The 241,687-nt window shown below is 38.7% G+C and overlaps 4 protein-coding genes across 7 annotated transcripts; 1 reads left to right on the top strand and 3 right to left on the bottom strand.

Moving 5' to 3' along the window:
• Window positions 1-22,485: 22,485 nt before the first annotated feature.
• Window positions 22,486-43,278, top strand: CCDC66 (coiled-coil domain containing 66). The gene is made up of 19 exons (XM_062500616.1): window positions 22,486-22,532; window positions 23,523-23,587; window positions 25,147-25,169; window positions 26,011-26,425; window positions 27,274-27,397; window positions 27,541-27,644; window positions 28,556-28,674; window positions 29,425-29,598; window positions 30,400-30,531; window positions 32,071-32,321; window positions 32,685-32,769; window positions 33,579-33,740; window positions 35,195-35,342; window positions 35,756-35,878; window positions 36,403-36,878; window positions 37,848-37,885; window positions 38,162-38,400; window positions 38,806-38,933; window positions 43,002-43,278. Exons 1-19 carry the CDS (start codon window positions 22,522-22,524, stop codon window positions 43,080-43,082), a joined length of 2,898 nt encoding a protein of 965 aa, XP_062356600.1. The 5' UTR covers window positions 22,486-22,521; the 3' UTR covers window positions 43,083-43,278.
• A 1,129-nt stretch (window positions 43,279-44,407) lies between these two features.
• TASOR (transcription activation suppressor) lies at window positions 44,408-69,215 on the bottom strand. 2 transcript variants are annotated; one of them, XM_062500439.1, is made up of 23 exons: window positions 68,633-69,215; window positions 62,334-62,479; window positions 61,148-61,240; window positions 60,231-60,303; window positions 59,162-59,253; window positions 58,663-58,821; window positions 57,489-57,616; window positions 56,793-56,824; window positions 56,056-56,161; window positions 55,543-55,646; window positions 55,331-55,434; window positions 55,035-55,107; window positions 54,827-54,901; window positions 53,744-54,457; window positions 51,747-52,177; window positions 50,720-50,858; window positions 48,947-49,875; window positions 48,155-48,277; window positions 47,421-47,580; window positions 46,738-46,846; window positions 46,429-46,607; window positions 46,184-46,342; window positions 44,408-45,543 (listed from the first exon to the last, which is right to left on the bottom strand). In XM_062500439.1, exons 1-23 carry the CDS (start codon window positions 69,018-69,020, stop codon window positions 44,987-44,989), a joined length of 5,073 nt encoding a protein of 1,690 aa, XP_062356423.1. In that variant the 5' UTR covers window positions 69,021-69,215; the 3' UTR covers window positions 44,408-44,986. The 2 variants fall into 2 exon arrangements, with proteins under 2 accessions (XP_062356423.1, XP_062356424.1); XM_062500440.1 differs by having other exon boundaries at window positions 45,400-45,821.
• A 6,992-nt stretch (window positions 69,216-76,207) lies between these two features.
• ARHGEF3 (Rho guanine nucleotide exchange factor 3) lies at window positions 76,208-169,780 on the bottom strand. Of its 3 annotated transcripts, XM_062500590.1 has the most exons (12): window positions 169,581-169,780; window positions 147,305-147,371; window positions 126,827-126,889; window positions 87,813-87,920; window positions 82,725-82,895; window positions 80,880-80,942; window positions 80,505-80,601; window positions 80,327-80,403; window positions 78,948-79,205; window positions 78,612-78,782; window positions 77,450-77,636; window positions 76,208-76,548 (listed from the first exon to the last, which is right to left on the bottom strand). In XM_062500590.1, exons 1-12 carry the CDS (start codon window positions 169,691-169,693, stop codon window positions 76,208-76,210), a joined length of 1,716 nt encoding a protein of 571 aa, XP_062356574.1. In that variant the 5' UTR covers window positions 169,694-169,780. The 3 variants fall into 3 exon arrangements, with proteins under 3 accessions (XP_062356574.1, XP_062356575.1, XP_062356576.1); XM_062500591.1 differs by lacking the exons at window positions 126,827-126,889; window positions 147,305-147,371; window positions 169,581-169,780 and adding an exon at window positions 98,896-98,991; XM_062500592.1 differs by lacking the exons at window positions 126,827-126,889; window positions 147,305-147,371; window positions 169,581-169,780 and adding an exon at window positions 98,896-98,991 and having other exon boundaries at window positions 76,415-76,548; window positions 77,499-77,636.
• A 19,758-nt stretch (window positions 169,781-189,538) lies between these two features.
• Window positions 189,539-206,212, bottom strand: IL17RD (interleukin 17 receptor D). Its single transcript, XM_062500834.1, has 12 exons — window positions 206,161-206,212; window positions 202,846-202,971; window positions 200,889-201,007; window positions 200,093-200,213; window positions 199,034-199,078; window positions 198,790-198,941; window positions 198,353-198,418; window positions 197,438-197,492; window positions 196,395-196,505; window positions 194,563-194,747; window positions 191,902-192,838; window positions 189,539-189,654 (listed from the first exon to the last, which is right to left on the bottom strand). The coding sequence occupies exons 2-12, from the start codon at window positions 202,871-202,873 to the stop codon at window positions 189,539-189,541; spliced, it is 1,935 nt and encodes a 644-aa protein (XP_062356818.1). The 5' UTR covers window positions 202,874-202,971; window positions 206,161-206,212.
• Window positions 206,213-241,687: the final 35,475 nt, after the last annotated feature.

Here is a 241,687-nt window from a genome sequence, read left to right as displayed (position 1 = left end):
ACACGGTTTTTAAAACACCGAACATTATCCATTATTTAGGTATAAAGCTAGAAATTGCCAAAGCTCATCAATTCTATTCTAGAGAACTTTAGCAATAATATTTTTAAACGCTAGGCAAAATAAAAAGATATATATATAAAAAACCCACACAAAAATTAAGAGTCCTACAGCTGCTTTTAATAGAAATTGCAAGAGAGGTTGCTGGTTGACAATTCTGTAGGGAGAGGCACTCTGTTACCAGGATAAGATATGCACTTGGTCCCATTTATTACAATGTATTTCCAAAGCAATATAAAAAGCCCATTCTGCAAATTCATCTCCAGATTCAGCTACCAGACAGCTGCAAAAAGCAATATACAACATCTCATTAATCACAGTAAATTTACAGTCATGTATCCCAGCCATATCTTATTTAAGCTTCTCACCTTTCAAATCATTGCATCTGCCTTCCGTCCTCACATGGATTTTACAACATCACGTTTAAGCTGGCATCCCACTTGCACGGAGGAAGGAGGCAGCAGGGAGAGCCGGAGCCGCGGAATACCCGCGATGGGGGAAGAGAAGGAACCTGCTGCAGTCGGGGGAGGCTCGTGTGCCCCTGTCCCTCGTCTTACAGTCCCTCAGCGAGTCTCCCTCAGTCAGCTGCGATCCCGGCTGTCTGGGCTGCCAGTCCCTGACTCAACATTCCCAGCATTCCCGAGGAGCCGGGGCTCCAGCGGCGCGTCTCGGAGCCGCCGGGGGCGGCAGCAGCGGCAGCAGCGGCGCACGCACCGCAGCCCGTGACTCCTGCGAGCGTCTGTCGCTGTCCGTTCATCGCCAGCCCGCGCCTTCCAGTCCCACCCAGCCGAACGGCTGCAAGTGTGTTACTCATTGTCAAACAGCCTAAAAATACACCTGTGTCTGCGTAAATGCAGAGGCTAAATTGCCTTCTCGCCCCTGTTCACCGAAGGCCAGAAACGTCCAACGGCAGGTGCTTCAGAACATGATGTCTAAAAATCCATTGCTATATGCGTGCATTTACATAAACAGAAAAAAAAATCTGAATCTGCTTTGGCTTAACTGTAAAAGAAATTACGATGACATCCATATTTAGTTGTACTTTTTTCAAAAGCAGTATGAAGGTGGGGGGGGCAGAGAAGCACAGATTAGCTGTTATGCAAAGCTTGAAAACCTTTTTTGTAAAACTGCAAACTGCATTAAAATTATTCCTAAGATGTTATTGGTTTTTTTTATTTAGGGGTGTGGGAGAAACTTCTAAAAACAGCACTGCCTTCTCATCCTAAGAACAGAGGATTTGTTCCTGTTCTATTTTTCCCTCTTCTCAATTGTATTTAGTTTAACCACTTTGTGTATATAATTCCAAGTGATCACCTTTGGTCTTTAGCTTCAATCCACCCCTATACCTTGCCCTACACAAAATTGCACAAACATATTCTATCGGTCTGCTCTGGATCTCATTGCAGTGACAATGATTTTAAGAACCACTTCAGGTCTTTATTTCATTTCTCTTGCCCATACATGCACCTATAAAAGCCATTATTAAACATTATTGAGAACAACTTTTATGGAATTACTGTTAAAACTATGCCAAAGCAAATTGATTGCAACCAATTATGTTTAAAATTAGCATAACGCCTTTAATGCTGTATCTGAATTATCCAAAGCCAGTTGAAATAATTGTCTGTCATAAATATTTATTTAGAGACACTAGAATGCCATTCCCAACAGGAACATAACAGTTTTGTATTTCCCCAAGAAAAGGACACTCTTACAGTACCCACCTACCTTAGCTATAATTGGAATAGAGGCCAAATACTTTCTCTGAGTTCAAAGTAATGGAATAACCATTATTAAAACGCAAATTTCAATTGCTTTTAATTGCTTTGCATACTTATTTGAAGACATTTTTGTTCAAATAGTTTCAAAACCATGAAAAATATGGACAGAGAAAATCTGTTCCTGAAAAAATTAACAATAAGGGACGTGGTTTTGCATACAAATAATTTCACTTGATCTGAACAGCAAACAAAGTATTCCTCAAGAGTTAGCAAGTCTGTATCTGTAAGAAAACAGGTAAGTACTCCAAAACGTGGGTAACTACACTGGATGCTTCAGAGCACAAGAAGTGTCCATTTTCAGCTTAGCCCTTAATTTGGATTCAGTGTGAAATAAGACTCTCTTACAGACCTGTCTCAAGATTGCTAAATCCAGTTCTATTTCAGTACTGTTAATGATGACAGGACTTTTGTTCTAAGTTGTCTCAGCTGCTGATAGTTTTTTAAACATGTCACACCATTCCTGTCGATATGAAAAGACAAGGAACATCAGGTTCTGCCGTATCTTTTTTGTGACTCATTCACAGGCAAAGACTGAGGGCCTTGTGATAGCCAGCAAAAGCCAGAAGCATCCTGTCAGAGGACCAGCAACCTAAGAAGGAATAGAATTCTTCTTCCCAAGATACAACCACTGCGGGAAGACAGAGCTGCCATAAGGCTGCAACAATACTGCAACAAATTAAGCTTGCTATTATTCAATAAAATTAATAGCAGAGTTCATCACAGCCCATCTCAGAGCAGCAGAACCTCTGCAGGGGACTGTCAGCATTACCAGTGCCAAAGAACAGAATATACCCACCATGGATGAGACCACTGGAGAGCTTTGGGAAAAAACATATTCGGCCCAACTGTACTGAAAAAGACTTGTTAGAAAAATGTGCAGTTCAAGAGAACGGAAAAAAAGTAATCAGAATGTTACAGCTAATCTACTTACTGCATTAGTAGAAACAACATACATGCAAAGAACTTCAGGGTCACATAATCCAAACCCTGCAATAATATTCATTCCTTCCATTCAAGGCAATGCTGGAATCCAAATCCAAAGGGTAGGATAATAACAATTGTGTCCTTAAGGCTGACTTCCTTACAGCTGATGAAAGTTCTCATTCCAGCCTAATCACAGGACCATCTGTGTTGTCCTTGGTGCAGGTGGGTGCCATTAAGCACAAAAAGAGCCAGATAATAGGAGTAAATTACCACTTGTCTTTCTATTCCAAGAGGTTCCCATTAACTACTAGACACATCTTTCAGCCAACTGTTAGAGGAAAGCAGCCTGTTGTAAAACTTAAACCACTATTTTTAAGGTACCACTTGATGCTATGCTATGTTTGCAGTTGTCAACAGTTTCCATCTTCAAATAGACTTTTGGCTAGCAGACTTCAGTTTAATTGTTTTCTACCTTAAAAATGCAGTCTATCAGGAGCTGTGGAAACCCCACTGAAAGTAGTGGCAGAATTTTTTTTCATTTCAATTAGCCCACATTAAGGCCTTAACCAGCTAAAGTGAATATGAAATACAGATTTTCAAGTCTCTTGTTTTCCTCTATGTTATACTGATTTTGGAAACAGAAAAGTATAAAACATACTTATTACAACCATTCTCTTTATTTATTTGAAGTATATAGTAAATAAGTCAAAATAACAATGTGTAATGTTACTTATTGTTTTCAATTCCTATGCATCCTTCCCAGTTCTTTCTTCTCACCCATGGTACTAAGACTTCAGTGCCAGCTAGCTCCCTTTCATGGTTTGGTGAAGATGGATGTTATTTAGTGCCTAATTTCTTTAAAAACAGAAATACAAATAGAAGCTTGGTCCCTGCTGCATAATTCCTAGCAAGCAACTGCAGGTGTGTGCTTTAAAAATTCAGGAAAATGTGCTTCACCTTTAGTCATTTAACCTGGCCCTGCACTATTCCTCTGTGCAACTTGATTTACATTGAAGGTTACAGAATTTAAAAAAAAAAACAAAAAATATTGCCTTTACCATGACTTGGTGATCAGATTTTGAGCAACCCTTAATCTGAGAGAAATAAAAAGCCCCAAACAAATAAAATAATTGAACTACAATTCCATCTCCTCTTGATTTCAGAATGAGGCCCTGTCTAGTCCACAGAGGTGTTATTAAGTTATTAATAACTTAGTAAGAACTAAGTTAACTTAGACTGTCCTTTCCTCTTTAGCAGTTTATAGTTTCACCTATAAATACCTGTCAAACTGAATTACAAAATAGTTTCCACTACATGTTAAGCTTCTGGTTTTGCTTTCCTCATAACACATCACCCAAGTCTGCTATCTTGGTTTTAAAAATTATTAGCATAATTTATTTAGTACTAATTTACATGACCATGTGCTTTCCAAAGGATGGAAAAGTGTTATTTGAATATACCTACACACAAGAGGCTATTAAGGAATTGTTATGTATTATAATGGAAAAAACAAACAAGGAAAATATGCTCTTTTGTAATTACACATGTAGCAGTTTATTGTGTACTGCACAGCCTGTATCTATTCAGGAGAGAAATAAAGCTATTTTGGTAGATGCTGTTAATATCATAGTTACAAATAGACCAAAAATACTACAATAATTTAATAGCAAAAGTACCCATCTCACACAAGTTCTCTAGCTTCTACATCTCAAAATAGAGCTTCAAATAGGCTTTTGCACCAACTCTACAATATATTTCAGGGAGCTAAAAATATTTCTTAGGAAAATTCAAATTCCAGGAAGTTCTAGCAGTATGCAGCAAATACAGCTGAAACATCCTGAAGTAGGTTTAACACTGAAAGTTTTAGCAATGGCCCTTTATTTTCCTGGCTGGAAACCTAGTATTACTGCTACTCCTGTTGTACACATGGATATACACAGTGACTGTTAAATAGAAATGCTGCTAAATGAGCACAGACTAGCAACCCCTTAGATGCTGGTGTGGGGTTTTTTAAAGCACTTTAGACACATCACAGCTCAAGTCCAACTGTCTTTTCAGTAAGAATTAAGCTTTCAAATTCCAGCCTCACTCTGAAAAGTAAATCCAGGTATTAAAATTTTACTTAGAAGCATCAACATAAGGCACTTTACCTGAAAGCAGCTGAGGGTCTCATCTCAATTCTCCAGTTGCAGAAGACACACCTCCTTCCCTACTTAGATCTCAACCTCTACGGCAAACTTGGCACACACAAACCCCTAGGATTGTAGGATTGTTCCCCTCCAGCCCATCACCTTTTCCCAGCAGAACTACAGGGCAGTTACTCAGTGACAGAAACTTTTATTGGCAGCACAATCTCCTCCAATTCTAAACAGCTGAGTACTGAAGCCTGCGGTACTGCCTCAATCCCATTCCCACGGTGGGAGGACTGGGGCAGGAAACTAAACTACCTGAGCTGGGGGAGCTAAACTCCATCCTCCACAGAAGTCCCCAATGGAACCAAATTTCTGCAGTGAGTGAGGCCCTATTAGATCAACCAAATTCAGGAACAATGTGAAAATAATTAAAACCAAAAGCCTTGTATCGCTGCTTCGAAAATGACAATGAGCTTCAGCTGCTTCCCTGCGTTTGTGCTCATTGTGGATTCTGTTGAGGAGCTGTGTGTCCAACTGAATCACAAGAAATACAAAGCACCTGACCATGGATAGCAACTCCAGCTCCCACAAAAGTCAGTTATTAGCTGATAACTGACATCACATAGCAAGTGTGAGCTTCACACTACTGTTATGTTTATAATAAGGTGACTTGATAGTCTTCCAGTTGTTACTCTATACAGACACACTGAAGAGAATTTCTAGATTGTTTTGAGAGGGTAACACACTATATCCACTTAATAATACTTCACAGGATTACACAAAGTATATTTGTGGGGAATTAAGTGGGATTTATTTTATATATTCATTTAAACAATTTACAACATGGTTTTATAGGTGCTTTTACACATATACTAATACTCCTCTGCATGCAAACATGAAAAAAACCTCTACAAATTTCACAGTAAAAAAAATCTATGATACAAAGGTCCAGGTTGTCTCAACTTGAAATCTTCTTCACTACAAAGTACCAGAGCTTTAGGAAGAAAACACTTTTCCTGCTTTTGTGGTTCATCCAAAACTTTTGTGGTACTACGTAAAAAAACCAAAACAAACAATCTAGAGAATACAAGAACATTAGATTTTTGTATTTACTAATGTAGCTTTTGCTTCATGTACATCCTAAGGCTAGACAAGGAATCCTACATTTCAGTAACCAGACATTGTCACATACTCCACAATCCTCACTGAAGTAATCTTAACTTTGTTGTCCCATTTCACTCACAACAGGATCTCATAACCATTAGATATTCATTTTTGTCATTGAGATTGTCAGTGCTGTGACACGGAATAACAAACAGCACAAGCAATTCTGACTGCTTCACTTAAGTTCTGTTCTTTAAAACTGAAGATTAAATATAGGCTTTAAAATACAGGCTTTAAAACATCCTTTTATCAGTATTTCTATGCTGATCATCTACTAGCCTGACTTTGTGAAATATCAGGATTTCTCCCACATTTGAACAAAACTCAGTCACTACTAAAGGATCTGACTTCAAGAGGTTATGTCCCCTTATTGTACTAGTTCAAGAACTAAAAAGAGATAATGGTCTTTTTATCATTTATTTTTATCACTTAGAATCAACCTATAGAAACTATATGAATGTAAGCACATGTAATTAAATTTTTCTAGAATAACTTTCTGGTAGAAAGAAGAAATGGCTTTTCATTATCTTGATTTCTGCTTCTGGACTCTCTCAGGTCCCAAAATAGCATATTCCCATGAAGAATTCCAGTTGAGAATATGCATAAACTTGTGCCAGCTTCCAAAACATGCTTGAGAACTGGGATAGGGGGAGTTTGTCCAGTCCAAAACATGATTGTTCTAACAATTCAACAGTTCAGTTTCTGTGCCAGGAACTGTTTCCTGAACCTGTTTAATTTACTAGCAGAGACACAACTGTAGGTGAAACTCCTTCTCTCTGGTTGATTTTCTGACTACAAAAGCATCTAATGAGTAAGTTCCCCTCAGATGCTGAAATGTGTCAGAAAGCCTATTCAGTACTGCTGATTGCAGATGAAGCACTTTCCTTAGGGGAGGCTTTACATCCAGGTCAGTTTACCTTTTTTGCATTCCTCCTCTCAGAGTTTCTGCTTTCTTCATTGCTCCAATCCCACTTTTACATCCTATTCCACTCATACATTTTGCTGATTATCTTTCCAACTAAGAGCAATTTGTGACTTCAGTGATAGAAACACAATCACACATTGTAACAGAAGAACTTATACCAATAATGGAGGTTGACATTAAATTCAACTGTTGACTTTTAATTTCTGTATTAAGATATATAGAAAAAAAATGAGAAGGCTCACAAAGTAAAATAGAAAGGGAGAAATATTTCTAATTGTCAGCTTCACATTATATAACATTTTCCTACAACTGGGTATGAAGTGGCTGTTGAAGTACAGGAATTCCTCCCTGCCAGTCTGGCACTTCTGTTTCTAGTGGACTGCAAGACTCAGTGTGTGTAATTTGTGAGCATGACTGTGCCTGAGGTGTAACTGTGCCATGAGGGAGAAGGTGGCTCTTGTAATAAAGTTCTTGCAAATTCAAGGATATTTTTTTGTTACCATTTGATAAAGAATTGTTTAGAGAAAGTAAATCCATGTGTGTTTATTATTAATTTCCTTTGTCTATTTTTGTGAACTTTCTCACTGTTCAGTTGACTTTATTGAGGGAGTCAAATTTTAAAATGACAAACAAACAAAAACAGAACAGGAAAGTGTCAAACTTTAAGCTTGGTAGAAATAAATAATAATTTTGGGGGTTGTTTCCAACCGGTTCTGGCTATGGATGAAATATACCAGAAACTTTAATTTTCCCATAATTTTTCTGTCCATTTAGACATAATCTTGGGAAGAAAACTTACTTGAATTAGCTGAAAAAATACACACCTGAAAACACATGAAGAAAAATGAAATCTATTAACATTTGTTACTCTATCCTTCACTCACCTTTAAGAGTGAAGAGATATGTATGCTCCTGTGAATGCACTGGTATTGAGAATTCTTTTGGCAGATGTGAAGAAAAGCAGAAGAAAACTATCATCTATGCTGAAGCAATAGAGAAATTATGAGAAACAGATTTGGATCTCCCAGGAAAAAACCAAGCAATAGAAACAAATAGAAGTATTGGTAAAACTGTTTTGTTAAATTACAAGCTAGAGGAAACAATGCAATGCAAAATTTCACTACATTTATCAGCCACAGAGAAGGTAAGAGAAAAGCAATCAAACACATCACAAATATAGCTTATTTCCATTTTTTTTCTCCTTCAGGATGTCAGACACCTACATACAAGTGAACTATTGACCCTAAACAAAAAGATTTTTCATGTTGGGTAAAGCAGTATTTTACCATGCAGTACTGAATTTATTCTGAAATCTTCAAGGCAATCAGAAAGCAAATATGTATAGCACAAGAAAGCCAGGCAAACCATATGTTACAGCAGCAGCCACTGTGAAGGGAAGGATAATGCATTAAACACTTGAGTATAGCTCAATTTAAAAGATTTTTATAAACCTTGAAAGATCAGACTACAGTACAGAGTATGATTTCTTGATCCCTGAGCAGATTATGCTGCTACTGCTGTGTGAGAGCTATATATGACCATCTTTAACATGAATTAAGAAGCAGAGAGATCAGGGATAAAACAGGAGGCAGAAGTAACAGCAGCAGTATTTTAAATAACATTTCTCTGCATCTTATTTACATTTACTTAAATTTCTCTGCTCCTTATTTAAATGTATTTTCCATTTTCAAATACATATTTTTATATCCTGCATTATTTTTTTAATACCTTAACCAGGGCAGCTATGAAGAGGAGTACATTTTAAAATTAGTAGAAATATTTTGCAGCTACAGAAATTGGTCTAAGAAAACATATTACCTCTGTGCACAAACCTTATCTCACTGGAAATATTTTGTCTGCTTCTTTCATGCAGCTAATTAGATTCACAGTTCTGGTGTTAAGGTTCAGTTGCAATTTTAGGATGCTAAACATTTCCATGGCCTGTGCTTGACAGACAGAAGGGATAATGTAGAAATAAAAGGTAATCTCAGCTATTTTGTGGTTTTTAATGAGAAGAAAACACGGGAACATGGAAGCACAACTAGAAAAAAATAAGTATTTTGGAAGTTGACAGTTATTTAATTTATAATAGTTTACAATTATATTGAGTGACATAGCACTTCTGTGGTATCGTTAGAGAGCAGAGATTATGGTGATTCACAATGTATTATAAGGAACCTAAGTGAAGAAAGAAGATCAGGCTTACAAAGGATTTAGTTTGGTACAGCAGCAGGTACTCAGAGGTGTAAGGTGAGTTCAGGCTGTGAGCATATAAACCCCCCAGATCTCCAAGACCTCTTATAGTGCCTGTCAAGCACACCCATTACTGAACCTTCCTGTCACACTGCTAACACAAAAGGTTGGTAGGCAAGGAAAAATGCCTGGCAGAAATATTCTGTTTACACTTTTTCTTGCAGGGCTCCTATCAGCATTCAATTTTCATGAGCTCTCTGTAAAGCAGATTAGGGTGCCCAAAGGCTCTGAATCTTGGTATCAGGCCCTTCTCAGACTCTGGCTGCACTATAGCACAGGTCTCTGTTTCTTGCCAGGCTACTTTCTTTGCTTCTTATGAAGTTGCAGGTTGTTGGGTTTTTGATAGTCTTCTTCCTCCCAGTTTTTTTGATAAACACAATGCAGCAGCAAAGGCAGCTGTGGAACTGAAGGATGTTTTTTGACAGGTAGCTCCTGGTAAAATGAAGCCAGCAGGAGTATAAAAACCCAAAATCATGTCTTTGAAAGAAGAGTCATGGTCTTAAACACTGAGAAGTGATTATCTTAAGATAATACTTGCAATCAGTACCCAGAATGTGCAGCAGCCACGTTCTGGAAGACAAAATTGGCTGCTTCAGAGAGTTCAGCAGAAAGCAGACAGTTGGGGTACTGCAGTTCTCCTACACTAAGTTATTAAAAGACAAATCTTGTATGCTACTGAAGCTCAAAGTGAGGGGTTCCAAAATCATGCAGTTCTGATATAGAAAATACTCAAAATCTGCATATTGCCATTCGAAATTTAAGCTGTGGTCACCAAACCCACCCATATATAAAATTGGCATGGATCTTAGAGATGCTTTTGGCAGATCAGCTTGGAATGTAGAATGCTTTCAGAGGTGCAGAAATGACTAAGACACATACAAGAAGGGGGAAAAACCTAAGGAAGGTATGAATAAGGGAGGTGAGGGAAAGATCAGAATAAAGTACTGCAGTCATTAGAATTTTTATTTGTAGAAGAATAAAACTCCATGTTGCAATGGAATTATAGCTGTGGTTATGGACTAGATACAGGAAGAATAAGTGAAAGCTACCGAGTTACTGATGAAGTACTTTATATTAGCCCAGGTCCTGCTGTGGTCAGCACCTCAAGTACAGGATGATGATGCCTACACCAATCACCTCTGGTAGCCAGGTTTTGATGGAATTTAGGATACAGTATTATCCCTGAGACTGCTATTTTCTTCTTACAGTAGAACCCAAGGTGGACCAGTATCCCTAAGGTTGCACAGTTCCTGTACTCAAAAACCAGATTACCTGTTTCCTAGCACTGTTCTAGAAATATCAGTGCCACTTTTTTATTGCAGAAACATAAACTAAGCATTCATTCCTTTAACTGAATCTCTCAACATTATATCCTCCCTTTTCATATGACATGGTTTTTTCATGGTCTGATCTTGAAAGGACACTATCAAAAAAACCCATAAATTGTCAAAACATTATTTTCATTTTTATATGCTGTTCCCTCTGCTGCTCTCATGATGCAATCACATTTTATAGGAATACAGTAAGGATACATCTGAGCTATTTTAATATTTCCCAAGTTATTTATTTGCAGTTTCAACTTGTTTGTTAGTCATAATTTGAGTAAGCATATATCTCAATTATTGTTTATATTAAATACATATCTCTCTAGGAAAAAGGAACAATTCTTATTTACAAAGTACCGACATACAATTGACTGGATAAATTTACAGTAGATTGAATAGCACTTTTAAATCTAAAATAAATGCTTGTGTAATTTTAGTTAAAAATTCCATTTGTGTCAAATTAAAGACTCATCAAAGGCTACAGAGCATCTAAATGTTGTATACAATAACAGACATCTGGCTATGTCATCAGAAGAAAGTGTATCTATTTATTGATAAGCCTGAGTTGTATTTCAGGAAGCATTACCATTCTGGTCACTCAGTTGTTTCCAGACATCGTTTGGATGATCTGTTATTATTCAGAAGTGGTGTGTCCTAAGGACAGTAGAGTGCAACTTTGCTTTTCTTTAGTTATTTTGTGATAAGCATTAGAGACCAGAATTTAACAACTCCAAGAACAAAAATGACCTCTTGTCACAGGGGCCCTCCTGCCAAGGGCTGACATCCATGGGTCCCACAGCTTCTGTCACATGCAGCCTATTGGTTGTTTAGTTTGTAAATACAAACACTGCATAAATCAGGAACATTTTCAATCTAAAAAGGGCTAAAATGTGACAGATGGGTGTAGAACACAGATGGAAGGAGGGAATAGCAAGTCTTCATTGCCATACTGTACTTATTAGGAAGACAGAAATAGCTCTGTTTCTGAAGCACCTGTAGAATGTATTTTGTGCTTGGAACTCTCATAAATCAGTTCTTCATAAATTGCTCAGCAGCTTCAGCCCTTTAGACAGTTAGCAATCCCTGTGCTCCTATTTTTCTCCCTTTTTTAAATATTGCACCCATGACTAAAAGTTCCAATTGTCACAGACATTCTCTTCTTTTCATTCATCAAACCAAGAGTTAAATGTGTAAGCATTTTATGATCTCCCAAATGGCCTTAAAATTTAGTTGAATCCCATGGTGGTGTTATTTGGCTTATTCAAACTTCACAGGTATATAAAGTTCATTCAGAGAGATCTCAAGTGTTCTATGTTGTTGGTTTCCTTAGTAGGAGAGAAGAAAACACAGTAACTCCTTTTTTTCAAGGAAAGAGACAGAAGTGAAAAAAGACACACAGGCAACAGACCCCTTCTATTATCTCTCTATAAATATATTTATACAGAAAGGGAGAGATCATCAGATCACTCAGAAAACTACTCCTATACTGCAGTTATCAGGGCTGACTTATATACAGCAAGGCCTGGGTAAGGAATCCCTTTCAGAGAAGCTTTTAGGCAAAGCTTCAGTCCTTCAATTTGCCACTTATTTAAATAATTTATGAAATTATTATATATCATACACCTTAAAAACATGTAGCCTTTCTAATACTATTGAGTATTTTACTTCTCCCTGAGACTGAACAAAAGAATTTATTTACCTCGAAAAAAATTAAATAACAATTTTTCAAAAGTCACATTGCATAACGCCACGTAGCCATAGAGATGAGATGAAACTGCATTTTTCTGTGTTACTGGAAACAAGAGCAGTGTACATGCTATGAAAAGGAGATGCCACTTAGAGCATAATCTAACATAGTTAATGAAAAACTTTATCAAAGTGTTTATTAATATTGGTCTTTTTTTGCAAATGGAAAAGGGAAGTAGGGAGGGAAGAGGCCACACCCAATTATCCAGGAAAAGCAATCCATGTGTTTGAGCTCCTGGCCATGAGGCATTCTCACAAGCTGTCTTTGGAAATTCAATTTGGGTATTTCTGACCGGATAGTAGTAGTACACAGTATATCCAGCTCTGCAATTTAACTCCCAAAATATAAGTCAAAAAGCACTCACAAACTGGCTAAGAATAATCTTCCAAAATTTCAGGCAAAATATTTGTAAACACTATTAGAAACATAAATGCTCATTACTGTGTCAGTGTGCAGCCTCTACACTTGCAGCTTTCCTGATACAGATTCCTTTTCTGAAATGCTCATTGGTCTGGCAATAATCCTTTTAAACCCCAGTTATTTTCAACATAGTGTATGTAAAAGTGATAGAATTCAGCTCATTCTTATGATTATGATCCAATAACGTATGCTCCTGAATTACCCATGTTGTGAAAGCATACTCAACTAAAAACCTAGGTGACACAACATTACAGAACTCCCTTTCTGAAAACAATGACTTTTTATAACCTGTAAGGATTTGTGCAAGTATGAAGCAATTACTGGAATAATGGCTGGCAGATTTCATTAGTTCCAGAGTATAACACAGCAGCACTATCAGATGTGCACTTGCATTACAGCAGGGCAGAAAAGCCCCTGCAGAAGGAACTCCAGCCTGACCTGAGCTCCAGTAAGAATGTGATGGTTCCATGCCACACTTGTCATCACCACGTTCAGGCTCATCCTGTAGTAGCCAGATAAGTGCTTTTTCTTTGAAAAGAGTGTTAATTATATCTGGCAATAACTGTTTTGCAGAAGCACAGAACAATTTTGAAAGCCATGGCACAACAGTTTTATCTCCTTTTCTTAATAAAGCTCTATGCCTATTCAAAAAGAATATCCTGAATTACTGGTGTCCCAATCTGTTTCTATTCAAGCTTATCTAATTCAACAGTGTGAAGCTTTCAGAACAAGCAGGAAAGAAATACAGTAAACACTTATATTTTTGGGTAAGTATGCTTATAAGAACACCATATATTTATATATATTTAATATATGTATGCATGTGTACACACACCCCCACACATATAAAGCTTTCATTGTAAAAACAAAGCAGTTGGCAAAGCTTACTCATGAAGTGGGATTGAATCATAAACCCTTCGAGAGATCCAGGCTGATTTCCCAATTTTCTGCAAAACAATTATTGCCAGATATAATTAACACTCTCTTCAAAGACTGATAAGGACTACAACTAAAGTAATTTACATGCTCAGAAATTCTAAAGCACTAATGAAAATGATAATCCTCAGCAAGTAGCATTTGTTGAGATTTATTAAAATTATTTTGAAATATATCCAAGATCAAGCCTAACTTGGTTTAAGAAGCAAGTTACAGTTAAAGAGCTTTGCTTAGAAAACTTGACAAAATGGGACACTCATACAAAAGATGACAGAAAGTATTACATTAGTGTAGGTCCTTCTTTTCTTTTTTGTTAAATCTCCATTAAGTTTCATTTTCTGTTTCAGCTATACCTAAGGTTTGCACAGGTTAAAAATAAGGCGTAAGCATAAAAGCAAATTATTTCCAATTCTAAAAGCCATTTTTATTGTTAAATTTAACAGGAAAGGGGATTCAGCATAGTTAATGGTTTTTAACCAAATTAATTTCTGCAATTATTTCTTCTACTCAGAGCTGAATCTGCAATTACTGTTCTGGTTATCTTTTTCATGCATGATTTAGCAGTCAAAGATCTCTAAAGTATTGAACAAAATATGAAAGAAATCCAAGGAATTTCTGGAAGTGGAACTGTTAGGGCACAGTTCATAAATCTACAGAACTCAATGAAGTCAAATTCTGAAGGAGGGAAAGCAAAATCATAATAACACTTTCCATTTGGGAGCATTTATGATACTGTACTAATTAAGTTCATCATAACATGTAACATATAATGTTAACAGCATCTTTGGAAAATGCATGCAAAATCCTGCTTTCCCAACAGAAATTGTCATACAGTTACTGGGACTACCAAAATGGCAAAGAAAAGGACAATTTATTATTATTATTATTATTTTTACATTTAGGTTAAGTACTCTAGCAATAACCATAAGAAATAAATGATCAACCAAACAAAAAAACCCATGGAACCAAACAGAAAATTGTGCTAACTATACATACAACCTCTTCCTTCATATTCTAACTCCATATAATGCAGCAGGTGATGTTTGCAACAATTTATCACTCCTCTCTCCAAACATAAACATGAATTCAATTAAATGTACAGTTCAATAGTGAAGGAAAAGAGAATGGGCTGAAATTTTGGGAAGAAACCAATACTGATCAAGGGAAAGACAAGAAATATGGAAATGCCCATGAAAATTACAGTTTACAGTGTTAAAAAAAAAAAAAAGGAGAGACGAGGAAATTTGGTAGAAAATCCTTCTATTTATCCTTCAGCATAAATACCTTTATATTCAGTCTGCTGATACTCAAGATTTTTGCTAATCAGAGTAGCAAAAGAGTACAAAAATACAAAAGCATCTGAAAATGGCTCTAGAGATGTCTGCTTGCTCGTTCTTGCCTGTGGCCCTTTGATCTGCTTCCCTGCCTTTATCAGACAAATATGCTTTAATGTAGATTGGTCATCTCAACAAAACTTTTAAAAACACAAAATAATTCCATATCCCTAAACATCCCTGTGGCTGTACACAATGGTATGTTAATTATTTTCCTAAGTCATGTTACAATAAAGTATAATATTTGTACTTACTACACCCTCACTGACAATTTTAACATGTGCAGCATTCCTATAGCTGCCTGCCCCCAATCAGAAATTTGAAAAAAGTATGGAAAAAGAAAATTAAGCTTTGAAGGAAAAAAAAGCAATTGTTTGTATATACTGCCAGAGCTACATTTATTTTCAGCACAAAAATAAGCCCCTTTATACCTCCCTCACTTCCCAAGTTGAGACATCTCTGCAACTCAGTGCTGAGTTCACCCTAAAATCCATGGAAAATTTGGCTTCAAAAATTGAACACAAGAAGCCCCAGGAGCTCAGAACATACCTTTCACTTTTCAGATATGATCCACTGCAGTGTGAACACATGGTTTTACTTTCTCTCAGAGATTCTTCTGAACAGTCCCTTTGCCCAAGTTCTAACCATCAAAATGGTTCAGACTGAGTAAGTTAGATCTTATCCCAAGAAGACAAACAATATAATACAAAGTGATGGAAATGCAACTACTAGCATTAATTTGCCAAAGCTATAATTTTCTTTTTTTTATTTCTGCAGCTGGTTTAAGTTTGATTGCTTCAGTGCCTTCTGGTAGAATATCCTCTGCATAGTGATTTGTCCAAGCTCTGGTGAGCATTTCTTAGTGAATGGATATAGTTGTTTTTCTCTTAGGAGTTTTTAATTTATGGACATTTTCTTTTTAAGGAAAGTTGCACTTTAAAAGTGTATATATGCAGAAGCAGAATAAAGAAGAAAGGGAAGGTATAAGATCTGATCAAGTGCTTGCTCAGAAAAATTCAGTGTCTTGACCCATTTTTTGTATGCAGAGGACTTAACTTTCTCCACTCCTTTGGTCTCTTTAAGACAACATTAACTATAATATAGTTTTACTTAATTTGCATTTGATTTACCACAGTTTTTCCTGGTTTTATGAAAATCATTAATATTTGATAACAATAACAAATAAATATCATTCCTAGTTCAATTATTTGGTTATTTTTTGCTGTTCTTGCTAAGGTTCTTGTTTTTCACTTAGCTTTCATTAGTGTATGTTCCAACCCATACTGACTGATTTCTTGTGAGGACAGTTTCTTCAGTCCTCCTATTGAACATTCATTTTATAGATGCTGTGAGATATTAATTTTATAAAATTAAATGCTTCTGCTATGTAGTGAAATCTCACCAGTTCACATGGGCCAGTTACTATGTGTGAAGCTGAAGAACTCACCAGTGCCACTTTGATGTCCCTATCCAAAAGAAGGATCCTACAAGGAAAGTAGTAGATTTGACAACCTACTGGAATTTTATGAAGGGGAAAAATGGGAGAGGAAAGAAAAATCAGGTTTATGAACCTGGAGCAAAAACTCTGAGCTGTCAAAGGCTAATCCTGAGATGCTTGCCATGTCTTAATTAAACACAACATGGGCTGATAAAATGCAAAGAACTGACCTAAACTCCCTGCTGTACAGTGAATTTCTGCCTAGACATCAAAGACTATTTTGAATTCTCTGCAGCTTGCAAATTGTACTGAGCAGTTGTCAGATTTCTGCATAATGCATTTCAGTCAAAACTGCAGAAGAGACTCATTTGTAAGGATTTTGCAGGAGATGCTTTCCTGACAAAAATGAAATGTTAAGTGGTAATCCTTGCTCTTATAATGTTTAATTATAAATTACATCAAAAATATTTTTGGTGACTAAAAAAAATGATACATTATTCCAAAGGAACACTTGTCCATCCCCACTTATCAAGATGATAATCTGTAATTTAATTTTTTAAAAATCCGAAGTTGACACTACATGTTAGCATTATATAAATAGCACTCTAATCTCTCATTACCAGAAAATAATGCTATTTTGATGCAAATTTTTTTATGTCCCAACACCTACTGTGAAATATATTTGTAAGGAATATGACAACTTCATGTTTTGACAGTCACTCTGTATTACAGTAAAGGACCACGAAGTTTTGTTTCTTTACTAGTAAGAATGTAGAAAGAAAATTTGGTAAAAACCTGCAGCTTCTCAGGTTCTTAACTTAGACCACAATCCCTTATTTTCTTGATAACCTTTTGCCTTACCATACATAAGCTCTACTTCTACACCTCACACCGCTTTTATCATAACTTTAATCACATAAATGTTGAAATAATTTTTGTGATGGATTTTAGATTTTTTTTTTCAGTTAAAATTTCTGTGAGAAGAAACAGTACAGGAATTGACTGTGAGGAAAACCATGGCTATGTGCAATTTGAAAGTGCTGTGCACAGATATGCAGCAACTATACCCTTTGAAGCAGGCTCACTTTAAAAAGTCAGTAGTCTTTTTGGGAAAGATCCAGTTACGCAATCTCTGAATAATTCCTACAAACAAAGGTGAGAGCAAAGGTCAGCATTCTTAGATGTGCACGAGATACCCAAATACACAAAATATTTCACAAATACTTATGGCAAATGCTATAGAGCCCAAGCAGTTGATTGAAGGGTTCATCTCAAGTGGAAATTAAGATTTCTTGTTCTGATACGGTGCAACTCCAATGAAGCAACAGCCACTTTTACCACCCATAGATCTGACTGCAGCCCTATCAAACCCATGGACTTGCAGGTTACAAAAGGAAAAGACTGCAGCAGGTTTAAATTTACATAAATTTGGGTTGTTTACTCCCAAGTTTCTCCTCCCAGTTTAATACTGTTCAGTAACATATATGCAGTAAAAACATATTTTCTTTACATTCCTTATGTGCTTCTTGGTGGTCTACACTGTGCATATTTGAGAATATACAAGTATTAATACTCCACAGAACAGGTTATGCAAACACATTGCCCATGTGTACAATCTCAAGCACAGATGTAATTTAAATCCATCTGTATGAAGGAAGGAAATGTGCAAAACCTCACACTAAGAACACAAGTACGATATGGAAGGCCTGCACATTTCTTGGCCCCAAAGGCAGGTTTCAGAAACTGAATTCCTCTGCTACAGAGGAATATATTTTAGAAATATTCCAGTGTTTATAAACGTGTCAGTCTGTAGTAATCTGTGATATCAGATATAAGAGTAATTTGTAGACATCATGTAAGCTCCTGTTTGGAATTATAGTTTAGAATCAGAACATGCAGTCCTGTATCAACTAGAGTATCAAAAAGCAAATTATTTTCTTTAAAGATTTTCTTTCATAATTTTAACACTCAGTTTATTTGGCACACAGATCACACATTCATTCCATTAATCATCAAGTGTGTGCTGGCTAAAGATTAACACCATCTCATGCTGGCATTTGATTGCATTCAGTTGATAGTTACTCTTCATCGTGTTGCCTTTGCAGGAAGCAATCAAGGAAGCAAGTCTAAAAACTTCCATTTGCATTATCTAAAATGTATTGGAAGCAAGGCCAGAACTGTTTAGGTTTCCCATTTAACTCCAGAAGCCCTGAAAGCTATGTCTGAATTTTAAACTTTAAGGACACTCCTGATGTACTTTACTGCAATGGCTGGGTAAGGAAACTACATACAAGTATTAAGAGGAAAGATAATGATTTCTGCCCATCACTGTAGGGTATAAGGATACACTTTCTATGAAGGTCACATTATTCTGAAAAGATTTGGGAATCCCTTTCTCCAAAAGTAAGTTAAAAACCAGAAATGAATGGACTCAAACCACACTAGTAGCATATTAAACTATTCAAAAAACACTTGCCCATGCAGCAACAATGCCAAATACAAATCTGGCTACATTCCATATGCAAGCCCCAAAGAAATGTATTCTTGGGGGACTCTCTCAGCTGCATTTGTATTGTAAATACATTTGCAAACTGAATTCCAGGCCAAAGCTCCATTGTTCCAGCTTCCACAAGGCATCACTAAGAGTGCTGACTTTAATCATTGTGCCAATCCATTTATCTACCTAGAAAACAAATACAGCCATTCTGAGTGGGGCTCTCATGAGTAAGTGATTGAAAAATCAATGTGACTTGCTCTCTCAAGTCAATTACGACCAGATATTAATGGTATTTATGTGTCTGGAGATCAAGAGAGACACCTGATGGGGCTTTCTTAACACCTACCTCCCACTGAAATCTCATCCTCTTACCTTGCTTACATGAGCTACTAAAAAGTTTAATTAATAAGTGATTAAAGTGCTTGTATAGTGTTTAATGATCCTTAGGAGAAATGCATGTAGCCTGAAAGCATTTTTATTCAGTCCTCTAGAATGATAAATCAAGGACAGAGGAATGCTGGTAATTATCAGGAAATGAAAGAGAGCCTGACAATGCTTTTCCTGCAAGCACTGCAACCCTGCATTATAGAAACAAGTACTATCTCCCCTATTCTCCTTTCTAAAGGCATCAGCACTGTAAATAATTTTGAAAAAGCAGTAAAGGAAACAGTCTTTAGATTTCTTCAGATATTTCACTGCTACTCCTATACTGCCCTTCATGTTGGATTCTAATAGCTACATGAAATTCTGCAGAGAATCATTAAATAAAACTATTAAAGGTAATTATAATATGGAAGCATGACAAGTTAGAATGTAGTCCATGCAATCAGACTTACTGTTATGAATGTATTATCCATGGTTTGGAATGTATGGCTAAAGAATCCAGTCCAAAATACCAAAATGCCCAATGATAATATGTAGATTCTGCAGCTTCATTACAAAAATATGTATCAGTTGGAGGCAATTAATTTCACATACTGTGAAAAGATAGAGGGAAGATAAAACCAGTTTAAGGCTAGAGTTTTACTCCCTGATGCACCCTATGTTAAGTCTTTAAATAAAATAGTTGTCTTAAATTTGAAAGGTTCCAATGATTTAGAACAGTAACAAATTCTGAAGGGTGAAAAAGCCAGAAGTATTTTAAAATGTGTATAGGAACAGGATTTATCTTCAAAGACTCCTTTGTTTGTTTTCAAATAACATTTTAAATTACACCATGTAGGCAAGATTTCCATGCCCATATAAGAAAATGTGTCAATTTATAGACTGCCTTAAAATTTGTGCTGTCAGCATCAGTGCACCATGTCCCCTCAGTGCAAAGCAGGTAACTGGCCTGCTGAGGGACAGAGAATTCTCCTTTCCATCTTTGATAAGTACACACTTGGATGCAGTCCTTCCCCAGTATGTAAACATTCCATAGGGACTCATTGTGAAACTGCAGCTCTGTTAAGGGACTTTGGATATTTTTAGACTTCTGCCTCTTAATGTGGGAATGACACATGACATTCCCAAGGCAGTTTGAAAGCAAAAAAGAAGTTATCTGGCCTTCATAATAACATAAAGCCAAGTGTGCAGTAATGGAATCAGTAATTTTTTTACTATGTAGGAAGTCCTTTTACACAATTTACAACCTGCTTATTTGCCCAAATAATTTTATTTTGTAGTATTTTTCATCAAATGCCTGAAGGACTAGCCAGTTTTGATATATTCAGTTCCATATATGTAGGACAAATTTTGTAGATAGTCTTGTCTACAAAGAACAAAACCATTTTTACCCAAGTTCTGAAACCAATCAACTACTATGAGCTTTTTGAAAGAACATACCACTTGCCTAACAAAACAATAATAATTTACAATATAGTCCTTATGACTTTCTCCATGACAAAGTTTTTTGAAAAGATGCTTGAAATTATATTGCCACCTACTGTTTCTGACAAAAAGCAGGAGCTAGGTCTAGTTGACTGTATTATTTAAAATTCTGCAAGTATGATGGAAATCTATTAATTCAGGTAATCCATTGTGAAGCAGGGGGTGAATCTAACTTTTTATCACCCATCTTGTATGTTCTGTGCTTCACTGGACTTCATAACCAGTGCACTGTTAAGAAAAACTCCAGACTTTCTTTTCTTTTTTCTTTTCTTCCCTTGTTCTAGACCCTAAATGAAAGTTTCAAAGACTTCTTAGCTTATAGATAGGCACCCAACAATAAGCTGCAAAGCAGTAGTTGGAGGGAAAAAAAATTATAATCTTGTCTGCTGAGTTACAATTTCATAGAAATATAAGCAGAGCATTTCAGAGATTTTGTGCACACAATAGACTCCCCCTCAACTGTCTACTTCTCTATTGTTACTTAGTTTTCTGTGCAACCTCACAAGGGCAGCACTTTTCTTACCACCAGCTGGAAAACACACCAGAAGATCTGCCCCTTTATCTGTGGTACCTTTGGCATGACAAAATTAACCACATCCAGAAGCAACACTATTCCAGACAGATCTTGAGGTCTTAACCTCCTTTGAAATAGTGGAATTCAGTAAGCATTTGGCCTGAAGCATAAGCCTAAATCCCATACTGAATAGTAAAATAACTCAACGGGCTCTGAACCATTTTATTGCATCTATGTTCCTTAACACGACCAAATCCTCCTTTGCAAAACGTGTATTCATTCAATTCGCAGGTTTGTGGATCCCATTATTCCAGAAGCCGTACCCACACAACAGCAGTGCTCAATCTACACCTCCCAAAATGCTTCTCAAGCATCGTGAACGAGCCAGGAACACGGAGCAGCATCTGGAGCGCGGTCTGGGAAACAACCAAGCCGAGGGTCGGATCGCCCAGTTCAGCAGGAGCGCGATGCAGAAAGCGCAGCACGGCGGGTCCGCCGGGACACGGACACGGACAAGGACACGGACACGGTCACGGACACGGCTCCTACCGGGACAGTCAGGACAGGGCTGCCGTACCTCACCTTCAGCCTCTCGCCCCTCTGCTACCGTGTCCGCTTTACCCAAACCACACCAGAAAAGAAGTTAATAAATAAATTAAATAATTAATAAATAGAAAATGCGAGCGGGTAGCCGCCGCCCGCACAGACGCACACACGCATCTTCTCTCCCCACACCCGCTCGCCCCTCGTTCCCCTGCTTTCCCTCCTTCCTCCGTAGCTGCTCGAGGCCGTGGATAATACCCCGGCTATAGCTTCGCACCCTCAGCTGGGCTGCGAGACCCCATCCACGGGGACGGGCGGGAGCGAGACCCCATCCCCAGCGCCCCGGGCCCAGCGGGATGTGCGGGACTCCACCGGGACCCCATCCCCAGCGCCCCGGGCCCAGCGGGACGTGCGGGGCCCCATCCCTCGGGGCCCCATCCCTTAGGACTCCATCCCTCGGGACTCCATCCCTCAGGACTCCATCCCTCAGGACTCCATCCCCCGGCGCTCCCGGCCGCCCCGCCCCGCAGTGCGGTGCGTGCCCATTGGTGGAGGCCCCCTCGCGGACAGCCAATCGACGCGCGGCTCCTTTAGCGGGGCGCGGCGCTGAGGGCGGGTGATGCGCGGAGCTCGGCGGGGCTCGGCGGCCGCCGGGCAGCGCCATGAACCTGGGGTACGGAACCATCGGGGCCGGGCTGCGCCGCGCCGCGCCGCGCCGGGCGGGCAGCGCTCCCCGCGGGATGCAGCTGTTCGGGGAGGGACGGGCCCGGCCTCGCAGAACGCGTGGGTCCCACGCTAGAGCGGGAGTGATCTGCGGGACAGGGCTGGGGGCTAGCGACCCTTCCTGTGGGAGGGCCTCGGGACCGGCTCTGGGAAGCGGCGGAGGGAGCGGGGTGCCCGGGACAGCGCGGTCCGGCGGAGCGGGGCCCCGTGGGCTGCGGCACTGAGCGGGACGGGGCCGGGCCGGGCCGGACGGCGGCTCCGCTCAATGAAGTGTCCCGTTCTAAGGTGCCCCTTAGAAAGTTATGCGGGAGCTCGAACTGCGCTGCATTTTTTCACTGTTAACATTTTTATAATGAAATGTGAAGATAAAGCATTACCGGGAGCTCATACAGTCATGTTGGATTGTCGCAGCGCTCGGGAGACAGAAAGGCGTTTGGGTACTTGACAGTGCCACGTTTTTCTCTTGTGAACGCCGCTAAGAGTGCTTATTGCGCTAGCAAAGGTGAATTGTTGTCCGTGGAAGCACAACCAAAAGCTGTTTCCAGAATTCAGCCACGCCTCGTGATCAGCGCTGGCGTTCCGGCAGCCTTGGTTAGGGATTTGCCTAGCACCCAGTTTGTATTGTTGGATTGTTAAATTATTGAGGCGTATTGCTCTGTATGACGATAGTGAGTGGCACCTTGGTGTTAAAGATCTACTTTGCAACATACCAATCCAGTTTTTTTTTTAGTATCAGCAAAACTATACCCTCTTCAAGACATGTTGATTTCTTTGTTTTAAGTAACTTCTCAAAACATAGCTTGGGATGTGAAGGACCGTCTGAAACAACAGTAAATACTGTGTTATAATTAAGTACAATTGTTATTAACGTAAAAATCTTACAGTTATAAGATTACTTAATATATCAGATTCCTCTCTCTCTCTCTCTCTCGTTTTGCAGTGATGGACTGAAGCTTGAAACTGAAGTGCTGGATGGAAAGCCTAGGCTAATTTTAGCTTCTTCTGGTATTTTTAAAATTATTTATCTCAAGTAATCTTTAAAGCTTCTTGAAGTTAAACCTGACATCTAAGAGGCATAAAGCTCAGCTTTCCTGAAATATTTTTCAGATTAGGAAGAATGTTTCTGCATTGTTATTTACAAATCTTCTTTCACCAGGTCGATTCTGAATAGTAGGTTGATAATGAACTCTGAATGATCTGTGCACCAGGGAACAGCTGGCAAATAGTCTCCACTGCTTAGTTGGTCATTAAAATAAAAAGTTAAGTGCTATTGTGTATCAACTGGCATTACTTGATCATTTCTGTAACTTTACAGCACCTTAATTGCCAGGATAGAAGAGGCTAAAGAACTGCTTGATTTACACACAATCACATTTTTAAACTTGCTTCAGTATTTGCAATTAACATTTTGAATTTTCAATAAGCAGTTTCTTTAGGCCAAATGTCACTACTACTGTCGGAGATATAGTGGAAAAACCTACATTGGTAATTAAGTGTTTATAAATTCTGTTTCTGTGATTTGTCAGGCATACGTCTTTGCAATACATTCAATTTTTGTGATTTGTCAGATACACATTTCTGTACAAGTCTACTTTCCCTAACTGTTCTACATAGTCAGGATACAGAAATTATCCATTAAATGACATTTATGTTTCATTTTCTGCATTTTCCAGACAGCTGCCTAATGAGACATTATGTGGTGTTCTGAGCCAAGAAGGAATTCCAGTGTTCTTTACAACCACCTTTAGTATTTTTGGCTGGGTAGGGGCAGTCTGTTGTTCCAGAGTGCTCCAGAATAAAGCCTTGTCATGGACTGTGAACTAGCCTTGAACAAGCAGTCTTTTCCAGAATTGTCTTATTCATAAACTGATATGAACAGCATTTCCTTGAATTAAATGCTGTCAAAATTGCATCATTTGTTCTGAATTTTGGTTTCTGCACTGAAAAACACTGCTGACATTCTTCAGGGCTAAAGTAGGATTATTCTGCAGTAGCTTAAGCTGCTACTGGAGATACTTTTTGTCCCTTACACAGGGAAAAAAAAAATGTTATGTGTACAGGATTTCTTGAGTACTACTTTATTAATATTAGAACAGTCTTTATTCATAGATATTATACTGAACATTGTACTTATTATTTTCTGTGCATCCTCCAGGATGTGAGTTAAATGACTGAACATTCAGTAATTCAGGACACAGGTGTGGGAGTAATGGAGACAACATAATGGAACAAAAGAAGGCCCAGGGCTCTCTGAGAAACTGAATAGCAGGGAAGGTCAGACTGGCACAATAATTTGATTAGATGTGTATTAAACGATACAGGTTTTTTACAGGAAATAGTTACTGAAATATATCTAATTTTTCTTCCAACATACTTTTGAAGTATGCATACCAAAATAAGTAAAAACAAGTAAAATAATCAGGACAGATGGTATGGGAAATGTACTTTCCCCTTTATTTACAAAAATTGGATGAATATAACATTTTACTAATTTCTCGAGATTGTTTTTCAGGAGCGAGTTGTTATTAAATACTTCTTTCATATGTTCTTTTGCTTCCCAAAAGATAAATCAAAGTCTGCCATGAAGGTAAGTGTAGAATTTTTAGAACACACAAATTCACTATTTGTAAACAGAAAGTTTGAGGAATTGAACTGTTTAAATACCTGTAATCAATTATATTTATGAAAAAGTGTACTTGAGTCGCTTCTAACTTGAGATATTCTGTTATTTCTCAGGTTTATAATAGCTGTTCAAAAGGATGAATTCCAAGTTTTGTGATTATTTTTACCTTTTCAAAATGCTTTAGTTTCCTTGACCAAGAAGTTAGAGCAGCAGAGGGAATCATCTAAATCAGAACTTTCAGAGACCTTAAAGGAATTCTGGTAAAACAAAGATCTGAAGTGTGTTTAATTTCAAGTTTGGTCATGCAAGTTGTCTCTGAGTAAACTGGAATGCCTTGGGTTTGGGAAGGAGAAAAAGCAGAAAAATGTCCTAATGGACAGGAAATAATTAGAAGTTTGTACCAAGTACCTTGGAAAGGATAAATCTTTAGTTCAGACTGGAAAATCAAGACTGAAATACAGCTGGCTGCATGGTGGAAACATGTACCTATTTGGAGACAGGCTTCAAAAACACCAAAGTAAAGCAGATTTAACACTTGTTAATTATTTTAAATGTCATGCTACATAAATTCATTATTTATACTGTCATTTTGAAATACTCAAATTCAGGTGCTGTGTCCTCTTCCAAAATATTTCTGGTACTCATAAAGATATTTCATCAGCTTATACAAGAGTTTCTACTGATGGAACAGAAAAGAAAAATTATACTTATTTTCCATGTTGCTTCAATCTTTTTTGTTAAACTTGTTACAAACGCAGTTTTTTCTCCTTATTTAATACACGGTGAAATCTTTTTGCTTTAACAGATGGGTAATAAAACCAGAGTACCTAAGCAGGCATTGAGAATGAAGAACACTGGGTTCATCTTGAGGCCAACACAAAATGCTTGTATCAAGCAGGAAGGTTTAACAAAACCAAGGAGTGAATCAAGGTTATCAATGACAAAAGGTGAAAAACTGCAAGTTAATAAACATTCCTCACATGAAGCCACAACTAAAGGTTACTCTTTGATTTTCCAAAGAGATAAGACAGACAGAGATCCCGATTCAGAGGATCCTAGTATTGTAAAAAAAACTAAACAGAAACCTCAAGCCCCACATGTATCAGCTGAAGACTTAAAAAGTTTGGTGTGTTTAACACAAGCACAACTTCAACAGATTTTGAATATTGTTAAAGAAGGAAGAAGCATCTCTGAGACTCCTGAAAAGCAGGAGGAAATGGGTAAGACACCAGCCATTGGATGATTTTGTTTCATGGAAACAGTGCAAAATGTGAAAGCTTAACTTTGGGTTGGTAATTTAAGTTTATTTCCATGTTGTAGAGACGTTACACTTACCGTGGGTGGTCTCAGACAAAATACCATTTGCCATTTTGGATGTAACATTGTTACTGTGAGGAACCAACCATTTCAAAATTATAACAAAGATTATAGTACAAAAGATTGTTTGATAGATTTCCAGTATTCTGAAAAACAAATCAGCAAGAAGCGCTGTCACTGTTTTATGCAAAATAAGACCCATTTTACACTGGGGGGAAAACCAGAACTGCACTGTACCACTGCCCAGAGAGAAGGGCCCTTCTGGTTTGTGAAGGGTTCAGGCCTTCCTCTGTGTCTCAAGAGCAGTTCTGCCATTTTCCTATGGCCAAAGATGGATATGTGTCATTTTGCCTAACTGCACTCTTGGTGCTGAATAGTATTTTTCTTTCCCAAATTCTTCTACTCAGAAGTGTTCGAACTGGTGCTCCTCTTCCTTTTTTGCATCCTTCCTCCTGTTGGTGGATCTGTGGAGGGGGTCACCTTTTGCACCAAGAATAAGACATCTGCAGTTTAGTAGAGTTCTATACTCTGAGCCCTTAGTCAAGAATAAGTGATTACTAAGTCTAGCATTTTAAAAATACCCTGTGGAGGTTTAACATAAGTGCCTTAACTATAGAAGCAGGGCTGAAAAAACCTTTGTTAAATTGTGGGGAATCTGCAAGTTTCTGTTGCTCTCAAAGTATTTACTGAAAGCTGAAGAAAATTTAGTGGTTATATATACATTTGTATATATATTTATGTTCTACCACAGCTAATGAGGCATCAGAGGAAAATGTTACAGCATTGCTCCAAAAAGATTGTGAAGTGTCCCCAGTGCCAGATGAAGCAAACTCTGATTCATGCAGGAAACAGCCACAGCCAGGACAGAAAGTTATGTAGGTACATTTGTGTTACTGTGTACAAAAATTCTGTCTCCAGTAAAGGTTCATATCATATGTTCTTAATAACATTAATATTGTTCATAAATGCTTATTTTAAAGTTACCTCAAAAATCTTCTCCCTCCTTCCTTTTCTCTAGAAAGGATTCATGGAAACCTGCTGACTTGTTTAGTACATTGGGTGAAAGAGAAGGGGAGAAAGCCTTACTGGAATTTAAAAAAAAACAATGGAAGAAGGAATTAGGTACTTACATTGTATAAAATACGTTTTTGATCAATTTTTACTACACTCGGATTGCCAAGAAACTTGATAGTCCTTGTGCCCTTTTAAATTTACTTAGTACAGTTGCTACAAATTGAAAAATAGATAAGCCTCCAAAACAGATTAAGATTCTTGAATTTCAAAAGTTTATACAAAGATTATAAATTCTTGCAAGAAACACTTTTTTTGCCAATTAAATATTACCTCAAATAAATGTATTGTTACGCTTTGTATTTTATGTGCTACTTGCCAGCAGTTTTGTCACATTCTGACAGTAGACAGCCATTATAATTTAAAAATTCATTTGTTTTTTAATGGGAACAGCATAACTCCAATCTACAAGCATGACTGTATGAAATTGCAATTTGAACTTGAGAGAGTTTGCAGTCCAGCCCCATCACCAATCAAAGGGAACCTGGAAGAAACTGAAACTGTTTAATACAGGAGTAAATTCTCTCTGACAAATCAAGCTTTTTATGATTGACACGGAGGAGTGCTGTGTTTTGTTTTGAGCTTGGATTTAGACCATTTGGTTTCAAGGTTTAATTCTGCATTGTCAGTAGCTTCCATTATAGCTCCATTGGTTTTAAAAGTAGTTCAGCACTGGTGTAACAAAATGGAGAGAGCTCATACACTTGGTTGTTTGTTAGTTTTCCCTGGGAAATTGTTTTTTAATCTTCTCCGAGAGACTCCCCGCTTATCTCTGCATCCCTGGGCAGATACTCACTTTGCTCTTAAGAACAACATCATGACTGTTCAGCTTGATTGGTGACAACTCTTGTGTCCATTTCACAGTCCAAGTGACAGGGAAGACATGCATTGCTGTCTTTTTTTTTTTTTAACTACTAAATGTTTGCAATAGGAACTCTTACTAGAGTTTGGTTTTGTTTCAGATGAACAGGTAGCACTGAAAAAGAAACTGAAAGAAACTTTGGAGGGAGAGGTGGGTTATTTCTGGGCAAAACTTGGCAGAAATAAAACCCATAAAGTAGAAACACACGACCCAGACCAGGTAAGGCTGTCAATAACCACAAGAGCACAGTTTTCATAACACTGATGCAGAAAAGTTTAACTTCTAATTCATAGAAGATTTTATTTTCTGTACAAATAATCTAGAATCCAATTTTGGTGGTGCTTTAAGCCCTCTCACAACATTAATTGCTGCAGCTCCCTGGTCCACGTTTACTTGTTGCTCCAGTTTATAACTTCTCAGCTTAAGATCTTTATAGCAGGAAGTACCTATTCCTGTCCCCCCTGTTTCTATTCTTGACTAAAAAGTGTCAATCTTTTCTTGTTCTATTTGGGGGAATAGTCTCAAATGTAATTCCTGTCTATATAATTATATAGGTTGTTCATGAGCTCTCACATATATTTGATTGCTTATGTAATGAGCACAGCTCATATGAGTTCCAGCTTTTCAAAAAGCTGTCATTCTGAAAGCACTGTTAGATAAGTACATTATATTCACAAGAGACTTCTCCACTGAAATTTATTGCTGTTAAACAGAAGTTAGGGCTGTATCTGCTATCATTTCTTACAGCAAAAGCAAATTGCACTTTTTTTGTGGCACATTCAGCATTCCTAGCAAAGTTTTGACTATCCTCTAAGAATTTGTTTCAATTTACATAATTGATAAATAGTGAATAAAAGATGCTTTGTTTGTGCTGAGGTTTTAATGAACAGCAGTTTCTAAAAGTATGATTTTGTTAAAAAATGAAACAGGTGAACTAACTAAGTCTCAAAATGGTCCCTTTGTTTTCAGACAGTGTTCCCAGCTGGCTCTGTTCATGGCACTGAGGAAAACTCTGCCTGTACAGCTGCTTCAGCCACAGAGGCTGATGGAGTTGCACTGAATGTTCCAAGAGCTCTGGCTGGGCAGTCTTCTGATTTCAGTTCTGACTTTCCAGCTGGCAGTTGCACAGCACTGGCTTTCAGGGTAAGATCTTAAATTGCATGCAGGGTTTTTTTTACTTACTTTACAAATGTTTGTCTCAAGAAGTTCTTTTAAACTAGAAGAATTCCTTAGAATTTTTTGCTGTGTATGCACAGCATAATAACTGTCTGAAGGAATGCTTACCAAAATATCAATGCTTTGAAGCTAGCACTTCCTTCAAGGCTGATGTGAGGAGCAGTACTAGAGGTGTGACATGCAGCATTAATTATTTTTTAAGTATGTGTTGAAGAAATAGAGAAGTGGTAACCTATATAAAATAAAAGATATTGACAGGCAGATAGTTACAAGATACAGGCAGAAGGTTCAAGAAGTAGGTCTGAAGTTATGGCTGGTAGGCAGTGACTGAAGGGAGTGTTTTGTCAGATGGCATTGGAAGTTCTCAGTGCCACTGGAGCTTGTTAAATCATTCAGAGATCTGTTAAGAAGCAGGAACAGAGGAAAGAAGATGGTAGCTCCTTAATTTGAGACAGAGGGCTAAGTAGACTGTGGTGCTGAATCTACCTGGAACACAGACTGAGCAGTGAACCATAGGAAGAAAAAGGAATTTCTGTTCATAATACAAGTAAGAAGGGTTTTCTGGAGTGAGATGGTTCAAGTTCATGTTCAGAATTCACCTTTGCATTAGCAGACACTTGCTATAGTTACAAACTGACATCGTTTCATGTGCTAGAGAAAGGCCCAGTTTTGCTCACCAACAGAAGGCAGAGCTTTCTGCAGCGTCTTTATTATGTGGCTAAACAAAATATTTAAATTTTTGTGGAACTAGCAGTTATCTTATTTCAGCAAGCTGTGCCACAGGAGCGACCTTTTAGTGCTTTGAAGCATGAGCAACAGAAGAAGTGGCTTGAAGAGTTGAACAAGCAGAAGGAAGAAGCTAAACTACGAAAAATAGAAGAAAAACTTACTTTATCAAAGGTATCTGTGTTTTAGAGGGACTTTGAAATCAGAGAAGTCTGTTTTAAAATGTAAAAATTACATAAAAAATAAAAAATGTAAAGTGGTAATAAAGATGGAATTTTCTGCAGCATGTCCAGTTTTCACCAGAAGGATGAACTTCCTGAACATTGAGCCAGTGGCTGTTCAGTATTTCAGTGCCTGGTGTGTTAGAGGGCTTGCTGCAGGGATGGAGACAGTGGTAGCATCACTGAAAATTAAGAGAGAAAGTAAAACCCTCAAGCACTGTATTTAAAGTGATGGGGAATCAGGCATTACTTCATTTTCTGGCCAGGATGTGCCAAGGAAAATATTCTAAACACATGTTTTTACAGGGTTTCCCCCCAAACTTTCTAGAGTCAGAACCTATAGGGATGCACTGTTTTAAAGTTCCTTGGTCCAGAGCTGAGCAATCCCCGGGATTTAGTTTCCTATTGGATCTGAATCTCCTCACCTCCGATATTGATTAGATTTTCATTCTTATCAGTCCTTTCCAGACCAGATATCTGAGGGTAGATGTTTGTAGATGACCACTGATGTTTTGTTGATGTTCCATTGATGACCTTTTATCTTTCTAGGTATCTTTGGGCTACTCCTGTTTGGTTGGTATGTTCAGCCCATCTTCTTAAGAGTGATGCTGCAGCTCCTAAAAAAGCTAAAGAAAATTCCTTTCCCCAAGGCAAAGTCAAGTTAGGCCTAACTACAGACACAAAATAAAAATTTAAAACTTAATACTATTTCCAGCAATAGTGCTGTACTTTATTTCTCATTTCCACCATGTGTAGAAGCACTTGGTTTTGCAAGGTAGTGTAGAGACAGTGGCTAGACCTTTGGAAAAAGAAATTTGCATAGACTACAGGAGGTGAGAGAAAAGAGAAAATTAATACAATGTGTCACAGTGATGCTAAAATGCTGTTTTTAGAAACATGTTTTTAATATACATGCACACTCATGAAGCTTTAAAACAGTTAAAAAGCAAACACTTCTCCAGAAAGTATTGAAGAAAATAGCCTTACCTTTTTCTACCCCAAAGACAGCTGCTCCTTGAGGGGGTAACAGACACACAGCACAAGCCTTGTCTTTTCCTGAGCTGCTGAAGGGAACAGGCTTCCTTTGTAAACTGAGTTCTTGAACTGTGAAGGGAACACAGCTGGGAAAAGTTCCTTCATTAGCTGCCTTGATGTTACTTGGGTGGGTGTGCTGTGCAAGGAGGGCTGCTGGTACTGGGGAGTGACCTTTTCCTTTTTTTCATGAAAATGTAATAGCAATAAGTTCATGCTGACCAGGTATGGATCAGCATTCTAATCTGTGATCTGGCTTACACTTTAAGTAACTGAGATACTTGTCTTCTCACTCGGAATTAACTGCTGTCTGCATTGTAGCTTTTCAAATGTTCTTGGTGTGCAAAATGTGTATTGTCTGTTGTATTAACCACACTTTATAAAAACAGTGTAACTGAATGCCTTTGCTTTTTTTTTTCCCTTTTTTTGTTTTTGTTGTTGATGCTTGATACTTATTTAGGCAGAAGAGTATGACAGATGGGAAATGCATTTTGATTCTTTTAAGAACCACTTTAATGCTAATGCACAATACCCCTTAAATGGAATGCAGAGAAAGCCTGAAAGTCTTTCCCTGTCACCTGACCCCAAGAACCCAACTGCTCTCATTCACCCTTCCTCACCTGCAGCTTTAGGCAATCTCATGCCCTTACAGATGGGAGCTGCAGAAAAAGCTGCTAAAAATGCTGCTTGGGAACAAAGTCAGGGAGTCAGGTGAGTGAGCTTTGTAAGGGTAATTATTTTCCCAGCCAGTACATTTCTGGTGCCTCCTCAGAAATTAAAACAAAAAATCCTTTACTTTCATTTGGCTTTTGGTTTTTTTCCAAATGCCTGTTGTTTCACTACTGAAAGTGAAACACAAGTGCTGCCATTGTTTATTAATGAAATTTGCTGCTAATAACCTTACTTTGTTCCTTAATGAAAATGATTTCATAATCTATTACTTAATTTATATATTAATTTGCAATTAACACAACAGAATAACCTGAACTTGGAAATGAAATCTGATTCTAATTAAGAAAGGTGTAAGGATTATTTTCTAGTGATTAAAACATGGACATGTCCCTTTGTTCACAGTTTCCTGCGTTCCATGACAGCTCTGCTGGACCCTGCACAGATTGAGGAGAGGGACAGGAGGCGCCAGAAGCAGCTGGAACATCAGGTAGACTTCGGCTTTAAAGCCTCCATTTTTTTTAATAAGAAGGAAGGATGAAAGCTAATGTCTCATGAATACAACATGAGATCTAATACCAGAACTCAGGGAGGCACTTGACTTTAGATGACTTTTGACTTTTATGCTTTAGATGATACGTACATTGTTTGGCAGTGTTTCCTCCAGTGAGACTCCACAATTCTCTTTCAGTATTTGCACGAGATTATTGCATTTCTGTAACTGAATTCCTGCCTCAAAAAATGTACAGTTCAGTCTTTATAGAGCTCCAGCAGGTTTGTGTGCATTTTCCTTCAGTCTCCACTGTTACAAGGAGGAGAAATCTGATATTTACAGATTCCCACTCCATGAACCTTTAGTTTTTTACCTACTTTTACTTTACAAAACCTCTGTGGCACCCTAACAATGTGTGTCTGCATGCTGGTGTCTCTAGCACAGCGTGAAGAAGTCTCAGTATAAACATAGAGACAGTTCTGGTCACACTGTTATTCTGCTGGATCAAACTCCTGAATTACCACAGATGTATAAGGTGAAAATCAGACCTTCATCTTGTTACAAGAATAAAAAAATTCTAAAACATAAAAAGCTTCTTTTTCTATCTCAGCATTTCAGACTGCTCGATTGGGCTGGTAGTTTCCCAGAAACAAAACCAGGAGTGTTTGAAATAAATTGTCTTCAATTTTTTTTTTTTCACTTGTCCAAATCCAATTCTACACATATACAAAAAACCACAAAGAAATACCTTGCAATACATTAATGTTACATATTTTACTTTACCCTTTTTGTTCTGATCCTGCCAGAAAGTAATAATGGCTCAGGTGGAAGAAAAAAGGAGGAAGAAACAACTGGAGGAAGAGCAGAGAAAATGGGAAGAACAACAGGAAGAACTGCGCCTGGCACGAGAAAAAGCACAACTGCAGAAACAATTTGAAGAAGAAATGCTGAAACAAAAACAAAAGGAGGTGGGATTTGCATTATCTTTAGTGAAAATAGTCAGTGATAACACTGAATTTTGGGGAAAACGGTGCTTGTTCTTCACTTAAAAATTTTGCTCATCGTTTTGAAAACGAAATGAAAATGAAAACCATGCAAAATGTAGACATTTGAAACCAAAAATCTGCTTTCTTAATTAATAGACGTACAACACCATACAAGAATAACACCAGATTCTTGTTTTGAACAAGGGCCTTTTCAGGAAGAGAAATCATAAGAACTGGCAAAGTCAGAAATGTATTTTTAAATAGTGCAGAAACATCCATTTTAAAATGCAAGTTGAAAATTAAAAAATACCTCTAAATATGTGATCCAAGTATTGTTATTGGTAACTTGATGCTTTTAAGGTGCTTCAGTACCATGAAGTTCATCTGAGTGAATGTACTTTGAATTGAAGGTTTCTTAGGATGTGGTCTGGAAAAGGCATTTTAAAAGTCATTGAAGTTTTCCATCTTTCCCCTGTGCAGCTATTGCTGAGCTTTACACAGTGCTTTCATATAAAAGTTAAACCAGAGGTACATTCTGACCTTTGGTAAACACAGATTTTGCATTTCTGTCTCTCCTTTAACTCTGTGGAAAGTTAAACACTTGGTCTGATGTTTCATTCTCCCTTTTGGTAGGGTAAAGCTATTACTGTTTGCTTCCTCTTTGGAGCAATAGCAGATTCCATGGTGTCATAAGACAAGGTGATTCCAGAACCAGTCTTCTCCACAGCCCGCAGAAATGTGGATTCCTGATTCCTCAGCATTTTCTGGATGGAAGTGTGTAGCATCTCCCTGTAGATGCTTGAACAGGCTGGTTCAACATGGGGAAAATTATCCTTCTCTCTAACTGCTCAGCTCCTTTGAGCATGTGGCAGCATCAGTTGTTTCTTCCAATTGCAAATGCAAGAGGAAGTGGGATCAGCTGCTAATAACACCTGGGAAATCAGATTTTCCTTGGCCCAGTCTCCTGCACCTTGAACCCACGGAGTCAGGGAACTGTAACCCCCTGACATTTGCTGTTACTGTCTCCTTCCTGTGCAAGTAGGAGTAAGGTGGGCTTTATTACTTTTATTTAGACTCCTTTCATTTCATTAAACCACATGTTACAGGAAGTCATGGATGGCTGACATCTGACGGCATCCAGAAAAAAAGGAATTTATTAGAAGGGAGATAAATATCCAGGTAACTTGGAGGATCTAAATGTACACATTTAATGCGAAGACTGAAGGTCTTTCATTAGTACAGCAAAGGTTCTGAACTTACAATCACAGAAATTATAGGTTACATACTATACTTAAATAGTTTGTCTTGAAAAAAAAAAAACTTTCCCTAAATAAAAATGCATATAAACTTTGAGGATTATATGGCGATTAAATAATCAGATTGATTTTATCTTCAAAAAACAAATAATCAGTTGTTGTTTTGTTTTTATTTCCAAGGAACTTGCAACTCTTAAAGCCAAAGAGCTTTATCAGACAATGGAGAAAGCTCAGGAATTAGCCCAGGGATCAAAACAAGGGCAACACGTTCCAGACTTGGCTCAGAAGGCACATGACATTTCAGAACTTCAGAACAGTCTTGGTGGTGGCAAGTATAAGCCTCACACTCAGTTTCCCTGTTCCTTTGGTGGCTGAAAGCAAGTTGTTTCTGGGATTGGGATGGTTTTGGTTTTGTTTCCCTGTTTGCAGTTGGGTCACAAACTGAATTTCATTACAGTTTATTTGCCTTTCAAACAAATCTAATCATCAACTCCTGTGGAGAGTATTGTGTTTTAGTAAGTTTCAAATACTGTATTAGTAAAGGGACAAAATGCAGAGATACTGACAGGAATATTCAGACCTGTGTGCTATCAGATTCCCAGTGGAAAAGGGAGAGTATTGGGATTTGGACCTGGGTTCTCAGTATTGCCTTGAGCTCTAAACCACAACAGTCTGATAACTCTGTGGCATGGTTTAAGTTGAACATAGGTTACTAAATGGAACAACTTTACCACTTTTCAGGTGATACAGAGTTTGGGAACTATAATTCTGGCATTTCAGCAGGAAATACTGATTTCCCTGATGGTGTGGGGAGTCCCCCTGAGCAGCAGGCTTCCCCTCGGAAGGACACAGCAGTGCAGACAGGTACAGAGCCCACCTGAGCTACTCTGAGGGACCTCCAGACAGCCAGGGGACCCTGCTTGTGAAACTGAGCCAAATCACTGATACTCACAAGGAATAAAGATAGACAGAAATACTTGACTTACACAGTCATGTTGGTGAATCACAGAGTACCACTTTATTCCTCTATTTATCACTGTTTATTCTTCTAAATAAATTATATTTTTGTACAGTCAGTACTTACCAGTTACAAATCCCATAGTCTGGAATATAGTGTCAGTTTAGGGTGACAAGCCATGTAGGTCCAAATTTTTTAAGTAACTTGATTTGGTTCTCCAGTCTTCAGTGTTTTATCCCTTCCTCACTGAGTTTTCTTCTACAAGTCCTATCTGTCTTCCACAGGAAAAGAAATAAAGTATTAAAAAACTGTAGCAATCATTTTTAAGATAAAATAAGTAATGGTAGATTGCTGCATATACAGAAGTCAGCCACGTAATTTGAATAGCTCAGACACGGACTTAAACTCCAATGTTTGTTGTTTTTTTTAGATTGCTTTAATACTTCAGCATACACCGAGTCAGCTGAGGAAAGAACTGCAGGTTGTGAATCACCTGATATTTCCATAGAATATAAAGAAACCTCTAACAGCAAAAAACACCAGAAGGAAATGCAGTATATGGGTAAAAACAAACTTTCAGGAAAAGAGACTGGTTGTATTTGTGATCTATATGAGCAATATGCAAGAAAAGAAAGGCACATCAAATCTTCAGAAAAATACAGCAAAAGACCTGACTGGAACATAAACAAGCCTGGGAAAAGATACATTCCAGCCTCAGAAAGGTACCCTAAACCACTACAGAAACAGAGGGAGGAGAACAAAGTGCGCCGTCAGCTGGAGCTGCTGCAGTTGGTGGAAAGGAACAGCCCTGGGCAGCTCAGTGCATGGAGGGGAGGGCACTCAGCCAGGTCTCTGTCACCTCGGGAAGAAACTGCTGGCAAGAGTAAGGGCCACAGAGGCAGAAAGGTGGGTCACTGCCTGCCCTCTGGGAACGATGCTGTGCTGTTAGGACTCTTGTTCCTTCCAGTTTTACCTGGGTGAGAATTCAGTTTTGTAATTGGAGAATTGGAATTCTTTGGAATTGGAACATCCTTATGTCAGCACTCTGTTCATCAGGAGCAGAAGAGCAAATTCAGATTTTGTGACCGAGTTTTTACTGTTAATTTCCATCTTGCAAAGTGTTGATTCCTTTTCATTTCTGCACTTACACTGATACATTATGTAAACAGAGTTTTACACACTGCAAGCAGTGTGCAGGACACAGTGATGCCACTGACTTGCTTTTTTTTGTCCAGTCGTTGTGTTGGGCTGACAGATGAGGTACAGCAGTACCTGCTCAAGAAGAATTTATTTTCTGTTTATTTCTGCAAAGAATATGGATTACTGAGGATGTACTCCATTGCCACAGAAATGCATCCTTTTTATTGGAGTCATTCTCCATTTGCAGTAAGCATTACATCAGTGGAACTTGTGGCTGGGAAAAAGTCTTTTAAAGAAAATACTATCAAATACATTCTTGGCTTCTCTTTGCCCCCTCTCTCACTTGCTCACTCTTCTGTATGCATACACACCTCATTTTCTCACTCCTTCAAATGGCAAAACTGGAGCTTTCCTTTAATATCTTGGATTGAACCTTTCAGGATTATAAATTCCTGTGTTCTAAGGACATAGGAAAATATACATAATATTTTTGGTGGTGCTTAGAGCTGCCAAAGATAGAAAATTGGAGCAAATCTTCCTGTAATTTGTTGATTTATTTCATGGACACTACAAGTCTCTGAAATGCAAATATTTGATAAATACCTTTTTCCTGAACGCAGGTCAAGCAGTCCTTTTGGAATTTCAGAACAAACTTTCTCTGAGAAATCAAAGCTTTTAATAAAAATTCACTGAGATTTTTTTGTTTTACTTTTGACTTTTTTGGTTTTCTTCTAGGAAGAAAAATTTCCTAAGAATCACTTGAAGGAAGAAAGGTATGTCAATTCTCTGCATTACTGAAATGTAGAAATACATTATTACTAAAATGAACATGCTTTTCTTTCCTGATTTTTTAAAAAGAATTTAGATGTGTCTAATTGTTCACTGTTAAAAATACAGCATACTATACAGATTGCAGGTATAAAAGCAGAGTAAACGAACAAAAAAACCTGTCCTGCAAAGATTGTTGGTCTCTGTAATTTAAAAAAAAAAACACATCATATTCCTGAAGTATTGTTTGGACTTTCTGTAACTTCAATTGTTCCATACAGATCTGAACCAGCACTTGGGAACAGATTACTCCAAGTACAAGCAAGGCAGCTCCAGGCTTCTCCTTTGCTGGTGGGCGAGCGGCACGGCGGAGGAGAGGAGGGGCAGGCAGAGTCCCGGCAGAGGAGCGGCCCCGGCGCGGCGAGAGCTCCCCCGGCGCACTTGGTGCCCTACGTGCGCACACGGGAGGTGTACTGCCTTCAGCCACAGGCAGCGCTGAGCCAGCGCACGCAGCTGCACGGTACTGAAAGCACCTGGGACGGCAGAAAGGGCCCAGCGGTGCTCTCCTAGCCCCTCGCGTATTTGCTTTGTACTGAACTGTGCGGTCATCTCTGTCGCAGCGGTGCGCAGAAACCCGGATTATACTCGGTATTTAAAAAAAAAAATTAACGAACCGTGAAGTTGAAAAAAGTCTGAAAAGCAACAAAAATTCTATTATCAATTTTTCTTTCTTTGTCTTTCACGAAGTATGATTGCACTTCCTTGTATTAAAGTGTGGAGATCGGGGTTTTGGAATCTAAGTGTTGTTTGATTTAAAAATAAGAGATTATGATCTCGATAGCAACCGACCCCTGATTTTCACAAACTTTCAAAAGCTCCTGCGTCAAGAGTTTTATTAACTGATTTGATATATATTTTCTTTTAGATTCTTACCAAATGCCACGACAGAGTTATAGCTCAGATCATGTTAGAGATCCTCTTCTAAATCCTGATGTAGTTACAATCAGAGAGAGACAACAAGCAATTCTTGAAGGATTGTCAAAATTACGGCAGGTAGGCAAAAATGTATTGGATAACTGCATGTGTGTGTATATATATACTGAAGTAAAAATTATCACATCATTATCTTTAATTCCATTTCCATAATTTGATTTCTTTTTTGGATTCTACTTCTGTTCCATTTTACCGGTTTTGTTTTTCACGTGTTGCTTCAACCTTTGGACATTCCTTAGAAAGAGAATGTGGATTCCTTAGTCCTTAACTCAGCTATGAAACTGTGAAGTGCCTAAGCAAACTTGAAACCAAGAGAAATGACTTTGTTTGGTGTCCAGGTCTCCATGGTTAGGATTGTTTATATTGAATGTATCAGTTTCAAAAGAGCAGAGTTTTAACACAACACTAGAACCTTGTTAATGAGGTTTCCTCTCTGCAGTTCCCAGGTGAGGACAGAACAGGTGGGGTTGGTGCAGAAGGGCTGCTGAGGTGGTCTGGAACAATATTGTAATTTGCAAACTGGAAATGCAGACATTTAAAAAATCCTTCAAAGACAGCTGCTACTTGTTAGCTTGTAAAAAGAAATTTCAGAATTTGTCAATCAGCCAGGTTTTTTGAAAAGCAAATGAAAATTAGCTTAATGCCACAGACCAGGAGCTCCTGAGATAAAAGCCTGTGTGTGTTTGTGTACATTGTTGTCTTTATAGCAGGTGCTGGTAATGGCATTGGGTTAGTAAAGCCCTAGGGAATTGGATACTGCACCTGTTCACAACAAGGTGTGAGCCACAGCCCCTGAATCCACAGGTCTGGACATGCACATGAGCACTTCTCTTTTATGCTTCTAAATAGCCTGATAGGACTGCAAGACAAAAAAAATACTTACTTCAGGCTTGCCTTTTCATTGTGAAGAACACTGATAATAAAACATGTACCAGTATCTTTCCTTGCTTTTGAATGGGTCCAAACTAAATGTACCTTACTGCTAGCAGCAGGATTTTTCTCCGCCTTGAGAGAGGAAAATTTCATAAATAATCAAAATAAAGGGAAGAAAATCTGACAGTGAAGCACAACAAAATTAACAGTAGTTGATGCTATTGATTGCCTGTTGTGCTTTAGGAAGACAGAAGCACTGCCTCGTACACACAGTGCTTCAGCAGGAGTTAAATTTCTTATGCAGAAAAAGGCTCGTGACTCTCCCCTGGTCAGTAAGGAAAGTTGTGACCCAAGAACACTGAAAGGCTGCCAGTTTCTAACAGCTTCCACATTGGGTTCACTGGACCTGGTCTTCCCCACTGCTCATGGACATCTTTATTAAATATCTACAGCTCTTAAGTATTTTGGCTTCTGATCCAAAGGAGTCTAGTTCACAGCAGTAAAGACCTTTCCTGGTGCCAGGAGCATGCAGGGGTCAGCACCCCGATCTACACATCCCACTGTTGTCGATTTCCCACCAGCTTTTCTACTTTTGTACAAATCTGACACCAGTTCCCTTATTTATCTTGGAGTCCCAGATCTGGGGGCTGGGGCTTTACATAACTTGTTGTTTTCTTATCTTCAGTTTACAAATACAACACACCATTCCAATCTAACTAACACAAGTAACTGCATCCTACACCTTTTTCACTGATTACACTCTAGTTCCTTATCTGTTCTAGCCCAACCTTTGACTTTGCAGCTCCTGTTTTCTGCTGCTACTTCGGGAGTTTCCCACTCGTTATCACTTTCAGCTGGCCAGGGCAGCAGTTGGAGTTGCCACTCCCGGCAGAGGGCTGGTCCCTCCTTGGGAAGCAGTTAGAGTTTGCAATAGCCTCTAGATCCCTGTGCTATTCACAGCCTGGATGGTGAAACGTCCGTGTTCTGTATTTCACTTCACCTGCCAGTGGTGTTTTGCTTAAAGAGTGAAGCCAGATTCAAGGTGCAATCTGATCCTTGTGCTTGCTGAGGATACAAAAGCCAGGGTTATTTAAACGGGTTGAAGTTGGCAAGCTTAGAGAAGCCAGCTGAACCTACAGTCAATTTTGCAGTGGCTAAAAAGTAACAGTAAGGTTAGTCTTTCAGTGGATCTTGCTTCTGCAAGAGAGTTAACTTAAAACACGTGGAGCTCCTTTTTAAATACCCTGCCAGCTGCAGAAGGCATTTAGGACATGAACTGTTCCATTTCAGCATATCTTGTATACCAAAGTATTGTGTACTCTTCCTGCTGTACAGATGACACCTATTTTACATCAGTTATTTCACTGAGAAAATACGAATAGTGCAGCATTTTGTCTGAAATACAAAAAGCTATTTTCTGTTTCAGAAGGTAATGTAGTCTTGCTCTTTTACGTTTATATATGCATATATAGAGTGGATATATATGGAGTAGAGTTTCATACTACACATGTATATATCTGTATTTACAACATATTTAGCTATTGTTTTCTTTGGGGAAATTGCATAATATTCACATAATTTTTATGTGACTAGTTATTATTTATCTTATAAATAATATGACAGTCTTTAGTCTTTGAACTCCACAGTCAGCCCCTGATAGATACAGCTGGGCTGGTGCAGTAAGAGCCCAGTGGGACTGGCTGACCCAGGGAAAAAAGAAGGCAAAGGGAGGGTGAGTCTGTCACTGCATTTGCTACAAGACAGGAGAATCTCTTCCTATGTCTCAGGTCACAGCAGGAATAGGAACTAGCAACAGACTCACTTTCCTCACTGAAATCAAAGGTCAGTGGATAAACGGAGCAAAGTGAATTATTTGTGAAAAAGAAGGGCCAAAGTTTAAGAGGGGCACACCCCCTTACCCCCAGGTCAGTACTACCAGAGCAGCCCATTGTTCCTGAGGCAGCAGCAGCGCTGCCGAGGGCTGCAGGTGACAGTGGCTGGGTGGGGAAGCGGCCCCAGGGCTCCCTGGGGAGGTATTTCCCATGGCTGAGCACCTTCCCCACCTGTGCAACCATGTGATACACACTGAACTGCCAACTTGCAGGGTTACTTGTTCTCAGCTCTTGGCTTATTTAGGGCAGTTTATTTTATAACTTGGTTTTGTGACATGTTTCTAAATGCAAAAAACGCTCTGTAAAAATAGTAATTGTTGACACAGAGACTGAAAACACTGACCCATTAATAGAAACAACAGATCCTTGTTCATTAATGGGAAAGCAATTCATCAAGTGATTGAAAGTAGGCAGCTGCTGTCTTAGAAGGAGCCAAAGTGGAGTGTTATAGGCTGCTCTGCTGACTTGCTTTTGGTGCCACCAGGAATCTGTGTCTAAACTGCTGTAGGAGCTGCTGCCTTGCATTAGGTCTGTACTGAGCTGTGCCAGCAGCCTGTAACTCTTATCTTTGAGAAAGGCCTTGTAACTCTGAGAAAAATAATCTTTTCTTTTTTAAAAAACAAACTTCCATGGTACCAAATTATTTCTGACAAGTCTAAAACAGATGGAGAGCAAGGGGGCAGATGTATCAATATATATGATCCTGTTAATTCCAGTAAAAATACTTACTTTTAACTTATGTACGTACTTGACATGTATTTATGCATTCATATGCATACCATTTAATGTATGCATATTCTATCATGTATGACTTGACAGACAAGGATGTATTTCCAGGAGGTTTTTTTATGACAGGTTTTCTCTATCATCAGTACTTAGAGGAGCCATTGACAGCAGGAACCTGAACCTTTGGACAGGGAATCTGTGTAACCCTAACCCTGAGCTGTCTGAGGCTGGCCTGGTTGCTGCCCTTGCTCTGTACCGTTTGTGTTAAGGCTAAAAGCCAGTGCCCATCAGGCTTTTTGGGTTCCTCTTCATACAAGAATCCACTACAATACTGCAAGTGCAGAGACAGTGCACAAAGGGATGAGAAAGTTCCATTTCATACAGTGGAAAATTCCTTTTCCCCTCTGCATGGTCATCCCTGGAGACTGTCCTGGCTTCCACTCCAGTCACACTTGAAGGCTGCTGTAGAAATTCCCTCTCCCCTGAGTCCGTGAGGCTGTACTGTTTCTTCTGAAGTTCTGTACTTAAAAACCGTTGGGTTTTAACAAGGAAATTGTTTTTAACTATGAAGCAAGGACACTTTACTAGTTCAGGCTGCGTGATGAAGACAGAACATTGACATTTACATTTGTTTCAGGGCCTCCTGCAGAAGCAGAAGGAGTTGGAGAACACTCTGATTCCCATTGTAGCTCAAGAGAACTTCGTGCCACCGTTCTGAGAGGTGCATATGAATGTTCTGAATTCTTAACGTGGAAATGCACAGCACTTTGCTACTGTAATGAATTATGAACCACCTCTAGCTTTTTAATGAAAATTAAATTATGAGAATTTTGGTAGACTACAGGGTCATGTTATTTTTTTATACTGAAGATACTTAAACTCATGATGGTTTGTCTGCTTAGAATGGTTTTCATGCTACCTGAAGACAAGTGTCAATTTAATATAAACCACCAAAAATATGGAAGTAAACTGTTAAATGGGTTTTTGTAGAACTCTGTGTGAATTTTGATAAATAAAAATATGTATTCTGAATGGCTTTAGTAATCGTTGTTGGTATTTTTAACTACACAAAACTGCTTGTATTTCAATATTCAGTCACCTTTTAGGCTTAGACAGTGAATATCAAATTCAAGTACTTCAGATTTTAAGACCACAGTTCATCACACAATCTGGTACAATTCATTGATAAAAGAAAGTTCTTGTCTTCAGAAAAGATTACTTGCCATGTTTAGGGGGAGGGTAACAAGTGTTACATCAGTCTGGTACTGGTTCTTAATTTGAATAAATCAATCCACTGTTTATAGAGGGGGGAAAAAATCGACTTTAGGCAAAAGTCTTTGGGTTTTGTTTTTTAAAAAACTGCTCTTTTTAACCAGTAATTTTGTCCGAACTAATTTTGTGAATTTAAATAGTTTCAAACACTCACCTGGTACCAAACAGCATATCCCAGAGAACAGCACTAAAATCAAATTCCAAACAAGAAATCCCCCAAACAGGACTTGGGACAACCTGAAGATTAGCAGTAAAAGTCAAGAGTCTCAGCAAAGCCAGCGGCGCAGCACCAGGGGTCGTCTGCAGACTCCACAGCTGCTCCCAGTGGTTGCTGCCTTCCAGAAGCCTGAGGCAAATGAGAGAATCGCTGAAGGGGAAAAGGCTGGTAACTCAGCAGATGTGAGATTTAAAAGATGGGATTAAGAAACAGATAAAACTGTACTTACCCCAGTGTTAGTACTCAAAACAAATAAACAAAACCAACCGACCAACCAAACAAAAAAGCTTGAAAGCCCCAGGAATCATTAAGCTGAAGTGGGAGAGGATTGAGGTTTTTCTGATGCAAACTGACCTCCCCCAGTCATTAAATCCAGGTTTGTCTTTCTCCCAGCACAGTAATCACAGTGGCCAGATAAAAGCTGGTAGGACACTGATGGGGCTGCAATGGCACAGAGCACCAAGTGAAACGCAGATAATTGCTATGCATGAAACCAAGCTTGGGTGTTCCTCAAGCACTTTGCAAACAATGTAAAAACCACAGACAAAGCAATGTGTTAGCAAGCCCCTTGTGCATTAAGAGTTTATTTGATTTTTTTTGTAATGGAACTGCACCATTGGTTACTCTAATTGAGGTATTTAGCCAAAATCCAGTATATACTCATGAAAATAAGTACACTGCCTTAGAGTTATGTAAAAACATTGTACAAAATTTGTGTCAATGTCAAATAAATACATTAATATTTATGTAAAGAAACATGACTTGGATACTCTTGCAGTTAAAAAAAAAAAACAAACCTGTCTCTTTCACATATTTTAGTCAAACATTCAGCTTTACATTAAACAGACCTCAAACTGAAGCCTAGGTAACAGCTCAAATACAAATGTAGAAACTTAAAAGTGCCAACGAACAAGATAATTCAAGTACAGTAAACGTTAAAAAATATATGTATTTATTTAAACTTTCAGATGGTTCCAACAGGGACAAGCCATCAGGAATTTAAATAGAACATGAAAACATCTGAGATAACAAGAAACATTTTGTTCTAGAATAAAATATAAATCGTTCATCCAACATTTTAGAAACAGAGAAGTCCACAGTAACTTAGAAAAGGAGACTTTAAGAGTTCATTTCTATTCTGAATATGGCCTGGAAGAATCACAGCAGCTATCCCAGCCACCAGGTGATGACGACTGTTCTGTATCCATGCTCTGACTGTAGGCAGATAGAAAATAATTGCTCCCTTCTTGGTTTTGATTTGCAGGTGAAATTGGGTATGTTGTTCCCAGAAAAGTCTGATGAGTGAGTACATTAAAGTGGCTGAATTGATGGGACATGTTTAATTGTCTGCTATAAACCTGGAAGTTACTGAAAGGAGTTTGTTCAATTGCATTGTGGTTTTCTCCTTCAGCAGAGCATGTGGTAGAAACTGGAGTAATTTGCTGTTTCTCTTCCAAGTCAGTTTTGTAAGTCTTTTCCACAAGGCCAGTTTGTGCTTCAGGAGATAACTCTGTAACTGATAAGCAGCTTTCTCTAGCATCTAGTCCATGTGGGCCCTTGGCCTCTGTCTGCAAAGCTTCCATATGAGTATCATACTTAGAGGCATCACTGCAGATTTCTATTTCTGACAATTCATCACCTGAATCCAGAGACATGTCTTCCTCATCCTTTTCATCCTTTTCTACAAGAACTACATTAAAAGAGAAAGAAAGTCCTATTCTATTGAAATACAAACTTTGGTTAAAAAGGCCATACATTACTCACAGTGTTACACTTCAGGTCTGCCAGTCCAACAGCACTTTAAGTCTTGGTCTTCAGCCACTCGTGTTCACTTACTCAACACACACATTTAACCCTCTGTGGGAGTGTCCAGTTACTCCGTGCTAAAAGCTTCTGCACACCGTGTTCATATTTAGTGCTGGGAAATCCCAACTCCCAGCTCCAAAGGGGACAATGTCAAAACAGCATCTAAAGTTACACAGCAGTGAGTATTTGATCAGACAATTAATGGAGTACAATTACTGACATCCCAGTACAGTTTATCTACTCTAAGTAGATAAAGCAGGTAGAGACAAGCCTATCCTGTTCCTGAACACATGCCCTGTCTCATGCCCTGAATACCATGCTAACCTGTATTTCTGTATTTGAGGCCTCTGGTGCTCCATCCCCACTGCTTTTCCCGCATCATTTCAAACAGAAAAAGAGTAGCTTGAGAGTTGGGTTTTCCTTGCCAGCTGCAGTAGCCACTGACCAGAGTCAAGGCACACCGTCCCAGGACCTCCACCCCACACATGCAGTTTGGAAAGGGAAGTTTAGGTGTTGGACATTACCTGATTGTCTTTGGCCAGCACTGCAGGGAGAAAGGTGGTTCTGCTCAGTAACAGAGCTGTGATACCCAATGAGACTTCTGAAGTTACGCATGAAGTCATCAACAGCAGCAACCACTATGCCATTATCAACGTAACTCGAGAGTGTTTTGAGATTCTTTTCTGAATACATAAAAGAAGGCCTTGTATTAATATTTAGCACCTATGAGCAAAAAAGGGGGAGAGGTATTCACAAATGTGGGGTTCACCTGTCAGGAAGACAACATGTCTCTGTTGTATGTTTTGAGCCTGAAGCCTGATGAGACAGTCAAGTTCTGGAGCATTTCGAGTCTGAGAATCACAGTTATGGTAAGACAGAATCTCGACCAAATGCTTCTTTTGATACGTGTTCAGAAGGGTGAGCAGGTTCAGGGCATTGGCATTCATCCTGCAGTGGGAGGAAAGCTCACTATCAGAAACAATTTAAGGTCAATCTAAATATCAAAAACAAATGTGTTTTGGAGGGCAGAATGAAAGCTGAAGCATTTTAACAGCTAGTATTATAGAACTTTACTTACCTCCCCAGTTCTTTCAGTTTTTTTTGTATTTTGCAGTGGACTTTCCACTGCCATTTCCCATCTGGGGTATTCAGATGCTCCAGAAATGTCAGGAACTGTTTTAGTTTATCTGTTATAGTGAATAAAAATTAAATTCTGTGGTATGTAGACTGAAAATACTGCTTCAGTGTATACAAAAAGCTGTTTTCTGTTTTCATCACAGTACAGTCACACAATTACAAACAGCAGCCACTCACTTCAAGTTTTCCTCCAGGCAGACTGGCCAACAAAACTATCATAAAACTGAGCTGCTTTTCTGTATCTCAGGTGCCCAGCAGTGGTATTTAAAACCTGACCACAGCATACACGCTCTACCTTACTAAAGTATTTCAAAAAATCGTAACTTCATTAATTATTCAATTTCAAATTTATAAAAAGAATATATAGTGTATGTATGTATGGAGTAGGAAAGAATAAAAGGCTCCCCAGACATAATTACACAACGTAATACTAACTGAAGACAAAATCTCCATGTGTTCTTCAAGAAGGCCATTGGGCTAAGAAAGAGACTTAATTAGCTGAAGTTCTCAAAAAATATCACAAAAATTGGAAGATCTGATCCTTCACTGTGCTGAGCACAGGACCTCTCAGGCACTGAAATGTCAAGACTTCAGTTCTAAAGCTTCCAGAAGGATCTCACCTACCTGCAGTGATGGACTCTGGGTTAAGGACAGATTCATCTGACACAACAAAACCCCCAGATACAAACAGCTCATTGTAAGTGTGATTTTTCACATCATCCAAACTATCGACCCCTGCAAAGCTGACACAGGAGAGCCTCTTCAGAGTCACCAGGCCAGGGATCTGTTCAAAAACATTTGAAATCCGAGCTGTAACCACAAATCACACAAAAAAAAGGAACTACTGAACTCCCCTACCTAATAATGCCAGCACCAAACTTCAAAACACATTTTCAAAAAATTACTGTTATTGTCTCTTGCCTGGGGAGGTGCTCTCTCAGGAGCATTACAGAAATAAGGTAAATGGATGCTGAGCATTTGGGATAATTTTACTTTCTGTCCAGCACAGGGTCTTAAGCTGTCAGGAATAGCTCAGGTCATCTGAGAGCTGCCTTTACCTGGTGTTAGAGCATCACAGAACCAGAAGCACAAGTACTCAGGCCTCTGTACAGCTTTACTACTAACTACTAACAATAAATATGCATTAGTGTGTGCATGGTGGTGGCAGTTGTTACAGGTAAATCTTGGGACAAGACCATTTTTATTTTACTACAACCATTTTGTTTCTTCAAACTGCAGCTAAACAAAGGGCACTGCTGAATGCTGTGCTGTTCAAAGGAAGCAGACTTGCTCCAAATGAGCTCTCTCACTACTGCCAACAGCTTTTTGTAGCACACAGTTACTTACATGGGACGTACCTTATGGATGAGGTTGGCAATGTCTTCATTTTGGATAATGATCAACAGTTTATCTAAATCAGCTCTTCTTTTAAGGAACTGCTCTGGATGGCATTCTGTATTCCCTAACTTTCTAAGATATTCCTGCCACCACAGAAAGAAGAGACAAGGAAAAGGTCAGTATGTGGTTTGGTAAAAACAATGCCCAGATGATACCCACAGCACGAAAGTTTTCCACTTCAGTGAATCCCAGAGGAACTGGCTTCTTTACCTCTCCCATACATTAATCAGAAGGATGCAGCAACATAGAGCAGCTGTTTCAGCAAGTCAGTCAGTCATTCCTATCAAATCACACACACTGCCTGAATTTTCAAGGAAAACCAGAAGTTTACAACTTTCATCTTACACATTTAAGTACAGAAGCACAGTGATTTCTCAAAGTTCTCTCTATTAATTAGAGGGGAAGAGAAAAAAACCCAAAGGCACACAGAGTGACTTTTCATACATTCTTTCTAAAATGGTACCTATCACATTTCTTCCCTTACTGCCTTTTTTCTGTAAGGCCACCCCCTGGCAATATCTTCAGAAAGGACCAACTTACAGTCTGTTCTGTTTCCCAGCTCCAAGAAAAAGACTTATGTAACAGCTATATATATCAGCAAGACTACCTCAAAAGCTCAAGGAAGAAATGGCATAAGACAGCCTACTTTCACAATTCACTTCCACAGTGAAAGTGAGTCCAATTTCATACAAGTGGATTTAAAACACACTCTGTTCTGACACTAGACAGAGGTTGAACTGAAATAGCTTTACCTTGATTTCTCTGCAGAGAACACTTTCTTCCTCTTCATGAATATAAAATTTGACAGTGTTTTTCTGTACATCTTTAATAATTTTGACAAAACTGTTAAATACTTCAGGTTTTAACTGGCTTATAAAATCAAAAAAAGCTGGTTGAGTTGAAACATTTAAGTTCTCAGGGGATTTCTGAGTCTTTTCTGGTGGCTCCATGAGATCAGCACCAGAAGAAGTCTGATCCTGTGGTTTAGCATTCCCATGGGCCATTTTCTCTTTCCCTAGGGGTAGGCTTGCTGAAGGCTGCTCCTGAGAATGCAGCTCTTCCCCCAGGTTATTGCACAGTGGCTCTGGGAACGGGGCCGTGTCGCTGTCCCTGCACACGGCCAGCGTGTCAGGCACAGGCCTGGGGGCAGTGCTGCTCACCACCTCCAGAGCTTCAGGACTAGAATAAACTGGGGGAGTCTGCCTCATGCATGAAGAAGCCAAAATGACACTATTCAGCTTCTCACTCAGGCTCTCTATGTATTCTTGGACAGAAATCTCTGATGCCTGCAAACAGATGTGTTCAGAAAGTCTCATTATCCTCTCATGGGTAGAAAGGACTGGTGTGGACATGCCACTGACATAAGCAATGCTCTTCTGCCGCAAAATTTCTTCAATTTTTCTTGCGAAGAGCTTGTATTCTTCTAACAGTGTTGTCTCTATTACTGCACTAATGGAATGCTTAGCTGTTGAAGGATAATCTGTTAGCTCATACTGATCTTCAAATTTCTCCACTTGTCCTGTGTAATGTCCATCTTCTGCTGTGCCCTTCTCTGTGTCTGAACATGGAGAGCATGGCATCTGATAATCTGAATTTCTCTGTCGATTTACTACCCGAGGGTCATTAGGAAGTGCATCTGTTGGTGGAAAGTACTCCAGTGGCTCTTCTGGTGATTTCAGACCTACAGAGGAAGAGTTCATCATCATCATCATCATACCATGTTTGAAAGTCACACACAGCTGATACACCAAAACCTCCAAATCACAGCCTAAGAACAGCATTACTGTTATGCATTCCCCACCAACCAACTTAAATGCCAATACTTGAGTGTTACAGTCTGCTGAGGTACAGAAGCACAATATGTTTAACAGCTCCTACAACAGTGAAACAACAGCCCGAGTCTGCTGAAAAAGCAGAATACAAGTTGCTTTCCTAGAGATAATGCAGATCAATCACAACAGGATATACCTCCATTACAAATTAAAAATTAAATTAGAAATCAAGAAGGGCAACATATTATTCAAGTATTTTCATTTGCTACTAGGTTAAAATCCTCACTTTTAAAAAGCTTAGACATAAATGACCTTGGGGAGTTGGACTGTGAGCTGCACCTGATATTGCAATTGTGAAAATAATTTTTTTTTCTTGAAAGGGGAGGATATCAGTCTGATTGATTTGACACAGCTTCAGCGCTGCTGCAAGGAGTGCTGAAAGCCCCTCATAACCCCAACTCAATTTCTTCACCATCCATACTCAAAGCTATAGTTTTGTTTGTTTTTAAAGCATTCACATTCCTAATTTCTAATTTGTGTCAATATGAAGCCAAATCAATATTCTCCATCAGTATCTGTTTTCATCCAGCAGATTTCTGTATTAATCAAGTACAAGAAACAACTGAAGAGGCTACAGATGTGTTTGTGTACCAATATGTGATCCAAGAATGGATCTATGAATCCAGATACAAACCTTTAGAATATGCTTTCATTCACTATTTGTAGGAACAGAGGAACTAAAATCCATCTTACCTGTAATTGGGATAAGTTTCCAGTGCATTCCAACTTCCCCCACATTACTTGAGCTGGGATGTTGCCTGCGATAGCCATGTTCTATAGGTGCACTAGGACAGGGACTGTAGTCTTCAAAGGTATTCCCAGTGCTTGCTTCCTAAAAAACAAACAAAATGTTCATCTCAAAACAACTTCCTTTGGTTTTGCTCACTCTTAAGTTTTTTACATTCTGAGCAGCTGACAAAAAGAACATAGCTGAGTTCACCAGCATACTGAAAAATCTGCCATCAATCTAGTCCAGTCAAACCTGGAAACATTTCCATGAAGTACTTCCCTGGTCTATCATGAAATCACTAAGGCAGTCCTGAGCACTAGCCTTACAGTATTTGAAGCTGGGGATGGCAAAGAGGAAGGGAGGGGAGAACTGGCTGCTGCCTCGCTCATTCCAGGCTGTTGACTTGATACCTGACCAAAGCCATGAGATGTTTGCATTGCTGAGGCACTGCCTGCAACTAGTACTGGGGCCTTAAAGAAGCCAATTTCAACTCTCATTCCAGATGGGTAGAAGCAAACCAGCGTGGATATTACAGATAGGACAAAGTCATTCCTGCTCTGTGACTCAGAAACTGGGCTTTGTGCAGTAAGTACCAATAACACAGATCACGGAACAATCTTACCTTAGGTTATCTTACAATACCCTACTCTTGTAGGGTAATGAGCTGGAGCAAGGAGCTGGGTCACTGTGATCCCAGAGCACAAAGAAACTCATGTACAGCACTGAACCAAGGAGGCACATAAAGAGAGCTGAGCATGCAGTGAAATGCTCAGAATTGTTCCAATCTGCTCCTTTTTTATTACAGAAGGAATAGATATAAAGACACACTTAAGAGTGAAGAAAATTTCTATGTTCCTACCAAACAGAAAAGCTTTGCAGAGAAGTTAGTACGTATCTGTGTTTGCCTGTGTTTGTGTTTTTTTTCATTTAGTCTGATAGTATTTATGAAAATAGTACTTTCGCTGTCAGCATCCTGGCAGTTTCACTTACTTGTAAATGTAGTGTGTGCTCAAGGGCTGCTTCGTTGGCTGGGAGCTGCAGGCCAACACTGGCAGGGTAGGGCAAGCACGGCACGTCAACTTCCAGCACGGCCGGGCTCTGCGGGTCCTTGAAGGTAACGCCGTCAGCTTGAGCCGTGTCAGGAAGCTCGTGATCATCTCTGTGCTGAGCTGGAATGGATTCATATTCATTTTGCCTCATATCCTCTCCCATTTCCTCGTTGCCCAATGCCTGACTGACAGACTGCAGCAGCGCCGGGTCCCAGTGGCTCGCAGTGGCCAGCATCTCCAGCAGTGCCTTGACGAGCCCCTCGGTGTCAGCAGCAGGGTTCAACAGATGAGCCTGCCTCAAGTCACCCTCGTGGCCACCGTGGTCAGAATTCATGGAGAACACAGAGTGTGGTGAATCCAAGGTTCTGCCCACTGTTTAGAACAGGGCGAGGAGGGGAAAAGGAATCCATTACTCAGTCTCAAAATAAATAAAAAAAACAGACCCTCCCACAAACATCTGCCACATACCCACAGTCTCACTCTAGCATCAGTTTGTATGTACACACACTTATTTTAACCAAAATGTATACACGCATTCATCATGTATTCTACGTTAATAATCAATGTAAAAAGATGTCTGAAGGTTCACAGAATTCCAAGCAGGAATCCCAACCATAACGTCCACCCTCTGCCTTCCTCATCCCTACATGCCAAGTCAGTATCCTCTGTCCCCCTCAAGAGGGCAACTAAGGACAACTAAGATCAGTCACTTCATCTTCCAGTGATTCACATATACAAGAGTGACTGGTGCTGGATGGAAATCCCCTCTTCTTTGTGTCAACCCCTGCTCCCGTTTCCAGGGTCAGGGAAACAGAAATCAAAGGTTTTTTCTGGCAGATCTTAAGTCAGAAGGTATCTGTGATACTTCTCTGAGGTTTGGATGTAGATAATTTCATGTACAGAATAATTTAATCTTACTGTTTCCTTTGTCCCACTACACATATTACCAGCTATTTCAAAACTTAACTACGCTTTTTCCTTCAATCTAAACTTCTTAGGTATGATATAGGGTACTGAACACAAAGAATTACAGCGAAGTCAAACCCTACAGAAGACAGTATCAAGTCTGCTGAGTGTACTGTATTAAAAAGTCTTTGGACAGCTCCACAGGCAAGTAAACTCTCTGAAAGTCTGCCTTCTTTCCAAAGAGGTAAAACAAAAGCAACTTCCAGGAAAATTCCCCTTAACTTATTTTATAAATATATGTATGTAGTAATTGGCTTTCGCTGCAATTTATCTGCTTTTATTAACTGAAGTTAATAAAAGCAAATCATTATAAGCTTTAATTGCTTTTAAGTATATTTAAGTTTGTAATAGATTTTGGGCAATGTAGAAAGGGGAAGCAAGGCTTTACAAGATGTAAGTGGGCCTGCAAAAGATCTATCACAAGATATGATTACTATTGCAAAATGTATATCCAAGATAGCACAAGCAGAGACAGAAAGCACCATAAAGGGAAAATAGCAAAAGTGGTATCAGACCCATCAGAAGACCAACCTAGACTGCTGACATGAATTTGCAACGATGCATCTGAGCAAGATTGTGGTTAACCATGTCCGGGGAAGGTGCCAAGAAACTTGAGCAAGTAATGCAATTGTAATGGTGTAAGGGACTGCTAGCTCAACCAGTGGGTGTGTCTGGCTGTGGCCTCACACCCAGCACATGCTGTGACTTTTACTTCACTGATTGCTCCTCATTATCTTTTACTAAAACTCCTACAATTTTAGAAGACTGAGCTTCATTTCTCACACTTGTCTCCTGCAAAGTCGAAACCAGCAAAGAATAAACTTTATTGACAGACGTCAGGCCAATGTTTAAATGAATCATCCTGCATTAAACAGCCACAGCATACAGAAAGAATAATCTATAATGATTAAATGTTAAATATGCTTTGAATAACAATGCTTAAAGTAGAACTCTAAACAAAGATTTTCTTACCTTCATACTGACAAATATTCTCTGAGGAGTCACTCATTTTTAGGTATTTCTGCAAATTCTCAGATTGGTTTTCCAGCTTTCTTTTCAGACCACTTCTAATTCTGGGGTCTTCAGAATCAGAATCTCCACCTACATTTTTCTTCCGACACTGGATCAAGCTAATAAGTTCTTTGAGTCTTTCAGTATCATATTCTCCAAGAGGCAGTTTCTGTTTGGCAGCAGCAGCTTCATATTTGGGATGGATTCTTCTCCTGCATTTTGCCTTGGCAAAGTCCGAGTAGTCTTCTGTAGCTTTATAATCTGAGATGGGACTGAAGCGCTGAGGCTTCCGATTTCTATCCAGCAGTTCCTTAGCTCTGGAAATAGGGAGCTGATAGGCCTCACAATCAAAAATATAGTTCTGCAAGTAGCTGTCAATGTGGTCTTTGCATCTTGGGGCAGCGTACAGAAGTGTTTTGTCATCCAGCTGTGATGTGTACTCACGTAATATAAATTCTCCACCTCTTCCAGGGCCACTGTAGAGTTTTTTGAAGTACACATGTATATACTTTTCCACAAGAGCACTGAAATCTGCACCGCTGTCTTTTTGGGACTTCATTAAAGCAAAACGCAGAGACTGAATCAACTTCGTGAATTCTGGAACGATTTCCTTCTTTTTGTGCAAAGCCTTGGTAGTTGAATTCTTCTGTGTTCCATACGGAATGCTTTTTTGTGCTGCCATAGGAGAAAAGGGAATCCACAATTAAAATCAAACCATGAAGCTATATATAAATGATGACTAGTTAGCAATACTCTGTGTTAATATGTACTGCATGAAACAGAGCTTGGATTGACCATGAAGAAGTAATTCAAACATCAGGGAAGCCATATCAAGAAATTTCAACAAGTTTTACTTTTTCAAATATGAACAAATGAATCTACAATGTGCGATATTTGCTTTTGTGAAGAAACAAATACTTCTGAACACCAATACCATCATCACAAACTGTTACTATTAGTTCACACTGACTGAATACTACAAAATCTTCAACAGAGTATCATCTCTGTTTAAACAAACCTGTACACAATAATGAATAAACCTACCTGAGTTAATCACACATCTAGGCTCTGGAAACAGAAACAATGCATGAAGCACACAGCACCGTCCAGTCTGGTGGTCTTGAACACAAAAAAATAAAAACAGTTAAAAAGAAAAGGAACACCAAATGTCAATCTAGTACTCAAAACCCCACCCCCCTAAAAAAAAACCAAAACAGCAAACCCAACCCAAACAAAAACTCAGAATACTTACCATAAGGGGACATCATTTGCCAAGGAGAAAGTAGAAAAAGAAATCCTCTGTCCACAAGTGTTTTCACAAGGACCTGTTTTCAAGCAAAAAGAGCAAACTGCTTCAAAGACATTTGCTCACTATGAATACTCTTCCTGACTGTAAGATAACTCTGTCTTGGGCAGAGAAGTGCCCTGATACTTAAGAGTATGCCAGCTAAGCAATTCCAGTGATATTGTGGATCTTGTTGTATGCCTCAAATTACTAACTAGTAAAACTATTTTTAAATCAGGAATAGTCAAAGATGTTGCACTCACAAGTTTTTCTTTCTCTAGTTTTTGAAGTAAACCCTCTAAGTGACTCCCAGAACGGGACTTCTCCACAACTTCATACAGGCTACAGTACATGCCATTCTTCAACACTGACACAAGAGAAGGGGAAAAAGAGAAGGTAAGAAAAAATGAAACAAATTGTAATTCAGAAATCTTGAAAATTCTGAATTTAAAGAAATTAAGTGAGAACAATTTACCTTCTTTTCCTCCTTTGTAAATTTCTTTAAAGAACACTGCTGGTGAAATTTTTTTCTTCAACTGATCAATGCTTGCAACTTTTTCAACTTCAAGCTTCTCAGGACTGGAGAAGGGTGGGGAGGAGACAAAAAAAATAAAGACCTCTTTTTTACCTTCTCTATTCCTACGCTCACTGATAAAATAAGAACTAGCACATACATGCTTTTAAGAATAATTTCTTTGGACTATCTCATGAAGCAGGGGTGTTTATTCCTGCAGAGGAGTGTGTGTCACTTGAGTGGAAAAAACCCCAACAAACCCACAAACAACAAAAGACCAAACTGCTAAGAGATGTTGACAGCTGTGTGCCTGAACTCAAGAAAGTTCTGGACACACGACTGAAGTCTTGACATAGTTAAGGTACTTAATATTTTAGATCTTAATCTGAAATTATCCAAAACTCAACAGTCTCTACTCAAAAGAGTTTTAATAGAGCAGTATTTTAAACTTACTGTCAAAATGGCAATACTCACAGCTTGCATGGAAGCCAAGGTTGTGCTGCTGATTTTAGGGAAACGTGGCACACAAGTTTGCCTTTATTCCAAAGTTGTCCCCTCCATAATGTAATGTTAGATTTCTCTAAAGATGGAGAGAGGAAGACTAAGTGAAACCACTTCCCAGCTGTGACTGAAAGAACAATCTCCAAAACCAGTTAAGGGAAAATTTCATACCAATACTAGACAACAATGTTAAAAGGTAACACAAAGGACATTATCAATCCTGGTACGTTTCGACCTGCTCTGAGCTGTGTAAAGGAGGTTGGTTTGCTACCTACAGCTGTCAGTAGAAGCACACTTTTGATGCCAATTTCTGAGGAACTATATCCTCTTTCCTTACCTTAACTGTCAACCACCTTCATACACATTAATTTTGCTTGAATGAGGTTCAAAACAAAGCATGACAGAGAACCATATTAATTGAAGTGCCACTGAACAGGAGATTCAGGAACCGAAGATCAGTTCTCACTACACTCTAAGTAGGAAAGGAGGGGAAAAAAAAAAACTTGATTTTGTTCACTTGTGGTTTGTTCTAATAAAAGAAGACAGACATTAAGGTGTCTGTTTGACCATCCAGTATCGGCAACCAGCATGGTTGAGGATAAAATTCAGGTGTACACTCAGCATCATTAAACTGGCCAAACATACAACTACAGGAAAAACATCAAAACCTTTCCTGCATCATAACAACAAAAAACAGAATTCATTCTTACCTGTACTTCTATCTATGTGGAAGGTGTTTGCTCTAAACAAAAGAAGATAGACAGAATGACCAGGCTGGAATAGAGAATTCTGGCCACTGAATTTTATATTAAGCATAGTTTAACAGTCTAACAAAACAGCAAGACTGGTAATTCCCTCTCCAACCTCAATCTATCACTGCTGCAGCATCTTGCATTATTTTAGACACCTTGGTAACTGCTTTCAGCATTTCACAGTATAGTCCCCACACCTGGACATCTTCGTATCAGAACAGGTATCACAGTAGATCTGTGATCAACTGGCCACCTACATATTCTCTCCACAAGCAGTTAGACAGCAGTGAAGGGCTCAGAGACAAAATATACAGAATATCATTTTAGAATACCAAGCAAGATAATGCTGTGAAAATTTTTATGTCCACAAATCTCCTCACTTAGGTAAAACTCCCCAGTATTTGTGGATTCCACCTAGGCAAAAGGCAAGCAGGTGGGAAGGGCAGCACAACTGATTCCAACAGGGCCCACCCTGCTACATAAAAGCAATTGTGCCACCACGTGCTTTGCATTAGAAGTATTTATTATGCTAAGTGCCTGCGACACATTCATTCATTTCAGTACTGCTCCTTTAAATCAATTCTAAGCTACTGCCAAGAGCTATGAATTCTTCATGCTACATGCAGATTTTCCAAAATTCATTTCCTAGCTTACCTTGATGGGGGAAGAAATTTTGGTCCTTGTACCATGTCATCTTTATAAGTAAATGAAACAACAGCATAAGGACAAACATGTCTTGGTCTTGGCCTGATCTCATCAAAGCCGTATTCATAAAAGTAGTACTGGGAAAAAGAAGCGACAGTGTTAAATCAGAAGCCTGGAGCAATAGTCCATTTCTTTAAAAGCTGGTATTTAAAATAAGTAAGTTTTCAAATGCTCTTCTCATATGTACTATAGAGTACAATCAATTTAGGCAGTTTTTTTATCTTCCTCCTTTATCAACCACTTAGATATGGACAGTACTTCAGGAGCAAATCAAGAATCAAACATTCTTGAAATGCTACATTTACTTAAAAGTATTCTTAGGGAAAGAAGGAATCACTAATAAAAACAAAAAAAAAAATCAGAGGAAATAAATATTGCAATTAGTTTTCGAGTCTATCAGTCACAGGTCAGTCACAAAATTCTAATATAAAATGTTAATTTAAGCAAATTTCTAATGAGAAATGAAAAAATACATTCATTTTTTTAGCCATCTGATTCAGTGTCCAGCCCAGTGATTTACAAAAGAGAAAAGAAGTTAATACTGGTGAGAATGTTTTCAAATAAGGATCCTGAAATCTGCAAAACTGTTGGTGGAATGATCTGACTGCAACAGATCACTGCAGTAAGAGACAGAACACCTGGAGGAACATAAATGCTTGGAACTCCTTTCCCTTCTGTCTTCCCTCATCATCTCTCCCAACCTAAGAATCTGGAAAGGGGAATAAGGAAAAAAAAAAAAAAACCAAACAAAAAAAGAAAACCACAAAAAAAAAAAACTTAATGACCACAAACCAGCTGTACTTTTACACTTCAAACTCCTCACATTCAGTCCTCTCTTCCTGTCTCCATTCCAGTCCTATGTACGTTCCCAGTATTTCCTACTCCATATCCACCCTAATCTGAGGGACATCTTCACCTGAGGTTGAGGATGACACAATGGGAACAGGAGAGGCTGCCATGCTGTTCTGGGATTTCTAACGCAGGCACCTGTGGGCTGCTACACACACCCAGCTGCAGCTTCACAGGGAAGCTCAGGGTTTATGCTATCGTCAGTGATTTTCCCTCCATTGTTTCAGAAGTTGTGAAGGTTTCAGGTGAGAAGGTAACACAGGCTCAGCTTTACCTGAGTCAGTTCATAGGCACGGTAAGCCAACAAGGAGGTGACTTTATTTGCATTCTTTGAAACATGACACTCGTGCTTAGGGGTGGGATCCAACATGTTCTTCACAGTGGATTCCATTGCTTTCACACCAGTGTGGTCATATATGCTTTTCATTTTTCCCTGTAATAAAGCAGAAGACCTGTCAGCATGAGCTTTTTCCTGGAAACTGGCAAACTGCTTCAAGTACCAAAGAAAGTAAGAGCAGAGAAAATAAAACAGGCCATTAAGAAAGCCACTTTTCCAGAAGTATACTATTTTCATACTTCAAAAAAAATAGATTTTTCCCTTTAATAAGACTTGATTACGCTTTATTTAAGCTTAATATCAACACTGGGTTTTAAATCTAGTAGAGGTCTAGTTTCTCTACACACAGATGATTCTGCAAATGAAGTTAGGTGAAAACCACCTGTGTGTTATCAGTAAGAAATCTAATCTTTCAAGAACAGCAAGATAAGATTACCTTTATTATTTTAAAAACAATCACATCTCCAGTTGCTCCAGGTTCTAGAGGATTAGGCTGCAATAAATCAGCATACTTGGAGATATATACACCTGGGAGTATAAAAATAAACCAAAATACATTATGCTGAATGTTAAAACATTATTAGAGGTTTAAAGAGCATTACATGGGATTAAAGCTCAATGGATACACAGTCAACACTCAAGTGCAAAGGTAAAATGATTTTGTGCTTTTCTGTACTTAGTTATTTCATAGATTTTAAGGCCTCAAACTGTCTGTCCTTTGTTGGTCTGGCTGACTACCTCAGACCAAAAAACTGAAACTGAATTGAGATACTCTGAAAAACATCCATTTTGCTTGGGTTCCTCTCACTCCCAGTCTGTATTTTGCTTTAGCAAATTGCTCCAGACCTTCCACCAGCTAAATCAGTAAAAAAATCATATGCTCATAATGCTTTGATTATTCTCCACATTGCACCTATTTCTGCTTTCAATATTCATGTCTATATTCATACTGTCTGCTTTTAATATTCATGATACCTCTGTACCATGTTCCTCTTACACAAGACAACAAATCAGCTCCTAATTTTCTATTTGAAAAGCTCTGCAAAAGGAACTTAGTGTTTTGCACAATCAAAACTCTTTAACACCTTGTGACTCTTAAGTCTCCAATTTATGTATGCCCTTCTTGGATTTGTGGATTCAAGAGTTTTAGTTCTATCTATATCAAAACTGAGCTGAGCTACTGTGTCCATGAGGTATCTCTGAATGTACACACCTATAAACAAACACAGAGGCATCCAGCCACACCCTTCCAGGTTTACTGGAAAGACACAGGATATTGGTTTGACTTAAAGCCAAAACAAGAATTAAGGAATTTAACTGAATTACTCAAAAACAGAGCTACGAAATAATGTTCTGATGTCTACTTCCTTCGCTAAAAACATTTTGGTGTGACAGTGCTGCAGTGAGTGATAGAAAAAGGACTGAAAGCTCACACAACTGCATCACATTACCTGCTAACTGCTACTGAAATACCCAGCACTTATAATCAATCACAAGATAGTTACCCATGGAAGGGCGGCCGAGAATTGTGATTTTGGAGTGACCGACCTGCAGCCCCTTTTCACATATGCTCTGGATCTAAAGAGAACAGACAGTTTTTAAGCAAGTCTGTTAGGAAAGCCAGGATATGAACAGAACAAACAGCTAGAAATTACCATTACAGAATTTAAATTGAGATTTAGACAAAACCCCAACCCTTACAAACAGAGGCAAGACTAGTCTGAATTCTCTATAAAACTATTACTGCAGAAGTTGCACTATGACATGGAGCAGCTGCATAGACTCACCTGTATCTTAAAAAAATAGCCTCCGTGTACTTTAAACACTGTTTATGAACATTATTTGCCTTTAATACAGAAAATTTTAGTATTTAAAACAGAATTATACCTGTCAAATGATTGCATGCTTAAGAGATCCTGACTCTATAATAGACAAAGCACAGAAATCACCTTTCCATCACCTTGAATAAAAGTACATGGTCAAAGAAGAGACAGAAAAAACAATTCCATTTTCTAGTACTACAGGTTACCTTGTAAATACAATTTAAAAAAAACCACAAACCCATCAAAACCTAAACACAATGAAAACACAAAATATTTAAATATTTCTCCTCAGTTAAAAAAAACCAAACATAAACCCAATAAAAACTCACATGCCCTATCCTTTTATTTATAAAACAGAGTCTAAACCAGAGAACATAGGGAGACATATAAATGGAGTACCTTAAGTAGCAGGGAATAGAGGAATTAAGTGGTGATCCTTAGATCACCTTAGATCCCTTTCCCATCCTTCTACACCTCCCAGTGCTGAATTTTGAAAAAGTAACTTGAAGACTGTCAATAAAAACACTGAAAAAACCCCAAAGCCCCAGACCCTCTGAGTTGCTGAAGAAAGCACCTCCCCTGCAGTGCTCCTTGCTCACCTTGCACAGATCCACCATGAGGAATGCATAACTTTCTGAGAGCTCTTTCTCGGGGCGCCCATCGCATTTCAGCTCTCTGCGTTTCTCTGTGAACTGTTGATACAAAAGTTCTCAACACAGGCACGCACACTGCTGCTGGCACAGTCAAGTGTCAATGTTTTAAGGCCCCATCTATGTTAGCAGATCCAAGTGTACAAAAATAATCAAAAGATAATCTAAATTAAATCACTGGATGCTATTGATTACATTTCAAAAACATTACACCTGCGGGAAATCTAATTGGCTTAATCTGTGCAAGTATTTTGTTTTTTAAGAGATTTTTCAAACAAACCTGTGCAGTAACACTTTAGTTTAATCTCTGTAGCAGAACTGGCGAGAACCATCCAGCCCAATGCCCTCCATATCATCTTTGAAACTCCTGAAATAAGACTTCTTCTCTTTTCAGGAGACAGATCTCTTACACTGGGCAAATATTTTTGCAGATGCATCTCACTACTGCTGAAGGGGTTTTACCAGTATTTCTGAGCTGTAACCATGAATAATTAATGTAACAGCAGAAAATACTTGTTTACTTTATAACTTCAAGATGATAATCACAGCAAATAAATTAGCTATTCAATTACTTCATATGTGAAGCTTTGTGGCACTGGGAATGAAAACCTCATTTAAGAGTGACAAGAGCAAGCCAAGGCTGGACTTAAGAGACACCACATAAGGCACAACAGAAGGGCTTCAACCAAGGTGCTCCACTTACTAAATCAGTAATCAACTTTAGTTGAAGTACTTCTTGGAAAACAACACAACTACAGAGATTATGGAGACTTGTATCAGGCACATATTTTAATCGTAATTTTGACAGGAAACATCAGCCTTGTAAAGAAGACATTAAAACATCTTTCCAGATGTTTCCACATTTTCCTTAATAAAATTAAGGAAATTTTTAAGCCATGCCAAATACAATTTTTCTTTTAGTCTTCTTGGATTATCTGGCAAGCAAGAGTTTAAAACTATGCAGCAATAAACTAGCCTGAAAAATAGCTGCTTACATCTCTGGAGATATGAGTTTGCAATTAAAGACCAATCACATAATTGGAAGTAATCCCCAGGTCTCTGCCTCTACATTGAGAAGAAGCACTATCATTTGACTGGTACCTTACTGAAAAGCAGAAGCCACAACTATACTCACTTCCTTTTCCAATAGTTCACTATGAACTAAGCTGGCTCTCTCGTATTTAAAGTTGGACATTGAACTTGGATCTAAGTAGGAAGAATGCAGAATCTTCAAAATATCGTCAAACTCTCGAGAACCTGGAAGTACTGGCTGAAAGAGTGCTATAAATGAGAAGAAATAAAATGATTAGCAACAATATATATGTGAAAACATCAAAAATTCTCCAGTTCACTGACAGTTACTGCATGAATGGTTTGTGATTCAATTTCAAATATGAAACATCTACAATACTTGGCAAATATGGACTTTAGAAAGTTTAGCTTAAAATTTCCTAGAATTATAGCATATTTTAAAATATCACATTTATGGGGGGTTTTTTTAATATTACTCTGGAACAGCTACTAGTTATCAGAAGTTTGTAAGGGAAGCGACTCAAGACTGAATTTACCCCCTGAAAAGCAACTAATATATACTGCAAAACACTGTAATTAAATTTTCAGAACTGTAATTTGCTAATTAACTCCTTTAATTAAGAAGCAGGAGCAAATTGTCCTAATGAAAACCTCTACAAGAGTTTCATAGCTTGGCCTTGCTTCAGAATTATGAGGTTTTATGTTTGTTTGTTTATGGCAAATTAAGCTAAATATGAAGAAATCCAATCCTATTTCAAGAAGACAAAGAAGCTCCTATTATTAAAATACCCCACTGCCTGTGCTCATGCTTGATGACGTTATCCCTTACTACACCTGCTTTAAAAGGAAAGCCCTTCATGTGCTGCTGCACAAACTCCCTCCTGGGCAAACCTTTGACAGGGAAGCAGTCATCTCCCTGAGCTTTTTATCTGTGTTTGGGTGCCGAGGTGACAAACTGATCAGAGAAGCAACCCCAGAGTGAGCCAGCAGAGGATGGCAGTGCAGATCTTGAGAGTAGTGGCCAGGAAAATAACATTTCTGGGGGAACTGAACTGGCACGACACAAAAAGTGTTTTATATCCTCAGAGTAACTTCCAAAACACACACCAAAAGTGCAGAATTTTTACTATAACAACAGTTAGAAAGAACAACAACAGTACTAGTCTCACAAAAAAACCCCAAACACACAATCTACCATTACTCTAACAACAATTAGATTTAATTACATCTTCAGAGTATACTCTCCAAATTTATTAAATAATATGGCAGTAGATTTAGGCAGCAATCTTTCCTTCGTTTGCAGAAAAGATTTACTGAATAAGCCTCAATATAAAACAAATGTTCCTAATGAAAACTGAACTTTCTGTGTTATTTAGTAAAAGCTGCACTTTAGAAGGCAACACCACATCTGCAAACTGAACTGAAGCAAGGATTCCAATACTACCACCAATGAGAAAGTGACTTGTTAAGAGTGGAAGTTATGAAAGTGATTTGGAAACCACACCCATGTAACACCCATGTTAGCAACTGTAAATTCATTTTCGAAAAGCTGACAGCAGTATGGGAGGAGACAGAATAGAGAGTGAATGAATTCTCAACTTAGTATTACTGGCCCTCAATGCTCTTGTACTGAAGAGATAAAAATGCAAGAGGAGAGAGGAGCCTGCTGCAGGTACACAAGCCCTGGGAAAGCACCCCCTGTTCCATCCCAGCCCCAAACATCCCCCAGACACTACAACACTAAAGCCCTGTCAGAAAGATCTGGGGCTCACATGCTGCCAGCTCCTCAAAAAGGACCAGCTCAGGCACAAGGTTATCTGTGCCAGCTGCTTGACGGGATTTCCTGTTTTCTTACCAGTGTTTACTGTACCTTATCCTTTCTCCCTCCTTCCCCCAAGACACAAGCTCAGTAAAAATCAGCCTCTCACTTCCACGTGGAGCTCAAACAAGTGGAAAGCATTGTAGGGTGAGCTAGAAAGAGCCATCACAAACCATACATCATGTCTCTTTCTTTCATTAGCTACTTTCCCAGATGCAAATCTAGGAAGAGGCACATTATTACATGAATTAAGATCTGTCACACACACAAATATTACCAACCATGTTCCTATTAGCGTTTAAATATCTTCTGCTCTGTGGAAAGCTCTGGGGAGCAAGATGAAACAGACTTGCCCTAAACCAAAAAGACCCCTACTCTCCTGGTAGGGAAAACCTTCGTAAACTAGTATACACTTAGGTCTCAACACATTTATGGAAAAGCCCTAGCTAACCATTAAATTACGGAAAACAGAAAATATGATTTTTTTCTAAGATTGTTGCAGTTTTTCCTTCCAGAACTTGAGGCACTGCAGACTTCATGTGGTCAGTCAAAACATGAAACACTACCCCAGTGAGGTGTGTAGCCAGGCAGTACTTCTCAGTTTGTCACTTGAGCTGTAATGTTCAAGGACAGCGACGGTATAAAACGTTACTGTCACCATAGCAGGGCCTGTACCTCACTTCAAGGAAGGAGTGCAAAAACAAGGCAAAACTAAAATAAAACCAAGAAGTACTAAACTAGACATTGTACAGCACGCAGCAAAGCCCGTGCTCCCAGGCAAACCATTAAATTACTGAGCTCATCTGCAGTCCTCCATCACTTCAAAGACCAGCCACGTGCACACACAGCCCTTGCAGGCTTGCTGTACAAAGCTGATGGGACACTCTGCACCTTTACTGCCCTGTGTTAATTACACAGTAATTGAAGTAAGGACTGACCTGCAGCACCCTTGTAATACAAGTCAATTGCTGGGGGGTTTGCTGGCTTATTCTGCATAGGTAAAAATAAGTAAATAAATACTGGGTTTGTTCAGCTTCTACCCAGGGCACTGAAACACGTGTAATTATTTTCAGGTGGAAATTCAGTTTAGCTAGTAAGTACTAGTCACGGGACAGGGATTGGGCTGGATGTTTGGATGTATGTCATGCCTGAGAGGCTCTACTTTGCTTTCACAGCTACCTGATGTTTCACCTTCAGAAAAATGAGATTGGAGTTACTGGGTTTGGTTGTTTTAAGTTGGAATGTGAAGAGAGAGCCATCCTCCTTGAGCAATCCTGGACAAAGTCTGAAGTGAAGGTAAGTAAATTACTGATTTTCTTATCAGCTAAGTTGGCAGAAGGCTAGCATTCTTCACACAGAAGTGCTCTTGCTATAAAAGCTCCATTGAGAAACACCCATTTAAGTCTTCTTTTCTTTTCTAAGGCTTCATTTTTCAAGACTAAGACAAAAAAATCTGTGGTGTTAATGAACATTTTTATTTTTAAGCCCAAATGTCTGGTGCTCTCAAAAGGCCTAAACAGTTATCAAGTTCAGAGACTGACAGAGTTCTCCACCTAAAAAGTGTGCAGCAAATAGCAGATGCCTATCTCTACCAGAGAAAAGGAAAATTAGAAGACAAAAGACAAGGCAAAATGATGAAGTAGAAAAGGGACAACCTGGACCTTCATGTAAGTATTACTGAGAGTTTAATGGGTAAAAGCAAGATCTTTTTCTCCCACTCAGCTTGAGAAACAGCAGTCATTTGCTTTTGACAAACTCCAGAAATAAACATCTAGTTTTAACCAACAAGCAACCCCTTCAAAGCACTGACTGCAATGTCAGCATCATTGGTGGAATTATCTATTGGTAAGGGGATCACTCACATGGTTCAGCAAATTAAAAGTGCTCTTACACTGTTTTATCCTTAAAATTTGCTTTCCTAATCCTATCAAAGACCTCTTCAGTTTCAAGCAAACTTGGAAACCTCTAAAGATCTGACAACTGAATTACAAGAGGCCAGGTCAAGTCTGAAGACAAATGATAGATAAGCTGCTCAAGAGAGCGTAACACCAAGAAAACAAACCTTCAAGAGGCTTCTGTGGAGGAAGACAAATGCAGGCACACCTTAAAAAAAAAAAGTTGCAGCCAACCTTTCATTTGTTTCCCGAATCCCTGTGCCGGGAAAAAGAATGAGGAAATCAGGAGCAGTATTCTCTGTGCCAACTCACCACAACTGTTTTTAAGAGGTATCTTCCCTCCAGATTACAAAGGATTTTTGTTGACTTTCAGTCAGTCCCTACTTAAGTCTCCAAGAGGGCAGAGAAATTCTGAAGAAGATAAATAAGCAGCTAAAGCATACATTTTCTAGGGTATTTCTCTGACATTTTGGAAGCTAAAGCTTAAATTTTCTCTTACATTTGCGCATTCCAGACTCAATCTTTAATTGCTTCACTACCAAAAAATTGTTCCTGAAAGACATTTTGCTGTTTAAAACATTTTTTAAATCCACCAAAAAAAAAAAACCCACCTCCAGACAAACTCAAACACCACTACCAAAGTCATCCTGTACATACTTTGTACGTAGCAGCTATGCCTTCACAATCAAGGCAGCAGCTTTCTCTCAGGATGGTATCTCCAGGACAGAAATGGTGGTTTAAAAAGCAAAACAAGGCAAAAAAAAATTCCAAGGCAAGGAATGACAGAGTAAGCTTCCATGCCTATTGCTTCATGCTGGGCTTTAGAATCAAGCCAAGAGAGCTCTTTTGAGAAGGACTGGTAACATTCAGATTATTTTGCAATTTAACAAGATGTATTTAAGCATGAGCAACAAAGATGCTTTAAGCATGTGCCACTACAGCATCAGACGATCAATGCAGTGCTGATCTTCCAATTCACTTCCAGAACTGAGTGAATTGCATCATTTTTCAAATGACAGTACAAATCCCAAAAGCAATTTGGTTGTCCTCAAACTGCACATTTGGCAGTCCACGCTGTGAGAACACTCAGCAGCTGTAAGCCCACAAGCACCATGGGCGGAATGGAGCACGATCTGCTTTGAGAGCTTTAGAAGCTCCAAGTCATCAGAATTACCAAAACACCTGAGAGCCTTTCTGCAGGCTGAAAAGAAAAAAGCTAAGAATGGCTCAAATGACCTCGACATTAGCAAGTCAGTTTTAGAAGGTAAGGTAAGAACGGCTTCATCTCCTATCTTAGAGGCCACAGAAGCCCTAAGGTTTGAACTACACAATCCAAAACTTTTCGCACACTGCAGATGGCTCTGCCAAGGCTAACGATGAATTAGATGACCTGAAAACGGTATTTTGCAGGTTTTCATTCACATTGGAACCAAATGCTAAAGAAGAACTTCAAATATTGTCGGTTAAGTACTAAACATTTCTGAAATACACTTAAAAGTATTCACATGTAACCACACTGGGGCGTGATACATGAGTACACGAACTGTTAAGGAGGCACCATGTTCGGTCCAGGTATTTTCCTGTCAGATGAATTATAGAAGATGTTTTTCTCCAAATCAACCCAGTTCTTTTTACAATGAATCTCTGCCAGACTAGTATCACCCCAGAGCGGGGTGGCAATGGGAAAGACCGAGAAGAAAAAGGGGCCATTACTGCTAAAAGGAATTATTCTATTACTGGAGAGAAAAGACTGGATAATGAAATAAACCTACCTTCATCTCTTCCTTACAGAAGAAAGCATTTCAAGAAGTTAAGATGTTACTCTCTTCTCTGAAGAACAAGAAGCCTATTTAAACATGTATTTTTGTGATATGGACTAAGATACTGACTCCATATTGCAAAAGGGCAAGAACTAAGATAAATTGCAGGGAAGAAATCAGAAATGTCTTCAACTTCACTTAACAAAAACAAGCGGAAATCAGTGGAGTCTTGTGAAAAGGAAGAAATGCCATAGGCTTTTGGATGAAGAATTACTCAGAAACAAAAAACAAACCAAACAAAAAAAATATATATTAAAAAAACCTGGACACTTAGAAGCAGAACGCTTCCAAAGTGAGGCACGAGAACGTGGGATGCTGCTCCCTTCCTCCCTGCAAAGAACCTTGACCAGATAAGAACAGTCCTCCGTGTATCATCAATGAAGGACAACTCTGTTGTGTTTGTTCAGTCTCTCCTAACCAGGATTACACCCCTCTCCTGCAAGGTGGAGGTCGGGGTAAGATAAAAGCGAAACGTCTTCGCTGATGCCGGCGTCCCAAAGAAACATCTTCTCCACATGCGAATGCCCCTCCAGAAGCCGAGCAGAGATCAAGCCAAGCCCACCCTGATCGCCTCCAGCTTCTCCTCCTTTAAAAGCAGAGGTCTGAAATTCAAGCCGAGTTTTTGTTTTGGTTTTGCTTCATCCTCGTGACAAAATGAAAAGTGAGAACGGAAAGAGGAAGGTTAGGGAAATAATGTAGAAGCCTGACACTAAAATCGGCTCCCCAGCAGCCTCGCGAGTGTGAGCCCGCAGAGCCTCCCCTACACCGCAGGGTTTGCATGCAGCCGTGTGAGGTGTCGGAGAGCTGCCTGATGAATCGGATGGAGAGGGGAGCGAGGTAGAAAAGGGAGGGGAAGGGAAGGAACCACCTTTCTTTTCTCTGCTCTTCCTGGGGATCTGAAAGTTCCTCCTAACAGGCTGCTGGTCTTCTGGGGGCTTAGAGAGAGGGGGCGGCCCCCCGAGCACACCGCTGGGCGGCTGCTGCTGCTGCTCATTTGCCGTCAAGATGCTGCTCCTGCGCTGGCTGTTGCTACTGATGCTGAGATTTGTGGGGACCTTGTCCTCTGCAGCAGCAGCAGCCACCAGCAGCGCCTCCCCAGCGCTACCGCTCTCAGAGCGTCCGCCATTTTGTGTGGTGTCCTCAGCGGCTCCTGCTCCGTTACTCTCCACTCCGAGGACGCCCACGCTGGTCTTCTCCGTCCGCTGATGCTGCTCCGGCTCCTTCTCGCCACCACTGCGGATCACGGCATCCGCCATTCCCTCCGGAGAAGCGAGCCCGGCAGCCCGCGCCTTCTCTTCTCCCGAGCACAGCGCCCCTGCCCAGCGTCAGCAGCGCCCGCGCCGCCTTGACTCCCCCTGCGCCCGCCTGACGGCAGCCCCCGGGCCGCCCCCGCCCCACCCCACAACATGGCGGCGGCAGGGGGCGGGGCTGCGGCCAGCCCGGCCCAGCCAATCCGCTCGCGGCATACGTTATAAGTAGGGGCGAGGCCGGCTGCGGGCAGCGCCCACGCGATTGGGTGCGGCGGGTCCCGTTTCCCCCCCCCCCGCTCCCGGGGCCCCGCTCGGGTCCCGCCGCTCCTGCCAAGCGGCAGCGCCTCCTCCGGGGCCGGGCGAAGGCCGGCGCGGCCGGAGCGCTGCCCTGAGGGGACGCCGCTGTCCCGGGAAGGCCGCAGCTGGCCCAGGGCTCCTGCCCTGCAGCCGGAGCACGGTGCTCGGGAACGGGCTCTCCTTGCAGCGATTCCTTCCTTGGGCACGAACCTGCCTTGGCATTTCGGGTCCGGGAACGCTCCGGTTCCAGGGTTGGTACAGCCTACTTTGCGAGCTCCCTACTCTTAATTAGAAGTTTGTTAGCATATACATATAGATTTAATAGCTAGTGGTAGTAATGCTAAGGCTGCAGTTTGTAGCTAGCACAAGGTAGGCCCTGGGAACTAAGCCTGGGAATGTGCTGAACTACAAAATAATGAGTTAAGGGCCAGTGGAGCAAAGAAGGACCAACTGATTGTTTGTAGAAACAGTAGGGAATTTACTGATGAAGTGTAATAAACAGGTGTGGGATTAATCTATAGTTTTAAGTTTAGACAAGCATGTAGGATTTGTAACCGTTAGAAAGGTATCTTATAGTCTTAACTTAGGCAGGCGTGCAAGAGTTATAACCTTTAGAAATGTTATCTCGAAGATGAATGCTGCCTTTGATGTAAAGTATGTGGACCATAGCATGTAGGCCTAGTGAAGCAAGACTTGTAAAAGGGTATAAAACTGTGTAAGATTCAGTAACGGGTTGGGACTCTGACTTTGGACGCGAGTCCTCAGGTCCCCGGGCCCTGAATAAAGCACCGCACAAAACAACTTTGTTGATTTGTGTTTTCCTCTTTGGGATCGGGCAGCAAGTTCACTGCACCAAATGCCAGACTCAAAGGGTTACTTGCTCAGATTCAAGGGGTTTCTCCAAGACATTGGACAAAATGACAACATTTCACCTTTGAAAAATAAAAATACATTCTCATGGTTAAGAAGGGCAGGCAAAAAAAAAAAATTCAGCAGGATTCCTTCATTGTTCCATGAGTTAGGACAGCACTAAATAACCGATATTGCAGGCCAGAAGGTTAACAGCCATTGTCCCTGTAAAGCTAACAACTTCTGGTGCAAGAGGAATGTGAAAATGTGAAAGCCAAAGCAAAGATCTGTCTGAATGTTCACTTAGGTGAACAGTGACTGCTGAAAATAACCATTCTTGCAGTACCTAGGAATTTCAAATACCAGATTTTAATTTTACAAATAACTAGCAAAACAGTAAAAGCACATCATTTGTTTTCTTTGTTAAAAGTGTACTAGTGCTGTAATTGTTGAATAGATGCATATATTCATTATTCATGCATATATTAATTCATTCAAGTGGTGTCTACTGAGGACACCAATTACATTCAATCCCCATAACTGTAGCTATTCATATGTCACCTTGACAGCAGACACTGACCTTAAAAATTGGAAATTTTTATGCTTGCAAGATGTGCAATGAACGGGTATTTTAATCTGGCCCTTTTATTTTATTAAACTCTTTTAAGATTAGCTGTAAATCAGAAAATATAAAGAACCCATCAGCTCACAAATGGCCTGGTGCTAGTAGTAGCCTCCAGGGTGTTAAAAGAAGATAATAATTATTAGTAGTTCTTAGAAGTGTTTGGGGACCCAGCAAGCTTAAACATGGTAATTAGTATCTGGAACTATAATTTATATAACAGAAACATAATACCCAATATTTATCTAACTGCTGAAACATAGTCTTACTTTATCCATAGGATGAACACTGCATTTGTGTGGTTTGTTACCTACAGATAATGGAACACCATCTCCCTGAGAATCTGATGTCCTGCCTCTGTGAGGATTCAGTGTTGGTGAAGAGAATATTACAGATGCTTTGATATATTATTGAAATAATTTTGCTGTGTTTTACCTTGTTTAAATTCCATATACAAGAAAAAAACTGAAGTACCAACCTGATCCCATTTAAGGCTGTGTTGACCCATTCATTATGTATCTCCAAACATGTCAAATTGCTTTATCAATTTTGAATTGGTAGAGCTGTTAAAATCACTTTCAGACTATGCATGTCTTCAGTATACAAGCAGTTCAGCTGATTGGTGTTTGAACCCAACAATCTCTGAAGTCTTGCTTAGTTACCAAGCAGCACACAAAGTTTTCCTCATCACTTGCTCTAACAAGGTATGTCTTTGCAGTTGTACAGAATTATTTTTCTTTATTAATTAACCTAAGTCTGGGAGAAATCATCACAAAAAATTACTCGGTACTAATTGATAAATTGATAAATCCAGATCACTGCACCACACTGTGCATCTTAAATCCCAATAGATATCAAACAGGTACAAGGAATCCCAGTTCACAAAACAATGATACAGCAAAAAACCACCATAGGAAGGTTACTTGAATACTCTGAAGTGAAAAGAAAGGTTATAAAATCTGTCACCTTATTCTCTCTCCAGTTTCTGGTTTCTGTGGTTTTTTGGTACTTGACAAGAATTTGACCATGACTTCCAGGCTTGCACCACGTGGTTTTCCACCAAAGCAGCTGCAGATTCCTTTGATTCTGAAATCAGATGATTTTAACACATTAGTAATACAGATGTAGATCAGATTAAGAACCACAAAGTAAAACACAAAGGAGGGTTGCATGCTCAAATGCAAACTTGGGTGCTTCCTCCAGACATTACTTCACTATCCTTTTATAAATGCAAATTTAAAAATTTGAAAACTAAATTAGAGTTTTGAAATGAATCAATCTGAGTATATTGTTACAATTTAAGTAACCACAAATTACTATTTTACTTTCCCTTATTACTCTAATGATGCAAAACACACCTAATTTCTTCAAAAGTTTAAGAGCTAATTTTGTGCCTACTAATCTTCAGATGCCAGGAGATCAGGGATAGAAGAACTCTACAATTAATCTTTCTTCCTGGACCATGCAACGAGAACCTTTGGAAAACTCAGAAACAAAGCCTTTTTACCCACTTGGAAAGACTTTTAGTATCATTTACCAGCCATGGAGAAAATATGCCTATGATACTAAAAGGTAGGACAAAATGGGGCAGTAGTCTTGACCTGGCTCTGTAAAACCAGGAATTAGTAGCAGAAATTCACCTAGTACTTTTTTTTTTCCTAACAAGTATGTGATCTTCAGGTAAAAGACTGAAAATATCTACTTGTCTTTTTAAAAACTTTCATTTTATAATTAATACATATAATATCTTAAAATATTTTAAAATTTTGTGTAATCAAATCAGCTGTGAAACTACACATTACTTCCAAGAGATGGCAGCACCAACCCATAGAACACACTATACTATTTTAAAATCAGTATTCATGAATAACCATTAAGTATGGAAGAGCTGTCCATTCTTGATCTGAAACCCCCTTTTAAAAGGAAACAAATAATCTTACAGATATGTGGAACTTCATTTTAGACTCTGTTAGATTTTGGGAATCAAGATTTGTCCAAGTGCCAGGCGGCGTCACCATGAAACATCATTTTTATCAAAAAGTGCAATCTGTTAAACTGCTATCTGAAAGTTCTGATACAGCTTTCAAATTCTAGAAATTCTGTGAAACTCCAAGCGACCTGGTTCCCACTGTAACAAAAGCATTCCTAAGGCAGAAGCCCTGGTTCAAATGGAGAAATACTTTTTCTACCCTGCAATTTTGGCCCTATCCTTACCCAGATTCTAGCAACTGATTCTTGGTACTGAGCTTGATAGATCTCAAACTTACTGTTCCTGCTGTCTCATTACAGACCTGTGGGTTCCCAGTCATCATCCTGGCTTTGTTATTTTCAGTGCTGCAGAGCAAATCAAGGGAAACAAAGGGCACAGACAGTTCAATTTTGTGTTGTAGTCTCAGAGGACCCACACAGCTCAGAGAGTCCCAAGGTCATTCTCTTTGCTTACCTTTCTTTCTCAGTCAAGACAATTTCATCCCTTTATTGCCTCTGGTCCATCAGGTCTGTCATAAGCTACAGCTGCACCAACTCTCCTCATCAGGATCAGAACACAAACAGGTTACTAAGATTTGCCACAAAGGGATGGATCTGCCCCCTCAGACCACTGAGATCCTGCTCCTGAGTGCAGGCCACCTCGTCACTCACCCTTTTCCCTGAGATCCAGAGTGCTGGCACCTGAGATTTAGATGAGTGTCTGCATCCCTCTCCTCATTTTGCCATCTCCTCATGGTGATCTTGGAAGCACTTGACACCTCAGGCTTTTCACTGCCTCTTGCCTCTTCCCTGCTGCAATCTCTCAGACTCCCCTCTGGACCCCAGAAGAACTAACTGTGACAATCACTGGAACATATTTATGTATATGATTCTTCCTCTTCACACTTATAATTTTACATTTTACCCATCCTTCTTGGTACATTTTATTGTCCAAGAACACAACACCACCACCACCCTCCTGCCACAATCAAAAGTCATCCTTCCAAAGGCAGTGGCATTTTAAAAGTGCTGTAACTAAAACAAGCTTACCAAATCCAGCATGGTATCAGTGTTCCTTAACTGGAAAGCTTAATCCTTAGGATGGTTTGGAGAGAAAAACGCATCATTAGGATTTATTAGATCAAGCAGTAGCCAAGTGCATGTTGACTACAAAGCACAGCCAAAAAACACTTGCACTCCAGAATGCTGAACAGTGAGTGGGTGGCTAAATTATAGTAAACACATGTAAATTAATCTTCTGAGATCTCCTGGCTGGTTGGTGGCTTCTGCATACTCCAAAATTAATCATTTCAGTTGTGACCCATAAGGAATTATAAGAGAGAAATTGATGACAGGACAGTAAATTTTTGTTCCACCTACTTACTAAATTAATTACGTAATACAGAACTTTGGGGAATAGGGTGAATTGAGTGCAGTGACTTGTTTCTGTTACTGCTGTGCATTTAGCAAATTAGATCCAAATATGTGCCACTTTATAAGAAACAAAATATAAGCTTTGGTCACTTACATTAAAGCCTCCCTACATGTACCACTGAAATATTTTTGTAGCCTCCTTGCACAACCAACCAAACCAAATAAAAATCAAAATGGTTTAATGTAATTTATTTGAAATGCTTCCAGAAAAGTTTAAGGCCATTATTTAAAAAAAAAAAAGTCAATACACACGTTCATTCTTTCTTCTCTGTCTGAACATTTTACATGCTTTTTGCTCTTTTTCAACATTTTTACTGAAAACTTCCCTATGCCTTTTCTTCTGCAAATTTTTCCTTTCATCTTCACTGGTATATACTCATTCAGCTCTAAAAATGAAGCAGTTGAAATAAATTACAAAGCCTGAAACAGAAAAGAATTTTTTTTAAACTATAAATACAGAAATATGTTCTATAGGGTAAAAATGCTATTTTTTTTAAAAATAAAAATACCTTGTTTTATATTGTTTATCATCTTGTCACACTGATTTCTGTAATGCACATCAGCACATATATATATGTAAGATACTTAGTAAATTTTATGTAAACTTGTAGAACCCAAGAAAAATATTTTTGGCAATAACTTAGCAGTTTTTCTACTTCTGTTGTTACCAGTACTTTGCACAGGTGATCTTGTGTAATGCCAAGAATGATTTAAAATTTGTAATATATCATACAGCACTGGCATTATTTCTCACAGTAAGAAATAAAATACTACCAGGGATTCCTGAAAAATAACAGGATTTTCAACTGTGTGTTTTAGACTGCATTTAAGTGACTCATCTGCTTCTCATCATAATGAGTAGGTTAAATCAGCCACCAGAAAACACAGTAATATTTCCAATCACAGTACGAAATTAAATGCAACAAAAACTTTTAAAACAAAACTCGAGGAAAGTAAAAATGATGTAATACATCCTAAAGGACAAACAATTCCCTTTTTGTTTAAACTCACTCTACATAATCCCATAGGGTATTTGTAGAGCACCATTTATATAAAATCATCACTTAGTTTTAAAAACCAACTACATGTAATTGTAAACAGACATTTACAGAAAATTAAATGTTTTAACATTAGTGGTGCTTAAAACTGACAGTGGAGGTCAGTGGAGTGCAAAATGCTGAAGAGGGCCTATTTACAAGCAAAAGCTCCTTTCTATTTTTATTCTGTTTGGGATATTATGGCACTGAAAGCCAATTACCAGCTTTTTTACAAACAAGCAGTATTCTCAGCATTTCATTTCATTCAGTGCTGGCTGTAAAGGGTTTGGTTGTTGTTTTATCAATTGATTATTTTTAGCATTACATGCTTTAAAGAATAAACCATCTTACTATGCTGACCATTTGAAATGTCCAGATTTTAGTAAGTTTGGCTGCTGGATCTTAGGACAGTGCTTCATTTTGAAAAAGAAATCCCTAAAGAGTCCTTGGTTCCATGGCCCGCTGTTTATAGTTCTTGTTGATTTAATACCACAGGAGTTTGGATAGGTTATTGCAAGATAGTTTTCTTGTTTGTTCCAAGAAACTACCTTTTCTTTCCATGCCTGTAAGAAAACTTATTATCTTGATACCCATCCTGAAATTCCGTATTAAGTCTACATCTTCAGCTCCCCCTTTAAAGGGCAAATAAAATACTTAAAAATTAGGAAAAGGTTATTTATGTAATGCATATATAAGCAGTAGTTTTAGAGATTCTGTTTACAGCAGGACATTGAGAATAACTGGTCAAGTACCTCTTTGATCCACCTCGGGTGTTTATGGAATATAATCACAGGGCACGAGTTGCAAGAGATTCCAGCTTATACAGATGGGCAGTTACAGTACGACACTCACAGGAACAAATACAAGAACTGCATTGACACTGTCACAGAAAGTATTCTAAAAGTGCTTCTCCAAATGGTTCCATGTATGGAATGCAAATACTGTACAGGTAAGAGACAGGTTTTCTTCCATGAACTCTGTTGTTGTCAAACGTTGGTTTCTATTTGCTTTTCGCTCTCCCAAGAGTTCGTCTGCTCCATGCGCTCGCAGTCGGCGCCGAGCTCGCTGGTGTCCATGCTGCAGTCTGACTCACAGTCTGACTGCTCCATCTGCTCCAGGGCAGCCTCTCCCCGGGCCACTCTGCGTCCGTGGGGAGGCACAAGGAAACGTGCTGCCAGCCCACCAGCCTTGCCTGCACACGCAGCCTTCTCCTTGGCCTGCCGGATACAGTTCAGCCACTGCTGCTTGTTGAAGGAGTCGTTGGCTTGGAGAGTGTGAGTCTGGCTTTGGGATCCGTTTTTGAAGCTGACTCTAAAGAAGTTTTTGACTGAAAGAAATGATACATATCAAACCCCTGAATGCTTTGGCCGAATGGATTTCATAATCAAAGAGTACATTTAAGTAACAGAACTTGCACAATCTAAGACCATGTCAGACCAAAGAGAAGAGTCTTGGTATCTCCTTGTTTCTGGGAGAAGACCACAGAATACCACAAACACTTCTAGTAACTTCATATTGCTGGATTAAATAATTTTGGTTCTGCCATGCATGAGCTATCCATAAAGCTTAAAGTGAATCAGCAATATTAAGGCTTCTCCCACACTTTAATGCCTCTCCTCCTACTTCTCTGCAAAGAGGATTTTCAGAACCTTCACTGAACCTTCATCCTTGCACCAGCCAAAGACTGCCTCATCTCCTCCATTCACTTCATTAATATGGTGGATACGTACAAAAAGCCCTGAAGTTTTGACCAGATGAGATTTAAGGACACTTGTAACAGAAAAAGTACCTTCATAATATACTTAACTGGAAGGAGATAAACATGAATAGCTGCAGTCTTGACCCTGAGTACTACAGTATCTGCCAGCTTAAAGAGTTATGGAATAGCAATCAGTGTCTCCAGTACAAGGAAAGGCAAAAACAGCTGAAGCTCAAGATTTCAAAATACACTTGCTTATAACTTTGCAGTTTTGCCACTACAGTCTGTATGTTCTTCCCTTCTCAATTCAGTATGGGAGCAGACGTGTGGAGAAATTCTATTATCCATATAGTGAGCTTTGATAAATAATTGAAAAGAAACAACTTAGAACATAATAAACCAGCGTGAAACAAAATTCAGTACGCTGGATGGAGATAATGTTAATTTCAGATAGAACATTCTGATCTTGCATTGGAAGATTATCTTAAGGTTAGGAAGACCCTACGTGAGCAAATACAAAGTTGTATACTTCTCTCATTGTTGCTGAATGCTCCACGTATGGATCCACCCAGGCGCACCTCTCCATCCTGCAGGTCCTCCAGCAGCAGCTCCCTGACGGGAATTGGCTGCCGGTACAGCTGGTAGCACAGCTGGTCATTGAGCGTCACGGCCCGAGTGATCACCAGCACCTCTTCAAAGAGGAAGACATGCAGTTTCTGGTAAAAGAGTCAGAAATAATACAGCATTAGTCCTTCCTTGAAACATCATTAAATCAAATAGAACAAATCAAGGTCATGAATCATGTTGAAAATCACCAGTTTCTTCCTGCTAATTTGGTATTGAACTACCTGCCTGACCTTCAACAGGTGAACCAGGAAACAGCACCAGTTTCATCCTTCCCTCTCAGCTGTGTGATGAAACAGGACCCTTCCACTGTATGCATAAACATGCTCTACAGAAGCAGTTCCAGAGCTGAAAAAACACACTGCTTACTTTGTTGCTTTTTAGAATAAATTTTCCCTAAATTTAATCTACTTCCATAGTGTCAGTAAATGAAAAAAATATCTTTTTTCTTTGTGTGTCCATTCAAAAGTTCTATTTAACGCTGAGGGGGAAAGATCCAGGAAAGACCAAGTTCTCTTCTACTAATATAATATCCTTGGGTTTTTTTTGGTTTTTTTTTGTTTTTTCTTTTTAACTGAAAGCTCAGATGGTGAAACTTATCAGTAACGCAGTGTCCCAGAGACTGGAATTCAAAGTAACAAATTTCTCTGGTCATTAAATTCCCCTTGATCTCAACAAAGAATCAAATAAAGCATTTTGAATAACCACAGCCTTTGACAAATTTAAAATTTGTTGGTACACTGTGTGTGTTCTTTATAGACATTCATATCACATCTGAGAACAGAAATTTGATTTTTTCCCTGCAAGTATTGAAATTGATCACATTTACAATTTATCCACAATATTGTTAGGCTCCATAAGAGACAGAGATGCATATAGTTTTATCATCTCCCTATACAGATACTTAACTACTAGCAAAAAAGATTAGTGTTATACATATTAATATTTATCAACATCCTATCTATTAGAGAGTGATGTTTCTCTATGTGTGCTCACAGCTCTTTTAGCTGTCATGCAAAATGAAGATATCTTTTAAAGTTATTTATGACAAAATATTTATTCCTTACCACTCCCCTGTTGTTCTTCAGTTCCCCATGACAACACACAGCACGTGAATTATCAATCAGTGAATCCCTTTGCCCTTCTTCAAGATAAATAAGTCTCTCTTTGTAATACTGGCATTCAGATTCCCCAGTCTTTATGTTGATTTCAGCCACAATTCCCTGAATTATATTTATCTGCAGAAACACAATGAAAACACATTAATTTTAATTACACAGTCAAATAGTCAGCTGTTCATATAAGTACTTGGTTTTTTATATTTTAGGTAGTGTCCCTTAATTCACTAATAAGCTAAAACTGCTATAATTTCCTAAAAGACCCCAATCCCAACAAGAACTCACAGCTTCTTCCAGATGCTGTTGATCTGGATGATCATTTGGTGTGTGTCTTAAAATTTCTCTGAGCAGCAGTGGGTATTTAACCAAACGGCTTCTGGGGATGTCAAGGAAATTCCAAAGGTCCAGCTTGCGGCTGAAAGGAGACTCCAAGCAGCGCTGCAGGAAATCTTGCACTCTGTGATCTTGTTTCTTGTGATCCAATAAAGCTTTGGCTGCTACTTGGTTGCTGCAGTAGCTGTCATAGGAGTTCAGGCATGGAAGCTGAGGAAAGAGTTAATTATTCTGTGGCTGAAGCAAAGCACGATTTCCTGCACTGAAAGGTTGAGGTGATTCAGGACATAAGAATTCATGCTGAGACTCTTTTAGCTGCAGATTTATCCACAGTTTATTGATGTAATGTTTACAAAAATATAACTTTTACAAAGGTCCTCAGACCACCTTATTTAATATTTAAGTAATTTAGAAGCATTTGCTCACCACTCAGATCCTACAGATCTGTTACTACTGCAAAGCATTAAAAATATAAATTACTTAAGGCTGAGTACTATTTAGTGCAGAAAACACTTGATCACAGAAGCCTGGCCTTAATTATGAATGGAAATAAAAGCTTAGGAACAAGGAACAAACCAAGAGAAGTTCACTGATGTTCAACACACATCAGAAAATATATTTTCAATTACTTTATGCAAAGAAAACTGAGATTTATTTTGAGACTTACAAATAATTTATCATTAACTATTTGCATTATATACATTATATAACATTTCCCTTGTTGACCATGTCACACTTTCACATAGAGCTGCTAAATATGGTTAATTAATTCCTTAAAATTTTCAAGCCTTTTTTTCCCTGCTAAATTTCATTACTTACACTTACTTAAAAGCATAATTCTCACATATCTAAAACCAAAAATAGCTCGTGATTACAGTGAACAATTTTATCAACAAAACTAACAAAAGCTATTTTCAGTGTTGGATGCTAGTGAACATGAATCTATCTACTTTATCTTTTAAGAGGCAGCAACATCTCTCTTGTGTCCCTGTCTGACTTTCCAAGGAAAGCAGAACAGAAAGAGGGGCAGATTCTCTTAAAGGATCTACATAAGAACTCTAGTCTGACTCTTAACTTTTATTTAAGGGACATTAAATAGTGCTCAACTCCTGAATAGCAAAAGTCTTTAAAAAAATATCCCAGTCTAAATCTTTTCATGGAAAATCCTTGAAAAGAGAAAATACTCTATTGTGTGTCTAAATAGTTGCAGTACCTTTTAAAAGTATTTTGAGAGTATCTTTTTGACACATTATAGAAGGGAAATTGTCTGAGAAAAACTACATTACAGCTCCAAACTGATGTCCCAAAACTGGTTATAAACTCTGCCTTACCCAACCCACGAGGATGTGGCCAACATGATCTGTTGATCCATCAGGTTTCCTCACTTCTTGAAGTCGCCTAAGAAGATCTGAGAGTGAACAGAAAAAGAGAAGAGAAACCTCACTTTAACAAATATGAATTTAAATCTATGTGCTATAATTATACAGACAAAGACTATTTGAGTTTTACCTTCATGCAGAGGAATTAGAGAGTCCAGTGTTCCAAAAATTTGATTCAACTCTTGCTCTGTCATTATGGAAAGCTTAAGCATTGGGTCATGATAAGCCTGAAAAGAAAACCAAACATTTGTGGTTAGTTGAAAAATTCATTACAGAATTTAGCGCTCCCTGTAAGTAAGTTTCATAACCATATATCAAACTATCAATTCCATGTTAAAAAAAAAAAGCACACAAAGTGTTTCAAAAGAATGGGGAGATTGAAATATGCTTTGGATTTCTTCCTCTTTTACTGTCTTAGCAATTATAAAAACAAAGATTGTTTTAAATATGTTATGAACCAATTACTAGTCTTTGTTGTGATTTGGTTTTTGGTTTTTAAACATACCTTTTTTGCCAACTTCAGATCTTCTATCAAGTCTTCTTCTCCCTGGGAAAGTTCAAAGATAGCCTGTAAAAACAGACACAAATATTAGAAAATATTTTTATTTAATCTGTGCTCCACTTCCTGGGTTGATGTTATATTTTGAACAGCTGTCTTAACACCATCTAATAGCACTTCTCTGCCAAATCTACAGAAATAAAGTAAGGCTTTATAACCATAACTACAGAATCAAGTGCACTGTTTAAAACAGTTATACATGAATGTTGATTAAAAGCTTATCTCAAACAGACAAAGAAATTTTTTCCAAAGGGATGTGCTCCCAGATGTAGGAAACTACCTTCATTGTGGTGTTTTGACTTGACTGTACCTTAACCACTTATACAACTGCTTGCATAGGAGATTGTGTGCTCCATTTTAACACATGCATTGGCAGAAGTTACAGGGCATTCTACGAAGTAGGATACAGATCTTACTTAAAGCATTTCTTTGGTACTGAGCACTTTTATTGTGGCACCAGTTCCTTTTTTTGTTACAAAGGGTGAGCTCTAGTTAACTGTTGGCTGATGTCAGTTACTCCTCTTAAAGCACATCTGAGACTTCAAAACTGGCAGATTAAAAATAACACCACCCTAATTCACTGGTTTATCAAACCCCCATTGTTATTAACTTACTGCATGAATTCTTCCTTAAACAGCACAGTAAGAGTTAAGGACATTTTGGGCTAGAATTCATTGCTTTCAACCAAGTCAAGGCTTTCAACCAGTATAAATCCTGGAAGTCCATCCCTAGCTGGAGCAGATTCAGGGGGCTCAGGAACACCCATTCCTGCCAGGTTTGCCATGGTGCAGCTCATGGGCAGCAGGTCAGCTGTCCCAGCAAAGCACACAGCATGGGAACAAACAGCAGAACCCTCCTGCTAAACCTGCTGGGATACAGCTCACTTATTTGGGTTATTTGGGTTGTACCAAGGATCCTGGCTCCTGCCCCCAGACAGCAGTGACTGCTATACACCATGCAAACAGTTTCTACAGTTTATTTTTCAGTAAGCTGTCTTTGAAGTTCTCAATTACAAATTTATTTCCTATGAATTCCTGTTATGTTAAAATGTTAGAAATTGCACAAGAAATGCTCAACACTACTGTTGTTTGATTTATGACTCAGTCCCTGAAATATTCTCAGGGAGATTGTTAAAAGCATTGTTGATACTGCTAGAAATTTCTTTAGAAAATTAAAAAAACCTTGATTCTGAAGGAGTTCTGTGTTGACTATAATATGAACTATTTAGACTTTGTCTTGTCTGACACATTAAAACCACTGGCATGCTTCTTTTTTTTGCTTCAGAAGACACATCTTTTGATCAGTGTGTCATCTTTTTAGCACTGTAAACTTCCTCTAAGACATTCTTTTCCAAAAGGGAAATGATGCTGCGTTTTTGTCTATCTTTATTACCTGATGAACACCCGTTCCTGGCACAGTGTGCTCACCTCACATTACTAGAACAACAAAATGAAACACCAAAAGTATCAACCATGACTACAGAAAGTGTCAGACAGAACACGTACACACATGCAGCCAATCACAAGACAATGCATCTCAGAAACTTCGGGCTTGCTAAGGAAATACAATGAGCTGTTTTTTACAAAGAATACATTAATCTAACTTAGCTTGAGTCATAAAGACTAGACATGGAATTCTGCTTCTAGTGGAGGTGCTGACACGTTTTAATTGCAGGACCTCTTCAAGTGCTATCCCAATACCTATGAGCATTCCCAACTCCATGATTTAAAGGCAACTTTTGGACATGAAATTTACAGTTAAAAAAAATTATATACATATCTATATTTATACCTCTTGCCGCTTGATTTCCTTGGATGTAAGCATGTGATTGACACAGACATCAAAGGTCTCACTCCACAGTTTGCTGTCTCTCCTCTTTGTGTTAGCAGGGGGCACATTTCGAGACCATGGCCGTGGGCTGAACAGGTCGGGGCGACTCTCGCTGCGGAAACTGATGGAGCGCTGGGAAGAGACAACTGGGCTTATGTTGCAACAGTTTCATGTTACGCCCTCACTTTTCTCATTTTCTAAGGAATTCATATACATAGTTCAGTACAACAAACAAATGTTCTCCCATTAGTTTTTACTTTGAACTTCATAGCAATGTTTAGTACTGGGAATGTAAGAGAAACTATTTTAATACATCCTCATGGAAGGGCAGGGCCTCCATTCCTGCACTGAAATCTGCTCATGTCCTGTCCTCAACATGTACAAAACTTCTCCAATGCATTCCCATACAACAAGCACCAAGAGTGTACTATGGGGATAATGCACAATGGTGCAGCATATTAAACTAAGAGAAGTGATCAAATACAGAGTTTCAGTTCAGTGAACAGACAGGAATTACTTGTACATTTCACATCTACTTCATCAAAAATTTAGAATTAATGCAAATGTTAGACACTCTACCACTGTGTATCAGCAACTCTGAATCTAATACGTGGTCTGGTCCTAAACTTCAATACAGCCAATTTCAATTTTAGAAAAGACTTGAGAGTTCTAATTGCCTGTAAACTCTTAGAAGGGTTTCAGGCTAAGGATGAACACTTTATTCTCTTACTGTTCTATTTTGAAAAGGTTTCTTTTTTGCTTCATTGAAATGAGAGGCTTCTTTTCGAAGTCATACCTCTGAAATGCTTAAACTATTTCACATAGTTGAAATACTCTACAATTGTATTGTTATTTAAAACCTGCCTTACATAACAAAATCATCTTTCAACTGCCTTGGGTAGGAATATTTAAAACAAAATAAATTCTCTCAATTTCCAGGTTGAAAGCAGCATATACAAAGGACCATACTTGAAATTCTCTGAAGATAAGAGCCCATGAAATGCAAACAGACCCTCTAAATACTGTTTTTACCATATCAGAAGACATGACACAAATTAAAAACCTGTCTTTTAACAGAAGCCATTCTGAGCTGTACTCACTTTGTACTGACAAAGATCTCAACAAAAAACACACGCACCCCTTCTAAAACTTTGCAACTCAAGTGCTAGTCTTCCTTCAAGAGTTAAGAAGATACAGAAACACACATGAAATTACATGCTTAATTTACGCTTGTTATAATGTGGAATCATGGAGCAAACTGAAATTGGGCAGTGTTTTGGGAAAAGTGACCTTTCACATGCACTGACAGAATGTTCCTCTCTGCTGCAGGAGAACACTCCATACAATTGTCCACAGCCCTAAACTGTCCTCATTGGGCAGGAGGGGCACAAAGATGCTAAAAGACTCAAAATTAAACCAAACTCCCCAAAATCCTGCTTGCTTAGCATCCTTGCTATCTAGAAACAATAAATATATATTTAATTGATTTCTGTCATACATCAGCCTTTTCATTAACCATACAAAGTGTAGATTGCTTAATAAAGGACAAAGGACTGAGGTTAGTTATTAGTGTAACAGAGTGCTAAACTTAAGTTCTACCAAAAAACTCTAAAAACAAGTTTGAAGATACTCTGATGCTATCTTTGCTTTGCACTTGTCAAGAATAAAAAATGAAAAAAATCAGTCATGTGATAGAATCCCATGAAGGAACTTCAAGAATGTCAAAAGAGCATTTCTACATCTCCAGTCTTTTAAAAATATTTCCCTAGTTTCTGTCTTCCTTAAAAAACATGTCCCACACATCGTTTAAAAATTATCAAATTTTAAAATTTTCATATAATTCCAAAAGCTAAAGGAGCTGGGGGAAAATCCATCCACAACCTCTCATTTTGTTTACCATATTTCTCTGGTTGCAACAGATTTCCCTGGCTGTTACAAGACTGTTTCTTGAAGAGTCTCTGTGTTACCAATGTTAATTAATGCAATTAACAGCCCTTAATTAGAGCTGCAGTAAAGCAAACAACTTCACGTACTGGGCAAAGGCCACTACTGATCAAAGCCCTGGCATTCAGAACAGATATTAAAAACAATTTTCTTCTTGAGGACTTTTAGAAATTTTTGGCATCCTAAAATAGATAAAAGTAATTTGGGCTCCCTACTTAAATTCAAGACACACTGATGAAAACTGAAGCTGCAGAGGAAGCCAGCCAGACTTCAATTTCTTTCTTCAGCATCAGCTGGAGTTCTTTTACTGATCCTATTTTCTGCTTTAAGCCAAACTACACAGCTGTGAATAAGACCAGGCAGATCATCATAATAATTAGTCTAGCTTGGTGGAGACTGAAAATATAGCTATGAAATAAACTGGATTCCCAGGTGGATTAACAAGTAAGAATACCTGCTTAGCATGAGGTATCCTGCAGCTACACAGAGTGTAGCTGGCAGCATACTCTGTTAGATGAAGCTAACAGCATATTATTAGTCAGCTGGTATACACTGCCCTGCATGACAGGAACAGAATGACTACAAATAGTTAATAACAAAAACAATGAAACAAACTAAAGGCCCAGAAAGAAAACCTGAAAGACTTCAAATATTTTTTACTCAGAATCCTTACGAAAAAAGTATTGAAAAATAAATGGAAAGTTGGAATAAAGTGAAGTGTACAAAAAAAAATGAAATACTTCTAGAATCAATAAAATATGCAAAACATGAAAAGTTGCTAAGAACATATCTTAAAAAAAAAAAAAACTACACAAATCTGAGACTGAAATGTTTCTCCTCATGCTGCATGCTAGAAGTCCATTTATGTAAAGTGGAAGTCACATGTACAGAGGTAAGGAAAATTATACACAGTAAGCAGTATTACATGTATCTTCCATTTAGAAAAGTATCTAAGAAGGTTTGTTTGAAATGCATAAAAGGAATCTCAGAGTTTTCTAATTCCTTTTACTGATGCTGTTGGAGTAGTGTTTTTTAGATGGATGTTCTGTTGTCTTTGCTTTGCATTCTTTCAGGGAAAAAAGTTGTTTGGCTTGCATGTTGTGATGATGACAGTAGTTTTCTTCATTTTACAGACACACAACATCTAGCAGCAATGCAAGAAGAAACATGGGTTTTGACTGAAATAACAATGAGAATACATAGAAGTTCACCCAGTAAGAAAATCAACTATTTTTTTTTTTTCTTTTTATACAGGAGATCAAGCAATAAAAAGAAACCTACACTCTTCTCAAGACACAGTGACAGCTATGTTAAAATATAGTAAAGTGAAATAGCTACATGTACTTTCCAGAATGTTTCTGAGTAATTCCAAGTAGGACACCTGAGCACAAGGTCAGTCTTTTTTTTTCCCCCCGCTCCATAGCTCTATTGAGAATATCAGGTAAGAAGTCAATATACAGCTGGGACATCACCAGCAGGATCTGGAGAACACAGAAGCTGATTTCTCATCACACTTCTTTTAAGCACATAGAGGGGATGGTATAAATAACATCACTGTTTAATCTACTAATTAAAATACATTCTTATGGTCAGCATGAACAGAGCAAAACAGAAATGCTTGCAACAGCAGAACTTGCAAAAAAAAGCCATTATTTTCCCTCCTATTTTTGACAAAATTTACCCCGAAACACATTTATATAACCTCTCATTTCAGGAGGCTGCTATTGCATATATGAAAGGATAGTTGTTTTGGTTAGTCTGAAACAACTTTATTAAATAGAATATTGTTCTGGACACTGCACTGTGCAGTCCCAGAATTCTTTCACTGCAGAACAATAGCACAGGTACCTAAGTAAGTCAACAGCTGCCTAAGGCTGTGGAAAGGGAAGCACCCTGCTCAGCAGCAGTTTAGCCAAAAATTAAATCCTTTTCCACACTCCTCACAACTGGAACTGATGTTGGGCCAGTTTCCCCTGGAGGCAGACTCTGCAGGAGATTATAGAGCCCAGGGGATAGAGGGAGCTCTGCTCGAGTCATGCAGACCACACCTGCACCGAGCCAGGCTGGAGGGTGCAGACATTTGGCTGATCCTCCAACCCCGTGCAGAAATCTGCTCTTTCAACATCACAGGAACCAAAGACATGAAAATCAATGTCAGAAAACCCTGTAATATCCATTTTCTAAATAACTACAGAGAAATGGAGTTCTTTCCCATGACTTTATTTCTCAAAAGACTGTGAAGTTTTATTTCATTCCTCCTTAACAGGTAACTTTGGTAAAGCTCTAATTTAGGTAATTTTCATTAAGGAGTATCTCTAACACACTCAAGTTACTTTTAGAGTTCCTCTCGAAGAAATTAAGCCTGTTAAATAAATTTCTTTAGATCTTTTACATAACTTCTTACTTTAACTCTTTTAAAGTGGAAACAGTGGCTTTCTGGGCCAGACCCAGAGCAGTGCTGCAGCTCCCAGCTGTCACTGCAGTTAGGAGTTGAGCAGCCCAATGCTTTGCCATCTCTAGGTCTGAAGACACAAATGCTTTATAAACTAAAGTTTCATTAGTCTCCAAATATGTTCAGTATTACACACCTAATCTGTGACATACAAACTGGATTTCAAAGTTGTTTGCCCTTTTATTAGTTTTCATCATCACCTGTGGAAAATGACTCTGAAATTTCCGATTGTTCACTAACTCTTTTGTTTAGGTAAGGTCAAATTGCACTCTACAGGAGGAAATTTAGCAGTCCCACCTGACCAACTATACCAAAAATAACATTTTCAAAGAAACCAGCCAACATTAAGAGAAAGCATTATGGAATATTCTCTTCAAAAATTTACAAAGCAACCATAATCCTTTAGTAAACAATTTTATATGCTACAGGTGCAGTAGTTTTCTTACTGTTAAGTGAAAAGCATTCATTATCTGGATAGAGAAGTGGTTTTTTCGAGGTGAGAGTTGAGAGTTTTAAGCAGAGGGACCTTGTGGTGACAAGGTGCCTAAGCCTGTTTGGCACACTACAGTGTGGGGTGTCCATGTGCATCCCTGTCCCAGGAGGGCTGGAAGGATGTGCAGCAGTGTGGGAGCAGCAGAAACTGCTGCCATTACCTGCAGAGTTTGGCTGAAGCGCTTCAGAGGAGTGGCTCGCACAGGAGGGATGAGGCTGGCCAGGGATGTGACTCTGGAAAGAGGCTTGACCCGTTTGTTACTGGGCTCCTGCAGCACAGGGAGGGAGGAGAGAAAGGAAAAAAAGTCACGGGAGTGACAGCATAATCAGATAAAGATTGCTAAAGCATTTGTAGCAAGAGTGTTTGCAAACCTGGTCTATAATTAGGGCAGTAAATAAACAAAAGCAGTTGCAAATGCTGACAGTGACAGATTGCTCTTGGCTGGTACATAACAGGTCCTGGAAACAGCTGAAAAATGAATGACGAAGAAGCTGGCATGGCCAGGAACAGGGGAAGGGAGGTAAAGAAAGAGAAAATAATTTGATTATTTTAACTCATTCTTAACAGACAAATTTTCAGCAGTGTTGTGCAGCTAATGCATGCTTTGATAATCTTCTCACTAAAAGGAATACTCTCAAATATAAACTATTCCAGTTTTGCCCTTGCTTCTGGCACTGTCAGCATGTGAGTCTATTCAGGTAAATGAATTTTCTTCCAGAATATATAATTTAGACAGAAATTTCTAACTCTTATTGTCTTTGAATGCATGTTCTTATGAAAATACATATACAGGCAAACACAATAATATGCTTACATACACTTATTTTTTGCATAAAAGATAAAGAAAAAATAAACAAAATCTACCATAAACACTCAATTGAATGTTCTTTTCATATATATTTTAACAGTACAACAGCACTCAAAGGAATGCATAACCAAAATAATATGCCAATCATCCTGTAGATATGTATTTTTTTAAAATTAACAGAAATCGTAACACAGAAAAAAGTGATACATAAAAATAGAACAGTTACCCTTGGCTTCCTAACCTCCATCTGACATTTAATGGATCTCGAACAGCACATGCAAAAGGCAAGAGAAAAAGAGCCAAACCTTCCAAGTGAAGTTAAAAACCCCATCCAACACCATATTTCAAGGACATCCTAAAGCAGTTCATCTTTCTTTTGCAGCCATGCTTATAAAGTTTGTGTAGGTTTGCTATGCCTCCAATTGTCTGTACATAGCTTTAAGAAAATGAAGCATGCCTATTATCCTTTTCTTCAGAAATATAAATCCTTCTGGAAACAATGCAGATTTGTAATCCTTCTTGATACCAAATAATAATAAATCTCAGTGGCGATGATCACCATCCGTATTAGTGGCAAGAAAAATTCTCTTCCATTAGTGCAGCAACAGAGGAAAGGTGAGAAGCAGCTACATATTTAATTTACTTCTCAGCAGGCAGACCTTGAAATCCATACAAGCCAGCCGATATGAGCGACAGTGTTTAACCCTCTAGCAAAAATAATGTATGCCATCACACATGACACCTGGCAGTAAAGAACTGCAGCAGTCTAAAGCAAGTTAAATCCTTATCTTCATCACTGCACTGTTATTCATAACCCCTCCTTTTCAGCAACCATGCCTTTGAGGCAGGTTTCAGAAGGAGCATTTTTTACGTCATTGCAGCACCACTCACATACCTCTCTCCAGCAGCAGCATCCCACCCCCTCCCCCACTCCCCCAGAAAGAGGGAAAATCTTAGAGAAGAACTGCACTGGAATCTCTAACTGGGGCCACAAGCATGAGCTGTTTCTGGTTTCTGATTACTGCGAGTGCTGGTGCCCAGGGCACAGCCCACGGCAGGGCCATGCTCAGGAATGGTGCTGCACTGCAGTGCAAGGACACGGAGCCACGGCCGGGCAGGCAGGGCCATGCCAGCAGCACAGCTTGTGCCAGCAGCACAGCTTGTGCCAGCAGCTCTGCCTCAGCAGCACAGGGCACAGGCATCAGTACCCCAGCCCAAAAGCAAAACCTGGAAATGAACATTGCATGGACTTTCCAGGAGATAGGGAGAGGAAGATCAGGTTATGCTCTATCCCTTCTGGTATCCATTGCCCCCATCCATTTCAATGAGGAAAGTGCTAAGGCAGTATAATTTTTACTATATTCATGTTGCAGAACCTCACTGAAAACAGAAACTGATTTTCAAGATGAACTCCAAGCAGAGTTTCAGCCAGCACCAAACATCATCAGGATCTTCTGCAACCTCTTGCTGTGAGCCACTAGATGCCAGCTGTTCTCCCAGCAGCAAAAAAACCAGGTGAGATAACTGCAGTCCTGCCCTTCTGTGTCAGCCCCCTTGAATTCCTCATGCAATCTACCATGTTCTGATTTCACATGGAAAATTCTGACCAGAAAGAATTCAGGACAGTTAAATATGCAGTCCAAATTTAAAATTCAATTTTATGGTAAGACATCAGTGTTATTATACTTTAGATAACTTCAGAAGCCTGAGACTTTATACCTTTACCAATGAGTTCTGAAAGAAAATCTTATTAATCATAAGTTCTTAAGTATGAGAAAAGTTTTTCTGAATACTCCTAACATTATTTTCTCCTTCATTAGAAACTGAGTGGTAGGTTAAGATACCAAACTGGAAGTGAAAACTCATCAAATCTTACTGTTCCAGGTGTCATTTTATTCAGAGAAGTCTCACAACAAAAGCCATCAGCACTGAGTCACCCTTTGTACTGTAGAAAAATGGAGTTTGTACAGATAAGGCTTTGACTGTGCAATGAAAATGCAGCACTACCAGAGCAATTCTAAAACTGTCAGATAGTAATACTGAAACAGCTGCACATTTGATCACAGGATTTCTGCCGTACTGTGTACATCCATTCTGCATCTGCCTCCCCCTTCATCAGCACCCTCATTCTCAAGCTGTGTCACCTCTCCTAACCAGCATTGTAGAGAAGCGGAACAAACTACTGAGGTCAACAATCTTGACAGGGTAAAATTCCACAGTCAAAGGCAAGTTCTGAACAGGTGGGTGTTTTCCTCACCAAGGCCTGTGTTTGCCACAGCCAACAAAAAATGAAAGAGGAGACTGCATGAACTCTTCTGCTTTACCCACAGATACTGACCAGGATCTGCGCTTATACATTAGTCCAATATGTTCATTATTTCACTAATTTGTCTCTGAAAATTCTCAAATTTTCCAGTTAACCAAAAGTCCCACAACCATAAAATCCTTTGGGCTATGAATGTTCAAGTGTGTCTGCCGAGCACGAGGAGTCTCCAGTGAGGTCACACTACACTGGCAGAATGAAGGTCAGACTCCAGGCCTGTTCTCCCTCCTGCCCTCCCTCCTGCCCTCCCTCCTGCCCTCACTCCTGCTCTCCTCCTGCTCTCACTCCTGCCCTCACTCCTGCTCTCACTCCTGCCCTCACTCCTGCTCTCACTCCTGCTCTCCTCCTGCCCTCACTCCTGCTCTCCTCCTGCTCTCCTCCTGCCCTCACTCCTGCTCTCACTCCTGCTCTCCTCCTGCCCTCACTCCTGCTCTCACTCCTGCCCTCACTCCTGCTCTCACTCCTGCCCTCACTCCTGCTCTCCTCCTGCCCTCACTCCTGCTCTCACTCCTGCCCTCACTCCTGCTCTCACTCCTGCCCTCACTCCTGCCCTCCTCCTGCCCTCACTCCTGCCCTCACTCCTGCTCTCCTCCTGCCCTCACTCCTGCTCTCACTCCTGCCCTCACTCCTGCTCTCACTCCTGCTCTCACTCCTGCCCTCCCTCCTGCCCTCACTCCTGCCCTCCTCCTACCCTCACTCCTGTCCTCACTCCTGCCCTCACTCCTGCTCTCACTCCTGCTCTCACTCCTGCCCTCCCTCCTGCCCTCACTCCTGCTCTCCTCCTGCCCTCACTCCTGCCCTCACTCCTGCCCTCACTCCTGCTCTCACTCCTGCCCTCACTCCTGCCCTCACTCCTGCCCTCACTCCTGCTCTCCTCCTGCCCTCACTCCTGCTCTCACTCCTGCCCTCACTCCTGCCCTCACTCCTGCCCTCACTCCTGCCCTCCTCCTGCCCTCACTCCTGCCCTCACTCCTGCTCTCCTCCTGCCCTCCCCCATCACAGCTCAGGGAACTTAGAGGGGATTGAGAGAGGATTTAGAAGTTGGATCCATTTGCAAGAACCATCACCTGTCCAGACTGGGAACCAGGCCAAGCTATAACAAAAAATTCAGGAGTTACCATGTGCTGCCTGCCTTTTAAAGCCATTATGATTGGTATTCAAAAAGAAGGGGGAAAAAAAGGAAAAAAAACCCTAAACAACAACAAAAAAAACCCCTTATTTCAGAATTTTGAAATTATTGCATGTTAGACTGTACTTTCAGAGTTATGAAGGCTTGCTAAAGCAATACAGGAAGTAAGTTAAAAAAAAACAAAAAACAACAGACTACAGTTTGGCAGAGTTTCCAAAATGTGGAGCTGGTATATGTGAACAAGTAACATTAATCTGACAGGACTTTAAATTTGATATAAGGCTAAATAAAGCTGAGGGAAACATGAGTGCAGGAACTTCAAAGGCTGAACAGTCAAGTGAAGTCAAATTAATACCTGACTAGGCAAGAACAATGAGCAGATGGCTGTTGGAGGGAGCTGTAAATTTGAACTCAAGATTACTTTGATAACATTTGAATTTAGAGGGAAAAAAAATTAAGCTGCAAGTACCATGAATACATGAAGCCTCAGAAAGAATTTGAAACTCTGAACAAAGTGATAAAAGAGGCAAATCCATGTCCAAAATATGGATGGTTCTGAAAACCAGACAATGGGCATTTCAAACACCTACTACATCTTTCTGAGTACATTTTTCTAATATACTTTTCTGGAGAATTCGTAGGAAGAAAGACTAATCACCATAGCATAATCAGTGATTATGACCAATTTAAGATGAGAAGCTATCAGACAAGAAGTTTCAAAGATGCCATGCCTCTATTTAGGCATGAAGGACACAAGGTTTCCAATTGCTTTTTCATTCTAATTTACTCTTTACCTGTAGTACAATTCTATCTCCAGGATCTTCTATATATTAAACCCTAACCCAATGGTTTAGACTACTCAGTAAGCAAGGAAAGCTGTATCTTTTAATGTATAACTCTCAAAAAATGACCCTTCTGCTGTGGGACAGCAGGAAAACACAGCATTCAGCTCCAAATACAGCATCACTGGGAAGCTACACTCAGAAGACTACCAGCTGCTAGCCCCCCTCTTAGTAAAATTTAAGTCTTTTTGCTTGGCAGAACTGAGTGACACCTTGCTGTAAACTGTGTAAACTGTGATATAGCCTTTTCAAAGTGACAACATCCTGACAAAAAGGTAACTTTTGTATCACCATTTTGGGTGTGATGCACAGACCCAACCACAGATTACCATTAAAAGCCTGAATCTTAGCACACAGCGCCGGCTCCCGGGGCAAGGTGAGCATTCAAACAGCTAAGGAAGTGTGTTAAAGCAGAAGATCCCGTGAAGAATTAGGCACTTACATTAGCTCAGTTCGTGCTATTAGCGAAACTGGCACTTAATAATTGCTTGTATTGTATCCAAGGACACACTACGCATATGAAAGCTTCTAGAAGGTTATTAAGGGGAAGAAGACAATACTTCCTGCTCTTCATCAGCAAAATAAAAAAAAAAAAAAACAAACAACTCTTTTACTAGACTATATAAAGATTGAAACCTTCCCAAAGTTCAAAGCAGAGTCAGTTAAACCCATTTAACTGTATCAATCAGGTTTTGATACATTATCACTCAAGACCACCCACACTGTAATTATCACACTTTGGTGGATAAATTACTCTAGCAAAAGACTGCTTTTCATTTCCTAACAAACAGAAAGCTAGGAAACAAAAAGAATGAGGCCAGATTCCCTCCATATTGCCCTAAGAACATCAGAACCAATGACCTGGATAACACATGCTGAATAGTAGTCTAGGTGCCATATAAAAGATCTGCACTTGCTCCAGTACCTCACTTCGAAATTCTTCCACTCTGTGCCCCTGAAGCGCTTAGCCACTGATTTCCTGCCAGTGAAGAACAAATTATATTCACTGCTGCTATGATTGTTTTTCCACCTGACTCTCCCATCTCTTATCAGCAACTTCAACAGCAGTCTCCATGTTGGAGGACTGGTGCTGAATCCGACAAACAAGGGAAAATGTTTCCCTGAGGGGCCATTATTCTTGTGTCTGCTGCACTACTGTGACCAGGATATTGTGTTGATTTTTCTGATTGTATTTAAAACCAACTCAACAAAAGGAACTCACAGAGGTTTTTACCCAGCCCAGAAAATAAGTTCTATGTGAAAACTGGTACAGAAATGATGTTTGCATGATGTTAGAATAGTAGAATTTATCCTGTTCATATTAACCTTCAAAGGCCAACTGACCTTCTCTCAACCCACAAACAAAGTGGCTGAAATTGCCAATACCTTTAAAAATCTCAACTTATTGGACTTCAGCAAATTCTGAGACATTTACAGCAGTAATTCTGGATTTAAGGTAGCTACCTTGTTTAACATTCTATTAAAAAGACGCTGGTTACCATTTTTCGTTTTTTGATGTGAATCAAGACAAACAGATATCCAATGCATTCATTCTGTACTATGGGAGCATTCATTAGGGAAAAATGTCTCAACTTAAATTAGTCTCAAGAGTGTTAAAGTGTAAGAAATAGAAGACACTATAAATTGAAACAGTACAGTAACCTTTGTTTCAAATCTAATTCACAAGCAGTGCCAGTAAACTCAAACAGAAACACTCTGTTTCAGATTTCATGTAACTGGCTTAAAGGTTTCCATACTTTAAAGGTTATTAGTTTTTAGTCAACTTTATAAGGGTAAGTCAACATTTGTCATGGCAGGAAGCCCAACAATATTATTTTTGTTAGTCTGCTACTAGTTAAATTGGCCTCAGATTAAACAGCTCTAATAAATGCCCCCAAAACTTGGGAGTTTAATAAAAAAAACCAAAATGCATTCAAGCTCTGTTCCACAGGATGTTATCAGTATTTAACCTTCAGCAGGATAAAAAACAAAACAAAAAAGGTTAAAATAGAAAAAACAACCTATGTTATAACAGTCCTTAACACAGCAAACACTTAAACCTAAAAATAAATTAAACCAAACATCTCAAGCTTTATGTACCTTCAGAGCAAAGCAAGTCTAAAACCAGAACAACATTCTCAATTGATTTTGGCAGTAAAAAAAATGGGGTTTTACACTGAAACAGCAGAGAATTTGCCTTTTCTTCATAGTATCTTAGAAAGATTCTGACTGGAAAATTATAGAACATTGCTTCTTCTAGAAGTGAGGTATATGGTCAAGAAAAACAAAGTAGGTGACTCTAAAGCAATTTTAAGTATAGTTCAGTGCTGTACAAAGTTAATTAAATCATCCACATGAATCCATACTAAAACCTGGGAGAGGCATCCCAGTACTAAAACTGCCAGCATCTCAAGGACAATTTGTTAAGGAGAATTTATCATTATTTATTAATTCTAGTAAATTGACACAAAGGCAACTTGAACATACAATAAAGTGTGTGCATTGGTGATGAAATTTTCCTTGAAATCCATAAGGTCCCACACACCACCTGCACTCCCTGATGGTAGGAGGAAGAGGTTTGTTATTGCTCCTCTGTCAGTCTCCTCAAAACCAGCATACAAACAAAGGAAAATTCAGAGACATTTTGTTTTAATCACAGCATTACAAAGAAGAGAACATGAAATGATAGCTGGGGTACAATGAAGAGCCATTTAGGGAAGTGGTGAAATATTCCTGGTCAAAGACAAGAGTGAAGTTTGCATTATGTTATCCCACGATGTGTTAATCAAAGATCGGCTCCTGCTGCACACAGGCTGCCCTTGTTGGTCACCACCCTCAGGATCTCAGATTTTATCTGCCACAGGCAGGACAGAACCACTCAAGTGGCATCAGAATAAGGACAAGTTGCATCCAGAAACCTTGACTGATCATTCATTTGTCTGCAATACCCAGAAATCAATATATCTATCAGGAATTAGGAAATGAAGGCAAATTAACAGAAAAAAACCTCACACTGAGGTGAATGAACACAAGCAACAGAAACCCTGAAAAACCCAGACAACTGATGCAGAGTTGATAAAATTCTGCATTTCCTCTCATTAGAAGCTGCTTGTACAGACAACCTAAGAATGGCTTTTTCCATTCTGGAACTGACTGGATATTAACCTGGACTGCCAATTAACGAGCAGATATCATACAGTGATTTACTGAATGGAAAAATAAAGACAAGCTGTTTGTTTCACACTGCCATTAAGCAGAAGAGACCAGTAATTCTAAGTGCAGGGGTTTGACACATTTCCAGCTACACAGCACATGAACTTACCTGAAATATGTCTAAACTGCAACTAGCTAATATTTCATTAAAATGAAATACATATATTTAGGAAGATCAAAGAAAATTCATGACTTGGAGGTTATCTCAGAATCTTTTGGCCCCTCTCCCTCTGGCTCCACGCCTGGTTCTCCTGTTAATGTTGTGCCATGGCCTAGAGGCTGGTGGGTTCCCCTTCATATTCCCCATCCTGCACTCCCCACACCAAATATACTCAGTCCTGAGCACCAGGCAGCCCAGAGCTCCTGCACACCGGGGCTGGGAGGATGGCAGGAGACAACAAAAGACAGGCTGCAAACAGCCCTGACTCGGAGGCTAAGATTCTGCACTGTGAGAGCTGTAAGCAGACATACAACATACTGGAGATGCAAAGGAATTCTATGCCCCGATTGTCATTTTCAGAGCCTAAATCCAGGTACTGTGTTGGATCCTATATAGCAGAAGAGAGCATCCTTATTCTGAGGAATTCGGGAGCTCCTTCCCATGACTTCACATTTACACCTTTAAACCTCAATCTGTGGCTATGAATGCTCATTCTCGACTGCTGCCCACCCAGTGTGGGTGCTGGCTTTAGAAGGGGTCACAAGGGAGTTGCTTTAACCAGTGAAACACAGAAAATTGTGTTTCTCACTGGGAAAGGTGTGAGGCATTTTATAACTTAATTTCACTAATTGTTTCTATTTTTGAATTATAAAAAAGTTGGGAAGAACCCAACATCTCTGTACAGTTCACACCTAGAATTGTAGTAAAGGATTTTGTGTGGGGCATGTAATGATGCAAGTAAAGACCTTATAGTGCTTGCCATATTAAGTCAGGTACTGCAATGTTTTGCTGCCCTTAAACTGCATTTTAAAAGAACTATGATAACTGGACTTGGGCTAGAACAACAGCTTTTTTATCAGAATCCAGATTTTTGTGTTTACATATTTTTTGGAAATTTCATTTGTCATTGTTATATGACTGTGCAACTTTCCACAGAGTTTACGCCAAGGGAGCTGGCATAGCTTAAAGAAAGATCCGGAAGCAGAAAACATCACTTCTCTTTTCTGCCACTGACTTGTTCCTCAAAACATCTATATAGCAGAATTCTGTTCTAATCCCAACATTTATGCAGAATTAGAGCTACTAAAAAGAATCAACCAACTTGGCATGTTAATAACTAGAATGAAACTCGCGTTTGCAAAGGCAGAAACGCCAGCCCGGACACGGGAGCGCTCTCCTGCAGTAACACGCAGCTGTGGTAGAAGGCGCCCAACAGCTTTAAATCCCCTTGTAAATACTAAAAGCTGAAAGAACAACTTAATGTTAGAGCTTAAGGATTTTTTTTCCCCGCAGAGATTTGAAAGAAACAGGCTGCAATACACCAGTCCTTATAATGTCTTTCTCAAAGAGCAGCTTTTATTTCTTCTTTCTTAATCGATTTTTTGGAGTTGTGGGTGGTCTTACCCTCCTAAGATGGGATGTTTAAAAGTTTCTTTTTCAGAACTCTGGAATCCCATCCTATGCACAGAAAACATAAGGGTGCATTTTCTCATTCGTATAAAACACAAACTGTTTGCACGTTGTAATTTTGATTGATTACATCTGTTACTCAATACTTCCTCATGCTCCTGGCTTTCATTGAGTATTTTTCTTTGGAATTTGATTCTAATCAAGCTGCTCTTCCTAACTGTAACAGAGCAACACTCCCAACTCTTCAGATCTGACAATTCTATGAATTCACAAAACATCCCTTCATGCAGTAAAGGCTAAACCCATGTTTCTTTAATATTATCATCAATATAATAAGTACCCTTGTGAAAAGCATTTAATACCTAACAGCTTCTGTTTTCCATAGATGCATACACACACACTGAGGGTGTTATTTTTCAACAACATGTAGCTGAAAAGAATTCCATTTCCCTTAACCTCAATAATTACATCTCTTTATGCAAAAGTACACTGAAAAGCAAGAGTGCAGCATCATCTCAGTTCTTAGCTTAAGTATCATGATTAAATAAGGTCACTGGGCTTATGTTCCTTTTACTTGAGACCTATTCAAGTGGGGAGGTAATTAATCTTGGATGGAGATGTATTAAATGAAACCAACTTAATAAACTCCCTTCAAGTTACTCAGTAAACAAGATTAATAAAGAATTATATATTTAAATAATAAAAACTTTCAGATAAATCTTCCTTCCTCCAGCACAGTCAGAATTCTTAATGTCACTGGTTTTTTTCCCTAAACACAAAACAACATTAACCTAAAGTATCAAATATTTAAGTTTTTCCCAAACTGCTGAATTTGAATAAGATTTTTAATGTCACTTTAAAGGCTTCCATGCTTTTTAACAAACAAAGCAGTCAATCTGCTGATAGGGCAGGATTTTCAGTTAACTGTACATCAGATTAATTTTTTGTTTATCGTGATGAGGAAAAGACAATTAATGTAAATGGCGTCTTAAAGTTAATGCTCTAAGAATCATTTTACTGATTCCAGTTCCTACGTAAGTTTAACAATTTGTAAGTAACGCTTAGTCCTGGGATAAAACACAACTAAATCTCTTTAAGCTACTTAGGTAAAACAGGTACGCCTCAATCGGCTATTTTAAAGATTAATTTTCCTAAAGTGACAGATGACAAAAAAATGTAGATTCTGTTTCTTGCTTTATTCCAACAGAAAGGTGAATACCCAGAGAAGGCAGTAAAGGATGCCTAAACAAAACGGGTATCTATACACTGCAGCCTGTTCTCAAAGCACCTTACTTTTCCCCAAAGCAATACAGGTCACACAGCGAAGAAAAATAAAGTTGCAACCGTGTCGGCAGTACCTCGGTCTCTTTAGCTGCGCCGGTCACCGTCTGCGCTTCCAAGGCGAAATTCGCCCTCTTGGCGGACAGGTAGAAGGGATAATCCTTGGCCACCATGGTGGCTGCGGGGGCGGCGGTCTCGGGGCTCGGCGCTGGCTCAGTGCGAGCAGCGGGCGGGAGGCGCCGGCCGTGCCCGGCCCCCGGCAGCGCTGTGGCCGAGCTGCGCCCCGGCCCGCGGCTCGGAGCGCACCGACACCGCAGCCGTCCGCCAACAACTGCGGCAGCGCCGGAGCCACAGCCAGAGACGGAGACGGAGACGGAGACGGAGCCGGAGCCTGGGCGGGCCGGGAGGGGCGGGGTCCGAGCCCCCCACACCCTCGGCTCCACCGCCCCGGGGCCGGCCCGCGGTCGCCGCCGGCGGAACGAGCGCCTCCGGCCCCGCTGCGCGATCCCCTTCTCGCTCCCGCAGCACTAACAGCGCACGGACACGGGCACACGTGAACCGCGAGCTTCCCGCGGCATGACTGCGGGAGCGTGCGGCGTTCCTGGCAGCCAGGGGCCGACAGGAGGGCGGCACCACCAGCGCTCCCCGATGGCACAGACCCAAACCCACACGGGACTCCAGACCTGCGCCGATCGGAGCGGGAATCTGCATCATGTCACGGATGTCGTGGTGCCACAACGCAGAACATTGCTTTTACTCCCTCCCCAGCACGCTTTTTTTTTTCTTTTTTTATCTTTTTTCCCCCTCCTACCCAAATTGCTGGTCTTTTCCTCTCTGGCAAGCTGGAGTTTGTTTCTTTTGTTTTTAAAGTTCCACTTTTGTTGCTGTTGTTCAGCCAAATTGCTCCCCTGTCCACACCTCACATTGGCACCTCTCACTGTATCGAGCTGACCGAGTGGAAAAACACCTCTGCCTAAGGTGTCTCACAGGGCATTTCAGTGTCTGTGCAGCCAGGCAAATTCTGTTTGATGGCTACCTTCAAACAAAGGTAGTGAACATTTCCTGAAAAGAGAGAGGAAGCATTAGGGGCCCTGTTTGCAACACAGGATCAGTCTGACAGAGACTATAATCCGGGAGACAGGGAAAAGGAAATTGAGTAGGAAGCTGGATGGGGGAGGAGGGAAGAATATTTTCAGCCACAGAGAAGCAGCCCAACCAAGAATAACTTCACAGACCTTGAAAAAAATTAACTGATTTTAAAGGGTGATCATGTGATGGATGTGGCTTTACAAGCATCTATTTAATCAGATAGTGATGACTTTAGAATAAATTAGTCAAATGGCAAATCTAGTCCTCATTTGGACCCTTTCCTTTAACTTCACCAATATCCCAAACATATAATAAGTTCTCACACTTACCCTCCTAGGCCTCTACAGGAGCAGCTGCAGTACAATCAGAGATGCTCTACTGTGCCTGCCATGCACATCTGTATTTTATGGTAGCCTGTCCTTGAAACAAAAACCCCACTAGCTTTCCAACTCTGAAATTCCTGCAAAATCACTAGGACAGTTATCAGTACTTCTAGATGTGCAATGATGCTAGAAGAAAATGTGACATTTGAACATTTGGGTGTTCTGTGCCTCCTCATCTTTATCACAGTAGGGTAAGACAAGGCTAACTGAAAGTGAAAGTATTGACAAGAGGCACAGAACAGCTTTCATGCAGATAATGGCTAAGCAGATAGGACATACAGAAAAGAGAGACATTAGAGCAGATGTGATTAGTGCACCTACAAACCACAATTGACAGAGGAAGCAAATATGAAATGATTGTTCACTGTATTCAACTACAGGGAAAAAATGGTGCATGAGATTAAACCAGATGGTGGCAGATTCAGAGCACAGAAAAAGGAGCTACTTCTTCATATTATATACAACTTTTCTATTATACACAGTGGAAGTATCTGTCACGAGATGCTGCTCCTAAGAAATGTTCTCAGACACAAGTTCTTGACTATTGAAGGCAATGTTTTGGGAAACACCATGACAGGCTATTTCTGTTTTGGACTCTTCTCTAAGCATCTACTGCTCACCACCACTGGACATTTGGTGTTACTCCAGATCAATTCTTGCACCCATCGTGTTAATTTCCATATTAAAAAAAAAAAAAGAAAAAAAATGTAGCATTTTATTTGAAGACTACATACAAGTCTTAGCTCAGGATTTCTGAAGCTATGAACACTTACTTCAGTCACAGGAATGTACACTCACTTGTGCAAGTCTTCTTCCATGTGATGTTCAGAGGACATAGCTCTAAGTACAACCTGACAGTGTTGGGCAGTTTCTCTTAACATTTTAAGCACATCAAAATACCACTACATATGAATTGTAAAAAAAAAAAGGTCAAGGGAACACCACATGGTTCCATGAGAACAGCACAGCTGCTGTGTAACCACTTAAACCCAAGAAGCCTTGATTTCAAATACCATCTGTGTATATTTGTTTATGAAGGTGTATGTTAACACCATTTCAAAAATCAGGTTCACTTAAATCATTTAGACAAAATACCTTCAGGGCATGTTCTCAAAGCAATCTAATCCTGTAACATGCTTCATGGCACAAACAGTACTTCACACTGGACAAGAGTGTACTGGTTTGGAGATTGAAATAATGAACTTGGGTTTATACACAAAAAAATATGCCAAGAAAGGGATTCTGTCATTTCTCCATTAATCAGGCCAGTGCACATCAGCTTTACTAAGCATTCTTGAGAAACATGAGAAAAATTAGTTCTAAGAGGAATATGATTGTTAATAGGCAGGACCTTCATGTCAATACAGAGGATCATGCACCTACAAGATAGATTTCAATGACATGGAAGGTAGGATTCATTAGAATCCATGGACATTCATTTACTCCAGCAGAAAAGTGTAAATACTGTCTTAGAAATGAAATTTGGACCCTAAGTTCATTGATGAATGGCACTGAACTTTATAAGTATAACATTATCTGATAGAATAACAAATGTGAACAACTCTCAGAGAGCTGAATGTCTGTAGAATGCTATGTGCATTTATAAATAATGAATTATGATTACAGTTTAGTCATGGTATTGAATCCCTTCTGAACTGCGTATCAAACGCCTGGAGTCCCTTCTGTAAGATCTTACAAACTTAGTGTGATTTATATTTCATTTCTACATGAATTTAGTTTGCACAGTGACTGCCCACCAATAGTCACTGTATTGTGCGTGTGCACACGGGCCAGGCACAGCCAAACATCAGTCCATAAACTTGTGGCTGAAAGAGTCCCTAGAGAATTCCACTTATACAGCTGGAGAAACAAAGGTTTCAGTGTTCCACTAGGGAAGTTTCTAAGTGTGGAGCCAGCGAGTCCAGTCTTTCCAAAAATTATACTTAGACTACAAGTCTACACTAACACTATAAAAATTGTAAATCTGAATTGTAAGGTACTTTCAAGAAATAAACTGGTATTTCAGTTAAAATGATGGTAGTGACTATGTTGCAGAGCATGCCAGTGCATCAGTTTTGCCATTTCTGGAACATGTTTTTTGTGGGCTAAGTTCACTGAGGGAGGTGTAGGAAGGATTTTAAAATTTATTTAGGCCAACACAGAATTTAGTCAATTACTTACCTGTCAGGGAGAAGTAAGGAAAGTATTTGGTAAGTGAGGAAAGCCCAGCTCAAAGGTGCCTACCACTGCTGACCTGGCTGAGGACTGAAGTTCACTGACACAGCTGTTCTGTGGTAATGGTGTTCCCACACACACCTTTAGTTCATTTCCTCACAGATTCAAAATTTAACACAGAAGAAACTCTTGCAAGAACACCCGTCAGAACAGCAAAGCCCTTGGAGATTTGTTCAGGTTCAAACCTTACAAAAGTCTTAAATTAAGTAGAAATATTGCATATACATTTCAAGGGAAAAAAACTCAGTAGTTTGCAGTTTATGAAATATTTCCCATATAATATATGCACCCTTCCTTTCATTTAAACTGAAAGAAGGTAGATTTAGATTGAATACTGGGAAAAGCCCCTTTTCACTGTGAGGGTGGTGAGACCCTGGCACAGGCTCCCAGGGAAGCAGTGGATGCCCCATCCCTGGAAGTGTCCAAGACCAGGCTGGATGGGGCTCTCCCTACTCTGGACTGGTGGGAGGTGCCCCTGCCATGGCAAGGGGTTGGAACGAGATGAGCTTTAAGGTCCCTTGCAAATCAAACTGTTCTGTGATTCCATGTATGTGGTTTCACAGCAAACAAACCAACCAATAAACCAGAAGCCACTGCTTAGGAGAGATACAATTTTGCTAAGAATACTCAGAGCAAAGCTAATATTCCCCCAATTCTGAAACGACCAGTGAAAATCAGCCAGGCTAAATCTGCACATACACACAATTCTGCACCTACTGAGCTTCTCTGAAGCCTCTCTCCAACATGTTCCAATATCTCTCTTCAGGATAATCATTAGGAAGCTTTCCTTCCAGACAAACAAAGACTAACAACCACCAACCCTGAAATCACATTCAAACAATCCAGAGAGAACTTTTGAAGCAGCCTTTCAGAAGATGGAATGCAGAACCACTGACATTGCTGACTGAGAAGCCAGAAATCACATAAACTGCTTTAAAAAAACCAATTATCATGCAGTTACCCAGCTGTTCAAGAAACTGCAATTTCTTCATTGCAAATACATATTTCTCACATGGTAATGAGTTACAATATACTAGGTAATAAATATTAGGAAGAGACTGCTTGATTAAACACTTTGGTGCTGAGAAATTCCAAGAAAATATTAGTGAATAAGTCATTACCATTAAAAATGTGATCTCAAAAACCACACCTGTAGTTTTTCCAGGTAGAGTTCTAATCATGGAAAGATCAATGCAGAAAAATGAAACACATCTCTGTGTAACATGTGACATCATAAAACTGAACCCCAAATTCCTGTTCTGTCTAGATACTCCATCTGAAGACCTTTCACACCATCCTTATTTGTGCCACGTGTGGAGTAACATGAGAAGGAGGAAGTTGTATTTCCTCACTGTTACTGTGGGCTGTGCTTTGGGATTTCAACTAAGATGCCCTGAACTATTCCCCTAACTTTGGTCAGTCAGTAGCAGGAGTCTCCCTTGTCTTCCATTATGAATGATAGCTATTTCAAAACACCAGCTCTACCCTGAAGTACACTCATGTCAAAGTGATGGTGAGCCACGATTCTCATGCCAACCATCACAAATGGTTTATTGTATAAACACACATCCAGTGGTAAGGCAGGCTGCAGGCTTTCAAACTCTGACAGTGTTTCTTCATACAAATGTCACTGTAGAACAATTCCGCACTGGAAGAGAAACAGATCAAACAACCTGCCAAGTTGTTTTGATTTGTCTTCTATTTTGCTAAATTCATGTAACTTTTGATTACCACAGGAAATACTGCACAATTAAAGGATGCCTTGTAACAATCACTTTTATACTGAGGCAGAAGCACTCCTTTCACGAGCTTCCCTAGGGATGACAATAACAGGTCATTTTTAAATCTGCCTCAGATTCATACACAAAACATCATTTTGGTGACTGGTCCACAGCTCAGTGCTAAGGATGGCTGGCCTGGAGACACTGGAAAGGGCTCACACTTCTCCACCTCTCTACCACACCCAGCAGTGCACACCACTTGGTGGTCCCTGATGAGGGAATCACAGGGTGTGGTGAGGTTGGCTAAAACGATCCTCCACAAGTCACAATTAAAAACAAAGAAGTTGGTTGAGTTTGTCTGAGTACACTTCCCTGGGGAGAGCAGAAAGGAGGAGGTGGGGAGGACAGTACTGATTCATCCACGTGCATTTTAAACAACTGCTCGAATTTTGTAGAGGGTGAATTGATCACCCAATGTCGAGTACCCTTCCCTGAATTTTTCATTGAAAGGCATTCTAGGGAGAGGAAATTACTGGAAACACTTGTATGATGTTTAAATGACAATAAATGTAATTAAAATACCTCCATTGAAGTTACAGGCAGTGGGGGAGCATTTCTCTCCAGAGCACTTATGCTGACTGGAAAATTAAGTAACAAATTTCTTTATGAGAAACCATTATCCCTAATACAAAAATGTTTAGCAAGACATCACAGTAGTGGTCTATTTCTTGTTTTGATTAAATTTTATTACAATATCATTTATAATACATGAGTAACTCCGTAATATTAGTCCTCAGAGTGGATAACATTTTGCAATTTTTTACATAAATGTGTGTATGCATGTATGTTTTGCATATATGCATGTATGCCCAGATAAGAACAAGAAGAAAATTCTGTTCTATTCAGAAGCAACAGGAATTTCCCCTCTCTATAACTGAGAGACAATACTGGCCAAATGCCACTTGGTTTGTTCTTCCAACCATCCCCTCCAAGTGCAATAAATAAAGCAAAGTTGGGGGTTTCTAGGGTTTTTTAGACAAATCACATAACTGGGGGAGAAAAAAAAATCAAAACCCAAACCAAAGCCTACAAAAAATCCCAAACACAAATAAGCAAATAAAAACCCTAAAAACAACCAACCAAACAACAAAATAATTGCTTTCAGCTACAGAGGTCCTTTTCAGGTCAGAAATAAAAGCAGCAAAAAAAGATCAGACTTGGTCTTTTGAGTTGTCTTTTCCTATTCACCTCTTTACCTCATTACACAAACTTCAAACCTTATTATACATTTCTTGGTGTTCAGATTGATACAGCTCACTGTGCTGCCCTCAGAGTCCCACGTGCTGACAAAGAATAAGATTTTATTTTATGGCTGAGGAGAATGGACAATTTTCCACTCATAAAAGTATAAACCTCACTTTCCTCTCTACCCAAATTCCTCTTCCTCCCTCTCTTCCTGCTCTTCCATTGGCACTGTACCCTTTCTCTGTGTAGTCCTCCCCTGTCACCTTATTGCAACTCTAACATTCATCTCCTCACACAGCTAAGTCAGAAGTCCAAAAACCCAAAAATACCTTCTGTTGCCAGATCTCTTGTCTGCTGTTTTTGTGAGCTGAACAAGTTACTGTGGCATAAGAAAAGCACCAGAACTCACTGAAGATAAATGGTGAAAAGGCTCTCAGGTACAAATAAGGACAGGACAGACAGGGAAAGGCTGGTTTTTCACCTCCTAGTAGTTCTAAATTGTTAGCTCAGCTTGTTTCATTAAGTCATACCCAAAGAGTATTGTAATAATTTCATTTTTTTAGATGAGAGATTTGGATCATCAGCCTTATTTATTTATTTTTAAAAACAAACCCACCTATTAGTTTCCATAACAACTCTGCACTGTTACTCATCTAGTCAGTAATTTTTGCCAATTTGACTATCTTAATATTAGAACATTTGTGCTTCTTGAATAAACATTTAGAACACAAACCTTGAGACTGATTTCATGTTCTCCTGAGCAACGGAATTAAGGTTGGAGAAGAGCTTTAAGATTGTTGCATCCAGCTGTTAACCCAGCACGACCCACCACAATACATTAATTGCAAGAGGTACTCAGAAAAATTAAAATTTGCAAATTAAGATCACCGTGCAACACTAGAAGTTTAGAGGTGCCTTATGAAAGTCTAACAATTTTAGGAAATGAAATCAGAAGCATAAAAATTATAATTCATGTATCCTTTTCTAGACCATAGCCAAGGATGTGGCAGCAGTGTTTCTAGACCCAAAGTTAAGCAAATAAAAATTGTTTGACACAGATTACAAGACATGTATGGGAAAGAATGGTGAAAGTCGAGCACAACAGTGAGACTACTAAATGCTTTACAAACAGAAACAAGAGTCTGATATCTCCACAACCATGAAGCAGCCTTGAACCTGAGAGGTCTTTTTTCCACACTTCAATACTGACTGACCACCCAGTGCAGAAAACCTCCACATTTGGCCCTGGACAGAATTCAGTGGATCACTCAATGCCTCACAGTCCAGATTGTTACAGTGATTATGCAAAATACAATATTCCACTGTAGTGGTCCATTAATATCTTTAGAAATGTTGTTCAATTCCTGTATGCTGTGACCTACTGTACAAACACATCAGACAAAAATGAACACAAGAAAATAAATCATCTTTCTGTAATCCACATTCTCTCCCTAAGAGCAGGGAGGAAAATCATGTTATAACTTCAAAGAGAAGCGTCCTTGCAAAAACTGGTAATGCTTCAACAGCTGACAGAACTACTCTACTCCCCATACAACTGCACTGCAGACCTGTATCCTTAAGGATGATGTGGCATGAAGTAACAATATGCTAATCTTTAAAAGACAGCTGAAATGGGATATAACATCTTCAAACAGACAACAACTTACACTAGGACAGAACTTCTTTGTTCATACCCCCTTATCAAGGATTAGGAAACTGAGAAACCACTGCTGGGAATAAAAAAAGGTTGTCTTTAAAGTTACAAAATAACTGTCTTCCCAAATGTAAATATAATGATGTAATCCCATCCCATGGTACAGAAGTTACTATAACAAGTTTCAATTGACACAGAAATATACATAAGAAACCATTTTCCTGAATACTTTCCTGATTTAAGAAAGCCAGCTGTAATTTCTGAAGGCTATCTCCTCTCTGGTCAAGTTGTTAACCACAAACTATCTGTCACTGATCAAGTTCATCCTGCTTTCATGTGATCTTCATTATCAAATCTGCAACCACAATACACCACAAGTGCTCCGTTTCCATTCATGTTCAACTATGAATTTTGGACAGGTAACTGAAGATCACAGTTAATTTAGTTCCCAAGACAGCAGAGGGAGTCAATAGTTGGAAAAATGTCTCTGAAAATAATTCCAACCATCACAGAGAAAATATTGTTTACTACTTCAAAAGCTAAGAAAACTCAAAACTGCATCAGAACATACTTCTTGTATGTTATAATCTTGAAAACGCAGCAATTGACTGAACGCAAAAGCAAGATGTTTTAGGAAACATCTGATTTTATTATATAATTAGGACTAGTGTTAAATTACATGGATTTCAAATACTGTATCTTCAAATCTCCACAAAAACATGAACTCTCAATAAAACTCCTACCCTAGTAATCAGTCAAGTGTTACTATAAATGACAGTAGAACAACATGAGAAGACTTAAATAATAACCATAGCCCTAAAATTCCTTTGTTCTAAGAATGCATGTTAAACAGAGTATAGGGAGGGAACAGAGAAGCCATATATTTTTAATGCAAGGCACTGTTCTCAGAGCTCAAGAACATTGACAGCTGACAAGTTTGTTCTGACCAACATGTAAGTTTTGGGAAGATTCTTGTGAAAATATGAGGGTGTACAGCAGGAGAAAAGCACACAGATTATAAATAAATAAAAATCAAGTTCAGAATTAAGACTGTTATTCTAGACCAGACAGAAACAGGTCTGAATGGCAGATTTGTGGGATTGGGATAAATAATTTATCTATCCTTTCAAAAGCCTTTGTAGTTTCTGTTTGATGTACAACAGAAGTCATTAGAGCAATGCAAAGAGGAGCACAGAACAATCAAAGTGATTACCTAGGAAAATGGCAAATAATACACAAAATTACATACAGGGTATATAAAAGGCCCTACTTCTCAGGTGAGTTTGATGCCATTCAAGAACACAGCAAAAGAATTTTAGAAGAGAAGGCATTGTCACATTAAATGAATTCTTGTATCTGAATTTCATATGTGGCAATATGTGTTCCATAATTGATGGGTAGAACAAATTTAGTGTTGAAGGCTCTACACCATGAATACCCCTCTAGCAACCCACATACAACACTGCCCAGCATGAAATTCCCAGAGACAGTCCTTTTCCTTAACGTGACCTTCAACCCCGCACACAAGTAGCAGTTTAAGTAGACATGCAAGTGATCTTGAATTTAAAAAAAAAAATCCCTCCCAAGGAATCTTATTTCACACTTATCTGTCAACCTGTGAGTTTGTGTTCAAGATCTAGGCTACTGCAGAAGAGAACAAGGTTATGTAACTAAACTAGCAGTAGGAAATGGGCTTGCAAGCACTTTAACAAAAAAACATTTTTTGTAATAAAAAACAGAAAACAAACTTTTAATCATCCAGAACTGCTAAATTTTGATTGAAGCAAAAATAATTTGTCACCTATAAAAGTTGAAAGAGGAAAAGGGAAGTAAAATGTGCAACGGGACTAAAGCCTGTGTTTTTCCAGGCTGCAGGATACAGGACCTTCATTTTGATTTTGATTAATAATTATCCATTAGGAACATGATAACATTTCACTGCCTGTATACTCATCTTATTCTGGGTATGATAGGTAAAAAATGAAAAGTACAAACCAAGTAGCAAACAACTGGGATGAAACAGTGGAGCAGACTGCTGGCATGTGAACACATTGCAATAAAGCAGAAGGAAAGATGTTAATCCTTGCGTTGTACTTCAAGCACATTGCCACACATGGTACAGGTGTTCTCAGTGTGCTCTGCCAGCTCCCCTTGAATTCACTCCTCCATTCCTCCCTAAAACAGAACAGGAGCCAGGAAGAGAGCACAGACTGGGTATTCAAGACTACCTAAGGGAGTTGCACAAAGAAAAATGGTTAAATCCTATGAAATGTCCAGCAATTGCACTGATGAATCCAAAGTGAAAGGCTGAAAGGACAACTTCATAAAAGCATAGCTGTACAATAAACATTGGAATGCACCTCATATCTGCAGTAGAAACACAGGTATGCTGTTACATACTGTTCTCTGGAATTTGGTGGGTTTGTTTTAGTACAAACACTTAGAGAATACTTGCTTCTGTTCCTAATTGCTTCCTCTAGCTCTGGTATTTTTATTAAAATAAAGGGTATTTATCCAAATGATTGCAGTTTTGCCACAGTAAGAATCCATCTCTTTTGTTAGCTCAGGAAGTGCCATTTGTTTCAGTACGTGCTATCTAACAGCAGATGTGCATTAAAACGTGTCATTGCAGGATATATTAACCACAACACATGAATAAGCCAAACAGCTGAATTAAGAAGCTACAAAGACCTTTTTGAACATGACCAGCCTCCCTGATCTCTATGAAACTAAATCACCAGTCTGATATTACTTGCACATATGGGAAAGATACAATAACTGGACAACAGATCTTATGGGAGGCACAGTCTAATGCCTGTTTTAGAACTCCTACCTACCCTACAGGCACCTCTTTTTTTGTCCTGCGTTATACATTTACATACCTACAGTCTATGTACAATACAGTTCTGATTCAGATATTATTTCCCCAATATACAATAGCTTGAGGAGGGAAGGTTGCTTTCTTTGTACAGGTTTGCATTTTTTTTTTAATCCTTGCCTTGCCCTCACATTCTTTCTCGACATCTGCAGCATTTGAGCAGCAAAAATGTCTAAATCAATCAGCTTGTGACCCAACATTTCTGTCAGAACTGCAGTATCCCCCCAACCTCTGCAAAGTCCAATGCAATCAAAAATCCTGTTAGCAAATTTTTACATTTCTATCCAGATTATGAAAAGCAGTTTTGAATGAAATATTGCAAATTTTCAAAAATAACAGTAACAGAGATAAACCCAATTAACAAATTACTACAAAGAGAGATATTCCTTGCAAAAAGAGAAAATAGAGTGAAATCTCTAACCCTGATTCTATCTCTAGTGTTAGGAGATGAGCAGCTTTCACTATGACTTCCTATCCAACTCAACAGGATAATGTCACCAAACCCCATGCTGAAAAATGACATCAGAAATACTGCCCAGTGCTTCTCACCCTCTCTCTAACCTTACAGAAGCATATAACACAAATCCAGTTTTGCCTCTGACCACAAAATACCCATGTAAAGTTAACTCTGTAAGCACAATTTGCAGGCAAGTGGCTCAGGAATCAGACATTCTTTGCAAAGAAAGGCTACAGAGATTTTGTACTGGCAATCCCCAAATGTTAAGGATCATGAGCAACAATATTTAGCAAGTGCTGTGCTTACCAACAACTTCAGGCTTTTAATTAGGAATTTTTAATAATTGTTTTCTTTCATGTGGCCACAAGTATCATTAAGGTGATCTCTGAGGCAGTGTTGTCTGCCATCCATAATCTCAGGACCACTTTTTCAGACCATTTAACTAACTGTAGCAGCTGTATTTGTGAGGTGACCAATACTCACAAAGTGTCTGAACAGTTCACATTGAAAAAAAGAACAAAATAAATTAACAGAATTGAATGAAACTTAATGCCCACCTCCACCCCTCCCCAGTACTCAGCAGCGAAAAAAAGGGAAGAATACTAAAAAAAATATTTCAGATTCTTAAGATTAAGATTCTTAAGATTCTTATATGATCATTTTGTTAAATATTTTTCAAATGCAATGTGAATGAATTCCAATACCTAAGACCACAATTTCATCCCTACTGTATTCAGTTCTTATAGAGTGAGATTATATCTTGTTTGTGAAACTGGCTGGAAGTTTCTAATGGTTATTTTCAAGAAGCATGCATCTGTTTTCCAAACCTGTTCCTTCCTAAACTTGCTAAAGTTGGCCCCAAAAATGTATCAGGAAATAACTGGAGGATGGGGAAGAAACTTCAAAGACACCTTGTCTTAATTAAATCTCAAAGTGTTACTTCTTCCTGTTGAACTGAGTCACACAGGCCTTTAGCTGTCACACCTGACAGGGGGAGGGGAGGTGTCAGCACCTAGAAGAGGTTTGTATTTCAGCTGCCTCCTGTAATTGGCAGCCTGGAATTAATGAATGAAGTGGAACCAGCACACACTTGAACGCAGCACACAATTAAGCATGGCAAGCTGTATTGAAAAACACTGCTGTTTGCTTTAATGCTCGTTTATTGCTACAAAACATGGAGAGGTAAAACAGGAAAGGCAAATGCCAATTAACAAAGACACACCGGTGCCTCTGGCACTCACTGGTACCATCTGGGTCTCAGTCTGCTGCTAAGCTATTACCTGAACAAGCAGGTACAGTGAGAATAGTTATCTTACCTAATAAACAACAGCCTTTGCCATTGTTAGTCTGTTTTTGTCTCAGAATTATTTCAAATATTCTGTCTAAAGCCATATGATTCATGTGGCTGCTCCAAGTAGTCTCAGCTGGAACCTCTCAGTACACTGTATCAGCATTTCAACTACTAATTCAGCTGGAAAGCCAGGGTCAGGAATGTGTCAACTCCATGGATTCATTGACTCATGACAGGAATGTCATTTCTGTAACCTTTCTTCTTGGTCGGCTCTTAGTGCTCAGCACAAGCCACCTTCCCATAGATGAAGTCAGATATTTAACTTCTGTATTTAAAGAACAATCTTTGGAGTGGCATAGAGAAAAAAAAAAATCCCCAGTTATTTTTGGAGCATTTCCTTCCATTTATTTTTGTTGTTTAGTAACAGCAGATCTTACATGCATATTTTTAGTATTGGGTTCTGCTTTAGCTGCCCTAACAGAGTATTTGCAAAGCAGCAGCTGATTCCTTCACAAATGATGTACCTAAACAAATCAGCACAAATGACTTTTGTAATTTTACAGCTACATTACATAAATAACTCCCATAACCTACGAGTGCCAGTGACTGCTGCTCACAGGGTAACTTGCACCATTTGCAGCTTCACAGAGTTGCTGTTGATTCAGTTTTGCTATACATAAACACCAATTCAAGTAGTTATCAATTCTATTAAAGGAGAAAGAAGCCATTGAAGCCGTTTTCAGGTGATGCCATTCCAAACTCACAAGAGCAAGCTTGGCTGGCTTAAGCTGTTTCCATATCAGGAAATGACAGTAATCTGAGAACAATAAAGGGTTCCTACATTAGCTGTTTGTAATCCCTAAGGATAAGACCTACTTTTTCCATATAGAAGCTTCCACATGGAAGAGCCATAACATTTTAGCTTTTCTGATGATCCTTTAACAGACGAAAGATTTTAATGTTGACACTAACAATTTGTTCCTTCTTCCATTTCCTTTTTCTTTACCCAATGGGAAATTTCAACTCAATTTTTTAGAGTTTCCACTAAGAAGTGGAAAGTGATGCAAGGCAAAATGAAATCTGTCATAGTTTCATTACCAGCGTAGCTGTACCTACATTTACCATAGCAACTGTTTTATAAAGGCTTTATTAACTCTCCCTTTCCCACTTGCATATAGGTTTACCTTTTGGAATGACCTTACACATCAGGTTACAATAAAGAAACTTGAATGCTGCTGAATGCACCAATTCTTTGCTTCTTAAACTAAGGTCACCAAAAGGAAACTAGAAGATGAGAGCTTTACCAGTAAATCCATTCAGCACTTGTACATTTACAACTTTGTGGTCTGTTTCATCCTGAGAATTACTTTATAAAATGTCCTAATCCCTATCTCTCACTTGTAGAGGGGTTTTAGCTTACTTAAACGAATATCACAAAGAGGAAGTCATTTTTAAAGAGCAGTAAGAAGCAACAAATATGAGAAAATATATCCAGCAAGAGACACATTGTTGCTTAATAATGGATGAAAAATTATGAATATGTTGAACTTACGTATGTTTTCTGCTAATGTAAATAAAAACAACTAAAAGATGATCACAGTAAAAATCAGAGTATAGCTCTACTATTGCTGCTAAAAAAATACGACTTTGGAAACAAAGAATCTCATTTGATGGAAGGGAACATTGATTCATATCATGTCATGTCATATCCTCAGACACAGGAAAGAAAAAGTCTCCCTGCCAGGATGCCGCAGAGAAAAGTATTTTTTCTGAGGCAAACTATCTTAACTTCCTGAGGAGTTAGGCAAAAGCTGCCAGTTAGGCACCTAATCCTACCCATGACCAAAGATTCCGTTTAGAAAAATCACTGAATTTAAAAAATCAGGGTAAAGGAATGATGAATGACAATGGCAACAAATAGGCAACAAATATTTGCTGTCTCAGAGCAGACAGTGTATTTTGGAGCTTCTGTGAATGACATTTTTAAAGCCTCTGTGCAGAACAGTTCAAGTGAGAATTTGATACAGGTGCTGGCTAGAAAGTGTTCTGGCAGAGATCAGTCAGTATATTTAGCTGTGCTCAGGGGGTTCTTATCATTTTGGGTTTTGGGGTTTTTTTTTTTTCCTTCTTACTGTATGTCAGAAAACCACTGCATTGACTTCATACAGTCACCCGATTTTAACAAAGTTGTACTTAAGTACTTCCTGGCACTGTTTTTACTTGGCTTATTCTGCAGCTATGCATCCTGCATCAAAACACTGTGTCAACCACAGCAGATACTGAAATTCTGCAACCAGACCAAGCTCAACTGCATCAGAAATGAATACAAGAATAGTAGTTTCCATTTCAGTAACATTTCCATATTCATCTATGTTTGATGAATAGATTTTCTTAGTACAACTAAAGAAAAGTGAGCTCATCAGCATTTAATCAGCAACAAAACCAAACCAGAGAATAAGTAAGTGATAGGTGAAGTTAATGAGAAATATGTTCTCTAACCACAAACGGACTTAACTTTAGGCAATGCCAAACCCACATGTCACATTGTTTCCTTGGCCAGCTCCACAAAGATATGGGCAGCAAGTTCATTACCGCTAACGTAAGTGTTAAAAACTTCATATGAACAGAAAAGAGCACAAAAAGCTGCTTATTCAGACAAGAGGTTCTAGTCTAAATGCAAAAATGTCTTCAAACATCAAAACACTCAAACTGCTCAAATTCAGAGCACATTTCACACAGAGTGCAGGAAGTCATTGTGCTATTCTAAGTGATGGTACAAAAGAAAAAAAGCAACAAAAGAAGCACAACTAACATGCTGTAAGCAAGAAACACCAGAATATAAAAGAAGAAATCTCCTAGAAATAACACAATGCATACAATAAATAACAATGTAAACAACACATTCCAATACACAATGCTCTGACAACTCTCACCTTTACTCCTCCAAGTTGACCCTTTTGTCTTAATTGGGAAGCAGCTATGGAGCATTCATAAAAGAGGTAAGAAACACATCATCCAAGTACTCTCTACTACCTATAAATACTTTCAGAACTTTAATTAATGGTTAATTAGTAAACAATATAACAGACACTTGTATAAGCTCTCAATGACAAACCCAGTTCACACGGTTTGCCCTTACAAGGTCTCATCCTGTTCATATCCCATCACATATACATCCCTGACAACCTTTGGATCCAACAACAGATATAAATTAGACAAAAAATAGCTAATTTAGAAGATAAAAGATCTGATACAAAGATATGTATAAGCAACAAATAAAACCATATGCCTATTCAAACTTGTAACTTGTCTTTGTTACTATTTTCACACAATCTGGGTTCCTACTCCTCAGATGAAATCAGTAGTTTGTAGAAGAAATTCCATTAATTTCACAGGAAGAAGAAATTTACTGCCAGCTTCTCCCCCTCCAGCTAAGGGCTGACATTGGTTTTGTTCATTATTGAAGTTCTGGAAGTGTACAATTAGTTTCATTTACTTTGAAAGGTCCTCACTAACCTTTGCAGAAGAGTAACTGCTGTGACAAGAACACAAAAGATCTTGACCAAGCCTATCTGTTTAAGCCTATCCTGCTTTGCCACTGCCTATCTCACGATTCAAAGCTACAACAAAGCCAGTGAGATCTCTTGAAAGATAGAGGATTCATTAAAGCCCAAAAAACACATAGCCAGTTTTCACATTACATTGAAGTACACACCTCACACATTGCAAAAACCACAGAAAAGCAAAACCACAGAATTAGAACTTTGGCCTTAAGCAGGTGAATTGTAATTCACCACTTGCTCTGGACACTGTCTTGTAATTACCCTACACAGCCACCAGCAATGCCAGCAGGAAAAAACATTCTTGTGTTATATAAAATCAATTATTTAAAGCTTTAATAATCAGTAGTTTATCCACAGAATTTTAAAACTAAACCATTATAAATTGGAAATTTATTTCAGTAATAGGCAGCTGATATAGGATAAATATTCACAACAGCACCATAATGCTTTGTTTTACTTTATCAAGTAGATAAGTCATTCAGGCCGTACCTGAGTGACTTACCTGATGCCTCATCAGGTAAGTGCCCTGCATATAATAAGATCAAGTTAGTTCTGAACACAAGCATGACAAATTTACATTTCTTTATAAACATGATTCAGTACAGTAAGGTAATTTGGAAGGGGAAAATCTCAAATTTAGTCGGAGAAGAAATACACAAAAATTCATGAAGTGTTTTTAATTAACATGCTAAAGAAAAGCTAGATGAGTGGACTGTTACTGCCTTCTGAATTACATTTGTAGAAAATCAAATCAAAAGTCAATTACCTTCTCACAGCGAGTTAAAATTGAGTAGAACCATTAAGCACACAGCAACAGATATTTAAAGGTATTAAGTTACTTACAGTTAAGTTTGGAAATTTAATGCTTCAGCACATTTGACAATTCTATGCAGATTAATGCATTCATCACTAACTGAGCATCTTTAAAAGAACCTGGCATTAAATTCTAAGTAATGCAAAGGAATATCTCTGGCAGCTAAACTGCCTGCATTCCAGGAAGGAGAGCTTTAAAAAGATTGTGGTTTGGTTTCCAATTCTATCAAATATTCACTAAAGAAGCCAGATTACTGAGATAAATCGAGTGAATCCCTCCTCCATGAAGGGATTATGCTCTTAGAGGCAAACAAAACTCAAAGGGCAACCTCTACCACAAGTACAAAGCAAATATATACAGTTTAAATAATGTATTTTATGTACAAAAATAGCAGATGAAAGTCCGAACATTTTCCAAGACAAAGTCAAATCCTTTCAGCATTGGCTTCTTTGAGAACAGTGGTAAAAAAACATCAGGTAGATTGTTATAAACATTGCCTTAAGCATTAACAGATCGATTAAAAACAGACCTTTTAATGCAACTAATGGCTGATTTAGCAGATAAGAAAGAAGAGAGTATAGAAGAAGTAAATGAAAAGTCCTCCAATATAGCAGCAGATTTACATTTTATCCTGCAAACGGAGAATTGCATGAATGAACCTTGCAAGCTAACAGCAATTTTTTTTTTGCTGACTGATTTTATATTAATAATGTAAATGAAGAAGTTCAAATAAATGTAAATATCTCATAAGTTGCCACTAGAGATGTTCTGTCCTCATCCAGGTAGGATGACTTTATAAAATACTCTCAGTTCAGCCTTCTGTATGTTAGTTGTAATTCTATGTTAGTGAGCAAATCTAGTGGGTAGCCCCCAGGAGTATTACTCTGCAAGTTTTAGTTCTCTTTTTTCTGCAGTTTTGTTCATCAGCAGTAGAGGTGACATGCTAATATTCTATTGACAAATACATTAATACGCTTGTAAGAAATAACATATTATGTTTTTTTTGTAGAATACTCAAGAGTATTTAGAAGCACTTGTTAAGCTTCTATTTGCTAGGGGCTATCCCCTCCAGGCTGCTTTCCACACCATGGAAAGGGAACAGGGTGCAGGTGCATAACAGAGCCAGCAGCTGTAAGCAGATACTATTCAGCTGTCCCAATTACAGATTTACAGTGATAACAGAATGATAGAAAAAAACAGTACATTTTCTCCCCTAAGACATAAGAGGACCTAAGGGCTACCAAATTAATTGAAAAATCACTGCTACGGAGAGATACTTTTCTAGGATTATTGTGGCATTACCACAGCATTCTAAAATTATCCCAGAGAAAAGTATGAAACTTTTATGGCAAAACATGTTACACTTCTCTGTTATAAGATTCACCAGCTTATGTCTCCCTACACTGTTCTGCACTGGAGTGGCCTTGGCTGACAGCCTGCACTGGGATGTACCCTTCCAATTGCAGTCACAGCACTGGCCTTACAGAACACTCCTCCAGGAATTTCTGCACTTTGGTCTCAAAGCAGGTTAGGAAATCAAACACACATTTGTTGCATTTTTCAGGTAAGGATCTGATCAAGAGAGAAGTCCAGTGATCCACTGACGGGTACACAGAAAACCTAATGCCCATGAGGGAATAAAAATGAGCCAAATAGACCATGTAACCACAACTATCTGAGTGAAACTACTTATCTCTTTTTTTTAAAAAAAACCCCCTACTTTCACCAGCTAAAATTAGGAAGTACCTACTAGAAAAGTTTTAACAGTAAGCTTGTCTTTGTTTTCCTTGTTGCTAAGCTCTTGCAGAAGAAATTACTTGACGATGACTTTCCTGCTATGATGCAGCTTATTTTAAAAAACCACAAAGACTAGTTTAAGAGGTACCTTCAAAAGACAGAGGCAGATGTTATGTATTATTTAATGAAAATCACCTCAGTATAATGATAAATTACTTTAACTTCATATTAGCTGAAACAAAAATACCTCCTCTGACCTGCCAAAGGAAAAGGCATCGTCTGAAAGAACTGGTTATCTGTGGGTCCTGGCTACAGTAAAAAGTAGAGCATAGGATCCCCTGCCCATACCTGTTCAGAGGATTTTATACTGCTCTGAATGCTCACATGTGGAGTAAGACTGTGCCTTAAACGGGTTTGTGACTAGGAAACCTTGTTAACAACAGACAGAGAAGCTCTAGGCTGGACTGCATGCAGGAGTAGTAGAGGCTTCTAAAAACGACCATGCAAAACTATCTGTAACAAGTGATTTCATTATCATTTAATTCAACCAGCAGGAGACGGATGGGACAATGCCCTCACAAGGCCTGTCCTAATGCTATAATGTACAGAGGCATCCTGGTGTATTTATGTACAAACTTAATTTCCTGTTATGGTTGGTCACTTCTAGAGGCACAGCCAAAATATAGCTGGCATTGCAGAAATTTATGGACTTGAACTATACAGCCATGCTAATTCAATGAAATCCTGACTTGGCTTCCACTGGAGGCTTCAGTAAGCACTGGACTATGTCAAACACTCCCAGTGGATATTATTTGAGGATGAATGGGCCATCCTTTCCCTCTGCCATAAATAAATACAGGTAGACTGCTTCAGTCAGAAGTTTAACGTAACTTGAAAAACCTCAACTCTCTGGCTCCAGGACACACACAGCACATTGCTTATATGGAGCCTTTATTTTTCTTACTAATTATGTCTGTACAGTCCATATAATAAATTCAATATAAAATACTGTTACCAATAATTATGTATGAAACTTAATTTGAGAAAATGTATGGCATTATACAATATTTATCTCTATAGAACTAATGCAGGTTTTTATTTTGGCCTCTAAACAAAGCAAATTACAGTAACTCATTACTTTATTCAATTTCATTATGAAAACCTCCTCTGCAAATCTTCATCAAACCAACCACCACATGCATTGCTTAATAGATGTCAAACTTCATAGCTGCCAATAACAACTGGCTAATTTCAGTTCACAAATCTCCCTATTTGCCACATGGAAAATTAGCAAATGTCAAGCCTGTTTCTGTAACCCAGAAGTAATTTAAACTGAATTCAATCTTCAATTGCCATTTCCTGTTATGGTAGAATATCATAAATTACACTGCTATTCCTATAGAAAGCAATTCTTTGATAGGACATAGACTTATGTACACTACTTTTGACTGAATCAGAAAGATAAACAGTGTTACATGCAGATACCATAAGAATTACAAAAGCTTCATATTTCTGAGGATAAAGTTATCTTCAATCTCATATATTCCTCACTGAGGTAATTTGATGCTGTTGGGAGTTAAGTCCACAGACTGAGTGGATGTTTCTGATTAAACCTTTCTGATTTGGAGGCAAAACCTTAGCTCCTTTTCTTCTCTTCTGTACTTTTGTTAGTACAGCCAAGGGAAGAAAAAAATCAGCATCTCACCAAAACACACCTCACCTAAGAATTGGTATAACCTGTTTCCAGATTTGTATCAGAAGTCTTCCACAGTTCCCAAGACTTTATCATAATCTAATATTTGATCAACAACTGAACCCCATGGCAAAAATACAACGGATAGTCTTGCAGTGTCTGAAAACCATCAGGTTAGGGGTTTTATCACACCTTTTTTGCTCCACAGTTATACAGATTTCAGTTTCAGAATAGTAACAAAGCATGCCTCATCAGGAAAAAAAAAATTGAAGAAAACCCATTTTCTAGGAACCAACAAGTTCCCCAGCAAAACCATTTTGTGGCTTTACTTCCCCCTCAGAGACAGCAGAATGCCAAGAATTGCACAAATAAACAATCTCAAAGCAAAGGAAACAGCACATACAACAAACTGATGATGCTGCATCAAACAATGCCTTGCACATGAATTTAAGTAGGAGCAGACAAATAAATGCCAGCAAGTCATAGTAAGATACTGTTATAGTTTGAGCTACACCATAAAAAGGTTAGTTTTAATGATCATATTTAATTTAAGGTATCTATAGACCAGCTTTAATTTCAAAAAACCAGATTAATTTGTACAAGACATATATTTTCTTACTCAGTTCTCAAGTATGTTTCAAGAATGTTTGGTGTGTGTTTCCAAAGGTTTGGCATATTTGTACAGGCAGATTTGCACTGAAGATGTTGAAGCCCATCACACATTTGCTGTATTGACCAAAATAATCAATGAGATTTACTGGAAAAATCAGCCAAATTCTGAGAAGGAGAAGTTGTTCACATAAATAAAGAATAATTGTATAACTACAGGAACTCTGAGATCATACTAGAATGCAGCCTAGGGGAAAAATGCAGCCTTACCAGAAATTTACACACTTTTCTAATAGACCATTTGTAGGCTTTATCTAATGAGAAACAGCATGAGAATAACAGAACAGAACCTTAAGATACAGAACATTACTCCAAAAAATGCCAGCAGCAGACAGTGTCGTCTATGACAATCATATGAGGGATTAATAATGGATTAAGAATAGTTACTGTATAATGAAGTCTGAATCCAGATGAGCACTGACCACCCTGCTGCACAGCAATATTCAAAGATCATGAATAATTTAAACATATTGTATGTATCTTACTGGCAAGCTGAGGACCTTTTATACTACAAACATGCCACAGAACACAGTTTACAGAAATAAAAGACCCAGATACAATATATATTTTTTAATTATATTGACTCTGATAAGCTGATGTGGAAGTAATCCTCCCTAAGCTTATAAAGCTAGCTTGCCATACCTTAGCAATCAAATATAATTGAATTTATATTAAGTTTAATTAGGACAAATAATGTTTCAGCTATATTGGCTATTAAACACATAATAAATGATCACTTTGCACTAAAAGCAATCAAAATTAATGAACTCTGGTCTAGTGCATGCAAATGTAGCTTAAGTCTGGGTACCTTTTTATTTGTATTTTATACTGGGGCATATTTAATTAACTTGCAAGTAGACAGATGAGCAGTAAGACATTTCCAGTTTACTCAATAGTAAGTGACGATTTGACAGAGCTTCATTTTCAGTAATGATAACTGTTCTATGAAACAAAAAATAAATAGCCCTTTTGAAACTTTACCTTATTTATGAAACTGCTTTATATGTCTCGTTCATCATGTATCTATTGTATGTTCCTTCTCAATATAATGACAACAGCAACTTCCATGAGTTTACAACAAATCTATGTACAACTAATTGCAGAGGAGAACTGCACACCACTGTCCTGATTCTTTTTCTGGATGGAATTCTGCTCAAGCACTGTTTTATTCTGAAAAGTTCAAGTTTGATACTAGGTTCTACCAGCTTTCTGTTTTGGATATTTTGTGAGTTACTTATGATTTTATAGAGTTTAGTCATATGATGCACACGATGTCATCACAATTACGAGATTTCAACTATGCAGCTACCCCTCTTACAATAACCACTAAAAATAAATTGCTGAGTGTTCTGTGCAATAATCTTCAGTGTTCACCACCACTTTACTCAGTATTATGTATTAACTACATCAAATAGCTATGGAATACAGCTAAAGAACCAGCTGCCTGTGCCCGAGTCAGGAGCACAACCCGCCAGGGCTGCACCAGGCTCACAAGAAGGTTGCATTGAATGAAGAACCACATTTCAAAGCTGGGTTTTGAGGGAAGAACAAAAGTCACAGCAGCAACAAGAAGCAAAAGCACAGACAGAAATAATCCAGAAGCTGCTCAGAATTTAACTAAGGAGAGAATGTCTGCAACAGGGGGAATTCAGAGCAGAGCTCATGGGGGTGTTTTAAATACAATAAAGTTCTTTGCCCTCTATAATCTTTCAAGCCGTCTCAGTTTACCTGCCCCAGTTCCCCAGCCTTTAAAGGGATACCAATAAAATCTGAAGTTTACGTAAGCCAGCCTAATTACATAATGTCTGTAAATCATTATGCATATGCAGATCAAGAAGCTATGACCGTTTTAAGAGCACAAGCACCAAACACCACTGGCTGAGTTAACTGGACAGACTGAAGTCCACTGACTGAGTCAAGTCTCAGTGGGAGCCAACATGAACAGAGCCGTGTCAGATACTGCACACATTTCCCTTTAAATAAACTTCCGACCTCTATGGCCTTGTATGTTCATGCACTCAGCCCTCACAGTCTGCTGGCCACATCTGTCACAAGTTATCACAAACTATTTGACATTGAGGAGATTTGCAAATCCACTTCTTTAAGCTGGCAATAAAATGAGCCAAGTCCAACCAGTCAGTTTAATAAGCCAGTTTATCAACTCCTGAAGCATCAACGCCAGTCCAGATCACTAAACAAATACAAAGATCATTTAATATGCTTAGGTTACCAGTCCTTGTCCTGAGTCAGCAAAGCTCCAAGCAGTGTTTCCTGTGAAAGGAAATTCTGTCAGTATGACTTACTCCCCTGGAAAAGATGGGTATGTCTGGCAATGGTCAGTCATAGGAAAAAAAAATTAAATCTATTTTTGTAAAAGGATTGCAAACACATGATGATGTAATTGGCAGGAGACACATATGGATGTTGCTTTCCAAGGTATGAAGCAATGCAGTCATTAAATAGTTAATGCCCTCTTTCTTTGCCACCCCCCACCCTCTCCTGGACAAAGGTGGCCACCAGGTACATCTACACAAACTGGACAGTAAAGATCTTTCCACTGCCAAGCACGAAACTGAGGTACAGCCCTGAGGTGATGCCTGTAAAACCAGTGCAGAGTGAATGCACCACGAGCTTTTTCATCAGCAGCTCAGGGAGCTGGAGAACTGACCAGACCAGGAGTCCCAGGAGTCCTTCATCTCATGCAAACCAGACAGTGTACTGCACAGGAGAGCCTAATACACTGATTTGTTAAGTGCATACAATATTCAATAAAAAATAACCAATTTTACTATACAGTTTGAGAAATTCATTATCCGTAAAAATTTAATGATCTATCATTTTCCCAGTGAAAATCTAAATTTATAATAGGGAACATACACATTCAAATTTTCATAATCTTAGACCTGGAAAAAAAACGCATTAGTTGAAGATATAAACAATTTGGGACATCTTTTCAAGGGCATGAGAGAGTTGCTAGACAAAGGAACCTGAACATTTAATTAATTACATCATTCTATAATCCAAAGACTCCAATTAAGCATAGAGCCCTCATTAAGGAATTTCAAAACTGTCATTGCTTGGAAGAAACGGAGGTACTGCATTGGGCTAATCCAAGTCTCCTGAGAATGGCCATGACAGGTTAAGGATGGATCTCAGGCCAGCACCATTTGCCCAGCAGTATGAAAAAAAAGCTGTCCAGGGAAGTGTGTGAAAGCAGAGTAAACAGCCAGTGACAGACACATAGTTTGCTCTCCCAGACACAGAAATATGCAACTTCAAGAGCTTCCTCAGATGGATGGCTTCACTCAGTCTAACAGATTTTGACAGTTTTTTCTTCCATGAATTTACCCTATTTGTTTTTTGAACTCCTGTAAAATCTCTGGTATCCACAACACCCTGTGCCAGAGTTGTGCCACTGTGTGGTTAAGTGAAATGGCATCACTTTTGCCTTGGTAGGAACCTACAAACAGCTTTATTTTGTGCTCTTAGTCCCAAGAGAAGGAAGAGCCTTAAACAGACCACTTCTCATGGAACTGATCACGTGCCGATTTGTTCCCAGGATATTTGATTTCAGTTTAAGTTCCAGTATGCTGACTGTTTTTTAATCAGAAGCTGTTCCAAACTTTTAATTATTCTAGGCACTTCTCCTCACCCCTTTCTTGAGCTCCCTCTCCATTTTTGGGAATAAGTTACTTTGTATGTGAGGAGTGGAGAACAATAGGGAAAGGAAAAGTGACCTTGCATAACACCACAGCTGGTTTCAGTGAGGTATGAACTGATTATTTTTGACATTTTCCATCTTTTTGACATTTGCCATCACAAACATGAGAACAAAAGAGCCAACTCTCTGCCTTGTACCAGAAATCTGGAGTTACCTATAATGTCAGCTATGGCTCTCTAAATTCAAAACCCAAAACACAAGAACACACATCTCTACTCAATATAAATAGCACTTAAGCACACACAGAGAACAAAATGCCTCTGCAGGTAAGTATTCAGCCATGGACTGCTGGATTCCAGCCATCCCTTTTGTGCTACAGCATTCCTCCAATACTTTCTAATCACACGAGACACTTGGTATTCAGTCCAGTTGCATCCTCAGCACTGTCTTAATCATTAATCATAAGAAAAATATTACATTAAAGGACAAATAAAAGCTTGTTTGCCATGTCCAGGGGGCTCACAAAGTTGACAGTCCTCCTTTACTTGGGGGGATGACAATCTAATGGGCAAGAACACAACTCATGAGAAAATGTGAACTCTTCCTGCCCAACTTGTTTTAATGCCAACAGCACCAAGTTTTGATGGGCACACTTGAACCATCACCTGAAGTTAAGAAACCTGAGGGTGTTGTCCTGAATTCACATGCCAGGCTCATTTTCTTAACCAAAGGCACCTACCCTCTCCAAGTCAGTCACCACAACTGTTTAAGTCTCCTGTCACAGCCAGAGGCAAACTGGCTTTAACAGCAAGTCCTGTCAGTGGTGAGGGCACAGTCTGCATCACATGCTGAACAGGAACCTGCAGTATTGCAATGCAGAAGAGTTCAGGGCAAAGTTTCAAAGACACAAGAGACAATATAGACTGTACAGCATAAATTAATCAGCACTTCCTGGTAACAGAAAAAAGAGGTGACAGGCTTGAAGTTACCTCAAGCAAAAACAGATAAACCACCTAGTATTTATATAAACTGTAAATGTAAATAAACTGAGCATTCTTCAAGATACAATGCATACCCTTTATATCCTCATGGGATATTCCCCACCCTGTTGACCTGAGTGATTCTGAAGCACTGTAAGGAAAGATTCAAACATCTTTACTCATTCATTTCTCACCTCTATTCTCCAGTACAGACTCCAGCATGCATTTAATTTAAACAGTGAAGTTCTGCTTTGATGACAGTGGGAATCATTTTCATAACACATTTTATTGACAAGATCCCGCCAAAGTAGGGATTTACAAATCTTTTCATGAAAATCCAAATTCAATAGTTTTATTGGTCATTGTCTGATAGATCAACATTTAGTGAATTACTTTATCTCTTCTCCAATTCACGTGTGTCTTGCCAATAAAAATGGTTACACAGAAAAGCAGTACCAAGAAAATAATATTTTATAAATTTTAAGTGGTATTTAATAACTGCAAATGAAGGATGTTGCTGTTATTATTGCTGTATCTATTGCTCATCAGTAAACCACAAACCTGACTTTGCTCAGAGCTCTGTCTGCATTTTGAGTGGGGCAAACTCAGAGCTAAGACCACATCAGATCACCCTCCTCCAGGGCTTTTTCTATTAGCAGAAACTGTCCCCTTCAAGAAGTATTTAAATCTTCAGCTATTAGCCAAAGGAGAAGCTATATTCATCTAGGTATTTCTAGAGCAGTATAACAGATTCTACACAAGGGAATTTTACCTAATTGTCTTAATCATAGAAGAATAAAATACACACTTTTCCCAGAAACATAAAAACAGTTAAACCCAGCATTTTCCATCCCAGATCAGAGTTAAGCATCCAAAAACTATCAATTTGTCCAAAATAATAATAGTCAACAATTTCCAATTTTCCCTGAAGAACAACAATTCCTTTAAAACTCCTTTAAAGGATTAGCAATTCCTTTGAAGTTGGGCCCAATGTAAGGTCTGATGGGATGAACTAACATGAAAGTATTAGCTCACAGACAAGGTCAGGCTACTGTGGGTTTATGATTTCCAGAATAGTGTTGGATTCTACCCAGCTCACTTCAAGTGCCTGCAAGAGTTTGTCTGCAGCCATCCAGGCAGTTGAGCCCTTAAATATAATTAATGCTTCAAAGAACAGGTGTACTTCAAACCAAAATTAACATCCGATCATTAAAGAAACCACAGCACTAGGTTTGACACTTGCTAATAAATAAAACTGTTAAAACAAGCTGTGTTTATTCACTATTTTTTCCATTACTTTTTCTGTCTGTATGTGTAAGGTCTACAGAAAAGGAAAACTGGATCAACAGCTGACTGTAAATAGAACACTGCAAATATTGATGAAAACACTGAACAGGAGGAAAATTTTCCTACCTCTATTTTAGTTCCATGGATTTGAAACTATAACTTCAAGTGTACCTTTGTGTCACAAGTTTACAGGAAAAACAACACACATTGCAGTTTACTGCATAATTACCCTCATTAATACTTTGATTCAACATCTACCATAATCAACAGAAAGAGTTTGATTCTTACAGCTTGCATTAACTACCACTGACAACTGAAATGAAATTTCTCCAACACCCATTCAACAGTACAAAAGGTCTGTATTTAAATCCTGCATTCACAAAGCCCTTTTAGCATGGTAATTATTTACTAATAAGAGATTCAATGCTTTACTGTCATTGTGACTTCATTTCTCTTATAAAGGTTTAATACAGAAGAGTGGTAATATAACACACATTTTTTTCATAGCAAGCAGAACAAGTTATTCATGCTATGTATGAAAACAACACAGCTGAAAAGATGGATCAGGCTTATTTCACAATACTCCTAACAGCCATATTTTAGTTTAAGGGGGTAGAGGGGGAGGGCAAAAAAGAAAATTAAGTTACTCACACTTGTATCCAGGCTGCAGATACTGATTGTATCTTCATCTTGAGTACTCTTTTTCCGTTTTTTCTATAAAGCAAGATGAGAAGAAAGCTCAGTTTTGATGAACAGTACCAACTGCCATTGGCTTGATTTCAAAACAAGTATACATTACAATGGCATATACATAAATATACATGTATATATACATTTCATTTACTCTCATCATCATTATAATTACCCTGTATGTGAATATAAATTCTCTTTTCACAAGCTGAAAAGCTGCCTGTTGGGACATAGTGAATTAAATTCTGTTCCTTTTCTGCTCAAATAGATTCACTTCAATTAAGAAACTTAGTTCCAACTAAAAGTGTAAGCAATTATTCCACTTTGGCACTTGATATAAACTTCTGTGACTAATGAGACTGTCAGGAAAAGAAACTCATATTTGGTGCTGAAAGCCTATACTTAAGATTTTTGAAAGGCTACCTTCAGCAGTCAAGTCCTATCCCCAGACAGTCAATATAAAAAGGTGAGGATAAAAGGTGAAATATACTGCAGGAATTACATCACTGTATGTTAGGGTTTCACTCTCCATGTCAGTGATGGCATTCTGCTCCACATTCAGGTTTTGGGTTTGCAAATGGCAAGCCCTTCCTTGTGTCATTTCACAGGTTCACAAGAATCATCTTCAAGCACTTCAAATTAGTAGAAAATGTAATTTAACAGAGCTCTGTGTTTTCTACCAGGCCAGGAAGATTCAGGAAACAAGCGAAGTTACAGAATACATGATTTTTATTTATCCAGCTATGTTGTCTTCCACTGTCAACCAGATAAGCAGTCACATACAATTATAGCTGGGATTCAGTTTCCAGTCTACAGAAGTCAAAGATGAGCAATTTAGAGACCAAAAACCCCAGACAGATGCCATACAAAGTTCACAGCTTATGGGGTGCCCAAAGCTCAGCTAAAAGGCAGAAACTGCATACAATTAAGGTAATTTTTATTTCAAAAAAAAAAAAAGCAAATGAAAACTGTATTCCCCCCTATCCCCAGTGTCCATGCTCCAGGCTCTAGTGAAGCCAGTGCAACAATTTCAAATCTACTTGGTTAAACATATGGTTTCTGAGAACCCTTTCCATGATCAAAAAAAGATAAGGAATATTTATCGCAAAATCAAAACGTTTTGATTTCATACTCTTTTAAAACTAAACTCTTAGTGTTGAAACCTTTTATGTTTACTCACTGGTTTTCAGCAGATCTTTGACTCATTTAAATACAAATTTGCTTTTTTTTTCAGAAAATAACTTCTGATTTTTTTTTTAACAGTAATTTCAAAGTCAACAACAGCTGTGTTTTAACATCATTATTATCCAGAAACTGGGTCATGAGTTCTGTCACCACATTACACAGTGAAAAGTATTTCATAAAAAGGAATTCTTCACCCTCAGACTAAGCACAATCAAATCCCCTTTAATGTTACAGTACGGATTATGAGCAACAAGGTAACGGACTGACTAGAACATAGAAATTTCTGGACCAGACCACCCTGAGCTATGAACAGAAATATCTGAAATAATACTGACTATGTTTGCTTATCCTGTATCAGTCTTTTGTCAAGTTTGTTCTTTTCTCCACAGGATAAACTAAACTGAGTTACTATTCCAGGGCTAGCAAACGTGAATTCATTGTGAAAAACACAAAACAGGGATGAGATCTGTCAGGTCAGTACTTTGCCCAGAGGATAACATCTCCTAAGGTTCTAGTGAATATGTGGCAGGCTGTTCTTCAAACCTAATCAGAATTCTGGGAACCCAAATGCATGCATCCTTTAGTTGTACTCAAAAAATCATATACTGATTCTACTTAAGTATCCACCAAGTCTTTACTTCACAAAAAGAAATTATAAAATTCAAAAGTCCCAGCCCTCCTACACAATGGACACAGGTTAACTAAAAATGAAGGGTGTTTGGATTTGGAATACAGCTTTCTACAAGAGAAGGATAAATTAAAATGGTGCATGGGTCTGGTGTACCTGAGTCTATACTAACTGATGCTTCTAGTGCATGGATGGACAGCATGCAACTGCATCCACTGCCTGGGATGGTGCTGCTTTAAGTCTGACATCTTAGACTCGATTTCACTGCTAAAGGAGTGTGACAAATGACCACATACACAATAAATAGGCACCTCCTTTGTTAAACAACCAACTAGAAGATTCTGACTGCAGTCGCACGGCTACAGATTAACACAGAAGGTAGCACTTCCAACGGGCCAACTCCAATCAAAGTAGATTGAGACCATAAATTACATAATAAAGTATAATTGCACTAGGCAAGGCTACAGGATTAAAATGAACTTGAGTGACGCAGGACATTATTCTACTGCAGAGGGAAAGTTACACAACAACTATGTGTGGGCTTCTAACTGTTACATTCAAAGCAGGTGTCTGGGTCCAAACCACAGAGGTGTCATGGCCAAAGCAATGGCCATGAGGACAAGCATCCATGGCAAGGTTATTCAGGTAAAACACAGCACAAAATGGAGCCAGCAGGAATTAAAACACTCATATCGTATTCAGAGGCAACCTCTTTGGTTATATAACTAAGCACCAATATGCTCCTGAGGAACAAACCAGTGTCAACTATGATGTAGAGACCGAAAGCAATGAAAAGATGGGTAAAGTGTAGGAAAAGCAATTACAGATTAAGTCTGGGACAGCCTCCACAAAACAGATCTCTCGCTCTACCTCATACTTCACTGTGCTAATCAAAGGACTACTCCTCACTTTATTTTAGATCTTCCACTTACTGAAAAGTAATATACACTTAATATACAAGCTACTGAATAAAACGTTATCTGGAAGCTTGCAAATACACTCCTTATGTTCTCTGTTAGCCTCAGTGGCTATGCAACACCAGTCATTTCATATAGAAATTGTTAAATATTAACCACTGCAGGCAAGATTAACGATTTAATATTTCTGAGAGTTTCAAGGGCTATTACCATTGTATAAGGGGGAGGCAGAACTCCATGGCAAAAAAAAAAAATCCAATAATTGAGCTGCCAGATCACAGATAAATTTCTTTGTCCATAGTAAGTGGATTAGAAGCAAGGATTGCAGTGGATGTTATGCAGGGACCATAAGGTGCTCATTAAACTAATCCCTGCTCTTCATGGAGATCTTTTCCCCAAAGGGATGACAAGTCCTGTCTCAGCTGTCATAGCACAACGCAAATGACCTCTGAATCTGCCATGTCCCACAAAATCACCCCTTAATTGTTGCTCTCCACTTAATGTTTTAACTCACATGGCACATGAAGCAACACAAACTTCTCAACAAAGCAGCCCAGAAGCTCAGCCCGGCGCAGCAGCCTCTGGCAGAGCCCAGGGTGAAGAAGCACTGCAGCGTCCAACAGCAAGGCTGGCTCTGCCCTCACTGCAGCCCTGCTCCCTCACCATCCCCAGCACCCTCTGGCATGAGGATGTCCCAATGCAGCACTGTGTGACACGCTCCACACAGAACGCCGTGGTGACTCCACGCTGGGTCTGAGCAATGGACAAAAGCCATCTCACCACACAACGTGTCATTATTACAATCTGTATGTACGTGAACCAAACCAAACTGAAAAATGTTATGATGCTCTTTGCCTTGCTGGGAAAGCAGGAAAACTTGGAACACTTTGACAACTCTACTTTCTGCACAGTATTTAGAGACATTAAAAAAGGGGTACACACCTGCATGAAAATAGCAGCAAGCTCTGATCAGAAATGTGTCTGTGTTTTCTGACCAACCACACAGGTGCATTACCTGCATCTGAACACGTACCTCTAGGCTGAAAAAGCTTTTTATATAATAATTTTGAATCCTAATATTTATGATACTGTTGCCCAAAAGGCTGTGCCTGCATCCACAGTTACAGAGACAGGACACTTCCTGGCCTTAACACAGCAGGAAAGAATTGCTTTCCACAATTATCTCACAGGAGATGAGAAGGTAAGATATCCAATTACATACTAAAGTAATGCTTTCATTAAAGGAATTAGAGCAACAAGACATTGTTATAAGGAAGGTTGGATTAACATACTCTGCATCACAGAGTTTTAATTATCAATACAACAGATTTATACTTCACCACCTCGGAGATGAAATGCAAAGATACAGGAAAAAAGCTTGATAAAACCCATCCTGTGATGGGGAAGGAAGTGCTTTTCAGAAGAGTTGCTGACTTTTGTTAAAAAAATCTCTCCATTCCAAATGTTGAGAAAAGTGAATGCACATAGAGTGGTATCAAAATAAATAACAGGTCAAGATAATGTTTGCATATGTTTCTCTATGTTTGCATAGGGACATCATACCCTTAGACCTTCTTAGTCAGACTCATTTCAAAGCTAAACACTAAACAACTTTAAGACTTTCTTTCATACGGAAATCCATTCTAATGAAACAGATTTTTCCCATGCCCCCAAAACAAAAAGTGCAAAACAAAGAAAAATTAGAAACCATTCAATCAGTCTGCACTTCAGACTGTTTTCATACGAAAATATTTTTAAAACAGTCTTTCAAGAACATACACCTGAACACACTTCAGTACTGCTAATTGGAAGAAACTAACTTTGCAAATAATGGAATTATATTATTTAAATAAACGTAAATTAGTAGAAGTGCATATATACACACATAAACATATATAAAAATATATACATGCGCATATAACAAGTGTATATACCTATACATTTGCAATTTGCAATAATACAAAAAAGGGAACACCATTTAGCTGACAAAATTTTGTATAATTTTTACTGTTGAGAAAAAGGCAGGAAGGGATTCACTATTCCTCTCTAGTTTATGGTACACTTTTATCAGGGGCAATATCTGTATCAGACTAAATTAAAAAACAAAACTACCCAAAGAAAAACAATTTGAAGAGATCAAGTAGAGCAAAAATAAAATCAAAAAGGATTAATGTGGAAGGATAGGAGAAAACTGATCAAATACTTAATAAAAGTCGAAAATCACAGACCAGGTTTAAACCACACTTCAGAGGGTGGATTATATATGCATGAAAAGCAGCATTATTGCATGATTTTTTTTTTTTTTTAATTTTAAAAAGCAATCAGTATCTCCTGAGCCAGCTGAGAACACCTCTACATCTACAAGGAACCTTGCCACCCAAAGCCTGATGGTGGCCTTATGCCTTAGGAATCACAGCCAGTGGTGAAGCAGCTTGGAATAAGGCAGGAGCACAACATCATTTCTTTATAGAAAGACATCAAATCACAACAATAATCCAGACATCCATGTGAATTTCTAGTCACACTGTTTTTATACAACTTTTTTTTTTAATCCAGTTAGCTTATAAATTGTCTTAAGGTGTATATACTTTTTATCAGCAACATCCACATGTGTGTACTCAAATATAGATGTGCACTTCTAAGCACCCTTCTAATTCTTAAATCTCTAACACGTCCAGAAGCTGGTAAGTTCAAAACAATAATCAGACATTACAATTCTCATTCTTTTCTCTTTGCAGTTTTTCAGTGCATCCACACCCATCCAACCAACACACTGACCTCTCTTTAAACATCCCTGAAAAGTACCACTTGTTAAGACCATACTTATTCTTTTAATGACTCCAAAAATTCCATCTGCTGTTGCTCCTGTGTTATAAGATCTGTTTCAAGTTTTCACTACTTCCATTTCACATCATATCCAAATGCTCTCAAAATTATAAAGCTCCCAGTTAGTTACAGCATAGAGTACAGAGGACTCAGGACAGAGTCCAGTGATGAGGCACAAATAGTACAAAACAGATGTTAAGAGGAATGTAAAAAGGGAGCTAGAACAAAGAAAAAACTACAAACTGGACTGCTTCAATGTTTCAATTCTCCTGGCTAATTTAAAAAAGCTCAACAGATGACACAGCCAGCAAACAGAGAAGTTAAAACATTTTAGTTTAGTCTTCCTAACACAAGAGGAAGGTCTAAAAACTTCAGCATTTTTCTTACCTGGTGTTATTACTTGGTTAATGAAATATGCCTTGGATCCAGCTTAATTACTAGGCAAGAAATTAATAACCTTTTGTTAGGGTAAGTTGAATAATCACTCATTTAACATTTCCTGCCACAGGTTATGGGCTATAATTCCACCAAGCAAACTTCATAAGAGAACTAGAAAAGACAGCAGTGGTGCTGCATTACCCAGCTTCAAGCCAGAATGATACTGATACTGAAAAAAAGAATAAGCCTCACACAGGATTATACACTGTCCATCATATCACACTCCTGTTGCACTGCCATTCAAGCACCTAAAATGAAATACAGGCAGAGATGACACACACAAAAAAAAAAATAAAATCAAAGGGCTTGAGCCTGGCTGATACAATGCACAGTCCTAGAAAGTCTGTACAGGAGGAGAATGTGACATATTATCCACACAAACAACTCTGTTTACAGTCCCCAGAAAGAAATATCTGCATTTCCTGTTGAATATAGGGCTTGGTTCTGAGATAACCAATTACAATTTCACACACAAAAAAAGACAATCCATTTACTAGAGTTTAAGCCCTTTCAGAAAGAGATGGATCTTCCCCCCCCTTTAAAGGTCAGCCCTCTTCTCCTTTAGCACAGCCTGTCACTCACCTTCATGCCAATACCAGTGAGCCTCCTTGCTCACCTCCCACTTCTGTGGCTGTACCACTGACAAGACTTTGAGGGATGGGGAGACAAAAACATCTTTAAAAAAGCTTCCCCAGATCATGATGCTTTTTTCAGCAGAATAATGCATCACATATGCTTCTGATGACCATAATCTCCATAGAATAGTGAATTCTAACACAACTTTTTTTTTTTTTTAATTCCAGAACCTGCTACCTGCATTTTAGTATCACAGTTCTTTAGGCTACATTGGCAAAAGGAACTTGCAACCAAAAATTCTTTGGTGTTTTACTAAAACTAGTTTCCATGTGTATTTCCACTGCCCTCTACTGTTTGGAATACCAGAGATATTCCAGGTTTCATCTTCTCGAAGGCGACACAAATAAATAACATAATTGCTTTTAAGGAGAAATGGCCAGAGATGACCCCACTGCACTGAGCCTGGGACACAGCATGGACAGTCCAGCTTCCCACCCTGCACACATTCAGCTAGCAGGAGCCCTGGATACTGGTGTTAGGAACTGAACTTGCTTGCTCCTGATATTCCAAAGAAAGCAAACAAATGAAAAAACAGACTGCTCTATTATAGCACAGCAAAAACTGCAATTGAGGTGAGGTCATCTCTGCCACTGATGACTTTCACACTTTCCAAGCACTTCCAAGAGTGATCACATCTGTGCTGGCCAAAATGGCAGCTCCTTGGCAGCCTCCCCTCGCCACAGCCAGCAGGCTCTGCTTCTGCACTGCTTGTTGTGATGGACTGGAGATTTTCCAGTCAATGTAATGCAAAAGAAACACTGAAGTGAACAATGAAATGAAAGTTATATTCAATGTGTTTGACATTAACAACAGGAAATGGGTGTGCACATACGGGATGCTGTAAGGACAAGGATTAGCACAGCTTTGTTTGAGGACTGGTATTTACTCTGTCTTTATTTAACCTTCTTCCTTCCCCTTTTTGGAAGACGGGAGAGGACAAGTAACAGGAATCTAGAACAGTTAAATACACTGAAATTTTTGCAAACTTTACAGTAAAGTCCAAACCAAATTCAGCTAAATAAGTTACATTTATTTCTTTTCCAGAGGAGCTTTTTGTCGCATGAGAATCCTTTTTCAGCCAGAATTTGAACACTCCTACATAAATTTATGCTTCTAATTAACACAATCAGTATCTAATGAGTCTAAACTCACCTAGCATATCAATAAAAAATAAGATGCAATATAAAAGAGTCCATACACTATTTAGATTCAGCTTCCATTCTTCTCTCAAACGATTTTCAGCTGGGATCCGTCAGATCCAGTTCTTTATGTCTCCAAGTAATATAAGCAGTCAGCATGCAAGTAATCCCTGGATTCCTTAGTCTTCGGCAAGATGAGGTGATGAACTTCCAGCTCCTGGCCTTGTATATTTGTGCTGAGGGAGTTTAGCATAGGATTGGTTGTAAAAGCAAGCATAATCAAAGTTGGGGTGTTTTAAGGCTCTAACTCTATCCTTAAAGGTTTTGAGCACTTGCAGGACACACAGGCTCTTGAACAACGAGTCACAGAATCCCTTCAGTTGAAAAATTCCTCTAAGATCACCAAGTCCAACCATTAACCCAGCACTGCTATGCTGCCCCTAACTCATGTCCCTCAGTGCCACAACTGCACGGCTTTTAAATACCTGCAGGGATGGTGATTCCATCACTGCACTGAGCAGCCCATTCCAGTGCTTGACAGTGCCTTTAGTGAGGAAGTTTTCCTTAATATCCAATCTAAACCTTCCCAGGTACAACTTGAGGCTGCTTCCTCTTGTCCTGTCACTTGTTACACCTTGGGAGAGGAGACTGATCCCTGTGTGGTTACAATCTCCTCCCAGGTGTTGTAGAGCCATAAGGTTTCCATAGCCCTGATCTGCCTCGCACTGCAGGCCCCCACATTGATCACTTATTTCTAAGAACTTCAAAGTACAGTTTTAGTCAACATATACACAAATACTTTGAAATAACTTGAATTCCTAAATGAGAGGATGCTCTCTAGTTTTCCAAGAAAGGATGCTGTAAAGTGGGACTGAAGCTGCAAAATCTGAGATTGCATCTGTTCACTGGTGTCCCTAATGGGCTATTCTTATTCACATATTAACAGTCCAAAATCAAAGCTCAACACAAACCATTAAGAGCAACCAAGTACTAAATGCTAACCACTGCAACATGTAGGACAGGAAAGTTTTTATACAGCAGTTTGAAATGACAAACTTTAATTCTATACTTTGTTCTACTCTTGATGAACATGACAATCAGGAACCATTTATTCCCAAAATATCTATCCTGAATATCCCTTGCTATGGAAAAGTTAATTTACTTCTGAGCTACACTTGGCAAATACAGAGAACAAGTGCCCACTGTGCAACTGTTCACACACACTCAGAGATAAACCTATACTCACATCTTAAATTGTCCTGTTCTTCTATACACAAGATGCACTGAAACTTTTTAACCTCTCCCAAAGGCTCTATTTTCTACAGTTATTATCAACCTTGCTACCTTTCTGTCCACATCTCTCCAAAATGCAGTGTCCATAATAGCCCTCAGTTTTCCAGGTGATACCATATCCACATGCTGCAGAGGAGAATCATTCTGCAGTGTAAATACACTAAGCTGTATGTGTGTGTTACAGCTTTCACTTTGACAATGGAAACAATAATGCTTATTGCTACTCATATTCCCCTTTAAGCCCTAGATTCAGCTAAAATTCATATTTTCAGGCTAGGAGACTGAGGCAGAGATGTTTACATGGGTGTGACAGATAAACAGAAGCAAAGACCTAAACCCATCACCCTGCAGCAACAAACAATACAGAGAGAAAAAGAAACCGTCCTCCATCCCATTGGGAATAGCAGAGTATGTTACCTCAACCTTTAGCAATTTTCTTTCCTTATATAAGGAAACATTCCTGCCAAGCAACATTTTGATTTAATCAATACCCAATCTTAAATCCTAGCATGCTTGAAAGGAGTATCTGTGCAATTCCAACTTACAGACAAACAATAAAAAGTTACAGAAGCCCGATTTACACGTACCTGATGATGCATAAATAAGCAGCACCACACCATGAGTTATTTTATATCGTACTCTGATTTTGGGAGATTTCTTAATTTTCAGCGTGACAGTGAAAAGTCTTTGCTACAAAGGAGTCCCTATGTCTGCCCTTCAGTTTTCAGCAGGAACTCCTCCCCATGCAGCTTGCTCTCGCTTCCTCTCATGCAGTGTACTGCAAGTGTCAGAAGCTGATCTGTACTGTTGTGTCTATCTCTGTCATGGTTTTTCTCTCACATGCTGGTTCACAATAATATTTTAAAGAGACAAAAGTGTTTGACAAACAGCCAATAAGTGAACAGCACCAGTATGGTGAAGGTAAAGAGATCACTAAGAGGTTTCTAAAATAACAGGTAGGTGTTTGGGAACTTTGAGCCTCAGTAACTGAAACAGTCCATCTCCCACCTGTGCAATTCTGAAACAGCAGCAATGGGCTTTAAACTCAAGGGCAGATAACTGTGTCCAAATGTAGATGTCTCAGCAAACAAAACAGCTGGTAGATACTGGGCAGAACTCTTAAATATTTATTTTACAGACTATATTTTTAAAGTATTTCAGAAATTATAGGATGTGTTAAGGAGGAGTTCTTAAATTAACAGAGGCATAATGGTAAAAATGAAGGACAATTCTGCATGTAAGGACAAGTGCAAACTTTGATTTTATGCCTAATAGTTCAATATAACTAGAAAGAAAGAAAGAATTACACCCCATTCTTGATCTGCCCCTATCCTGTTCAATCTTTTGTGACTTGCTCAGATCTACAAACACAGACCTGGTTTTGCTATCAGCAGAATTCTGCATTCTTCCAGTGGGCAAGACTGGCAAGATAAATTTAAATTTGGGTAGCAAGATAACAGCAATTTGAACTTCATCTTTAAAGAAAACAAGTCCTTAGTGAGCTGGTGCAATGTTTCTTCAGAACAAAAAATTTCTGCTGAGCTTGGAGGAAGATAAAAGGTGAAACTGATACCAGTGAGCAAACAGCTCCTTTGAGAAGAGGAGCCATGATATCTCTGCAGACAGAAAATACTGACTGAAAGATCTTGCAGAAAGCAGACATTCTAGGCCAATACTTTAAAAATTACTGAAATAGATCACTCTCAGTGAATGCTACTGCCTGGCCTGTCTTCTTAGCCCAAAAGTGAGGTAAAACTCAACCTAGCCACCTTCTTTTCAGAGCCTTCCAGCAGAATATGTGTATTTTTCCAATGACAGACATATAAATTCTATATACAAGCCTGTAATATTTTACAAGTATTCTTTAGTCTCTCTTTATTAACTTAGATTAAAGTTATTTCTGAAATAATCTTTTACTCCATACAGGAAACCCTAATACTCTGCTATCAGGATCTGGTAACACCTGACCCAGGATCAAATATAGGAGCACAATTTTTTCCATGTTATGAAATCCGTAGCTCTTTAACTGCACCAAAGATGAAGTTAGGTTGGCAGGCATTTTTCAATTAGACTTCCTGGTAACATTTGGATTTCCGTATTCCACTTCCTGGAGATCACAAGATGTAGACTTTAACTTGCTATGCTTCTTTATATTTGCACTTGCACTACTCCTTAGGCCACCTATAACCACCTGCCTCAGCAGCCATCAGAATTTAAGAAGCCTAAAGGCAGATACCATAGATTTCAGCTTTATGTCAGCCTTTCTCTCATCAATCTAATAAACATCTAAAACAGTCTGGTCCCCTGCTGGTATCAATCAACACAAATTAATGGGATTGCAAAACCTTTCTAAGGTCTGAGAGAAGAAAATATTCTATCTTTTTTTTTTCCCTACAGTTGCACATGAATCACCTCCAAGGTACTCTGCACTTTGTTGACAGCAGCATCAAGGGTTGATTTCATCCACCTGAAAGAAGGTGCAGTTTAAACTTACTTATACTTGTAGACAGCCACGCAAGTACCAAGAAAGGAAATCTAAGATACCCTATCTAGATTCCAGACAGCAACTTCATCAAAAGAATGAGGTAGAGAAATCAGAACTGATGAACCCCAAGTATGTAAATATATCAAAACTGCTCCTTTGGTCCCTGTGCAGTTAGCAGTTCTGCCCAGTCCAACAAATCATGAAATGAAACAAGACAGCACCATGAACACAGGATCAAATAAACAGCCAAAAAATCCACAAAGCTTGAGTAAAGGGAATTAAAATATTGCTGTAACTACAGTTTTCAAGAACAGAGAATGAACACCAGCTTTTTTTTTTAACAAATAAATCTGACAACACTATGTCTCAGAAAGTTTCCTGCCTTAGTATTCTCACTTGTAAAATGCCTAAAACACTGTGGTGGCATAAGGCTGAAGCCTGCCAAATGTCTGTAACCAGCAGCACGTGACAAGTCTTTATTCCGACGGCACACAGACAGTTTCCAATTGCTGTGTCAAAAATCACAGCAAAATGCAAGCAAAGCTACACAAGCAGATTCACTGCTGCTTTCTTCTCCAGAGTTCTCAAAATTACAGATCTTACAAACAAGAAAATAAATACATAAAAATCCTTCTTCCAGGGCACTATCCTACTGCTGCAACCAGGATTTTTACTGCACAAATGGGAGCACACACATCTCAAGTGCTGTGAGGTTTGACCTGGCTCCTTCCACAGGCTGGAAGAAATGCTCACTGGTAGCAAATTCCCTGCAAGATATCCAGATTTGCCCATCCCATCTCCCATAGTACAAACCACAGAGTTTGTAGCTTCTCGTGTATTCTCTCAGAGATAAAGATCTGAGTAACTCTAAGCTAAATGCTTCCCAGAATGTGAAAAAGATTGCCATGATTTGCTGAAGACATTGAGAAGAGAATAATTTTTATTTTTGCTCCTAGGACTGCAGTCCAGAAGCAAGTGTGACACCAAACTGCACCAGCCACTGCCCAACTGAGGAGCCTCAGTAGCACTGCAGCTCTCTCCCATCTCCTCTCAGTATCCTTGCAGACAGGACACACAATCTAATCTTCTCAGGACTCGTACAACTGCCCTCATTTGGAAACCTTTGCATAAGGCTACAGCTCTGATTTGGACTGGAAGGGTCTGGGAGGACACAGCAATTGTTGAAATTTGTGACTGCTACTTCTGAGGATAATTAAGATTGTGAACAACTGAAAAAAAAGAAAACTCGGAAAAGAACTAAGTTTTGCAAATTCAGGGGGGAGCCTGCTGGCACAGAAATAGATTGAAACTGTTTTCTCTTTGTGCATTGAGTGTTTCAAGAATGCTAAATTTAATTCTCTCTGGAAAGCTTTACAAGCAACCACAATCTACAAAGAGAAGACACAATATGTGTACAATGTTGGTTTCTCAGACTGAGTGGCATCAAATTCAGCTGGACAAGAGCATCACTCAGTTAACCATTACAGGTTTCTGAAACAAAGTCACAGGAAATCATAATTTCATATCACGTGCTCTCAAAGAGCAGACACTGGTGTAATGGGGAGAAACAAAGACAAAGAAATAGGCAGAGTTTGATTTGAATTAAACTGAACAGGGGTCAAGTTCATCTGCTGTTGAACAAAGAAAAGAACAGTAAATGACAGCAGGAGTACAAGGTAACACCCAGTCTATGATTAAAGACAGGAAATCTGCTCTATAACAGAACATCCAACTTAGCCTAAGAGAATCACAATTGGATCTATCTGCTTTATCACATGCTGCTTCTAGCTCAGTATTGTTTGTATGTGCAAAATAGCTGGCATGGAGGGTTTATAGCATATACAGAATATTTCTACTATAAATAACAAACCACACCCAGAGCAAAAATAAACTTATTACAAAGCACTTACAAAGACCCATAAAACAAAACCCTACAACAGTAACAGATGACTGTATGAAGTATTTAAAAAAATCCATTCTTTGAAAAGATGAAATTATACAAAACCCTTCCAAATGGGAGGTATCACACTAATTTCATTATCAGAAAAATTCAAGGTATTAACTGAATAACTGAGCTTTAGCAAGTAGAATACACACCCTTTACAACAAAAGTCACAGGTGAAAGGTCTTGCAGATGTCAAAGTCTGTGGAGCTCTTTTCAGCAATACCTCAACCAAGGGCTCTATTAAGGGTTTCAATATTCTTGCCCCAAGAAATATAGAATCTAAAGAGCACTTTCTATAACTGCCATGTAATTAACTTGGAAGCACCTCTGTAAACTAGGTTTAATGGCTGTGTACTTAACTCATAGAATACTTCAGATGTAAAAGCCCTGAAAGCTACAGAATTAAGGAAGTCAGTGCAGCACTCCCTAAGTAGCACGAGCAGTAATAGCTCATAACACATGCACAGGTTTGTCTACCTGAGTCCCCAGCTACTGGAATCTTGGAATGCTGAAGTCTAAAGGCCAGCCAGCATCATTCTCCTTTGTAACTAATTTATAAACAACTCACAGCTATCGGTCCAGCACATTCATGATTGTTGCCACACCACTGTATGCAGAGGACCTTGTAACTCACAGTACCCATTGACCCTACGAAGAAATATGGCCATTCATCACAGGCCTAAGAACCAACATATCAACAAACCATGTTTGGCTGGAATTTCAAATTTTAGTGTGACATGGCTAATCTTGCATCGCACACTGTGGGCAGAAGTTATGGTGATTAAACCATGCTGACTCAGCACATAGCTTTGGAATAATACATTTTTTAATTCTTCAAAATTGTCTAACTGGTCACTTTGAATTTGTTTTTTAATTCAGTGTATACATTAGGAATACAACAATTCTGATGTGTTTTGAAACTGCAGATGGAATTGACTGCTATCCAGTTACGCAAATGCCACACAATGAATTTCTGATAGCATCTCTATTTGTTTGCCAATATAAACCTTGCTGTTCCAAGAGAAATTAGTCTTGTGACTAATCACCAACAGTTCCAATGGTTTGTTCAAAACCAAAACCAATAACAAGTTAAACCATTTAAAACTCCGCCCCACAGATTAAGCAGGGAGACATCAAACCCCACTCTTAGAAACAAAAATCCACGTCCAGGGTAAATAGCTGCTACCAATGAACCAGAAATTGTGTCATGGAAGGATATTTTTAATGCTCCTCACATTGCTGCTATCAATGGCGTGAAATAAAGTTTCCCTGCTCCTGCAGCGCTCCCAAGAAAGAACTGCAAGAAGAGACTTACAGAATTGCTTCTTACAATTTACTGATGTCAGGTATCAGGGCCATCCTGGCCCAGGAAAGGTCAGTGCTGGACAGCAGCACAACAGCTCCTGCACAGAGGCAGACTAAAGGCAAGTCTGAGTAGAGCCAGGCAGTAAAAGAGAAGGGCTGAGACAAACTCTGAAACAGAAGAGCTTGAACCCACTGTAAGAGAACAGAGGAAGAGATCTAAAGGGAGCGAGTAGCACACAGGAATTCATCATCTGCTAGAAAGCATAAAAGGAATATGGAATTCTTCTGTTCAAAGACAAAGGGGGAGGCGACAGGTCAGGGATGAAGTATCCACCATCTTCAACCTACTGCAGGTTAGAAGACACGGGACTCTCTCACTCTGCAGAGGCACAGGGAGGAGAGCAGCCATGGGGAGCAACGATCCCAGCTGGACTCCCCTGCTCAGAGTCTCTCTATGGCACAGGAAGGAACTCACTCCTGACTGCTATGTCACAACCGGTACAATTATTCCACTCCCTGTGAATGCACAAAGTGAGTATACAATGCTGTGAGTACACAAAGTAATCACTTATAAAAACATGCTGTCAATGACAAAATAACCATCCTCCTCCAAGGAAGCTGCTTAAATTGTGCTTAGGAATATACTGAGCTAACAGAAAACCACACATTTTTTTAATGCACGTGATACCTTCTGATTTAAAATCATACTGGACATACCAAGAGATTATGGTATTTAAGCACATTTGATTCAGAGACAGTAGTGCATAACTGTTTCAACAAGTATGAAAAAAGGCCTGTGTGACACCACTTCTAGTAAGTTTCTGTTAAAGGTAACATCATTGCTTAGGCAAACAACTATCAGTGAATACAGAAATTAAGTAAAACCACACGGATTCCAGGAGAGGCACAGAGGTGCTTTCTATGGTAGCAAATAATTACATAATTTATGTAATTATTCATCAATTTAAAGCCAGGATAAAATTTCTTTTCTCTCTTAGATAATTTTATCCTGTTGAGATTCATGCATCCTGAAGAAGAAAACTGAAGTGTGTCAGTCTGCACAAAAATATAATGTTTTCAAAATACTGTCTGAAAAGTGTGGACTCCTTGTCATTTGTCATGAGAGACACCTTGCCCCCCGCAAACATGTGCGCAGTAAAAATAGCACAGAAACCACTTACACATCTAAAATTGACTTTCAGCATATTTAACACTTTTATGTCAGTTTTCTCATAAATTAGATCAGCCTTCCTCACAAGTGACCACATCTGCAGCTCAGTTAGATGCTTTTGCAAAACTAGAAAGGAAACAAGAAAGGAGGGAATAGGAAGAAGCCTCATTGCAATAAATTATCTTCAATCTTCAGGCAACTGTGCACTAAACACATCCCTTAAACTATTTCAAGTACAAAACGTTGGTTTACATTTCACTATTCATTTTTAGCATTGAAGATCTTCAGCCAAATTGGTTGTGTGTGGCAGGGAGGAAATAAAGAAGCCATCATAATGGTTCAGATGTTTGTTTAAAGCATGCAGGAAATGAATGCTCCCTCAGTGGAACAGTGGAGAGGCGTATCAGAGACAAGTGCAGATAAAACCAGCATCCTCTTCAGTTCTGCCTACAGCCCAATACTCTTCACTAATCAGGTAACTGCTTTTCTTTTGACTGACTGGCAGTTTCTTCACAGTCACCTCCAATGTCATCATAGCAACACAGTGTACCACTACTTCTGCAAATATGCCAATTTTAAAAAAATAATAATAATTTGAAGACTTCCATTTGCATATCTAAGTCTAGAAGTTTATCCTGCTGGCATAAACAAAGTGGGTGCTCTTAAGGGAGCAGGAAAGGAGACAGATAAAGCAACTGAAATCTCAAACTCTCAAGAGAGAATCTTATTCTTCTTGAATTCAGAATTTCCTTATTTATAAAACTGACTGCTCTTAGCGTGGTAAAAAATAGCATACAAGCATATAACTCAACACTGTATCATAACTACCAAAAAACCACAGAAGCTTTACTCCTTACATCTTCTTATTGTGTGTGGATGACCAAACAAATGCAACCCTCATTTGATGGAATGCTTTGTAAAATGATGCTGTTTCCCACTCTACACAGCAACATAACACATTATTTCCACAGACACTCAGAGCAGCATATTGACCTGCTGTCTCTTACTTATAAGCACCAAACAGTGATGCAGAGGAAAGGCACTTACCTGCATCAACATTTTAAGGGAAGGGTGGCAGGGAGATGAGAAGAACAGTGAGAGCTAATGGTAATCAGAAGATAAAGCAAAAATACAACCAATACTAATTTCTGTGCCAAGGTCTGTGCTACTGTTTTTGTTATGCATTATTGACCTGCCTCTGAACTGCCCTATCTCTTCAGACACTTGTGCTTCTTCTCCTTACCAAGTCCCAGCCAAATTTGCTCCCCATCCTCATCATCTCAGGGTCAGCACTTTCAAAGGCTGAACTGATAAAATTGCAGGGCTCTATAGGTTTCTGCCTCCACTTTGTCCTTCCATCTACCTGCTTTTTACTCACTAGCTTTCCTACATTTCCATATTTTAATCATTTTCACTCTCACAATTCTTCTACAGCTCTTTGCTTTCTTCACTTGGACTATTCCTCTTGCCAAGTTGCAGACTCCTCCTCTTTCCTTCTCCAATCCTACACCCAGGATAGGATTTTGCTTCATTCCTTTTCTATTTTAAGTACCACATCTGTCACATAATCTCCTATGTACTGGTCTTTCCTACAGTGTGGGATATTCTTATCTCCACATGTTCTGAGTTTCTTCCTCTGGAATGACAGTTGTCACTACAATACTTCCCCTTTATAACAGTCTATTTGATGGACACCTGACTATAAAAATCTCTTCAATCCCCAAACTAACTGATGCTTTCTGTGTATGCAGGAGGAGCCAATAGCAAAAGGATTTCATTGCTCAGTAACTTTAAGTCTAAATTTTATCTCAACCAGATTTGATCCATTCAGTTTAAAAAAAAAAAAAAAAAAAAGAGAAGCTCCTTTCTCCCCACTGATATCTAAACATTGCCCAAAATTCTGGAAGTCACTGCTACCACTATCTAAAAACAACAGAAACATGATATCATTCTGACATGAAAATCCCCATTTTCATGAGTTAAATCCCCATTTTCAGAGTTAAAGGAATCTATAACCACAGAGCTCCAAAGAGCTGCTCAAGATGGAAATCAGCTTCTTCTGATAAATTAAAGTAAGGAAAAGAAAAGTGCAGAGGAGTTTCTTTGGTAAATGTGCAGCATCTGGGCCTTATCTTACTCTGAGGTTTAAGTTGGTGTATGTTCCAGGTTTCCTTTTATCAGCATGATAGAGAGACATTTAAACTGACTGAGCTGGCTGCAAAGTGAGGACAGGGACATGAACACAATGTTGCAATTCTGTGCTAATCACTTTATTCCTTATTATTTTTTGTGACTGTTGAAATGATCCTTTATTACAGCCTGTAATAATAGAAACAGAAGTTAAAAACAACATAGCTATGAGTAAGTCAGCTCCAAAGTTGTGTTTGTTACACTCAGCTGTGGCTCTACTCCACTGTCAACATTAACCTAGTTATTTTAGGCAGTAAGGTTTTAGCCCTGTTTGAGAAAAGACATCAAAGCCAACCATTATCTTTCACCATCTCTATAAAAACCTGTGTGACTTCAAGGCTTCTCATTGGGCTTTTCATAACACAACTTTTCCATCCACAGAAGTCAAGTTAATGCTCACACAATACAAACATCAACAGACACTTAGCTCTCTCTTTTCCAGTGTTCAGCTATCTTGGCTTCAGTACCCAATCAGATCAAGTGAACAACTCATACAGGTTCTTCCCTTGATGCAACCATTTATGTGAAACAATTAACTGCAACCGTCTACTATGCAGTTATGAATTATAACAGCTGTAGAACTTGACATCTGTGTTACTATCTCATAAATTTCCTTAAAAATAAGGTGGCAGACACCTGCCACAGATCTTCATTTCTACATGTGAAGGAAGCAATTTGAAGATGTATTAATTTGTCGCCTGTTTTCTCCAGTACTAATGTTCCTATCTCCTTTCAGGTTCTTGATTCTGAAGGATTTTACTCCCCAGTTTTCCAGTATTTGTGTACAGCTCACTCCACCTGAGCTACACAGGATCACAGACCTCATGCCCCCACCATGAAACCAGCCCTGTGTCTTTACCTCAGTGAGCTGCTGCTCTGAGCTTGGGATCATTTTCTCTTCAGCCATAACTCACACCTACAATACTCTTCCCACTATTGTCATACCCGCATTCTTCCTCAATTACTTTTCCAGCATGGGAAAGAACTGAGGGAAACACAGGAGTAAATTTTATCTTTAAATTGGTTCTGAAATGTATAAGTAATCTACAGTTTAGAGGTTGTTGGTACTTTGCCTACACTCTTGACCATACCACTGGGAGGGAACTGTTTTCTCAGTATCACTGACAACTTCACCCCTGGTGTAACACATGAAATACTGACAATAAAAATCTCAAAGAAAACAACAGTGGATGCTCTATTTAAAACACTAAATTAGAATGTGAAAGTCAGTAAAAAACATTTTTTGTTTTAATGACGTTTACCATATTATGAAGAATACAGATCAGTAAATCTGTCAATGCCATTAACTTTTCAGCAAAGCATTTAAGTAATGTCTGTCCACTTAACTATTTTCTTGGAAGAAGCTTAAAGAAAACAAATGTATATGGTCTCCCAAGTACAAGTTCACATTACAGGTAATGGCAATTTAGTGTGCATTATACCAAAAGAAGTCTGCAAGGCAGAAAAGCCTTTCCTTTAACCAAAAGATTAGTATGACTTAGATACAACATGCAGTGACTTCTCCTGGACTGTACCCCAGGCTCCAGTACTTACACACATGGCAAACACAGCACTGCCACTGCAAAACCACCATCACATGAAGTTTTACACAAATGGTGCAGAGGGGCTATATGGGACACAGAGGGGATAATATGGCTGACTCTCTGAACAAATCAACCTATTAAGAAGCTACCTCTGAAACCTGAAGAGGACAAGAATAAAAGCTCCTGATACCACCAGCAAATATAAAGATTTCAGTGTCACTTGCATTACTTTTTCACTTATCTTTTCAGTCAGTTTCTGTGGGAACATACAAGCTTCCATATTTCCTTACTCAGCCAAGCAAATAGAAATAAAACCTATTCCTTTCTGTCTTGTAAAACACCCATGTAGTTTTTGTTATGACTTAACTGTACTTCTGCAAAGTTCATATACAAAACTTGCAATAAATACAAATACCTATATTAGAATAAAATAGTATCAGTCCAGTTTTCATTATTTATTTTCAGATACAAAAACAAGACTTATTTTTTTTTTAATTTAAAGTAGGTTAATGTACTATGTGATTATGTCCTACACCCCTGAGAATAATAAAATCAATCACAAAAAAAAAAGCTGGCCTTTTTAGAAAGCCTTTTAGGAGGGTACACAATTTAAAGTTCCAGTCTAATCGTTTCATGATTTTAGTCCTAACAGATCATGGTTTAACTACAAAGTTACACTGCAACAGAATGCAGCAGGAGAGAATGTTATACCCTGAACAGAACAATATGTAACTTACCCCTCTGAAATTCCAGCCCTTGGTGGAAGGAAACAAGGAAAAATTATTCTGCTGCTGCTGTTTCGGCCTGCAAGATGAGACAGAGAATAGTGTTTATGTTTTCAGCTGCCATATCTTCTATCTCAGTAACAGAATGACAATAGAGGGAGAAAAGAAAAACACATGCTTCAAGTACTAAAACACTTGGACTTCCCTGGCTGTGCCTCTGACAGGTTTCTGTCTTCAGTGCAGTTATACATTTTAATTCAGATTGAGCACTAAGGGACATGGCAGCTTTTCAAGCCTTCAGAGATGCTCTAACTTGATGTCTGACAGCAACTTATTCCTCCCCCTGATTTTCAGCAGAGACAACCCTGGCCAAAACAGTCTGTGAAGCTGCAATTACACCACATGATGCAAGATGGTGCAGCTGGACTGAAGGGGGACATTTCAGAGCCTTTAATCCTGACAGTGGAGCAACACAAAGCTGTGAAAAGCAAGTTACAGCCTGCCAGCCTCTTGTGGGATGTTAAAAACTAGAAGCTGACTTCTGTCTTTACTCCTTCCAAAAATCTTTCTCCTACCTTATAATTAACACTGTACAATTATTTCTAAAAAGTAACCATAACATGGCCCACTTCTCTCCTAATGAGTGCTTTTCACCAGTGAGATCTTCAATTAGTTCAGGCAAACATTGGTAGGCAAACATTGCTGAGATTTTACACATGAAGTCAGATCAAAGCTCGAGTGACCTGCTGAAGCTGACCAGACCAACACAGGGTTTGGCAGCAGGACCCAAGTGCTGAGCACACTACAACCCCAACCGTGCAATTAGACACATTACAGAAGCGACCACAAATAGTAACAGGAACATGAAACTTGGTTAAAAAACAGCAAATTAAATAGCTGCTTGTCAAATCTCACCATCCAACAATAACACGAGAGATACTGAAGTGAAAGCACTGAACTAACGCACAAATTCTTCCTGCTGCTTACAGCTCCTGAAGGAATCCAACACCCCATTCTCCATAAAAATTTTTTTTTTTCCTTAGAGTCAGGATAGCACTGTCTTTTTTTTTTCCCTGTCTTGTCTTTTTTAGTGTAAAATACTTGTTTTTTGTTTTCATGTTCACTTGTGTTTTCATGTTCATTAAAACACATCATAGAACTGTGATCACATTAAGCATTTTTAGATGCCAGCCTAATGCAAAAGAATTTAATAACTACAATTAATTTCTGTAACATCAAAGGTTGAGATGTAAATCTCCTTAGTTTTTCACTGCACCAGCCTGCCAACCAGACAAAATATTAATACTGAAGTGCATTGGCAAGGTCATTAAAGAGCACAAGGCAGTGCACATGACAGATTTTAGTGTTAAAGACTAATAAATCCTGCTACTACAGCTTTCCAGGGGAAAATATTTTGAAACTGAATTTCTAACCTAAAAGCCTCACTGGAACAGTAAGCAAATTCTAAAAAGAGAAAAATGTGATTAACAAGAGTGAGTTACAGATTATCAGTTGTCCTAACGGTGTTTTGCACCATTTTATTCACAGATGATCTCATACTGGAACCAGTCAGGTTTTTGAGAAAGTACTGTGAGCTTTCTGTAAAGATGTACTTCTTAATAATTTTTTAAAATTATATGTTTGACCTTACATTTCATCATTTTTATCTTGTATTTTAATGCTGTTCATACATTTATTTTCCCACTTTGTTAAAAATTGCCATACTTCTATGCTAATTAAGATGAATGTAGGGGAAGCAAAAGACATTTCAACTTCAGTAAAGCAAGTTTTATGATCCTTTAGACAATATTTCAAGGGAAATTAATAACTTAATTAAAAATTATCTATCCCTATAATCATTCTGTAATGAGACCTCTTTAATAAGCAATACATTTGTCACATCATCCATCTACACCCAACTGAAGTCCATCCAGCAGAAGAAGGATGACTGAGCAATAGTTATCATCAATCTGTAACTTCCCCATTCACTGACAGCAACACAAACTACAGAAAAATAGCCAGTCTTATAAAGAGCAAACACATCAAACTTGCATTTTGCCAGTTTTCACAATAGGTATCCTCCTCCCTCTTATCAATCAAGAGCCTTACTTCATTTTGGTAAGAATGAATCTCCCCATCATTCACAATGGTTTGCTAATTCTTCTTTTTAATGCTACTGTGGTGTTACTAAACTGCCTTAAGAGCAGCAGTCTAATGAAACAATGTGATTTTACCAAAAGGAGTTAATTAAAAAGGAAGGGAAACATATGGAGATCATTGCATGCTCCTCCATGACTTGCTGACCCGATCTGATACAATAAGGGCACAACAAAATTCTTCACAAAATATTTTTCTCCACCCAGTGTGTGCAGCACTCTTCTAAAACCAGACGGATGCATTAGACTCATTTAGCACCCTATGTGCTACCTTAAATAGTTGCTTTAAAAACTTTCACTTTCTTACGTCTGGCCTGATCACAACTTCCCAATTTTGTACTCTATCAGGGCCATTTGAAGTCTGGAACACAGTTGAATGTTTCAAGTCTACTCTCCCATTACAAGTAAGCACTTCATACAGCCCATCTCAAATGTACCAAGATATTAGAACTGCAGAAGAACTATCCCCCCATTTTCCTGAAAGACTGTTTCAGAAATCTTGCTGTTCCCATGGCTAGGAATGATCTAGATTAAGCATATTTGTAAATTGTTTATGATCATCATTCTGAACATTTTTCAGCCTAACACACCCCTAAATGAAAATGAAGTAACATAAAAGCTTTGATTCTCAAATGCACCTCAAGTAAAAAAAAAATATTTCTATGAAAAGCAAGACTTCATTTACAGTTTTCAGTTTGATCCTTCACTATCTCAAAGTTATTTTTATCACTTGGTCTTCACACTGTCCTCAATGGAACTGTACTGAAAAAGAAATAAAGTACGGGAGCTTTTTCAAGCACATTTTAAATTAATGCTTTGATCTTTGTTTGTGGTTTTTTTTCTACAGCACATTACTGCTGTTAGTTCAGATCATTACTGGATAAATCCTTTCTGAAGGAAAATGCAGGATATGAGCTAATTAAGAAACAGCCTGTATTACAAAACTATTAAAATACTAAGTAGCTATTTGATATTTTAAATACAAAGCTGTCAAAGAATCCTGTTTTTGAAACAGCCAAGAGAGATTACACTGGTTATTATTATTACTGGTCCAATAGTTTATTAGATGCACTGAGTTTCGTAACAAAATTATTTACAAGCCAAGTAATAAAAATCATCATTGGCATAAGTAGGTAGCAAATAGAACAAAATAAAACATTAGCTTGAAGAAAAAAAGAGGAGTTATTAAAAGGCATTAAAAGCGATGAGCAGACCTGATTTTCAGAGGCACATAAATCTAAAATACATTACTCAGATACTATAGTAAGGATTTTTCAAATGTCAAGGTCGAGGGGCAGATGGTTCCTATAGCTGAATGCACTGTGATGAACACTGCTGAAATGCACCAAATAGGTTATCATAGACTAGACCATGGTGAGATCACAGAGATAAAGAGGAGTTCCTCTCTAAAATTACCTACAAAAGTCTCAGAGCTATAATTTCTAACATTTGACCTTTCTTACACATGGATCTCTTCGTTTAGCTAAAAGGTACCAAAACATTTTCTCCTCACCACTGCAGTGTTAAGAAGGAAAGAATAAAAAGGTGGGGACGTAAAGGAACTCTTCAGGCTGTGGGAGGGAGGGGTCACCAAACCCTCCACCTGAGCTTGGCTTGGGGACCGAGATGGAAAGGTTAGCTTGGGAATAAAACCTGAAACCAAGTCCCTCCACTGTGAGGAAAGTACAAGTGGGGACCTGTCCCTTGGAGAGGCAGCCCTGGAGAAACTAAGCATTAAGCCCATCTCTCTGACTGTCAAACTGCTCCCCCTCATCAGCAGAAGTTTGAACTGTGTACCCTCCATTTTGCCTTTAAGCTCCAGCACTGGCAAAATAAGCCAGGAAATGGCAGCTTCACACCTTAGTAACTCAAATATATCTTAAACCCCTTGAAATATTAACCAGGGAATGACTGACTTGCTTACCAGCTAGTTCCTAGTGATCCTGCAGTTCAGTGAGAATAATTTAGAATTTTACCAAAGACAACTTTTATTACTGCAGGAACCTCTGACACTGGTAATACCCTCTGTGCTCTGGCACTTTCTTTAACAAAGGTGCTTCTACCACTATTTTGTAGCCTAGGAAATAAAATGGTTTTGTCCTTAACATGTAGAGGGCTTTCTGTTTAGGTTCCACCACACACACACTATGGATATATTATACAAATATTTTTACACACTAAATTAACATGCCTCTCAGAATACTCGGTGTAACATGACTCTCAGAACAAATCTGCAACCTTTACTTTGCTGTAGGTTAGTTACATAATTGGTAGGTAAAGGTATATAAAGGAATCTAAAGACTAAAATACAGACTGAATGCTTAAAAGTTTCTATTACATCTACTAACAAAATGTTTTATCTGCCTTGAAGTGTGATGATGAGTTAAGTGAACAGTTTATGGCAGTTTATCTTAACGTAACTTTTACACCTTCATCTGATCTTCCAGTCTATCTGCACACAGAATCACTGACTACAAGAGTATTTCTAAGATATGAATATCCACACTGTGCGTGTTTTGTTTAAAATATTCAGCTGCTACATCCGTTCAAAGATAAAAGCCAATTTGCAAATCTACATGAACACTCAGATAATAAAAGGAAAGCTCAAACCATTTGGAGACAAACTGTGCTAAGTAAAAATTCTTTTCAATCTGTAGAAATAAAGGTTGTTACTAAGCTGTGAATATTTTGCAAAGATACTGTTAAATAATAAATAATACTTACTGCTCAGATCTTTGTGATGTCATCTGCTGAACCTATCAAATATGTACACTAAAACAGAGCAAAAAGCACATTTATTTTAACACATTGGAATAGTTGTCATGCTGAATTCCACGCACAAAAAAAAATGTCAAAGTGGTTTGAAGCCTGGTGAAGCCTGAGATGTGCAAGAGCATTTTAGCTTTGAACAGCAGTTTGGAATACTGATTTTCTCAGATATTTAAATAATAGATAATAATAATAATGTACCTCTGTTACAGATTTTAAAAGCAGGAAAAAAGCTCACGCTTTGACCTACTTAACAAAAAACATTTATTCATCCATTTGTAATCTCAAATACTATTCCTCTTTTATACTAGGCCTGTGCATTTTGGCACTAAACTGAGATTGTGGAAAATTCCATTTTTTTTCCAGACGTGTAAAGCAAATCTAACACAACAGAATTTGGCTCAGAAAATATTTCAGTTCATAGACAGAGTTCACTAGGTGGTTTTTTCTTGCTAAAGGCAAAGTAACTCTAAGACTAGGTACATGTTTGATTTGCCAGGGCCCCATCCTGCAGATCACAAAAGGGTAACTGGGGGTGGGGAGGCCACTCAGCTGAGCAAGACTGAACACTTCGTATCTTGAGAGAAACAAAAATACCAGAGAATCAACAGCTGCTGTGCTGAATTCCTGAATGTGAACATAATCTTCTACTGTCCTAGTGTCATGAACTGGCATAAATGCATTAAGAAAGACAAACAGCCCCTGTGAATGTGGCTGCAGAGACAAAGCAGGTAAATGTAGCAATGAGCTGTCACACACCTACTCCTTTCCCATGCTTTCTTCAGAACATGTTTATTTATACTGTGAATCAGTGCATCCTACCACAAAATATCCCATCACTAGCAAAGCCCAAAGAAGGTACAAAATGCATTTCTGTATTTGATTCCTTCCCTGCAAAAATTAAAAACATCTTTACAAAAGATGAAAAAAAAATCTGAAGGCCAACTGAAGCGCTACTTTTCAATCTACAACTCAGATATTCCAAATGATGTAACATTTCACCTTCTGAAGAATAACAAGTTTGATTTAAAGATTTAACCATTAGTTATTCTTTCATTTCCAATTATTGCAGGTTGCTGCAAAAACACCATCAGTATGCAGGACTATTAAAGCATCCCCCTTCATATACATGAACTCTGGTCACATCTGAAAGAGAAATGCCTGGCTCTGGCCAACCCAGATATTTCTGCTGTTTGACAAAGGTACAGCTGCATTCATGCTGGGGAGGATTTGAACAGAGTCCTGTATTATGTTTCTATTTAAAAAAATATCAGTTTCAGGAATATTATAAAAGGCTGAGATGAGAGAGATAATTCAGAGTTTTACTTTGACTATGCAGCCTAAAAATATTCCTGTATAGTTTCAATTATATTCGGAAAAAAATTGGCAATAACGCTTGCTAATTTTTAGTCATTACCTCACCCCACTAGTGTATCTCAGAGACTGAATTATTTACAGGGAGAACAACTGCTCATTCAAAAGAAATGTTTGCTCATTTCCATCCAACAGCCAGAGAAGATCCTCTGGTCCATAAAAAAATAAGATCTGATGGGAAGGCTTAACTGCCCCCACCATCACAGTCAGAAAAAGCCAAGGCTGGGGCCAAAGCCTCACAACACTCACGCTCAAGGAAAGACAACAAGTTCTTCATTTTGTTTTCAAACTAGAATCTAAGGCTGGGAAATCCACTTAGATTAGCAAAACTGGGTACTTGCTGGTTAGACAGGAAAAAAAAAAAAGGTTTCACACAGAGAAATCAAACAAGGTATTTCTTAGCTGTTTAAAATCCACCCAAACAAACAGCATTTTCATCTCTATCATAGAGAACCTACCAAGACCCTCAAAATCCATTCAAGTGCCATCACATCACGTTCTTCATGAAGGAAATGGGTGTGTTCTGAAAACCCTTTCTGTTTGGATACATCTCATCTGGCTCTTTCTGAAGGTAAACTTAAGTTCCTGTGGAGCTGTGATTCACTAACAGGCATTCAGAGAGATCAGAAGGACTGAACAAAGCAGACAACAGTATTTAAAACAAGTAACATCTGGAGGCAAGTCAATCCTATAGATGATTTTAAAACTTTTGTATTGTTGGTTCCTTATCCTTCATTTGCAACTTCATATTTTTCAGCATTACAGCTTGCATTTCACCTGAAAAGGCAAAAAATGTAGGTTTGAAACTAAAATGTTATACAGGATCATTACAGCCAATTTAGAGACTTTTCTCTGTTGAAAAGTAAAACGCTCCTGCGTACCTTTTCAAGAGAGCTGTGTGATACTTTCACACCTTGCTCTCAAGGATATGGCATTAAGCCAGTGAGACAAGGAAAGAAATCTGCTTTTAATAAATGTGATCAGTTACAAAGGACTAACTTTCAGCATAATGTTTCATTGAGCGAGACTGCTCTTGCTTGAAGGGTTTTACACTGAGTGACAAGAACCACTCCTGCAAGCTCTATGCAGCCAGACCAGAATGTCTTATCTTGAGATTGTAACAGGCCTGTCACCACCAGAGCTAACAAACTAAACTTTGCCAAGTGGATGCAGCTATGTCCATGACTTATCTTCAGCATGCAGTAACTACCTCTCTTGAAAAGTTAAATTATACCACAATTTTATGTCTCCGTTAGTTCTGCCTTCCAGCATGGCAAAAAGACTGGAGGCTGTCATGGCAAATTCCACTTAGCTACTTTGCCACACACAGGTCAATAACTTGGACATAAAAATCTCACCAAAGATTAAATTCTGCAGCATCCTGGGGCCCTCTCAGAACACAAGCATTTTATGATGACATAACTACAACATGGACAACAGAACCCCCCCCCATACTTTGACTGCTATCAGTTAAATAAAGAACAGAATATTAAGAAGTGGGGGGGGGGGATCAGAAATTCATAGAATAATCTAATCATTAAGGCTGCAAAATACCTCCAAGATCAAGTCCAACATCACCACCATGTCAACTAAACCACAGCACTAAATATCACATCCAGCTGTTTCTTGAACTCCTGCAGGGATGGCGACCCCACCCCAGTCCTGGGCAGCCCGTTCCAATGCCCAACCACCCTTTGAGTGAAGAAATTCTTCCCGATGTCTAACCTGAACCTCCCTTGATGCAGCTTCAGGTCATTTCCTCTTGTCCTCATCACATTATCAGTAACAAAACCTTTCATGGGAATCTGAATATTTACATCAAGCCTGAGCGATAAAGCTTCAACTTTTTCAACCTTTCACCATTTCTAGAGATTTTACTTAGAATTTTTTTTTATATCCCAAATCTCAATACTTTATCTTTTTCCTTTGAGTGTTGTTTTAAAGACTAGCATCCAGCAAAAAGTGGGAGAGAACATTTACAATGTATTAAATTACCAAAACCAGTAAGCACCATAAAGGCAACAACATATTTAAGAGACTCCAAGCTGAAACATCTGAAGTGCACGTGATATCAGTATGCAATAGATAGATACAAGTCATGAAGATCAAATATGGAGCTTTTAGATTTACAAAGACATTTTTGCTTGTAAGACTTCTACCTGCATTACTAGCAGATTGTACACCACAGGGGCCCAAATAAATAGTGATTTCACCTCCATTTCATCACATTTCCATCTGCACAGTAATTCCTTTTAAGTTACATAAATAACTCTAAGAGCAACTATCAGCCCTCAGGGCTTAGAAAACTGTTTTCTCTGTACATTTAACAAAGTGCTCTTCATTCATATTCGCCTTTAACATATTTTTGTAGATCTCAAAAATAATTACCAGAGTCTTGTAAATATTTACTAGTTTAGTTTCCCTTTTTTAAACATAACTCATTAGAGCTTTTCCTTGTGGCCACAAATCCCGAGTCCCATAAGTATTTTGTGTTACGCCATGACAGTGAAGCTACCAAATCAAGCCCTGAAATGCTTTTAAGTTTCAAAGTTTATTCATATCATAAACACCAGACTGGTTTCTCCTTTGTTCTGAGTGAAATAAATATGAACAAGGCAACTGTATGCAGAAAGGCTAGTTTACAAGTACAAGGAGAACTAGATTTAACAACAAACAGATTCAGGACATTTCATTTAACGCTGACAAATTTATTTCTGAAAAAAGCAGAAGAGTTTTTGAAGGTAATTTATAAGTAGACACTGAAGTCAACAAACACTGACCTCTACCATGTGACTTGTGTGAGCCTGACCTTTGTTGCAGAGTGAGGCCAGAAGGCTACCAAGACAGTTTTTACTAACAGCATTAGTCATACGTAAAAGATTTACATAATTCTTCAAGATAAAACTAAGTTATAGTTCCTGAGCAGATTTTGTACTACAAATTTGGCTTAAGAAGTTTCTTTACAACATAAAACATTTGAAGCTGGTTCCAAATTTTACACCTAATGTTTCTAACATTTTTCATTGGTCTTTGAGATGATTCTTCAGCAATACATTGGAAAGGTGTTTCTGTTCTGAAACCAGACACACCTGTCAACATATCCAGGTTTTTATGCAAGGGAATGACTTCCTCTTAAGTAAGCAAAACCCCCCATACTTTCACTGAAGGGACATTTAACCCAAGAAGCAAAAGCAAAATGCTTTCAGGTAGTTATTATTCACAGCTGGGTCCCCCTAGGAACATTTTCTGCATCGCTGTTGCCATAGTAATTACTACAGAAACCCTGAATGCAATGGAGTCAAACCTGTTGAAACTGTGGTACCATTAAAGCCCCATAAAATATCCATTCAGGAGAGAAAATGTTCACTTATATCTACTTTTGCCAGCAACAAGTTAGGTTTTTCTAGTCTTTCAATAGAAATACACTAACTACATTAATTTTAGCCCAAGACCATTTTACAGGAGCATACAGGAAACCTTGTTAAAATAATTTTCTTACAAGTACAGAATCCTTTATTTTAAAATAACACTATACCAGTGATAGCTCTTAAATTGTTTATATGTTTTGTCCCAGGTCAAAGAATATTCCTTTAAAAATGCATTTATCACTAGAAGATAGCTGGAGCTAGTTTTTTTCCAAAATGCATATATAAGTATATATTTTTTAAAAAACCTTTTTTTATGGATACATAATCACACTCCTATGCTTTTCTCTTTCCTTCCTGATTACAATCCCTGCAAAACTAGGCATTAACACACAAAGTGAGGCAGGAAATGGGATTTCAATGTAAAGCAGAACAGTGATGAGCCACCAGTGGAAGAAATTAGAACTTGCACATCTGTGCACACGGTTTTGTTCTTTATTTCCATCACGTTTTTGGTTTTTTCCAGACACTCACCACTGTTATGTTTCCTCCGAAACTTTTAATGCCATGCCTTTAAATTAGAGCACATTTATGTTTGTTCTTACTCTGATAGCTAAAGTATTTGAGTTTCAACAAGGTACATCAGAGACACACATTGCAATAGTTCATTACAAAAACTGAAAAGCTCCCCAGTCACAAACACAAAGGAACTGGCTTTTTCAGTCTCTATACACAATTTTCAGTCTCTATACAAAAAGCACTGGAACACAAGGACAATATCCCCAGCCACTACAGCAGCTGAAGTAAGAGTCAAACCACAAGGGAAGAAATCAAACAGATGTTGATTTGATCAATGATGATGCAAAAGTATTTAATGTTTCCTTTATTGGTCATGCATACCAGAACTACTGTTGCTAGCCTAGGTGAGCGATCCTACTCCTTCTAAATATGTCAAGTATGTTTCTGGAGCCAAGCTGCTGGATTTTTTCCAATCACTTACACTATATCTCATTATTAATAAAACATTATTTGTGCTTTCAGGTCAGCATTTTTCACTTCCAAATGTATAAAAAACAGTGTTTTAAGAGCAACTGATGCGAAGAAAGGTCATTTCAGCTGATACTCTCCCCACTTCCAACTGAAGTGGGGACAGAAGATAAAAGCTGCTTTCTTACTTCCAAGAGACCAAGGCGTCCACGAGCAGAACGAGGTGAAGCAGCGCGCGCACCCTGTGCACGGCACGGGGTGAGATGTGACCTGACGATCTCAGCCAGAGGCAGAGACCCGAGGTTCAGCAGCGAGAGAGCGCTGCGAGCAGAGCCGCCCCTCGCTGCTGCAGGCACGCCGTGCTTCCAGCGGCAGCAGCCCCCAGGCTGCGTCCCACACCTCAGCAGCCATCCCCCCCCTCCGGGACCCCTGCCACGGCGGGGCTCGGGGCAGCTCAGGGCAACATCTGCGCCGCTCTTCTTCACCAAGGATGGGAACGGCCACGGCCCGGGAGCTTCCCTCACCACTCACACACAGCGAGGTTCAATTAGAGTCTCTTTGCTCTGGTCTTCTTCTACCTGCTAAAAACCGAAACTCGGCAATAAGTTCCAAAGCTGCTAGCAAGACTAAGAGCACAGTTAAATGTCATTTCCTGAGGAAACTAGGCTCTCTTCAAACCTAAAACCTTTCTGCAAGTCTGACTTGCTGAGGTACCTTGAAAAGCAAAGCAAATGGTTTCAGAACTTCGAGCTGCTATGTCCCTTGATGTCCTATTGAAAAATATAAAAATTTGGGGGGTTACTTAGTTGAATATTTAAACTCAAAATGTGTCGTGACTTTTATTCTTCAAGTAAATCTATGGAAAAAGGGGGGGGAGGGAAAGCCTGTTCTTTAAATTGTCATAATGAATCAATCACCCTAGGTGGGGAAAAATGAAATTATTTTTTCCAAGTTCACAAAATCGGTTGCTCTTCTCAAGAGAGAAATATTTAAAATTACTAGCAAGTGGAAAATATCGAATATTAAATCTTATCCACAAAGACAAACATTAACACTGTGTCTGATATGTAAAGAAAGAGTTTTAAGATGATCGCTAAACTCAATTGCACTGCAAAGAAAACCGCAGAAAAGAAGCATCACAGTATTTTTAAGTAATCTTTAAATTAAAACCAGATCAAAGCAGTTACATCTTTGCTTTAATAAACAGAGTTGCAGTACACTTGTAATGGAGTTCTACTGTCAGCAAAAGCCACAGTTAACAAAAAAAAAAAAAAAAAAAAGCCCTATAGTGCATTTGAGATGTAACTGATAGCTAAAAAGCTATTAAGGCATTAAATTACCATAGCAGACATTTATTGTAAGCATGCTTTGGTATCAGGACTGTCAATCTTTGCACACCAATTACAAAGCCTAATAGACAATTAACACATAATAAAAAGTGGGTGCAACTACATTTTTACAACAGCTTCACACAAAAACATTTCTGGTCTTACAGAAACCTCAAAACATGTAAGTACTGTGTGAGGAACCTGAAATTTTAAATGTTTCACTTTTAAATAAATACAGGCACTTGAATAAGTGAGCTTGTTTTCCTACACAAGTTAGCACTGTAAACAAAAGAAATTCACGTGGCTTTGTTAAAATTTCCTCTTGATTAAATCTGTAACAAAGCAAGACAGCCAGCATCCATACTGATCCCAGATCCTGCTCTGCAGCACCACAGTGTCGTCTACCTGAACAATTTCTAAACTGCTGGGTTAATCTGAGAAAGCAGGTCAGCATTTCCTCAGGGGAAGTACAGCTTGTTGCTTCACCAGGCTACAAACTACCCTCATCTATTCACCTAGTTGATGCAAAATCCTAAATCAACTGTTACCTGATAATGGATTAGATAGTTTTGGTACTACCAATATCTTGGCAAGAGAGTCACAGATTTCTTACTGGTCAAAAAATATTATTTTAATCACCAATTAAAAGAGTTTGACTTGAAATTGGCAAGGAAATAATACTCGGGAACTTTGATGGGATTTTAAAAAGACCATTTCCTATAAATAAGGATACCAGAGATTCAGAATACAAAACAAGTTTTTGCCAGTTCTAAAGTCTTTGGTCCATCTTCCTACCTGCCCTTTGTGATAAATATGTGTTTCTGTAGGTAGAAGTCAGCTGCTGAAAGGCCTGAAGCAGGAGCATGGTAAGAGAAAATCATGATCCTATCCTACCTTCATGAGAAAAACAAACAGCTGAACATTCACGTTCTGTGTACCTCAGGGAGACAGGGACAGCTGCTTCAGGTACATGAAATTACACATTAGTAGAGGAACACAAGAAATCACTATTCTGTATATTACTACAAAATTAGCATGCACAATTTTTTTCCAAATTAAGTGTACAGAGTCAGGGGATATTCCACAGTTGTCTTCTTGCAAACAGGCTGTTTAGGAGCTGCAAAAGAAACCTGCTCAAGCTGGCAAGAGAAAGCTCTGCAAAGCATACTTAAAGGACATACGTGAAGGACACTGCTGCTCAGAAAAGCCCAGCTGTATCCATACAAAAACACACACAACGAGCAAAAACCAGCCACACAAAATCTTCAAAGAGGATATGAAGAAATGGCTCCGGTGTAAAAAAACTACCTTTTTCAATTCCTTGATACAGATACCAAAAAACTACCACAAAACCAAGAATTGTAATACCACGTCCTTCAAAACAAAAGACAATCAGCAGTACGTGGGAGAGGTTTGGGTACGGCTCCAATAGAATGAAGCCACGGTGTGTGTAATAAAGTTAGGAAGCCGGGGCGGGCAGGCGGGAGGAGCGCCCTCCGCGGGGCACAGCGCCCTCACCGCAAAGCCCGCTCCGCACCGCTCTCCTGCTCCAGCAGGACAACGAAAAGACCGCATTCCACTGAGGGGATGGCAAGAGACGGAGGAGTTGATTACCATTTCGGTATTTCAGGAATAATAAACTAACAGATTATCAAATAAGGTCCCACAATTTTCTGTTTTGTTATGCAGCGTCCCCATGTCAGCACACGGGAAGAAGATGAAAGCGCTCTTTGGGTCAGTTGCTAGTTTAGATAAAGGAGGATATCCGGGGGAAGAAAAAATAAAAATCTCCAAACTTATGAAATCTGATGGATGGGACGGAGAAGGTGCTACATACCAGGGCAGATATAATAAAAGCATATAATGACTTTCCCTGTCTGCACTCTGATACAAATCCCTTACTGATTCGTAGTTGACTGAGCGTGACTCCCTCCCTGCACGGAGTTAGAGAACAGCAGATCTGAGAGGGAGGGAAACGTGCCCAAGCATGCCTGGGTACAACCTGCCAGATCTAGCTCAGGGTAATAATAAATTATGGATTATAAAGTGTCAGATGTGAATGTATCTAATAAAATTGCAAAGAGCAGTTTCTTTAAAGTTGAGTGCAACTTGACTCCTTTCTTTAATCTATCTAGTCACACACCACTTGCATTTAATCTGTGGAATACAAACACATTATATAGCTTTCAAAATAGAGTCTCATTTATCTTGCTGTTCTGTGCAGACTGGGGCTGGGGAGACCCCAGAGAGAAAAACTGAAAACTCCTCCTTTTTAGTGCAATTTGCAACCATTAATGAGTCTGTGAAACAAAATCTTCTCTACACTTTGACTTGGAGTAAGAATTGAATTTACTTTTTAAAAAAACAACTATAGAATCCACTTATTAAAATGAAGACATAGCAAACTGGACAGGTCATAAAAATACAGTCAGCTCCTGGCCTTCACCGCTGAGTACAAAGACAGAAAAGGTGACAACAAACTACCTCTATTCCTGCCAATACATTTTAATTACTTTAATTTAATTTTTTAATTTCAGTTTAATTTTTAATTTATGCTTCTTATAATAATTAAGTACAAAGTCAGGAAAGAAAAACATGAGTTCTTCATACTAATTAACACAAGAGGATATTCTGAAATATTTGCAGGTAGTTTTTAGTCACATATTTTTAGTGAGTTTCTGCTCATAACGACCTTAATATTCCTATTCACACAGGCTTTCTCCTTCGGAGTCTGCTGAGAAATTTCCTTGTGTAGTTTTAAGGCAATGGAATGACATCCTAATACAGAAAAGCTCTCTTTTGTGTCCCAAAGATTTGCATGTGACCAAGTGTACTCAGCTTAAAAGATACATACTCAAATCATTGTCTATTACAACACTTACCTATCGAAATTTTCAGGGCCCACAGGAAAATGCAGTTAATGTAACCAGTTCACATACCCCCCAGCCTTCTCTCCACCACAAAGAAAAGATCAAATTACAAATCAGCCTTCTGTTTCTGATCTTATTTCCAAATACTCCAATGTATAACTATTCCCAAAGAAATACCGTTTGTGTTCCTTAAAAACTATCACCAGCTCCCTCTACAGACAGAGAGTTCACTAAGCATATCTAAGAACATTTTTTTTTGGGGGGGGGGAACAGGAGAGGAAGTGTCTTCCTATCCGTATTAGAGTATTAACTAGAAACAAAACTGCAATACATGCTGAACAAGTGCATAAAGCAATAACAGACTGTTTGTAAGAACAGATTCTGGAGTCTTAGTGAAAAGGAAGCATGACCAAGGACAAGAATCTTTAGAAAGAGAAGTAGGGTAAGCATACAGGAAACAGATGGTTATCAGCAGTAGATCACAGGGTCTTGGGGGGTTTTTACATTTAAAAAAAGGCACACTTCATGCAGACACATCCACATGCACCCACACACAGAGAATCAAGATGTTTCAAAGTGATTAGCAGAAACTCACACCGCTGTCCCCAGCTCTGCCAGTGAGGAGCTGCACAAGAAACTGGGATGGAGATGGTCAGGGCAGCTGGGCCAAGCTGGCCACGGGGATATTCCATAAGCCAGGAGGTCATGCCCAATATAAGAGGGAGCTGGAAGGGCCAATGGCTGCATGGGGATGGGCATCGCTCAGTGTCTGGTGAGCAACCACACTGTGCATGGCTTGTTTCTCTGTCCCTTCAATTACAATTACTACTATTGCTGGGAAAAGCTGCAATTGTAACAAACTGCGTTTAAATCTTGTGAGTTCCTTCAGCTCTTACTAAAGCAGCACAGTGCTTAATACTGTACAAATGTGTGCCAGTGGTTACTGCAGCCTTAAAGACCAAGGGCCTGAGCAATGCTGATAAGAAGCTGCATCTTGGCCAGACCACACTGGGGTGCACTCAAAGAAATTTTTTTTTGGAGGCTTGTGACCAAAAAATGATGATTTGAGGAATGGAATGCTCCCCAAATGACCACCAGAGACCCTCTAAAGATGCCTACTCCAATGTAAATAAGCTCCAAGAAGTGATTTGAATATGCAAAAGAATTTGTGTGAATGTTTAGCATGTATGTATGAGTCTTGGGAAATGTAATGAGTATGTATAAGCTACACAGATTTAAACCAGTGTGTCAGCTAGTGGGTTAGGCAAAAATATCCCTCTCGCATCTGGCACCTAAAATACAAGTAATGCCTCTCCCTAATACTGAAATTACAGCACTAGAGAGTTTTATTCCCGACTTCTGGTGACATTACCACTGCTGTTAGTTAGGGGTTAAGCCATGACAATTATGAAAGAGGGAAGGCAGTGTTTTCCTTTACTTGACTTGTTAACATGTTTCATATTTTTAAACAAGAAATTTTTACTATTTCTGCAATTTTTGTGAGGGTTTTTTTTTTCAGAAGATAGTAGAGAAGGAAAATACATCAAGATGCTACATATCCGGATGAGAAAATGAGGCTCTATAGCATGAATAAGAACTAAGACACATGACAAATTTCATCATTGTTCTAAACTATGCAAAGTAATTTACTTGATATTTGCAGGACAGCACTGAAGGAGATGTTTTCAACCTCTATAATCACAATTTCAATTTACAAATGAACAAAACCTGAGTTAGGTTTTGAAATGTGAAAGCCTGGTTCCTTATTTAAAGCTACACAGTTTCAGCCTCTCAGTATCAGTGATTCCTGTTCCAGCCAAGAGTTACTCACACAGTCCCAAGTGACATTTTTTGGTAAACTTATTTTTTTTTTAGATTTCACCAGGATATCCCATATAGAAGAGCACAAGAAGGTATTTTTAAAAAACATGGACTGACAGATTTTTACAGTCCTTTCCTACATCAAAGTAAGTAAAAGTTTCACTTCTAAAACATTCCTCAGCTCTTTAATAAAGAAATGTATTTCATTCCTTCTATACACTCCCTGTGAACACTCAATTTATTTGTCAGAATACAAAAGCCATGTCATCAGCCTGTGCACTAACACACATTCATAAACAAAATACCACTGAGGGCAGCCTAAAGATGGCATTACCTTTTACTTGGATAAAAAACTCTTGACATTCAACTGGAAGCAATCAGGTATTTCAGAAATGTTTGTTGTAACTCCCTCCCTCAGCTAACAGCTATAATGATGAGACATGTAACACTGAGAAAACAGGTAGAGCCCAATAGAGTCATAACCAAGCATGCAGCAAATATTTTAAGAGATACACTATCAGCACAAATTATTTGCAGTATGAGCCAGAAACAATGTAATCACATCTACAAGACACAGCTTACAGCTTTATCCAGGAATCTAGTGAGTGATCTTCCACCAAAAAAAAAAAAAAAAAAAAAACAAACAAAAACAAAACAAAAAGGAAAAAAAACCACCAAGCAGCAGGCCTTAGCTTAGTAAGGTGTTTTTTAACAAGCAATTAGTAACTCACCTCTGCTGCTACGCCTTTATGTGATTCCCCAAAAAAGGCAAGGGCGGGGTGGGAAGGGGAACGGGCAGAAAGGGAGCGGGCACAGCCGCTCATCCGAAGCAAGGCTGCCACCTCGTGGGACTGGGCCAGGGGCAGCCCCAGAGCTTTTCTTCCTCAAGGCAGAACCAGAGGGTTTTGATCTCATCCAGGATGAGGAAATGCAATCCATACTTAGTTTTGTAAGACATGATTATTGAACATATGTTTAAACTTGTACTTGCCCCTGGGGCATATTTTCTTCAGCTACAAAGCCCATTTCATGTGTGCATGAGGCACAGTCAGCAGCTGGTGAGTGCACTTACTTTAACCATTTCAGCACATTCCCATCTCTCAGTTTGTGGGTGTGCTCATGAGACACCTTCTCCATGTCCTACGTCACTCTCCTGGATCTTCATCCACTTCCTTTAAGGGACTGGTCTCAGGCTGCAAGTTCCAACACAAGGGATACCCTTGTAACAATTTTCAATTCTACTGCTCCTTTTATGGACAGAGAAGTACTTTAAATAAACTAGGAAAGTGAGGTAAGAGAGAAGTGATTACATATATATATATAGTAAATATTTATCTGCTTTACTAAAAGTAGTTGGTCATAATTGTTATTTTATGTTAGCTATCCTGAATATTCTTTTGTCTTTCCAAGAAAAGCATTTTCTCTTGTTGTAGTAAGACATTACTAGAAAGCAACTAATTCAAGGCCTCCTGCAGATAAGATTAATTTTATCCAGCTATCTGGAATGTTAATCTGTAATTTACAGAGCTTCCTTTTTGCACACACTATAACCTTGTATCCCCCAAACATGTATGTGCCTTTTGTAATCAAACAACTGCACTTGATTAGAGCCAGTTTAATTCAGTTCTTCAGGATGACTCATTTCTACTGATTAAACAAGGATATAGGAGAAACAGGGAAAGTTGTGAAACTTGTTTCTCTTCTTACTGTAATTCCAGACACATAAGTCTTCTTTCATCAACTAGCAGCTGGCAAAAGCTGCAACAGAGTCATGATGATTTATTGTCACGAAACCTTACTTCCCACACAAGCGATCATCTCGAGTCATCTCGTGCACTTGTCTGTCTCTGAGGTACAGAATGCAGCAATTTAGCTCCTCTGTTCTGATCCTCACTGAGGAAGAAGAGCTGTGTGATTAAAACCACTGGCATTAAGGTAAAATCTACGTGGTATCTACAGTGTTCTGTATTAAGTGAAGATGCAGATTTTCAGCTGCTCACCATTGCTTTCCTATCTCGCTTTTACTCAGTCATGGAGATGTCAGTTTAAATGGGTTTTTTTAATCTCAGTTAACCCCGTTATTTCTATTTTGTTCATTCTTAAACAGATAAACTTATTTTTAAAAACAAACAAACAAAAAAGCACTTCAAATACTAATTTGAATACAAATCTGAACAAATCATATACAAATTCAAAGTATTCTGGAGCACGACACTCCAGAATAATTACTTTTTCTATACCAAAGAGTTTCCAGACGTGCACACTGTGATATGATAGCAAGCTGCTCTCTTTCAATGTATGCAATGATGGAGCTGGGTTTCAAATTACTTTTTGCAATATCTAAATTCAGTATCTAAGCACGTCTTCCTTCTCATTCTGTGGACTGGAGTTTCAATAGCTTCCCTTCCCCACAGTGTCAGCAGTCTCAGATTAGAAAGGAAAGCTGAAACAAAAACAATCTGTTACATCTTAAAACAAAAATGGACCAAAAAAAAAAATTAAGAAGTTTCTGTCCTCAAACTCAGTTTAAGCCAAGTCATATACAGAGTCAGAATGCACTGGAGTCTACATATAACAGTACTTGTTTGGTTAGTTTTAAGATTCATAGATTTATTTATTTATAACATGGACAGTTTTCAGAGAAATTTGCTCTGAAAATGATGAAAACTTGGTCATAGAAACAGCAGAACAGTGCATACTTAATAAGGAACATGGCAGAGTATTTAGAGACAGAAATAGAAAGCCAGGACACCAAAAACTCTATCATGAGACATCCAGAACCCAAATTTCAATTATTAGTTTTAAAAGGATTAAATACTTCCTGACTTAATCCTAAGTAACACGATGAAGGAGTGACTAGCAAGACTTCATCCAGCCTAGAGGAAGCATGTTTTAAAATTCACACACAATAACAGCACCTGGAAAATTTCCAGTTCTCCTGCACATTTGTTTTGAAAAACAATGTGCAAGCCACCTACTTTCACAGAAAGTGTGGATGAATTGACACAGCTCCCACTTGCTCCCTTATCTTTAGCTCCTTTCTTGCCATTTTCAACATTAAGAAAGCGAGAATCTGCCAAATCAGGAGCTTCTACAATTTCAAGGCTCTCAAGCCTTGATTGTTGAACACTCTTCCACACCAGCTAGACAGCTGATATTGTTGAAGTTATGACCATCCACCAAGTTCTTCCACCTTCCTGCTTATCAAGAGCAGCTTTATTTGGTTCACACATGAACTCTGCCATGGTACCCTGCTGTTATCAGACATTCACAGCAGTCACACTTCTACTACTACCAGCATTCTTCTGCTGCTGTGATCTTGTTTATGTATATTAGGTGGGAAAAAAGCAACAGAACCAAGTGAAGCATTGCATGTTTGAGAATTCAATTATTTTTTCATCTGGTAGATGCACCAAACTATGCAAACATGAAATACCGATGAACCAGAATGGCAGACTTGGTTAATGGCTGCACAAGGTAACTGGGGTTCAGTCAATTATTCACTCTCTCCTCTGTTTCTAGGGGGCCTTCTGCAACAGCAAAGCCTTTTACATGCATCATAAGTGATGTTTAAATGCTAGATAAGGTCTTGCTCAGGGCTTTTCTTTGTGAACCCTTTTGACTTAATTGAATATATTACCCTGCCACTGTATACCTCCAATAACAGACATTTCTAATATTTCTATGACTAACACCACTCCTTACCAATACTCACATTTTCATGAAAATAAACCCAAGACCATCAGAATGCAAATAAGTTCCAAGAATCAGACAATGTATAAACAGCAATAAATGAACAATGCTGTAAGGCAGCGCACCATTGCACTTTATTAGGCTGAGAAAAACAATGTTCATTCAGCTGTAGTATTCACAGAACCTCAGAATAAGAAATAGTATTTTAGAAACCTAACCAGACATGCATCACACTGCTATTGATAAAGTCTACCCTGGGCTTCCTTTTCTCCAGGTTAAACAATCTCAATTCCCACAGCTGCTCCTCATCAGACTTGTGCTTCCAGCCCCTTCCCCAGCTCCCTATCCCTTCTCTGGACACACTGCAGCCCCCCAATGTCTTTTGTGTAGTGAGGGGCCCAAAACTGAACCCAGGATTTGAGCTGTGGCCTCGACAGTGCAGGGGGACAATCACTGCCCTGCTCCTGCTGGCCACACCACTGCTGATCCAGCCAGGATGCCACTGCCCTTCTTGGGCACCCGGGCACACGCTGGCTCGTGTTCAGCTGCTGTCAACCAGCACCCCCGGATCTTCTCCTGCCAGGCAGCTTTCCAGCCACTCTGCCCCCAGCCTGGAGATGCAGGGGGTTGTGACCCAAAGGCAGGATCCACCTTTACCTTGTTGAAACTCACACCACTGGTCTTGGCTCATTGATCCGGCCTGTCCAGACCCCTCAGCAGAGCCCTCCTACCCTCCAGCAGAACAACACTCCCACCTAACTTGGGCTGCAATCTGCTCAGGGGGCCCTCCATCCCCTCATGGGGATCAATGATAAAGATACTGAACAGAAATGTCTCCAGATCAATACCATGAGCAGGATGTAAAAACCAGCAAAGACATGAAATCAAGAAAGTGTTTGTGTCTATTTCCCCACTCCTTAGTAGATTTGTGAGCCAGGAGGGAATCCCACAGTTTTTCCTCATCCTGTCCTTTCATCCAAAGATTTTGTTGAGAATGTTCCAGAAGAAATGTTTAAAAGAAACTACTTTCAGGTACTATGATGCTGTTAATATTATATAAAAACCAAAGCAAAAAAATAACTTGATTTCTTGACAAGCACGCTATAGGAAATGGAACATTCATTTGCTAATGTTTAATTCTTTAGTTTTGAAAAAGTATTAATCAGACTACAAAAACAACGTAAGGTAGGTTTTTGTCCATATGGCTGTCATGTTTCCTGTCATGAATTTACTGGTTGCTTGGCACACAGTAAATAAACAATGTAAAAAAACCCTAGCAAACAACAGCAAGTAATAAACTAGCAGGCTCCAAAAAAAAAAAAAGGCTCTCATTAATCCAGGTGGAATAATCTCAAAGCCTTTTCAACACCCTGTTCCCTTCATGAAAACACAAATCAGTTGCTAAAAAGTGCATGGTCTGGAGCAATTTTCACCAAAAAAATTATGACGTATAAGCATTTGTCCACATCTACCATTTAACATTGAAATTGCTTTTTTCCTCCTGCCCATAGCAAATTTTTTCCTATACACAAAGTAGAAACTCTTGACTTTGTAATGCCCCCCAGGGCAGGAATCTTGGGAGCCTCACAGCACTGAAGGTCCTGGTACCAGCATGGGCCAGCACTGCAGCAGCATTGGGAGATTAAAATATTTGCCATATGTGAAAGATTCCCTGAGCACAACTGCTGCAACTGCTGAAGTGAACAGGAGTTTTTCCACAGCCCATCCCCCATGACACCCTGTACAACGTCAACTGCTAAAAACTCAAAACCAAAATAAAAAATTCCCCTTTTTCCTTCCCTGTTGTTAAATAATGCAGACTTAATGCATCAGTTATAACAAATAATTATTTTACTTAATTTTCCAACTACATCTCCCAGTATTGCTATCAACTAACCTCTTAGAAAATAAGAAGTAAAGCTTACCAAATTTTTTCTTGTTCCATTCCTCCTCTGGCACACTGGTTTATTACAGCAGGGCTACTCATGGTAAGGGCTGAGCTTTCAGAATTCATTTTTTTTCTACGAAAGAATAACATCAAAAAACAAGAAAAATGCTATTTAAGTAAAGATTGTGGTTACTCATTAAGTAGAAAATGGAAACTTTAAGACAAAAACCTTCAAAAACCAAATACAGTATGTTTTACTCATTTCAGTAAATGTCCAACATCAATGTGATTAATTGGATGAATTCACTGAAAAGGATTTGGCAGTTTTATGGACTTGCTAGTTATGCCAAACCCAGCACTGATTGTCTTCTGTTTACTTGTCTGAACACATGCCAAGAGAGTTGATGTCAGCAAGCCTGTAGCCAGGGCTGTGCATCATGGCACTTCTGTTAATTCAGAGCAGCAGCCACAGCCAGCACTGCTGTGGAATGATACACACACACAACGTGGGGGAGTAAAATTCAATTGCTAACATGTAAAGATTTACAGAACCTTTTCAGCATATTTTAATAACTTGAGATCATACTTTGCCAATTTGCAGAAAATAACAGTTAATTCATGGCTGAAGTCCCTCTCTAAAACAGCACAGATATATTCCAATTGCAACAGCAATTCCCAAGTTACACCACTTACAAAAGGCCTATATGGTCAAATAAGCTTCCAGTAAATGACTTGCATGGCAAGAACAAATGAAGATTCTATATAATGCAAGTTAATTCCACCATGAAACAGTAATAAGTTTTACTAAGAGGATCCACAATGTTAACCTGAAACTTCTGAGTCCTTTAGTTTCCCTACCCACTCCCACTTTCTTTTAAAGGAGGGGAGGATATTTTTAGCTCTCAGTCATCTTAATTGACTTGATTTGACACCTGGTTTGTGTTATGATCAGCACAAGACCTAACTGATTAACAGAAACCAGGTTCAACTGTATATTAATTAATACCTACTAGTATAGAACCAGAAAATAGGCTGTGCTTGTCAAGATAATAATGCCTTACATTTTTCAAGTAGGTACAAAGAACCATTAAAAAGCTGTTTTAACCTGTGAGAAACCTGAGTGAGAAACCTGAGTCAAAATCTAACTAGGCAGATTTCAGGGAGAGCATGAAAAGCTGAGTACAGGGCACACATCCCATCACTGGCACGTAGATAAGGCCAACCTGCACAAACCAAATGCTCTGAAGAGAATGCTCATCTTGGTTTCAAAAGTCTGCCCGTGCAAGAGTGGATGAACAGTCGTGGCACAGCCCTGTTTATCTGCTTATCCTGTTGCCAGGACCAGCAACCAAACTTTGTTCCTTACTGACATTAATGTCTTGTTTTCTCCTGCCCCTTGCTGTGAACAGAGCCTGTGGCACAGGCTTTGTGACCCTTCAGAGCAAACAGAATGGATTTGCAAGAACAGGTCCTTCATCTTGCATTTTTTAAACATCCCTCATAATAGTGAGGGATAAAAGTCTATTTCTGGCTTGAAATCTTGTTTAAAGGATCCAAAAAACTATTCTGAATTGGGAAACAACAAAAGCCTCACCTCTGTGAGGGCAGGAACAGAGACTCAGTCATCTGACCTCTTTTTGGATCAGTGCCTTAGATTTACTCCTGATTCTCAAGTATGAATGGAAAGTAAAAAAAAAAAATAACACAAAAATGTCACACAGAAAAAAAAAACAAAACAAAACCACCACCATCACCAACAGCAAAAAACCTCAAACCAAATCAATAACACAAAAACCCCACCAAATAAATCCACACAGAAAAAAACTTTTAATTTTAAAAGTGGCTCAGCAGCAACATGTGTTGAAAACTTAATTATTACTTGCCTCTCCAGTCTATAACAGCACAGGAAGAAGAGCTTTTCTTAAATACATGTTAAAGTCATATTGCAAGAGTCCATATCTAACAACTTTTACAAAGTTCCCTTTTTTGAGGAAGCAGTTTCCTAACCTGGGGAAAGCCCAGATCCTTCAGTGATCACACAAGTTTTGCCAACAAGAGTTTTACCTCCTCGTACAAGCCACCTGTACCAGTAAGATCAAAGGTCCAGGGCAAGGTTAGAAGCAGTCCATTAACTCTCAAAGTTGGAAGGTCAAAGATTCTGATTACAAAACCACAAGACTGCCATTCCAGCAAAAAAAAAAAAGGTACAACTCCCAGTTTTGTGAGCTGGTACTAGAGCAGTACAACTGTCCCATGTATGACTAAAAAAAAAAAAAAAACAACAAACCAACCAAACAAAAAAATCCAAGCCAACACTCCATACGTATCTCTGCACTGAGACTTCCACACTCAAACTAGAGCAAAAGCAGAGGCCAGAAGTGATAAAAAGCTACTGTGCTCTTCTTTTCTAAGAACAATTGATGATAAAGGTTGACACAGAAAAATAAATGAAATACGGCATTAACCTAATTTCTGTTCTGAGATGCTCTGCAAAAGAAAACCACATGAAGTAACACAGAGGAATACATCTTGTCAAACTCCTCAACCCCCTCACATTCCCAGCCTGGTATGTGAGAACAGCAGTAGCACACTGTGCACCTTGAGTGCCTTTTGTCTGTATCAGTCTGTGTCAGCCGTGTACGTCACCTTCTTTCCAATCACACACCTTGGTGGATGATGGTTGGCACTGTCAGGGTTTGACGGGATTGCCACCCAGCAGCTCTCCCAGCCACACGTCAGAGGGTGGGCAGCAGTGAGTCAGACAAGCTTTGGGGACACACTCCTGTCACACTGCTCCTCTCTACAGGTCTGCACAGGCCTCCTTCACTCCCTCCCAGGAGCAACAGGTAATTAAACAGCACAGCCTCACAATACTGACAAGTTTTATGGTCTTGTCAAAACACCAAAAGCTTTTCGTTTCTAAATGGCAAACAGAAAATTGGAATCTGTCAGCACTTCACAAATCCAAGGATACCAAATATTTCCACTACTTCTCTTACTTGAAAGTCATTTCAGAGAAAAATTCTCAGCCTGTAGATTCTTGCCTTATTCTTATGTCACAGAGTTCCATTAAGACCCTTTCTTGAGAATAATTGTTTTAGCAAAAAAAATTGTTTCAATATCTACAAGGGCAGTGTATTTTTTTCAAGCATTAATAATATTTTATGGACATATTTCCAGTGAACACAAACTGCTTCAGTGGCTCTAAATAAAACTATAAATAAAATTTTTCTTTTTTGTGGAAAAAACAAAAATTGTAAGGCTTATACTCTCTAAAAAATATTGTTCATATTCAAAGTGAGCCACACAAAATGAAAGCTAAAACTAGCAAAGGAAAATTTTGCATATGTTTAAAAAATATATATATGCACACAATCAGGATACTACCACTATCCTCAGAAATCAACCTCCAGTAACTGCAACATCTTAGAAAATGAAATGCAACTCAAGAAGCAAAAGAACAACGTTCAGGAAAAAAGAAATGCTGTTCACAGGTGCCTCTTTCTGTATCACCATCCAACTCTTGTTTGGACTTGAACTTTATGGCATAGGCAAAGTTCATGATGAAACTTGAAGGAGGAAAATAAATCTATCATCTTCCCTTTTAATAACTTGGAGCCAGATGCCAAGACAAGCCAATGAATATTAATTCAAGAGACTGCTCAGATGCATTCTGTTCCTCAGCCTCTGCACACTGAACCTTGCCTGTTCCAGATAAGGGACACGCTCTTGAATTAGGAGCTGTCCTGAAGATCATGCTGTGCTGTAATAGCAGGAAGTGGGCAAAACACAACTGCAGAACAAAAACAGAGGAAAACAATACCATAGAGTTTATTTATAGCAACTAAGTTTATCACGGCTCTCTCTGTCTTTCTAAGGGAACTTGAAGAAACATCCTTGCTGATTTTGATGAGACATCTGAAATTCAGAATACTTAAGTCTTCTACGACCAAGTACAGGTTGCTTAACACTAGAGTCCCCAGAGGGAAACATGAACCCTAAAATTCTCTTATCTCTTCGATGCGTCCCTTAAAATATGGAATTAAATATAAATATGTTATCTCTTCTATGCTTCCACTAAAAATATTAACGCTGTTTATCTGAAGCCTTGTCAGTCCATCTGCCTTAGAGTAGATTCTTACATCTCATAATGGCAGAGAAAAGCCAAGCAGTGGTAAGCCACTAGCTCAAATACTGACAAGTGTTATACTTAAGTATATTTGATTCATTTGTATTTAATTTTGGGAGTTCTGCAGTTGCCCTTAGGTGGACAAAAACAAAGCCAGGGGAAAGGCTCTAGTACAGCACAGCAGTCGAGCCCCTGAACACCTGCACAGAGCAGCCCTGCAGGATCGCTTGAGCAGGAAAACACGACAAGGCTCAAGAGAAGTACTGGAGTCACAACACCCCACACGCTCAAACCTGACTTCTGTCTGGAAGAATGGGCAAGTATTAGCCAATCTTGTTAAAACTGATTCCCTACACAGAGCCCATTTTCTCCTCCACCTTTTTTTTTTCCCCTCCCCTTGTGTTAATAAGTGTAGATACACTTTGATCCTCAGGCTAAAAATATTTTCTGCCTTTCCCTCCACACCCTATTTGTTTCTCTAGACAAGATATTCACAGTAGCCATAGTTAAAAAATAACATATCATTCAACAGCTGTTCACTACAGTTAAAGCAAAAATAATTAATATCTTCTGATGAAACATGTTCCCACAGTTCCTAACTCTCACTAAAATGCTTTGCATTGTTGAAATAGTATCTTGCTATACTTAGTTGATAGGAAAACCACGAAGGGAAAAAAAATCTTTTCTGAACTCTAAGAATTCTCAGTGCAGAAACTATTATTCTTTTTAATGAAAAAGAAGGCAGCAGCATCACTATGTAATGGGCAATCATGTGCATCTACTACAAGGAGGAAAGGTGTATTACCCACCATCATTCTCTGAAGCAAACATCTTTATGATCACAAAGCCTGAAGAGCTGATTACCAGTTAGCAGGTGTAATGTAACATCTCTAAAGAGGCCATTCCCATTTCCTTACTGACTGAAATATATTTCTAAATAAATGGACATATTTACCCTTGCACTGCTTTCTGAAAAGCCCCATTTCCACACCCAAAGTCAGCAAACACAAGTATCTCCCATCTCGAGAGCACTCAGCTCCCAGCCAGCTGCCACCTTAGGCAAACAGTTCAAGGGCATATTCAAACTTTAAACCAAACTTCACTATGTCACTGAGTAACAACAAATTCTAAAAACAATCTTTGCTTCAAATTGTTTTTTTCTAAGACTCTCAGATATGGCAGTTGCAAAATATTTTATGGCACTACAGCACATTTCAGTGAAACCAGGTGAAAACTCAAGAAGCTCTTAAAGAATATTTCAAAGTAGCAGCCAGTGCTGAGAATTCCACTTTGTATGACTGCTTCAATCCAAGTCACCCATGCAGCATACTTGGTTTCACAGACACCAGGGTTACTTCAAATTTTGACCCCAATGAACACATGTGGCATATTATTACTTACCCTCTTTGAGTCTTTAAAAATGCACCTGATGGTCTAACGAATAATGTTTTGGAGGACCTTTTATAACACCTATTTATAAGAGTTTTTATTCCTGTTCTGAAGACATCCTATTAAAAATACATGCCTTCCATCCTCTTCAGAAGTGCAGTTAAATTTGATATAGGTACTTTACAGAAGCATATGTACAAACATATATTTGGAGGCAGCAGTTCAGAGAACCACAGATGCACATTTTGGTGAATCTGTCAAAACTCTTCAAGGTGACAGAGAAGCAGCTTTAAAGTAATGGCATGATCCTGCTTCACAGCAAGTGTTGAGTTTGGTTCCCTCACCCATAGACACACAGTTGCTATAGACAGTGAGATAGTCTATCCAGCACACAGAAAAGCCAGTATTTAGTTCTGAGATAGTATCAATGTTGTACTTACTCTCAGCACAAAGTATATTAAAAGGTAAAAGACAGCTATTAGATAGATAGATGATGGATGGATGGATGGATGGATGGATGGATGGATGGATGGATGGATGTGCATTCCAGGCTGAAGCCAGAGAGAGCACTGACATGAAAGAGTGCTCCATGCTGGAGAAATACAGCCCAGTATGAGACAACACTGGCAACAGAACCAGTCCTTTGGTCAACTGAGCCTTAGCTCTTTTCCCTAAAAAATACCAAAAGAAATGGAAGACAACCAATTACATTATAATCCATCAAGCATTACTGTCAATAAAAGCTCCTGGAGAATTTCCCAGCAAAGAGAGGACAGGGTTACATCTCAGCCTTCAGAACCATTTAAATACATTTCTATGGTAAGACAGTAACATCAGGGACACCACAGGCAGGCACATGCACACATCCTACTCCCAAAATATAAACACTGATTTTCCTAAGCAGGTTATTGCTCAAGAAAGAACAAGAAAGAATTGAGAATGCTGGTTTAGTGTGTCTTGCACATCAGCATATTATATAATACTGTCCATCACTGCCATGAATAGAAGAGCAAGCACTCATCCACACTCTCCAATCTGCAGTTATCAGGAACAGCCAGTGGTTTCAAGTCCAACTTGAGCAGTGCAGGACACAATAGGGAATGTTTGTGGGCTTTGTTGTCACTTTTAGGCATGGCAGTTGATTGCCATATGAATAAAAAAAGGATTTAAGGCTTCAGTACTCTTGCATCTCAAAATGTGCAACCACACCTCTCATCTGATTAGGACAAAATTTAATATTATGAAACATTTGCAAAGACTTCAACAAAGCATTTTAAAGAGAAGGTTTAAAATGCAGTAGATACACAAAATTAAATACACTGTTTAAGCAGCATATAAAGAACACTAAGTAATATATTCTATTCAACACACACAGATATCGAGAATTTTTTTTGGCATTGGTGTTGAAATTACATGTGTCATCCTGAGACAAATCTGCTTCTCTCTGGACTAAAAGATCCAGATGTTCCTATTTCAAATCTCTGGTTTCAGCACCAGACAGCAAACAAAACAACTTATCCCTTCTATCAGCATGCAGGGAGATTTCTTCAGCACTCCCCATTTCTTTACCCTTTACCCCTCTCCAAGTTTTTATTTCTGTTCAGCAAAGCAAGCAAACAAAACATAACAGTCTAATAATGCAGCTTCCACTGGAGACTTAATGCTAGCCTTTGGTCAGTTTAACATGCAAAAGTTTATCTGACTTTTATCATAAACTATGATTTCAAATGCAAATACAATTAGTTTTAAGCTAAACATGTTGTATTGTGTTTTGCAGTTGACACTATGCAGGAAAACAATGTTGAGAGGTCCTTTCCAAAGAATATGAGTATTTATGTTCCCAATTTAGTGACTCATACAACCAGCAATTTGAGATTTATTTAACTCTATCCGCCTCAAACTTCTGTATTTGAAAGCAAACACTAAATGTCTATTCAAATTCATAACAATAAAACACAAAGATTTTTTCCTATTTTTTAAATCTAGATTTTATCTAGAGGAAAATTATTTCCAGAAACATCTTTTTGCTGTTTCTGTAAAGAATATCAAAAGGGCTATGCAAAGCTAAGTCAAGAAACAACTTACTAAACAAAAAAAGATACATTTTCTGAAACTAGCACTAAAATGAAATAAAATTAAATATTTTTGATGGCAATGGCAGACTCAGAAAAAAAAAAAGAAGAAAATTAGATAGAGCATGCATGCTCAGTATAAAATTAATGCAACCACTGCCCCTTTTCTTCATATCCTTCTCATCCTTTCAGCATATTCCTGGTTTCCTCATAATATAGAGGTTTGTCGTCAACAAAAATATATTAAGAACAAATGAAAATTAAGAGAAATACCACCACAGTTGAGATAAACACAACACATTTTTCCTTTTATCAGAATCATCACTGCCAGGAAATGGCAGTGGCTTCAAATTTTATCTCCCTAGAAGAGTGTCATATTTTCTGTCTAAAATTAAAATGATGATGCTTTCAGCCTAGCGTCTTAATAATCATGATGACTTCATTCAGGATTATTGCACAGTTTAAGACACTTAACTGAAGTTTGTCAAGTTCACCTTGCGTTGATATTCTTGGTTATTTAACACATTGAAAGGCAGACAAAGAGCTGTACTGCCCTGAAATTGAGTCTTTACAGTTTTTCACCTGCAATTGCTAAGCACAGTCAGAATCCAAGCCTCCATGGGAATGTCTGTAACATCACCCCTTCACACAACAATCAACTCACTTGAGCGAGTTTTTTTCCCTTGGCTATTAATTACTTAACTATGGAGCATCAAAAAATGTTAATTTTGACAGCACCTACTTCTGTAGGCAAAGCATTTTAGGGCTCATCCTCACCTAAGTCCTCAGGGGGATGCCAGGTCTGGGATACCCTCATCACTGCACGTGCCTACAAAAACGTGCTGGTGTTGCAATTCCTGCCTTTAACCTCTCCCAAGTACAGGCCATCCACAAGCAGGAGTCAGTCACCCCCAAAGCACACTCTGTCCAAAAAAAGCTGGTTCATCTTCAGGAAAGAGGTGACAGTCCAGACAAAACTTTCTGAAGGAACACTGTGTGGGCACACCGCTGTATTTAAAATAAAACCAGCAGGATTTCTGATATAGTACACACAGTGTAATGGACATACTCTTCTACTAGCTATAATACTGAAAATTAATTTAGGAGAAATCGTGAAGTGTTTAAAATGAGCTAAAAAAAGCTGCACTTCTCTTTAACAACTAAAATGTCTGAGAGATTATACCAGCAGAGGAGCTGTTCTTGTTCTACAGAAACCACACAAGTCCAGATAATTCTTTCCAAGTTTATGCAAGCTTCAGTGGTGTAAAAGCCAATAAACTTTTTTGAATGCCAGTTATACCACACACCGATTACACCTGCAGAGCTATGAGGGCAACTAGAGGACTGTGAGAGCAACTAACTCTACAGAAAAGGGAAAAAGTAAAAACAATAGTATGGGACTCCTTTCTAGTTACATTTCTGATTGCACATATAATGATTCTACACAAAAGGCCAAAACCCCCTTTCACTGCCAAGAACATAAAGCTTCTGCTTCTTGTCCAGTTTAAACAATTTTTTTGGAGGGATTGCTACATTTTACTGCTGGCCGTGCCTTCAAAGACACACATTACTGCAAATGACCTCCAGGCACGGCAGCAGCCTCGCCTCAGGCCACTCATCAGCACGCGCTTAGGAAATAAATGACTGCACACACACCCTTGTGTTCAGGTATTAAGAGCCTGATCCTTTCGCCAGGAGCCCTTTCAGCTGATGCCGGGCTGTGCCGAGCACCTGCGGGTTAATCATTGCCCACACCCGGGTACCCGAGAGCACATCCCCGCACGTCCTCCCTCCCCCGGCTGGCACTGCAGGAGAGAACAAACAGCGTGTGCGTGTTCGCACACCCCACGTTACCTCTGGGGCTGGAGACCACCGCAGCCACACGCTAAATAACCATTTGTTTCAGAATAATTACTTTATAGCTGTTATACTCAAAAGCGAAGCAGGAAGTGCGTGTTAATCACACATTACTGGAGCGTATTTACCAAGTCCTTTATCTTCCATTTTTTTAGCTGCTACACTACAGTAATATTACACACTCTTGCAGACTTATGCAAGATCTCAGCCATTTGTTAGCTCCAGATTTCATATGATCCAAACAACTGGAATCCACAACAAACTCCCACAAGCTGAGAGGCACACTCCATTAACAAAGCAAAGACACTTAAAAGAGGCTAGCTGAGTTAAACAAAATAGTCTTCCACAAATATACCGTTTGCCACTCTCCCTTCATATTTCACAGGGAAAAAAAATCAACAAATGATTTCTCCAAACACAGCTCTCACTCAGACACTGAGTATAACTATGTATTTTATTGTTTTCAATAAAGTACAGCACCCACAAAGCACTCCAAAAGAATTCTAAATGCATTCATTGCAGCATTTGTAGCAGCAGGCAGATGTTCCTAAAAAACGCTCCGGATGCTCCAAACAAACAAACAAAAAACAAACCACCAGAAAAATACTTTCTTCAAAGGAGATTGTTCAAAAACCTAAACCACTGAAAACATACTAATGAAACTCCAGAATAAACAAGATTTAAGAGGGGAGGTTAATTTTCTTTAACACTTAAAGCAAAATATTTAAGACAGGAAAAAAGAAACACTCGGGAGCTTTTTAACACAGGAGAAAGCTCCTGAGTCAATATGAAGGTATTACACATAAACTCCCGCAGCAGCAGGTATCACCCACTTCAATTCACGAGCAGCAAAACAAAACAGTTTTGTTTAAGGCCATGTGGTCCCACCGGCCACTTGCTGGAAGCAACTCCACATTATACACCTCCAAATTATGTGCACATACAAATCCCACAACTTGGAATCGCGCCAGAACAACTGTCTACACAAAAACAGTCCTGAGAAGAAGTCAGCTATTCAAAACGGAGGGGAGGTCCGCGAGAATGTGCAGGGAATGACACTGAGTGTTACAGTGTCTTCACGGGTCAGGAGGCCCTGTCACACTGCGAGCCCTCACACACCGCTGCCGCCGAACGTCAATGGGACCTCTGTTCAAAACATGACATTTCATTTACTGACACTGGTTAACAAATGTTCACTGACAACAGCTATCATATCATACGTATGAAAAATTTAAATAGAAGGACTCGATCCGCTAAGTGACAAGCCTGACGTACACACCCGTGTGTTCCCTTACTTCATCTTCACCAGGGTGGCTGTTTCACACACTCTACTACCTACATTCTGCAATAAATACTTAGCTCCGTTTGTTTTCAAATCCCATGGGTTCTCCTACTCTGAACTCAAGTTCTGTACAGACACAACATCCATCTCATAACTTGTTGCACTCAGCAGACCTCCGTATATGCTACAGAACTAAGTGTGCAACCAAAGTAATTCCATAGCAAGCGTTTGAAGATGAGGGAATTTCCTCTGCTCTTTAACCACGAAAATGTACTAAAGGATAACATTTAGCTAGAAATTGCATTAATAAATAAGTATACCTAGAAAACGTATATAAGAACAGTTTATACAGTCATAAGACTTAAGAACTATATAAAAACTAAATTAAGGGGGAAAAATCCGAAAAAAAAAAATTACCAGAGTTAACTTTCTTGCATGAACGTACAGGGTTCCGCAGTAAATCCCAGCTCCTGGCCGCTGCCGAGCGCAGCACTGAGATGAGCAGTAGCGCACTGGCCCGCACGGCGCGTTCACCTGCGAGCCGCAGAGACCGGGCTGCGGAGCCTCGCTCCGCAAGTGCTTCACTACGCTCCCTGGCTGGTTTTTTTCCACTTTCCTTTCGGCCCGAGCCTCCCTCACCTCCTTTCCCGAGGCGGGGGCCGTGCGGGCGGAGGGAAGGGCGATAGGCGGCTCCGGGCCCCGCCAAGGCAAACAGCAGCGGCGGCACAGCCGGTCCGTGACAGCACCGCGGGGCTCATAGGAGGCGGCCGGCTGCGGGCACCGCGGCCCTTCCCTCCAAACCGACGCACCTGGAAGATGTGACACTAAACAAACGCTAAAAGATTTGCCACTTACCAAACGCTAAAAGTTCTTCAAAAGCATAACCTAATAAAGGCAGCCGAGGGTCGAGCACCCGCCGGCCCCGGAGCCGCCCCCTCAGGGCCCCTCACGGGGCACGAGCCGAGCCCGCGCGCTCCGCACCGGCCTGGGCAGCGCGGAGCTGCGGCCTCCCCTGCCGGGGCAGCGCGGAGCGGGGCGAGGAGCTGGAGCAGGACGAGCAGGAGCCGGCGGGAGTCCCCTCCCGACCCGCCGTGGCACCGCCGCTACCGCTCCGTGCCGAGTCCCGTAAGGCGCGGCGGGTCCTCCCGGAGCGGCTCCGCTCGGCTCCGCCGCTGCCGCCTCCAGCCGTCCCAGACAAGTGGAGCCTGGGCAGCTCTGCTGGGCAGCGCCCACCTGCCCAGCGCCGCCGGAGCCCGGCCCCGAGGGACGGCACTCACCTTGCGCCGAACCGCTCCTGCTCCTGCTCCGCTCCGGGCATGCGGCTGGCGCAGCGGCCGGCCCGGCGGGGAAAGGCTACGGAGGGTGGGCAGGGGGAGCCGGCGGCGGGGGTCGAGACGCGGTCCTGGGGCTCGGGGCGACTGTCACGGCAGGCGGAGGGAGGGGATGTGTCCCCGCATGTGTGTGTGTCCGCTCGCCGCCCGCCCCTCTCCGCCGGCCCCGCCCGGCTCCCCGCCCTTTCCCGGCTCCAATCTGCTCCTCGGCTGCGCGTCCCTTCCGCTCCGGGTCCCTTGTGCGCGGCTCATCCCGGCCGGGGGCGGCTGCTCGGGCCCGCAACAGCTGCCGGGGCAGCCCCGACCGGCCCCTGCCTCTGCCGCCCGGGGAAGGTGAAGGAAGCCGGGTTGGGAACAGCTCAGGAGCCAGACCGACCTTAGAATGGCAAAGGACATCGCACCACGCTAAGAGTCTCAAACGAGATTATCAGCAAGGGACCTGGAGTAGGTTAAGTTAAAAACTTGGGTAAAATAGCGACAAATAATGTACAGATGGTAACAGATGTGTGTTTTGTACAATATAGTAGTATGGAAATACACTCAAAAGTCCTACTGACCTGGGAAAATACAGGGACGTGAATACAGGAGATAGATGATAAGCACTTTAGATGAGGGACTTTCTACTCTGTGTTTGTACTGTGCCTGGTAAATATCTTATTTTTTGTGACCGAAGTCAGTATAATAATAAAGACTAACGATTACATCACTTAAATTCAAATTAAATGTAGGTGGTAGGTCTCTTACAGTAGTAGCATTGCCAACATAAGACAGCCAATGGAAAAATAATAAAGAAACTCATCACATTTTGTAGCCCAGACACCAGAAATGCTTTACAGCAGAATAACTAATAATTAATCATGGTTTGGCCTTGCTTTCTAAACCAACATCTTGCAAGGAGATTTCATGTCTCAGTTGTTTCTAATTGCTGAGGATAGGAATGGTATGGAAGAGACATATGGACATCAGACCTTGCTTTAAGTAAAGGTCTGTAATTTCATGTCATCTCTTCACGTTGGAATACTAAAGTAATCTCTAAACTCCACACTGAATGAAAACATTCTGGAATTAAAATCATATTTAAAGAAACTGGTTCTTAAGGTGAATTATTTTTAAATTAGGGACAATTCAACTGGATAATAGCCATCATAGATGTCATAAAAGTTTTACATCGTAGTTTACAGCAGGAGTTTTTTTCTGCACTTAAAGTAGCAATTCACGTAAGTTACACAGGTGTGTGGAGACTTGGCACTTCTCTTGCCCCATGACAAAGTCAAGGATTTACATCTTAAGCAACACCAGGCTATGGGCAAAACCTGGGCTCCCAGCAGCATTGATATAATTTAGCAGAATGGAGGAATCTGTGAAGTTGTTCAATCTGATAATTTCTGATGGGTTCCTGAAACACTGAGTCTTTGTCACAGCTGCAGCCAAGGTAAGTGGAAAACAGACATCCCACCCCTCTTTGGCAGTGCCTGTTACAAAAGGAGGGATGCACAGGCTGTAAGTGCATGTCCCTTCTTTATCCAGGACTTCCCATGTCTGTCATGGAAAGTGGCAGTTCCAGACCCTTGTTTTTAAGCTTAATTTGATATTCATTATCAGGAAATAGAAAGAGATGGTCTGTTTAGAGACCTTTAACTTTTAGAGTGTTTTATATGTCCAAAAAATTTCCACTTATGCACACAGGGAATGAAAAATTAGTGGATGTAACATTTATAATTATATAACAAAGTAGAATCTGCTCACACACATCAACTAAAAGCACTGTCCAAGGAGACTGAACACTTTTCAGTAATTACTAATTTGTATTTCCTGGGTTTAAAGACAATACATTATATACTGTAATTGTTGCTTGTTCAGCATTTTAAAATCATAGCAAATATGGAATTTTCTTTAGTATTCAAAATATAAAACTCAACTGTTAAATGTATTATTACTTCGGTCCAAAACATTATCATAAAAACACAGTGACATCTGACTGTCATACTTTTTAAAAATGCTTAGCAAGCCAATTAAAGGGTAAAAACATGAATATTCAGATAAATGTAGTGGTATTTCTCAGGTTTGGAGGCAGTCTAAGCAAAGAGGGGGAAGTTCAGAAACACAAATCCTGTCCTGTTTTCCTGATTCACTGTCAGGAGTGGTATTCCCACTCCACCCTCAGTAGCTGAGCATTGTCCAACTCTTCAGCAAAGAGATGTTGACTTCCTTCCTAACACCTAAACACACCTTGGCATGTTTGCAAAAGCTACAATAAAGGACAGTCAGTTTCCTTTCTCATGACTCATGGCTTTTACGGGTACATCCCCTCTATTAGACATTGCTAAAGACAAGTAGGTCTAATTCTATTCTCACTTTTAATTATTTTGAAATAAGTATGATGTAACTGACGGCAATTAAACCGCTCCAGATTTTCATCAAAATTATAAAGGAGTCATTCTTGCAAACCAGGTTCTCATCAAGCAATGCACTTCCAGAAGAATAGCACCAAGGAGTGCTAGAGGGCTGAAACAGGCCCCTGCAGAGTCTGCCCCGAGGGACTCACACTTCAGAGGTCTCTGTGGGGTGTTGTAAAGGAAATAAAACATCGCTTAACGTCTGCCCCAAACCAAACACTTCCTTCTCCTGCAGTTCCTGCTGTGCCACTCTCTGTTCCCCACCATGCTCCATCAGTAGATTTGCTGCAGTGGTGATGCAGAACTCTGGAACATGAACCAGTGCCCTGTGGTTCCATCACACAAGTTACTGCAAAATGCCAAAGCTGCAACAATCTCTGACCGAACACACTGACAGGTGACAGACTGCCCAAAGAATCACCATTATGGCTCAAGACCAAGATATGAATCCCTGTGTTCTGCCTTCATTTGACACCAGCCCACCTCTGTTCCCAAGTGATCTATTTCCTCTACTTTATCTACTTTCTGCCCAGTTCACATGCAACATAAGGACAGCACTTGCTCATGGCCTATATGTGTCCAGCTGTGCACTTACAAAGAAAAATCTGCCTTATCTATGTTCAACTCCCATCATTAGTATCAGATTTCATAACCAGACCCATTGAGATAGATTGAATCACCTGAGAAATAAAGCATTACTAAAAAGGACGTGGCCACTGCCTCCTGGAAAGGCCTAAAGAATGTTACCAAAAAAACTTTTATATCATGATTATAGTTCTACAACTTGCACCAGAAATTATTTTCACCAGACACTAACTTGCTGCCCTGAAAACATTCCTGGCGCTGGTTTCCTCAATGTTAAATCCTTCTGGGAATTTTTTTTTTCCTTTAAAACACAATTTAGTTTGGCAACTATGTGAAAAACAAATAAACAAGCCCATTCTCCAAGTCTTTAATTTTCTTTTACTATGCAAGGCATCCAATTTGACAAGTTTAATCATCTCTAATTGGGTTAGAAATATTTTTTTTTAACTATGAGAAGATGACTTCTGTTATTAGGTTTAATCTGTATTTTCACTGTAGTGGCAAAGGTAATGAAGAACTTCTGGTTTGTAGTTATTGGAAGTAGTCAATATTCCAATAAAAGACAGCTTCTAAAGGTTAATTTAGTTTAAAATGGAAAAAAAAGACTGTACCAGTTTCCCAAGTCCTTGGTATAATCCAGGGTTCTATGGCTATTAAAAAATGCAATATTGAAGAAATGCAAGAAATGTTGTGTTCCTAGGAAAATGCATTATTATTATCAATAGCAAAGTATTTTAGGTTGAATAAAATCTCATCATAAACCTGGCTGGCTCTTACAAAAATTCAGAGCAAGTTTTATGAGCAATTTGATGTTGATTTACAGTTAAAGGGTTAATAGAGGATTTGCACAGGGAGCAGATATATCAGAGTTTAGAATTACCTGAAATTACAGACAAACACCCTGTGGAGAAAAAATGCCAAAATGAGGGACTGCCATGAAACAAACTTACCTGACTCATATCATCAACAAGACTGCCTCTCTTCAAGCAGATTTATTTGCACACCAGTAGCAACTAAATAGTTAGAATTCCAACTAAATCAGCAGCCCAACAGGATAGCATTCCATGCACTCACTCAGCTAGTTCAATCTGCCATCTATTGCCAAGGCCTGTGACCCTACCAGGAAAGTCTGGAAGAAAGTCACAGCTTTAAGTCTTTTTATTAACTGATACAGAAAGTTCTCTAGATGTTTATTTCTTCTTGCATGGATTTTTACTGTTATAACTATTAAGTCTATTATGTTATAAATCATTATATCTAACATTATATAACTAGATTCCCTTCATTTACCTGAGCAACATAAGGAATCAGAGTGGTTTTAAGGCTTACTCCTAAAATTACGGTTTGCAGAGCTCACTGACTGGAACAGTGCTTGGAAATCAGCTGGATGAAAAAAACCCACATATAAATCTGAAGTATTTATCACATCCTGTTTGACAAAATGAATCCAGGCCAGGTTATTACAGTTTTGTGGATGTGGGTAGGTTTCACTTGGCATGCAGAACAACCATGTCTTGCTAGGAGACCTTCAGGGAGGATACAGGAAAAAATTACATAAAATCATATTAATGCAGTTTTATTAAAAAATAAAATCCAACCCAGTCCATCCCATACAGAAGTTTTAGAAGTTAAAATTTCTTAGAGTTGCTTGACTATAATAAAGCCCCATCAAAACAGCTGCTTCCCTCCCAGCTGTAGGGCATGAACAGCAGTTAGCAGGTCTGGCTGCTTGTGTGTTGTGGAGAACTGCACTCAAAGTGTGCAGGATAAAACCATTGCACTTTTAAGCCATTTCTTTTTAATAGTATAAGAAAAGCCCAATGAGTGAAATAGAACAAAAATATTTTATTTGGGTATTTAACTTCTAAATTAAAGTATGATTAAACATTATTTCCGCAAATGTCAGGTGCATTCTATTTTCAACAGTTGATGTGTTCCTGGACAGGTACAAATTATGGCAACAACTGTACTCCTCACTTAAAATGCTGAACATGCTGTCACATCTTGAGCCTTCAGCTTTCCAATTTTTTTCACCCTTCCAGAAAATACACTATCAAATTTCCAATGTCCACACACTTGCTAAAGGGATCCTTTCGTCATTAACACAATATTTAGAATTTACTAATACTTGAAAACAGTAGTAATAGGACCTCTAGTATATGTGTTAACATATCTTTAAAAAAATAATTTTTACAAGGGTTTTTGCTGCTATTCCCAGTATAAAGAACTCTTGCCAATTCAGTACTATGTCCTTCCAGCATCTCAATATACACAGTATCTAACTGTTTTAAGAACTGTGGCTTGTAACAAAGCTATACTAAGTCAGATTAAGTATTACTTCTCTTACTTTTGTAAACTTCAGGTGTGGGCCACCCTAATCTATATTTTCACTGAATTATATTGCCTTTCTTCGGAGTACATACAATATGCTGCTTTCCACCTTAACCTAAGAAGGAATAAAGGAATTTTTTTTTCCCTCCCACCCCTAGATCTGACTTTCATCTGCATAGACTTTTCATAATTAACAAATAAGATTTGCAAGATTGTACAGCAAATCTTGAACAAATTAAAAAACCCACTAATGATAAGTGATTCTTTGTGCAACTGCCTTCATCCCTTTTCAGCACTCAGCTTTCACAGAGCTCAAAACGAAAACTTAATTTCATTCCATAATACCAATTCTGCCACTGAATTTAATGGAACAAGGTAATATTCCCAATCTTTAGCCCAGCATTACATACCAGTAAGTGAGCTGGGACTTCCCATGGATGAAAGCAGCATTACCTTCATCAGCTCACTGCTACAAAATTGCTTCCTCCTCCTCCTTCTCATGTTTGTGCAGCTTTGGCATTTCTATGCACAGCAGATCTTCAGCACACAGATTGTGTCACCTTTCTGCCTTGTTTTATTCAATCCAAACCCTTTCTCCAGTAATATAACAAGAATTGCACCAAATCAATATCCCTCATAGCTGGATTTAGTGGAAGAACATTTACCTCTAAATGATTCTGCCTAGTCTGACCTTCAAGCAATGGGAAAATACAGAGAATTTTGCCTTCAATAAGGTCCAAGGCACAGCCTTAAAAAAATCATCAAAGGTGCAGATGATTCACTATGTGTGTAAAATTACCTAAACTTACTTAGATATTGCAAGTTTTGAAGTTTTCCAGGTAGTGTTCTTTGAAATTCAGAGAGCAGAAAGGATAAGGAACATTTCATTAATGGACAAAGCCCTCCAGATCCAACACATGCTGATCCAAATGATCACAGAATTCCAAATGCAATTGCAAAGCATATCAGAATTCTGCCATTAAGGGTTATACACTAATAATTGTTACAGCACTTTCTTACTCCATCTTTGATAACAAACTCAAGAGTCTTTTGTTGGAAATTCCAATGATTAGATATAAACTGACACAAAGAAACCCAAAACAAAACAAAAACAACCCGTGAGCTTTACAGCTAGTCAGCCCAAATCATCACTTAATAGTTCTATCTCATGCTATTAAAATGGATAATAAAATGTAACAGTTAACAATGTCTAATTCTCATCTATTAAAACTAAAAGAATATTTGCGGTATTTGAGTTCTCCCTCAATTCTCTTTAAATCCTGCTAGTGGAATGTGAATACAGGTTAAATGAGACAGAATTGGACTCTGTGACCAGAATGAGCAAAGGCACATTGGTGACGTGTCCTTTAGTATTTGCTGTTCCCATGCTTACGGTTACAGTGCTTGGAATTGCAGTTACACAGATGTGTTTAACTTCAAAAAAGATGCTCCTTGGAAACAGGAGGGACATTTTGGACGAAGATTTACCCACCTGGTCACTGTAGGAAACAGGACATGTGTGCTGTGTCAGCAGATAAACATGGCCAGTGGTACTTTTTGCATTTTTCCTTAATATAACACTAGTGACAGTACACAGTCACTAAGTGATGATAAGTACTGTAAACTACAAAATAACTCACTGCCTGCTGTTTACTGCTTGGTTTAAGACAAAGTATTCCTGCCTGTTAACTGCTTGTCCTGCTTTGTCAAAAGCCCGGGTGGTTTTGTAGCACCACGTCTCCCCATAAAGCATACTTGTGCCATGGCTGAACAAACCTGGAATATCTTCAATATAAAACATGGTCTTCCTTCTCCCATCTCTTTGTTCTTTATATTAGCCCTTCAGGAAGAAAATAGGAAACTTTGTTTCCAAGGTATCATTCAGCATATGCAGGATCTGTATTTTTGTGTATTTTAAGAATGATCCTTCAGCCTCAGTATGGTGCTGTTTGTGAGTCACCACAGCCAGACTGTGGAAGAGAGTTGGGAGATTAATGCAGAAGGGGAAACATGAACTGAAATGAAATACTGAGAGCTGAAATGAAATACTGAGACACATTAGCATCTGGGAAAAGGAGACTGAGGAAGAAAGCTCAAAGAAATTTCAAATTACTTTTCAAATAATTTTCTTCTGATGGAGAATTTCTTGATCTCAACTTCAGCATTTTATCTTGCTTCTGAAAAGAATCCTGTTCTCATTCACTAAAACACTCCTGCCATCAAGTACATTAGCACTTTAAACTAGAGGCTGGACTACAAAATTTACTCAGGCTTAATGTTCCAAGCTATCTTATGTCCAGTTGCAAAGTTATTACTAGCAAAAAATAGTAAATTTTGATTATGGCATCTGTAAACAGTGTAATATCATGACATTTAAATTATAACAGGAACAATTTAAAATGTATTCTCTTCTATTTTTCCATGCTACATTTTTCAAATCATGAAAGAGTTTTTATAAAAAGACCAACAGATTCAAGTTTACTGGCCACAAAAAATAGAGTAACAGATCTTTTTCAGGGTCTGTTTGTTCCTTCAAGTAGATTTGGTGCTGAGACAGTGTGGTAGTTTAAGCACAAACAGAGGCTGTTGATAAAGTGGCAATGCATAACAACTTTGTAATGTATTATAAAGGAGCAATTGCCTGCAGTTCATCAGTGTGGATATGGCAATGAAGTTCTGCTTTACATATTCCAGGCACTAAGAACTTTGTAGCAGTCATTACAGGAGGTTCTTCTTCCCCTATAAAAGGGAAAAAAAAAAAATTGAAGTTCATTAATCAAAACAGTGATTTTGTATTCGATCAACATTTTAGAAACAATGCAAAGAAAACTTATGAAATGCCTCTGCACCATCTTGTCACACACTCCTGAGGCTCAGCAAAATATCTAGAGATACAATACTGATTTTCTTGCCAGGCAGGAATTCTTCAGGAAGATTTATTAGTGAATGGACCTAGTAGAGGTTTGGTTGTTGGTATTCCCTCAAAATTAAACTGGTTTGAACTCCAGTTGAGGATGCTAAATATGATGATCTCTTTGAGAATCTTTACTTTGCAGACCAGTAGTCTGCTCAGGAACTGCACTGAAAGATAGAAAGGATTATAAAATACGTGATTTAGGATTTCTATTCAAAAGATTATATCAAACTGTCTTTTAAGAAAAAAAGGAAAGACCTTTTGAGATGCTAAATGTCAGAGGCATGACATTTATTTATTTACATCTTTATTCACATCTGTTCTGACCAAGTAACAGGTAAAATATGTAAAAATCTGAAATGTAGGGTGAATTTAGAGCAATAATTTGAACATGTCTATGTCTCAGAACAAGAATAAAAGCTAAAAAATTCTATTTACTCCTCTCATTAGCATACATATAAATATTAGGGCTACAACTGTTTTCTATGTCTGGGACACTGAAGAAATCTAACAGGTTGCACTCTAAAAGTCAGATGATGCTCAGTTCCAGATCCTGTCTCCTTTGTACCCTGTACCTGATCAGGACTGTGCTTTGGATGAGGGAGACTCAGTCAGGGTGGTGCTTTTGGATGAGGACAGTAAATGGGAAAATGGCAGAAATTATTGTGGTTTCTTAAGACATTGGAACATTAAGATCCAACTCTATCAGCAAGAGCTCTAATGTTTAACCTCTACAGCTGAAGCATATTAACAAGGGGGTATGTGACTTGAGAATTAATTACTGGAAAGACTGCCTCTTTCTTCCAGTGCCTCCTTGCAGCTGGGATACCCAGCTGACAGCTCAGTAATTGAATCAGGAGGGGGACACTGGGAAAGCATTCTTACAGGGAGGCCATACATTTTAAATTAGCATCCTATTTTCACTAGACCATTTACAGAGATCATCTGTAATTTTTCACACAAACGTGAGAAAAGGCTATGTTAGAAGATGGTAGGAAACTAAAAAAAATACAGTTTTAATTTTGAAAACAGAGTAATTGTGGCTTAATTAATTATTTCAGTAAATCTGTATTTTTTTTCCACCTGAAATATTTTCAGATTTTAACTATTTAGTCATATAGACTATCTAGCTGATAAATATAGGTGCTATATCTGGGAATCAGCATTTGTATGCTCTTCCTCCAAGATAATCAAACATTAGTTATGAATTACCTTAATAAGAATAAAAAATTCATTTACCTAAGAGAAAAGTCTAGTTAACACACTGTCAACACTCACTCCAGACACAGAACACTATACAGCCATCAAAATGCAATATTCACCTGCTGTAGCTGCTTATGGAAAATCTCAGCAAAGAGCAGTTTTATCATATCAATACAATTGCTGGAACATTCCACACTGAGGTAGTTGTGATGTCAGTTCAATATCCTGTAACTAGTAAGGTTAGACCAGTTTTTTTATGCAGCCTGAGGCAAAATTTACACCTTCTAACTGAAGGCATCTAAGCTGGGTATCTATTCTGGAGACTGTCTTCCAAGCATTTAAATTACTCCACTGAAAGCCATTTGTTCACTCCCCAGCCCTGTATCTGGTGAGAAGTCTGATGTCATTCTGAAACTTGAGTTAACCACAGTACAGACAATATCCCTAAAGGATCCAGTATGTGCTGGAGCAAAATAGGATGTCAGGTTTAGATTTATGGCTGGCTGTGAGAATCCTTCACCATCTTACCCTCCCTATTACACCACACAGCTGTCAGCTGAAATCCCAGCTGCCAAGGAGTCCCTGTAAGGAAGAAGCTATGTCTCCAAGAATAGGTCAATTAATGAGCAGTGACTTATTAATAGAATTTTAGTGAAATCTTACCTAGCTGAGATTTCCTCCACACATTGTAAGTTTAGAAAAAGATTCATTTTTCCAAAGTTACTCTCCTTGTTTTACCATCTTTATACAATGCTCACCTTTCTCTGCAACCTTCTATATGGCTCCTCACATGTTATTTTGCCTATCTGGAGATGACAGAAATATCCACAGTAACTGAATATAAGCTTAGAAACACTGCTGTATCTTACCTAAACCTGATGATGAAGAAACACTTCCTGTAATGGAAGATGTTTCCATTTGGTCTGTCAATAGTCCTTCCATTAAAGGTAAAGATAATTCAGATGAAGGAACAGATGAATCATAGATTCCAGAATCTCGAGGCATGTCTTTCAGATTTGAAGCTTTAACAACATGTAACAACGGCTGAAGGACAGAGCTGCCACCACCTTGAATGTCCTGAGTTTCTACATCTTCACCAAGGTTTAAGTGCTGAATTATACAGTGAGAGTCTGAATTCCCCACTGAAATGTTTAGATCTGTTTTCAGGTAAAAATCACCATCCATCACCTGTTTATTCACCAAGTCATTTAAAACCAAGCCTGAATCAAATTTTTCCATGACAGGCTCTGAGTAGTGTAAAGAAGGTGGAGGGAAGGGAATAAATTGTTTCTCAAACCAATCTGGTTCCTGATCAATGAACTGATGCATATTGCAAATAGCAACATAAAGGGACCTCCCAGATTTGCTTCTGAAATAATTCCTTTTACTAATGTTAACAGGAAACACCTCTGAATCCTGTACACTCAGATCTCTGGAGTGTAAGTGTGAATAGAGCTGGGGGAGATTGTCCATGAGTTTGTATTTTGTGCTTAGATCCAGAATAGCAGGGATGTCTCCCTCACAGGAGTAATCAAAGTAGACTGCAATGAACTTGCAGAGGTCAGCTGAATTCTGCTTTGCCTGACGAAGCTTCTCTGCAACAGTCAACACAGCAAAAAGAAAGGGTTCTCCTTTTCCTGCATCTTTAGTTACTCCTCTGTGCTTCCAGTTCTTCTTATCAACAAAGTATTTCATTCCTTTGGAACACACAATGATGATAAACTGGGACTCATTTATGTTTTTAATAAGCCACTCCTTCTGATCTTCTTTACAGTTTTTCAGATCTTCCCACAAATCTAAAGCCACCTAGAAAAGAAAAAAAAATCTGGTTGATACTAAGTTTTATGTATTATAAACCCAAGTGGGTCCTTAAAAAAAGCACTATGGATTTGACACATAGCAATATTCTGGGGGAATAAAAAGGACATAAAAATGTGGCTGGATCAAGTAAATTATAATTAACTTATAGAGTCAAATTTGGTATCATCAATTCACAATAAACAATTGTGCTTGCCTCAGATAATTTACCATTGTATGTCTGGGTTCATAATGTGTTGAATGTAGCAGAAGTAACAGAATCACAGGATTGTTTAGATTGAAAAAGACCTTTAAGGTCAAGTCCAACCATTCACCCAGCCCTGCCAAGTCTACCACTAAACTGTGCCCCTAAGTGCCATATTCACTTATAACTTGCATATTAATGAAGCGTGATGCCAAGAATTTTCATATCTAGATAGAAACATAATTATTGCCTATAATATCAAGACCTTCCAGTTAGGATGCAAAACAGCAGCAGTTTTATGTGATGAGAAAGGTCTGAAATTTTTATCCTAGGAGTTATTTTATTTTGTCCTTTGTCAAGCTTTCTGGCCATTCTGCATGATCTGAAATGCTTGTGTAAACTAAGATGAGGTTCACAATGCTTTGTTTCAGAGGAGGAATGAGTAGTAGGATAAGAGAAAAAAAATAGATGTAAAAAACTTGCATAATAGACACACATCAAAATCACTTATAAAATCTCCTTTGAAGCCTGAGACCATATATTCCATGGTTAGAGCAGTAAGAGCTCATCTCAACACTGTTCCAAAGAGGAGCGGTGTAGAAGGGCTAAAGTACATCCCTAAAAGGGGTTTCAAGTAAGTTGCTTATAAAACAGTTTATCCTGTTTTAAACTGATTAAACTGTTTCAAACAGATTAAAAAGTTGTGGCCATCTCCACCAAACACAAGAGGCCTCGGTTGTGTTTCTGTCCTTGGTCAGCAGAGAGCAGAGTTGCTGTAATGAAACCCAGCTCCAGCTCATCCCATTCATATCCCAGGGGTAGGAGGAAAAATGCAGCACAAAGAGACCAGAAACTGTCCTGCCTTTTTCCAGCTGAAAAGTGAAAAACTGGCCACATATTGATTCTATTTCAGACAGCAGTATGAGATTCTAAGCCTGCTCATTCAAATCAGCAATTCAAAAGTCTCTCTCATACCTTTCAAACAAAAACAAGAAAAAAAAAAGAGTTGCTAATTTTGAAGTATTGGTGGAACAGAAGGGAAACAAAAAAAAAATCAATTAGTAAGTACATGCTGTCAACAAGTAATCCTAATAATCCAGTTTTTGCTCTGAGAGTAGAAGTCTTGATAGATTCAACTTCTTTTAAATCACAATACAAAACACACTTTAGGAATACCAAAGTATATCAAGTAGACAACAATAGCTCTTTGTGGCTGCTGACTATAAAGATGTACGACCTCCTGAACAGAAAAAGCACTTAATTCAAAGCAAGCTAAACATGGCTGAATGAAAGTCCTAAAATCATGAACTTCCACTATTCTGTTGGTTTGGGTCGTTTTGGTTTTTTTACAGTGGATAAGATCTCTTCATTTCCCCAAGTAAAGAAAATTCATACTGCCAATATTTAGAAAAATAACAGTTATCTCTGTGGAAAGGAGTGATTGAAATACCTACTTTTCAAGCACAGAATTTCTGGAGTGCTGTTTCAAGTAAAGAAAAGTTGTTTACAAATAAAATGTTGAGTTTACCTCACAGCCACAAAAGTCCTGAAGAAAATAAGCAAAGCACTGGATGACATTAATGTGTTTCTGGCAATCTTTACTGGAATAGCAGATGAACACTTTTGGCCGGGGACGAAGTCTTTCCACATGGAGACCTGCAGCATAAGCTGAAGATTCTGAGCTCTCCTCATCTAGATGGGAATATATATTTTCTAAAGTGCAAGAGAAAAGACAGTTCATGCTATAAAGTTTGATTTTGTTTTGGGTTTTTATTACTTTTGTAGGTTCTTTGCTAATGTATACAGTGATGTTTGGGTTTTTTTTTCCTAAAGATTTTCCTCTCCTTTCCATCCTGAAAAAGAAAAGTTGTACACACTCTATATCCAGCTTAAGAGTTGCTGCATGTGGAATATACTTGCAAAGCTGAACATGCAGTTATTTCTGTCCAACTCAGAAAACACAAGGAAGGTTTATTTTATAGCTAGAATGAGGTTATTTCACCTCTATTCAGCTTCAACAGTCTTCAAATCTCTGTTCGAATATCATAAGCCTAAAAGATGTATCATCTTCAAGAGTTTCCTCTCTAAGTCACTTGTTTAAAAAACCCAAACCACAACATAAGCCAGATAAGAACATCAAACTCCAGGTGCACAGATTTTCAGGATATCATACAAGATTTCTTTTGTGTATATATACACACCCGTGTTTGGACATTATTTTGAATTAAGATATGATTAAATTAAATCAAAATAGCTATTAGTGTTTCCTTCCTTGTATAGATGCTTTTATGCTGGAACATGAAAGTCTGGCCTTATGCCAGACTAATTCAATCTAGTTCTACAGCTGATTAAGCTAATTTGGAATAAAGTATGCATATTTCAAAATACAAATATCCATCTAGAGATTCAATTCAGAACAATTCATGAGGAATAACTATTCTGGAACAACTCTATGCAGACAAATGCTCAGTGATTTGTCTGGGTTTTTTGTTGGAGCTGTGCTAGCTGTGAGCAAAGGGATAACTACAGAAGACCAGAAGGTAAAGGGATTTAACCCAGCTGGCATACAGCACTTGGAGAATATCTCAGTGCCAAAATTCAGGTGGATAACACAGATATGTGAGGTTTGGAGAAGTAATCTCTTTTTCCATTATTCATGAAACCACATGATTCTCTAAATTCTATATAAAAAGCCAATGTTTTTTTAACATTTAAATTTATCAAGTGTTGCTTGCCAGCTCCTGGATACAGAGGAGAAATACAGCAAGGAGGGATGGAATCTAAAAACATCTGCAAGCAGGATTTGGAGTAAATTTAGGAAGATGGTTTAGAATAGAAGGTAAAGGCAACATTCAGGAAAGCCAGCAAATCTGGAATAGCAGCTACAGATAGTACAGACAGACATAATTCCAGACAGCATTGTGAATTGTAATGGCATCACATGGCTTTACTTTCCTTCTGATTTCAAATAAATATCAATTAGATATTTCTGAGTAAAATAAGGGAATGTTTAAAACATATCCATTTACAAATCTGTTTGTAATCTACATGGTCATGTAGTACTTTCTCAAAGAAAAAAATAAATAAAAAGTATTTTCCAGTATTGCTTTTGTTCTCCTCTTTCTACAGTGAAGTCTTGTTCTGTGATACAATACTGTCTAGGCAACCAATTATCATTAAACACTGATTAAGAATTTGCTACAAGTTTCAACACAAAAAAAGCTGAGGGAAGAAAGGACAGAGAAATAGATAAGAAAGCTTTTCAGATATAGGTATTTCTGGAGTTAACCATCAATTAAGACTGTTTTGGTTGCAAAAGCATATCTTTAAAGGAACTTTGTACTGAATAAACCCTCTTACCTTGCTGTTTCTTGCGGCACATCACAGTGAAAAGCGTGGCAAACGCAGAGATGACAACCAAAGGGACAGTGATGGCAATGGCTCTGATGGGGCCAGCCCATGGGGAGTGCACTAGGAAAAAGAAACCAGAATTGGCCACATGCAAATAAGCTGTACTACAATTATCTAAACAAATCTTCACACTGGGAATGCAAAGCTGCTGCAGTGCTCTACTACCAGGTAATTGTCAAATATACAGTAGGCTCAAATATCATGTTCTGCTCCATTTCAAATTAGGTTTTATGGTGGTTGCTCCAATGCCACAGCATCAGAGTGACTCTCACAAGTAACAAGAGCTGCAACTCACACCAGCCCCAGTACAACAACTCTGTGGCAAATAATTTTGATGAGATATGCAGTGGTCATTTGGGCCTGACATGTTTTGGTTCCAGGGTGCTGAACTTGCCACTTAGGAAGAACTGCCTTCCTGCAGAGATCATCCTTAGCAATGTGCATTAGGATTTGGTGCATTTTATCCACTGCCTCCACCTGTGGCTGTTTTGAAGCTGCAGTTACACTCTGAAATCCCTGTTTAGTTTCTCAAAAGCAGGTCAGATCCACAGGCATGTGCAACATTCACCTGACAGATTCCCTAGACTGCTCAGTTTGGTACCAGGGCTGAAGGACACAGGGGATGTGTTCAGGCTGCTCCCACAGTTTCATTACACTGTCTCCACACTATTGCACTCTCAGTTGAATGCAATTAAGGTTATCATTCCTCATAGCCAGATATACAACAAAAGCCACTTCCCCACAAAGATTCCAATGCTGAATTGATCTAAACTCCACTCAATATAAAAGTACAGAGATGCACATGTGCATGTTCAAATGTGCATCTCTACTCTTTTTTCATTAGGTTAAAAAAGCACAGCAAAATTATCTCAATAGTCAAGATTATGGCAAACAGACAAAAGTCAAATGGAGACTTATTTCCAACATAATTAAAAGTGAATCTAAATTAATACAGTAAATATAGTATATTATTTAAAAAACAGAATTCATACCTGGTTTAAGCACATAATGCATTGTTTTCCTTGTTGTGTTAGTGTCATCAACCAGCTTGGAAAAGTAAAAGGTTAATTTTATTTTCTGCAATATGAAAATAACTGTAACAGCTTTTATGACCAAATGTGAAGAAAGTTACTGTTCAAATAGTTAAAACTAAAGAGCAGCACAGACTAGTGTAATAAAAATTGACCAAGAAACAGAATTCCAATTAAAAAAAAAATAAAAATCAAAGTCCAGGAATTATGCAGGCCCATAACCTCAGTTTAAGGCACAGATCAAAGTGCTGTGCACTCAGGGAAGCAAAGCTATGGACAGGTCAAAAACATTCTGATGCTTTAAGATTCCAGCTTTTGTATTTTTCACATCCTGTGCTGCATTAGTGCATAACTCTAAACTCCATGTAAAGTACTAGTTAACTGTCTTCACATTTTAGTTAGACTAAACAATCCCTCTGGGTCTGTAACTCAAGGACACCCTACAGCCTCAGGCCCTGAAAAGTACAAACAAAAGTGAACTGGGGGGGGGAGCAAACTGGGGGAATATGACTTTCTTACCTGAAGCTGTAACTGGAGTATTAACTCCTGATATGTAAATGGATCAAACTTATATCTGTCTGAAAAACTCATTACCATCTTCCATTTTGGGTGTAGCCCACTGGGGAGGCTTCACCTGTCCTTAATATACCAGAAGGCCCTCCATTAAGTCTGCTTTTATTCTTCTAACTTTGGCCTCTATTTCTAGGTAAGCCTGAAAAAGGCATCATTCTAGAAAATTTACTTGCCCAAGTTACTTCAGTAGGGACACCTCAAGTTCAATTCTACCAGTGTGATTTGAAATATTTGAATTTTACTCCATTTTCCCATTAACATATTCACTTAGGTGCTGTACAGAAGACTGTATAGAAATATTACCTCAATGATATAATCCCCTGGAGATACATTCTGAACAACACAACTTGTAGTGTCTGTGTTCTGCTCCTACATCAAAGAAAGAATACTTTGCAAGCAATTCACATACTTTTAAAACCCAAGAAAGAATTCACATTGATTTAGAAATAGGCAATGCACTCTTGTATTAACACACTTTAAACCAACAAAACTGAGTCTTCCCATTCACTTCCACAATTGTCTGCCTGCAGAACTAACTTGTGTTATCCAGGTCCAATGGAGTCCTCAAGCCTGTTTTTGACTAATAAGTGCTATCACAGCAGAACTGTTATTTACATAAATAGTTCCAAATAGCTTTACAATTTTAAAACTGATACTATTTTATATGAAGTTTTTAAAGTTTCTATAAGACCTTAGAACATCTCATGTTAATAGGTTTTGTGCTTTTAAGAGCCACATACCTGTTTGCAGGTCTTTTGCTTAAACAGCCCTTCATGCTTCAGTTTGTAGTGAAGAAAGTAGTACCTAAACCCAAAGTTGTGAGGTGCATGATCAAAAGACACTTGCATGTTAAATCCTTGCTGGGTAACATTCACATTCCTTGGCTTCCAGTCTGTCAGAGGAGATATCAATCAATCACAAAATGACTCTTCAAGTACAGTATTTTTTTAAGATTAATATATATAAATATTACATTATACTTACAAGGTTTGCAGACAAGGTTTTCTGGCTGTAGCAACAATTCACATGCTAGAAACATACAGAAAAATTATTAATTATACAGTATCAAATTGCTATGCTATTTAAACAGAAAAAGAACAAGGGGAGAAGTAGGGAGCTCAAAATTTTGAATGCCCCCATTTCTTTCCCAGACTCTAATATGCCTGGATTAAATGCATTCTGCAAACTTAACTCCTTTGTTATGATTTCAAGTCCCTCCTCATCTTTATATGAGAAATAGTGATCCATTAATTTGAATATCACATTTTTCAGTGAGACAAAAGAGATAACACCAGGCACAGCACATCAAGAGATGTTAAAACTAGTCTTAAATATATTTACTCAGCATAAGTATGCTGAGCACTACTACCAATGGTACAGCAGTCTGCACTAACAGGAAGACTTGAAAATACCTTAAGCAAGTTTTATAGGGGAAAAAAAACCTTTAGCAGGACAAATATCAATAATTCATCGCAAAGGGTACTTGCAGTTTCTCCCCACATTGTGTGAGCACTAAGGAGCTTATTCAAATTTCTTCTCTCTTCCTCCAGTGAGAATTGCTAAGTAATTGTGAGAAATTCAACTTTATCTCCTGCTATTTCATTTTAGATGTCTTTAGATAGCTGTCTTTAAAATGTAATCTCAAAAGCAAATAAACAACCTGCCCCTCTTCACAGTGTCCAGAGAGGAGCAAACCATCTTCAAGAGTAAACTGAGAACCACGGGAACAGCCTGGTCTAGGCAAACCTGGGATAATCTCAGGCCTACCTGAGACTTTTCTTCTGGCTGCAGCCTAACACTTATGATCACACACCACAGATTTATCTATGGCATGCAAATTCTTTCTGCTTGACACCCAGATCTTCCTCCCACAACAGTGTCAGTAACTGCTTAACCCAGACTCATCCAACATCATTGTCCACTACATTTCTTTGTTGGGAAAACCAAAACATGGAGGGGAGGCCCACTGAAGAGATTATATGCAATACTATATAAAATGCAGTACTATATAAAATGCAACACTCTATCAAATGCAATACTTACATCTAGTTCGGAAGAAAAATGGGTGATAATTACTTTCATTTTTAATGGAAGGAAAAGGAACAATCTTTACAAAGTAATCTGTTTCAAACTTCAAGTTTAAAAAGGCCTGGGACTCCATTCCCTACAAAAAAAATCCAAAAAACCAAGATTGCAACATGTTTTAAAATCAACTATCACAGCTGAAAGTATTTTTCAAAACAAGCCCACAGTTTTGCAATAAAAGGCTGATATTAACAAATTAAGAAGCCTTTCTCTACCCCTCTATTCCAAACTGACATGAGGAATCTCAATATATAGTTGGATGTAGACTATTACAGATGTGCATCTGTACTCCAGTCACCAAAAAGAGAGTTCCAACTTCAGGAAAGTTTCTATCAAAAGGAACAACATCTGTCTGTAATGCAAGAACTATCATTAATTTCACCAGTAATATTTTTGGGAACGAACAAACTTTTCCACAGGGGCATGGAACAATAGGGCAAGGAGGAATGGCTTCAAACTGAAAGAGAGTAGGGTTAGATTAGATACTGGGAAGAAATTCTTCAGTGTGAAGGGTGTGAGGCCCTGGCACAGGCTGCCCAGAGAAGCTGTGGCTGCCCCATCCCTTCAAGCATTCCAGGCCAGGTTGGACAGGGCTTGGAGCAACGTGGAATTGTGGGAGGTGTCCCTGCCCCTGGCAGATGGGTTGGAACTGGATGACCTTTACTGACCCAAACCATTCTAGCATGATGAACACTTTCAAGACTACTCACACAGTAAAACAACACTGAAACTTTTCTTGAAACAAAGCACTTACTGTTCGTTTAAAACTGGGGCTGAGCTGCTTTGGATCTTTTAAAACCATCTGCTGGCATTGTCTTCCCTCTGATTTTAACTCCTCAAGTATTACTCGAAATCCCTTCAGGTATTCAATCCCTACAAAAAGCAGGAAATTTAAACAGGAGATTAATATTTCAAAATGCATAATGTGATATTTTATGTAATCTGAATACATTTCATTTTAAAAATAAAACTTATCAGTCATATAAAATATGTTTGTATTTAATACCTGTTGCTGTATGTCAGTTCTGCATATTCCATCTTGCCTATCTAGAATTCAGTCTTTGGCAAAGGCTACAATCACTGTGTACTTGTGTAATGCTTGGAACAGAGGGGCCCATGTCTCATCTGGGGCTTCCAGACTACCACTGCAATGTAAGTTACCACTACCTTCTTCACCTTCAGAAATACTTTATAGTAACTTCACATTTCCATTTTAAAAATCAAATATAACATTTCTGCTGGAAAATTATAGAAATATTCCTTTACAGATTTTACTATCATCTCTGAGATGACCAGATTAAAATGGTAACAACTGTTACAACTTCTTTAGCTCTACTACAGTAAGGGCCAACAGAAAACTTGACTTAAATGGAATGGAATTTATTCCAGTGCATGTATACTTCCAGTTTTCATAACTGCTGCCAGAACTACACCCATTTTGTTCAAGTTACTCTACTACAACTTAGCACAGTCTCTTCACAATGTTCTCATCACAGAATTACTTCATGATATGACTAAATTGAGTCACAGTCATGTGAATATCCCTGGAAAATGCCAGTCTTACCCTGTGACAGTTTTGTGGCTCAGGTATCAAAGGCACTGCACAGCTCTTTAACTCTCACTACTCCATCTAATTGCATCTCTTCTACAGCATTGCACATCAATGTATCAATGACACAGCTTTTGGAAGCTTAAATACTACATAAATCAAAATGGATGCATTTCAGTTTATGCTATGCTTGTCAACCCAAAAAATAAAGTCTCTAATGTGTCATTTCCACATTTTCCACCACCTCCTCTGGTTCACTAGTTTCACGGGTCTGTGTGTTTTGATTCATGTTTTATAATTTTGTAGAAGATAAAGTGTTGCCAATCGTGTTCTTAGCATTCTATGGAACAAAAGCAGTATTTGTCCTTACAGGAAGACCCTGAAAGAGAAGTGTCCAGTTCCCATGTTACCCGAGATGTCTGAACAGCAGCTCTGTCCTCAAACTGTCCAAAGGATTAACCTCTGGTGATTACAAGGAAGAACACCAGGCTTTGTTTCCCATGATGTTTGGTTCATCCAGCCTGCAGCTGAAGATTACCAAATGCCTTCAGCTGCACAGTTCTGAAGAATTCAGAGGAATTTTCACAGTTTTTTAAAAGCCCAGAAATAAATTTCTCAGTAGAAATGGATTTCTGCACATCCTGAATTTTGGACGCTACTGTTCTAGCGGGCAAGATACTTCCAGTGACATTGAAGTAATTGTGGAATACTCTTAATTACCAGACCTGGTAAGGAAATACAGTAAAAGTTTGTACAGCTGTGATTAGATAATGTTTTCCACCTGTAAGACAATCTGGATTTTTTTTAAAGGAGCTTTAAGTGTACCAGGAACTAAACTCAATCAATATCACTGAAATGCAGCAAAGCCTTAGGGCAGAAAATTAAACCAGGGACAGTTTCACAGTTCTGAAGAGCAGGAATTCAGTAAACTGGTATAGAAAAAAGCAGTGTATTTAAAGGCTGCAGATTATATCCTAGTTTTAAAGGTGTTTTTAAAGCAAGCCAGAAAAAACAGGAGCTTTGCAAAGGTGTTAAGAATTCCTTTCTTAGGCAGTTTGCATCAATGATTCCAACCATAATTTAATTATTTAACTTAATACCTATGAGCAGGAAGTTATTACCAAACCCATGATTAAAGAGTCCATTTCCCTCTAGAACTTACCAATGGCATTTGCTGTCCAAAGGATCATCACAGCCACCTGTTCCTGGCATGCAAACTGACTGATAGTGATGTTCTGCACATCTCCAATCACGTGTCTTCCCACCGAACTCAAGTAAGGAGTGCAGTCTAAAAATATGGACAAATAAACACTTTAAGAAAAACATTCTAGCTGACATAAATTCCCTAACATCTTTTCAAGACTGAGCAAAGTAAAACTACCAGTACATTATTTTCTATAAGTACTACATAGCAAACCCAGATGAAGTTTTTCTCTCAAGACCCAAAAGCTCACAAAACTTCACAAATCACTGAGCACAACCACTCTCACTGGTTGCCAACAGAACTCCCAAGGATATTACCAATTTATACCACCAGTGTAACCTGTACCACATGACAAGTACTGGAGCTCCCAAAAATCCCTTTTTTTCCTTGTAGTTGTTCAGAATAATATGAAGACTGACATTAATTTTGTTCATGTACAGTGCTCAAAGCAAGAGAATGCTGGTGAATGATCAGGCACATATGAGAACAATAAACCATGTGAAGCTTGAGAACTGCTCAAGAAGTGCTTTTAACCACAATACTGCTTGATCCTGACCACAAAGACCCTACTGCTAAAATCCATCTTCTCTCTGCCTTCCATTCTGCAGCCACATTCCTACAGACCACTTCACTGCCACTGGATTCACTCAGGACTGGTTTTGTCCTGCTATTCCCAAAAATGACAGCGCCACAGCTTTAGCTTTAATTAAGAAAATATAAAAAAAAAGATTGTAAAGTTCAACAACAAACTCAGCAATGTCTTTTTGATTTCAAAAAAAGAAAACAACCCCAAATGTTCTAACTTTAAAAGCTTGACAATATCTAGGCTCATATTTTGTGGCAGGAAGAGAGGTAGCAGGCAGGGAATTCACTAGTTATGGAGCAGAGTATACATGAAGATGGGTATGCAAAAACAAACATTCTGTTTCTGAACTAGTGAAACCAACAAAATCCAGAAGAAAATGATCAGTAGGCTGTATATTACTGACTGATGATTAATTTAAAAAACCTGAGATCATTTATATGCTATATATTCATCTATACAGAGCTTGTAGAAAAGAAACATGAAAAATCAAGTGCCATGATATGCCAGTACAGGAAATTTGAATTTAATTCAGAGGTGTGATCTTGAAGGCAAGGAAAGAAAAATTATTAACTGTAAAGGAGATTTGGAAAATGGCTTTTTACTTTGAATAACCATGGCAAGGGGTCCTTTTCTATAACTGTCACAGAAATAATAGAACACTGAGAAATAATAGAACACTGTACAACACTGCCTTTTACAAAAGCTGGGAGGTTGGTTCTGACTCCAGTGTTTGTAGAATTCAGTTGCTATGAGTGAACTCAGTGACAGCATGAACTTCCTCTTAGGAGGATAGAGGATCTCTTTCAATGGAAAGTTTGAAGTAACTGCTTTTTGCTAGGTCTGGATCTAATTAATAGCATGCCCAAGATTTCGGATCCTGGTTACTAGAATTTTATGGTCAAATGACAATTTGCCAAAATGGAATATAGCACAAATGCCTCAAGTTTGACTGCAAGTCACTGATTCACAGTTATAAAGAACAACAGTTTTAAGAAGAAAACAGCAGAGAAAAATCACACTTATTAGGAAATCACTTATTTTACTTGAATACAAGTGACATACTAAAAAATACATTTCTTTTTCACCTGAATAAATAACCTAACCAACTAATTTAGCATCATAAAACTTTTCCTGAGTTGCTCTGTGGCAAAATAAGAGCCTTTAAACCATAGCCAGAAAGCCAAATTCTCTTTTGTGCTGGCTTATTAAAGGCAAATACATATTTCCATACCATGCGAGCTCTTTAGTCTTCCTATCAGCAAACTCTTTACCTAGTCCTGCAGAACTCAAATAACTCCTTTGTCCATGAAGCACACAGTGCCAGCAGAATTGGGAATTAATACTTCTCATTGGTTAAACACAGTTTCTAGTGCCAGAATTAATGGAAAAAACATGACACATACTGGGATTTAAACAGACTCATTGTGTTAACTAAACTTGGGGGTGTCTGTTCTGACTGGTACCATTTCCTAGTTTTCTTTATGTAGATAAAAAGAAAAAAAAATCATACTTCTTTTGTAGTTATCACCTACATCTTGTACAATCTGACACACCTAAATTTTGCTCATTTTAAGTATTAAGATCAAATTAGATTAAAAAAAATTCACAGTGAAGGATTGCAAATTCAGAAATTAACATGAAAATAGAGGAACAAAAGGATGAACAAAATGAAACAAATCACTATTGTTAGGTTTCCTGATGCATGCTCTTAATGATCAAAATTTACCTACATTCTGCATCTGAGGTAATTTTGTTGTGTAGGCAGAAAAAAAATACCTGTGACTTGCACTGCCATTAAAACAAACATTGTTTTAATGTAAATTAGAACCTTGTCTTGACTGTACATTGAGTTTATAATGATGATGGCCACTAGCTGCCCACATAAAGACAAATTCTTAATGTAGTTAGCAGTCCTGCTTCAGCAACTAGACAGGAAAGATGACAAAACATCTAAAACAACCCCCAACAAGATACAGCCACTTAGCAAATGTTTGAAGAGGTCTGAACTATTACTGCTGCAACCTGTTTATCTCTGTTACTATGCCAGAGATTACTTTGTTCTCAGTTTAGCTGCAAATCACACATCTGCTACAGTTCTGAAACATCTGTCTGCACTGCAAACATAGACAGACACAGTGTCCCATTGGCTGGGCTTGAAGACTGTAGCTAATGAAAACTTCCCACTGATTCAACTAAAGAGATGTTATTCAATATTCAAATGCAATATTAATCCTTGCAAAGATATTTTTTAATATATTACCTGTATACAAACTACACATTTTCTACACAAATCAAACCATTTTCACCCAAAATTACACATCATTGAAAGGCTGCATAAAGCTCAAAATAATAATTTCTTAAATCTTCATGTGTACTGAACCTTTCAGTGACTATATTTTTCATAGAATAAAATAATTTTCTATAATGTTCCAGTCAAATAATGGGAAAATTATGTAGGCCAACCTGAATGAGAAACTACTGCAAATTGCTAGTTAATTTTATTATCAGTGAGACACAGAAGGAGGTCTACCAGACCCAGCAGACACAAATTTCTAGATTTGAAAATTATGTCAATATTGAAGAGCTTATGCCATTCTTAGAGCCATTTTAAGAGACACATTGCTATATACTGACAACTGTGATGGAGTCCTTGATTCCTGTGAATATAGTGCAGATTTTCAACTTACTGTCATATTTAAAGGTGATGTTGAATAGTCCATTGTTCTTTGTGACTGATGACAGCCCCTGTAGAGAAAAAACAAAGAGAAAGGAAAGTCTGAAATGTAGTATTTGCATGAAGACATGAAATTGTGCTTGAAGTAGTATGATTTGCCCAGTAGATGGGAATCATGGAAGCTTATTTTTGAAAGAAAATTATGTGATACTTCCAACTTCCACCAGCTAGGTGAATTGTGTATGTACAAAAAAGTATACCTTTAATCAAGGTTTAAAGGGGAGACAGAGAGGGAGAGGGAGAGGGAAAACCACTATGCTACCTCAGACACCCTTTTCTTTTATCAAATACTTTTAAGGCAGACACTGCAAACTGAATACCAACCAGAGAACTGCTCTGCCAGGGAGAAATGCAGGTTGATGAGTCTGCTGTCTCTTCTCTACTTAGAGAAAAGAATTTTGGCCCTCACACATGCAATACCTTCCCCTTCAGAAAGCACTGAAATTGTTTTGAAATACAAAATGTAACATTACCCTTACAAGACACAAAGCTGAAAACTGGAATACTGATTCTTATGATACAATATCATTTCCTGAAAGTCAAAATACACCATATTTACCATCAGCTTTAAAAAAATACCACTCATTGACAAGGAAACGTATCTGGGTTCACTGCCACAATGCACACAGCAAAAATCATCAGTATAAAAGGCCTGCACCAGTAATTAGATGCTGTCAAGATCATGCCTGTGCACTCACTATGTGCATCTCAACAGACAGAAAAACAAGGTAGGAGTTGTCAAGTTAAAAAAAATTAAAACACTTTCTAAAGGTTGAAAGCAATTCAGACTTTGATGGTATTGTTATAAGTTAAATTTGTCATCTCACTTTCTTCTTAGGTGGCTTTTAATTGTTTAAGTTTGATTTAGTTTGGCATTGAACCAGCTGTTATACAAAAAAAAGCTTCCTGAAACAAGAAAGTTTTTCTTTTGAGTTGTAACTTTTCTATTAATAGCTACCTTATTCTGACTCACTTTCTGTTTCTCTAATCTTTATTAAATATCATTTAAGTTACAGCAAAGACATGATTTATTTGATTAAAAAAATCACAAAAAAACAACTACTAACTTTTTATAAAGGGAGATTAACCATCAAATCAATTGATACTTGTCTTCCTTTTGTCCTAGAGCTGAAGTTTTGGGAGACATTAATTTTACGAAAATCCACAGAAAATTAGCACATGTATTTTAATTCATTGGATACCATTTTTATATGCTATATTAAACTAAAAATGCAACAGTTCTTCTTTAACTGCACTTCTACTGCGATTATGGTGACATTACAAAATATGTAACAGTATAAGCATAAATAAATATACCACAAGCACTGATATTTTAGATGCAAAGACAGACATAAGCCAAACTCTGCTGAACTTATGCAGCACATAAGACTTAATAGTGGCAAAAATTTGTTCCCAAGTGCAGAAAAGAAACAAAAGAGCTGCAATAATTAGTGAGAGAATTAGGGTCACCCCAAACTATTGAACTAAATAACTGTTATATTGGCTTTTAAGTTTAAACAGTAAGCAACTCAGATAATTTCATCATGCTCAGCTGTAGGATTCATCCCTCAAGTACTTTCTGTTGTGACTTTAAAAATATATTCTTCCAGGAAGCATTCCCTTGGTTTTGAATTAAAGTAATTGTGCTATTTAGGTGGTTTATAGCTAGGAGAACTTGTTTAGAGCATCATACTTAAAAACTATAAATACTAATGTTATGGCCTCAGGGCTCTGAATTCTTAGCTAATTGTCCCTGCCATAGCAGGGGGTTGGAAGCAGATGATCTTGAAGGTTCCTTCCAACCCAAACCATTCTGTAATTCTATCATTAATTAACCATGAACATTTGTTGAATTTCCATTAGTTTAATTTTATTTATTTTGAACTTTACTAGAAAGCGAGCCTTTGTGTCCTGGAGCTTTGTCTTCAAGATCCTTGTGGTCTACATACTTCTATACATGTGGACTAAGAAGAAATACATAGGAAAAAAAACGGCCAAAACATCTTTTCTGAACAACTCTACACCACTGATCTCTGAACAGATAATCAAAGTTGAAATGCACACATATTAAATTACAAATAGCCTTATTTGTCAAAAAGCTGGGGGAGCATTAAATCTCACATTATGTGAGCTCAAAGCACAGAACTCTACAGAAAACATTATAAACTAAAATCCAGATTGTGTCTATATTGGCCAAGCAAGCCAGGAAGAAGTTCCATCACACATCACATACTTTAAATCACAGAGACCAATGTTGGATCTGTTCCCCAATCCATATAAACAGCCTGAATAATTAAGGTTAAGATCCCCAGATACCCTAAGTCAGCACAGATCTAAAAAAGACCAATATACATCATCTCCTGAAGAATGAACAGCTCATTTGGATGTTCAAAGCATTTCATTTTAAACATCCATCTTTCAACATGAAAGAGCACAAAAATTAATAAAAGACAAAGACTATTATATGCCATTAACTTTTTTGTTTATATTTTTCTAATACCCAACCCTCATTTATTGTAACAGCTCAGTAATGAAATGCACTTATGACAACTCTTTCACCCATTACTAGGCCAGAGAAGAACAAAGTTAGGATAACATATCCAGAAATAAAGCTAAAATTAAATTTGTAACCACAGGAACTAATTGTGCCTCTCCAAGAGAAGTTAAATTTAACTAATGTCTGCCGCCAGAGGCATAAATTAAATACAACTGAATGAAATGAAAACTCTGATTTTATTGAACTTCTCCCTCTTCTTTTTATGTTCTTTATAGAACATATAGTGTTTCATATTTGAAAAAAAATCTATTTTTTTGCATCTGGCAATTCCTGCCAGAGATAGCAATGGTGATAGAAATGGAAGGGTGATTTCAGAATATTTCTATAACTAATCCTTATTACAAATAATATTGAAATATACTCTAACATTCTTGTGTTGAGCAAACACACTTTCATTCAAGAAAGCCAATTTGTATGTGTGACTGTCAGGAGGCCACTCGAACATAAATACTGGGAAACAGAGAGAGATGCTTGCACTAATTACAGCAATCTGGTAAAGGAGGTAGGAAATCACTACCCCTCAAGCACAGCCTTGTGCAGCAGACCAAAACAGCAATCATGATTCATCTTTCATATGTTGTTCATCAACACACACATGGTCTTAATTTCACACTCCCATGAGGCAAACTGAAGGGACAATTGTTTTTGAACTTTAGCATCAAGATGAATAATCAATGTTTATCATACTCATTGCTCAGAAAAACAAGGGCTTTATATTTGACATCTGCTCTTCAAAGCTTTATTGATGCTTTCAACCAAGTAAAAATATTTTCTATTTCTAGAGTCATCAGTAAAATGATGAATTATCTGTATTGTTTAGATGCCTGCATTTTGAATTGCTTTCAAGAAAATATAACAAAATACATAATCCATGTTGATGCTTGCTGTATAAATTGTGCTTAGTCCATTGACTGCAGAATGAATTCTAGGCCTGGGTGGATGGGCTTGTACTATTACTACTTACAAACTGGGTGTGACTGACAACTCCAAACATGAATTTTGATCACATTCATTTCAGAGAGATATATATAGATACATATATATATATATTCCTGCACTGCATGCATAAATGATGGGAATAGCATTTTCAAAAACTATCTCAGTGATACTGAAGAAGTTTGTTTTAATTGAAGTGAATTAAAATTAATTAATGGAGCAACAGAGTTTTTGGTGCCTATTTCATATTTTAAAGAGGAACCTAGACTCTTCTCAATAGGTTGGTTTTAACTTCTTTTACTAAGTTGGCATCTTTTGTGTTCTTATGTAAGCAACACAATTTACAAAAAGCTCACAGATTTTGGTCAGTTCTTTTTTGGTGGGTATTTAGCATTTCACTGCTTCATCTCTAGAGCCACTGTACACAAGTTCAGCTGCAGAGGAGCTGAAGGTGTCTTCAGAGCACCTCGAATTCAACCTGAGACATGAAAGGCAAAGCACTGTTCTTACTTCATTGTAAATTAAACATTGGATGGGAAAGAAAACCATCACTTTTGAGCATGAAGGAGCATCTTAGAATAAAAGAAGCATTTAGGCTGGAAAATACTCTCAGATCTTTGAGTCCAAACACCAATCCAGCACTGCCAAGCAACCATTAGCCTGTGTCACTCAGTGCCACAACTGCACATCTTTCAAATGCTTTTAGGGATGGTGAGTACACCACTGACCTGGGCCAACAAGTGATAACTCCTTTGGTTTAGGAATTCTCCCTCACACCCAAACAAAACCTTCCCTGGCATAACTTGAGCCTGTTTCCTCTGGTCCTGTCACTTGTTATCTGGGAGAAGAGACTGATCCCACCTGGTTACCATCTCCTTTCAGGTGTTGTAGAGTGATAAGGTCCCCCCCTGAGCCTCCTCTTCTGAAGGTTACACACCCCCAGCTCCCTCAGCTTCTCATCAGACTTGTGCTCCAGCCCCTCCACCAGCTTCCTTGTTCATCTCTGGATGCATTCCAGCACCTTTTCTTGTAGAGAGGGCCCCAAAATCCCTGATTATCCTGTTACTGGATAGTGGTTAGCTGGTTCTTCCCTAACACATCCTTGTCAATAACAGCCTGTCATGTACAAAGATCCCAGTTTTTCTTCCATGAAAATTCAGCGGTTGATCTCCTGGTGCTAGCACATTACGTGCACACAAACTGTCCCTTAGGTTGTCTGGTAGATCCATCAGGCCCTTCCTCTGATCCGGAAGAACCCTCATTTCATGTGAAAGTTCTTTAAGCTTTGATTTTCTCAGCACAGCTCAGCCTTCCAGGGAGCAGATGCCTGGTGAGTGGAGGCAGGCACAATACACATCCCTTTGTTTTAAAACTGTCAGGCATGTTCATATTTAGCATATTCCTTCTCCATATCCCAGAACACAGCTTTTTACTCCAATTGCAGCCCTATGACTTAGAAACACATTATGAAGCATCCATACTAGCCTTTTTTTTTAAAAGTGTGCTACCTGATTTAACCGACAGTCAAAACCTTCTAAGAAGTAAGAAATTTAAAACCAGGACTGCATAGAAGCCCTAGAGTGAGATACTAAATTATATAATATCATATTGCAAAGTGAGCTATAATCCAGGCATAACAAAAAAAAAAAAAAGCCATTTTAAGTAAGAATCTGTGAGATAAAATTTACTTGAAAGAACATGTAATACTTATTTTCATAAACCAAACACAAGGAATTCATACTCCCCCTTGAATTGTCCTGACCTTCTGTGATCATTAAATCTCAATGACATTATCAATGGTTTTATGTTTGACTTCCTACATTTTGTCTGAACAATCCTTCTGCCATTTCAACTAGATATGGTTTTCTCAACGTCCTCCTATCAAGAAAAAATACTGAATTGAACAGCTGCTGGCTTAAATCCCACCAGGGAAGGAGATGATCCTGAAAGGTATTAATGGATACTCATTTCATGGGGTCCCTGGGGATTCTTGAGGTGAAACACCCTGGCTGAAGAGCATGAGCCACAGCATATCCCATCTGAAGAAAAGAAAACAGAAAACCTACCAAACCAGTAAAAATGCCTTTTCATTATGCCCCGTTCCTGCCTGGTTTAGTTTCTACTTTAAAAAGGCAGTGTGGAAGGTTGTCTTACACCAGTCTGTGTGACAGAGAAGTGAGAAATCATTGTAACACTCCAACACTACCAGAAGTATTTACAGCACAACTCTTCAGATGCAGCATGGCTCCAGCAGCTGTTCACTGAATTTATGGGAACTGGCTTCTTTAAGGAACAGGCAGTTATTAGGGGCACAATTTAACAGCAAAGGAAGCAAGTTTAATCTATACTGTTCACCACCTACCGTGAAAATCTTAAATCTCTGAGTCAAACTCAGGAATTTAATGCAGCAAAGCATGGTACAGAACGGGCAGTATCAGCTCTGATTTCTCTCATGCAATTTGAAAGTCTGCCTAAGAAGTTTTCTATTGTTTGCACTGACAGTTTATTTTTTCCAACATGCTTGTGCAGATAATGTTTGGTAAATTAAAACCTTTTTAAAAGCAAACAAAAAGGCCCCAGAAGTTACCAGAATAAATATTTTCAAATGCAGCCATTTCCCACAAACAATACTGAAATGTGCTCGTCTAAAGATATTTGGACAAAAGCCAAAAGTCTGTAGCCAAAGCAGTGTTCTCTTAACTGTAGGACATGACCCCTGGCAGGAGAATTCCGAGAAAAGACGAGGTGTTTGGGAAGGGGAAGGGGGAGAAAAAGCAATGCCAAGACAGGTGCAGGAGTGGTGATTATGACTGGGAAGGAAGGGGGCTACAAATGGTAAAGTAGCTTTTAGAGGCACCAAAGATAAATGAGTCTGAGAAACACTGACTTGCGCTCTAAACAAACAAAATAACACACATCTGAAAGAATGGAGAAGAAATTAATGAAACCTGTAGTGGATGTTTACTGCTTAACACACTGCACAGCATACTGTCAAACCAACAAGCTGACTGTTCCTCTCACAGAGTATCTTTCTTCTGGTAGGAAGCCATCCACAACCTCAGTAACACCACATGGTTCCTCACACTTGTCAGAATGATTGCATGAGCACTGAATTTTAGCTTATGTCCAAGCACTTCTAAACTAACCCACCCATTAAACAATTAAACAATCTATTTTCATTCATTTTATTGACTGCACTTACTGTGCACACAGCCATAAGCTGAGGCAGTCTTTGCCTCATAAAGATGTTCAAACACAGAAGACAAACAAGAAAAGGCTTCAAGAAGTGACTGAAGCATGATAGATCAATGGATATATGTGATTTATAGTAAAACATATCATATATTTGAATATATGTACACTCATTCATTTTGGTCACCACATTAAGAAATTATGTAGCTTTCAGAGGACAGAACATCAGGAGGAAAAAGGAAGCAAAGAAAAATACTTCAGAGTTACAAATTGTATCTTTCAAGATTTCATGCATATAAAAGTTTGCTGCTTCTCCTAATTCTTCCAAATAGTTGCTTCCAAGTGAGACAGATCCAAAAAGAAAGTCTTTGCCTTTAAAGCTAAGCAAAGGCACCTGGAAAACAACTAAAGGAGCTTATTTCCAAAATCATAAATGGTTCCCTAACAGTGTTTTGCTGCCAAATTCCTGCCTTTCAATCTGGAAACTCCTAGCACAAGCTCTTTGTTTGACAAATTTCAGGTTTCATCCAAAGGAACAGAAAATCTGTAAAAGTAACTAGCACTGACCTCATGGGTTCAGTTTCAAGCCTCAGCCAGAACACAATTCACAATTATGACTAATTCAGGGTGGGTTTTTTCACTCTTCATTTCGTAATATAATGCCAAAGTGCATGCACACATTAAAAAAAATCCCTTGGGAAACTGTCATCAAATGTGGATTAATTGCTTTATTCATAATTGCTTGACCTATAGAAAATTCTAATCTGAAATTTACTCCAGTGCTGGATATTTTCATTGCAAACAACCTCAGAGCAAGTAGACTACAAGTACCCTATTTGCAGTAGAGGGTGAGTTTATCCAATTCATAACTTCTGAAAATGACAAGAACAGCTGCTTGCAAGGAAATCTTTAAAGCAGATCACATAAAGACTGGAATGTGAAAAATTTGACATAGCACATCTATTTTGGCTTTTTTTATTCAGTGTTTCCTTCTAGACACTACTCCTGTACCATTTAAAAGTCACTGAAATTCTTTGAGAGTTTGTCATCAGAAAATATGAAATGCATGTTCTTAGAAAGTTCACTTTAGTTCTTACTTACATGAACGAAACATACAGGCACAAGTACAGAAAACATTACATATTCACAAGAGACCATGACTGCAAAGAATATTAATGTACATTGGTTTTGTAGGACCAACATATAAATAGAACAAAGCCTTGGCTCAGGAGGATATGGTGGCTAGATAATTTAGCAATAACTGCACTGATTAAAGTGCCACAGAACTCATAAAACTTTTAAAGTAGATAGGATTTGGGATTTTTCCATCTTAATCCCTCCCTTTGAAATAACACAATTATTTTGGACATCAAAACCTATTCTTAGGGATTTAGAAACACACAATTGTTTAGAAACACACACTCATCCGTGAGATTTTAAAACTGAATTCATAAGTGGCATGGTTCTAGTCCAGGAATAATCAATTGTTTACTTGCCAACCCCCCATGTTCTAGTTTTAAAGAATCATTTGCCATTCCACCAATAGTGTTTTTAATACTTCACATGAAACTCATTTTTACAGGAGATGAAGCAAAAAAACAACTTTCCTTAAAATAACACAAGCATCTCCTCCCAAAGCTCCAATCCTTGTGAGCTACAGAACCTAAAAAGCCTTGAGCAATGAGAAACCAGGACTGGAAATGTGATAGGCACCTACTCGACAGCAATGAAAAGAAACAGATAAGCTCACCATCAGGAGGGACACAAGAAGTGCTATATTTATTCCATACATAGCCATGTTATACAATCTGCTCATCAGAAGTGAGGGACAGATTGCTGCAGTTTTAGAACACACCAGCAGGATGACTGCTGCAGACTTTTTTACTGTGGATGAGCAGAAAAGAACAAGACAGAAAAATGGAGGGGCCATCGTGTCAAACATGATATACTATAAAATATACTTTTGGGTTAGAGGTAAATGTTCTTGTACATCAACTGTGCTAATAAAACCAGTCACCTTTCCCAACAAATCCTAGGAAGAACTCCAGTACTCCTCCCTTTCTTCCCTGCCCTCAGTTCATGGACAAGCTGCAGGAGCTGCTTCCCACAGGCAGACTCAAGCCTCAGTTGTGCTGCCTTTCCTTCAGCTGTGTTATAGACAGACTTTGGTTCTTCTGCTGCTACACTTGGTTACTCCCACCTCCCCAAAATCTCTGCCAAGAGAGATTCCTACTGCTGAACTACTCACTTTTAGGAAATAATTCCTTCTCAAATCCTCTGTCTAGTCCAGGTCCACAGAGAAGATGAAAATGACTCCACAGTTTAAGCAGTAATACATTCAGCAGAGAGGATTAGAAGGTCCAGTGCTTGCTGTGTACTGATGTACATGGCTGAACTTCAGACACACAGGCAGATGCTGGCTGCAGATTTAATGCTTTAGCTGCCAGGGAATTTTTACACCCTTAATTGCCCTCTGTGGAGTACAGCCATCATATCTGCAGCCAAAAAAATCCATTTGGAAGTGTCAGAAACATAAACAAAGATGCACAAACACTTCTTGCTCACCTGAAGGATACTTGGAAGAAACAGTAGTAAAATATTCCAACTATACTAGCCCATCTCTGCAGGCAAACTGGAGCTCCCCCACTTAGAGCCAAGTAGGAAAAGCTCCACCAAACAATCAACACCAGGAATTTGAACACAACAAAGTAAAACTACCCAAAACACAGTTTTCTGAGGAAACATTCATGAGAATGTTTCTGAGAACTGCCAACCTTGAATAAAGTTCATTGTGTGACTCAACCACTCCTTCACACTGAAGAGTTTCTGCCACCAGGATTGTTGAGGCTTCTCACAATGCAAAAAAGGATGAAGAATAGACAAAATACATTCCAGTTTTCCTGTGTGCTCATCTATCTTCAGTACTTGAATTCAAAAAGCATTAAGTATTGCTAAATTTTACTGCTGGGGAAAAAAAAAATCAGGGAAATGTGTGTTTTAAGTATATCTGGACTGGCAAACTCTTTAGGCATTCTGTGCTATCAAGTCCCAAGCAGTGTTTAACTACTATAAAAGGGAATTTAGACACAATTTTTAAAAGAGCTTTAAGGTTTGAAATGGCACTGAAACTCCAGTCTGACTGCATTCAGTTTCCACTGCTGTGAATCACACCCTATGGATAACCCCCTTTATAATACACTTGATCAAGTTAAACACTTTAAGAGATCCATTTTTTCCTAAGTATTTTGTGTTAAGTGCTTTTGAAAGTTGGCCAAAGCAAAGGTTACACATCCTACCTGTTTGGTACATGGCCAGTTCATAACTGCCCTTTTCATACTAATTAATACAGCACTTGACATGCAATGTGTTACCTGCTGAAACACTGACACAACCTGTACCACAACCTGTTTGGGCTTTAAGTTACTTCACTGGTGCCATTTGCTTAAATACTATTTAAGCTCTTGCAAGATTTCATTCTAAATCTTTTTCTAGAACCTTGCAACAATTTTTGTTCTTGTATTATTGGTTAAAATTGAATTATCTAACTAAAAACACCAAACCAAACAAAAAAAATAAAATAAAATAAACCCATGGCAAAGAAAATCTACATATTAAGAGCATTTAATTTTTTATTCAAATCAAATTTCCTGAAATTATAAATTTCAATACTCACTAATAAATAATAATAATAGGAAATCATATTGTGGGAAAAGTTACACAAACCATAAAAATCAAATGTCTGAGGTACAAATGCAGGCTTGGCACATGGGTCTGCTCTGCCATGGCTACTCTGGCAAAATGCAGGAAAGGTACAAAGTCAATTTAGCCTCAGGAAAAACATCCCTGCTGTGCTGCACTAAAGAGATACTTCTGGTTTGCACACAAGCAGCACCAACAAGATCCAGACTCATTCCACATTCTCCTTAGAAGTCAGAGGAACCTGAAAGGAGGGCATCCTAAACTGTCATTTCACCCATCTCACTAAAATTCTAAAAACATAGAAATAAAAAAATCATCTTTTTAGAATCCTACATCAAGCACATGAGCTGCTCAATAAGCACAACACACTAGAGGCAGCTCTCAGTTCATGCCCCTCAATGATACTCACAGTAACTAACAGGTTTTACAACGAATCCTTAGATTCAACTTTTCTTGTCTTCAAAAGGTAGAAGTGCTTTGTTTTTACATACAGCTTTAATTAATTAATTTTAGTCTACACCTCAGATAATAAAATTTTTCCAAACTGCCCAAATTAAGTAATAAATCTTCACCCTATTAAGGCTTGTTTCCTATTTTGTGTTTCTGCAAAGTTGAAAAAAGTTCCACACACCTAAATAATTTACTTGATGTAGGGTTGAGTATTTCAGGATGTTAATACATGGTAAAGATAAAAATTTAAATATTTTTTTTCTGCTGTTTTTCATGTTCCCTGGACAAACATGTTCATTTAAAATGTAGTTATTTGAAATGTTTTAAATACTTCAAAACATAGAGCTGTTTAAGTACTACTTAACACATGAAAAACATACCAAAATCACAACCTGGCTGCTTGAAGTTTCCATTAATAAAGTTACAGTCCATGGATCTCACACCTTATAATACATTGGAAGAGGAGACAACCTGAAGAAATGCACTGAGCTGGAAGAACCCAACCAACACACAGGAATTCACACTCTTAAAAACCCAACCAATTGCAAACACAAAGCTCTGAGACCTTGAAGCAGTTTGGCCACTGCACAGCAACTCATCAAATTGCTGCTTACTTGGCACGCAGAGGGACCTGCACACACATTTCTACTACTCCTTCTGTCCTGAAAAGGTTAAGTAAGGGATCAAGACTGAAATAAAGAAAATATGTGACATTAATAAGCAGTATCTGCCCACAAAATACTATAAAGTAAGAAAACATATTTGAAAAAGCCTTTACTCTTCTTAAATATTTCTATTACATGGATATTCACAGGGATTTTCCTGAAATCAGACACTTTTACCCTAGACCATAGACTGAAGTGATTTGAAATGGAAATATTTCCTGTCCACTCACTGCCAGTTTCTGTTCCCAGAGTGATATAACAGATGACATCCAGTACAATCTATTCTTTTATTAACCATAAATTTGAGCCTGCTTTAGGGATTTGAAGTGTTCAGTTTCATGCTGAAAAAATGTAATGTTATCCACAGACCATCAGCATGTGTAACAAAAACAGAGCCACAGGTTACGTGACTTTGATCAAATTATGACAAAATTTCATCTGAATTTTAAAATGCTTGGAAAAGCATTTATCCTATTTGTTTAACCTTTTATTTTTAAAGATCCATGCATACTAACTGATCTTATTCTGCAGGAAGTAGTCACTTCTAAGAAATTAAATCTCTTTACAGAATGGAAATGAACAAGTTGTCTTTTGGTGTTCATCTTACTTGAGAAGCCAGAATGCAATGTAAGTTTTAAGACAGCATTTAAATACACAGATTAAAAAGTTCAATTGAACCTCTGTTTCTCACAAACTTTCACTTGACTTCTTTCTATCAACATTAAACTGAACATATGTATAGCATATCCTAAAACACTGAACAAGAAGATATAAAATATAATCACATTATTGTTGTAAATTGAGAAGTAGATCCAAAGATCATAAAGTTTCACTTCACAGTAGAAATTATACTTTTAAAAGGAATACTACTTGGATATAATGGTAAAATATAAACATGGAAACAATTTTTTTTGTTTTTGTTGTTGTTGTTTGTTTGTTTTTTTGTTTGTTTGGTTGGTTTGTTTGTTTTTTGTTGCAGTAGAACCTAACCAGAGTGGGAGGAGAGGGAGAAATCACACCTAGAAATCCAAGTCAACTTGCCACAGACAAGCACACAGATAAACTACTGGAGTTTGCATCCTGGAGCTTCAGTGGTTGAATGGAATATAATAAACAATAACTAAAAGATGTAAACCAAATGCAATGTGGTTACACTGAGCAATCATCATCCACAGCTGCTAGCACTGTATGATGATATTGGATGTTATTCTATCAATTATTTGGGGCTTTGATTCCTGCATTTACTGCCAGAAGGTAATAAAAAGAAACTTCTGTCATTGCAGCTCATTCTTTAGTGAGCTGAATGTCCCATTTTCAAACCTCTGCATGACATTTCACGGCCTGTGGTCTTTAACGAAAAAGAATCCCAAAAGTGAATGGCATGATTAGTGAATTAGTCTTACAAATGCAACTATAAGGAGAAACCTAAGCTATCCCAACTTGCATTGTTCCTAGCTAATGAATAAAAGATAAAGGTTTTGTTTCCTTTGATGTTCTGAAGAAGCATGGAAAAATAACTTTTTACCTGTGAAGGGTCTGGTTGAGTTAGGTGTTTGTTTTTTCTTTTAACTCTTTTCATGCTTAATCTATTCCTCCTGTAAGAAGGTAAACTAAGCTTATTATTAAACACCACCAGCATAATTTGCTCAAAACAGAGAATTAAACAATAAAGCAAAGTTGTAACTATGCAATAGATCATTTTACTGGTTCTTTGAAAAGTATCTTAGCTAAACATTTTGTAGTAAACAACAGAAAAAGCAAAACCCTAGATATTCTTTCATAACTAAAGCATCAGGTTATACATCTGGCCTTTTCTCCTTCTGGGGCTCTTAACACTTGCTTTTTAAACAGTACCAACAGAGCTCAGATAAAGTTTTGACAGAGTAAACAAAATGAAAGCTCCTTAAAATGGGGAATAATCCTTAACTGTACTCCCTAACTACACAAGTTTGCTCACAGACACTGTATTAACAAGAGATGCTGTCTTCAGAGCAAGATAAGAAATAGAGTTAATAAGACCCTCTGGGTCCTTCTGTAATGTTAGTGGTAAGATGACCAAACTGCATTCACAAACTATAGGCTGGATGGTGAAGTGCCCCCCTTGGGCTACAAATGAATACACTACTCTTCATTTCCGGGCAGAAAGGGTTGGATAGCATTACCATGAGCTCTGTATTCCACCACGGAGTTGGCTGCATTTCAACAGATGCTGAAGTGATTTCTGAAACATTATCATCTTCTTGCTCGTGAAAAACTCACTGTTAAAAAACACTCAATGAAAAATGTTGAATAATTTATATTCTCATTATACTAACCTCAAACTCTTTTGATGAGATACCTTTAAGAGTATCAAAATTAATACAATTTAAGGGTGGGAATGTTAAAAACATTTGAATAGCTACATGGAACACTGGGCCTAAACACAAAATTAGCCTGGGGATTTCCTGACTCCCCTGTCTAGTTCCTTTGCCTCCATGCTGTAGTTCACCAATTCTGAACATTTAATTAACATAAATGCATGGGGACCTCATTTTATCCATGTCATTGAAATTACTCCAGTTGTGAAAAGGGGAAAAAAACAAACAAAACAAAAAAAAAGGAGGGATTCTTTCCATTCAAACTGCTTTAAAAATGTGATTTATATTGCAGCTCACAAATAGGTGCATTAAAGCAGGTGGGGAGGGAAGGGCAAACACCAAAGTGGGAGGAAACAGATGGGAGTGAGAATTTCACCAACCAGCTTCACTGCTGAGTCAATATAAAGCATATCTACACCCCTGAGTCACAAAAGAGAACAAATCCCATTGAAAGTTAATAGGAGTTAGGGCACTCAATTCTTTTTCAGAATCCTACTCCAGGCTTTTAAGGGTCTGCTCACACTCACAGAGTGAAGTTTATATCACCCACCTACACTCCATATCTCTCCAACTTCACGGCCAAGCCCAGCACAAGCTTGAAAACTTTGTCAAGGTGTGCAATTCAGCAATGCCCCTTCCCACACTGTATTTAAAGCTCATCCAGACAGTGCACCCTCTATGCTCAGCAAAAATTGCATGATTTTCCAGTTTCAACTTCCATCCTCATTTGGTTACTACTACCTACAATTGGGGGCAAGCCCAGACAGGAAGGTAAAACTGATTCCCATAGAAAGTGGAGGAACAGGAAGCAGGCAGGCTTTCCAAGGGCTGTGAGACAAGATACAGACTGGCACCTTAATAGCTCAGACAGAGAAAAAGGATGGAACTCCTCAGTGGCTGAGCAGCTGTAACCAACGTTACCCTGGTACATTTAAGTGGGGGGGAAAAAATCACAGAATCATTAAGGTTGGAATCAAGGAAGTTATTCCTGTGGGATGAACAAAGATACAACTTCACAGCACACTGCCCACTCTACAAGAACACACTACATGGGTTGTTCCAGGACAAACCAACACAACAGTGAGATCAAAGACAGCAATAATCAACAAAGCCTAAGCAGCAGCCACTGCCCTGCCAGCCCCTGCCCAGCTGTGGGCCAGCTGTGCCCCCCAGTCCTGCTCCTGCTGCTCAGCTCGCTGGCTCCAGGTTAGGGTGCCTCTGTGCAGCACTGCCCCTGCTGAGGACATCACCCAAACCCTTCCCACGTGGGATGCAGCAGGGAGGTGATGTGCACTGCTGACTTGTGACCCCCATCAGCAGGTAGTAATGTCCCCACAGACACAAAGCAGCAGCCAGGACAGGCTCGCACTACCCAGCTCTGGTGAAGGCAGTCCCAGCACTGACACAGCATCAAACCACCTGAAGAATGAAAGAAAACCCAACAAAACAGAAGCCAAAGTGCCACCACTGATTTTAATAGGTAGGGTTTTAGCTCTTTAAACAAAACAACCCAATAAAACCAGAAAGAAATCCCTCAGTTTTCCATGTTTGAAAGAAAAACAGATTGGGGTGTTGTTTCTACAAGCAGATGATAGAGGCCTGCTTGGAGTCTGCTTAAATCACTGTATAGTATAAAAAGAACATCTCACTATTGGAAGTTTCTAAAGTTGTATTTTTTAATGCTTTCTGATTGCAGGCCAGTCACACCTGGAATTACAGATGTTTAACTGAGCAGCTGATAACTTTTAGTTTTAACAATTTAGAAGATTAACTGTTTGGACCTAAACATTCTCATGCTTTTCTATGAGCTACACTAACTTCACATATAATTTTAACCAGCATTATTTGCAAAAAAGAACATTCTCTTTTAGCCTACAAAATTAAGTTTTAAAAAGGGGACTTTCACAAATCAGAAAGAAAATACTCTTCAGTATTTTACATATAAATAGCTGAAACTTCAGTACAGATAAGCAAACACAGAACAAATTTCCTTTCATGAATACCAGAATCCAACCCAGCAGCCTGCTCCTCTTGGAGTTCCATAGCTTTTAAAGGAAAATATTAGAAAACGTATGGAAATATTGTTTTGCTATAATTACTAAACTCAGGAAAGTAAATTTTATAAAGGTAGGGTGAACTTTAAGCAACAATGAGTTTGGGATTCCCATGGAGAACTAAAATCCTCCATTTGAAAATACAAAGCAAAGTTAATTAGAAAGCACAGTTTGAGCAAAAAGGGCTCTTGCAAAGAGTTCTTAGAAAGGATCACCTTGAATGTGTTTGATGCTGAGGCAATGCCATAACTTTTCTTCACACAAAAGCAGTCATCTAGAGAGCACAACCAGATGTTTTCTTTTCTTAGTTTCTGTAAACCTCTGTGACCTCTCTCAAATTAAAAAAGGGGAATAGCATTTTTAAAGCCACAGGAGCTATCATTAGTGAAGCATTCTAAGGATTTTCATTAATTCATAGCCAGCCAACCAGGAATTTTCCCACAGCCGTATACAAAAAAAGTCAGGGAAGTCACTGATTGCTTGGTTGGATTTGAATGTAGTCAGAAGTAAGATCAGAAATACCTAGTCACTCCCACTGATACAAGAGTGAAGAACATAGGCAAGGTCAGAAATTAAAATCCAGGTCTGCCCACCAACCATGAGGAAAATCCAGCGGGGCCATATAAGAGAGGTATAGAAATGGTTATTAAACACAATTTTGTGCAATAAAGGATCATATGGATAGATCATTACAGATCAATCATTTGGGAGCCTTAAGCCCAGAATGTTCAGCTCCAAGCAGATCTGCAGATATGTCCTCCAGACAGCAGCCTCAAGGTCTGACTGATGTTGTCCAGCTGAGGAGGAGGAGCAGGAGCAGGAGCAGGAGGAGGCCTGGGAGAGACTCAAAGGGCACCAGCCAACACAAGGGCAGCACTGCACAGGCACCGCTGTGTGCTGAGCACCAAGAGCTGCAAATTTGGTTCAGATTAGTCATGGACACACAACTCTGGTTCTCCTCAGTCAACCAGAACACACATCTCAAGAGTTTATGCTTTCAGGTATGATACCTGATGTAGCATGGAATATCCTAGGACAAAGCCACCTCTCACATTTATTTGGGCTCACTGGAGTATGACTGATGTGCCCCAAAAGCAGATTTACTGTCTTGCTGAATAACAGCCCAAGGAGGAATAATAACAATCAAATGTCTGGAACAACTTTTCAAAGCCAATAGTGACATAATATTGTAACAGCCTTCAAGTGAGAGAATTTCAGAGAATGCAATATCTCCTGGAACATGAGCTGACACCTGACAAAACTCTAATCCAAGCTTTAAGTATTTTTAATAATTAAATCAAACTTTAGGAGAACAAATCCCAACCTGCCCACTTTACTTTCCTCACACTCTTGGACTCTACCATGCAGAGATGAGAGGTGACAGGAGAACAATGTACCTTTAAAATCCACAAATGGTGTCTTAGACATGACATTGAAACTACAATTTACTGGAGAAACAAGTTGAGGCATGTCAAAATACACATTTATACCCAGTTTCGCTGGCAGAATTTTGGCCAACCAGAGTGATAATACCTGTATTTCTGTTGTATGAATATTGCAACGAGCCTATCCATTACTGGCATATGCCCCTATTCACTACATTAGTAAGTATATATCTGGCTAAAGTTTTTGTGATAAAAATCACATAGAAATATTGGGTGTCAGGATGAGCTACTCCTTCTGAAGAGAGCCAGGAAGGACAAATAGGACAGTGAAACAATTATAAAACATTATATGCATGAAAGAATAAAATTCTTTTTCAAGACTGCACTTAAATTGTGACCCTTAAAGGCTCACATTACCATAACCTAAAATTAAGTACTTCATATATACTCACCTAACATTATTTTAGGTTACTGTAACTTACACTTTGATTCAATCCCTTTTTATAATTCATATAGACATATGGATATAAAAAAATAAGCATTCATATAACTAATATTATTTTTATGGGTTTTTTCCTGGGTGTGATGCATTAATGCATAATATTAATTTTTAACTATAAAAGCAACAATGTAAAGACTGCTATAGGAATATCAGCACTAATCTAAACTTTTAGAAAAAATGTATTGAAATTATACCTCATTATACTGGTAGCAGTAAATACAAAAACAAAGCAAGATACTTGAAAAAAATTTTTACTTTTAAAAACTAAAAATGGCATTCAAGCTTAACAGTTCTGCAGTAATACTTCACACTCCTCTTGTTTGCTTCTAAAAACACATGCTAAATTTATGGGTAAACTTCAGCCTTCGTTCATAATTAAGCAGGCAAGTTCACATCAAAGCTTTGTTTCATCATCTTTAGACTGATCTGCTGGAAAAGACAGCTGGTCCTTATTAAACACCCTTTAAATGTTGCCGTTTTAAGTAAGTAACATCCATGTTATATAAACATTAACAAACAATTAACTAAAGAAAAGCTAGTATCATCTAATCATGACAGCTTAAGATCCTTTTACTAGTGGACTATAAAGTATTAATCAGTTGAAGCAGAACTTGTTCTTAAATAAATGTCTCAAGATTTTAAATTACCAAGTCTGATACAACAGTTTCTACACTTGTACTTACTCAAAAGTAGATTTTGAGGGGAAGTAAGGCAGGGAGTGGAGTTCAGCATCTAAAGTAAGGGACACGTTCTAGAGAGGAAATCAATGAAATCTGTAACACTCCCAAGCAACTTCGACTGCAGAAACCCTGTTAAGTCAACAGCTGATGAACTATCATCATATTCAGATTGCCCAGTTTCATGCAAACACATAAGGAAATACACAATTTTGTTGGAAATACACAATTTCGTTGTTAATACTGAGAGTTAGTTTCAATCACATAAACATATGTTTCCATATTTTTTCCTCTAGGTCACGTATTTGAATGTTCATTCTGAAAACACAGCATTAAACTGTACAGCCTCACAGTTCCTGAGGAAACAGCCATCTGCTATTTTAAATACAAACATATTTATGCTACTCTGTACATATTTAAATTCAGTTAAATTAGGTAAATTGTCATCAACACCCTTTGACACTAGAGAAGGAATGGGGTCTCATTTTCTGCTATGTTACTCAATAAATGAATTTCAAAAGAGAACCCCAAAACAAACCCTGGAGAGACCCTGAAATCAAACTCTAAGCTACAGGAGAGTGATACAGATGCCTACCAGCACGACTGACCATGCTTGCAAAGCCTTGCACTCAACATGTTGAGTTGTATCTAATCACAGAACACAGGAAGCGTTAAGTGACACATGTCATCAATTCTGAAATGCTATCACATTGTTCTGGATGCCATGGAGAGGAATCTATTGATTCTATAAATTCCCAAAAAATGGCAGATAGTGAATTGCTGGCATCTGGTCTGCAGAGCTTTAAAGCAGCTCTGGAACTGTCTATAGCTTAAAATACACCCTGATGGAAAACATTAACACCTTCCACCATGCTCCATCTTAGGTCTGTCTTCTGCCTAATATCTTCTAAAATTTTTTAATACTCTGCAAGAGAAAATCTGGGGGTTTTTTAACTGTTGGAAAGTAATACTAAGTAGAAGGGAGAAATGTTAACTTTGATTATTTCCTACCATTTCACAGGGTGTTTTTCCTCCAAACTAAAGTTCTCAAAACATGTCCTTAGCTGGGAAAAGTATTTCTGTATGGCCTAGATCTGTAGATTCTGTAAATCTGGTAGATTCCTAACTGTGGAGCAGCATAAGTCTTCTTTGGTATGCTTGAGGAGATAAATGTGGACATAGCAGCATGAGCCTGAAGAATAATGAGGCAGGCAGAGCTCCCAACAGTGGAACAGTAGGAAAGCTTCAGTGTCCCTGCTCTGAAGTGAAAAGGAAATAGAAAGTTCCTTACATAAAGAGCACAGAAGGGGACACAGGGAGTTTCGAGGAGAATGCCCGGGAACAGAGCCCTCGAGTCTGCCTGAGAAGCTTTGCTTAGCAGAGCAAAGGAAGGTACAGCTCTCTGCTAACAACGAGGGGAAAGGTTGGTAAAGTGCTGGATTATTTATTCTTCCTCATCATACAGTCACATTACATTTAAGCTTTACACTGAACACAGTTCAGTGCCAGGAACTTCAGAGGAATTAAACATATGAAAAAAATTACTCATGTGTGTAGTCCCCATTAGAATCTACAAAACAACTTGGGAGTAAAGTTGCTCATGTGTTTAACACCAAATAAATGAATCTGAAATATATTCAAATCATCCTCAGATCACAGGTCTGTCTTCTCTGCGCACCTTGTAGCTTGTTTATAGCACAAGACAAATTCAGGGACTACTTTTCCAGAATAGCTCCCCATGTGGACACACTTATTCTAGATTAAAACAGACCCTTCTCTGAACCACTTTTTTTCTGGATAAAGGTATGCATATGAGGTCCTAAGACCATCCATATGGAAAATTACTTTGCAATATTACTCTACTTTAGGCAAAAGTCTACCCTAAAGTGAAATAATATTAAGTGTTAGAATACATCAAAATTTCTATTAAACATCAAGGAAAGGAATCCCACACCAAGCAAAGTCAACCTAAATTCTACAATCCTGAATCCACTGAAATCTGATAATTCTAAACCACAGTAATGTTAAGTTACTTGTCCTGGTATTAATTGCTTTCCTGCTAGACACACATAGAGTTTGCAAGACAAATGCCAGTGTATTACCAAAGAAGATAAATAATACAGGTTTAAATATATTTTGTGATGGAAGTCATAAAACAAAAAATCACATCTAGAATGTGATTCAGGTTTCAGTTTTGAAAGCGTTAGGCATTAATAATTTCAGGAGTTATGGATAAAGCCGACAAATATTTCCTCATCAAATTCTTATAACCATAGTCCAGTAATTTGTCCTCATTAAGTCACTTTTTTACTGCTACAAAATATTGAGGATACCTAAAACTGTATTTGGTACAGTGAAAGAAACTTGTGCATTACATGTGCACTTATGTATATTACCTCTGTGCATACGGAGAAAAATGGAACTTGGATTCTCAGAAATAACACTGAAATGATGAAAGAAAGATTCACCATAGAGAACTGCAACGCACATTTACAATTTCAGTGGAGGAAAATTCCCAACGTGCACGCATCTAAATGCACAAACAAACCCAGCTAGCTACATTTTATTTCTCCTTGAACAACCATTAAAAGTTAAATTATATCTTTTTAGATTATGTATGCCTTGGAGAATTACCTCGATTCAACCACTTCATTTAATGCAAACTAGAGGTTTTTACTTTCTCTGTACAAAATGTTCAGATTTCTTCATACCCTTAACATACATTAATTAGAGACTACTTATAAATAACCTGCAATAGGAATAACTATTTGAATAGGATACAATTACTTAGAGCTTGTGTCTTTTCAATCAGTCAGTGTCCCTGCAGTGTTTAGAGGGGCAGAGGGGAAGTGGCCTGTGGTTAAACAGAGGAAATACCAAGGAATTTTAATAGAGCAAATAGTCTCTTTACTTCCTACAGGGTACTACTTCAAAGGCAGCCCTGCTCCAGAGCAGACAATGTGTTAGAGGGGCCATCAGTCATTTAATAGTATGTCAAGTCTACTCAAAACTTACATGCAGCCCAAGATAAATACCACATAACTGAGACAATGGGTGCCATCCTGCAGTCATTACTCCAATAAATGCTGCCCTGCCTGCATTACAGAGGCAATCATGTGCAAGGGTAGTATTACAAAATCAGACCACAAAATTATAACTACACAATAAGACAAGGAATCTAATAAATTGGCTAGGGAAGTCTGAACTTGAAGCTGAAAGTACAATACAACCAGAAACTCGTACAAATGTTGTGTAAGCTAAAATGGCACATTAGTTGTGAGCAATAAAGACAAAGAGGGGGTTATGCTAATTGGAAAGAGTGTAAGTTTTGCTGATCTAAAAGTCAGTCAAAATCATTTTATTAAAAGAATTATATTGCGGTAGATTCCTGCTTAACACACACAATTACATTAATTATGTAAGCAAAAAAACGAATCCAGAACAAACTGCATTTGCATATTTCTATAAACATCAATACACGTTAATTCAAGTCCATTACAAGTATTATCACTTATAACAGTGATAATTTATTTAATAGAAGATGCAAAACTTGACACAAATACACAGTGGTGTTACGAGCCTGTGGAGTACCCTGCCCATGTCTGGTGAAACGCACAATAGACATACTGGGCCAAAACGTTTTACTGCTAATTCTGTTCAAAGGACCTAATAGGGGAATCTAAACCTGTAACTGTTCCATCCAACAAAAAGATTTAGATCTTAAGCTTTATCAGGATTTGAAGTTTGTTTTTTCACACTCTTTTACATATTTCCCGATGCTTTCGCCTTTCTAAACTATGCCCTACAAACTTCTGAACTCTGTGTTTCAGCAACGTTCTCAAAGGATCTGATCTGAAACCAAGAAAATCCTTAGTGACAGTCTAACAAAAAGGAAAAATCAATGAAAGTCAGTTGTGTTCCCTCCAGTGTCCTCGATCACCACGCTTCAACTCAACCTGTAACCACACATCAGGAGAAAGGAAAGGAACAAACCAAAACACACAACTCAAAAGTTACTAGAATTATAATTTAAAAAATTAAAAAATAACATGAAGATCAGTCGAGAAAAGTCTGACAGCAAAACACACCAGAAATGGGAACAAAAAGCAAATACCAGTAACAAAACGTTTATCACCTTCCTCCCCTCTTCCCCCTCCAGTAAATTTCCTACATCCTCTGTATAATGATCAGGCCCGGAGCTAAAACCCCAAGCCGGCCTCGAATCATTAAAATAACAAAGCCCCAGCGATCGCTTTTATGCAGGTCGGCTCGGGAAGCGGAGAGCGCTGGTGGTAAAGGACCTGTTGAGCGACTTCTTCACACTCGCCGGCTACGACCTGCCTCCCCCCCGGCGAGAAACCAATAAACGTCCCTGGCCGGGAAATGCCACCCTCTCTCCCGGCCGCAATTAACTTCCAGATGCAGAGCCCCGGGGCAGCGTTATTTGTTGCAGAAGTGTCCCCAGGGCAGCCTCTCCCTCCTTCCCGCACGCCCGGAGCGGGTGCAGAGCCCCGCGGAGCTCGGCGCATCTCCCGCAAGCCGCTGGCCCGGCCCGGCCCGGCAGCACGGCTCCGCTCCGCTCCGCTCCGCTCCGCTCTACTCACCCTCCCTGCGCACGCCTCGGCCGCCGGGCCCCTCCTGCCGCCGGCTGCTCCGGGGGCCGCAGCGAGCCGGGCACCGCCGAGACAGGCGGCGAGGGCGAGGAGCAAGGGCCCGAGCTGCAGCCCCGGGGCCATGGTCCGCAGCGAGCCCGCGGCGGGGCAGGGGCGGCAGTTCTGCCGCCGGGTGCGTGCCGGTGTGTCGGTCTGTCGGTCTGTCCGGGTGTCTGACTCTGTGCCTCTGTGTGCATGCGCGCCCGGCCCGGGGGCGGGGGGTTCGCCCGAGCCCCGGCCCCGCCGCCCCCGCCCCGCTCCAGTCCTGGCAAACGGCAACAATGGGAGGGAGCGGAATCCCCTCCGGCTGCTCTGCACCCTTCCCTTCCCTTCCCTTCCCTTCCCTTCCCTTCCCTTCCCTTCCCTTCCCTTCCCTTCCCTTCCCGGGGAGCCCTCAGTATGCGGAGCACCCCCGCTCCCCGGGACAGCAGCCGGCTGCCGCTGCTGCTGCCTCTGCCTTCCTGCAAACAAGGGGCAAGCCAGTACCTGGCCGAATTTCCGTCTTCGTTCCGTGGTGCAGTACCATATTCCTGATCCACTCACTACATTGCAAGGAAGAGAGATATCAAGGAAGATAAGTCATAGATCTTTGACATGATTTCATGGATTACAGAAACACAGAATCAATTAGGTTGGAAAACACCTCTGAGATCATCAAGTGCCATGTCCAATCTTTCCTTAAATACTTTATGAGGACAGTGATTCCTCCACATCTCCCTGGGCAGTACATTCCGAAGTCTAATCAACTTTACTGTGAAGAAATTCCTCCCAATGTCCAACCTCAGCCTCCTCTGGCACAGTTTAATTCTGTGTCTTCTTGTCCTGTTACAGCCTGGCAAAGAGACCCTACAGGCTACAACCTCCTCTCAGGCAGCTGTAGAGGGTGACAAGGTCGCCTCCAAGCCTCCTCTTCTCCAGGCTAAACACCACCAGCTCCCATGGCTACTCTCTAATTACTCTTTAATTAAGAAAGATAAGCTGGAAGAATATACTATAATAAAATTTTCAATTGCAGAAAATGCAAAGGAAGTCATATGTGGCAATAAATATTTCAACTTTATCAACTGGAACTAATTCTGCTATTACATGCTTTGATGAAAACACTTTTCTTTAAAATAAAATAAATCACATTTCTGATAAATATCAAATGCAAGGTGGTCTAATATATCAGTAAATTGCATCGATTTCCACCCTTTTGCCAAGGAGTCATACAACAGACAGAGCAGCCCAGGGCTCCTCCAAGGCACAGGACAATTCAGCTTGGAAGAGACCTCAGGGGTCACTAGGCCTAACCCTCCACTCAAAGTAGCCCTAAGTTCAGTTTTAGATGAGACAGCCCAGGGCCTTGTCATACATCACTTTCATGTATCACTTAACTCCAGTTATTTTGAAAACCTTGATTTTAGTACATTCTGTTTGCTATGATTGATCCTGGACAAACCATCATCCTAATGAAACAGACAAACACATCAGTATTTTATAAAAGACATTACAATTTGGATTAAAATAGTATGTAAAACCACCACAAAGACAATCAGTGGAAAGGAAACACGACCAGCTGGTAATTTTTAACTACTATTGGTTTTACACCTATCATAGGTTTTCCATCCTTTGTGATTAGTGGTGAAAAATAATATATTAAAGCTTTCTTAAACTGCTTAAGTTGATGGATCACAGCCCTGGCACTCACAGTTACAGTTACCTTTGAAAACAGGTTTGTGACTTCAGGTGCCTATAACCCTTCATTGTGACATGAACAGAAATTACATTTTTTTACATTAAACTCTTTTTTTTGTTTGTTTTTTTTTAGTAAAAGTTTGAGATTAGGCCATAGTTGTTTGCAGCTCTGGGATCAAAAGGTTATTACTTTTGATCTCCATTGCCCCTGCAGGCTGGAATTCTGAAAAAGGTGATATTAAGTCTCTAGGTAGAATTGCACTGATTTTATGATGAGATGTTTTTGATGGTCAAGTATATCCAGGTCAGAATGGAAGTGTATCACATTTTCTCACTGTGCACCACACATTTCTGTCGGGGTACTCCTGCTTTACTTTCTCCTTGCATTACTCAGAAGTGGTCTAACAGGCTTGAAAACTATATGAGCTTTTTTATTTTAAATCAAGTCAGGCTGCATAAAACCTGTAAATAACTAGTCCTTTTATGTTTGAATGAATTACAAGGGACATAAAATACCACAGCATCATGGCTAAAAAAAGAAAGAAATACATATGTACAGTTCATTTACAGGTCAGTAAATACCTCTGCTTCCCATAACCACCTATGACAAGCAAGGATTCTCTGTTGAAGATAATGCCATTGATCTAAAATTAAATCTTCTAAACCATGAGGAGAACTGTTTGGCTTTTTCATAAACTGAGATCTAGACTGCTGGAGAAGCCATAATTTTTAAATGAGGACCAAATTAGCATTATCTGAGATATTGATGTATTAGCCTATGATGTTTTCAACAAAAACAGACACATAACAGATAGTGCAAATGCCTTGGTAGCAGGATAACTGAAGAATTCACAGCTGCCACTGGTTACAGTATCCAGAAAGCAGCAAAATTACTGGTCATATTTACTAACAAAACCTCAAACCTAGCAGCACAAAGCAAAGATGCCATCTGAACCTGCATTGATACTTCCTTCCTAAGAGAGCCTAAACTAGTAACAAAATGACATGTCTAAAAAACAATTCCTCCTTACTACCACCATGTCCAACTCATCCTGTGAGTGCACTGGCTGAATACAGAAGTATTGCATTGCTTCAGATCCATTTAGAATAATTTCCACAGAAATCTTTAGTGGAAAGCAGAAGTAGAGACAGGAATCAAATGACGGCAGTTAATGCTTCTAACTGGAGTCTCCAAACTGCTGCAAGCTCATGGAAGGGCAAAAGTGGCTGTGGGGACTCTGCTTGTCTATGGGGTCTTTTGTCCTTTTTACAACAGTCTCTTGTTTCAGTTTAGTATAGAATGCATAATATCCAAAAGTCATGGGTATCAATATCCCTCATTCTACAGCTGGTTTTGTTTGCCACTCTCCTTTCTTGCTTAAAGCTAAAATCTCTTTTTTTTTCTTCCCCTTTCTGAGCAGCTGTTGCCAGATGGAGGAGACAGTGAGAACTCAGCAATTCCTATAAAAACATGAAAACTCATGTACCAAAAACTTCTGATAATATGGTCAAAAATTCCCTACAAAATCTTTCTATTGCTCAGCAAAAATTCATTCTTGGACTTGGAAGGTGTATGCTCCATCCACAGTTCAAATTTCTAGCGCTGAATTCTCTCCCAAGAGAGTCTGAACTTGACTGCAAAATAAACCATTCCAACAGCTTACTTTGCATGCACCAGGCTTGCAGAGTATTCAGCTAAGTCAGACAGTCATGACTATTGCAATATCACAATATTGCAATAAGTCAATAACTCCTGCTACAGGCAGACACTGCCCATTGTTAGGAAATGAGAACGAGATGCAGTGAACCAAGCAGACAATGTGTGAGAAGAGATCCCAGAACAGGAATCCCTCAGTGTGAGGGTCTTCTGGAATTTCATCCAGCAGATACCTGAAGATAGAAAATCAGATCTTTTGCAAGAACACATTTGCATGAAATTGTCCCACTTCCATGGGAAAGGTTTATCTATGGGATGAGCACCAAGCATAAAATAGAGGAAAAACCATCTTCCAGGATCAAACGTTAAGGACAAAACTAACAAGTGTGAAATGGATATGGACACTCCCAGCAGGTGAAAATTCCCACCTGTGTTGGTGTCACAAAAGTTGTCTTTCCACAGAATCTTCTGTATTATAACAGTGTCATAGTTTCAAATGATCTGGCCAGGCTCAAGTGAAAAGTTATCAACTGAAAGCAACCTCAAGCCATAAAATTGAAATGAAATTAGAATCAAATCTATCAATTGTTATGAATACCCATCTTGTTCAAGGCAACTGTTAAATCATTATGTCTTGAGAAATGTGACAAAAATTAATGAAACACAGAGCTCTCAAAGAAAAATCTGTATTACCAGTCTCATTTTATAGATGGGGAAACTTAAGCACCAAGTCATAAAGATGCCAGCTTTTATGTGTTGCACACATGCTCAGGGCTAAACCAATAATTAGATTTGGAGTCAGGAAAGACTCTGCACCTCAGTAAAACAGGGTAAGGCCCCTATGTGCAGCATTCTTTGGTTTTAATTTGCTGCTTTCTGTAGAGACATACTCTACTTGCTAAGGCCATCCAGACAGTACCAGTGGGTGCAAGCCTCCAGAACAATCCCACTGCAGTGGCTGCTTCTCTCTCAGGATGGCAAAGAGCACCCAGCAGGCTGTCCTGGCAGCCAGCTGCCTCCTGCTGTGGCCACACATTTATTGGCACTTCTGGAGTAGCTGCTGCTGTGTCCAGATGGGAAAGAGGAATTAGATGGATGAATTCTACTTCACTGGCAGCCACCATTTCTATATCCAGATGCTTTGCAACAGGTCCTGAAACTGAGCATCCAGTCCTTCCTGCTGACTAAGCCAGACCTTCCAGAATCTCAGGGATTCCCTGTACCAGCAGGGATGTTTCTCTCCTGCTCAATTTTTTTTTTTTTTGCAATGTCATGTTTGAGATTTTTCTCAAAAACCTCAAGTCTGTCTCCAGATATTTGGGGATGTTTTGAGGCTTGTAGAGTTCAGAAAGAAGGGAGTGAATGGTCTTGTGACCTTTCTGGATGACTTAATCTCTTCTACAGGAAATTGCACTTAATGACCAGAGAAGTTTAAATCCTATATTCCTAGAGGCTCAAGTCAGCGTCAGATGTAGGAGTATGTTACGGTGAAAAGGAAATGACTGAACTAAACCAAACAGCTATTATATGAAAATTACTTCTGATCACCATCAAATTAACAATTTGTCAGTGATCCATGGATGCAAATTTTCATATAATGTTACCCCTCCCCAGACCTCACAGTTCCCTATATTGTATAGAGGCCTCCTTCTTCTCCTGTAAGAAAATGTTTGCAGTCAAATGTCAACTTTCTGTATTTCTGTTTAATTTTGTATCTGTTTATTCATATGAATATAATTTAGGAAGTTCTCTAAGATTATTCAACTTAGTGATGTGCCACCAAGCACACTCCTCTCTGCTCCAAAAGCACACCAAAGTGAATCACCCTGTGGCCACATGTTGATTCTGAGGGAGCAGGGCAGGACTGCATCTTTCAGCAGCAGTCATCTGTTTCACTGGATTAGGTGTAATATGAAACTGCACTTTTAAAGAAAAGTAGATTTATGATGCAAAGAAAATTTAAAATTGCATGGATGAGTAATTTTTCAATAAAAATTCTGCTGAACTAAAATTATTCTGAGCCAACAACTGTATCCCCGAAGTTATCTACGTTTCATTCTTTAACAAGTGAATAATTTGTAATGCTCAATTTTAAAATAATGTATTTCTGCAATATAGACATTTTATCTCAAACAGCTATTAAAAATGCAAACCAAGATCCTCACAATGCAGTTTGAATAAATGCCTGAAATGATAATTAAGTAATGTCTTTACAAAAGTTTCCAGTTTTAATTCTACTCTCAACCCTTTCTTATTGTAGCACAATGCTTCCCTTGCAGACAGCCTGTCATTTTCCTTCTGCAAGGAAATACAGGGGAGGGAGGTGGAGTGGGAGAACAACCCTAACCTGATTTAACAGTCTATTGTGCAATTCAACAGCATCCTGTGGCAATGTCTGCAAAATTAATCCTAGCACACTGAGGGACCCCTCACTGAGCATAACCTGCCTTAAACCCTTTCCCATTTAACTGAGGGAGAGCTATTTGCTCAGGGACTTTGGGATGACATCATTTGTTATGTGAGGCCAAAAGCTGAGGGTAATTAAAGCTAAAGAAAATGTTCTGATTTTTTTTGCAATTAAAATGCATAAAAACACTTGTAACAGATACCACTGCAGAACAATAGAAACATGACTGGAAGAATTAAAAAAAGTCTGACTATTGTGCATTGGGTGTGGAAGAAGATTGGAAAGCCCTTTCTCAATAGCACCTCATTCTACTCCCACAAAGGGAAATACACAAACAAAAGAAAATACACAGACTGGAGGCATATGGAAATGGCTTTTTTGTTGCTGTTATTGTTGTTTACACGACAGATATTCCCCAAAATATTCCAGTGTAATTTTAAAACTCTTTATAACAGATTTATGAAAGAATGCACAGTAATTCTACATGACTGGGCTAAGAAAACCAGAGGAAGGGCCCTGTTAGGAATGACAATTGCTGCTGGCAGCTCTACCTCCCCAACAAACTCATGGTTCTTTTTCTCTACAGTCTGGCATATTATTTTGAAACACAAATTTGAAGCAGTTGGATATCAGGATTGAGTTAGCTGCTTATTTTTGGGAAGAGTAAGATAAATATACAGACAATAACAGACTGAAATTAAGTGAACAAGATTTGTTAAGACTCCATGGAAAGTTAAAGCTTGTTAATATGGTCAGTTACAATAGATTATTTCTTTCTAATTAGATAATAATAGTAACAACCATTGAAAATAACAGTCTTCCTAAACGATAAATTGTGATAAAACTGCCCAGGATCATGTATTTACAGAGGAAAAAAAGGAAAAGACTGGATCAAGGTTTTTTCAATTTAAAAAAGAACACTCCTAAGAAAAGCTTTTCCATGTAACAACTTAAATTTTACAATAGTCTCAGCATTCTAAGTGCTGATGCCTCCTGAGAATGCTTCCTTCTGACTTCTTTTCTCTGCCAAAATGAATTAGAACAAATTACAGGAATATTGTCAGATAGCCACATCCCATAGCACACAGTGAGCTGCAACACTGAAGTTAGAGAATCCTACAAATATTTGAATCATGACAGATGGATACTATCATATTTTTTAATACTTTTAAATAATTTGGTCTGCCTAAATGCTTTGAGAAGCAATAATAATGATGAAGAAGTGCACAGTGTTTAAACAGCACAAAGTAATTTCTTTTCCTTCTAATGTGATGAAACAATGAAACATTAAAATCTGGTGGCAGTAAGTGTTTCTGCCTGGCAAATATTTGCATTGACAACACTGTATTTATTATCACAGAAGAATTATATGAGTGGATATTGTACCAGAAGTCATTCTAAGTTTTACACCATAATGAGTGGGGTTATTTTAGAACTGCAGAATAATTTGTCAAAAAGCTTTCACAGAATCATTTAGCTTAGAAAAGACCTCTAAGACCGAGTCCAACCTGTGACCAACCATCACTCTATGAAGCAAACAATTGCACTAAATGCCACATCCAGTGGTTTCTTGAGCATCCAGGGACGGCAATTCCACCATCTCGTGGGCAGCCTATTCCAATGTTTAACAACCCTTTCTGTGAAGAAATTATTCCTGAGAATTCCCTTCTGGAATGTGAAAATATTCTCTTACCATAAACTCATAATGCTGGGCAGTCTTACAGACACATAGTCACGACAGCAGCCTGAATTCATTTAGAGGCAAGATTTTAAAAGGTTGGCTGTTCAGAGTATAAAAAATATTAAGCAACCACCCATCACAAAGTTCTGTTCAATACCGATAACTTCGGAAAATCAGGCGTGACACGGAGCATTGGCATGAGTGCAGAACATAAACTGGGTGACAATCAGGGGGGAGGATCAGACCGTGCCCACGGCCCGGCTGCAGAGCGCGCAGTGAAACCCCCAGAGCGCCTGGCGCTGTCATTACCAAGTGCAGCCACTAGAGGGCAGAAGCAGCCAAGCACTTTTCTAGGCGGTTCAAATACAGACTAAAACTATTTCAAAATTTATGACTTAAAATCAAGCCTTTATATGGAAAAGCCAAATAATTAGACAGAAATTTTTACTTCAGAATAACTTACCTGACATATTCATTTCCTTAATATGGCATCATTCACAGAAACTGAATTCCAAGATATTTTGAAGTATTACTATCATATATACAACAAAATTCTAAAGATGAAAAGAATAAAATCTATCATTAAAATAGATTTTTTTCATTTTAATTTAATATCTTAAACATCATTTGGTTATACAGACAAGAGAGTGCCCCAGAATCTAGAAACTGTGGTCAGACACTTAAAACCTTAGTAGTAAAATGTCATGGACTACTAAAATAAAAACTCGGTTCTAAGAGAGCAAGAAAGGATCAGAGAAAAAGAAGGTAAAATAATGGAGTTGATGCGAGGTTATGGATTTTTTTTTTTAAGGATCACAATGAGATAAGTAGTTTGAAACATAAGCAATTTAAAAATTGCAAAGTGACAATATTTTACAGTGATTAATAACAGGACTAATGACAGAGAACTTTTAATGAAGGGGACTATCACATACCACCTGCCTACTTCTGTCCCTTTAGCTCCAAATTGTACAAGATTAAGGAAAAGAGTGACAGACCACACTCATGGTGTTCTCAAGCCATCCTAGTGGCAGAGGAAAACCTGGTTTAGGAGCTAGAAGGAAAAAAATCCTGGAACATAAATGCAGAAAGAAGGAATACTTAGTTCTCTTTCAGTCTAGGTGCTGTATAAGTTTTACTGGTCACATATACACACAACATCCCAAGCCAGATGACCCTGCTTGAAATTTGGTATCATAAGCACTACTAGGACCTGTGTGATTCCACAACACACTCTGCTCAGGATGCTGAACTTTGCACCCATTGATTCACAACACAGATCAAAACACACAAAATCTATCATTCTCTTTTTTTGTCCTTTTACCTTTTTTAAGGCACATGCAATGCAGTACTTATTGTGTCACTCTAACACCAGCCCCACAGCAGATCCATGTGATCAAATATAAAATATACCCAGGGGTATGAAAATCATTGGCAATCACACCCAGCTACATCAAAGCCTGTATATCCCTAAGCATTTTTGATCATGTCCTTACCTCCTTGCTTAATAAACAGTGTCCTGCAAAAAAACAGGTATCAGAAGAAATCCAATTTATTGCTGTTTCTAAACTCAACAAGTACATGATTAATTTTCTGATTTGCTTGTCAGTCTAAGAAAGCAAAACTTCAGTGGTAACACTGTGCCGTGCAAAGCAACACTCCACTTCCTGGAATTCTCCTGAAAATACTGCTGGCCCCACCAATATCGACTTTGGGTGCCCAAAATAGAGAGACTGATTTCCATATTTTTTGTGTAGCCCTTTCCTCTCATGTCACACAAGTCCAGGCATTATTCTCCCACAAGGGAATCTACAACTAAAGGTTCTTCAGCAGCCCTGGATTCCTCTCCCTCACCAACATTCCTCTTTGCTCACTGTGACCACAACTCCCTTTTGAAGAAATCAGGTGGGACTCTTATGCCCCCCAAGAGGCTGAACAGCCTCAGCTCCCCCTCATACAATGATTATTATTATTATTATTATTATTATTATTATTATTATTATTATTATTACTTTGTCTTTTTACTCTTTCATTATCAAATATATACATAAGATATTCTAAATAGCTCATATAAAATAAAACAATGTGATTCAAGATGACTCCATTACATGAAAAACAGGTCATGAAATAACAATTCGAGTCAATCACTATAGCTCCAAAGTATTTTTGAAAATAAAATACCTTCCATTTCCCATCCAAATATGTAATATTAAGTCCTTTAAAATAAAGGGATGAAGATCATCAATCTAACAATTAATAAGGAAATTAAATCAATCCAAGGAATAAAAAAGTTGGTTTACAACCAATTTCTATGAAGCTTTGATTTTATGATTATTAGCTAAACCTGAGAGTTGATCTCAATCATTTAAGATTACCTCATTTTCATGTTAGATAAACAGAAGGCATTTGCAAATTATTTTACACTGCTTTTATACAAGGCTTCTGTTAAAACCCAGTCACATAAAAAATGCTGGATTATTTTTTAAAACGCATTTCCTTCTAAGGACACTTTGAGCATAGTGTTAATCTTCTTACATGTAACTATAAAACTCACAGGTTTCATCTCTTCAGAAGTATTTCCAATACAAATAGAAAAATGTAGTTGTATCCACACACACAAGAAAAATCATAATGTAGTTCACTGATGTGCTGGCTTGCTATGTGTAAGCACAGACTTGATAAACTAAATAATTGCAAATTCAAAGTGTTAAATGACAATTTAATGAATGCTGTTTCAGTCTGGGGTTTTGATGCTAACATTGAAGCTTTAAATGATGCTTTTATGTATGCTTCAAGTAACGTCACAACAGAATTTTGGCAGTATTGACTCTTTGGTATAAATTACTGTGAATCTGCTTTTAGACCACAGACCACATAGCTCAGCTTTTTTGGACAACACTGGGCATTGCTGAAATTTGTAGTTAGAAAAAAAAAATAATATGGACACTAATTAAGAGAAGAACATAAATTCAAAACAAATTATTATGCAGCCCAGCATCCCAGTAAGGATCACAGGTACTGGACCTGTCTCAGGAAAACACTACTAGAATATCTAGGCCCCATTACAGACAGAGCCTAAATTGTATGAATGACAGCTTGATCATATTAAGAATGGGAAGGATCTTTGCTAGAACAGTTTTCACCATCTTACTCAATGTATCAGCTTATCACAAGGGTCAAATTATCACTGGAGCCAAAGCAAGGCAACATGGCTAGAAGCAAAGGTTGCAGCTTCATGAGCTTAAGCCAGAACTAGAACAAAAGACTGAGATTTTTCTACATTCTGAAGGGCAGAGACACAAACAAAAACACAGCAAGGCATGCAAAACTGGAGCAGGGCTCGATTCCAGCATCCGGGAGGGCCTCTGCTGACAGCCTCCCCCACTGCTGCTCCTGGCCTGGCAGTGCAGGCACGGGAACACAACTGTCACATACATTGCCAAGGGAGTCCTGCATATTGCCAGCAACGACAAGCCAAAGACCCCTGTGAAGTCCAGAGGAATACTTTTCAAAGTGGAAAAAATCCAGTATCTGAGAAAGTGATGGGCACAATTTAAACCCGTGCTGGTCAAAGTAGGCATAAATGTAAAGTGAGAGGGGTTTTTTTAGACTTGCTGATTCATTTACTCTGGGAAGAACAAGCTAAACCAAATGAAGCAAATAATGCAACTCTGCTTTTAAATTCTTTCCCCCTTAGCACAGTGTGGGACACTCCTAGTACCTCACACTAAAGATCCTGCTGGTAACATTTGCTAATGGAGAGCAGGATACCAGGACTGGTGCTATTATTATTCTGCTACTATTCTACTGTTTCTCTTAAATTGCCCTGTCAGACTTCTGTCACCTGAGACAAGTTCCATTATAGTAGACATTAGGTGTATTTAGGTATTTGCCAGATAATAGAGTAAGGTTCTTAAGCAATCAGTCTGTACAGATTAGTCTAATCTGTTGCCGCTGGAAACTTTGTTTCCAGAAGCAAAGTAGACAATAGTTTCAGATTACCTGCAATAAGGTTAAACTATAGGCAATATATGTTTTGAGGTGTGAAGAAAAACAAAATAAAAGAATGCATTCCCAATATCGTCTTTGCCTTTACCAGACCAGACAGGTATCTGAACTGAGATTTCAATTTCTCTAAAAACTATTCCTAATGGATCTGGCTCCATTTAAATGGCTTCACTTGTGGTTCTCCTATTTTGGAATGCAGGATACAACAGAACTCAGTTAGGGATGTTATTTCCTAAACCAAATAAAGCACAAAAAAAAAAACCCAAAAAGTTTCAATATAATATAAAAGTTTGTTACTTCCATATTTAAATCAGATTTCCAGGAGCAGAGCCAAACAATTCAAGATTTTTGGGGATTCTGCATAAAAGTGAAGGCAATGAGCCAATGAAGTTAGAAACGTGGAAGGGCCGATATCTATCACCCAGTTCTAAAGTAATGCAGTTGTTCAGTGATATTTTTCAGAAAATCTAGAAATGCTTTTCATTTAAACTCTCATAGCTTTAACTATAATTCAAAATACTAAGTAAGGACTGTCATATCATCCCTCCCTTTAGCTTTTCATAGTACGAGACTACAAAAAATGATTTTTTTCTATCACCCTATTTTCTCAACTTACCTTTCATCCTATTGGACAACAAACACGGATACAACCATGAAAAAAGGAAGAGCAATACTGTGGCTGTTCATGAGACAATGTAGCACTTATGTCTAGCAAGAAACACGGGCTGGAGCCTCACTGAAGTTCACCAGCACTCGAGGGCTGTGCTTACAGCTCTGCTGAACAAAGAGCAGCATAAACCTGTACTTGCAATGCTTCCCTACATTGTGGCCATGAAGAGTTGGGTGGGTTTTTTTCATATATGGCTCTCCTTGACTCCAGGCTCAATATTAAATATGAGTATAATTAACGTTCATGTACTGTGT

The sequence above is a fragment of the Cinclus cinclus genome, chromosome 12, assembly GCF_963662255.1.
Source record: "Cinclus cinclus chromosome 12, bCinCin1.1, whole genome shotgun sequence".
Classification (NCBI taxonomy): Eukaryota; Metazoa; Chordata; class Aves; order Passeriformes; family Cinclidae; genus Cinclus; species Cinclus cinclus.
Note: the sequence above shows the minus strand (reverse complement) of the source record. Positions and strands in the feature narration are given on the sequence as shown.

Coding starts and splice junctions, on each gene's coding strand:
- CCDC66 (XM_062500616.1), top strand. Junction 26,426..27,273: donor TGAAAAGCAGGAGGAAATGG/GTAAGACACCAG, acceptor GTTCTACCACAG/CTAATGAGGCATCAGAGGAA. Junction 35,879..36,402: donor GGACACAGCAGTGCAGACAG/GTACAGAGCCCA, acceptor TGTTTTTTTTAG/ATTGCTTTAATACTTCAGCA.
- TASOR (XM_062500439.1), bottom strand. CDS start 69,020: ATGGCGGATGCCGTGATCCGCAGTGGTGGCGAGAAGGAGCCGGAGCAG. Junction 58,822..59,161: donor TTGTTTTTAAAATAATAAAG/GTAATCTTATCT, acceptor GCTTTATTACAG/GGAAAAATGAAAAGCATATA. Junction 50,859..51,746: donor AGCACACACTACATTTACAA/GTAAGTGAAACT, acceptor TTTGTTTTTTAG/GAAGCAAGCACTGGGAATAC.
- ARHGEF3 (XM_062500590.1), bottom strand. CDS start 169,693: ATGTTATTCTTTCGTAGAAAAAAAATGAATTCTGAAAGCTCAGCCCTT. Junction 79,206..80,326: donor GCCACATCCTCGTGGGTTGG/GTAAGGCAGAGT, acceptor CTCTTTCCTCAG/CTTCCATGCCTGAACTCCTA. Junction 77,637..78,611: donor TGAAGAACAACAGGGGAGTG/GTAAGGAATAAA, acceptor CTCTTTTACCAG/AAACTGCATGTCTTCCTCTT.
- IL17RD (XM_062500834.1), bottom strand. CDS start 202,873: ATGATCCTTTGGACAGCAAATGCCATTG. Junction 194,748..196,394: donor GTGCCGCAAGAAACAGCAAG/GTAAGAGGGTTT, acceptor CTTGCACTTTAG/AAAATATATATTCCCATCTA. Junction 189,655..191,901: donor TTCTTCATCATCAGGTTTAG/GTAAGATACAGC, acceptor TCCCTTTTATAG/GGGAAGAAGAACCTCCTGTA.